Source organism: Drosophila rhopaloa, unplaced genomic scaffold (assembly GCF_018152115.1).
Source record: "Drosophila rhopaloa isolate 14029-0021.01 unplaced genomic scaffold, ASM1815211v1 contig_167, whole genome shotgun sequence".
Classification (NCBI taxonomy): domain Eukaryota; kingdom Metazoa; phylum Arthropoda; class Insecta; order Diptera; family Drosophilidae; genus Drosophila; species Drosophila rhopaloa.
This window is the reverse complement of record NW_025335047.1, coordinates 8,360,263-8,586,424: the sequence shown is the minus strand read 5'-3', so window position 1 is coordinate 8,586,424 and position 226,162 is coordinate 8,360,263. Positions and strand designations below refer to the sequence as shown.

The following is a 226,162-nucleotide window of genomic DNA, read 5'->3' as shown; positions in this document are numbered from 1 at the left end:
AAGCAGGTTGTTTGAAAATGTAATTTCCCTACAGCAGTTATTGGAACACATACACATTTGTGTGATTGCAAAAAACACGAAGCTTGCACTGCCCAGAAAACTTTTCACAAGCAATGAATGAACATAAAACAATTTAATTTAATTTTAGTTTAATTTTGAAGCTAAATTGTCCACATCAGGAATAATCTAAACTATAATAAACTTTTTCCCAAGCGGTACTCCTTTTTTCTATTTTAGCTAAAATTATGGTTAAAATAATGGCGCTTTATATTAAATAATTTATAATTTTTTATAACAAAATTGCATTTTAAACATTCCTCATCCCCATCCATCTAAGCAGCGTGGTCTTTCTTGCTTGAGATTTGAACAGAAACTAATTGCCTTAATTTTCGTAAAGGGGACTAAAACCGTTGCTGCTCATTAGATTGATCGCAGCATACTTTCAGGATTAATTCTATTATTGCTATAAGTAATAACATAGCTATGCTTCAGGAAAAGGTTAAAAAAAATATTTGTTATTAAAAGGAAGCCCGCTGTAACCTATGTCAAAGAAAGAACAAAATATAGCTTTTAACATTTAATAAAAAACATAATTAGTGTTTAGATGTGGCTCTCATTTTGCGTATTATCTTCCGCGGTAGTCCCTTCCACACAGTTTTTGTGAATCGATATGGATCAATAGCGGCAGGGGCGGTTCCAATGTGTAGTGGAGCCCCGGCGTTCTTGCCCCACACCTTCGGATCTCGCCACACAGGGGCTTCCCCATGCTGACCTCCGCCCCTGTACCCGTATATTCCGTCCTCGAAAACGGTCTCCAAATTGCTACCAAAGCCTGTGCCCATGTAGCGATCTCCGGCGGCACAATCGTAGGCCCTCCAGTAGGGACTATTGGCCACCGGATACATGGGCGCTATGGTCGGTGGTGCCTTCCTCACTGTCTGCGTGGCATGGTTCACCAAGTTTAGGAGGGCATTCCTCTTTTCGGCCACCGAGTTCCCGCCGGCGGAGTCACTTCCAGATCGAACTCCATGTCGCTCACACTCGTATCGGTGAGCACCAAGTGCTCCGGACAGGGTTCCATGAGACGTCGCTGGCACTCCTTTTTAAGAGCTTTATTCAAGAGAAACTTATCCAAGGCATCGCGACAGGTGCACAGCATCAGGGACTTGTGGCAGGTGCACTTCTCGAAGCCCTGATCCTTCAGAGCGCGCTTGATCTGAGGCAATGCCATCGCCAACTCGCTCTTCACGATCCGAAAAGTGATGGGCTTCTGTTGCATGCCCAAGGTGGCCAGTGGTCGGAGGGTGACGAATATGACGCCATCCTTCTTGCAAATATTCAGTACTGGCAGACCGCTTCGCACCTGCTCCTCATGGTCGGCGGAGATCTTTTGACACAACTTTCGGTCCTCCTTGGGCATCAGGAAGAAGCGCATCACCTGACTGGCTGCTCGCAGGATGGCTCCTGGCCGCCAGCCATTCTTCCGCGCTTCGCAACTCGTTGTCCAGTTCCAACCGTGCCGGCGGGACACAATACTCGTGGCAGGCAGACAGCTCTTGTGGCCAGCTTTCGGCTGGTGGCTCACCCCGCCAAGGACCTTCTCTGGCTGGTACAGGGAGTCGGTCAGCTCCTTGATGGACCGCCTGCTACGCAGAGTGAACAGTGACTTGGCCTCGCAGCGCTCCTTGATGGCCGACAGCTTCTTGGAATCGTGCAGCTGGTAGAGATCCTTCATCTCGGAGAAGACCTTCGACAGGTAAGGAAGATCGTCCTCCTCGGGATCCACAATCAAGCAGAAGTCCTCACTCGAACGGGGCTCTGGTATCTGGCGAACTGGTTCCGGTGGATTATCGTTCTTATAAATGTCCTCGCACAACTTGCGGATTCGACAGTGGGCGCACATCTTGTCCGGTTTGCAGGTGCATCGGCACGGTGGGCACTCGTTGCTCTTCCTGCGAATCCTTTCGCACGGCTGCTCACAAAAGTCCTCGACACCTGGCGGTGCTACGGGTTTTACCAGCTGCTCGGCCATAATGTCATCCGCCGTAATGATTTTATGGGGATGTCCTTGCAGGAAAGGCACTGCTTTCGTGTTGCATTGAGGGCAGGTTGAATATTTCGGCAGCCAGGACATCGAGTACAAGCAAACAGGACAAAAGCGTATAGGTTTAACGCCATGAACTTCGTTGAATCTAACAGGGACTGGGATACTGCGTTCCATGGGAACAGGGGCTGGAGTCCTTGGGGTCGGGATACTGGCGTCGGTAGGTGGCTCTGTGGGAACCACCGAACTCGTGGGCAAATCCATTTGCTTAACCTTCTCGGCCACCGAGTCAATGATTTTCGAGTACTCCTGGGTGAGTTTCTTTAGATGACTGAAGGAGGGCTTTTCCTTGGGGCAGGGATCGTCATCCGGGAAGCTCACCCTTCGATTCTTTAGGCTCTTATAGCGCTGCAAGTCCAAGTCCAATCGTTCGTCGCCCTCCTCCGGGCGAAGTTCAGAACAAGGTTCCGAGGGAATCTGCAGCAAAGGATCAGGATCGCCAAAGAGAAACATCACATCCTGGGGATTGATGGTGGGTCCCTGGCTGGCACAAGTGACGCGGCTGCTCTTATCCTGCCTTGGAATTACTACGGACAATTTACTGGTACGGGAAACGCTTTCTTTTAGCGGCTGAGGCATCGGATTATCATCGCACTTCAGTGTCAGCCGCAGAATAAAGGACACGTTGCCCACGACGTCAGCTCGGCGCACCAGATCAATCGTTTCTCCATGCAGCAGGTCGTTCATGGTGGGACTGATCTTGTCGAGAAACTCCAAGGAAAAGTTTAAGTATCCGGTGCCCAGGGTTGAACCCTGATACGTGACCGCCAATGACATTCCCTTCTCCTCCAGATTCCGACGCACCGTTAGCGGGTCCTCCTCGAACTCCAACTCCCTATTGGCCGCGAACTGGCTGACATTGATCCGACTTGCGGTTATTTTCTTTGTCAGTCCAACAAACTTTGCATTCACCACGAGATTCTCGGGCTGCGCCAACTCCACGCCGAAAACATCTACATGGGTGATGACTATGTCAAAGAGAAAGTTTACTTTTTCGTTCATTTTGCGATTGTTATGCTAAGGTATTTCAGAATTTCACCACTCTAGTCGAGTAATCTCTTGGGAACTAAGATCTAAACAATATTGGTAACTAAAATAACAGTGCAAAATTGGGAACGAAAAGTGTGTGACTGTGTGTTATGTAAACAGGAAATGTAATTATGAACGAAGTATTATAACTGGCATTTACCTCAACGCCGCTTAAAATTAGTTTTACTGGCAACTAGTTTTTTTTCACTAGTTTCTAACTTTTCTTTAGAAGCAAAAATAGATGTCCAATATTTTTCATTGCAAATATTGAACTATATCATCCATTTATTTAATATCTAACAATTTCAATGAGTGGTTTTGATCCGAGGTAATAGTGCATATAGTGTTTCTGAAAAACAATACATTTGTTGTGTATACGAAGTTATAGGCGTAGGGCTGCCTTTCTTTCTGATCTATAAAATAAAAAGAGACCTATAGCTGACATAAAAAATATTTATTCTTAGAAGTATTATTGTTTGCGATTAGTGCGCATTTGGTGAATAATATTTTTGGGAAGTCCCTTCCAAACAGTTCTGGTGAACCGATAAGGATCGTAGGTAGAGGGAGCGGTTCCGATGGGCATGGGTGCGCCCGTTCGCTTGCCCCAAACCCTCGGATCTCGCCAAACGGGAGCTCTTCCATGCTGACCTCCGCCCATGTAGCCGTATATCCCGTCCTCGAAAGCTGTCTCCAAATTGCTGCCGAAGGCTGTGCCCATGTAGCGATCTCCGACAGCGCAGTCGTAGGCCCTCCAGTAGGGACTATCTGGCACTGGATACCTGGGGGGAATCATTTGCTCTGCTTTTGGCCCCGTCTGAGTGCTCTGGTTAAGCACGTTTCGGATGGCTTTCTGCTTGGGCCACCGATTTGCAGCCGGCGGAGTCACACCCAGGTCAAATTCCAAATCGCTCACACTCGTATCGGTGAGCACCAAGTGCTCCGGACACGGTTCCATGAGGCGTCGCTGGCACTCCTTTCTAAGAGCCTTGTTCAGGAGAAACTTATCGAAGGCATCGCGGCAGGTGCACAGCATCAGGGACTTGTGGCAGGTGCACTTCTCGAAGCCCTGATCCTTCAGAGCACGCTTTATCTGCCGCAGTGCCACCGCCAAGTCGCTTTTGACGATCCGGAAAGTGATGGGCTTCTGTTTCATATTCAGAGAGTCGAGGGCATAAAGAGTTACAAATATCACGTCGTCCTTCTTGCAAATATTCAGAGCTGGAAGACTGCTTCGCTCCTTATTCTCTTGGGCAGCAGTAATCTTTTGGCACAAGTTGCGATCCTTCTTGGGCATCAGGAAGAAGCGCATCACCTGAACAGCTGCGCGCAGGATGGAACCAGGCCTCCAGCCGTGCTTCTTGGCCTCCAAAGATCTGGGCCAATCCCAACCGTGGCGACGAGGAACCAAATGCTCCACTGGCAGACAGTTTCTGTGACCCGCCGTCTGGCGTTCGAAACTTTCGGGAATGTGCGGATTAAAGCCAGCCCGGGTAGGATTATATGATGTCACGGATCTTGGTTCGCGGATTGGGAGCAGTGTCTGGGATTCACATCGTTTCTGGAGCTTCTTGGCGTCATGCATGTTATACAAACTCTTAAGTTCGCTGAAAACCCTCGAAAGATAAGGACGATCGTCGATGGGCTCTGTTATGACGCAAAAGTCCTCGTCAAAAGTCGGCTGCGGAACTTCTGCTGATTTCTGCATCGTTGTCTCCTTTTTGCTCTTACCCTCGAAAATGTCCTCGCATAATTTGCCAATGCGACAATGGGCGCAAATTTTTCCCACTGTGCAAGTGCAACGGCACGGAGGACATTCCTCATCCGTGTCTGAATCGGGAACCGGATCTCCCAGTCCAGTTTTCTTCTTTTTCTTGATTTTCTTTATATGTAGGATTGCTCCCTGGCAAGGTTTCTCGGAAAACTCTTCAGATTCAGTGAGTTGTTTTGGTTTCACTAGCTGTTCGGCTACGATTTCATCGGCTGTTAACACCTTCTCACGATGTCCTTCCAGAACAGGACGTGCTTTAGTGTTGCATCTTGGGCATGGTGTATATTTCGGCATCCAGGACATGGAATACAAGCAAACAGGGCAAAAACGTATGGGTTTCACACCAGTTTCACCATCATCTTTTAGCGAAACAGGTATATATCGTTCTTCTGGGATTTCCTTGTGAATATTTGGAGTTTGAGCGTTCTTTTCCGAAGCTGGCTCTGTATTGACCCCCGAACTTGGAGGCATTCCCATCCGCTTTACTTTATCTGCTACCAAGCCGATTATCTTCGAGTAGTCATCTGTGAGATTTTTAAGCTGGGTAAAAGAGGGCTTGTCCTTGGGACAGGGATCGTCATCCGGGAAGATCACTCGACGATTCTGCCGACTCTTATAGCGCTGCAAGTCCAATTCCAGTCGCTCATCGCCTTCCTCTGGAAAAAGCTCGAAGCACGGCTCCGAAGGAATCTTCAACAGTGGATCGGGATCGCCAATGACAAACAGCACATCTTGGGGTTTGAATGTCGGCCCCAAGCCCTGGCATCCCACTTTTTCCTCCACTTTTTTGGGACTGATCAGGGCAGACGATTTCCTTGAAGACCGTCGCGAACTCGACCTGCGCGGTTGCTGAACGATTTCATTTTCCGTGCACTTGACGGTCAGGGATATAAGTATGCTTATTGAGCCGACGCAGTCAGTTCTACGCATCAGAAGGAGTGTGTCCTCGTAAAAAAGATCACTCATGGTGGGAGATATTTGGTCAATAACGGTGTCAGGAAAAATCAAGGCACTGTTGCCCAAGGATGAGCCTTCGTAACGGGCGGCCATCTGCATTCCTTGGTCCCCCAGGGTTTTTCGCAAAACGGAGGGAGTGCTGATGAACTCGGTTTTTCTATTGTTCACAAAGTCGCTGACATTCACCCTGCTACCTGTTACTTTAATATTTTGACCTGCAAACTTGACTTGCACTTCGCATTTCTCCGGTTCTTTCACAGGTTTGTACAGCTCTAGTCTTGTGACCACCATATCGAATAGGAATACTATGTCTCCATCTTGTCCAGTCTCCATTCTGAAGTTCAAAATATCATTCTTCTATACACCACTGAGTTCCTTATAAAAAATATCTAATTTTAGGTTACTAATGTATGTATAATGAAAAAGTGTAAATTGTGTGTGAATTGTTTTAATGATAAAATCGCACTGGTCGTGTTACATTTGTAAGACCAAGTTGTCTGTATGACATTAAAAACATGGTTATATTCTCTTAAAGAGTTTTTTTTTTGATTACAAAAATGTATCTGAAATTATAGAGGTTTGGAAAAGGGAAAGTCTCAGTTAAAAACTTGATAACTCATTAACGTGCATTTATTTCTCAGCTTATTGATTGATATAAAGGATACACTAATAGTATGTTGCTTAAGTTTAATCTATTTATCTATTCAGTTTGCAACATATGTAATCTAAGAGCCTATTACAAAACTTACCAGCTAATCTGGAGGGTATTAAATGAAACCAACCAAATCGTTAGTGCTGAAAGACCATTGGGAACAGCTGTTCGCGAAATTTGCCCAACTGTGAACTCCAGTGACCTACAGTCTGACTAGCGGGCCTCGAAGGATTTGGAACATGTCTGCGAGCGGCGAAAGGGAGCCAAATGGATTTCTAATTACCCCGGCCACTCCCCAGTCACATTTTCGCCTGTTGCTGCACAGAGGCCAATACCCCAGGTGCCCTGCCCCCGTGGAAAATCCCGCACTTATTTATCGCTACACCTTCCGTAAGCAGCTTAGCACGCGATTCCTGGGAAATCTCACACGCCCCCAGAGGTGGTCTGCCATTTATCAAATCAGCTCACATGCTTATCTAAATTAAGTTCAATTTTAATTAAATTTCGCGCATTAGGTTGACGCATATCGGTTATCCGTGCTGCGCAGTCACCACCACACCCATAAAAACTAGTTTAAAAGCGAATTTGTGCCAAACATTGGGGAATTAGTCGAAAAATGCTGAACCGAATAATGGAAATGTTTTAGCGAGAAGACCGCCTGACTAACTAAGCCGATTTAATTGGATACAAATTGGTGCAGCCAAATGTTCAGTGGGTTGACTGGGCATAGTCGAAGTGAGGGGGTGGGGTTTCTGTCCACGCCAGTAGCCAAACAATAACAAATTGGGTCCCCTGGTCCGTCGAAATTCGGTGCTCTTTTTCGGCCTTGCTGACTGAGTTTCTGCTGGCCAAGTGGAAGCCACTCGTGCATAAATTATACAACACCAGTGAATATCCCAAATTGCTCTAACCAGGAAACAATTTCATAGTTGGGGATTTAAACTTAAGGGAAATTAGGGAAGATTATTTATTTTTAATGTGAATAAATAATACATGAACTTTTTTAAAATGCGCGTAGTATAAACTCAAAATAATAACCTAAATTTTTAAACCAAAACGGTTTTAGTGGTTTAAATGAAAAACAATAATGGGCTTAAGAAGTAACTATATTTTTCAGAGTTCCATTCCTTTACGAACTAGAACCTATTCAAATTAATATGGTTATATATACAAAATTAACATTTGATAACAGCAGGAGTTAAATCAAGAAAATAATAACGTAAGTACTTAAAATATATCTTCAATATCCAAACATACACAGCAAAGTTTAAGGCCATTGGAAAGTCTCTAATCCTGGTATTTCGCCCTTCATGAGAGTGTTTAGTTAGGTAATGTCCGTTTGATGGCTACACAATTTGGTCAGAGTTTGCACAAATATTTTCGCCCACAAAACGTGCGAACATTGGGCTGAGAGGACTAGGCAACATTTTCGTGTGGCTAAATTGGTTCTTCTGGTCGAAACGTGGCATTAATGACTTGTTAATTAGTTGGCCATTTTGTCGAGTAAAGCAATTGCAAAACAATTTCAACAGCAATTGTCATTCGTTGGGTCCTGTCGGAATGCCTGAATTCCTTCGATTGTATAATTTATGTGCTGAATTGGTTTTGATGGACGACCCAAATAACTGAAGCTGACTCATTTGGCCACATTTATTTGCATATTTGTGCTGTGGGGTTCTTCCTGTTGCATTTTAATTGCTTTGCCAAATTAATGTCTGGCCTCAAAATAAATGCAGAGCACTTTGCAAGCCTGAAAAAGCCACCAATTAAAACGTCCGAATGTGAATATGTTGACCATTACGGTCAACATCTGACTGGGTAAAATGGCACATAAGTAGAGCTTAATAAATCCTTTCGGATAAACCATAAAACAAAAGATGTTTTTCATCAGCAGCAGCAGAGCTGGGAAAACTAATTCCGATTCTCTGCTGGCATCCGCATTCCCACAAGTAATTGGTTAGAGAAAATGTTCTTGGTTTTTGGCTCTTGTTTTGCTTGAACGAGCACTCTTGGTTTTCGCACGTTACGTATACGCCACAAGTACGAGGCACCTAATACCCTCCCCAATTGTGGCTGCATGCAACCCACTGACACTTGCCAGGAGCATTGCTGATGCGGCTGCCACTGTTCCTGCTGGCAGACAAATGAGCGCTCCCATTAAACGCTCCTGAAATATGCTGGCGAATCATTCAAAGCCGGAGAAGCAGCATCCAAGAAAGTGGGAAGTTGGCCTGGCCAATAAATCTGAAAATTCCGCACCCGGAACATAGCTCGTTCTCCGGGGTCCTAAGTGTTAAATCGTATTTGATTCGAGGCTTTTGGATTATATAATGCATTTAATAAATACTTACTCTGAGAATGCATTTATTAAAGTGCTAAGACTCAGGTGCTTTGTGTCGTAATTTGGCTAAGTAAGAGCTAAAAATCCTTGAAAATGTCGTTCATAGTAGAACGCCCGTAAATCGGCTTTTTGGATCAAAACCGTGGGAAATAATGATCCAATGTTGGAATGTCATACCTCATCGAATTCGTAATACAATTTTCAATCGATTTGCTTTTTCAGCTAAAAAATTTTGTTTTTTGCCACTTTTTGCAAATAATGACGACCTAACCCCTTATAAAAAAATGAAAAATCGGTCCAAAATTAAAAATGTTTAAATCGACTTGGGATTGAAAGTTTAGGTCATCAGCTGCACAAAACGGTTATTCTTTTTGGTGTGCGACATTTTTGGGCTAAGTTAGAACAAAATACCCGTATTGAAACTCGGAAATTTTTGACCAAAATTATAATAATTTATATTTAAATTTCTCCTAACCATAGTAGGAATAGCTTTCAGTTTCCCAGTTCTCTATTATTTGTTTAATAGTGCGTTGTAATTGTTTAAAATTATTATGTAGCCAGAGAAATTAAATTTTTAGCTTGCAATCAAGCCTTGTGACCAGAGCACAGACGCCATTAGCTCCTTAATTTCTGGCTCATTGAAAACCGTGGAATATGGGCAAAAAAGGCAATAAGGACAAGAAAGGCAAAAAGAAGGGCAAAAGCGTGCTTATACCCAAAAATGTGGAGCCTCCAGTTCCGCCTGAACCAGTATTCGAAAGGACAGTGCCCTTCTTTTCGTTCGATCTTATTATAACGCGACTGGAGGTCAAGGGCGTCGTTCTGGCAGATCCCCGAAAGCTGCTGGTAAAGGTCACCTTTGGGGACAAAAACCTTAGCCTCACAGCCAGTCGGACCAACATAACCGAGTTTAAGCCAAATGCTAGTCTGAACTTCCAGGCTGAGCCACCGAATCTTGCCCAGAAAGTGGAGGAAAGTGGCCTGAACTTCGAGGTGGAGTACGATAATCAAGTGGTAGGTTTGGGCCAGGTGCTTCTGCCAAAAAGATTAACAGGACGAATTAAACTGGACATGAAGGCGTTCTCCTACACAAGCACATGCCCACTGGAATTGGCAAAAAAGCCGGTCGGCAATCTGGAGTTTCTTTGCAAGCTGTTTATTAAATGCGGCGAATATGCCAGGTGAGCGGGGATTGCCTTTAATAATACTTAATAATTAGCTCGTTTTGTTTCCAGGGAGGGCGAAACCTGTCCGAACTTAAATAAGAACATTAGCCCAAAGGATATAGTGTTTGTCATCGGAAAATCACAGCCTAACACCAGCAGCTGCGATCCCTGCCGAAATGTTCTGGAGATCGATGCGAGAAAGCATAAGGACTATACCATTCAAGCTAATTCCAGTCGTAAATAAAAACACTAAACTTTTCGGATAATCATGCATGCTAACAATAATAAAAAGAAAAGAGCTAAAGCCAAAATACAAAGTTTTTTTTATAATTATTCAAAGAATTAAATCTGAATTTACATACCTTTATAAGGCTGTTCAAAAATAAATAATTTTAAGCGAGAATATAAAATTGATGTCCAATCCTTATAAAAACTGTAGGATACTTTTTCAAAGCACTTGAATTTAAGATAAGAAATTAATGCCTTGGACTATAAAGATGATTTTGTTATATTTGTACCTCCCAAGCATCTTTACCAACCTGTTGTTACTATTATAATTTAAACATGACCTAAGTTTATGGTTTTCCTAAGTACATACTCAAACTTTAATATATTAAACTCCATCAACCAAGCTCCCTCTCACACCCCATAGTTTGTTTTCTTCGTTCATGTCTTGTTTGCTGGCCAAACAGCTTTAAAGTATCCTTCTGGCTTTAAAAATGTCCATGTTGAAATCGTTTTTTTATCTTTTGGCTGTCGAACTTTGCTCTGCTTGATTAGAATGCGACTTCAATTTGAGATATTTTTCTGACTTTTGTAGATAAGCAAATATTTGGGACCGGAATCAGGTTGAATTTTTATTACACATTTTGCTCATTTTAATGTCCTGGTTGCCCTGAGTTGTTTGTCTGGTCCTTCTGCCCAAGTATCCACCCCCCTGCATTTTGAGGCACATGTGTGTGCGCATAAAGGAAAGTGAGTTCATCTATTTTTTATTCGCCCTCAGCCAGATGCTTCAATTTCATTTATATATACGTACATGTAAATGGCTGTTGCCCATATTACGCTCGGGAACATTTCAATATATTGACTTCTTCGCGTGTTTGTGGCCCTTTCCATTGTGCAAAACTCTTAAGCCCAAAGAAACTCCCAGTCAAGTAAATAATTGAATATTTATTCGATTTTTGAACTTAATTTTGCTGCTGCTGTGCTTCTTAGTCCTGCTTTTCAGAAGGATTCCATTGTTGGGGAAACATTTTTTACAGCATCAAGTTAAATTACATCCGCTGTCTGACATAATAATGCATATTACACCAACAATGTGCGATAATAACATCAGAGAAGCGAGAATCCGAGCAGAGGACTCCTTAGCGTTGGGCTCGGACTTTCAGCTCGGAACCGCAAAGCGGAAATTAAAACTTCACTCAATGAAGTGGCGAATGTGTGTGTTTTGGCGCTTAGTTGGAACTTTAAAAAAGGAATACCTTAAGAACTGTAAAAATTCTACCTAAAAATGCGTAGTAGGCTAGATTTTTAAAATCTTTTTACATGTTATAGTTTGATTTTTTAATTTTTTTGTGCTGTTCAGATTAAGTTAGTTCCTCTGTAACCAACTAAAGAATATAATTGCATTGCCAAAAAAAATAGCTGTTCAAAATTACTCATACGCCTCGTGTGGAATTTGAATAAAAATAAAGCTTTCAACAAAAACAAATGCTACCCCAAAAAGTGAGCCAACATTGCGTATGCATGATCAAAACTTGAAGTATCTATTAGCTTACTGTAATAATAGGTTGTATTTTTATTTCTATGGGAACTTTTAAGCTCCACTCTAAAATACCCGTACTAAAGTAAAGTTTTGTGTGTGAGTGCTCCTTGCGTTCTGTTTGCCATTCCGTGCATCCTTAGAGCAATTCAGGCGAACAAAACACCAGACAAATATCCGTTTGCGGTTCTGTGCATTGAATCGAATTCCGGCGCACTTTTTAATGAACTCGAAATTCCTGGCACATGCGAAACCAGCAAGGCCATCTGTGTTTTTTCCTACTAGACCCGAACACCCACTCACAGACTCACAAAATTGAGACAATCGGCATTGACATGCCCATATATATTTGATAGAAATACAATATTGGAAAAACAACTAAAACTTACCTGTGCACTTTTCGAAGCTTCTGCCAGTGGAATAATTGAATCAAATTCTGTTGAAACTCTGCCCAGTTTAATAAGTTTTTGCAGTCTGCCAATAATAAAGCCTTTTCTGCAATCGAAAGCAATCTCTGCGGAATATGCTGCTGAAAATGCAATTAACTGAAAGCCAAACACATGCCTCTGCTTATCAATATGCTTCAGTATTTATTTAAGTATTTCTCACTTTGCTTTAGTAGTTTTCTTTTTGAGTAAACTTAGTTGAGTGATTTTCAATTTATACAGAATATAGAAACTAGCTGAAAGGAAGGGGTGTCAACTTAGGGTTAAAGGTGAATATATCGGGGGTTATTGATCTAAGCATATACAGAGACATATACAGATATACACAAAAACATTTACAGCTAACGATTTAATCTGGGGACTCTCGGCTACATATGCAATGACAAACGCACACACATTTAACTAGTTACTGATATTCTTTTAATGCATAGTTTATTTATCCATTCTAGGCGTATTAGACAGCAACAATGAACTATAATTTTCCACTACGGATTTGCTTGACTTATGCTGTTTGAGATTCAATAATTTACAAGTTAATTTGTCTCTATGCGGATTATGTAGTTCATGTTTAGACTATTAAATGCTTTCAGCATAATTGTTGAAATGTGGCTAATGATCCACTGACCACTTCGTTTCGCTATTCATTCATGTATTTGCGCATGTACTTGAATTTAATTTAATTTAATTTAATTTAATTTGCTATACTTAGAGCTAGACAAACGTTTAAGTTTCACTTAGCGCTTTCAAGGGTTCCTTAGTAAATTCGAAAGTGGGAGAGCAAGAGGTACAAAAGAGCCTTACATACAGTGTCTTTGTTGTGTTGTCGATACATGACTTTGCCATTTGGCTTACAACTAAAAACTTGGTAGTTTCTGTTTCCGTTTTCGCTTCATCATCTTGTTGCTTATATGGTAATACAATATAGATATTCTCGGGGTCGCTTACTTTCACCCGCTTTTCTGCCATTTATTTACATAATTTGATTTCGAGATTACTCGTCCTTACGCACTAAAGGGTAGAGTTTACACAACGCAATCACCTTAAGGTACAAAATAGTAAAGTAAAGGTACAGAATTCCCATGGCTGAGTGTGTGTGCGTGCGTGTCAGTGTGTGTGAGTGTCTGAGTTTGCGTGATATGTGGCTGATGTTGGGGCGAATAGCCCTCGACGTTTAGCAATTAATAATTCAAAACTTTTCTGATATGTTCGAGAGAGACGCTAAACTGTGGTTCACCCACCACAGTGGGTCGTTGGTTCGGTGGTTTGCCGGTTAGTGCCTTTCCATGGACAATTTCCACAAGCAAACGCTGCCAGGCCTGTCATAAAACTGCAGTTGCCTCCTACATTTGGTTGAAATGTGAAAATGCAGCTCAGCCGTGGTCCCCGAGGACGGGATATGGCCACTAATGCCCCGGCATTTCCTCCCGGCCTCGAGTTGCCAGCTCAGGGCGGCTCAGAGCAGCTCAGTTGAGAGAATGTGTCAACTTCTGTGTCAATTGTATGGCCATTAAAGTACGACGCAGCATTGCTCCCCCTCTCGCCACTCCGGAAAAATAACTAACTTTCTATTTAAAGTTTTATAGAAAGCAGAGTGCATGCCCATTCATATTATAGGAAAAAGATTAAAAAATTAAACTTAAATTTGAGCTCCTCTTATAGTTAAATGTTAATATTTTTAAACAAAACGTTAAACATCTCAGTGTTTATTAGATTTTATATTTAATAAATGAATACCATTAATAATTAAAAAAAACACACCTCGTTGAAGAGTGAGCAATTTTTGGGAATAAGCCACTAAATCATCTTCATACTTTTTATATACTTTTTATAACGGGCCAAAGAATCATAGTTTGTGTGTTCTGGTTCATGATTTTTTGAACACACATTTTTTTTAGTGTTCTGATTTTATATTCGAACATGTCAGGCATTTTTTGACATTTGACTATTTTGTGTTATCTCTGCAGTGCCAGAGGCAAAGTTTTATTTCCACCAAAAAAATGTTGTAACCAGTCGATGCAGGATTCTTTGGGAGTGGGAAATTCCCCAGGACTCCCTATAGTTTCAGCACTTAAAGCTGCTAAACCAGCTGTCAGTTGCATTAGAAGCGGAGGACCAAGTGACTGAAATTCACTTTCCCGACCCCGAAGAAAAAGAGCCAGGTGAAGGTTTAAAAGTACGACCAAAAGGTCGATTAGATAATTTGTTGATGCCACTCCTAGCCAGGACACCAATTCTCTTTGAAATTTTTGATTGGCTCACTGAACTGCAAAGTGAAGAACTGGAAGCACATGAATTGAAATCTCGAGGGCTGTTATTAAATAACTTTTGATGGTCTATCTGCGGTCACTTAAATACCGGGCACAAAAGTTTGTCTTTGTTTATTCATGCGAGCACTGAAAGCCATTTGTATAGTGACCGGTTTTTCACACAAAATGCATATGAGCATAAGGCAGAATTTATTTAAGCATGCAAACAAAAGTGTTGAAAATGGCAGCAAGTACACGCGGATGGATGGATGGATGGTTGGGTGGATGGATGGCCTGATGGATGGGCGGGTTGGCAGCTGGTAGGCGTGTCGGTGTTAAAATCGCAGCATGTTTCACGGCAATCACTCCTGAGCATTGTTTTCACTGCTCCGCGTTTTATTTTCGCTGCAACAACAGAATCAGCAGAAAAACACAATAAAACAAAAACAAAAAAATAATCAAACAAAAATAATAAAAACAAACACAAAGCATTAATTAGTTAAAGTTACAGGATTAAAATAGGTCGGATAATCAAAATAACCATAAAATCAAACCCCAAAGTTATTCATTTCGACAATCAGTTAATGGCAGCTAGGATAATCGGATCCTAAAATGATGTGGATGATTGCAAAAAAAACCCACCCAACAATAACAAAACAAATTGGCAGATCAACAGTTATTCAGCTAAGGATATAGTCGGCCGAAAATTGGTACGTCATGATTGGCCAAATATAAACCCATAAAGTCCAACCCAACTAACAAACCAGAGTTATGGCATTTCCGATCAATCAGTTATAGGCTATAGGATAATCGCCGATGGCCGTTCCGACTTAAAAAGAAAAGGAAGTTGAATTCCATCTTAAAAAGAAAGTTCGAGAAAAGAAACGACAACAGAGGACGACAGACGGACAGAGGACATGCAATATCAACTCAGGGGATTGATCAAGAATATATATACTTATAGGGTCGGAGATGTCTCCTTCACTGCGTTGCACACTTTTGACCAAAATTATAATACCCTCTGCAAGGGTATAAAAATGCCAGCAAAACTCGAAAAAAAAGAACAGGGCGGTAAAAATTTTAAGCAAACAAAAGGCGAACGCTAAAGAGGACGGGTAGAAAAGCCTTTCAACATTTCACTTTTCATTGCGTGCCATCGTAAAATGAAAAGTAGTGCGAAATATTTGAGCGGAATCTATGTCAGCAGTGCGCCGCTGACGCAGCTCGTAAAGAGCGCTCTGCTCCGTAATTTTTATGCCCGGAAAACTGCTCGAATTACTGTCGAGTGCTTCGTTTTCACGAAAAAAAAGTCCAGAAAACTTCGCTTGCAGTTTTGGCCACTTCACTGTTGCACCGAATTGATCTAATTAGGCAGCGGAATTGAAAGGGACACGGTCCGATGAAAGCTTCAAAGAAAACTTTTGCGATAATGATTATTGATTCAGTGACAGCCGTTGGGTTGGGTTTCATAAAGTTTCAGTTCGGTTTATACTCGGAACGGAACTGCAATGGGCAGAAATAATTTAATGATTCCTTTGTTATTGTGAAAACTTTAAATGGATTTATTTGTTGGCGAAACAAGAAAAGTTGTAACTATTTTATTTATTTATTGCTATGAAATATGAAGTCGTTTTATTTGTATACTGTTATAAAAAGCCGTAGTAAAATTATTTAAGAGACCACTAAAGAAAGTTGTGTACCTATTACCTGACCCCAATATGTTTTATCGTACATTCCTTGTATCTACCCTAGGGAAAAACAAAGTTGTACCTTCACATCATCACCGAAAATAAATGAACTCTGATATATTCGAGCTGCAACAAGCTGCCATCAAATAAACATTTCCCACTGACTGCGGTCGTCGTGATTAATGAGCGATGCTTTCGGCGGCAAACAGCCACAGGAAAAGTCAAGGAAACGGCTTGATTTATATCGGCCTGAGCCGTAGACTGATGGGCACTCAGCTGACCAGCAGCAGGAGGCCTTCGTCCGTTGGAGGTCCGCCAATTTGCCGGACAAAAGTCAAGCGGACTTTGCGCCTAAGTCCGGGCTAATGAAAACGAAAATAAGAGTCTACGTTAAATGCTTTAAAAATCTTGGCAGCTTAATGGCCAATTAGCGAAACAAAGGGACATTTGCCGGCAGCGGGAGACAGATGGGTATAGGGGCCCAGAGGCCTAGATTTCAATAAAGTTTATTCCCTGTGAGTCCTTCGACTAATGGAGAAGAATGGGGGCTGCTCCAGAGCCGCATAAATTACAATTAAGTGTAATTAATCATTGCTGAGTGGCCCGGCGGCATCGACATCATCGTCGGAGTATCTGGGCCAATTGAGGAGCCAACAGCCAGATGCGGACCTGCCGTCATTTCTTTGCTCGTTGTCTTTTCCTCACTTCCTCACTGGGGCCGAGAATTCCAGGAGCTGGACACTCGAGTGATTGGTTAGCCGCACGGCCACTTAGCAACATTGGGAAAAGGAGCAGCTGCAACACCAAAGGCAAAGGAAACAGCAAGGACAACAGCAACAGGAGCTTCAATCAGAAGTTCAGGTGACTTTTACTTAACACCTAGGTGATCCTAGAGAGCTTTTTAAGAAATCGAAAGGACTAATTATTTAAAGGAAAATTTAAAATATGCTTCTCTGACTAAAAGTAATATTGACTTTTCACTTATGCTTAAACAATCTCTAAATATTGTTAGCATCTACGTTGATATTTGCTAAACAAAAATACTATTTTATTGCCCATGACCCATTTGCAAATAATCATTTTTTGTAGTCTACAAAATTTACTCTGCAAATGCCCTATAGTTGTATTACTTTTAAATAATAAATAAATATGTGAGTAAATAAAGTGAACAGTTTTCCATTTGCCAACCACTTTACAAACAATTTTACAACGTTTATACAAATGCTTTATTTTGCAAACAGAAATGGGGTAACTTTAAAGCAAGCAGAGTTTATTTCATTTTGCAATAATGCATAAAGCTAACTAATTAGTAGTAAACTCGTGGAAATTGGTAAATTAATTTGCATCGCAAATATCAGATTAGATGAATAATATATACAACCTAAATGCTTTATACAATGTTTTAAAAATATTTCAAAGAGCTTAAAATGCATGTTTAATAAAATGTACGAAAAAGTAGTATGGTATTTAAACAATAAATCTTCTGTAAAGCTTTAAAATATTGGTTTATTTTCTTTAAAGAAACCCTAAGGCCTTTCTATACTGAAGTAAAATTACAAAACAAGTTTATGGTGTAATTTTATAAAGCTGAACAGGCTAAAAGTTAATTTGCCCACAAACCTTTATTGTCATGCTATTATTTACGGCCAGTAGGCTGACAGAGGGTTAAGGGAAACGGGTTAAGGAAATTAAAAATTGAAATTTTGTCAAATTGGGAAGGGCAAACAGTTTAATAAATAATATTATGTGCTAAGGGGTTAGATGACCAGGCACAGCAGAGAGTTCACCGCAAACTATTTCTGTCCCAGGCTCATTTGTGGACTCTCGGCCGCTGGGGTGTTAAGGGGACTGGGCCAAGAGGAAGTGGCCCATGTCTGCCTCTCTGGGCCACGTCGCATGTCCTGCACGTCCTGCACTAGTTGGCCAAGGCAAAAGGCAAATCAATGAATGGAATGGAGGAGGATGGGGATGGGGATGAAAGGCGGACGCAGAGAGCGAGTGTGCTCCATCAGCGGCTCGTTCAGTTGGAAAAGTTATTGCGCCAGAAGTAATTCTATAAAGAAAGCTGTCAGCCTCTCTTTCGCTCTTCCTATGCCCATCTCTTTCTCCATCTGGCTGGGAATTTGCCTATTCAATATGAGTATTTCAGCTATTTCAGGTCCTCGAAAAATCCATTCGCATGTGCTGCGGGCTATATCGCTCTCTATATATATCACTATATATCGGGAATCGATTTTCGGGCATACAACGGCTATTTGCGGTCTCGGCCAGCGAGTTGAAGAGCCGTTAACGAGTCCGATGAGTGGGGCATATTCGATTACCAGCATCGAAAAGGGTTCCCCGGGAAGAAGAATTGTTTTTTCGGGGAAGTTGAATTTTTTAAAAATAAGCCTAATTTGATTAGTTGGGTTCACTCGGTCACAGCGGCAGCGAAAGAAAGAGAGAAGGCTACGGAGATTGCGAGAGAGAGAAAGGAAAATCCAGAGACAAAAGGACACTTCACAGTGGGCATTGTCAGGAGCAGAGAGATTGTCCGAAAATTGATTTTACGTTCAACAGTTTTATTTGCCAACATAATTTAATAATAAACTTTGGCACTTTTAGCCCCGTCCGAAGGGGGAAGCGAAGGGCTCCGGGTGACGCAGTGAAGCTTGAAATTTATGTTCACGCCTGCATTGTTGCCTCGCAGCTCTCTAGCAGGACACTCTCCCTGATCCTGATTCCCCTCGGGCGGCAGCTGTCAGGAGCACGGCACATGGGCAACCGCCGGACAGAGGTTGGGTTCGCTTCATTTCGGTCTGCTTTGGTTTGGTTTTGGCCTGGTTTTTAGATTTAGCACACTCCGATTTCGGCTTTAATCGAAAACTCATGCAGCGTCGGGGGGGGGAAGAAACGATATTTTAGAAAATAAATTCCGATTCAAGTGCTCATTGTGTTATTGTTCAATTTGCGGCCAGCACCGGTCCAGCCAGCTGCTAGCCTTTATACAAATATTTGTCAATTAATTAAATGTCAAAAACGAGGGGCGAATGGGGAAGGTCTAAACACCCAAGCGTTGCGTCTCTTAAAACCCTCGTTGTGCCGTAATCAAATAGTATTCATATTTTGTTCAATTTTTCATGCTGAGTATTTAATTAGATTTTGTCACTCATAACGGTTTGCTTGTTATATTTGTGACTGAATAAAATTAATTTAGCGGAATGCAGAGCTAATTGCTGTGTGTGGAAATAAATGCTTAAATTAAAAAGTTATGTCTTTTAACCTCTCTCAATATAGCAAAAATGGAAATGTTTTTAAAAAATTGATTTATTATTTGATGAGGCATTTTAATAAATAAATCATTTTTTCATTTAATAAAATTCGTTATGCTTTAATAAAGTTTAATTTTAATTTTAAATTGACAAACGAGAAGATTGAACTTGGAAATAACAAAGAGATCCTGTTTAAAATAATGCTTTTGAAATAAAAATAAAATAATTAATAAGAAAACAAACTGCATCCAGACCAGGCAAACAAATGTATAAAGATTTTCTTTAAATTTGTAAAATCAATTACAGTAATAGCTTAAGCGTTTAGATATTGAACATGGCAGCCATGCCAATTGCTTTTCAAATATTTCTTTAAAGGAATTTTACTAAGAACTGGTACTATTTGCTTTGCCCAGGCTCATCTCAGCCAGGTCTGAAATTCCCTGAGTTCCTCAGACCAATTAACACTGTTGGCTCGACATTCCCAAAAGCGGCATTCTTAAAGCCCTATCAAATATGCGGGTTGTCAGGCAGCCTTTTCAGCCCCCCGGTAAAATCGGGTAGAAGGCTCAACCAAGCAGACCGCCAACGATGCCGGCTATGAAGGAGTAATTCAATTTGGGTTTAAAATTGCAAACTGCAGAAGGAGCCGCCTGAAGGAGGGTAAGGGGGTTGGTGGGCGGGATGCGGTGGTCGTAGCATGTCAAGGCGACAGGACCTTGATAAAAAGGTGTTCGCTGTAGGCTGGCGTCTGTAACAGTCCGGACTCAGGGGCTTCCTTCTTAATTAAAATGCATCGCATGTGAGGGTCGGGATATAAAATCGATTGAGTGCAGCTTAAATCGCCTTAAATACTCGTCGGCAGGGATCAGGCGAAAAGGGGATAAGGATAAGCGGCGGCAGCGGCGACCCGGTGGGGATTAAATTACTGTCATTGTAAGTGGCAAATGAAACAACTCCCAATTCACTCGATACTCCCGGACAGCCATCATTTATTCAGAAACTTTTGCATCAAATTGAATTTGCCTTCCGATTTAATTACCGCAAGCCCAAAGCCGAGTGCATTACGAAATGATTTCGAAACTGTGGCAGCCAACTCTTTTGCATTTGGGGCACATAATTTTAATTGCATGCTGCGGCAGGTGGAGCAGCGAAGGGGGAGGGGGGAATCTATCTAAACTTTGCCTGCATTTGTTATTGTTGCAGTGCTTGGAAAACTTTTCCGTGCCCAAAGTTTTCAACCTCCTTTTTTTCCGCCCACGACGACAAAAAGACGCTCGAAAGGGGGAAAAACTTTCTGCGGGCGGCGGCAAGAAGCTGAAAATCAAATGAAAGTTGCTGGCCAACGACTTAGAGCTAGCTTAAAGCACTTTAAGTTGCCAAATGTCAAAGATTGCGTATACGCAGTGCTGGCCAAGGCACATTGGAGGTTAAATGTCAAGTTCATTGCAACCACATCCGCTTCGAACTAGGCTTTTAGTCAAGTAAGGAGTATATCCTCGCAAGTAAGTACTTTAATACCAGTCATTATTAATTAAAAAATAATACAAATTTATTTTGGTTACACCATTTTGGTCTTACCTTAAAGATTGAAGTATTAAAGCAAGTGCTAAAAAATTGTTGAACGAAATTTGTTGCCACAAGCTCATATGGCTAAATCCATAGCATTTATCGAAATGTTTTCGCTAATTTGCCTATGCGAAAATCCCGGGAAGTAAGCACAAAAAAAGAAATTCTGATTAAAATTGTGTTTTTATGATCCATTTGGGCGTGACTGGGGCCGCTGGAGGCATTAAATGAAGGCCTCCCCGGTCCTAACGTATAAATTAGCACGCCACGCGATGCTGGCAATAAAACGTTTTCGCGGGCATACGTTGCGTATACGCTATGTGAAGCAGGAATGCGAGCTCAGCCTAAAAGTAGGCTACAAAATGACACGCGCCAGGGAAAGATTTAGATTGGTGTGGCCGAGAAGGAAGAAGGGAAAAAGGAAAAAATAATAAGGAAGATTGTGTGTAAGCTGAAACTGCGGGAATTTGTGGAAAGTCGTAAAGCAAAATAAACACTGGCAGGCGTAAAAGTTATAAAAATGCCAAAATATAGCCAAAGTTGAGCCAAGCGAGGAGCATAAGGTAGCTGCGAAAACTTTGTCGGCCAACTGTTGATAGTTGCCAGTGCTTAGAAGGCGTGGCAGTGGCAAACCCACAAAAAAAAGATGAGAAACGATGCCAGCGATGCAGCAAATTCGCTTTAGCCGTCTATCCAGCCATTCAGCTATCTATCCATCCATCAATCAATCAAAACCATCAGAAAGTGAGCGGGCCTAAGCCAGTCAACGTCAATGGCCCTGTCCTAATGGGAATCGACCTCTTTCAGATCGCTTTGGCAATCGACATGCAATTTATGCGAAATGTTGACATTCATCGCTTGACTTTTTCGGCTCCGGATTCAAGTTTAACACTCAGCAAACAGGGCAAATCCGAGCAGATGTACAAACAGATTTTAAAGCTGGTCTTAAAGGATTGCCAATTGAATATATGACATACATTATGTATACATGGGATTAGCCAGATGGCTGCCTAAAGGATTGCTGGCAAAGTAATGTTCCAAGGACAGACAGGCGAAATAAAATATTGAAAAGGGCTGGAAATCTTACAAGAGAGAGCAAAACAAAATAAACATACATTTGTGGCCATTGAGTTCGGTAACCTAATCTAAAAGTCAAACAATTTTCAATTTAAAAGTTTACCTTAAACATTCGATTGAGGCCAAATATTTGCTTAATGCCCATTTAAGTTATTTTTAAATTGAACGCGTTCATTTAAGTGCGTTTTTTCAACTGCTTGCACAATCAATTTAATGGATTGTATCTGTTATTGACATGAATTTGTATTTTTTCTTTGAATGCAATTTTTTGTTTCTTTTAATTGAATTGCAAAAGCAATTACGCGAAATCAGTTTATTTAAGCAGCAAATAGACACAAAAGAAGTCAAGACTTTCAAGTAAATGAGGAAATTTTCTTCTCGACTAGTGTAGTGAGTTTTTTGTGGAACGATTATGCTAATGAAAGGGCATGTTCAGCTTGGCTTGGCTTACTGTGGTCCTCTTTTCCAAGAATCTCGACGCAGACAATAACACTTTTTCATGCTGGTCACGTAGGCTTCTAACATGAATCTGGCTAATACAATTAGAAGCAGACAGCCGGAGGCAGCAAAAACCAACAGAAATACAGGCTAACAATCGAGTTTCAGGCTGTCAAATGTTTCAATTAAAACTCGCGAATACCAAGCCCCTGAAAAAAGCGTTGGCCTTTGAAAGTTGGAGGCTAGGAAAGGATTTTCATGATTGGAGGACAAAAGGAATCATGGAAAGCAATAATCAGAATCACCAAATTGCTTCCAGCAAATCAAAGATGAATAAAGGGAAGAAACTGGGAGAAGGACATAAAGAAGAGGAGTTGCGAAGTGGCACGAACAGGAAGTTCTATAACGAGAAAGCATAACAAAAGCAAAGCTTCCGGGCATTATCTTAATTATGCAAAGCCAAAGCGAAAGAGTTGTGGCAAAAGTCTTAACCCATTGCTGCTTAAAGAATATAAACTGCTTAAGTAAAGTGTCAATCATTTTCTTTGTAGGCTTATTTAAAAATTTATTTTACCGTAACTGAAATGGCTTTATTCTCTTTGCGACCGCATCTCTTTAAAAATTCTCTTGTGGCTGTTGAAGATTAATTGATGATTTATTTCAATCAATATTGGCCATATATAATATTTGGACAATAATGGGTTAAGGCTTATGGTCGCGGCACGCACATTTATCATGGGCTATCCATTTTTTTCGAGGGTTTAGGGCACGACAAATTCCAAAGTCAAAGTCAATGGCTGTGCCCCAAATAAACCCAAATGGAATGTGGCTTTTGGGGGATGGCGAGTGGGTGGTGAGGCGGTTTGGGGGCAAGGCCACTTCGTGTGTGCCATAAAGCACTCAATGCCCAAATTTCAAGCCTTTACTCAACGAAGAACCTGCGACACGTGCGAATTCGTTGGTGGAGTTGAAGTTGAATTGATTGCGTGCCAGTTGTGGCAATGACGATTTCCAGGCGATGGGCGTTGAGCGTTGGGCGGTGCAGAGGGCGTGGCCCTCAATAACAAAAATGCCGTTTCGCTTTTGTTCCGAGTATCGTAATTAAAATGACGATAGCAGCGGCAAAGTTTTAATAAACTGCCAAAATAAATACGAAAAGGAGAGCGCGTGAAAGGGAATCGAATAAACAAAGACTGAAAAAGTTGTAAGCGAATTGCCTGGGATAGGAGGGGCAAAAAATGGGGCAGGCAGCATAAGTACTTTGTATTAATAACAGAACCGAGAAAGACTGGGGCAAGAGTTGTGGCATCCGCAAATAACTGGAATTGAAACTCGAGTGCCGAGGGGGAAAACAGCTCAGAAACTGAGTCACACAGAGAAAAATCTTTATATTTTATATTTCGTATACCTAAATAATCCCTTTTCATCTTTCCAAAAATTATTACTCAAATAATAATAGTGTTGATATCTTACCCACTACCCTTATCAAAACTAAGCCCATTCCGATAAGTAATAAGCAATACAAAAATTTAAAGCAGAAAACGGAAGTTCTCAAATTTTCAACAATATAATGTTTAATTAATCCCCAGATCATGTGAATAGGATAAATCACTTAGCAAAAGATTTCTGTCTGATAAATTGTTTATTTTATTATCTTGATTTTATGCCTTTGTCAGACCTAATAAATTTTATATTTTTTCACCGTGCCAGCATAATTTTTCATTGTGGCGTGAAGAGCAAACTGTTTACATTTGTTTTCCCCACTGACTGAGATCCGGGATCTGGGACACAAGACAAGATTCCCGAAGGGGCAGGAAAATGGTGCCAGGGGCAACATGTTCATTATGCCGTCAGCTGATAGCTGTGTTTTCGCAGGTGCGGCTCATTAAATCACGCGGTAATCAGAGTACCCAAAAGGTTTCTCGGGTTAACCTTTCGACTCGCTGGTATTGTTTTGTGTTTGGCGGTGTCAATCACAGTTGGCCTAATTAACAATGTGGAACAGATTTCAACGCATAAATTCAAATCAGTCTGCAAAGTTTGGTCGTAAAAACTTGCCATCATCGTGGCACTCTAACTAAACATAATATTTATTGTAAAACTGGGAGTCGAGGTTTTACAGCTTTTGTGCTGTGCCCGTAATAATAACAACAATAATCATTTGCCTGATTTACGAGTGCAGCTGGCAGCCCTGTTCGTTCAATGGCCATAAATTCTCATCAATAAATCAAATGTAGAGCTGCTCCAATATGAGGGCGCCGCGATGTATGCAGCGTTTTCCTCATTTTTTCCATGAGTTTGAGTGGCTTGTTTGTGTGCGTAAATGTTTGTTTGTGTGTGTGAGTGAGAAGTGTGGCAAGTGACATGTGTCACTCCATAATAATCGCATTTGCATGGAGAGCAACCGCCATGAATATCCAAACAGAAACTTAACTAGAAGCTCTTAGGTGCCGGGTTGAAGATCTTAGACCTAATCACGTTTTGGGTTGGATTTTGGGTTTTGTTTTCTCTTATTTCTTTTTGGATTTACAGCTAGATACTAGTGCGATTAAGTATACGCATAGTTGATTGCTTAGTCTCTGGGACGCGCCAATAATACTTACAGGTTTCCATATCCAGTGGATCAGGGTAGAGGGCTGGGTCTGGGACTGGGATGTTTGCCTACGATTTAAGCTGTGAGACATCGAGTTGTTGGTTGTAGGAACCCAGTTGGCGGTCTAGAGCAGCTCCGTCTCCATCTGCGCAGACTCCACGGTCTCCACAATGGTGGCCGTGGCCACCGTGACCGAATCTCATGGAACATACCGCGTGGTCAGCGCCCCATCGTCATCGTCGTCCACGCGGAGTCCGCCGCATCCGCAGGGCAGCCAGGTGGTGACGCCTCCTCCACCGCCGGAGAGATTCAGACAGCCTTTTGGTCAAATCGCAGACACCTGCTCCAGCTCGGCACTGGAGCGGCCAGAGTTCATCACCACCACATTCTTGGCGGCATAGTCCGTGATGAAGCGGTCGCTGTTCCGCGGATGAATGTTGCCCACATCCTGGGCGCAACACCATGGATTGCGCATGGTCAGGATGCGCTTGAAGGCGTCGCGGAACTCCTTGTTGAAGATCGAGTAGATTATGGGGTTGAACGCCGAGTTCGAGTAGCCCAGCCAGGTGAGGATCTTGAAGGTCTGTCCGCCGATGCAGGTCTTGCAGAAGGCGGCCGTGATGTTGACGCAGAAGAAGGGCACCCAACAGATGAGGAACACGCCCATGATGACGCCCACCGTGACGGCCGCCTTGTGGTCGGACACATGGTACGGCGAGCTGTGGGTGTGCAGGTTGCGCACCTTGAACTTCTTGGGCTGGTTCTTCGGACGCCGGATGCTCTTGTAGCGCTGCTTCTCGGCCACCTCGCCGGGTCGAGTCACCGCCTTGATGGACTTCACGTGCTTCTGGGCGTAGCAGTATAACCTGGACGAGAAATGGTGAAAACAAAGTGGTATTGACAGTTCAAAGAAAAGGTTTCTCATGGCTTAATAGGTGGCTTATTGAAATCCCATTCATTTTTTAAAACGAACACAATATTATCTATTCTCCAATTACTTAAAATAGCAAGGGGTTTTCAAAACACTAAATTTAAATATTCTGGTTTCGTTTTTAAATTTTAATAAGGGAAGCATTGTATTCATTTGCACATGTTGTTCAGATGACTTTGAAATACAACTTAAAACACAAAGTTAAGAGCTATTAAGTAATTAAAAAGCCATTTAATAATAAACAAAATTAAATGACTCTGAACAGATTCATAATAACAGTTGTATTACACTTAAATGATTGCTATATTATTGTTGTTTCTTGTAAGCATGATATTATCAATTATTCGTCGCCTAATGAATGACTGGGCAGAAAATCTGCTTACTTTGCCACTGGCGACAGGTTGTGTAATAACTGGCTACAGCCTGTAATGGATATGATAATTATTCACGTGAGCCCCATGGCATGTCAATTAAATGAAGGCCGACAACAATGTTTCTGTCCACATCAATAACCAAAGGAAACACACTGCGTATACGCAATGTCTGACTATCATAACCAATCTTCCACTTGAGTCGTCCCTAAGCTGTTTCACTCCTTCCCCCGCTTCTCCTCATCTGCCATATCTTCCATATCCAACAAATAAACAAGCATATGTGTCTGGCCGTGTGAGTGTTTACTCGTTGGCTAGTGGCCACATAAAAAGGATAACAGGACAGGATCAGGCCAGGCACAAATTATGGCGATAAAAGTATATTTATTCTGCAATTTAACCGAAATTTGATAGAAAATTCCAATGTCAGCCAACATGGGATCCATTTGATGAGAGGACCAAGGATATGGGAGGCAAAGTCCTGGCCAATGGCTGCAAATCTCGTTAAGCTAAAATGGCAACGTGCCGCTGGCCAAAACGTTGATGAGCAGCTATCGCTGGCCTGCTCCTGTGCACCCGCCATGGTGTGAGTGTGTCCTTGTCTAGTCCTTTTGCACACGCCCCAGTCTTTTGCCAGCTCCTGGGGATTACTTAGACGGACACTAATGCGTGCGCTTATTTGTTCAACCCAAAACCCCTTGCCCGCAATCATTTTCCCGCATTTCTCTCGTGCCTGGAGGCCATCAGGGGCGCAAGTCCTTGCGGCATTTTTCTGATATATTCAGCAATGCGATAGCAGCAAACTTTGCCAGTTTTTACAGCATTTTATTATTTACTTTTTACTACTTCTGACTCGACTTCCCCTTTGTTAAGCTTACAGCTTTAATATGCCTTTGCAAAGGGTATTCTTAATGTGGCCATGTGTTGAAAAATTACGCTTTTCTTGAATTTATATTCTAAATACTAAATATTTATAATCCTAATTTCTGTAATGGTCGAATTAAATAAATAAATAAAATATTTTAAGGCCTATAATTTATTTAATTGAGTAATCCGGCCAAGAATTTCACTGAATGAGTCATTTAAATTTAAAATTAAAAGTAAAAATAATTAGTCAAATAAAATATGTAATTTATAATTTAATTGTTGATAAATATGAACATACTCAACTTATTTAAACTTCCACTATAGAAAGGGTATAAGCGGGGCTATGTTTAGATTGCCTCTAGTGATTTTTAAGCTCATAAAAATATTTGAGTTCTCGCTTTGCTTTCATTTGGAGAGATTTTGGCAAAACTTTCCTTTGCCAGTGGAAGTTTTGTTGTTTTGTTGTTCTGAGCAAAACCCTGGGCCATTCATATCTGCATAATTGCAGCTGAAGGCGTCTGAAAATATCTTATTTTATGCATTTCATGTTTTATGCACGGACAACTTTTGTTCCAATCTCTATGAAAAATGCCATTTCAGGCTGGTTTTTGTGACTTACCGACAGTAGATGCCAATCATGACCACACAGGGGAAGTAGAAACTGATACAGCTGGACACGACGGCGTAGGTGGGCGTGAGGTCCAGGGCGCATGTTGGGTACTTTTTGCCATTGTCCTCGAAAATCAGCGGCTGGTCGGGGCGATGTATGCCCAGTGAGATGGGCACAAACGAGACGAACGCGGCCAGCAGCCAAATGGCCGCGATGGTGATGACAGCCACGCGTCGTGTCACCCAGCGGCCATATCTGCAAAAGAGGAGTGGCGGAGAGGTCAAAGGGTTGCATCAATTTGCGGCAAAGGAAGCGGAAATACACGCGCCATGCCTGCTGCTTTCTGGTCCACAAACCCCCCTCCTCTGCCCCTGCTGCTCCTGGCGTTTCTCTTTTTGTCCTTTTGCCCTTGTGGTGAGCAGCGGCAAAGGGTTAACACACTGCGACAGCCACACTCTGCAAAAGTTTCGGGCTTTAAAACTCTTGTTTAATTAAACGGAAAGTTTTTCTGCTAAGCCCTATTACAAAAATTTACATTCTACAAAGTTGTTGGCAAAAAATCAAATCACTGGCTGATAGAAACTCTTTTCACGGAGTAAACATAACAAAAAACACTACTTTAAAACAAATATTCAATTGGAAAAGTTTAAGTATGATTTTTATGAATCTTAGTACGATTTTTTATAATCAAAAAATTGTGTATATATTAAAAAGCGTTATTTTCTTTTACATAATTCTTAGAATTTTTAGTTTTATTTTACAACTTATTTGGATGAGTAATAAGTAAGACCTCGAAATAAAATTAAAATCAACATCAGTATCGTCCCCAATATACATATGTAAAAACTGAATTATTACAAATATTCTAAATCAAACTGTTTATTATGAGTATTAAACCTTAAAAAACCTTTTTCCTTAAATTGTACTTAATATAATTGAAACAGCACAAAGTTGTAAAGAGTAAATAAATTGTAAAATCCTTGCAGATTTGAAACTTTAAAAACACTTTGTTCAAGGATTTTGATATTTTAAGTGCCATAAGTGTGGTGTTATTTTTTAAGTGTACGGCAGCTGGAGCAACAAGTGGGCAGAGCGGAATCAGGGGCGTGGACAACACGAGCATGGACCATGTCTTGATGTCCTGATTGTGGCTTTGCATGTTCCTGGCAATCCCTCAGCGCCCAGTCGCCATTAGACAACATCATTTTCGGGTGTGCGCGACAAGTGTTGGCACGGGCCCAAAAGTGGAATTCCCAGACTCAGGTTTGGATTAGGGATTTCGCATCAGGTGCTGGGGTCCATCCGCATGTCATTAATTACAAGCCCTGGCCGGGCGACAAATCGCCCAAAGCCCGAAGACAAACCGCAACCCACATAGCGGGGAATGGCATATGCAAATCATTCTCGAAGGCCTCCCCTTTTCAACCACTTCGATTTCGCTTTTACAGCAGGAAATAAGCAGTCTGCAGCGAACGCAAAAACCAAAACCCAAAACCAAGCCCGAAATTCACAAGGCAGAGTGTGGGTTTTGGATCTGGTGCCATATGCCGCATCGTTTTGGCTTGTGCAGGAAATCAAACAGAATAATTCGATTTCAATACAAAGACGCACTCACTCACACACACTCACCCTCAAGGACGATGACGGAGCGGAAACGGAAGTTTATGTAATTGTATTCACATACAAATTCAATTTCGTTTTCGGCACGAAAATTGATTTCCATGTGACGAAAGCCCGCAGCTCGAGCCCACTCACCATCTATCCACTAACCTGTGAACAGTGGTGGCAAAGGTACCAAGTTTTATTTACCTAGGTAAGGTACAATATACACTGGAGCAATTACCAGCTGGAAAACATATTTTTTAGTTCATCAAAACATTTAAGAAACAAAATTTAAATGGTACAATGGAAATTATTGTTTCAGAAACCCTTTTGGTTTACCTTCAAAAGCATATTAAGCTAAATTCTGATTAGATACAATGTACAAAGCTAAAATGCTTAAATTTTTAAATGAAAGTAATACATTTTTGGAATCAAAGATATAATAACTATAATTTGTGTAGATCAAATAAAGATTTTGATAGCATAAACTTGATATAAAAGTTGATGCCAAATGGTCACCAGTGTATATCCAGATGGAATATATATATTTATGTAATTCAAGATTTTATTGCCTGTCCCTCAGTCGCCCCTTTCCTGTTCCATTTACCTGCACTAATTCCGTATCTTGGAGTGGCTGAGGTAGCGCTTTGATATATGCACATAAACCTGCAGCCATTAGGTGACACACGATTTGGCCCTCAGTTGGGAAGTGAAGGAGCCAATCAGCCATCGATGGGCTAATTGAAATCGTGTGTGAGAGTGTTCCAGGTCTGCCGTGTGGGAGGATATGTGTTTGGGTGCCAGGAGCAGGCTGCTCCGACCAAAGGACATTTGCATTTAACGCTCGTATTGAAGCTGCTGGCTTGACTGGCTGCGTGGCATGCGGTGGCTTTTGTGTTTGTCCCACATGCACTCAAGAAATTACCGCAAGGCACGCACAACGATCCTTCCGCCCCAGGACATCATCCCCTGCCTTTTGAGCCGTCATTTGCATAGTTTGAGTCGCTCCTTTTCCTCCTTTTACAGGTCCAGCCACGTCAGCTTGGCCGCTTTTGTTTTGGCATGGAAAATTTGATGACTCTTTATAAGCGTTTTCGAAACTGTCATTGCTAGCACGTGCCCACTGCACTGTGGGCCAATAGGCTAAGAAATCTTGAAATAGTGTTCTTTTAGCTAGTTTTAAGGACTTAAGTATCAGTTTCGACTTTTGTAGATATTATTCAGATACATGTATATACCCTGGTTTACTTTGAGATAATATAATTACAAATATTCACGGGATAACATGCAGAAAATGTTGAGAAAAACTTTTCCTGTATGATTTGGAAAAATATCACTGAACTAAAGCCTTATTCCAAAATAAATTGTTCTGATTTGGAAAGGATTTTAAATAGGCATTGGAAGAACTTGTTTTTATATAGGGTAATATACTATTTTTGGGCTTCCTTTGGTTTAATAATTTTTAATAAAGATTACTTTCGAACACAATTTTTTGGATGTTACATATTTGGTCACTAAATTCATAAAGTATCTTTGAAGATTGTTAGATATTTTGGAAAATGATCAACAATTAAAATTGTATATCATCCTGGGGAAATGAATAATGCTTGTAAATCATTGATTTATCAATACCCCATCAATTTTCATTCTTTTTCAACAAAAGTCCCATTGGAGTTTTAGGGTACAGCCCCATAGTTCGGTATAACATTACCTTAACCACGACGAAGACAAGTGTAAAAATACAATTACAAAAAGTTCCCAGGTGCGTCATTGTTGCTGGAACAGGTTTTGCGGTGTGCGTTTAAGTGTTGTGCCTTCGGTTGTTGGCCAAAACCCTTAAACCTCCCACAAAAAATCGCTGTATGAAAGCACCTCCCCCACACAAGACCCTTTGCCTGCGGCAAACTTTCATTGTTCTTTCAGTTTTTATTGCAGTTTAAAATGAATTTCACATATGCGCCTGACAGTTACGATGATGACAGGCGCCAAAGTCAACGGCAATGCCAACAAAAAGCGAAAAAAGACAAAAAGAAAAAGCGGCAGTGGCATCAAATTGTCACATAAAATAAGAAAATTTCTCATTTTCGTTATTTTGGCCTTGGGTGAAAAGGAAGGGGGACGCTTCATCTTCACTTTGTCTGCTACTAATTAAATTTGCACGCGCTTTTTATCCAAATTGTTTTTGCCAATTTCCCGGCTCGGAAAATCCAGGCGAGCGCAATTAAATTAAACGCCTGCAATTATTCTAAAACGCTAAGAAAACACGCTGAATCAGCGATTCCTTCTGTCAGCCGAGGGACAGGTCCTAGATGAATGGTCCTAAAAGAGGGCTGGTGGCTCTCGACTTCTAATGAGACGCCGGCGCGTGAACTTTGCCCCTGTTCAGGGGTGAAAAAAATGCCCTGCTGCCTCCACTTTGACATGCAAATAAATCAGATTTACATAAAGAGGGGCTCGGGAGCCAAAGTCTGGGCAGAGCAATGTATATGCCAGGCACATCCCAAGGATCCCAGTAACCATTTCTCAGTCACAAAAGCTGGCGACTGTGCACTGCGCTGAGTTTTCCATGCAATTTTTCCGTTGCCAGTTGAGTTCTGCTCCTTGAGATTCAGACTCAGAATCAGATTCAGATTCACAGAGAGTGGTGTGAGCGACGTCTTGACATCTGAAGTGTAAAATGTCTCGGGTACCTGAACAGTCTAGGTGGGCGGTGGAATCTGCGAGCTTTGTGCCAGGTGCGATTGCAAACCGAATCCAGGTGGCTAAACTCAATTTCAAGGCGCTGGCAGAACTTGGCCAGCAGGCACAACGTCGGGGGCTCTATGCAAATGTCATTAACCCAAGGGCTCAAATTAATATCGGACAACATCAGGCGGCCTTAATCAGCGTTTGAAGGGCAAAATTTACATCAAGGAAACATTTATCATTGTGTAATTTTGTGTAGCTGGAAATTTTAAAGGGAGGTTGTTTTAGGATTTAGCACCCAAATCAGTTTGAACACCTAAGAGAATAAAACTAAAACGTAATTTCTTAACAACATGTTATCTAAAAACTAAATTAAGTTTTTAAATATGCACTAACAATTTGTAAGTTAATTAATGCCTTACAAATATTATTATAATTTTTTGGCATTAGTTGTCGTTAAAATGTTTAAATAGTTAAACCTCCTAACATACAATTTCATGCAGTTTAACCATTTAGTCATGTAAGCAAATATTCAATGCAAAGCAGAGCAGGACGAATACATCAAGATCAATCGAGCGATTTGTGTCGTTCACCCATCATCAACCATTTGATGTCGAGCATGAAAAGTTCTCCTCCTGCGGAAAATGTATCTCTTCGCTGTGCTTAATTTCACTTTCAATTCCATTTATCTGTACCTTTCCCACTCCCAAAGGACAAACGGAATTCGAAATCAGGAAAAATGTTCCATGAAAATTGTCATTTGCTAGCCAAGACCACCCAAATCCACCCACACCAACCCCCTTTGGCCACCCGGTTCGAGCTCATTTAAATCCTTTTGCCGTGGCATACAAAATTTGCAATCTGAATTTTCAGCTCGCCTCGACATCAACTTGCCACATCAATGAAGCGTTATATGCTCGCAAACTCGTTACGTGAACTCGGCTACACAAAAGATGCACAGATAGATGGAAAATGGGGGAAATTCAGCAGGTGGGGCAGCTGCTGGCACACCAATACAAATGTCGTGTCGTTTTCCATAAGCGAATAAGCTTACCCCAGGTGGCAACTGAAACAACAAAAGCAACAGCCACCGGGCGGTGTAGAAAAAATATTTTTCTACTTTTGGCTTTTGGCTGAAAATAGCATCAAAGGATTTATTATGGCTCTTTCATGACATGGCGCTGTGGGTTAGGGTTTGGGCTGGCAACTGTCTCGATTTTCTGTAGTTGCCCCCTGTTGTCCATTTTCCCTTTCGTTTTCACGCCCTCCAACGATTCCCCTTCCCACAAGGTACACTGCAATCATTTCGTCGGGTTGCTCGCTTTGAGCCAACTCCCCGCTCTGCGTCTGTCAGCGACTTGACCAACGTCATTTTTAACACAACTTTTATGCACTGAGAAAAGCATGTATACCATTAAGTTTGTCTATAACTAAGACTAAGATTTTAATACGCCTATAAATCCGACTTAGAGTCATCGTGAAATTACGCTCTGAACTATATTTGTTTTAGACTTATTTAAAATAATTTAAACTGTAGAACACAATTCATTATTTTAAAGGCTATGAATATATATTTTTGGAACACTTAATAGTTGAGAGAGAAATAAAAAAGAATTTTATTTGGCAGTTGTTTAGAGTTAATACAAATAAAAAAATTTTGTTTCAGTGCGCACACATCATGAAATAAAATAGAAAAGAACGCAGACAAAGGTTCACTCACTCAAAACCCACATTTGAAGGAATTCAGTTGTGGCTGCTGACACATAATAAATTTGTGCGTTTGTTCTTGGCCGCAAATGTAATATTCCTATGCCAAAAAACCGTTTGTTGGATTGCACTTGTGGGGTTCGAGGCATTGTTGAAAATTTAATTAACACACAATTGTTGTGGTCCAGCCGAAAAATGAGGGGGCGCTTAGGAGGTGGAGGTACTTGATGGACTAGTTTCAAGTTTACCGAGCTGACTTTCGACTGACTGCTTTTGTGCGATTTGTTAGCCACTGGAAATCAATTTCAACAGCTGACTACTGACTACTGACCAACACGACTGACTGGCAGCGTTTTAGGCCACGACGACAGCTGGACAAGCTCATTGTCATTGCCGTAGTCGGCACACAGAAACATAGATACACACCCACACCAGAGCACACAGTACACAAGGACACCCAGCACCTGAGGCAGCAGAATTTGATTGTCTCTGGGGCTTCCTGCTGGGATGGAGCTACTGGGGCAACGTGCCGGATATACAAGGTAGATTGAACTGCGATAATGGAACATTCGGGCAGCATTCAGCCCGCTGACAGATGAAGTCATTTCCAGCGGGTGTGACAATATACGGAATGTAGGCCAGCTGGCCAAAGGTTAAAATACTTTAGAAGCGGGCAAGTTGAAGTAAAGGAATTTTAAAGGAATGTATTTGGACTTAACTAGCTCAAAATATAAATTTTCTATGAGATATATAATATCAGTAAAGCAGGAATCTCTATTTTAAAGTTTCCACATATAAAAATGTAATTTTCAGCTGGGAGTGCCTATTAATTGCAATTTTATAACTAATTTAACATTATGTCCCAGGGTTTAGTTAAGAAGCCCGATGACCGACTTAAAATTTATATGGAATGTATAAGGGCATTTCCGTTCAGTGTTCGTTTTTAATCTTTTCAATTTGCTTATAGTATCCAAAACTCGACATATTTCTTATAACAACTTTGTCATGGGCGAAACCCCACCAAACTGCCACTTTCGCACTTTCACCAGCTGGTAATGACACTTCTTTTGTTACTCATTGTTGGCCTGGCCCAGAGAACCAAGGAGAATGACTTGGCCGAACTTAGTTGGCCCCGGCAAAACCCCAGCTGAAACGATGATCCGAAAGTGCTTAGCCAACTTCAAGATGAAGTTTGCTGGAGATGGGCGAAAGCCTTCGTAATTCGCCATAAATCTGTTACTAATGAAACAATTATGAGCGTCGATTAATGAGCACCAGTGCCATAAAGAACTCGAGTGCTGAAACAGTGAAAATAAGGAGCAGCAGTAGCACAAAAACGTGACAGGCATGACAACGCGGCGTATGAGTAACGCGCATATAAAGCACCTGCAATCGCCTGACATTAATGAATCGATTCGGGTCCGGAGCTCCTCCACCGAACTCCGACAGCCCGGACAATTAGTTATGGATTGGATGTTATATGCATGTGACAGAATCCTGACAATCACTCACCTCAGTGGATCCTTGATGTGGATGTAGCGGTCCATCGAGATGGCGCACAGGTTCAGAATTGACGCCGTCGAGCACATGACATCAAAGGCCACCCAAGTATCACAAAATTGCGCTCCGAAGATCCAATATCCTGCGAAAAGGGGAAAGAGGAGAGCGGGGTAAGCGAGTGTTTGATTGCTTGTTTAAAATACTTAATAAGTACTTTCTGTCTGGACGCGCCGGAAATTGCCATGTTGCGGCCGAAGGATAAAAAAGTTATTTCATTTGCACGGCGCCAGCAACAAATGCAGTCGGGAAAAGCGGAAAGGCAACAGAAAATGCAAAGGCAACCAGTGTCACAGCCACCAGATTCTTGTTTTATTTATTCATGACGTAAATTGAGTTTAAATGATTTCATAAATTCATTTCCGCTTCCTGTCCTTCCATTTCCCTCACACAAACACACATAAGGGTCTCGTTTGGGCCTGCGCTATTTAAATTTCATTCGCCCGGCAAAAAGTGAAAACAAATAATTTATTTTTTTGGGCGCTTGGCAATTTCATAAGTGTGTTGCAATTACGTCGTTGTCGATTGATGTTCCGTGCGTAACCAGAAACGGATGTCCTTTGAGTTCTGGGAAAGTAGCATTCGCCACACGGAAAAAAACGCAGAGATACACCAACGATATACACATGAATTCAATAACAGGTTTGCCACACATTAAGCTTATTTATTCGTGCTGTGGCTTTCGACCGATGATTTGGAGCGATAAGAATATGCATATCATGCTCGTTACAGCTTTCATGCCAGTTAATCAAGCGTACTGCAGGATACGGCTCGTAAATGCCACAGGAAGTGCCGACGCAACTGGTCAAAGCAAAGCCGATTCGATCCGACCCTGCTCAGCCTTCAGCTATCAGGATATCAAAGACGAGGATATCAGGATATTAAAAGTTGGCCCACCTAGTCAGCAGTAATGACTTTCACTTAATAGAGTTTAATAGAGTGGTTTGAAATGTGTTAATTGTCTGTAGTATCCTCTTTTTAAAAATATATACAAATCTACATTTATTTAATTATTAAATATCTTGTAATTTAAAGAAATTCCAGAAATCTTTAGATATTATGCAATATGTAAATGATGTAGAACAGCTATTAAGCTAAAAGGTAAACTGCTAATTGATAATTGATTCAAAGGACATAAATATTCCCATTTCCAAATAAACTCGAATTCCCTTGTTAGTAGCTAACAATTTGAATTGCTAAGCAAATGCATCAAGCCAACTGTCAAAATCCTGTCGATGGTCTTTTCGGAGTTCGGTTAGCTTGTCAAATACTTTCAACCGCTTTGTTCAAGCTGTGCGTTTAGTCTGGAAATTGTTTCGGAAATACCACATTTGCACTTTAGAGTTTTGAGCCATGACACAATTCATCCTTGCCGCAAAATCGAGTGCAGATTCGGCTCAAGCTCCGGCATTTGCTGAAATGCCCATGGCCCCGAAAAAAGCTATTTCAACAGGAGGTAGAAAACTGGCAGAGTGTGGGAGTGGGAGTGGGAGTATGTATTCAAGTCAGCAAATAATTCATGCTGCTTTCAATACACATCGTCGTACATACGCATATGAATTGCTCTTGGCCAAAAAAGTATGCTATATGTTTTTGCGATTCCTCCGGCTGGCAGCATCTGTCGGTTCTCGCCGGTCTGTTGTTGTTTGAATTTGTCCAATTGCGTACGCTGTTTATTTGCTGATTTGCCTGTCTTGGAGCGTGCTAAATGTTGCCTTGGCGAAAATAATTTGCCTCCATGTGTGTGTGTGACTGTGTGGGTGTCGCAGGACCCCGAGGCATCTGTTTGTCTTGAGCAGCTGAGCATTTTTATTTATTTTTTCACACTTCTGCTTACGCGGCAGCGCCGTCTCCACTCGTCTCCTGTGAGTGCCAAAGTCGTTTATTATTTTCACACACTCTTGGGGAAACTGGGGGACATCAGAGGCGTTCTGGGTATTTATATAGGGGGTTTTAGAAGTCAGACTATTTCCTTGGCCTTTTCCTTAATTTATATTAATCAGATTTAAGTAATGAAAAGAACATTTCTTTACTCTAAATATTACTTTATTTTAGTTACGACAAAGTTCCGTGGTCTTAAAATTGAATTAACGATTTTAAACAAATTTATAGTTCATAAGTTTATTTCAAAACAAAACCATTTTTGGTAACTATTTTTTAAATGAACATTGCAAAAGCAGATTATTTTTAGGGCAGAGCTGGCATAAAAATCCCCTTTTTTTCCACCTTTGTATCACAAATCTAACGCATGTCACCTCAACTCATCTTGTTTCTTCCTGACTTCACTTCACCTCACCGCATCGCATCGCTTTGGATTCTGCTCACATTTTCAGACTCATATGACAAGCTCGCAGTTTTCTTCTTTTGTTTGTTGTTTATGATTTTCCACTTTTTTTTTTTGCAGCTTGTGTGCGAGTCCTTACACATTGATGTCAGCTGCATGTTTCCTGAACCGGAACACGTTGTTAGCCCGGCTCGATTCCCGGATTCCCCGATTGCCCCTGATCCAGTGAAAAGTTTTGCCCGCCTTTCGCCTAATTTGCCTCTTATTTACTTAGCCAATGTTCGCCCGTCAAGTCCTCATCTCGAGCTTCCCGTCTCCGCCGCTGGAATTAATAAAATGCACCCATAAGCGGCACTCAAAGGGGGAAATGGGGCTGAATGTGGGGCATCGCCAACTTGCAGCTGCAAAACTTTGTCGGCCTCAACGACAGAATAAGTATCGGAGCGGGAAAGGATCCACTGGCAGGATAACTCAGGGAATGACTGCCACTGCTATTCTCGGAATGGCTAATGGAAAATAATCAGAATGTGTGGCTGCATTCGGGATCTGCATGTTAGCCGGCACCAGATGTACAGATGGAATAAAATGAAATTCTTGTTTGCCTGACTATAACCATGTGTCCACCGATGGGGTTTCGAGGGTCAGCGGAGCAGTTTGTTGAAATTGTATAAGACAGAAGATGATCAAAGTTGAATTATTTTATTAACACACACACAAGATCGATAAATATATCGTCTTCGGTTAATTCTGTTAATGTGAACACAAAAACCAAAACCAAAATAATGTAAGACACTTGATATTTACTGATGGTCATAAACTTTGACATTACAAAAAATACTTTTTGAACATTAAATTAATTTCTTAAAAGTTCCAAATGTAAACTAGATATTTTGAAATTAATTTCATTTTTTTAAATCTAGCAAAAGACTTTGTATATATAAAAGCAGACGAATTATTTAAGGAGTGATATTTGTTTCATTTATTTCTATTGTGGTGATCAAAGAAAACATAATCTTCAACTTTACAGCTTCGTGCAATGCTTTTAACAAATTTCTTTAATATTTCAGTGGACTCCAACTTAAACTTGGCTTATTATCTCAAGCTAAGACAAGTGTTTATTTATTTAAAAATGCCAAGCCAGCCCTCGTTCATGCCATATAGCACGAAACAAATCTTGTGCAATCACAATGGACCCTCACTCGGGAAACTCGGAAAACTCGGGGAACTCGTGCGTCGACTTGTGCAGCTGACACTTTAAAAGGCATTGACAAAGCCACATAAAATCCGACTTTAAGCGCTGCCAGGCATGTCAAATGGGCTCGAGTGGTGCGCGGGTGGTTGAGTGGTTGAGCAGGACCCTCGTGGGTTCCCATCGCTGTTTTTGCATTTTTTTTTTGTGCTCCCATTGAGACAGCCTGCAGCATTTTGCATAAATTTCAGCGGTGGCAAACGCGAATTTCAATTGCAATTTTCCATTATCCAGACAGAGCTACCGACCGCATTAGGGATTCAACCCGGTTCGATATACTCACCCAGCAAATCGTTGACACCGGCGAAGGTCATCACCAAGGAGGCGACGAACAGATCCGCAATCGCCAATGAGGCCAGGAACAGATTGCCGATGCGGCGCAGACTGCGCTCCGTGTAGATGGCCAGGCACACCAGGATGTTTCCGGCCACCGAGAGGAATATCAGCACCGATAGGAAGATGCCTGCGGCGAGTCGAAATCAAATATCACACCCATAATCGAAGCTCAAGTCCCAACAATGATCGGTTAAAGCATACTTATATGGGCGGGTGAACATCGAAGGATGTGCATGAGGGTGTGTGCGTGCGATTGGTGTTTGTCACATGCAACATGCAATTTTACTTATAATTGTTGTGTCCGTGAGAGCTGTGAAAGTGGTCGAGTGGGTCGGTTGTTCGGTGGGTCGTTGGATTGGTGGGTGGTGCTATACAGTGTGGCAGTGGGTGGGTGGCTCTTGCTGTACATTCAACGACATTTACTTTACCAACAACTACAATTGACACAAGTGACAGCGGCTCCGGTTCCTCACCAACTATTGTATCCATTTCAGAGGCATTTGTCCAGCTGCTCTCATTGTAGAACGATGTCAACTGCAATGGAACGAGTTTGAAGAGGTTCGTTAGCTGCTGGTAAATATGTAAGTTTATGGCTTTTAATGTTCCTCTGAGCCATGAATAATATTAAAATTTATTATCCATTTTTAATTTTATAAAAATATATCTTATTTCGAGTAAATATAAAATTTAACAAAATTTTAATATGAATATCCTATAAATTTGTAAGAACTATATAAAAATTCTTATGCAAAACAACAAAAAACTCATTATTAGTTCTACATATATTTGATTTCTAATTAAAATTTAGTACTCAATGCAAACTTTAACAAAATGCTTCACCGTAGTTAAATAGCCAGATTGTGGCTTTCTTCCTACTCTTTGATTTCCACCCACAAACTCATGAAGTTTGGGAAATGTTTTTGGAATTTAATTAGCTGGCATCTGCTTTGATTTTCTACGAACTGCGTTCCATTCATTTTCCTGCTTCTGTCATCGTGGCTGTGTGTGGCACGCATGTCTTGGCCATGCAAAAAACTATCAATCATTTGTGGCATCTGTGGCAGAACCGCAGAAGGCAATCCCCTTGAAGTAGCGCACAAAGATGGGTGGCATTACTCATAATTAAAATTGACAAAATTTCAAGAAAACTGCTATGGCCTGTAATGAAATTAATTTGTTTTACTAAACGTCCACCGCCCTCTCCCCATATATATATATAAATGTATGTGTCTATCTTTCTATCTGTTTGTGGTAACTTTGAGCTGGAATTTGTCTTGCGGTTTCTTTTGCTTTTGGGCAACCAGACATGTTGGCATGGGCCCTTGCATGCTGGCTCAACTATTTACTCGATTCCAACCTTTGTAGCCCAAATTGATTGTGCAAAAAATTATTAATTACCGACGGGGCAATGTAAAAAAAGGATGCGGCCGGCCGGCCCTTTGAGCCCTTTTGCGTTATTGCCACGGGAATGTAAATGCGCGGCCGGCAACAAATAACCAAAATGAAAGCCATAATAAAATGCTCAAAAGCAGACCCGAAAACCGCTGACATATGCAATTAATTAATTCAAACATAAAACTGCCGACGCCGTATGAATAATTTCCCTGTTGCTATTCAGACGGTTTAAGCTTTTCCCCCAACTTTTTTGTTTAATTAAATTTGCTGTGTGTATTGAGCGTAGCCAGCTTAATTACTTTAAAGTTGTTAATTGTTTGAAATGGAAACTTCAGTTTAATCGGCTCGAATGCGGTTGCAGAATGCCACAAATGTAGCATACTTATGGATCGCACAACAGGACGTATGCGCAATTTCATGTATATACATCCATTTGTCGAGACTAATTTATTTATGTATAGATTAATGCAAGCATGTACACTTAGAACGCTAGTTAAATTGCGTAAATATTTAACTGGCTCAAAGCAACTAGACGGCAATATAAACGCACTAAAGTGCGATTACTCATTCATAAACTATATTGATTGGTCAGTAGAGCAGAACGCTTAAAAGCACACGGATAGAGTTACCAAAGGGATTTCTACGCGAAATGGACCATAAATGAACATTATACCAAATTAATTGATGCTCCACATTACGAGCGAAAAGCGTTGGACAATAAAAAACACTTAAGATTATAAAAATGACACGAAATGCCTTTTCGTGTCAAGTGAGTTTTCATTAAAATCAACAGCAGCTGCTGCACTGATTCAGTAATGCGGCCGAACATTATTCTGATGTTGATGTTTACGTTCATGACGCTGCTTCTTCAGCGGCAAAGGCATCATTAAAAAGCAGTTAACAACCCGGAAGTGGAAGCGTGCCACTCCGAAGCCTGCCATCAGACGGAAAAGGACCTTATAAATTTCCAATTTACAGTCAGGCAGAGTGGAATGCTTCAACTTTTTTTCATGAAAAAATTGAAAGTGTCATAATAAAATTTAATTTGTAAAAATAAACCAAATGTTAGTTTGGACTCTTATATTCTCAAATGGAAACCGAGCAGTTTTAAAAGGTTATTCACATTGGTTTTTAATTTCAAACAATATTCGATGAGAATATTTTTATTATTACACATTTATTTTTATGTAAGTTTCAGGATACTTCACTTTTGAACACTCTTAAAACGTATTTGGTTGAAAAGTTCTATAATAAATTATTCATCACTGTTTCAGAAATGAAAAATGTCAAAAAATAATTACATTTTGTGTTAAGCAATTCAAGCTTTTTATGGTAGTTTTCCTTATAAATCTCCTACAGTTCCAGCAATAAACTAAACTAGTTTTAAATTTCAACCCCCTTTAAGTTATGTACGTCCGCTCTAAAAGCTATGAGCGAAAATTTAGATGTGTCCACGGAACAACGCGCAAAGAGACAGCATAAAGAAAGCATCTGCCAAGTGTGTGCTAAAAGAAATTTAAACAGTTGGAGAAAGGGGAAAAGCAGGACAATAGGAGGAACAACTGTGACAGCAGTTACTGCATTTAATTGGCAATAAAAGTGGACAACAAATGTTCGTGGCCCACGTTCCCCGAAGGCCTCCAATAGAAAACAAGGAGCAAAAGCAGAAGCTCTAGGGAAGGAAAAAGGGCACGGACTTGTGTGTTGGGATGTGAGAAATACCAGGATAGAGTCGCACTTGGGTGCTTTGGCTTTGTTTGCAGAGCTAAATGGCACAATGCGTTGATTAAACGTCAACACACACACACACTCCCACACACACACGAAACATACCTGGAGGCCATACAATAATAAGGCAGAGAACCTGTTGGCAGGACAACAAGAAACGGTGGAATTGTTGCCCACCTGTCCGACTGTCTGTCCTTTGTCTGGCCGTCTGGGTAGGCGGAAGTAGTGTGATTTACAAGTGGAAAAGGACGGGCAGACAGGCTGAATAATAAGCAAACGGCACCAAAGGACTTGCCGAGCTCCACACTTTACAGTGTCATTGGAGCACTTCCGCCTACGGCAACACGACTAGCAACGATAACAAACAACAGAACCACTGTCACATGACCCAGAGCACAGCATAGTTGTTAATTAAGTGCTCTGTACAATTACTAGACCGAAAACTCTTCAACAACGAGCCAAGGACCTGGGGAAAACAAACCCGCCTTGTTTCAGCTTCCCTTACAGTTCAAAGAGCATTTCTGTATATATAATGCGATTTTCTTGTCGAACGTTTAAGAAATTTTGCAATATACGCACTGTAAAACCAGTACAACAAGTATCTAAAAACGATAGCATGGATTTGGTTAAGACCCTAAAAATTACGAAGTCTTTATTGTACTTTTCTAAATTATGTCGTCTTACAACATACTTTTAATTTATATTCTTAAATGTCATTTGCCATTTTTAGAGAAATATTTTATATAATTTTAAATTGCATTTAAAAGTAATGAAAGTAAATTGACGTTAACTTCCTGAAAAGACAAAATTCAGCCAAAATATCTACTTTTTTACTAATTTCACTATTATCTGTTAAAGATTTATAAATTTGGTTCAGTGGAATGAACCATTTTCCATTTACCTGCAGCTTTTAGGTGTGCTAAGCTCTCACAAAATCTATTTCCTATATCTCTTTTTGTGCTCAGTGCAATAATAAATTTTCAATTTCCCTGCAATTTGAACTTTGCCCACACGATTCACCAGCCCAGAGTTTTTGAGGCGCGATGAACTCGATTCGGTTGGGTGGCCAAAACCAACTAAAGTCGCTGCTCCGTGCTGTTTAGCATACATTTAAATTCTTACAATAAACAAGAAATGCTGTGGGCGTCTCCTGGCAAGTCGCAGCAAGAGTTATATACACAAAGGGATGGGGATCTCACGTAGAAGCGATAATACTAGAGCCTAGACAGCTGATTTATGCGCCGAGCAAATATTTATTGTTTGCTTTCGGAAACTTTCCAACAGAACTTAAAGTTTTGCTTAATCCAAGCAGTTTACCGACTGGTTATGCAATATGGAAATGGGAAAGCGGGTGAGTAGACCCCAAGGTAATGTGACAATTGCGAAAGTCGGCTATCTCTCATCTGATGGCCATTGTCTGAGCCGTCAATGCCCGTTGACAATTGCAGGGCTTGCCAGGATTCCACGAAGGAGCTGCTCCTGCAGACAGCTGTCAACAGCGTTGCTGCTGATGTGTATGTGTTTGTGTTCATTGTTGAAATTTCGGCTTAATTAAACGAAGTCGAGAGTTGAGAAAAGGGGAAACACTCGCAGACACATGTGTCTGGCTGTCAAAACTGTCGTAATTGAGGACCCAGCATCTATTCATGTATGTACTATATGCATGGGCATTAAATGCAAATGAGCGCCTGATGGCGTGGAAAAGTGTGTGACATTAAGTAGGGATTTTCCTCCTCCACATGAGCACCTCCCAAGATGAGCAGCGCCCTCAATTATGAATGAACTAATTAGATTCTCCTCCTGACGCTGATGGATAACCAAGTTTATTCGCCCTCCAGCGGGATTTTCACACTTGTGATGAGTGGTTGACCTTTTTTCGGACGTGCCAGGGACACTTTTAACCTCAGACTGGCTCCTGTCGAATTTGTCTACGGATAAATAATTAAAATGAACCAGTGATGGACATAACGTAAGGACACCACAAGTTCTGCCTCAGGCTGTGGCAAAATATTATTAAAAATTTATTTTATTTCGGTCATGTCCCACACCCTTGGAAAATACTTTTAGTTGATTGCTCTTTCAAGATCGTTAACATATTTATTACCAAAAGGACGATAAGCTAACCAGACACTTGGCCGCAGGCGGGTTATCAAAATTTTAATCTTACCCAATTTAAATTAATGTTTTATAGATTATAACTTTTTAATCGATTACCTGACCAGAAAGAAAACTAAATGGGTTTTGACTTCTGTGCCTTTTTTCTAGCCTGGAAAAAATCGACAAAAGATATAAAAACTATTGTTTATATTTATTAGTTTGGCCGACTGAACATTATTTCGTTGATAAATAAATAGATGAAAAGTTAAATCAAAATAAATACATGGTTGTTAAATTCATTAACTTGAATTAACATATGCGTTTACTTAATAGCTCTAATTTCTATATGTAGTAGACCAAGAAGTTAAGTCAGTATGCCAGTACACACAACAGGAATGATAATTACGAAAACCCGATTGTTTGGATCCGATTGGCCATTGTGTTGGTTCTTGGAAGGTAAATCAAATGCTCCTGTCTCTTGTTTGCCTTATCGCTGCTCTATTGCCTGCCAATTTTCGGAGGACCGGCGATTGTTTGTTTTGGCAGCTATTCAGCAAATTGCCTTGTTGATTTGCCTCGGGCAGATTGTCAACGTCACGATAATTAGCTGCAACAGGAGATGACTTTGGCGGGCTGAAGTGCAACGAAGGAAGGATGAAGGTAGGGGTTTTCAGAGGCGCTTAAGCTGATTGTAAATGCAGTCCCCGTTTCCCATCACTCACTCTATCCAACTTAATCTTCATAGTACCCATCTACCCGTCTCCCATTTTTGTAGGAGCATCGATTTTATACTTTTTTCCAGCTGCATATCTCTTCCTTTTGGGATTTTCCACTGAAGCCGAGTGAAAAACTTGGCAAGTGAACGTTGTCAGTCACTGGCACTCAGTTGTGTGCTTAACACAAACATCCCGTTAACTCGCACAAGTGTCGTCGGCACACAACCACCACTGCAGACACACATACGTCGCATGAGTGTAAATACAGATACATCAATGCAACTGCACTTGTTTCTATTGAAAGGAAAAAATGGGGACTAGAAAGGAAGATAGAACCATATCTCATGGATTTTTCTTAGCAGTGTCAATCGTCCTCGCACTCGAACAGTGGCTCAATGACAGTAGGACTCATTTTACACCCAAGATTTAAGTAATATGAGTACTTTAAGAACTTTGTAAAGCTAAAGAGTAAGAAAAAATCATAAGAAGTCGAAATAATACAAAACTACTAATATATATTTTGTCTCTTATATTTAGAAAATCATTATGATTACAGAATCTCAGAATACAGTTTATAAAAATGTAGTTTGTACTTTAAAATCTGGTTTTAAGAAGTATTCTCTATAAAATTAATTTAAAAATCCACCAGAAAATAAAATCAAATAGACAGGAACAAAACTATTGCAAAACCAGATAATTTAATATGAAACTGAGATGAAAATATTTATTTACTTTAACTATGGACTTATTAAATGATTACTTTTTAAGCGTGTCGTACTAAGAATTCCACTAAAATTTAAATGAAATTGCTTCCTCAGTTACTTTCTACTAACTACCACTTTAAAAAGTTTTCAACAGTGTTCAACAAAATCCTCCGTGCTTCTCTCGGATTTCTCAACTATAAAAATGTTGTCGATTATCTTGATTGTATTTTTGGCAATAGCTGGCAAGCCTGCACACCCGACGCGGGTGATTGACATGACCCTAGGAATATTATATGGTCGTGGCCCCATTAAATTGACTTGTCACGAGTAATCGTTCTGCACTTCTGTGTCATTGCCGAGTCACTGATACCAGTGGCTCAACTCGAGGAGGAGAGCCCCATAAAAAATAGCTACACAAGGACAAAAAATATACAAAATGGACCCAAACACACACATGGACTAACAGCAGCAAATAAAAATAGGGTTTATGCTCAATCAGGAGCGAGCCTTTTTGGGTTTACTGAATCCCTTTGACTGCTCATCGAAAATCCCTAGCCCCATTCAACTGGCCCTAAAGTAAAAGAGGTAAACGAAACGCAACATAAAAATCACGGATAACCTGCTATTTTCATTTGCTTTTCCTTTTTTGCTTTCCAACAGAACAAAAAATGGATGAAACCGTGGAAAAGAGCACAAGGTGCAATTAAATGGCAACACCTAGACAAACACATTGTGGCTGTTGTGGCCAAGATTAATGTGGAATGGCCATGATGGAGGGATCGGGATGCACCTCCATTTCACCGGGGTGCTGGCATGTGTGGTTTCTATATATATGTACCCCATATACTCGTGACCCGATTCGTGGACCCAGCATCCGGCTCATTTATATTGCGGCTAGCCCCGTGATTATGGCAGGCAGCTGCCACACACATTTAATTAGGCGAAATTGGTGACATTTATCCGAGTCCACTTCTCCGACTCCTTCTTATTTTATGTGGTCATGATCTAATTGAAAATTACGGAGTAAAAACAGACGAATAATGGGAATATTTTATGAGAGAAATTTTTCTTTAATACCTTAACAAGATAAATCAGAACAAACAACTTTTAATTACATTTTAGACAGTGAGAGCACCTCAAAATGTTAGGAGTATAATGTACATATTTTAGCAACAAAGTTAGCAACAAGGTAATGAATTAGTTTTATATATAAGGGAAAGCAAGCATTTAAAAAATCCACTTTGGCTTTATAACATTTCTTCTGCATAAATTCCGAAAAAAGTATGTTGTAAGTTGGAAAATGTTATATATATTATCAGTGATAAAGATAAATATAACATAGTTTACTAATCGCTCAGATAAAACAAGTTATAATTAATCTTTATCATTTGAACTAAATATAGAATATAGATAAAAGGTTTACTTTTAGACTTAGCTTTGATTTCACTTTATTATTTACTTGGTCAATATTATGTTTTCACTTTAATTAAATACAACTGAAAGTTCCTAATCATGAACATATTACAAATAAGCCACAGGGCAGTGAGAAATGGCCTACAAAGTCGTTCCAATAAATTGCTTAGTGGCCAAAGCAAACAATTACATATTATTGGTTTGATAGGTTCGATTTCAATTTGCTGGGGTATTGATAGCCAACGGCCACGCCCCTCACGCCCCCCAACGCCCCTGCCCACTGATTTGGACAAATTGCTGGCGGAAATTTGCGCAAATTTCGAAGGCTCTGGTTCAATACGAATATTTATGTGTGGTGGAACAACAATGGTGGTGGATTTGCTGAATGGAAAGCGCAATCCACATGGCTGCAGCAATAACAAATAAGGCTATTAATATTTTATTATTATTGCTATGCAAAGCCTGCGAACAATGGCAAGCCAAAGTTTTTCCTCCCGACTAGAAAATGCGGAATTCCATCCAAGAACGCAAAAAACACAATGGATTAAGGGGGACGATGGGGAGAGGAGGACAATTCAGAAAAAGAACGAACATAAACCCATTTTTTATGCATGCGGGCAAGATTTGTCGAGTGCAGATTAATAATTCAATTAGATTGCACAACTCGGCGTATGCGTGATGCATTATGCAAATTTCAAAGAAAAGAAACGGGGGAAAGCGACAACGCCCCGAAAGACAATTTGCTGCTGACAGATGAAGGGGACAAATGTCAGTGTCAACCTGCGGTTAGTTAACATCATTTGAGTCTGGACTTAAATTGTCTGTTCTACCCAATTGCATTCACTAAAAATGCATCATCCAAATGCTGAAACATTTCAACTGGCAATTAGGTAAAATTGACCCAATTACATTAGCATTCTGTAAATCACAGTAAATACGCCCTGAACTGTTTATAAATTAGTTGAAAATCTATTTACGTGGAAAATGTGCGGAGCATAAACATGATGACAACGTGATCCTGCGATAAATGTCTACGAATCCCCCGGCGCATCCTTACCCAACTTACGTGATACTCATTATTTACATTCGATTGAAAGTTAAACGTGCGAACAGATGAGCACAACTTTGTCGTTCCACACAACAAGTATTTAGATCCATATCTCCCTCGACTGCGTGCGTTGGCTCATATCCTTTACTGATGCCACACCAAGCACGTAAATTGCTCGTTCTCCCAAAAAAAAAAAAAAAATAGCACCAAAAAAAGAAGGAAAAATAAAACACACACGAGTGAAAAAAAGGGATAAACTTTGGTTTTGGTATACATCCTTGACGGAGTTCCTTTGAAAACCCGATTATGCATCGATGGAGGTGTGTATGGTGGCAAAAGTTTCCCCATGTGCTGGCTGCTAATGAGGCTCACATTCATTTTCATTTACCAGCTGGTTGGCTAGAAGTGAAATAAATTAAAAGGAATGCCAATGGAGGAAACTTTTGCTAACAGCCAGCCTTTTGTTATAATTTAAACTTTGTAATCATATGATAATCACCCTCCTCATAGGGGAAGTTTTGTGTACCCCTTTTGCCTTGACAATTCATTAAGCTGCTAGATTGCGTATACGCCCCATAAACCACCGAACCACCCAGAACTGAACGACAATGTTCGGGAAATATGCCAGCACGTAATAAAAGTGAAATGTTCATAAAGGCCAGGCCCCGGCGTCGCCCGATCGGAGACAAAGACATTGTAAATTATAGTAGCCGCAATGGATACCTGAAACTACACCAAAAAAAAATATATACAAATAAATGATTTCCCAATGGCCCAGTTTTTGAATTATTTATAAAACTTTCAAAACTAATATGAAGTACTCCTATTTAGCGGCCAAGGCTTTGATGACAGATTATAATCAAAGAATTAAATCAATCAATATTTTTGTTAACAGAAAATTAGAATTGAAAAATATTATGTAAAAGATAATCGGCAATTTTCGAAACGAAACATAAAGTTTTTACACGAATCTAAAATAATATTGAATACTTGAATGATTAAATTTCATATTAAATTTTATAAGCTCAACATTATTGCTTTATACCTTGAACTTGTATATAACTAAAAGTGGTATACTCGATGGAGAACTTTTTTAACTCATGCCAAAGAAGCCATTCCTTTTATTAAATTCAATATGAATTAAAATGGTATTTTTGGTTGAATAATCTTTATTTTTATAATTATTTTGAAAGCTTTTTAAGTTCTTCAATTCATATTTGAGTGTATTCCAATTTTTCCCTCTGAGCAGCGAATTTAACGAGCTGCACATCGGACATAAAGCTGAAGCCAAAGCCAAAGCCCAGTGAATGCCTCGTTGGCAGCCACATAAATACAATCGACCCACTCCCACGACCCACTCCTTGCCCCACCGGAATCCACTCACCGTTGTGCCATCGTAGCCATTTGTCAGCAGTTGAATGTCGATTTCAATGTCCAGGTCCACCTTGGCGGTCGTCAACTGCAGCGGCAGGTGATCGGCGTCCAGCAGTGTGGAATTCGAGGCGAATCCGCTGCTACTGTTGCCACTGCTGCCGCTGATGGTGGTGGTGCCACTGCTCGTTAGGGTGGTGCTGGTGGCGGGGGTGGTGGTGCTGCTGGAACTGGTGGTGCCGACCACCGAGGCGGCCACTGAAACCACTCCTGCACTGGCGGCCGTTAGAGCAAGTGCAGCAATCGTCCGCATTGCATTTGTCATTGGATGAAATAAGGATGAAATTAGGATCTGGTTGGCTGGGGTGTGGCTGTTGCTGCTGGTTGTTTCCTCTTTCCTCCGTTTGACTCTTAATTGAGGGTATGGCAATAAATTGCCCGACTACGGCAATGCAGCATTCTGCTAATACACTTCGATTCTAAATGCGGCAGGATACCAGATTCAGGCTGGGTGTAGCCTTTTGCAAACATCGCGGAAAACGCGACCCAGAGTCATGTCCAGCCATCAATCAGGCCAAATTGCAGCATTAAAGTCTCTCCTTAAATGATTAATTATATATGCTGGTTGTTGCTGGGTGGCTTATATCATCCACACACACTCACACACACCCACACACTCCGACACTTAGCACACACTCGCACGCACGCCCGTCAAGAATTCTCGATCGGCACACGGGATTAAGTCCGAGCCCCTGCGCTTTCAGATAGGGCTCTGTATGTGGTTTATCTCGTGCAACTGCCACCGCTTGCCGAACCGTGCGAACTGAAGGCTGAACGTCGACTGTCCGGACACGCACGACTAACGGCATCGCAGTATCAGTACGAGTACGCCGGAGACCGCTGCGAACGACCAATGCCGTAGAGTATGCAACAACTTTCGAATTCCGCCGCAGCCGACAGTCTCCATTCAACAGGATACGCCGTTCGGCAGGCGGAATATGTGCGCCGCGCAGTTTTCGAGAGAGCTCAAGTCGAGAGGGAAAAGCACCTGTTGTTCCACCGACGCGACTTCGTAGCGATTTCCCAGCGATTTGCGAGCGATTCCGGCGCGATTCTGGCCGTCACCTCCATTTGTTCTCATTAGCAGACAGAGAATGACGATGCGCTGCCACACAGACTGAGTGACTGCCTCAACTGCATGCAAATGGAATGCAATTGCTGGCTTTGACAAATCGCCGCCGGCAGACCTGCAGGCCGATGCAATCTTTCAATTGAAATACTACCCTTGCAATGGGGGTTACTCTAGGATCTGGAACATCAACTAAAAATTACTTATGTTTTAGCGAAAAATATACCTAAAACAGTGTCACTCTTATCCCTCATTTTGAGATAGAGATTAATTATTTTGTTAATTGAACAAAGACCCCGTGTTAGAGAGAACTGCTTCTGGAAAGCTTTGACTTTTTTTTTAGAAATATTTATCTATTGGTAAATATTAATAGACTAAAAATAATAATAAGTTTATATAAAACTCCGGTCCTAAAAATGGCAATCTACTACATTAACTATTAACTATCAAACAACCTCAATAAAACTTTGACCATGTGTGCTTTCTTAAATAAGAATGACTTCCAACCTACATCAAAGCATAAGATATAATGAATAAGTTTAAGTTGACTTAACCATAAGCCCATAAGTATTCTTTCTGTTCGTAATAAGCTAAATTGTTGTTTATTTTCAAACTCATTTTAGCTACTTTATCGGAGACCCTCAAAACCACATGCTCCTTAGTATCCAGGCGATATGCTTGGCCACATCCGTGTAAATTACGGGCAGCTTGAGATTGCATCGTCTGATCATTCGCTGTCCACCTGAAATAACGCCTCGCAGGATCCATCTTTCCCGCTCCTGGAGCATCAGTCCTCCTCCGGAATCCCCGCTGCAGGGTCCCGATGCTTTGGAATTGCTGGCGCAGATCGTGTGCGAGGTGATGAAGCGAGCACTCACCTCGGACAGATTCCCCCGGCACTCGGAGAAGGTTATGATGTCTGTATCCGTTATCCTGGCCAGTTGCGTGTTTGGGTTGCCCCTTTTGTCCTCCCCCCAACCAGCCACGTACGACTTGTAGCCCGAGGGCAGGTTCAACAAAAAGTTCTTGTTCCACAAACAGATGGGCCTGACGTAGTCATTGAATCTAAAAGTGTTGTTATTAGAGATTTTTTACATTATTTTTAACTTCCATATAATTCGGTTTCATACTTAATTTGTTTAGTCAATTGGAGCAGTGCCAAATCCGCATCCGTGTAAACGTTGGGATTGTAGTCCCGGTGCAACAAAACTAGTGATACGCCGCTTATAAGTCCGGGTGTAAAAATGTCAAGCGAATTCCGACCCAGTGAGACCATAGTCCTTTCACTAGATAAATTATGGCTACCGAGGCGGAAACAGTGGGCCGCCGTGATCACCGTTCTGGCCGAGATCAGGGTTCCTCCGCACAAAAAGTTGTAGACCCTGCCCACGTGCTCGAAGAGGGCCGCCATCCAGGGCAGCTGACCCCGCTCCACCTCGATTCCGTTGTGGATGAAGGGCGTGTGGATGGACTTCTCCCGCCCACAGACTCCACTCAGCTGACCGATTGTCCGGGGAACGGATCCTGTATTTCGCACGGGTGGGAGCAATCGTGGGACTTGTGGAGGCTGTTGTTGGCGTAGTCTCTGAGGACGTTCCTGATTCTGGGAGGGTCCTGCCTTTTGACTGTTCTGGGACCATTTGCGTGGCAGGGCTAATGAACCAATCACTCGCAAGGTACGCGACAAAGATAGTCTGGTGCTCGGTGATCTAACTTTTAAAATAAACATTTTTTTTAATTCCAAATAAACAGCATGCCTAAGTTTATATACCCTTGCAGCTATAACATAAATTCAATTTTCTATATTGAATACATTTTAAAGTCGATTTTTTAAAAAATTTTGACCGTTCCTATGTAATCTATATGATATAGTAATGAACTAACTGATTAAAATTGACTCTATCTCGGAGTATATGAGTATATATAATATTAAGAAACAACAAAAATCTAATTTTAGTTCCTCTTTTCCCGAAATTTTATTTACTGAAAAATTTTGTTTGACCAAAAGTTTTCCCAAAATAATCGACCAAATAATACAAACCTATATTTGAACACAGATTTTTAGAGAATTGAACCACAATCATTTTAAAGTATGCCACTTTGAAATCGAATGGATATCAGAAAAGTTATGGGGGTAGAACTGCAGTTTTTGGACACTTTTCTGCAAATCCATTTTTTTCAAAATTTGGAATGATTTTATAGAGTTTAGAGAATTAAACCGAACAATCATTTAGAGGTATTCCACTTTGGGCTTAGAAGTGTGGTATATAATATTATATTTTTGTATAGCTTAAAAGACAATTTAGTTACATTTTAAAATACCTTCAATCGATTCACAAAAATTTCTTTGTGGGCAAGCCAAATATCTACTTACACGGCTGAGCTTGGCACACAATATTTGTATTGACCGTAACCTTGGTAAGTTTTGGCACTACATCCGGCGAAGGAAAGTCAATTCGGTAGGTTATGGCCTCATTGTTTCGCAAGCGATCTTTGAGCAACTCTGCGTTCTCAACGATGGTAAGAGAACCGGTTTTACCCTGAAAGTAAATAATGAGTCACAGTTGATAACCAAAGTCCAAGTACACATGACGTCACGGGCGGCAGTTTTGCAAACATGACCGGCGAAATCGTAGCGAAACTATGCAAATAGTTGTACAGAATTAAAATCAACTTGACCAGCGAGCTAGCCAAACTGGGAGAAATGTCAATGCTAGATAGCACTGACATTACACATAATTCCAAAGCATGGAAAATTACCGGTGTGCTTCTGCCGGGCTGCGAAAGTTCAACACGCACTACATTTTCCGCATAGTCCTTATCCAGAACAAGTTTCAGATGTCCTATGTACACATCATTGAGTTTTAGGTACCGAAAAAGATTCGGACAGGCAATATAGGGCAAAATTTGAGCAGTAATGTAGCTGGCCTTCAATAAGGTGATTAGAAAACCGAACACACTCAGTTGGAACATGACTAGTGCGAAACCTTTTCGGAACGAAATATATTATACAAATTTTCAGTCCAGAATCCCAGTGTAAGCTGCCACCGGAACTGTAGTAACCGCACGGAACGAGAGTCGTTTTATGAATGATCGGTATAAGCTGAGATTAGTTTCCGATCTATCTATAGTGCAATAGGAACATAGATACTCTAAGATAAGTCCCACAATAGTACTTAAGTGTAGGTGCTACAATACATTGCAATGCACTATGGGGAATTTGCCCGATTTTTATACCCTTGCAGAGGGTATTATAATTTTGGTCAAAAGTGTGCAACGCAGTGAAGGAGACATCTCCGACCCTATAAAGTATATATATTCTTGATCAGGATCACCTCCTGAGTTGATATAGCCATGTCCGTCTGTCCGTCTGTCCGTCTGTCCGTCTGTCCGTCTGTCCGTCTGTCTGTTTCTACGCAAACTAGTCTCTCAGTTTTAAAGCTATCGGATTGAAACTTTGCACACACCCTTCTTTCCTTTGCACGCAGTATATAAGTCGGAACGGCCGGGATCGGCCGACTATATCCTATAGCTGCCATATAACTGATTGATCGGAAATGCCATAACTTTCGTGTTTGTAAAGTTAGGAAGTTGGGATTTTCTATGGGTTTTATATTTGGCCAATCAATCCGACCTACCAAATTTCATAAGGATCGGCCGACTATATCCTATAGCTGCCATATAACTGATTGATCGGAAATGCCATAACTTTGGTGTTTGTAAAGTTAGGAAGTTGGGATTTTCTATGGGTTTTATATTTGGCCAATCAATCCGACCTACCAAATTTCATAAGGATCGGCCGACTATATCCTATAGCTGCCATATAACTGATTGATCGGAAATGCCATAACTTTGGTGTTTGTAAAGTTAGAAAGTTGGGATTTTCTATGGGTTTTATATTTGGCCAATCAATCCGACCCACCAAATTTCATAAGGATCGGCCGACTATATCCTATAGCTGCCATATAACTGATTGATCGGAAATGCCATAACTTTGGTGTTTGTAAAGTTAGGAAGTTGGGATTTTCTATGGATTTTATTTTTGGCCAATCAATCCGACCTATCAAATTTCATAAGGATCGGCCGACTATATCCTATAGCTGCCATATAACTGAACGATTGGAAATGCCATAACTTTGTTGTTGTTAAAGTTAGGAAGTTCGGATTTTTTATGAGTATTAAGAATGCATCATATGAATAATTTTGGAGAATATAATTTACAGAGTATTCTGCAAGGGTATATCAACTTCGGCTCCGCCCGAAGTTAGCTTTCCTTTCTTGTTTGGAATAAATTAATAACTCGCGAACTATGTAACATATTTCAGTGAGGTTTTTTTTATAGTGTTCTACATACCTATACACATCTGTTGGAAAAGTGAAAGTATACCCTTACCCCCCCCCCACCCAATTTTTTATATTTTTTATAATAAATTTAGCTCTATATGCTCTTAATTTTCAATTTCAATGTTGTACAAAAATCATAGTCGTTTTCTTCTTCATAATTATCAACATCTAGAGACTCGTCTCCAGGTTCATATTCGCATAATAACAATTGAATGACTTCTGGTGGAAGAGCAAACAGCTTATGTTTTCGGACGCGCTTCTTCAAATTAATTGATGAAATGATGGGGTCTGAAGTAAGCATGGCTCTCTGAAAAACATCTGTAAAGTTGGAGATTCGACTGTGGGATTAACTAGCTAGCTAACAAAAGTGAATTCGCCATCTTCTTTTTCTCGAAGACCCATTTGCTTATGCAAAACTTCCAGCAGGGCTACGTTTTTGATCAAGAGATTGGTTTCTAAAAAATGAAATTACGCGAAAAGTCGCACGAAGCGCACGATGAGACAATATGTTCTGAATTCGCAATTAATGGCTCTACAACATAGATATAGACACTCACTGAACAAAGTTAAACATTTTTTTAAAACTCTATTGAAAGTTTAACTTTCTTTCCAAAACCCAAACGAAAATATCACCTGCTACATTTACAAATTGTAAAAATTGGACGCACATATTAAGCAATATATAAGTATTTTTACACAGAACATACCTTGAGAATTGGTAATCATTTCAAATTTGACTGTCTTACGTCATTTTGTTGCAGAGATAATGATTTGAAAATTAGCTTCATAGTTAAGCAAAATGTAAACAAACCATGTGCGCTTGCAACAGCTGACTTTAACAGTTGGTATTTAAATACTAGACTTTTAAGTTAACATTTGCGGTATGTTACGAAACAGCTTGATGTTTTCTTAATACATTAAAACAAAAAAATTGAAAATCGGCATACTTTTAAAAAATACATTTATTCCAAAAAATCGGGCAAATTGTGCCACCTACAACATACATATATGTATATTTTTATACCCTTGCAGAGGATATTATAATTTTGTTCAAAAAGTGAAGGAGACATCTCCGACCCTATAAAGTATATATATAAGTCGGAACGGCCGGGATCGACCGACTATATCCTATAGCTGCCATATAACTGATTGATCGGAAATGTCATAACATTGGTGTTAGTAAAGTTAAGAAGTTGGGATTTTCTATGGGTTTTATTTTTGGCCAATCAATCCGACCTACCAAAGTTCATAAGGATCGGCCGACTATATTTTATAGCTGCCATATAACTGAACGATTGGAAATGCTATAACTTTGGTGTTTTTAAAGTTAGGATGTTGGGATTTTTTATGAGTATTAAGAATGCATCATATGAATCATTTTAGAGAATATAATTTACAGAATACTCTGCAAGGGTATATCAACTTCGGCTCCGCCCGAAGTTAGCTTTCCTTTCTTGTTTATATAAGTGTTAACTAATATAAAAATTGTTATCCATACTTAAAATTCTTGATAGATAAAAAAAATATTATTTAAAATTTACACTAAGCCGGCATATACTTATGAAATTGAAAAAGCTTATTCTTCTTACCTTTTAGTCCACAATTTGCCATGATACATAATCGAGTTTTAAAGACTTTGAGATTTATAATTCATAACAACATATACACTTAGTTGTCAATTAAAAAAGCCGTCAGGTTAGAGCAGTGAGACATAAGTAAATTTGAACGTATCATAAAGATTGATCTATTGATTCATAGTTGACGTAATAACTAACTTATTCGTAGGATATTCCAATTAATTGAATAAATATCAATAGAACATAAAGTAAACTACATCGGAAGACCTAAACTAGCCACCAAATTATGAAGCAATCGCATAAGTGAATTCCAGAATAAGAATGGTTGTAATTCAAATTGATCATATTGACCAACATTTTTACTTTGTTCAAGATGTATTCATGTATTCATTTATGAAGTTTAAATTAATCTCACAATCAACCCTTTGGTCACTCGGTATTTTGGCACTCAATTCAACTAGTCCATCGGTCAGCCTCTCAAAACCACATGCTCCTCAGCAGCCACTCGATGTGCTTGGCCACATCCGTGTAGATGACGGGCAGAGTAAGGTTGCATCCTCTGGTCATGCGCTGTCCGGCTGAAACGACGCCTCGCAGCATCCAGATGTCCTGCTCCTGGAGCATCAGTCCTCCTCCGGAATCCCCGCTGCAGGGTCCCGATGCTTTGGAATTGCTGGCGCAGATCGTGTGCGAGGTAATGAAGCGCGCATTCTCCTCGGAGAGATTGCCGCGGCACTCCGAGTTGGTGATGATGTCCGTGTCCGTCATCTTGGCCAGCCGCGTGTTCCGGTTGCCCTTTTCGTCCTCACCCCAACCAGCCACGTAGGACTTGTAACCCGAGGGCAGGTCGAGCAGATAGTTCTCGTTCCACAAACAAATGGGCTTGACGTAGTCACTGAAACTAAAAGGGTTTTTTATGAGAAGGTAGGAACATCTTTTTCAATTTATATCAATGCTTACTGAATGGTTTCAGTCAACTGCAGCAGCGCCAAATCCGCATCGGTGTACACGTTGGGATTGTAGTCCTGGTGCAGCAAAAGTAGGGATACGCCGCTTGTTTGTCCGGGTGCAAAGAAGTCCAGCGAATTACGACCCAGTGAAACCGTTGTCCTTTCACCAGGCAAATTCCGGCTGCCGAAGCGGAAACAGTGGGCCGCCGAGATCACCGTTCTGGCCGAGATCAGGGTACCTCCGCACAAAAAGTTGTAGTCCCTGCCCACGTGCTCGAAGAGGGCCGCCATCCAGGGCAGCTGACCCCGCTCCACCTCGATTCCGTTGTGGATGAAGGGCGTCTGGATGGTCTTCTCCCGCCCACAGACTCCACTCAGCTGACCGATTGTCCGGGGAACGGATTCGGTAATTTGCACGGGTGGGATCAATGGTGGAATCGGTGGCCGGGCTGTGGTCTCGAACCTCGGTTCTTGTGGCAATTGAGGCACTGGTTGTGGCCGCGGTCTGGGAGGAGGCTGTTGTGGACGTAGTATCTGAGGAGGCTCCTGCTCCTGGGAGGGTCCTGTCCAGTTCCTTTGGGGGTTCTGGGACCATTGAGGTGGCTGTATCCGCTCGGGTGTCGGTAAAGACGCCAATGGAACAATCATTCGCAGAGTACGCGATAAAGATAGTCTTGAGCTCGGTGATCCAACTTAGGGAATAAACAATTTGTTAATTAATTTAAAATAAATAATTTAACTTAAATATTTAGCAATTTATCAGAATCCCAATATGATTATCTACTACCTAGTTGATTTAAAAAGATCTTGAAACGACTCAAAGGCTTTTTTTTTTTAAAACCAAATTTCTACTCACACGGGTTAGCTTGGCACACAATATCTCCATTGATCGAAACCTTGGTCAGTTTGGGCACCACACCCGGAGTGGGAAAGTCAATTCGGTAGTTGATGGGCTGATTGTTTGACAACCGATCCTTGAGTGACTCCTCGTTCTCCAAGAAGTTAAGAGTACCCGGCGAGGACTGAAAGAAAGCAGAAGTCAAAAGTTGTTATAAATTCCAATTCCGACGTCATGGGGGGCATATATGCAAACATAACTCAACTGGCAGAACAATAATAACATTGCCAGCTGAGCCCGTACGATAGATCTCACAACAAACCCGTTCCACAACTTAGTGGAAAGCGGTAGAGAACTGAACTGGGGAGCTTTCGGGCGAAGGGGTTTTTCCCGAGCGCTATTTGTCTTATCAGCCATGCAATTCCCATGAAAGTCAGCTTGACCAGCGAACTCGACAAGTTCGATAGTGGAAAATCAGGCATCCAATCTATGAGTGAGGTCAATGCTTGATAGCACTGACATAACACTTAATACCAAATAAAACGAATCTTACCGGAGTCCTTCTGCCAGGGTGCGAAAGTTCAACACGTACTACGTTATCCGTAGACTCGTTATCCAGAACTAGTTGCAGATGTCCTATGTACTCATTATTGTGTTCCAGGTACTGGAAAAGATGAGGGCAGGCAATGTAGGGCAGATTTTGACCGCTAATAAAGCAGATCTGCAGTATGGTGATCAGGAAACCGAACCGAACAACTTGCAGTTGGCACATGGCGAATGTGTAACCCTTCCGGATCGATAAATATTTATAAAAACAAATGCGACTGCAATGCAGTCTAGAATCACAGATTAAAGCGCCTTGGAAACCGTACTCGATGAGAGGCGCGCGATGAATGATTGGTATTAGCTCAGATTAGACGCATTAGTTTCCGATCTAGCTAAATATTCGAGTCAAAGCTTGTCGACTCTCTCAACCTGATCAGAGTTAGTTACTCGATTACAGGCATGAATGTGTCGGGAGATTCCACCTCTTTTCAAACTCTTTGCGATATTTTTACCTACATCCACTGAAACAAACTAATTTTTCATATGTGTAAATATCTTAAATTTTATAAGATAAGCCATACTAAAAATTACAAAAACTTGCAGATGAGAAATGATTTAATGGACTCTTGATTATCATGTGATCATCAATTTGATGAGTGCTCGTTAAAATGTTAAACAGTAATAAATATTCAATTATCATTTATATAGAGGGGATATAAAACTGTAAAATTCATTTAAAAAGTAGTCAGTAAGGATGTTCAACAAAAATTCCTTTATTTTTCACCACTATTAATAGTTATTTTATGTTTAATTTACAAATTAATTCAAATTTTCGAAAATTTGTAAAATTTACATACATATTGCATCCAAATAATTATCAAAAATATTTTGCTGTGTATAAGAGATATTTGTCATTAATTAATTTCATTCAATGATAAATAATCCAGTAGTAGCCAGTTCAGAGACAGTAAATTAGCACTTGGATCTTCCAGTTACGTTGTATAAATGCATCTGTTCATGAGGATCTACAAAGCCAGGAAAGATCCAAATTCCCTTTAGTCCCACATGTTCCTTCGTACCCAGTCGATGTGCTTGGCCACGTCGGTGAATACGGACGGTTGGGACAGATCGCAGGTGTGCCTTTCTTCGTCGATCAACCCCGTAGAAATCACTCCCCGCAGTACCCACACGTCGTTTTCCCGCAGCATCAGGGGTCCTCCTCCATCGCTCGCACAGGGTCCCCTTCCTATCTTCTTGGCGCACAGGGTGTTTGGCTGGTGCAGCGAAGGGGGCAGCTCCTGGGCGCAGCTGGTCTCACTTAAGATGTTCAGGTCGGTGATCTTGGACACTTCCGAGTTGCCGGTGCCGGACTCATCGGGTCCCCAGCCTGCTACATACGTCTTGAGTCCTTGCTGCAGGTCCATGCGGTTTCTGGTGCTCCACAGGCAAATGGGTACTATGTAGTCGTTATATCTAGAATGAAAGTATGATTAAATGATTAAAATAAGATTATAAATAACCATACATAAGTATTGTTTTATTTAAGAAAGAAATCATGTTGTATTAACTTTACATCTGGGGTTTCATGACCTTAATAAAATAGATCAAAGAAGTATATAAATTGCTGATAGACTCACCTCACCGGTTCGTCCAATCTAACCAATACCAAATCGGACTCCGGGGACTGCTTAATATTATACTTTTCATGAATGATTAACTCGGTCACTCCGCGAATTTCTCCCTGGGAGTGAATGGCCAGACTGTTTCTTCCCAGGGAGACGGCCGTGCGATCCGCGGTCAAATCCCGACCAGGATGTCGAAAGCAATGGGCCGCAGACAGGACCGTGGAAGTCGAGATCAGGGAGCCGCCACAGATAAAGGCGGGTCCATTGCTGTCCCTTCGCTCGAAGATTGCCACCAACCATGGCAGCTGGCCGCGCTCCAGGTTTTTTCCCTGGAATATCAGAGGAGTGGTGCTGGTCCTCTCGACTCCGCAAGGAATCCCACTGGAAGAACCCCTCTGCTGCGGAGCGAGATCTTCGGGTCTTCTGGTTGTCTGCTGGGGGACAGAACTGCGACCGGGATTTGCGACCGGCTGCTGTTGGGTATTAGTTCTAACAGGATTCGGAAATGTCTGCTGGGGTACAGTTCCTCGACCAGGTGTCGAAATCGTTGGCAGCGAGCCATTATTCCCTCCATAACTGTCTTCATCATTCGTGACCCTTGGTGGACTGGGCCCTGATAGACCCTAGGGCCTTCCTCCTGTCCCCAATTCTGATTGGGACGTGATGGCACTGGTTGAGGATTGACTCCATAAACCGAAACGTAGGGTGTGCTCCAAGTGATTCGCAGAGTAATGCCTGTTCTTGGCTTGCCATCTAGAAATCAAGGGAGTTTAATACGAATAAATAAACATGAGATCATAAGCACTTACATTCTGAGCCACCGCAAAGCTCTAAGTCATTTAATCGCATACTTGTGATCTTGGGCGGCACAGTGGGAATCGGGAAATCCACGCGGTATCGTACGGGCAACCCCTGACGTAGATTATTCTGCGTAGTCTCATCATCATCAACCAGAGAAATAGTGCCTACATAGTCCTAAAAACAAAGGGGGAAATTAAATCACTTACACATTATATTTATTTAAATTTGGATTTTCTGTTATACGTATAAGATAAAAATATTGATTCACCAAAATTTAAAACCAATTTGTATTTAATTGATAGTATTATAAAATATCAATTCATAAAGACAAAAGCTTTTCCTTCCTGAGACTTGTTTACAAAGAATTATATTGAATTTGATTGCTTTTGAAAACACAATTGTCATTGCCGCTTGGGAAAAAGCACAACCGCAAACAAGCAATGTGATAAGAGCTCCAGATGCTGTTGAATAGAATAGAGAATTTCCCAACAAAAAGTGCTAGATCTCACCGTAAATTCGTGATATCCGCGCTGGGAGAACTGAAGGATCAGGGTATGGTTGCTGGATGCTGGATGCCGCACTTCCACAAGACCGATGAACTGCCCTTGGAAGAAATTGTACTTGAAACGCGGAAAGCAGTCGTTCTGAGGCAGCTGGCCAAGACCCGATTTAATCAGAGCCACCAGGAGAAAAGCGTTTACCAGCTGAAGCGAACCCATTGCAACTGCTTCGGTGGAGAGCGTTTTCAATCTATTTTATTGAGAATTTTCACTCACTAAAACGCCTTAGAAACTCACTCAATGAGCGACAGATTTGCCCGATCTAAGTCTCTTAATTCATAACGTCATTGGCTCTCCCCACATTGAAGGTTTTTAGAATATCTTAACTTTGTTTTGAGTTTTATTCTTGAGCGTAAATGGCATTTCCATTTGCTGGGAACAATTATGTTAAAATATGCCATTCTTTCAGCTTCTAGAATTTCATTTGGATTTCGCCTTGCTAGATTATTTGCATTTTAATTAATCTGCGACTGCATGAGTCTCATCTTCTTTGTTATTTCGTATTAAAACTACTATAGAATACAACAAAAAAGAATGACCCCATAAATTATATTTACATGTGCTTTCATTAAGCGTAGGTGAGCTATGGTTTCCCTTATATTTCGTTTAATAAAATAGTTTAGTAAAAAATAGCTATTTGAGCATTACGGTTGGAATAAAATGTTAAGAAAGATGAATTGCGTTTAAAATGCCATTTTATTTTGCTGCCCTTAGACTAATTGGTGCCGAAGATGTCCTGCTTATGTGCTGTCTGTACTTTTTGTTTGACAAATATAAATATCAGCCCCTACTTAGGGGTGGTTATACTCTCTCGATATTCCTCAATAATATCCTCCAGGTGCCTCTCCACTTCGACCCGCTCGTCGGCATAATCATCTAAAGTTATCTCTAGACAAAAATAACTTTCCTTTTGGGTGTCCTTTAACGTATCAGATTTAATCCACAGGTCATGGAGATCCTGTGGTGCATTCTGGAGTTCTTTCACAGCATTTCTCACGGCCTTGCGGCATTTTTTTGCCTTGATGGTGGGACACCTCTCAGTGGCATCGATTAACTCCGAGGTGGAACTCTGCAGGCTGCTGAGGGTCGTTTTCAAATCCAGATTAAATCTAATCTGATCCCAGAGAAACTCACCCACACAGTCGCGAAATTGGAGGCCGTAACGATTGTTAAGGTTTTCGGTTATGGAGACAGCTTCGGCGGTCCTCAGTCCATCCGTGGATTCCCCCACTTTCTGAACTTTCGCTGCAGCCCAAAACTTCCATTCGTGCTGGAGTTTAAATTTCCAAATTAATTCCGCCTGCTGCTTTTTGATTTTTCCAAGACTTTCTTCTAATGGTGTGACTGCCAAAGTCAGGCCAGTTAAAGCTGCAAGTGCTTCCTGCAGGGCTTGTCGTCTTTTTTTCTTTCGGGTATTGGGTAAATCCGCTAGTATTTCCCTCACTGCATTTTTCAGATTTTCTCTGTACTGGGCAATGGCCTTTTCATTTGCGTTTTGTAGGTTGTTTGTTGGATTTAAGACCAAAATTCCATTACCGTTTAATTGCCTCCGGTTCACTGGGCAGGGTTCCCTCGTTTCATGACCCATTCCCGATGGCACCGACAGGATCACTTCCGAGGACTTTGCATTCCCTGCTAAACAGGACCGACAGGAAGAGCAGCAAGATGGTCAGCTGCATCTTTCCGCCATCCTCATCAGAGGCTTCGAATCGCTCTGGGCTTATAAACATAACTCATTGGGTATTTAAACATGCAGCTCGCTTTGGCAAACATTTATTCAGCTGATGCCAATCAGTGAGCAGTCAACACGTGGTCATATATGATAGTATATTACGCCATATATCTATCAAAAGTTACACCGTAAAAAGTTAATTAATCATTAATTATTTCTGTGAAAAATTTGTATCTAGTATTATTTTTTAGTTAAAAAAAATTATAATAAGTTCTTTTTTAAATGATTATTATTCAAGACAACTTCCTGTAGTGGTAAAGAATGATTTCCAATTCATTGTCATCACAACGATGAAGTGAAGAATTAAACATTATAGTATAATGTTTATATATAGTATATAATAAGGTTATTCATTCTTTTTCTCTATTTCCTCAAGCGAAAAGCAATTATTGGTCATACAAGCTAAGGGGCTTGTTATTTTTTGGCAAACCAATGGTACATCAGTGCTACCAAAATAATTGAAAGATATGAGCCACAAACTCGTTTTGCCAAAAATCACCAGATAACAAAATACACACATAATTTGGCTTGGGGGTTTTTTAATCTAATTGTGTACAAAGCAAATCCAATGCTCAGCGGATATTATTGTTTATCCAGTTCATGTGCTTCGATAGATCGCAGTACAGTACATACTGATTCAGCTGACAGGTGCCATTTGTTCCTCGTTCACCAGTGGACACGATGCCCCGGAGAAGCCAGCGGTCACCCTGCTTGACCATCAGTCCTCCGCCGGAGTCCCCCAGACAGGGTCCAGATCCATCCCGGTTTCCGGCGCACAGACTTCGATCCGTGACCATCGAAGCCCTCCAATTGCTGGCACAGTTCGTGGCACTGGCGATCTCCGCCTCCACCACACGGGGATACTGGGTCCTAGAGAGTCCCTGCTCATCTTTGCCCCAACCGGCAATGAATCCGGATGTGGACACCGTCCTGCTGGCCTCCACAGTCCAAAGGCAAATGGGGCCAATAATGTCGTTGAACCTGCAAAAGCACATATGTATCTTTATAAATTGAACTCTCAATAAGTGTGTATAAGTAATAAATTAGCACCTTCTTACAAATTTATTTCTGTATCTTATTCTTTTCCCTTGATTTTACATTTAAGTGGCATTGAGTTTAAATCCTAATCTAAGCTTTTTTAATTTTTAGAGGTTTTTAAAATAAGGGTATATAAATCTATATCGATATCAAAGAAAAGTTTAAAGTTTTCGTTAAGTTTTTAGGGACCTGGTACCGAATTGAAGTTGAAATCAGTAGCATGCCAAAAAAAAGTATGAAAGTAAGATTGTTTTTTCTTCTTGCCATAACTGAGAAATACTCTTAGAGATGTAACAACAAATTTCAAAAAAATACATATTTATGTACATACGTGGCAGGGCGTTCTATGGTGATCAGGGCTATATCCGCATCCGAAAGAAGGCGGGTGTTGTACTCCGGATGCGTGAGCAGTCGCATCACATTGTGCATCTCCGCCCCATCCTCTCCATAGTTTTCCAGATCATAGCGGCCCAGTCCAATGACCACGCGGTCCTCCGCCATCCGGTAGACACAGTGGGCGGCACTGATCACGATGCTCGTGGTGATCAGAGATCCACCGCACTTGAAGGCCAGCGATCGCGACTCCTTGTGATAGATGGCCGATAGCCAGGGGTACATACCGCGTGGGAACTCCTTGCCCCGCACGATGTACGGAAATAGGCTGCCCTCTCTTCCGCAAGCCACGGAAGACGAGGGGGATCGCGGATTAAAGCGTTCAGGTGGCGGCGTTATCGGAGGTATGGTTCCTTTCGGTGGTAGTGGTGCTCGTCGTGTTGGTGGTGATTGTCTTGGTGGTGGAGGTGTTAGTGGTGGTGGTGTTGGTGGTGGTGGTGTTAGTGGTGGTGCTACTGCTGCAGTCTGAGAGGTGGTTGAGGGTGTCCCAGAAGTTTGCCAGAACACCTGCGGTGTGGGCGGTGGTGTGGCCAACTGGGGTCCCAATTCAAAGGAAGGTATTCTGGAAGACGTTTGCCAGGTCTGCGTAAAATCAGGCCAAACATCGTTACCTCGAGCAGCCGGAAAGAATACTAAATCATCTCTCGGGAAGGGATTAAATCCGGTAGAAGGCAACGGCGCCAGCGATCCACTGATCTGAAGCTCATAGAAGCGGTTGAAGAAGCTGTTGGGCGGTCTGTCTGAAATAGGGCTCGAACATGTTCAGAGAAAACAAGTTAATTAGAAAGGACTTATATTTTGGATATATTAACAATTCCTATACTTAGAATTGGAAACACGGTACTCACATTCGCTGGCCGAGCAAAGCAGTTGATTGTTGAAGGTGAGTCGCGTCAACTTGGGCCAACCACCGGTGGGATTCGGTCGGAGGCTGATCCGAAACGTGGAGGACCCCCTGCCGGTACGAACCGCATTCTCATCCGGATACGGAGTCACTGGGCCAACGGCGGAGGCCTGCGGATTGCGGAAGGGGACAAAGTGGTCAGGTTGGTTGTCATTCCAGCGCGAATATCGCTGGCCAGCTCATACATCTTCATCACCCCGCTGCGAGAAACGCAAATCGATGCGATTGCGACCCCGGGTGAAGGCGGGCAGCGTCACCTCGCCCTGGAGGCCCTCGAAGGGATCGTTGATATATCGGAAGTAGTCGGGACAGTAGTTCTCCGACAGAAGCTGGCCGCCGGCCAAGGCGATTAACGACACAAACACGGCCAATTCCAGACCCATACCTTTCAGGAATCTCGCACTGGGAATTACAGCTCGGCGATTCCGCACGCGACAAGCGACAAGCGACGGTGGGCAAATAAAACTGATTGCGTATCGGGTATCGTTTACGGATACCGCTCCCATCGAACTCGAATCTCGACGGGTTATTGAGTCACTGAGCCTCGGCACTGAGCAAACTGGAAATTCCGCATCGTGCAGAGCCTATACGACACGGCTGCTAGACAAACATTTATGAACGATTCAGTCGTCGCTTTGATACTCGATACTTGTTACTTAATTAAAATATTATATTTACTGTCACTTAAACTTAAAAAAAGGCAAGAGATTAGCAGCTTTTGATGCACTGAATTGTTAGGTGTTCAAAGACATTCTAGAACAAGTTCCTATGTGCTCGGCCTTCGGAATATTGTTTTAATGTTTAAGCTTCGTAAGTAGTTGTATTGAACATATTTGACTTTATATACAAAGATAAATCATTCAACTTTTTACCTTATTTAAATGGATGTCTTTGCCAATGCAGGGTATCAACAAGCCGGACTCAAAAGCTTATAAGGGATCTGATCATCAATGCTTTGAGTGAACTTCATCTCACGTTATAAACAAACTAATGTCATCACTCATCGTTTTTATTAGAATACAATGTTTTCTCGGATACGAGATGATCACCAACTCAATGAGATTATTTCTACACTTAAAGCGATTCACTGGAAGATGGATTAGTGTTCACTGCCAATCGGGAATTACAGCCAAAATTTCCACTTTTAAAATTTTATTAGGTCATTGTTCTATTGATTCCTATCAATAAAATAAAGCAAAGGCCGATGAGTTTTCCGCTATAATAAGTTTCTGGTTGCTGGCAGGTAACAACTGATTTGTAATGAAACCCCCTAATAAGACAAAAAATCGATAGACTTATTTGCTTTTTGTTATTTTCACCTCAAAACCTTCTAAGTTCTCTTCAATTTACTCTAGCTGATCTCTCATCGAATCAAATATAATTTGTAAAGCTCTGAGCAGAATCCGTCAAACGCTGATCAATCTTAAAAACACTTTGATTCAGTGAATGTATACATTTGGTTATACATCGGTATGTTTATCAAAAGGTGTAGTAGAGATTAGAACAGATAATTTTATATATGTTCATTTTTTTTTTATTTATGATTTAGCACCGAAATTATCTGTTTACACCACCATATTTTGCCGAACCCAGTCGATATGCTTGGCGACATCACAGTAAATGACGTACCCGCTGAGGTCGCAGGTAAATCCTTGGCGAGGTGATATGGAAACAATGCCCCGAACATAATATCGGTTATTTCGCAGGACAACCAGTGCAGACCCCGAGTCTCCGAAGCAGGGACCATGCGCCTGTGAATTTCCAGCACAAATGGTCCGTGAGGTGAGGAAATCCTCCGCTCGCTTCATCTCCTTGAGACACCGAATCAGTGGCACCAGTCGCACGTTGACTGTCATGGGAAAACGGGTCTTCTCGCCAGTCTGATCATATCCCCATCCGGCCACCATGCCCGTTTCGCCCTCATCGGGTGAAACCCTTAAGTCCTTGCTCCAAAGGCAGAGGGGCTTAATGTATTTGGTGTACACTATCGGCTCGTCCAGCACCAGAAGGCCCACGTCCTTATCCGGAACGATATCGCCCTCGAACTCGGAAGGAGTGAGCACTCTGTTCACACTGACCAATAAGGCTCCACTCTCCGGGTTCTCGTTGCGATCGTGCCTGCCCAGATAGACCCACAGTTGGCTGGGACTTTTGCCATGGATGCAGTGGGCCGCTGTGATGACAGTCCGCTTAGAGATCACCGAAGTAACGCACGTGTATTTCTCGAAAGAGCGGTCGTCGTAGAGGGCTGCCAGCCAGGGATACTGACCCCGGGTCACCAGCTCACCTCCAATCTGCAGGGGCCCAAAACCCTCCTCGCCGCACTGATCAAAGTCGGATTCAATCCGCGGTGCAGAGCGTCTTGAGAACGGATTGTCGTTAAGGGTTGTGGATGGTTTTGGAGGTGGCGGTGGCGGTGGCACTAAATGTTTACTTGGTGCAGTGCTTTGACTATTGGGCGCTGAGGTGGACATCAACAGAGTTCTGGTCAACGTTATGGAAGGGGCTTTGTCTGCAAAAGTAAAGAAATTTAATTAGAAATAGTCTTCACCGACATAACATTCTTAAAATTAAAAAAAAATATTAATATTGCTTTGCTCAAATAAAAAAAATGCACCTGGTTATATGATACCAATAGAAAGTGTGTTAATATGGTTTTCGAATTCGATTAATCGTTTTCAACGTTTAAGAATAATTACCAAACGATTTAAACACAACATACATTCATTGTCTTCACACAAGACCTCTCCATTAACTTCCGCGTAGGTAAGTTTGGGGAGCTCGTTTCCAAAATCCTGGAAGCGCACAAACACCGTGCCACGTTCTCCGTTGTGAATCTTTTCGAAGGCGAGAGCCTTAGAGGGATACGGCATCAGGGGGCTGACAGTGTCCTTTTGCGAATGGGAATGGAAAATAAAGGTCTTCATAAAGTAGAATCGATATGCTCTCACCTCATCATATCCGTGAGCCGAGAAGGATACCGTCCATGATAAACTACTAACTCCAGAGCGGGGAGCCGTGAAAACGCCAAAGTAGCCCCCAATATCCTCCTCAAAGTAGTCAAAATAACCTTCGCAATTGTGCTGCGGTACGAACAACGCCGAGGTGAAAGAGCTGAGATTTAGACAAAGGCCGAGAAAAGTCAGCCACAATATTGTCATTGCGACGGGAACTACCGATGGCGAATAGAGCCAAATTAGAACTGGGACTGCACTTCAGAACTGCCTTGAGTGGAACACCTCATCCATGCTAGGTTTCTCCCAGCCAGATCCCGTATGAGTCATTTTGGGGGCCGCTTCTTCAAACTTATTCTGGTTATTCGGGTTATTCGGCAGTCCAAATTTTATTCTTTAGTCAAGGTGATTATTGCGAATGTCTATAAAAAATTGCGTTTGGGAATGACGGCCAATCTAGGCCAAAATTATTAGCATAAAGTGATTGAAAGTCTTTGGGCTTAGAAAAAAGAGTCGAAACAACTTTGCTTATAATATACACTTAATGAATATTATTAAATAATTAAGTCTACAAATTACTCCAGAAATGAATGTTTGATTTAAGATTAGTGTAAAATAAAATACAAAATTTCGTAGTTTTTGTTAAAAATACGAAGTTGCTGGTCGCCCTTTGTATTGTTTGAAAGATAAATAATTTAATTTTATACCTTAAAAAATGGTTGTCTTGCCAAAGACATTATTCTGGTTATTCAATAAGGGGGACTCAGAAGCTTAAAAGCGATCTGATCATCTTTGCTTTGAGTGAAATTCACCACACATAATAAACAATAGAGATTCTGTATAAACAAACGTCTTTATTAGAATACAATGTTTTCTCAGATTATTTCTGAACTTAAATCGATTCACTGGAAGATGGATTAGCGTTCCCTGCCAATCGGGAATTACAACCCAAATTTCCACTCTTAACATTTTATTCAGTAGAGCACCGGCTCATTGTTCTATTGATTACTATCAATAAAACAAAGCAAAGGTCAATGAGTTTTCCGCTGTAATAAGTTTCTGGTTACTGACAAGTAGCAACTGATTTTAAATGAAACCCACCAATACGACATAAAATCGATAGACTTATTTGCTTCTTGCTAACACACTGTGCTCTCTCAATTTACTAAAGCTGATCTCCCATCGGATCAAAGCTCTGAGCACAGTCAGTCGAAAGCTGATTACTCTACAACCAACTGAGAATATTATATTGTTTTATATATATTTTATTTATTATTTAAGCACCGAAATGATGTGTTTACACCTCCATATTTTGCCGAACCCAGTCGATATGCTTGGCGACATCACAGTAAATGACGTACCCGCTAAGGTCGCAGATATTTCCCTGTCGAGGCGATATGGAAACAATGCCCCGAACGTAATATCGGTTATTTCGCAGGACAACCAATGCAGACCCCGAGTCTCCGAAGCAGGGACCATGTGCCTCTGAATTTCCAGCACAAATGGTCCGTGAGGTGAGGAAGTCCTCCGCTCGCTTCATCTCCTTGAGGCACTGAGCAAGGGGCACCAGTCGCACACTGACTGTCTTTGGAAAACGGGTCTTTTCCCCAGTCCGATCATATCCCCATCCGGCCACCGCTCCGCTCTCGCCTTCATTGGGGGACACCGTCATGTCCCTGCTCCAAAGACAGAGGGGCTGAATGTACTTGGTGTATACTATCGGCTGGTTCAGCACTAGAAGGCCCACGTCCTTGTCCGGAACTGGATTGCCCTCGTACGTGGAAGGAGTGAGCACTCTGGACACACTGACCAACAAGGCTCCGCTTTCCGGGTTCTCGTTTCGATCGTGCCTGCCCAGATAGACCCACAGTTGGCTGGCACTTTTGCCGTGGATGCAGTGGGCCGCCGTGATCACAGTCCGCTTGGAGATCACCGAGGTAACGCACGTATACTTGACGGTAGAGCCGCCCTCGTAGAGTGCCGCCAGCCAGGGATACTGACCCCGGGTGACCAGCTCACCTCCAATCTGCAGGGACGCAAAGCCCTCCACACCACACTGGTCGAAGTCGGCCTCTATCTGCGGTTTCGGGCGATTTAAAAACGGATTGTCGTTACGGGTTATGGACCCTATTTGAGAAAACTGAAACTGTTCCCTTGGCGCTGAGGTGGAAGGGGTTATGGTCGTTCTTTGAGAAAAGTGAGGCACCAACTGTTCCCTGGGTGCGGTGTTTTGACTAATGAGCGCTGAGGTGGACATCGACTGCTGTCTGGTCATCGTGCTGGAAGGGGCTTCGTCTGCAAAAGTAAATAAACATTATTAGATAATGTCTTCGCCGACACAAAATTCTTTGAATTAAAAAAAACATTAAATTTCTAAAAGCTCTAACCTAACCTTGTCTAATTATAATCTTCGAATTTGGTTAATTTTTTCGGAGCGAAGTTCAAAAATAAATTTGGGAGTAATCAAACTTTATAAAACACTAATTACATTCATCGTTCGTGCACAAGACCTGTCCATTAAATTCCGCGTGGGTAAGTTTGGGCAGCTCGTTTCCAAAATCCTGGAAACGCACAAACACCTGGCCACGTTCTCCATTGTGAATCTTTTCAAAGGCACGATCCTTAGAGGGATACGCCGATAGAGAGCTGACAGTGTTCTTCTGCAAATGGGAATGGAAAATAAAGAATTTCACTAAGTAAAATCAATATGGCCTCACCTGATTATTTCCGTGAGCCGTGAAGACCACCGTCCATGATAATCTATTGACTCCAGAGCGGGGAGCCGTGAAAACGCCAATGTAGCTACCACTATCCTCCTTAAAGTAGCCAAAATAGCTTTCGCAATTGTGCTGCGGTACGAACAAAGCCGAGCTGAAAGAGCTGAGATTTAGACAAAGGCCGAGAAAGGTCAGCCACGAGATTGTCATTGCGACGGGAACAACCGATGTCGAATGGAGCTAAACGAGAACTGGGACTGGGCTCCAATGCAATCCAATGCAATGAGCTAAACTCAATGCAACAACTGATCTCTCCCCAGATTGCGGAACACCCCATTGATGCTAGGTTTTTTCCCAGCCTGATCATTTTAGAGCCCAATTGTACTCATAATTATTCAAGTAAGCTGCTCTCCAGAGAAAAAACCCCAGGTATCGATTTGCAAGCCCACCTTGCTGAAGTCTTATTTACATAGTTAGGTCAGAAAAAGTTCTCTTTATTTTTCGCATCTCTCTTGCTATCTCTCTTTTTCTCTTACAGAGATAAGTAATATTTCATATAATACTGAATAAACCCAAACAACAAAAATAATCAGACATCATTGAATTATCTGAATAATCGTTCTTTCACCTATTTATGGTAGTATCTGATACGGGTATTTAAGAAAGACTTTTAAAAAAAATGATCAAGATTTTCATACAGAAATTCATTTGATTCTCTTCTTACTAAAAAGTTTTTTTATCGACACGGAAATAATTGTTATTTTTAGAAAGACTATTAAAAACTGATCAAGATTTTCATACAAAAATGCATTTGATTCTCGTCTTACTAGCAACTTTGTTTATCAACACGGAAATTATGAGCCGATAAGAAAAGCTTTGCTCTTTATTATTTCATTTTTCCGATTTTGTGATCTGTGGCAGCCTCATTTATGAATCGGGTTTCAGCAAGAATCACATTATGCATTTGCGAAGAAAAGTTTTTTTTATAGATTTCTTATCAGTCGAGGCATGGGTAACTTTTAATAATATAAGGCAAGGTGGTTTATGTGAATGTCTATTGAAAATGGTGTTTGTGGGGGTCCGTAAGTAGCGACAACACATTTGGCCAAAAACTTTTCTCAACAAAACAAAAAGATGTAACGAGGACAGGGGAAAATGCTTCTAACTTCGCGACACCCGCAACTCAATTTTTGTTGCATTGTGGCCGCTGGCCTCCCAAATTTCCCCAACTGCCTGCCGGCAACTTTTATAATCAGTTCCAAGTTTGTTAAGCTTTGTAATAATTTGTTTGAGATTTGGCGCGAAATTTTTGCTGCTTTTCCGATTTTTTTTTTTTCCCCAAGCAAATTTGTTGTGAATTGTGCCGGGGGCTCAAGTTTGCCAACTTAGCGGAGGCACTTTGACACCACATCGGAAGACGGTGGTGCAGGTTTCCGGTTGCGTCAATAATCGGGTGGCACTTCCACTTGGAAGGTAGCAGTGCGTCTGACTGCACTTCAAGGCAGCGCCAATTGAGCGGCCTAATTGGAGCGGTCCCTTCTTCAAAGGGCCGCCAAGCCTTCAAAATGAAGTCGAATCAAATTAGCCTTCATGAACGGGGGCTCGTGAATGATGGCCAATCTAGGCCAAAATTACTAACATAATGTTGAATCTGAAAAAATATTCGATTGTTCTTCAATCTTTGCAGTTTCTTTAAAGCGATTAAAAACCTTTGGGTTTGAATAAGTGAGTTGAAAGAGCTTTGTTTGTAATATTCAATATCTGAAAATTAGTTCACTAGTTTACAAAATTGAATCGACAAATTACTCCAGAAAGGAAATTAACATTATTTTCCTGGGTCTTTACAAAAAGAAAAGAATTTTGTAAGGATTTTTGATATAATTAGCCATTTTTTAGAGTTTTTTATTTTAAGTTACCAGGGTTTGGATCAAAAAACGGAAACTCAAATTGATTGTAAAGTTATTATTTTCGCCAGAAGTTTTATTTTTACTACACATAAATATTTTTTATTGCAATTAATTATTAACATTATATACAGTGTCTGTATCAACAAATCAATTTTTTTTTGCATTTAGAATTTTTGATACGTTAAATCAAACATGAATAGTTGGAGGATATCTTTTTAGGATCTACGGAGTATTTTGAAGTTATCGCATGTACAGATACCGCGAAGTCGACTGAAGACGAATACCAGTGGCTCGCCGCAGGATTTCAGAAGCTGTATTTTCTGGGCGTACATGTATCCGGTGCGCAGGGAGCAGGCCAACTCGTCGTTCCAGGAGTTCTCCGCCGACTCCTCCACATGGAGCGTGTGAAAGACATTCAGCAGCTGCAAAGATCGCCCTGCTCGAGGTGTTCGCACCAGAGCTAGCAACTGGATATAAGGGCGGAACTTGATCCAGCGCCGGCAGTCCTCGATGCCCACCTCGCCACCCAGATCGATAATCATTAGCTTACAGTCGTGGTCATGGATCCCCTGCAGAATGGCCAGCTCCATGGGTGCCTTGAAGCACTTCTGCAGCTCCTCGGTAAGTGTGAAGCCCAATTCGTGGCTGGGCGTCTGCATGGTCCAGGGATATCGGCGATTGGCGAAGTCGTAGGCCAGTTTCTGCCGGCGCTCCTGCTCCCCTCTCAGGTGCTCCACCTCCTTATCGACGGGGCGTATTTCCCGGGATCCGTGACACAGGAAGTCGGCCTGGGCGGGTCCCTTCCGCTCCTCCACCTCCTTGTTCAGGGCCTTTTCCGCTTCCTCCTCTTCGACTTTCCTCCTGCCGAGCACCCTCGCAACAGCGCAGCTCATACGGCGGCATATAGAAGGGATAGCCCACCTGAGCCAAATAGGTGTGCCACTTTAGGCGATCAAAGGGCTTGCTGGGCACAAAGAAATCAGCCGCCTGGCTCTCGATGCGACAGGGATTCTCGTCCAGGATCAATGGCCAAAGCGCATCGAAGAAGGGGTCTGCCATCGTCTGCCTATCCTCTGAGATGTGTTCCTTGAGAGATCCCGATGCTCACTCATTTTGGGTACTTGGAATTTCTATTCTTTTAATTTGGCCAGCCTAGCGAGTGTGTGAATTGCCTTTGCCTCGCTATTAAATGCTCAGTAAAGTGACAAAAATCTACCAGTCTACACTTTGGGAAATCTGCTTACACCATTTGGTCTTATTTATTTATGAGACCAATGGTAAAAATTACTTTATTATAAAAAAAATAAAAAATTGTAAGAGATTTTTTCCACTAACCATTTATACTTTGAATTTGATTTGTCATATAAAAGTACCATTTATTTTTGGCTTCATTTTCAATATAAATTATAAAGTAAATTAAAACATATATTTTAAATTAGGTAACCTTTAAATGCAAATCAGCCTAACCTAAAGTTTATGGCATTTGGAACAGTGTAAGTGCCACCATTCCATGTTGTTATCGGCAAATAAATCAGCCATCACCACGCCCTCTTATAACAAAGTCCTCCCCTTTTTTCTATACGTAAACTTGTTTGTTTGTACTTGTACCTCAATTTATGCGCACTCACAGGCCATGACGGTGAGCAAGTATTCTCATTGGGAATCGGGAAATCGGGAATCAGCAACAACAATTTGCGTAAATTTTATGACATTCCACGCCGTATATTCCTACGGTAGCCGGCGATCGCCATCATTTTATGGGCTGAAACAGCGAGGTGAAATTCGATTTTATGAGGGAATGCAGGCGAAACACGATGGCCACGATTTTCATTATGCTCCAGCTCGTATATTAGTTTTGGGGGGCGTGGCAAATCCGAGGGGCGATGGCTGTGACAACGGCGACGAGTTTTCGGGCTCATTAGCTTTTATAGCTTTGATTTTATTGCCGTCAGCGTGGCAGCTTTAATTTCGAAGGGAATATGTTGCCTATCGCAAGACGCTTCGGTGTTTTTTGGTTTTCCGCATGTAAGCAATAAATTTTCATAAATCAATTGTGCGTGCCACTCTCAACACAATCATCAGACTAACAAATACGAGCCACCCAAAGAAATCAAACCCGCAAAAGGTTTGAATTTAGATTTATGTCGGTGCACCTAAAACTGAGTGACGAATGTTTATTTTACGCATCGATGTTTAGCAACTTATTGCAAATTTGATTTAGCCCCTCTGCTGCTTTTCGTTTCCCGTGTGAAAATTTTATTTGAACCCTGGATTTTAATTTCAGCTGGAAGATTTATGGCATCTGGTTTGCCAGCTGCTCTCCAAGTGAAAATTTAATCTGCTTTTGCCGGAAAATAATAACTTTAAATGACCCAAAGCACAGTTGCTTTCCATTTTTTTGTTTCGTCTATTTAAACGTTCCAACTTTTTCCTTCTTTCGGGCCACAAAACAAGTTCTTACATATATATGCGCGATGTATATAAAAATTTATGTGTATATTTATTGTATTTTATTGGGGCACTTAAGCGACAGACTGTAAGAGAATACCGCGAGAGCAAAAACCCAAAGAAAAAGCAGGGAAAGCTGTATAAAAATAAGTCAAGGAAAAAAGCCATGGCAAAGAAAAACTGAAACAAGTAAGGACAACTGAGACGCTTATTGACATAAAAGCCAATCATTTTCAAATGGCTTTAAGCATTCGACAAATGGAGAAACAGCCCCGCAACATCAAACGGAAAAAAATAAACAAAACTCGAGCGTAAAAGTAGAGTCGTATATTTTTTTGGTTATGCATTTGACTTGGCACACCGCAGCACAAAAAAGCCACACCAACTTCCAGTGGATGCACTTTGAACCCGTTTGCGGTTCGAGGTTTTCTACATAAATAATCAGTTTTCGGAGTTGTGCAAGGCAAAATAACCCCACGGAAAGCGGTGAAACTCAAGGAGAATGCTTGAATACTAGGAACATTTTAAGGACTATTTGAAGTTTTAAGCGCCAGACTATTGAATATCAATCAAATTATCGCTGAAGCAAAATAAATTTGATTGATGAAGCGCTGTTCAGCCATCAATCATCGAAAGATTTTGGTGCAATGTTCTCTTCTCTACTCAATGCATGTTAATAAATCTCTGCTGAAAAATAAGATTAAGCTTACTGAAACGTGTTAGAAAACTATGGTTTTTTAATAAATATGTACAGCAACAGACAGAAAAGACCTGACATTGTACCATTTGCAGTCAAATGAGCGAAAGGGATTTTTATATTTTTTTCAGTTAAAAAAATTAGCTGACAACATATGAAGTAATTTTTTTTTTTTTGAAATTCCTGCATTATTAATTATTTTTGAGGAGTATAACACTACCTGAAGGCATTGATAAATAGGTTCAGCAGTGCGCCAACTTAAATATTCAATCCTTGTTGTTATAAGGCCAGAAATGAACACCGAATTGAGAAAAAGGCGTGGGCAGCAAAGGCCAAAGTTGGACACGTATGAAAAGGTCCCTTTGAAAATATTCCTAAGGCCGCCTACATTCATAATATGTGAGTTGAGTGGAAGTCGGACGACAGCTTCTTTATCTTAGTTCAAGGCCGGGAATTCATAAGGAAAATAAAACCAACGAACAAAGCGTTGGCTCAAAACACCGCAAAAGATTCCCGAGGTCTGGAGACCTGGACTGGCTTACAAATGAATCTGCCACCTTGCCTTAAATAACAAAGCGAGAGTGGCACGCACCCGTACACGGAGAGAAAAAGTAAAAACATTACTTATTTGCTTACATTTTTTTAGAAATAATTAATACTACTAAACGAAGTGTTTTTATTTGCTATTTTTTATTTTTTCTACAAATCAATATTTATCAAAAAATTGATTTTACAGAGTAATTTATAAATATAAAGGGTTATAAAAAGAAAGAACTATTTCATATATCTTAAAAATAAATAACAGCTTGGAATGTTTTTGTAGTTCTTATTTCAGGCAAACGTCTTAATGTTTAAAACATTATTTATTGTGAAATCAATACTACAAGGAAATATAAACGCCCGAGATCGACGATATTATTTTGGCAGTGCAACAAAATCCATAGATGGTGGCAGTGATGAATTTCTGGCTGGCCCGGCATTAATTCCATTTAATTATTATGACACTAGAGGGCAGCACAAACGGGCCGCAATAATAATCGAGGCCGACAAAGAGATTACACCAGCACCTTGTGAGTGCTGAGTGCCGCGTCCCCGGATCGCCTCGAGTCCCCAGCTGCTCTAATCTGTTCTAATGGTTAGTGGTGGGCCAAGCGATTTGCGAATCAGCAGAGGGAACATTTGTCATACGCCATGTGGGGGCGTCGGCGTACGCGGCGAATGCGCAACGTGCTGGGGCAAAACTTTGCCGCAACTTGGGCCAAGTTTTCCCAGCTCTGCTCGAGCGGGAAAAGCGTCGAGCAGGACTAGGACAACATCGTTTTCACGCTTGCTCTGCCAAGTGAAACCAATTTGCGCATTCTGTCTGCATCGCCTCGTCTTGTTCTTGGCTGCAGGCAGTCATGGAGTGGCAGCCGCTTGGCCTATTCCAATTTCCCTCGCCCTGCACTTGACATTCAATTTTCCCTTAAAGCCACAGCCGTCTAATGACTGCAATGGTGGATTTTGCCCAACTACTGATTACGGTTTGCTTTGTGCCCAGTTCTGACTTTCAGTTGGCAGGAGGAGTTGAGTTGGAAAATGGGCCTAATGTGTCTTATATGTCTGCGTCAGACTGCCCATATTGGTACACCACTCGGGTTCTTCGATGTTGAAGTGGATTACAAAGCACAAGAAAACCTAGGTGTTATTTCAGGGCTACCCGGTGCACAAGACTGATATCTATATATACAGCACCCTAATTTGTATTGCTATTTATTTTATTTTGTATTTCTAAAGCAAAATATATATTATCAACAAAAAAATGCCAAATTTATCATCAATACTTGTTACTCTGCACGCAAATGTGGAAAGTGCTTGTTCATTGCTCGACTTCAGCATTCTCTCTTTTCTTTATGTATAAACCAAAAAAACATATATTTTATTAAATATTTGATTTGATAACGATGTTCATGTTCAATATTATTGAGAGCTTTCAAAGCACTCTGAAAACATGATAAACGGATTCCAGACTGTTTGCCCTAATAAAACTCCTCCCTGTTGCCTGGGGAATTACGGATTTCATAGTTAAATAGAAATTCTCGCCTGGTCATAATTTAAAAACAAATTCCAGCTGCCTGCATTGTTTTGCGGTCGTCCATTGTCCCTCTCTTTCTGAACCCCTTCATCCGTCTCTTTCTCCGCCAGCGTGTGTGTGGGAGTGTGTGGTCGTAAATCAATATTTAAACTGTGTATGCTCGTTTAGTCTTTGCTCTGGATGCTCTGGAGGCTTCTAGCCAGCGTTTAAAAATAAAAAAGCAAACCCAAACTCATTCAACTCGTTCAACGACTCAATAAATGTTGCAAATGCGCTGTTCTCTCCGTATTTATTTATACGACACAGAAACGAGAAATGGGGAGTTATTTGGAGCAGTAAGAGTGAGCAGCATCCCAGGAGCTTCACTTCGCTGGAGTGTCCAACGATTTTCGTTTCATCTGCTTTGGAAACATAAAAACATTTCAAAACACTATTTATCTTTATTTCCCTCTCGCTTTGCCTGTCGTTACTCACTTTCTATGTCGCTTTTCCAGTTCGGACGACAGTGATATTTGTTATTTGCTAAACGAAATGATATATACTGGCGTGTTCATGGTTCTGGCCAAAGTTGTCATTAGTCATGCTTTGCTGCACATACAAACACGCACCCATGAGCTGGCCAACGTTGCGTATGCTCGATGCGCGAGTCCACATTCGCATGCCCATTTACAACTGAACTTATCGATTATGAAATAACTTCCACGGACCAAAACTTTATTCATAATATTGCCCTAACCCTGCACCTTCAATTTGCCCCCTGATGTTTCGTTTTGGTTTGCACAAAACTTAACGCACAATTTATGCAAAGTCTATTAAAATGCAAACGTTACAGTTAATTATGGCGAATTTCAGTTTCAAAAGTCCTTAAGCGAAATTAGCAAGCAACTTTTCAAATATCGACAGCAACAATAACAACAAAGTTTGTATTTTCCGCTCACCCTTTTCCCGCCACCCACTGTGCGGCAAGCAAACGGCGTTAAACGTTTTATTACCACCAGAACAGCGCGGAAAACTCTCGGCCACTTTGCTGGAAAACCCTCGCTGCGGTTGCCTTCAGCACAAAATGCACTTGACGTGCCGCGGAACAGTTTCTTGATGTTTTCCTATTTTTAACAATTTTATGAACAGTTACACTGCTTTTAGAGAATATTTTTATTATTTATATTTATTTATTTGCCAAAGTCCTTTCAAATTCAATCAAACCGATTTACTGCCTATAAATACAAAATATTTAAAATTATGTTCTTTTAGACATTTTTATATACAATATTTTGTTATAATTTTTTTAGAGTTCCCTAAGTTAAGTAAGTAAGTGAAATTAGTTTTTTTAATATCCCCCCGCCGTCGCTAATACTCCTGAACTTCATGTACATTACTAGGGAAATTGTGCACTCCAATTTTAGAACGTCATTTCGCCTGACTTGTGTAATTTTGCTAATTGAAGTACCTTTAGTACTATCCATCGATACATATTTCGATTCCCTGGATAATCCCAAGAGGCTGCTTCACTGTGCGGCTCTTCAGAGGCTTTTGGGCCCATCAATGTCGAATCGCAATTGACACAAACAGGAATACGCCGCCCTCTTGCTCATATTTACGCACCTAATCAATATGGCCGAAGGGCGGAAACAGAACGGGCCAACTGTTTGCCCTTCATTGTTTGCCCGGCTTACTCGCGAAATGCCTCGAAGCCAATTGCTGGCATAAATAATTAGGCAACTTAATTAGGCCTGCTTTAATGTCGTAGCTGATTTTCTGCTCTCAATGAACGAAAGGTTTTGTTTCACTTTAAGACTGAATAAAGCTGTGATAAAGCCAGGCAAACCACAAAACCAAAACCATTAAAGAACAAAAATAAAAACAGAAGGAACAAGAAAGGAAAGCTAACTTCGGGCGGAGCCGAAGTTGATATACCCTTGCAGAATATTCTATAAATTATATTCTTCAAAATTATTCATATGATGCATTCTTAATACTTATAAAAAGTCCCAACTTCCTAACTTTAAAAACAACAAAGTTATGTCATTTTCAATCGTTCAGATATATGGCAGCTATAAGATATAGTCGGCCGATCCTTATGAAATTTGGTAGGTCGGATTGATTAACCAAATATAAAATCCATAGAAGATCCCAGCCTCCTAACTTTACAAACACCAATGTTATGGCATTTCCGATCAATCAGTTATATGGCAGCTATAGGATATAGTCGTCCGATCCTTATGAAATTTGGTAGGTCGGATTTATTAGCCAAAAATAAAACCCATAGAAAATCCCAACTTCCTAACTTTAAAAACACCAAAGATATGGCATTTCCGATCGTTCAGTTATATGGCAGCTATATGATATAGTGGCCCGATCCGGCTCGTTCCGACTTATATACTACCTGCAATAGAAAGACAACTTTTGGGAAAGTTTCAAGCAGATAGCTTTAAAACTGAGGGACTAGTTTGCGTAGAAACGGACGGACAGACGGACAGACGGACGGACAGACGGACATGGCTAGATCGACTTTCCTGGTGATGCTGATCAGGAATATATATACTTTATAGGGTCGGAAATGTCTCCTTCACTGCGTTGCAAACTTTTGACTGAAATTATAATACCCTCTGCAAGGGTATAAAAATCCAAGAAATATAGGCAGAATGCAGACTCGGCACTCAAAGCAAATGCAAATAAATCGGATTTCCACAACAACAGCAGGAAAGTGTGGAAGTCCTAGGAGCGAAAGCAGCTTCTAAAAAGCAAAATAAAAACAAACAAAAGCTAAAAACTAACCAGAGGAGAAGGCTGAACCGAAACCGTGACCAAATCGAGAGCCACCACCAAGAGCAGGAACCACAATCAAAACTGGCCCACGGGCAGAGGTTTGATTTGCTTGCCTAATGCGGCATGGAAAAAGTACATCCTGAGAAAACATACATATTCTTATTTGATTGAAGGTTTATACGTAACTATTATTATATTTTTCCGACTTGTTCTGTTATCATCATAATAAAAAACGATTGTTTTCCTTTGTTTATAAAGTGCTAATTTCATATTTGCATTTTTCTAACCCTCCTGCATTGAGAGCAATATCTTTTATCTTAAATTTGAAAAGGTGTTGTTTAACAATTATTCATTAGCCTACCTTATCTATTGAAACAAGCACTGGAAATTATTTTTCTTAATTGAAAAAGACTCGGAATTAAATCGGATTAAAACAGCAGAATTCTAACATGACGATTAAAATGTAGCATTTTAATAATGTCTATTTTCTGCTCTAATCGAATGCTAATTTTGCAACCACAGATTAAAAACGATATGCAATTTTTTTTGGCAAACAATTTTTTTATGACGTATATAAAGGCTTGCCTTAATACTGGAATATAAAAAATTGAATAGGTCTTTTCTGCCAGTGCACCCATTTATGCCCTGCAAGTCGGGGGAAACTTCAACTATGGGTCGCCCTTCTCCTGACCCTGGGGTTCCCTTAACAGATTGAAACAATAAACTCAAATTGCCCCACCGGACGAATAGGACGAGGACGAGGATGAGGATGAGGACGAGTGGAAGGATAAGCCGAGGGGTTCGGGTTGAGTTATCTGCTGTAAGTTGAGCCGATAACTTTATGCGCACAATTCCATTTGATTGATGAGATTTATGCTCGCAACGCCCACCGCTCACGTATTTTGATTTTATTTTTATATAGTCGTCTTATTTTATCTGTCCTTTGTTACTGTTGTTCCCAGCGAAATGTCTGGCTGTTGCTTCTTTTATTTTATTTCCTGCCCGGACGGCACTGAAAGGAAATCAAAGGCAAACAAAAAAACGAACAATATATAAAACATTTAAAGCGGCTCAGCAGGAGCAACATGTTGGCAGACGTACAAAATTCCTTTATTCCAACAGGCTCTTTTGACCCACTTCAGATACTTTTGGGCCCCATCATATGGCAAATAAGCCAAGTGGATTTATTGTCACAAAAATGTAATCCTTATCTTCGTTTGTTTCATTTTTAATTGGCTTCTACGGCAGAAACACTGAGTTGCTTTCATCAGTGGCAGTTGTATGGAAAGGTCGGTAGCCTTGATAATGATTTCACTGATTAAGTGCATTGCTCTTCATCCTGGAATCACAGACTTCTTAAAATATACAGTGGCAAAAAAAATACAGATTTGAAAGGCTTACAGAAATTTATTAAATATGTAATTAACCGTAACTAATTTTGCATACCTTAAGAAAAGGATAAAACTTCTTAAGTTCTTGTTTTCCTATACCAATAACCATGAATTTGAAACTACAGGTATTTGAGGTATTCGTTATGGATGTCCTCCCGATTCCGGACCTTTCGAGTGCTCCATTCATTCCGTTCCTTTGGCTCCTTGAGTGCTTTCTGAGTAAGCTGCTGCATCCGCTGCCGCTGTCATCGCCATCGTTATCATCATCCAGCTCCAGATTCATTTCCAGCATTCCGAGATGCACTCGCATAAAGACTCGACACGGAAATTGCAAGTATCGTTGATTCATTTGATCGCTTTGCAAGGCAAATGGGCGAACACGAACTCCGAGTTCTCTGGCGCCGGACTCACGGTCATTAATATGCATGTTTATTGGGTGCAGGAGCTGCAAAGGAGGAGCCAAGGAGCCAGGCCCAAGGCTCCTTTTGCTATCCCACCGTGCAACTTACAAGGGGCTTACTCTTTCAAGGATGCCCTCCATCATTCGCAATCCTCTTTCTCCTCCAGTTGAGGACCCCGATTATTGGGCACAGGCAACATTAGCAACGCGCTGGAAGGAGTGAAAAAGTTCCACAGCGACGCCATTTAACTTGCTGTCAAATATTCGCATGCAACGTCAGGTAAATACTCAAAAAAAGACCCCGGTGTGTTCCCATTTTAGGCAAATTACTTTTTGGTTCAAATTTATTCACTCAGAAAAATGGCTTCATTAGGCTTAAGCAAAGCAAATTAAATTTCACGGTATTGTAGATTTCTGGATTGATCTAGTATGTATTGCACAGTAATTTTGGTCGAGGGAATTCCGTCTTTGAAAGAGAAAAGAATCAGATGGAAAGTGATCAAATATAAGTTAAATCTCCTATAATATCAATTCTTTACTCACAGCCGGTACTATTGCACAGCGTGTTTCGGTTCAGACTCAAATGGGTCAGCTTGGGCAGCTCGTTGTTGGTACTCAGAAAATATACATAAACCTTATTCTGCCTTCCACTTAAAACTTCACGAACAGAAATATCTTTGTTGGGATACGGCAGCAGTGGGCTTACAAAGACCTTGAAAATGCAAAGAAAGTGTTAAATTAAAGTAAATCAATTTACTTATAATAACCGCTCACCTCGCGATGTCCATGGACCACAAATGTCGCAATCCACTCAAACCTTAAATAAAGTGATATAGGTGCTGTGAAAATACCTAAAAAACTTTTACCATTGTCTTCCGACACATATTCAAAGTATTGTTTTGCAATTGTTTTGTGGTATATGTTGGGTCTGAGCTAAATTAAAAAAAACCCACAATAAACACAGCCGAATTATATACATTTTAAGAACCACTGCTGACTAACTCTGGACGAACACTGATAGCTAAGAACAATTCTAGGTTATCAGTTTTCTTTGGTTCTATAGAGCAGATTCTCTAAGACAGTAAAATAAAAATAATGAATAATTAATAAAATAAAAAAAAATACTTTTCTTCTGCGATAGATTTAATCAGTTAATGGGGTCATGGCATTTGGCTTGTCAGGCCTGAAAAAAGTAACAGATTAGCATTTTATACGAAAAGTGGATTTGTTAAATATAAATTTTGAAAAATTTGTCTTTTTTTCTAGAAATTGTAATGAAACAACAAAAGTAACGTAAGCCAAATGACACATTAAATTCATTTTATTTATAAATTAATATTTATAAATAAATTTTTTTTGAACACAGCGTTGACAGAAAAAATTAAACTCTTTCGATGTCCATCTTGTAATTTGGTGTGCTTTCTTGACTACTGTCTCCTCTTTTTAAGTTAATGGACATATGATGCTCGGCAGAAGCTCGGGTCCTGGGTAATGGATCTGTGCAAAGGGAAAATAGCGATTACTGTGGATCCTTGCGGAATCCCAATTTGGTACTCACATCCTATATTAGAGCACAGCTCGTTTCCGTTGAGGATCAAAGAGTACAGTTTGGGCAGCTCAGTGGTGATATTCACAAAACGCACATAAGCCTGAACCGGCTCTCCTTTCAGAAAACTAATGCCTGCCTCTTCACGGTTGGGATACGGTTGCAATGCGCTTAAAAACATCTTGAAAATATACTTAATGTGAGAATTTGCATTGCTTGACTTATTAAGTGCATACCCCGTGATATTCTTGGACTTCAAAAGTCGCCTTCCAGTAGAAATTCAAAGTGGGAACTAAAGGTGCCGTGCAAATGCCTATAAAGGAGTTTCCGTTATCTACCGTGGAGTATCTGAAGTATTTATCGCAATTGTGCGGAGGTATATGTAGAGCCAGAGCAAAGCTCAAACAAAAACACAAAAAAGTCAGACAAATTATAGACATGTTGAGAACCTCTGCTGATAAAGCCCGAACAGTAACTGGGAGCTGTGAACAATTTGGTTCCATCTATATATTTAAAACCATTATACTCTTAAACATCTTATCACGAAGCTCTAAAGAGCAATCTAGAACAACCAATATTAATCTCTAATGAAACTTAAATTTAGTATGTGTAGGGACCTATAAAAAAAATTTCAAATTTATTGAAAAACTATATCCAAAGGAGAAGAATAAGTATCACATTTTTAGGCAAGCAAAGTGGATTTTAACTTAATACTCAATTTAAATCTGTGTGCTATGCAAAAACAAAAGTCCTACGGATATAATAAATAAAAGTTTCGAAATCCAAAATGAGAACCGGGCCGATAGACTTGAATAGTACCGAGTCAACCAGGCACAAGTATTTTTCGAAGGTGAATTTAATTTTCCTGCTCTCATTTGCTGTCTGTCGTCGCCTTTGTCTTCGTTGAAATTACATTTTTCATTTTTCCCCTGCCCTTTGTGTGGGCCGCTGTTGTTCACAAATCCTGCATTGTCATGCAAAAGTGCAGCAAATTAATTTGTCTTACTTATCAACGGCGCTCCAATGCTTGAAGGAAAATTTTCTCCGAAAAGTTTTTCAAGATTTTGCTGGAAAACTTTAAAAACCAGCTTGCGGCTCTGGTCATTTGAGTGGCCTCTTTCCAGGTCATAAAACAACCCAAACGAGGACGCTCGAGTCCCGGCAAGGATAACGATCCTTGGCCATTGACTGGGATGCAAAATCCACTCGAAGCGCATTCGTCTGTTGACATCCCCAATATAAGTTATCAACATGAGACCCAAACACTTACGCCCAACGACCGACAACACTAAGCTACTTTTAATGTTTAGACACAAACACAAGGACGAGACACAAACACGAACTGGGGGTTTTCGGCATGAAGTTAATAAAAGTTCTACGACATTTTGACCTGGAAAATATTGCAAAAATAAAATGGCTGCCGGGCTGTTGCTTCAGTAGCATTTTCCTTCGCTTTCGCCTGCTCGCCGCAGGTTTTCCAGCTGTGGTTTTCCAGCTGTGCCGACAGCCGCCTGAAAGTATGCTTTAAATAGTGGCATAGTAAAATATTTACTTTGGCGCAAAAAGGTTGCAGAAAACGGGTGGGTTGGGTGGTTATGGGAAAATAAACTTTGCTGCCCGGCAAAATGAAAAGCGAAGGCCGGTAGGGCCAGCAAAAAAATTCATTAAAAGGGATAACGACTCGCATAGTTGCCATGGCAATGGGCTTGGGTGTCCAAGGATTAAGGATTTGGGCGGAATTTTTCAGTGCAATTTAATTACACACCATGTGAGCCAGCCTAAATCTATGCCAGACTGCTGTCGCATCCACTTAACAAACTCTGTTGCCATTTAAATATTGCCCGCATAAATCTGCTCTAATTAAATGCCCAATACGCTCGATTCAATTTCCACAGTTAATTGATTTAATTGAAGAATTACAACAACTGTTTAGCCTTGGAAACGAATCATTAAACACTTTTGAGCTGGCTTAATGAATTAGTCAAGCGCCATTTGGCATCGGTATTGCATTTATCTGATGTCACCCAATGTGAAATTAGCATATTTCAAAGTTAAAAGGCTCTCGATAGATGCACAATCGGAGAATTTAAATATTATTTAAATTATTAACAATTTCAGTTTATTGAATAATTTTTTTTCAAAAAGACTTTATTGGTTGCTTTAGATGGGTTTTATAATTTATATTTCAAAAGATTTTGACATGCAGGTATGTTAAATATACAACCAATAATTATCTTATAGAGAAATCATTTGCCAAAAGCAAATCAGCTTCGTTTTCTGTGGAACAATGCTAAAGCCTCAACAAGTGGCTACTTGAAGCGCGGGCTAATTCATTTACAATATTGCGCATACGCCACTTGGCTGGCAGGCAAATTAAATTATGCATTGCTAGAGTGGAGAGTTGTGGCCGACAGACGGCGGCAATCTCGACAAGGCAAAGCAACTTTATAATTAATCAAAGTGCAATCAGGGGCAGCATCCGCAGGAACAACAAGCACTTTGGGTTTTGCGTTCGAGTTTAAGCAGCGTTTAAAGTGAATCATTAACCCTATTACCTGACTTCTCCACCACAGTCTGCGTAATTTCATTTTAAATGCAAACTTAACAACTTTTTGCAAGTCAAGCATGTTAATGCTCTTGTTTATAATGCCCTGCTCTGTTTTCTTCTCTTTGGTCGTAGCTGTCTCATTAACGTCAACTTAATTTGCTTGCACTATAATATTAATTTTGCCCGGTTGAATATTAAATTATGAAAAGCGATCGATAGGGATGCGCCTTCAAAGAGGAAGGTTGAAGAAACAACGTTCTAAGTTGTTTAATAATGTGACAAGCAAGTTAAAATTTAATTTTAAATCGGTTATCCAACTTTTTCATGTCAAAACAAAACCATTTATTGTGATAACCCATTAAACATGTATTTAAAATCAGCTACGTTTTTAGTTGTATAAATAATAGATGGCCTTATTCAACAGATACTTCATGTATCTTTTCTTGGATTTTTTCGATTTCTTAAGGTATGGTAAAAGAAATATCTATCATTAAAGTCCAAATCGTTCCCTTACCAGATACGGCGAATAATGCAGCAAACCATTTCACTAATTTTGCACTCCCCCTGTTTTATGGTTATCTATCTCATGTGTTAGCTTTTCAGGCCAGCAGTTAAGTGTCTGCATCAACATGTGCATCCGCATCCGCATCAGCGCCAGCAGCTGTATCCACTTTCGAATCGGCATCTCCCCAACTTCAGACTGCACGGTAAATTGCAAGTTAACTGGGCCCAAAAGCCCGCACATTTTGGCTGCCTAATTGCCCACCTGGGCAGCTGATACTGGAGTAGAGGCTGCAGCGATGGTCCACTCGAAAATGAAGTTAAATTGTTGTTCACCTCCAGCTGATAGCGGCGGTAATGTCTGCCATTCACGTGCAATTAGCAGAAACTAGTGATGCAAAAGGTACTGAATTTTTATGGTTCAAAGGCAGAATTTTGTATTTAAAATATATAGGGAAAGAATATACTCAGGATAAAGTAATATCCCTATTGGATATACCATCTTCAAATCTTTTTTAATGATTTGTTTTATGTTTTTAATAAAACAGGTACCCACCACCTTTTAAATTTCCCATCAACGACTGCAAGGAACTAGAGGAAAAGCGGAAAAATTAGTAAAATAGTGAAGAAAACTGCAATCTGTTACCCAATGATTTTTAACTTCTGGGCTTGAGACCTGATTGATGCCGCGTTCGTACTTCGAGGGGAATCTTAATTAAACTATTTCCACAAAGCGGATCTGGCGTTGGCTGGCGAGTAATCTAATCAGCTTTGTCTTTTCCTCTGGGCCAGCCAGCAATTGACTCTAATGGTTGCACTTGACTTGGCCCTGCGCCAACCCACTCGCACATGCACTCCTACTTGGATGGAAAGCCACAATGCCATTTATTTTGATTACGCTGCTCGTGGAGTACTTCCATGGTATACGTTTTTTTTTTTCTTTTGGCTGGCCCGTGGAAATTAAAATAAATTAACAAATAAAAGTCTGGCTCCAAGTTTGGGCTGGTGGTTTGCCCCTCAACCTGTTTGCCAATTGAAGGCCATAAATAACTCCCCATTCTTGCCACCTGATGCTGACTTCAATTACGCGTAATAAATTACAGAGGAATATGAGACAGCAATGCTGCTGACGGCACTGCTTTTTCCTTCCTGCACATAATTAAGTGGATTTTAATGAGACTCGGAGTAAGAGCCAGAGACCCGAAAACACAGAGTAAGCCAAGTTGTTTGGCCTGCGTTTTTGATTTGCGGCTGCTTGGGCAATGAGCACTAGTTTACAATGATTTTTATTGTAAATATATATTTGCTCAACACGAAAATTAAAGTAAGAATAAGGTTCACATTTTTGTACAGGGCTTAAACAATGTAATATTGTTTTTACAGCTTATGAATTAAGAAGGTGGTCAATAGATTATGCTTTCATTCTGGCGAACAAAACTAGTTTATCAAATCCATTTCTACTTTGCGGAAGTGCCAGGTCAACTTTACAAAATTTATAAAAGAAATACTTTATAATGAAACTACGTTCCAATCAGAAAATAATAAATGCACTTCTTTGAGTCTTTCATTATGAATTTTTTGCTGTAGCTCAGTGTTATAAAGCCCTCGCCAAGAATAAATGTCACCGGTGGATTGGCTTTGGAATCAGTTTATTACGGCCACTTCAGGACATTGTTTCGCGGCGCTCCTTCTTCTTCGATTTGCTCCGCTTGGCTGGCTGCGGCTTGTGCTCCTCCTTTGCGGTGCTTTCCCCGAGAATCCGCTGGAAGAGAAGCGCACTGGTGTGCCCATCCAATTGACGGCTCCCGCCGAGATTGGCGGGGTTGGTGGCGATACTCTCGGCCAAGTAATTCCAGCCACGTTGCGCGGTCGGGACGCTCAGCTTATCGAGCAGCCGGGTGGCCAGCTGGGGAATTATGGGCTGCAGCACAATGCCGCAGAGCCGCAACGCGTCCATTGTCATGGCGATTATGGTCTCCAAACGCGGCTGGTTGGACTCTGCCGCACCCGCCTTCAACGTCCAGGGTCTGGAGCTCTCAAAGAAGTTGTTGGCCGCATGCAGAGCCGCCATCGCAGTGTCGGCCACCAAGTGGAAGTGATTGCACTCGTAATGCGACTCGCATCGCTCTGAAAAATGCGAAACATAGAAAACACTTAAAAACAAATTCGGAAACAATCTGAGAACCTTAAATATTAGTGGCGTTGATCTTTAATATTTTTTTTCCTTTCTTTAACAATTTCAGAAATTAATTAACTGTACGACTATTAGAGATTTACATAAAATTAAAAGATATAATATCTATAATTTTAAATGCTTTTAGATTTCAAAAAATATTTTTAGCATTTCATAAAGGGAAAGTTACATTATCAGTTGAACTGCCAAAAATATATAACAATAAAACTGCCTTATCCAAAGAATTTAATTATTTAAAATTCAAACTGTACACAAGTCTTTAAATACTTAATAAGTAAAGTTTATAAAGTGGTTTCTCTTTAATGGGAAAATTGAATTAACATTTTGTTTAAGTGCACAAAATACAATATACAAAATGGTGGCTTCACTTGGCGCACTTAAAGCTATAAGCTCGCTGGCTTGGCCACACTCTCGAGTGCACTTGCCGCTCGGAGATTGGCCGGAAGTGCTTCGGGCAGATGCGGATGCGGATGCAAACGCAAATGCAGATTATAAACCATCTATATCTCGAGATGACGCTCTTCGGCTCGAGCCTGGCTGCTTAAATATTAAAATGACAAAGCAGCGCTCCACTCCACTCCACTCCACTGCAATCCACTTCACTCCTTTCCTTTCCATTCCGATCCACTCACCTGACAGCTGCAAAAGCGACTCCTGCAGGCGTTTGGCCGCTTCCAAGCTCCGGAGCAGGTCCGCCAAGTGCTCGGGCTTGGCTGATGGATAGATTTGGCCGGGATTCAGCGACTTGGCACAGGCACGCGATAGCAGATTGCCCAGGGTGTCCGCCAGTTCCGAGTTGAGGATGCGCTGCGCCTTCACGTGGCTGTAGTCTGAAAGCAAACCAGAGCAGACAACTTGTCAGTTTGGCCAGGGAGGAGCTGCACAAAAAGCGACAGCTGCACCCAAATAATGTAGTTGGGCAACAATTCTTAACAACATTTTTTCATTATAAGGGAAACTGTTTTATCCATAAAAATAAATCGGGTTTTTTAATGAATAAATTTGTTTACACAAACTGGTAATAAATGACTTGTATTATTTTAATTACTTGCAATAAAACATACTTTAAACATTTTGAAAAGTAGAGAATTGAAATGATTAAATAATACTTTAAAAATACCATAATTTATTTAAAAACTTCAAATACTTAAAGCCTGTAATTATAATTACTAATAATAACTTAAAGATTTAAACTTTTCTTAGCTAATTGCTACTACTATTTAGTATATTGCTTGGTTGGAGATGCTAAGCAGAAAGTATAAAAAACGTCAACTCAACGTGGAAAGCCCAGGCGTATGAGTGATATTTTCATCTTCCATTTAACTTGCTTCTGCTTGGGCATTAACTGCTAACAAATTCGCCGTATGCCCGGTCGCCCATTAAGGGGATTAGCATGGCGGCAACAGAGCCCGAGGAATCAGGGGTTCTTGTCCTTCGACCAAAGCCCGTTAAGATAAAATCCGAATAACTTAACAACAACAAGCCGGTAAGGAGTTTTCCCCATTTTCCCTCGCCACACAAAACGGTGCTGCAGGTGGCTTTGTGGGAGCAAAGCTGAACACGAAAGGATTTAAGCTGCGCTAATAGTTGCAAAATCTTTGCCCGAAGGGAAATTGAACTGAATGAAGGAGATAGTGTAAAGGATAAAAGAGTGTCTCGGTAAGGACTTGATTCCAGCATAATACATATAATGATGAGTTCGCCGGGGGAAACTTGTAAGAATTAAGTGGACAAGCACTGTATTTATTTAATGCACTCAACCGCAAATGAGAAATATACTCTGTTTTATCAACTACTTTAATTTCATTACATGTTTCTCTCTGTGCAGGTAAAATGAATAGCCCAGTTAATAATATGGAATTAATTCATTTTATGTACTCAAGTGCAGTGGTAGTGGCACTACTAATTATTTCATAGCCAGCCTAATAAAATATACAACCCATCAAAATATCATAACCTGCCAAAAATGCGGCAACAATTTCGACATCTGCTAATGGGACCACAGAATATAGCTGCAACTGCTGCAGCATCCTTTTGGTAATTAAAAAGGGCCACTGTCTGCTAAGACAATAATCGGGTAATTGCTGCTGGCAAGGAATAATTGCTGGTCGAAATTTGGCCATTTTGATGATCAGATTTCGGAATGGAAAGAAAACCAAACAAACTATAATTCGCACAGCAAATACATTTCGTTGGTGCATTTTCAACTTTTTACCTGTGCTGCCAAATGAGGTTTCCTCTTGCAAACTCTCTTGGGAAATATAACTGCCAAAAAGTGTTACCTGAAGCATTAATTTGTTGCGAAACTAGAAGAAATACAGCAGAAAGTTTCACCCGCCCAAAGGAGGCAAAAGTCTGCTTGTCACCCGAATTCAAATGAAAGAGTGTCGAGTTGAGTTGCGTTGAATTCACATGCATAGACGTTAGTTTCCCCAAATCGAATTCATGTGGAGCCACTCGTAGTGTGAAAAATGGGAATTGTTATTAGAATTGCTGCTACCCAGCAACTTTAAAATTTAATTAGTTAAACTGTTTTTGAAACTTTTGAATTAAACATAATAAACCAGCAAAATTATGATATTAGATTCTATTAAAACTTTTAGTTGAACACCACAATTTTAATGGTAGAACAGGAAGTTTCATGCTATTAATATAATATTATCTCCATCGTTCTGAAATCCTTGTTAAATAAAGTGTTTCAAATAGGACAAAAATGTAAGGGAGTAACCGACAAGTCGTGAGACCTTTTATGAGTTAACTGAACCGATCGGCAGGCTTTTCATTTTGAATGCATTGAATTTTGATGGCAATGCCAACGTTTGCCTGCCGTTGGCCAGAAATGCAATGTGAATTGCATCAAACTTTATTAGTAGCTCCCCGCACGCCCCCCTCGACTGCCAATCGAGTATTGCTTTCTAATGAAATTGTTCGCAGAGGCCCGCAACACGTGTTGTATTTTGTATGTGGCATTACCTGCCGGAGCTCAAGTCCGGACTTGGGTCCGGACAACTCTTAACTGCTTACGTGAGCAGCTACAAATTGTGCAAAAAAGCAAAAGTTGCTGACGGCACGAGGAAGCCGGGTACAACACTTGCCACCAACTTTAAGCACGCTGCACATGTTGCCACGTGACCGAGGAGGGGGTGTGGCACCTGCCCCCTTGCCACCGACAAATGCAGCCGCTCTTCTGGCAGTAATATAAATAATACTTTTTTACGTGCCCCAAGAGCCGCACTTCGAATGCGGGCTGTTGCCTGTTCGACTGCACCTTAAATAACTTGAATAACTTGTCGCTCTGCTCCAGTTTACCATTGCCTGCTGAGAACTTTGACACAATTTTGCAGTGCTCTCCAGTCCTCCTCTATTTTTTTTCAACAAAACTTTGGCTTTAAGTGCAGAGGTGGGCCATCAAATATTTAACAAGCCGCTCTGCAATCGGAGACAGCCAGTCTGGGGTGTCAGGCAAATTTACCCGGGCAACACAGGGCGTATAGGTTATGTGCCAAACACTTATTTCTTGTCTGCCCTTTAACATAACCCGCTACCGGATCAGGCAGGCAGTTTGGAAAAAGTGTAAAAACATTGGGTGAAATAAAATGGGAAAAATTTAAGGACAAAGGAGTTAAATTCATGGAAAAAGTCGTCATTGTGATCAAATTTTTTGAAAATCTTGTTTTAGACGGATGTTAATAATAATAAAATGGGATAAAAACGATATCAATTGGATTTGTAGAAAAACCAAGAATGCAAAATCTATACCGTCGGCTTTGTAGCCTTAAAAATATGTATATTGTTCTGCAGTTTTTCTTATCTATCTAAAACCACATAAATTCATTTTAAGATGCACAGCTTTTATTTTATTTCATCGTAATGAGCACAGTATTTCTGCGTGATCAGTCTCCGTTTCTGATTAGCAAGGCGATAAAGAAGGCGATTGGGTAAACAATAATGGACAAACACTAATTAATTTTACTGGGGGTCAAAAAAAAAATTGCACTATTAATATTTCGGTAGCTCTGCTGTGCCTTAGTGGAAGATCGCGATAAGAAATGGCGAAACAATTGCACTGTATTTCTAGGGTCCAGTAAATCAGTCTTCGATCAGCCTCTATCAGCAGCGCAATGTCTATAGTTTTTTGGATTTGCTTTTACGTTTCCCTTTTCTCGGTCCTGGCCGTACGTTTTCCGAATCATAACTGTGATAATTATTTTACATATGACGTCATGAACGGGGGTAAAACATACATAGGTATTTTTACGCCAAACAACACCGGAATGATTGCATTTTTCTGGAAGGCAATTTTCTCGTCTCGAGGCGCCTATATGGTATGTTGACAGAAGACTCTAATAACAACTGAAAAATACTGATTTTTTATTTTTCCTTGCAGGATCAAGTCGATTTTCTCAATCCATACCCCTCTAATGAGGAGTGGGCCGTCAATGTCAGAAGTGGAAAGCCTGCAAAGATGTTCGTGAAGTTTATAGATATTGAAGACGAGCTGCCCATGCTGACTAGTTTGATACTTAATGATGTAACACTGTGCGTCAACCCGACATGTGAGTACAAACTACAAAAATGTTAAAGATTTTACTGACAAGTACTTAATTTTTTGCAGACTCACCACCCTCGACTACAGTTATTTTATCCCGAAATGAAAGTTTCTTTAGAATTTCTAGTTTGTATAATAATGTTGGTAAAACACTGTATACAAAAATTAGTGACAGAAACTACTTCGCTAATTTGACTAAAAAATTGAGCCAAATTACAAGACCCTCGGGAGTAGAATTTAAGCCTCGTTACTAAGAAACAAAATCAGGTTTTCCTAAATGCAACTAATCTTCTTAACTAATTTTAAATTTATTCATGTTCTCGATTGGCTAATAAAAAACTTTAAATGACAATCGAAAACACAAGTTTTAATCTAACATAATTTTAATTTTGTTCATGAATCCACCCTATTAAGTTTTCCTATATATACAGGTATGTATGTATTGTAAAAGTTGTACAAGGTCGGAGATAGTGGGGAATTAATTGTGTCTTGCGATGCAGATTATTTGTACAAACGAAAAAGATTTTGCTTTGTTTTTGGATTTTTGAGATGCACTGATAACAGTATTTTATTAATTTTAAATATTAACTCAAGAATAACAAAAATAAAAGCTAAAAAAGCAATTTTTTGTAGGCACCTATCACAATTTTTAAACCCCCATGGATATTTTATATTTTAAAAGTTTATATAAAAAATGTTTACTGTTTTGCTGTGGGATTAAATCGTTGTTCAGCGGACTATAATAATTTTCAAGGAAAGCAATACTATTCCATAAAAGCGTTTCCTATCGCCACCAAGATTTCACAAGGGCAAACAGTCCCCAGTGACAAGTTTAAGTATTGAAATTTAAAAATTGAGTGACGCCCCAAGGAAGTTGATTGCATCAACGCACCTCCCCCATTTGCATTCCCTGGGCAACTTTTTCTAACATAAACGCAGATGCTGCTAGTCCTTCCAATATTTCTGCTCCCTCCCCAGCATCTGTGTTATGTCGGCGACGACGAAATGCAATTTCTGTGTTGCGGAAGTTTGGCCTGTAATGAAAACTTGAGCATTTAATAATGATGTTGTCCTAACAGCATTATGAAAACGGATGTCACCCTGGGCCACAATATCGAATTTGAAGGCAACTGTTTGATGGCGGGCTAAGTGATTTTTCACCTAATGGATGACAGTCGACTCAAATTAAAGTAAATTTATCTGCCGCGCTCATAAATCATTCAAGGCCCGAAAAATATGCAAAATGGGCGCGATGTCGAACTTTTGTAATTTAATTATGCGACGACGACGCACTGCAGCAGCTCGCACATTTTCATTGAAACTTTTTTTGTTTTTTGGTTTCAATTTGCTGGCCAAATGCAATAAAAATGCAATTAAATTAGCCGCAAGGCAGCGGGCCATAAAAAAAAATTGAAAAGAGAAACATCAACAAGCGCAAATTGAATAAAGGCAAACGTGAAAAGCAGTCAGCTGTCTGGAAAATCCGTCGGAAAAGCAAAGTCAGCAATAATTGAAAATTAAATTTTAAGAGGGGAGCGTTATGCCGGCAATTTATGCAAATGAAAAACCGAAAAGGTTGGGCCAATCAATCAAAACGCATCCCGTGACACTTAGCGAAGTGTGTTAATTGCTTTCGATAGCCCCAACCGATTCTCAACCTAATCATATTTTTCAGACAATTGATGAATTCCAGACGGAAACTTTCCCAAACTGTTTCCCCATCCTTATGCAAATTGTGCAAGTTCGAGGGATGTGAAAACTTTCGAGGCAAATAAACAAAAGTCAGATCTCTCCTCCTGGTAGACCAAAAACTTTTGCCCAGCTCTCGACTTTAGTTCCCTTTTTCGGTTTGGCAGTTCGGGCATAAAATTGAAATGCAAATTAAAGCAAAGGTAACCATAGCCGTAGAACTAACGACGACAGATGGCCACTCACATACGAACACTTCAAGAGAACCTTAACAGTTTCGGTTGATAATTTGATGGAAAAACTATTTGAATAACCGCAGGCAGGGCATTCCACCCCACAATCCCTCCCCGATTTTCATGGTGGCCAGGCCACATGGCATTGCAGCCGCAAAGTGAACAAGCCACAGACATCAAAGGGATTTCGCGGTTTCGATTCACTCACTGCCATCGCTGTGGGCCACGCCCTCCCGCAGAAGGAAGTATCTCAGGCCCTCCATGGTGTATTGCTGGGCCGCCTGAACAGGGTCCACTACGTTGTGTTTGCTCTTCGACATCTTCTGCCCGTCGACGGTCCAGTGCGAGTGGACGTGAAGCTGCCCAGGTGGTTCCAAGCCAGCGGCCAGGAGGAAGGCTGGCCAGTAAATGCCGTGGAACTTGAGGATGTCCTTGCCAATCACCTGCTGCGCCGGTGGCCAGTGGGCAGAGAACTGAAATGGCGAGGGTAAATATAAGTATTTATTTGTTACCAAAGCTTCTAATTCTAACATTAAAACGTTAGAAAGAATTAACTTTTGTAAAAAAAACATAATGCCAAACTCTAAGATGATAATACTTGATTTTTTATGCAATTGAACAATGGACTTTAACATAATGAAAACTTAAAAAGGGCTAGTACTCACCGTCTCATTGGGATACCCAACGGAACTGAGGTAGTTGACCAGAGCATCCAGCCAGACGTAGACAGTCTGCGAGTCATCGTCGGGGACGGAAATGGCCCAATGAACGCGGTTGGAAGGCCGTGATACCGAAACATCCGGCAGAGGTTCGCTGAGTGTGTCCAGCAGAATCTTTTCGAACTTGGCCGGACGGATGCGAGCCTCCTGTTTCACCCAATGACGCACATCATCCTGGAATTGCGACAGTCGGAACATGTAGTTGGTTTCTTCAGTCCACTCGACAGGGTGGCCCGATTCCAGGGAGTGGCGTGTCCCAGTGGATTCATCCAATCTCAGTTGTGAGTCCGTAAGAAAGGTTTCGTCCGACACGCAATACCAACCGCTGTAGGCAGCCGAGTATATGTGGCCACGTGAGTGGAGCGTTCGCTAAGGATTAAAGAAAAAACAAATTTAACATAGGAAGTGTCTTAGGAAATCTAATAGAAACTGGAAAGCGCATTTTAAAAGAATTATATTTGACTCCAATTAATAGTTAAAATTAAATAGTCAAAATGTCACTACTTTCCTAATTAACATTAACAAAGACCCAGTTTCTTATACTTTTAAACATCTACAAAAAAGAAGATCTAAGATAGGCTTTAGTTAACCAGCATGAGCTACAATAATACCCAAATCCTACCCAGAAATGGGCCACCGCCCGCTTGTGTCGCTCTTCCGTGGTGCGAATGAAGTCGTCCTGCAGGATGCTGGCACTCCGAAACACATCCCGGTATCGTTCTGATATATCATCGCAGTATTTGGCCACGGGAACTCCGTAAAGAGAAGCCGCCTGTTGGATCTTGGTGCCGTGCTCATCCGTTCCCGTGCAGAGCCGTACGTCCCTCTCCGGATTCCTTAATCTCTGGTAGCGACAGTGGGCATCGGCAATAACCGCCGAGTACAGGTGCCCAATGTGCGGGGCTATTCATAAATAAAGATTCCTTTTATTATAAGTATCCAGTTGAATTGCATAAAAAACAAAACACTTACCTGCATTTACATAAAAAATTGGAGTTGTCACGTAGTGCGAACTGTTGTAGCGGGTTCCCAGACTGCGGAGGCACTTAATTCTTCTTATGAGCATGATTTTTAAAGCTGTTTTTATACACAAATCTTAATAAAAATATATTAAAGCATTTGCCGCTTGATTTTATAACATTGAACAGCTGTTCAACCAGTGCTGCCCATCAGCCGGTTAACAGTGGGCCTAACAGTGACGTTTTGCAACTATGTTAATTTAACAGTGTAGACTATTTAAACGGTTTTTTTATTTAAATATTATTAAAGAAAAAGTAATTAATTTTAATTGTTTAATAAACTAGTTTTATCATTTTGGTTTAACACTATAACCTTTAATTAGCAAACTAAGAAACCCGAAAGTGAACCATAACAAAATATAGATGAGACCGATTGATCCCAGGGATTGCTGCTACATCTTAACCCCCCCGCCGGCTAACTTGTTGGCCAACATCCTCGGAGCCCATCGCATCTGCTGGTGGTGGTTGATCATCCGCCGAGCCCTTTGGGCCTTCTGTTTGGCCTCCACTGCAGCACAGGCCGCCTTGTAGGCCGCCTGCTTGGTCTTCTCGAAGTCGCTCTTGGCATCGTTCATCTGGCGGGCGAGGTTCTCCACCCGATGCTTGGCGGCCTCCAGGAGCTGCGTCTTCTCGGCCAGCTCCTGCTGTGCCCCACTGGCCACGTTCTCGATATTGGCCATATTGGCGGTGGCGGCTATCACTAGGTTCTTCAGCTGATTGAGCTGCGTCTGGGCCTCGTGGGCGGCCGAAGCAGCGGCATTGGCATTTGCCTGGGTGTTCTGCAGCGATGAGGTCACCTCACTGACCACCGCATCCGCCTCAGTCATCTCCTGTTGCAGCTGCTCCACAATCTGCTGTTTTCCGGCCAGAGCCGCCTCCGCCGCCCGCGCCGACTGCGCTGCCTTGGCGGCCAGCTCCGATTTGACCTGGGACGCTGCCGCCTCGGCGGCTGCCATTTGGGAATCACTGGCCGCCTTGGCCTCCAGGGCGGCCTTTTGGGCAATGTTCGAGGCCTTGGCCTTGGAGTCGCCGCGGCCAAAGCCGGAACTGTTGCAGTCCTTCTTCGAGTTTGCTTCGGCGCAACCCGTGTTTCCGCCTCCGCTTCCTCCTCCGCTGCCTCCTCCGCCGGAGTCCCCGTACAAACTGGACAGGCAGTGCTTGGCATTCGGTTGGGCAGGACGATAGTGGAAGCTCTCCAGTCGGGGGAACGCATGCAGCAATAGCAGCACGGTGAGTAGCGCTTTCGGGCCAGGCATATTCCGATCGAATATTTGGAAACCTCCGACTCTGACTCCATTCGGAAAGCCTGTTCTGACAGAGAAGATGGAACAAATGCTTGGACTAGCGAAATATGACATAGTTTTACAGAATAATTTTTAATCGTAATAGATAACGTTTTGTTTCATCACCACAAAAAGAACAAATTTAGCCTCGTCAACCCAGTGGTTCAAACTGCATTATATTATTCTTCTTGAGAATCGACGGTTTTGTGGCCGGGTCATCCTCCTTCTTTGGTGCCTCAACTTCGGTCCTCTTTTTTTAGTACACAAAACCTTATTCCGCTAAATTGTTAGCCTCACGTTTGCTGTTTACCTGTAGCAATACATTTTAAATAAAGAGTGGAAAATAAGTTATGGATTAGTGGTATAAGACCCACTTTTTCGCGTTTAAAGATCAGATTTCTCGAGAAAACGCAGATAATGTTTATCAGGATTGGGCACATCGCATGGCAATATAGCATAGTCTCTATTTTCGAAATTGACAGCTCCGTCTGTCTGTCTTTCCCATTTCTGATAACTGACAGTCGGAAAAATGCTCGAGACAACGGAAAATGCGGATAGACGTTCAGATCATGTGGCTAATCATTGTGTTGTCCTCGCTCCTGGCACCCGCAGCTGGCAACCAGTACCGAACCCGGCGGAAGCAAATGTATCCCCAGGATTCAGGACTGATGGAGAGTATGAGTGGTGGTGGTGCTGGCGCCGGTGATGGATCTGGGTGCGACATGGCGGGTGAGTCAAGGAACTCGCCGGAGAAGAAGCCCCTGCGGGGTCTCGGGAATGCCAAGCAGAGGGCCTCCGGTATCGCCATGCAAGCTGCTAATGAGGCGAAAAAGGCCAACGAGGATATGGCAACGGCGGTAAAGGCGGCCGCCGATAAAATTAAAAACGAATATGCCGACAAGGCGACCGCTGCCGCCAAAGCCGCCGAAGCGGTGCTGGCGGGTAAGGGTCAGTTGCTGGAGCAACTGGAGGCGGAAGTGCGCGAGGGCGAAATGGTGGTGCAGGAGGAGAATCAGGAGCTGACCACCGCCGAGACGAACGCCCAGCTGGCCATGAAGGTCCACCACCTTGGCCAGCAGGAGCTTAAGGTCCTGACCATGGGTCTGAAAATGGCCAAAGAAAACCGAGAAATCTCAGATCAAGTATACGCCGTGTGGCAGCAATCTTTGGCCGACAAATCCGCTCTTTTGGAGGCTGCCCAACGAAGGGTTGGTGTGCTAATGCGACAACTAAGCGAAGCTCGGATAGATTACGAGAAGACCAAGAAGGCGTCAAATAATGCAGCCAGAGCCGCTCAAGAAGCCAAGCAGCGTATAGCGCAAGCGGAGGCCACTGAAAACTGCGATCGTGGACGAATCCGTCGTGCCTGGCGGCTGTGAAAGGAAATCCACTGATATTACACACACATATATTTTACATATAAAGAAAACAAGAAATCGATTTGAATTTTAATCTGTAGTTTATTAAACTTTTTTCTTTAGGGAATAAAAATATAAAATTCCTCGACAGCGTGCAAAAAGTGCGCGCGTCTTGAATGGCTGCCAAAAAATGCTATGGAACTTTGCCTGTACAAGTCCGACCGATCGCCCCGATAGGAATATACATATCTGCCTGTTGTGTGTGTGTGTGTACAATTTTGGACAAATACCAGAGCGGACTAACGCTAGTCTTAAGCGAAACAATCGTTAAACTAGTAGAATACAAGGGAGCTGAACTTAAAATAGGCGTTACAAATTATGATTATGCTTGGGCTCCAATCAAGGCAAACAAATGGTCACAAAAATGTACATGCTTTAAAACTTAGGTGTAAAATAATAAATATACAATCGATTAAGTTCGTACAATTAAAATTGGTTGCTGTTGTTGTTGTGGTTGCCTGTTTACAATACAATAATTTCAAGGGTGATGCTTGGTTTCGTTCTCTAAATAGATATATAAGCATGTGGTTGCGGATATTATTCGTAGTTCAATCAATTAATCAGTAGGTTAATTGTTAACAAACATAAATACGCAAAGCTCTACATAAAATAGTTTCTTCTTACACAATCCTGGTAACTTAAGGTTAGTTAATTTCTCATTACAGTAGGTATATAATATAGATATTTATAATTCGTATGCAATGTATGTACAATCTAACACAAGCCCCTGTAAGTAATTGTTTTTAATGTCTCCCATCGTTTATCTGTCATTCGCCTAAGCCCAACAAGTGTTATATTTATTAGCTTAGCTTAGTTATGTGTATGCTGTATATAGAATCTGTGGAGCCTTAGTCTAGTTAGCTAACTGATTTGCATATCGTTATCCGTATGTGGTACATAGCTAATACGTAACATATTTAATATACAATTAATTATTCTCCCCCTGAATACTGACATCGTCGAGTTTCTGTTCTTTCACTCCGATTTCTCGGATTCCACTTGTTTCGTTGCCTAATATGTGCCGTGCTTTTAAATATAGGATATATAATAATATCAACTGTTTAACTTTTACATATCAACTACTTAAGACGTATAGGGGTTGTAAAACGAAAAGTATCACGATTGACCAAACATAGATCGATATAACCGTTAACTACAAGTGTTTCAATTCTTATTCCAGGTGTGTTTTTTGTGTACAATAGGGTGTTTGATTTATGCAAAACAATAGGATGGAAAGTAATCCTTGCAAAATTAATAGCATGTGTAACTTAATTTATTTTTTTAATATCAACTAGGCCATTTCCCAGAAGAAAAAAACATTTCTTTATTACGTTTAAAAATATAAAATTATTACTATATATACGCGAATAATTTAAAATCGATTATGATAGTCCAATCGGAACAAGTAATAACTTTTTGAAAAATTACACCTAAGTGATGTACTATTTCTTTTACATTTAAACGGTTATTTAGAGTTTTTGCATTGGACTATTGCTTTACAATACTTTTTACAGTAATGTCAATTATTTTCTTCTGGCGATACGGAAAAATTGATATTAAAACTAAAGTATCCATGACAACTGCCTTAAATATAACTTTCCACCCTTAAGAACTTCCAGATCTTTTGTAAAAACCAACCCTAGTTTCTGAGTATACGGATTAAATTAGACGCCCAGCGCCTGTTTGCGGATCCTATCCCTATTCATTGACCTTTCCTTCCTAATTTAAGTACTTCCGACACCTTTTGGAACCGCACGAACAAGGTATCTTCTCCTCCTCGAAAGGAAATTTGTAGTCGTAGGTCAGCTCCTCGCCCTGCACAATGCGGCGCAGCGCAAAGATGATAATGTGTTTGTGACCCAGGATGTCAACCACTTTGGAGTAGCAATTCGGCTGCAAGGGAAAATACATTTTAACATCCCTTGAGGCGTATAACATATCACTTTTTTACTCACCTCACAAGAGTGATTAATGAAGCGCGCCGCATTGCCTCGCATTGTGGCATCTACAACGAGATTATCATCGATCTTGAACATATAGCAGCCGATGCCGCGACTGTCGTAGTAGCGCTCCCTTTTATCTGTCAGAGTGGAGCGAATCAACTCGCCGGCGTATTCGATGACCATTTCACCTGGAAAATAAAATTCAGTATCAATGAATTTGTCTTAAAATATTTTTAATATTAAAAAATCTCCTTAAAGTTTAAGTTTAAGTTTATTGACGCATTTTAATTAAACCTTACCCGCTTCAATATCCTTGGTGCAGTAGAGGCCGCGCCCATGGATGTGCGATCTGAAGACTCCAACATAATCTTTGTATGTCTCCTTTAGCGTGCGATATTTCATTGCCATGGGCAAGTTGCTGCCAGTTCCACGCCTGAAAACCAAAGAAGTTCCACAATCAATAAAAGTTTTTACCGAAAAAATTAAATATGTACTTACCTAGGCACCAGTTCATTGTCCGATGGCTGGACAAACACCTGAATAGGTTGTTTGCGATGCCTTGATGCCAACCAACTGAACATATCGTACTCGCTACGATTGGCATACGGCTCACAACGGGCGCAATCAAAGGCATTTTCCTGCAGTTCATCCTGGTCGGATCCATAATCAAGTAGGCCCTGTGCATCGCCTCCAGAAACTGCTGCCAGGATACCGGATGCACTGCTTCCGCCTATATTCCCGACATGTCCAGCAGTCGCCGCAGTAGATACGTTGCCATTTCGCTTGTGATACTTTGGAGTATATTTCGAGCACTTTTCCACGCCCGGCAGCTGTTCAATCAGGTATTTCAGAGCATTCGTTTTGAGGCCAATCATCTGTATGCCACCCATGTCCGCCAGAGGACCCTCTGGGAGCGGTGTGAGTCCATGGGCCCGCCTGGCCACCTGCACTGCCTCAAAGACCTTCTCCCAGATCTCAGATATGGAACTGGACTTGTACGTGAAACCATCTTCGCTCTGGATCTCATAGAGGAGATGCGGACCACTGATCTTCTTGGGCTCTCGAATGGGAGGCGGTGGTTCTGGAGCAGATGCTGTGGGCACTACGACCGTTTTTGATGGCTCCTGTTCCTGTGGCGCCGTCCTTTGCTCCTCCTTTCTTCTTCTGAGCTCCAGCTCTACTCCATTCTGCAGCTGCTTGAGTTCCAGGACATGGGCATCGGCCATTTCGTTGATGTAGGTGGCAGCTGCTTCGACGGCTGCAGTTTCCAGAGTGCCTTCAAACTCCTCGGTGGGAGCAGATGCCGCTGCAGTGGTGGCCAGGACGTCCTCCACCATTTGCTGATAGCCAGCGCCGGCATCCACTTCCATCGTTGTCGCAGTGGCTATAGAATCCGCACAGTCGTCGTTTGTCAGGTTGTCCAGAATCTTGCTAATCTTATCCTTAACCGCAGGCTCCTCGCTGTCGGACATCTCGTGATCGTTACACGCCGATGTGGCCATCTTTAGGCTAAAGTCATCATCCTCTTCATCTTCCTCTTCAAGATCTTCTCCCCCGTAGACATCTGTTTCCATTGGTTCTACTTGGAACGCGTGCTTGTCGAGCAGATAGCCGTTGCTAGCCAGTTGTTGATTCAGTTGCTCGCGTTGCTGCTGCTGTAGGAGAAGTTGCTCGGTCTTGGCCTCCGCCGGAGAATGCTTCTCGTAGAGCCCCTCCGTGTAGATGGACTCCGTGGCTGGCTGTTCCTCCATGATTGCCTCCATCGTGGTAACAGGCAGCATGCTCTCCAAAACCGAACTTGTTTTAAGTTCCGCCTCGTAAACCGGTGAAGGTAATGCTGTCTTTTGGGCATAACATTTGGAGGCACTGGCGCTATTCATTTGCTGGATTACCGGCTGTTCGACAGGCTTAGGAGGAGTAGGTGATGGAGCCACTGGACACTCGTTGGACAAAGGAGCTGGCTCCTGGCGCTGCTGCATCGGTAGAACACGATTTGTCGGTCTTGTTGTGGAGCTACTTGATGTTGGTGTTGCCTGTTGCTGCATAGGATTTACAACGTTGGTTGGCAGGGAACAGTTGCTGCTACTACTACTGCTACTTGTGGAAAAATGCTGCACTCGATTGGCCATCTCCTGCTGCTCCAGCACTTGGGGTTCCATCACAAATTGGGGTTGCATCACAGGTGCTTCGGCAATCGTTATAATGGGCATCGAAGGTTGAACCTGCACTTGTGGTTGCTGTAGCTGTTGTTGTTGTTGCTGCTGGGGAATGTGGAGCAACTGCGTCTGCTGAAGCTGCTGCTGCGGCTGCGCTGGGATTCGCTGCTGTGAGATCGTAACCTTGGGCACCTGACTGACCACCACAGCTGGAATTTGCTGATGCAGCTGTGGCTGCTGCTGTTGCTGCAACATGGCTTGACTTTGTTGCTGCATCTTCGGCGTGGGCTTCATTACTTTCGGTTTAACTTCCAGCTTGTGAATGGGTCGAATCATGTTGGTTTTTTTTTGAAGAGGCTTCGAAGCAATACTTGGAGGTGCTCCACAATTTGTTCCCGTGCCCGATGCAGCTTTGCCCTTGAGCTGAGATTGTTTGAGATTGGAGTTTTTGAGCTGTACTTGGGACTGCTGGGTAACAATGCTGGTGGGCAGTACCTTGTTGACCACCTGCGGTTGCGGTGGCACCTTGCCCACTCCCGAAATTCCCGCTGCTTTAGCTTGAGCATTTGTTCTCTTCATTTGAGTTACTGGCGGAATCTTGGCCGTCACCATAACGGGTGAGGAGTAATCCATAGATGTGGAGGCACCTGAGGATGTGGGCACCGTTTGGAACTGGAAGTTGGCATTCTGCAGTAGCTGTGTGGTTGCGTCATCCTGCGATTGTTGCTGCAGTACACTGGCTGCGTTCAGGAATGTCCCCGTTGTAGTTGCATCTCCAGCATTGTTGAGCACCACATAGCCAGCGGGCAGATCCACAATCGGTTCGATTTTACTAGCCTGGAACACCTGTGTGGTGGTGGCGGAGAAGCTAGCATTCTGGCTGAGCATTCCGGGCATTGCAGTGGAAACAAATTGCTGCGACGACATGACCGTGTTTTGGACAATCGTCTCCAGTCCATAGTACATCGGTTGGGTGGCCAGAATCACTTGGGGCGTGGTGGTGGCAAACTCCAAGCCGGTGGCTCCGCCACCTGTTCCACCCAAAATTAGGGGTTGTTGATTGCTGCCTGCCTGGTTGCCATCTGATCCTCCTCCCAACTGGATGGTTTGCGGCTGGATAAGCGTTCCTATTACTTGAGGTTGAGCTTGCAGAGATTGCGCCGTGAGCATTTGCAATCCGGAATTAGTGGGTGTGGTTGTTAGCACTAGATTTCCACTAGCATCCGTTTGCAGGTAGGTGGCTCCTCCACCGGGAGCTGTTGTCAGAAAAGTAGGCGTCGCCGTTGGTTGTGGCTGTGGCTTATAATCCCCCGCTGTGGGTATGGAGATGTACTGCAGTGGCTGTCCTTGGCTTCCGTCTCCAGTCACAAACGAAATGATGTTCTGGGGCTGGGCTTGTGGAAGAATTAGCTGCGGTGCCTGCGACTGGGCGCTGCTCTGGAACAGCAGCTGCGGTTGGAGGAGATTCTGACCCATCACGGTGATGGGCTGTTGCACTTGAGCCTGTTGCTGCTGTTGATGCTGCTGGGGATGGGGTTGCAGCTTAGCCTGAATGGGCTTCACCTGATGAGCGGACTTCAGTTGTCTCTGCTTCGCAGCCGCCTGTTGAGCCGCCTTGGTGGCCACTGTTTTCAGAGGTTTTCCAGCTGCCGTTAAAGGAAGCATTATCTTCTTATCCGTATTGGTGGCCTGCAGGGTCTGATACGTTGCTGTTGGAGTAGTTGTGGTGGCCTGCATCGTCTGCGGGATTTGGATGAACTGCTGAGTGCCATCCGGATTGGTGGAAACAGCAATCAATTGAGGTTGCGCTGGAGCTGTCACCGTTGGTTGAGCCAAAGTGAAACCTCCACCCAGATTGGCAGCCAAACTTTGCAACGAATTAGCATAGATTTGTAACTCATCGGTGTTTGCCTGGGTTGTGGGATTCGGTTGGGATAAAAAGAATCCATTGCCCAGGGATTGTGGTTGCAACTGAAGTTGCTGCAATCCCTGCAAGCCAAACTGACCCAGTGAACCCAGGCTCTGCACCTGAGGAAACGATGCTGCTGTTTGAAGATAATTTAAACCTCCCGCATTTGCTAAAAGTTGCTTTTGCAGCTCATTCAAGCTTTCCGCACTCAGCTGCGCGGCATTATTGGTGCTTCCTGCAGCGTTCACATCAGATTCGGATTCATTGGTGGACATCGATGGTGCACAAGATGGTACATGCCGCTGAAAAGCATCGTAATTTCTGTAAGTGCACTGACATCGATCACACTTAACCTGGCCGGTGAACTGAGCGGTTGATAGATTCCCATCACCGGCAATTATGCGGAATTCGGTTATTGAGTCGTCCACGCCATCCATTTGCATTATCCTCATCTTGGTTGGCTCTTCGCGAGCTTCGCTCTTTTCGTAAAAACGCTTTGCCGCACTCCAGGTGAAACTCTTGCTTCTTACAGATCCAGATGTAGTGGCTATTCCTTCGGTGGCTGCCTCACTGATGGATTGCCTTCTGGATACGCCAGCAACGGTGGCCATCTCCTTTTTGCTTCGCTGCTGACTGCTCAGGGTTAATAGCACACCTTCAGCCAAGTTTTTAGATAGTTTTCGCCTCTTGATGGCCGTGGCCATGGCACTATTTCCATCAAGCTTTGGCCAGGCTAGGGTTTTAAGCATCTGTACTTGACTGGAGTTTCTGGCTGCGGATAACATGGCGTCCTCCACGGGGTTGCTGGCTGGCCATCCATTTCCCAAGCTCGTATTCGAATTGCGGGTGTCTTCATCACAGATGCTTACAGAGCCAGCTCCTCCGGCCTGTTGGTTTTGACTCTGACCTTGATTGGATGTCATGGCTTGAGTGCCATCCTTGGATTGCTCACTTATGGCAAACGGGTCCGTTTTATCCGCCAGGTCCTCATACATGAATATATCCAGCATGGAGATTCCATCAAGTAGTTCGTGGGGGAGATCTTCGAATATGGCATCCTTTATCTCTGGAGGAAACAAGTCGGCCTGCTGTTGCGGCTCCTCTTCCGTGTTCTCATCCGGTAGTACACAAGAGTTGGGATTGGGATAGTCCCCGCTCCAATCAGTTCCGCCATTCTCCAAGAAATCACTCCTAGCCAGACTAGTATGCCAGCGGGCAATTTGCGCCAAACCTAACTGGACCTCCTTGCCATTTGGATTCGTATGATCCACAGTATAGTTTCTGCCCACATCTAGGGCTGTTAAGGTTGACAAACTGTTCTGGATAGTGGTGCGCACTGTGTACTCGACTATTTTCCAGGGTTCTTTTGAAGACCAATATAAACGACTGCAAAGGAAATTTATGGGCACCACGGCCTCATAGGAATCGGAAAATCTGGGAACAATGGTACCCAATTGCCGAACCTCTAAGGATCCAATGTGGAACTGCACACGGGCTGGCTCAATCAGCTTCTTTCGCTTTCTATCCAATTCCACATACACGGGTCGGGAAACTTCAAAGTTTGATTCATATGTGACACTGGCAGATCCATTGGCCTTTAAGGCGTTTCCATTTTTCGCATGTGCGGGGCAATACATGGATTTATCTGTGAGAAAGGCGCAGTCGATGCTTCTGGCACATGGGTAGTGATAGTGCTCACCGCAAGATCGCACATTGCAACCGACAGTGGCTCCTCGATTGCCACACACCGTGCACTTGATCATTCTTCCCCTAGACACAGCACTGTGGACATTTTGTAGGGAACCATCAATCTCCTCGAATACCTCTGCTGACCACATGGCACAATTGGTGTGCACCCAGCAATCATGGCCGCAGTACAGGAGTCGTGCTTCTTCTCCGGACAAACCTTCGCCACTCTTACGACAGAAGAGGCACACCCTGGTGTCCAATCGCATCTTGATGCCAGAGCTGCCAAGGTCGTCAACCTCTTCTAGGGGAATATCCAAAACACCAGAACGTGACTCTGCCTGCGAGGTGGAGTGTTCGTTGTAGACAGAAGAACTTCCTCCTCCTCCGTCTTGCAAATCCTCGTAATTAGTTCCCGAACAGGACTCAAACATATCTTCCTCTAAGGCATCAGTGCACGCTTTCGTTTCGTTTTGGAACCAGGGAAACTGTTCACTTAACAGCTCCTTGTAGGCAATGTCCAATTCATCACAATTACTCTGCTGGATAACCTGGCTCATATCATAGTTGAATTCCGCCAGGGAAACGTATGAGTTGCCAGCAATCTTCTGTTTAATATCCACAAGGCTAAAGGAATGCGAATGACTGATGTGCTGTTGGCAGGAACACGACAGGGATTTCACTCGTGACTTATTCATGTTCAAATTTTTCTGCTGTTGCTGCTGCTCCTTGAACTCGTAGACATCGTCGCTGTTTTGGGATTCACCATCGCTGCCCAAACCATTATCGGATCCACTGCTAAATTGAAGAGCTTTCGGTTGGAGTTTTCCTTGGTTCGTGGATGCTCCACAAGTGCATCGCATTTTCTTGCGGGGACTCAGTTTGAGAAGAGCACAGGCCTGACGAGATTTGCTGAGCAACTTTAGTACACTGTAAAGACTCGCCTTGAATTCCTCCATCACCGCCTGACGCCACTCCTCTGCCTTTATCCTGGAACTCTCATTCCTGCGCGCACATTTCTTGCAGATAAACTCAATGGATTCTGGTAAAGTGCTGAGCAAATTGTATTGCTCATCGCTGAGTCCTTCGCACTTTGAATGAACCCACTGGCTACAATCGCCGCACTCCATCATCTTTAGATCAAAGTCATTATCGTCATAGCATCTCTGGCATATCGGACAAAAGTTTCCCTTCTTGCGCAACTTAAAGCAGCCCGTACACATCGGAAGATTCCCAACAAACTTAGATACTTTTGTGGTGGAGCAAGACTTGCATTTTAGGCAATTGACACATATTAAAGGTCGATCTGCTCCCAGTAGTCTCTTGCTGGTACCCAAGCACGTGCTATGATAGTTTTTCTGACACTTTTGACATTTAACCTTGGACCCCGATGACATGTTGCAGGTGTAGCAAACGGTGCAGCGGGGACACAACCAATTCAAGCGCTGCGTCAGTTGATTCAGGGATGACGATGATGGTCCAGTAGTATTAACCGTCGTTTCCAGAAGGCTGCCCATCAGCGTGGTATCCTCAAAAGATCCGTGCTTCAGATTGTACTCATCCTGGACACAGTACTGATGATAGGGCTCGCAGCAGCAGGCGCAAAAGATCAGTGGATCCAGGCCCGTAGAACCGCACAGGAAGCATAGAGCCCTCTGAGCCACTGTTTCAGTAACAATCAATCCAAAACCCGTTTGGCAAACTTCAGCAGGGTCATAATTCTCCCAGAAATCGATGGAGATGAGCGTACGTGGCTGCCTCTGCTCCTTAGCCCTGCGACCTTGGGTTTGGCTGGAGGATTGAGTTACCGAACTGGAGGTAACAATGTCCCCATTTCGTTGTTTTTTGCTGGCTGCCACTATAAGATTGGATGTAACCGCTGCATTTCTTGTTGTGACCTTTGCTGGTGCTGCTACTAAAGGTGCTGTAGATGCTGGTCCTTCTTTTCCTGCGGCTGTTGGCTTTTTACCTTCAGCTTGATTTGTTCCAGCGAACTTAAAAGGCTTCGTTTCCTTAGCAAGAGGCGGAGTTTTACAGCTAGCACAATTATCGTTTTCATCCGTAACAATTTGAGTTGGTTTTTCAGGGGCCGGCTCTGAAATAGCTGATGGCACTGGAGTGGCAACTTCCTGCAGCACTTCAGCCTCCTCCTCTGGCTGCTGGTCCTCGCCGAACGTAGCCAAAGGTTGACCGAGCACAATGGAGGCACTGCGGCAGACGTGTTTAACTCGAGGTCCCTTAAGGTCAATCCTTTGACGCTTTAGGGTGTCCCCCGTACCATTGGTTTCCCCATTAGCTTCTGGTTGAGAGACACTTTGAGACGTCCCATTGGAAGTTGCAGCATGTGCTACTGTTGCTGCTGTTAAAGAGGTTTGTGGTGCCTCCTCCATTGGGGCTTCTATAACTAATTCCACTACTGCAGATTTTTTGGTAGCTGCCAATGTAGGACTAAGAGGCTTATCGCTCTGTTCCTGTTCCTTAGTCTTCTCCTTTTCCTGCTTATTTGTCTTCCTTGACGAACTGGGACTAATGCCCTCAGTAGATGTGAGCTTCTGATCCGCCGCATTGCTAATCTTCAGGAAGAGTGGCTTCTCTAAAATCGCGGGACGTAGCAGAGGAGTACTGCCAAATGTGACATTATTCTCCGCCAGCGGATTGGACTTAATAGAGGTTAAAGCAGAGGTGGAATCTGAACTGGATTTCCACTTGACAGACGCAGAAGCAACCACGGAAGATGAAATAGAGGATGCAGAGGCAGTAAATCTTAGGTTGGCCGTGGGAGACAAAAGTTCCGCGGATTTATCCTCTCGGGAAGAGGCTTCCCCTCGCATCCCTGGTGGCAAAATAGCGCTCAACCTACTTCTGTGTGCTGCCGGCAGCTGAAAGGAGATCATGCACTTCTTCAGCCAACAGGCGGTGCAGCGATCCTTGTAAAACTTTTTAGAGTTCTTCAACTGACCCTTGGCCGAGTGGATACTGCAGGTTGATCCTGTAATAGAATATTTAGTAATAATTAGAAGATTCAATTGATAAGGAATGATTTTAAACCTACCTTCGCTTCCCTTGCACTGAAGTTGGTGTTGACTGACGGAAGAAGCATTGGCACTGCTCGAAGTGGCAGATATGGATTTTTTGGTCATCTTCGATATGAATTTCCTGCAAACGTCGCAGGCCACTACTGAATACTTGCGGGCCTGAGCCACTTCTTTGCTGCTAACCGTTGCGGAGCACACGGAGCAGACAATGGGTGTAGTTGTTCCTAAGAAGAAATCTATTTGGTATCTCAACAAACTTTATATGGTCGAAATTATATAACTAACCTGATGTCGAACTGGTGTTGGGACTGGCGAGCGTTGCAAAGGATGAAACCGCCAAAGAGTTAACTGGCGTCGGAATGGCACTAGGCGATGTTGGGCAGGCTTTGCCACCAGTAAAAGGTCCCTGTTTGCTTTCCGCCTGAAATTGCAGTCGCGGCGGTCTCAGCACAAAGCTTTCACCTGAACTGCTGTTTGTTTTCAGGCTGCCAAAGCTACAGAAGCTCTCCTTGCCGAGTTTGAGACATCCAGATGAGGACGAGGTGGAGGCAGAGGCAACCAAACTGGAAGAAGCTGCACTAAAGAGGTTCTTGGCCTTGGAGTCGCCACTTGATGTAGGCTTTCTACTACTGATGGCACCCTCCTCTAGCAATCTTTTGTTGGGCTTGATAATTCTAGAGGATCGGGTGCTCCGTTTAGGCAGCACAAAACGCGAGTCCATGACGAGTTGTTTCTCTTCCGGATCCCGCTCTTCGGATCCTGTACTTTTCTCTGTCTCCGCACTCTTTTCGGAGGCTGCTTCATCATTGTCCTCCGGCTCATTTTCCTCCTCTTCCTCGACTTCTTCATCGTCTTCATCCTCATCCATTTCTTCATCCTCCTCGTTGTTCTGATCTTCAGGAGAATTATTCCGACGAAATGTTACACCACCCTCATCATCCTCATCCATGGGAGCGCCAAAAGCGCGTGATAAACCAAAGACATTGGGAGAGGATCCAGATACCGATCCTGATTCCTGGTTCAAAGAAGCTGAGCTCGCTGGCACCGATCGGAATTTGAGAGAGTTGAGCTTATCTATGTTGGAGTTTTTGTTGAGTATCTTTGACAGGATGGAGGGCCGCACAATGCATTCTCCTCCTCTGGAGTAATTCGGAGGTCGATTCATAGAATCCTTTTTCATGATCGATACGATTGGTATGCGGATATCAGGATTGTAGGACCGCTTTACCACCGACTTATCATCACTTGTCTCCAGCACATTCCTAAATGTCACCGTCTTCTTTTGCTTGGCTGCAGTTGATGCCGTCGAAGGTCCTTCATCTGATCCTGATTTGGGACTACTGCCTCCATCTGATGCTCCTGCTGCTGGTGTTCCAGTCGAAGCAGCACCTTTTCCCTGTGTAGCCCCATTTGTCGCCGCAGGACAGATGGATGAAGCGGCTTCGGAGGCGACTTCATTGGGCATTTCGCTTAAGACGCGCTTCTGGAAAAGTACGCAAATAAAAGGGTTCAGTGGGTTTCAGTTAGGGTTGAGTTGGAGAGGTTAGAGTAGGGGTTCCGGGCAAATCAATAATTCATGCCACTAACTACACGCTCACAAAATGCGAAGCGGAAAGCAATGCAATAACATATTGCAATATATACACAGCAAGAAATTAGCTATATTAGTTAAAGTAAACAACTTAAGCAATGTTATTTGAATGTAATTTTAGTAAAAATGTATTGATTTAAACACGTAATGAATTAACTTTATTTCTAATTTTTAAATTCTTGTAAACTTATTTTTTAATGTACGCTTTTTTAGAGACCATATTAGGTTTTAACAGAAATTAAATTGCAAATATTAAGTCCAATCAAAACTTCCAGTGTAAAGCTAAAACACAAAGAAGCATGCAAAGGACCAGGAGCAAGTGCAACTTTTCGAAGGGGATCGCTTGGACATGGGGGGTTACAAAGATGGGTTGACGGGGGGGAATTGGTGCAAAAACAAGTTACTAAGCATAAGTATAAGCTGGGGAACAGACACCATTGCCACTGTGACCGTCAACCGTCTGCGGCAGACACATGTGGAAGAGTTGCAAGCGCTAAAACGTCATAAAAGCCAATTAAGCAGGTAAGCGAGCAGGTAACAATGGCGTCAGAGGCGGGTGGATGGGTGTAAAGGGGGCTACTAACCAGACCAGAACCATGGGTAAACCAACTTGAGGGGGTTCACTTATTTACATTAGCGGGAATTGGACTGTGGCATTGGCCGAGGATGTATGTGCAAGGGGTGCACACGCAACTCGAATCAGTTGGCTGGATTGAGGGGTTAAGGTGGCAGAAAAAAAGCGGCTTAAACATATTCATAAATAAAAGCAAAAGGGGGCAACACCTGGGAACGAAACCGGCAACCAAACACCGACAATCTGAAAATCAACTTACCAGGGACACATCTTCGCCTGGACTTGGCACGCCCCCTATGCTCGGTATTCCCTCCGTAGAAGGCGGGGAGCCGGAGGCAGAGGCATTTGTCGTGGTCGTGGGGCTGTCCACCACCGGACAATTAAGCTGCTTCAGCTTGGATGTCGAGGGCAGCATAATTTCGCCCCTGGCCAAGTTTAGATTCTTAAACTTTTTATTGCTATTTTTGCGAGCTCGCAGCAATGCGGCACTTATAGCAAAAGCTCCTCCTGGCGAAGATCCTCCCGGGGAGGCCAGTGCACTAGCTAATCCAGTGGATGTGGCCGGTGTGGCTACAGACAGAGCTTTCAGGGATGCTGCACTAGTCAGACCGGAGGTTGGGGCCTCACAAGTTGTTCCAGAAGATGCTTTAGAAGACTTTCCAGAAGAGCATGTCCCAGTGGCGGCTGTTTTTGCAGTTGTTGTCCCGGCCGGTTTTCCAGAGGATATTCCGGTAGATGCTGTAGATGATGTTTCAGAAGACTTTACAGCTGTTGTTCCTGTAGACTTCCCAGAGGATATTCCGGAAGATGCTCCATCAGAAGATGCTGCAGAGTAAGCATCTGGTGATGAACCAGAGGACCTTCCCGAAGATGTTGCAGAAAATGCTCCAGAATAAGTTTTCGCAGACTTGCCGGATAATTTTCCAGAAGTTCCTGCAGAAGATTTTACTGAAGTTGCTGACTCATTGGGTAGTGCTCCTGATCTTGAGGCAGCTGCTTTTGGTTTATCACTATCCCTATTGTGATCCTTGGTCACAGCCTCCTTATCCAGATTAGCAGCACTTTTGTGATGGGTACCGCCATTTACGCCACCGCCATTTGTGGATCCCGAGCCGGATGATCCTGACCCCGAACCGGAACTGCTTCCATTGCCGCTATTTCCGGAGCTCGAGGTGGCGCTGGATGAGGATGCCGTATTCCCACTAATGGTGGCACCACCCGGCGCATTGTCGTCCTCATCGTTATCACAATTGTTGCCCTTTTCCCGAGCCCCTGGCGAACCGGATCCAGATCCACTTGGCTGCTGCGATTCCGCCGGTGGCTGCTGCGATTCCGCTGCTTGGTTGGCCTCATCCTCCAGCTGCAGGACACTGATCCGTTTACGGTTGATCGACTTGGAGGGTTTGCCGGGAAACTTGGAGCGGCCCATAATAGTAGTGCGTTTGCGTTTGCCTTTGCGTTTGCATTTGCCTGTCTTTTAATTTGATTTTCCTCGTTTTTTTGTTCGATTTAGATTGGGACTTTTAGTTGCTTTTCTTTGATTTCTTCGATTTGTTTGATTTCTTGGACTTGTGGACAGCTCACTGTGGATAAGAGAGGCACAAACTTTATGTAAGAGAGACCGACTCAAAAAGACCGGTATTAGCAAAAACTAGAAAATACAAAAACACCAACAACAACACATCTCCACGGAAAAACAATGCTTGTAAGCCGAATCGCGCGTTTGGAATGCGTCAATGTTTCCCCTTTTTTTGCAAATCTCGTTGTTGTTGCTGTGGCAACTCGTTTATTTTGCACTCTTGCCTCACGCCCCCTTCTCTGCCCACTCACTCCTTTTTGCACACACTCTTTTTTTTTGCTAGGGTATTTATTTATTTATTTCTTTTTCGCGCGCGTTTCTTTTCTCCGTTGCGCGCTCCTTGCTTTGCGAATTACAACTACAAAGCCGAAGGTGACGTAGCAGCTCGACAGCCTCGGCTTTGTGACTCTCTCGCGCCCGAACGCTCTCGCCAGCTCTCTCAGTTGTTCCTTACACTTCAAGATAAACTCAAAATTTTAAAACAAAAAGGACCTTAGGTTTTGCTATCAAGGTGTGTAAAATTCTTCTTTTTACAAAACTTGTCTTGCAAATAAAAGACTCAAGATATAAACTTTTTGAAAATATAATAACTAAAACATCGCAAATAGTATTTTTTAATACATCAACTTATGAGCATTTATTTTTGTAAGTGCACTCTCTCGGGGCACGACTCTGCACTCTCCTGCTCCTGAGAAAGGAACGCGCTAAAGGTGCAATTGCATTGCAGCTGCCTTTGTTCCGCTCCTTCTGCCGCCGTCTCACGTCTTGCGTGACCACTAATACACTCACACCACAGCCAGATATGGCAGCATGGCTTGAAATTTGTATTTCATTTAATAGAAATATCTAAGCCATCATTTATTGCCGTGTACTGTTAGAAAATATTCTGGTTTATTGTTACTGTATGCTTGTTCTGAGACACGCTATTAGGTATGCAAGAAATTCCGTAAATGAACAATGTGTATTAAATTTTCTTTTAAAACACTCAAAACTATTTGGCTAAATCTAGCGGTAAAACAGCCAAGCTAACTGAACTGAGATATTACCACCTTTACACGCTTTGCCACCACTAAATGTGTGCAGATAACAAAAAAAAAATATAAAAACAAAAAACTGAAGCAAAACAACTGCTGCGTTGCGGCTCCTTAAACTCATTCCTTTGGCACGTAGCACGCGCTCTCTCTCACAGACTCCTTTTTAAGAAAGGCTCTCTCACTCCAACTACTCTACTGTTGCTCTCTTTCTCCCTGGGTCTACCTTTCTCTTTCCCTCCCGCGTGTTAGTTGTCATCGACGTTTTAAGTGGTTTTTCTACTTCAGACTTGAACTTTTTCTTTTCTTTTCTTTTTTTGTTTTGTTTTCTTTGCAGGATTTTCTCGTTTTGCTTTTGTTGTTGCTGCTGTCTTTGTTTTTTCTCTCGAATATTTTTTTGTTTACTGGAAATTGAAATTCTTACAGTTGTTGTTGTTGCTGTTGTGGGCCACTATTAAGTGGTGGGTTTTCCCTGCTGCCTCTTTTTACGACAGTTTTTCTCTTTGTTCTCGATTTTATGGCCTGATGAAAATTCTTCTTTTTGCGCGTTTAGTTTTTCTGCGTTGGGAGTTTCTGCTCGACGAATTCACAGTTTTCCACATTGCTGTACTTTCGCGGCAACTTTTCTCATCTGTAACTGCTGCTTTTGTTGTTCTTGTTGTTGTTTCGGTTGATGCTGGCTTGTGTTGGCGGCCACATGGTCCTCATTATCATTACCATCATTATCCCCATCATCATCTCTATATATCCTCGGTCTACATCATCCCATTTCCACCACACTTCTTTACACAAAAACGCACACACTGGTGCACAAAAGTTTGCAGTCTGCGTGTCTTGAAATCTGGAAAAAATTATCGAGGGGGTGGTGGTGGGTGGTTGGGTGGAAAAGAGGGGCGAGAAAAAAAAACAAAGTAGAAATTTATTAGTTCGCATCGTCGCAGTTGGGCAAACAAGTTGAAAGTTGACTTTTCGAGTGTTTGAGCGTGTGTGCGGATGTTTGTGTGGGTGACGATGTGCGATGATTATACATGTGTGTGTGTATCAGTGAGTGAGTTTGAGTGTGCACAGAAATAATTTTCTATATATTAAAATACAATCCCTTACTTAGTAAAAAAAATTTACTCAAAAAGTATTTTTTACGATATAAACCACTTAATATGGTTTCCTACAGTTAACATCGTCTTTCGCCATATGACGGTTTATAAATATATTGCAGCATACTTTTATTTACCTTTAAAAGATATATTAAACCTCTACAGAATTGGGAGGCAACTCCGTTTAATGAGTATCAAGAAATAGATTTTAAATTGAATTGAATATTTTTTATTTTTATTTGAAAATGGTTTCAAGCTGTTTTATAGTTGTGCATTTCAACCAATTAAAATGATTTTATGATCTTTTTCGTATAAAATTCTTATTTAACAGTAAATGGTAATCTAAGAGTTTGAAAACTATCTATGTTAATAATTGTAGAGGCAATTACATCTAAGTGAGCTGAAGGATGTTATTAAATAATTTTGCACTTAAATTTAAACAAGCGAAATATATGTACATATTTGTTTTTCAAAACACTAAACTTTAAATACTACTTCAAAAAATATTTGATGTTTAGCTGCTCCTGTTTTTTTGTGTGTACATGTGTGAGCTTAAGTGCTCGGAATGAGGTGAAAATACTTTCGAGATTTTGGGCTGGCGGTCCCCATTTTTTCCAACTCCTTTTCCCACATTTCCCGAAAGCATGACTCAGTACAGCGTAATTGTTTTCCGTTTGCCTCTGGTTTCCACTCAAAGGTGTTTGGAAGTCAGTTAGTTTACCTGGTTTACCTGCCTCGTTAGTTAGTCAATCTTGTCAACTGTACTGCATACTGCTCCCCAGCAAGTCAATTTTAGCTGCATTCGTATATACACAAATGCAGTGGGCACGATGGGTAAGAAATGTTTCCAAAACAGGATTCACAAATATAACATTGTTATTTTTTTGCTTTTTCTTTATAAACGTCTTTAATAATTTGTAAAGTTTAAATTTATTCATTTCAATAAGCTTATAAAATGGTTTGGATCATTTTCGTTACTTTTTCAAATTTATTTATTTATTCTTTCTTATTTTCGTTATTACTTATTTGGATAAGTAGATATTATTAAAAAAAATGGAAATCCAAACAAATTAATTACAAGAGGAATTTATATTTTCTGTTTCTAGCATACCCAGGTTTAGTTCCACAAATGTTTAGTATAAGTCCTTTAAATATGGCTGAGATAATTTTGTTTAAAATAATACACAACCAAGTGCTTTGGCACCCACTGTACTTGGGTCTCCTACCACTGTCTCAGTTGTTTGCGATTTGTGATTTTATTTGTCGATTTTCCTCGTTTTTATTTTATATCGCCTTTGCTTTGGTTTTTGTTTCTACCATTGAGTTGTATCTTTATGGCCCAGCGGTGGCATGATGTAAGCATGGGAGCTGAGACTGCGAATGGGACTGGGATTAAACCGGGCTTAATTGGACAACACTCCTCCGTATTTGCTCGGCGATTACACTAATTGCTGCGGAGTTGCCGTGAATTGAATACCTAATACCCAATATACATATGGATATTTGCATTTTAAATCAATAGAGTGGTAAATATACTTAAAAATGATCTTAATCTGTCCAATAATACAACTGATTTGTGTTATTAAATTATCATGACATAACGTTACATAAAGTAAAATTAAATTAAAAACTATTAAAAAGTTCTTGACAAGTCTCAAATACAATTTAAATAGAAAAGATATATATTTATCTTGACATAATTTAGAACTATTAATAATTATTATTGTGCTTTATGCTTTAACAATTAAAAGTAATTATGTAACATAGATGATGAAACAAAGACGGCTACTTAATTCACTTAAAAGCCCACTGAATCTAATTATTAAATCGATTCTAAGAAATTGCTGAAACAAATTAATAACGTATGTTATGGCATATATTTTCTGTCATTGACATATGCGAATGCAACCACTTGACATACTTATGATTGATGACATTGGGAAACCTTTTTGAATTACCGAACACATAGATTATAGATGGCCAATACAAAAGAAGTTCGAATATAGGTTTCTTGAATTTACAGTCTGTGCCTGAGTTCGTTCGTAATCGTAGAACAAAAAGCAATTAAACTACGAAATACATACACAATACAATATTAGTGGCCATTTAATACCGAAAACAAAACACTAGGCAAATATCATGACATAACAAACTAAAGGTTAATTCTCTCAAGCTCAAAACAATTGTCAACAATTTAATACCCATGCAATGGAAGAGGGGGGTTAAGTCGGCAGACAAGCAAGAAACAATCACAAAAGCACTCGCCAACAAATTGCACACAAATTGTATCTGAGAAACCCACACAAATACCAAGGAAATGCGCAGACAGCAGCAGAATGCTAACTACGTTGTGTGTTGACATCAATTAACTAAATCGCTTTAATTATGTGCCACCAACCGAACGGTAGCAACAACATCAAAGGAGCAAGGAGAACTCAGCATGAATATTTCAACGAATCAATAAAATCCCACAGAACGATGACAAAACGCGATGATAAAGACGACAAAATGAGCAAATTCAAATGGGTAAACTGTACAGGGGTTGCTCCTTAATTGCGGACCATTTATTTGTTAAGGGAAAGATGCTTTTTTTAAACAGGATAAGGGGTGTTTACCTTAACAGGGGTCGCTAATTACGGACCATTTGTTTTTAAGTGCTTTTAGGTGCTTTTAAAAGAACAGGAAGATTATAATTTTCGATTAAATTACTACTTTTTTATTTCGTTTAATTTCTTTGACATTTCGGAAATTATTTGTAACTAATTTGACGTATACAAAATTTATTACACAAAAAACTGCTCTAATTGAATAACTTTAGTGCATTACAAATCCCAATAGCTTTTGAGCAACCTGCTGCTCAACAAAGTGTTCAAATTCAAATTATTGTTACTATGGCGAATAGATCAGAACATTTGAGTCATCAAAAGTCCAATTTAATCACATTTCATGAATACTAAGATCCAACGTTTTAATTGTTTTTTTAACTAGCTTTAAATTGTTAATTCGTATTTCATTATAAAGGAAAATTTTACATATTAATTTTAAACTTTTTAAAACGTTTTGTTTTGGTCAAGGTGTTTAATCAATTCTTATCATGAGCAATTACCTTTAGGGATAAAATTTAATTCATATTTTTAAACACAAATATTTTATTTAAATCTATATTTATCCACAGTTTATTCTTCATCCCTTCGTTATACTGGATAGCAATTTATTTTATTGTTTTGAAATTGAGCCGGTTGACTGTATCCTGAGACCCAATTAATGGAGCTCAAGTGTCGGCTTCACTGTAATTCGAGTGCGGTCATAAAAACCAGAGCCGCGCGGAATGCGTTAAACGGGAGGAAGACTGTGAGGGGGAGTGGCAGATGCTGTGGAAGAAGGGGGAGGGTAATACAAAGGGGCGAAGAGACAGTCGGCCAACATAACGAACAATCTCCCGGCGAACGGCAAATAACGAGGCAAAGTAAAACTGGCCTGGCCAATTCGAATGCATCGTCATCATCATCATATCATCGTCTCCCCCGAAATCGACAGCCGAGCAGACACGAAGATAAACGAATACTTAACAAAAAGGTGGGGGAGGGGAAGGGGGTGGGTCAATAAGAGAGAGCCAACTCACACACCTTTAATTTAATTGCCATCAATTATGGTAAAAAGATTAAGAAATCAAAACAAGCGCAAAACGTACAAGAACTTGAATAAGAGGAATGGGCTACAAAATTGAAACGAAATACTGCCACTGAACGAAAATTAATACAGGTGGGTATTATTGACTTCTGTCCTATTTTAAACAAATATTTATTTTTAAAAATTGTATAATTAAAATTATATTTTCTACAATTATTATATGTTTTATTCAATTACTTTTTTATTTATAATTCTTTTAGATTTCTTTTTGTATATGGTTTAGTTTAGATTCTTCTCTTAAATTATACAGAGTAATTCGTTTTTTTACTTAGTTAGGTAATGAATTCGAATGAATTAAGTAACAATTTTGCAACTATATTGACTTTCCAAATTCATCTATTTTCAAAACAAATCTCGTATATTCACTTTCGGATGACAGCATGTCGAAAAAATGCCATTTAATTTCACAATGATACGTCTGAGCTGCTAAGTGATATGAAAACATGCTCATAAATCGCTTAATTGATTAAAATTGACATCTAATTATACGTTTTTTGTTGTGTATTCTATCCCTCTCTCCCGCTCTCCCAACTCGTGTCTCTTTCCTACTGCATGCCAATAACCGGGAAAGAGCCGCGAGTACAAAACTTGCAAATTGCGAGTAATTGAGAAGATTAAAGTCAAGCACACGAGAGCAGAAAAAGATGGCAAATGAGTGAGGGTGGGAGGTAGATGGAAAATGGGCGGTAAGGGGCAGAGAGAGAGAGAGACAGGTAACGAATCGAATGGTGAACGATTAAGAGCCATAAACACGAGCACGACAATCACAACAACTCACATACAGCACCCACTCACACATTTACCAAATAGACAACTATCTGCATGTCACACACACTTTCGTGTACAAACTCGATTGACAAGTTGGAAAAAATCGAAGTCAACCTCGCACATAAAATATGTAAATTTATATGAAATTATGCAAAAATGTCTTAAATACATCTGCACTGAAAATTTTGGGATCATTTTTCACATAGTTCTAATATGGGAATAATGTCTAATCGATATTGACATAAAATAATTTGAACAATTATGGATTGAAATGGTTCAGAACATTAAAATCCAAAGTATAAAAGCCATAATCTGTTAAAGATTTTGTAACATCAAATTATAAATACTTCTTACTAGTAGAATTTGTAAAGCTTTTAACATTTTAATATTGAATTAAAGTGTTTTACTTTTGGTATTAATCAAATTGCCAAGCTCGTATCTGGTCGATGTAAAAATCATCTAATATATAATATACCATATTTTTGTTCAGTGCCATCGGAGAGCGTAGAGAAAGCAGCTCAAGAAGTTGAATCAACAAATGAGAGAGAGAGCCCCATCCCCCAAAAAAATAAAGAGAGCAAAAGAGAGCGCACGCGGGGGAGTGAGTATGTTTGTGTGTGTTTGCCTGTAAATCAAAACACGCAGCTAAAGGTGAAACATGAAAAATGTGCGCGCCAATAATATGTGAAAGATGGTATTTGTATTTGTGTAATTCGGTTTAGTATTGGGATGAATGTACCCTGCAGTACCGTTCATCACCTTTTAATCGCTTTTTCATCACCAAAAATTCATCACTGCTGATTAATCGGCGATGAAACTTCATACAAATTAGTGATGAATTTAACATTGGCATGTCCTAGGAGTTAATCAGTGAAAAATTCATCACTCTTTAATCAGTAATTCATCACTCTTTTTCAGTTTTTCATCACTCTTTAATCAGTAATTCATCACTCTTGAACAGCGTTTACTGATGAACATGCGATGAACGAGTGATAAAATGCGATGAAATAGTATTAACGAGTGATGAATTACTGATTAAAAAGTGATGAATTCATCACATTTTCATCAGTAATTCATCACTCTTTAATCAGTAATTCATCGCTTTTTCATCTCATTTTCATCGCTTTTTCATCGCTTTTTTTCATCAGTAAAATTCATTCAGTAAATTTTCATATAAATTTCATTTTTATTTTATTACAATATTTCATTATTATTTCATTTATTTCATTACATATAACTAATTAATTTAACTTAATTCAATCTACATATGTACGTTTTCAGTTGTCCCGGAGGTGTTGAGGATGTTTCGGTTTCCGCGCCCTTTTTTTGACTTCGTACTTTATGTACTGGCTCTTCCTGACCAAGTATATCTGAAATAGAAAAATTATTAAAAAATAAAAACTTACTGCGTTTTTTGTTTTGCCGCCGGCCAAGTCCAGCTTAGTTTATGCTGGCCCAACAGTTTTATTATAAGCTTCGCCTTAAATAATGAATAAATATATTAACAGTATATGTAGGTACAGTTCAAAATAATTAATAAAATAACACTTACATAAATTTCTGATAAATTTAGTTATAAAATTTCACAAAAATCTCAGCTTCGATCTGTTCTCTCCGTTCTCTCAAATGCAAGTGCACGTAAAAACCGCGAAAACAACTTCAGTTGAAAACAAGGGCGCCGTTAATCCTATTGTTCTTTCCTTTGCCTAATTTGTCTTTACATATTTCGCTTGGCGTCAAAGCAGGGTATATAAAAGCATGTCCGACTATGAAAAATAATCACATAACTTAAATTCACTAAAAAGGAATCCATACCTTTCAAAACTATCATAATAATTTTATTTTTAAAAAGTATTTCCATAAAATAATATAATTAATAAGAATCAACGACTACAATACAAAAATTAGGCTAATTTATTTTCAAGGGTGTATAAAGGTCGATCTGATTTTATTACATTGTCCTCCACCTCTCAGCTCATTTTATGGGGAGAGAGACAGAGTAAGAGAGGAGATGGAAATTTTCTGCGTTGCCTACGATCGGGGACTGAGAGTTTCGGCTCTGCCTGCGTCGCACTCGGCTCTGCCGACTTTGCCTTTGGCTCTGCCGGCGTCACAGTCCGCTGCTGATTAAACAGTGATGAATTTTTGTAGTGATGAATTTCGGAACTGCAGGGTATATATCTCTGGGCCATGAATGAGCATTGAGAGCCGACTTGGCAGCTCGCAATATTGATGTCCAATTTGCCACGAAACATGAACTAAATACTTGCTTATGTGTGTGTGTGGACATCTGGTTTTAGTTGTAGTGGTTTTTAATGGTTTATGGTTGGTAACAAAACGCAAGCTAAAATAAAATAACCCACTTGGCAGCTGCAGCCTCTCTAAACGCACCGTAAATAAAGGTGTAAATACCGCTAACTGGTAATAATAATGCAAAATAAAATTTTGGCCACCGAAAAAAATATATGTATGTAAATCACTAGTACAGTGTACGTTTGCTAAAACAAATCTGATTTCTTATTAATTTGAAGCATATTTGAGTTTCATTAACAAATGTTATTTATTCAATAAAATTAAACAAATCATTAATTTATCATTATTATCAATAAAATGTTGTCCTGTTAGGATTACAAAACCGTTAAAAAAAACAGTATTATAAAATCTTTTTTAATTTGTGTAATTTATAAAAATCTATTTACTTATGAAATGATATCAATGTAAAAATAATTTATAGAAAGTATGTTTTTAAAACAATCTTAGAAGGTTGTAAAAAGGTATCCCTAATTTAAGGTTGTACCCAGTTTCTTTTGAGATTCGAAAGGTCTCAGTTTCTTATATCCACAGTAGTCCAATAGTAAAAAAATTAGCGAGGTGTGATCGGCGACTTGCTGGTGCATTGGAGCGTGAGAATGCATTCAGATGATCGTCGGTTCGTCCCATTCGCATTTCCATTCCCATTCAAGATCTCGCATTAGCTTACGGCTCAGTTGGTCCCCGTCAAATGGGACGACTTTTGAAAGGCGAATTTTAATATGCGCAATTACTCATTTTGCGATTTTGCGCCTCAATGTTATTTGGCGCGTAGTTTCCCACACACACATACACTCGCACACTAGGCGATTTGGAATTTGCCTTTTTGATGGCAAATAAAAAAAATGGCGTCAACAAATACACGAACAAACTTATGTATAAATATATTTATTTTGTAATTATTCAACAGCATCTAGGCAACGAATAGCAGCAGCAATCGATTTAGCTGCTGCTGCTGAGATCGTTTTTCATTTTATTGTATAATTTATTAAAAGTTTCAACAGCGCCAGCAACAAAACAAACAACAATTTTAGTTATACAAACACTTGGGCCATGTGAGCGCGAGAGAGAGAGAGGCAGCGAGAAAGAGAGCGCCTGAATTTGATTTAGAATGAGGCGACAACAAAAGCAATTAACTGGTCACACATTAAGTTTTATTTATCGATGCTGCTTTATTATGGCTCGGTAGTGTGTGTGTGTGTGTGGGTTCGCCAGCGACTGTCATTTACCGTTCGTTTTACGGGTGGTAAATAATGGAAAACGTCGTAGATGGAAATCTCGGTTGGCAATAGCTACGGTGAACTTTATTCAACAAGATATTTAGTGAAAGAAAAAGCCTTTCAAGCAGATTTTATATAAAAAGCTCAGCCTAAAACGTCGATAGAGTTTAAAAATATGGATGGAGTTTCGAAACATTCTATCAAACATTTAAGAAATCATTCAAGACACCTGTTTAGGCAAAAATATTAAATATTAATGTTCCTAAAATTCCTGTTTTGTTGTAATAATTAACTTAAAATGCTTAAATATTTAAAGATTTGGAATTTTTCAGATAAAGACTATGGTCAAAAAACAAAATTATTAAGACAAATCAGTTTTTCGTAATTAGTTACAAAGGTTCATACTTTCAAGCAACAAAAGTATACTGAATTAACATACAGATTTTTGGGAATTCCCAAAAATAATTCAAAACAAGGGCTTAATTGGGAACTTAAACATATAACGGTAACATAAAATAATATATTTACGTGAAAACTGTTAACCTTATCAAGGTGCCACTGTAGCCATAAATAGCAGCGTGGGCCATAAACTAACAGTATTGGTTGTGCAGCCTAATTTGCATTATCGAGTGAATAATTGAACGACACTTGCTGGAATTTCTAGCTAAAAACAACAATCTAAAACTACTCACTAGAGGTCTACAAAGGTTAGTGTGGGATTATGAATATGAAAATGATGAGGTATGATAATGTGATGTGGTGTACTTTTGTGCCTAAGTATAGTATCTCCGGGTGCATTTCAAATCAATATCTGCGATAATATACATAGTGAGTATATATATTCACGGCAGACTGACTCATCGGCAGCCGGCGACGCCTTTTATCGCGGCGATCTTTTAATTACCTTTTTGCCGAGCGAATAATCCAGATGCAGATTGAGATTCCGTTTCAGGGGTTGTTGTGACTGCATTTACCATTCGGCATTTTTAGATTTTAAGTGCTCGAATAATCCAAAATCGGGGACTCTTATATTTTTCACAACAAAACGGCACAGAAACACACAAAACACTAGTAAACACAAAACACAGGGGTGGAGATTGCGATTTTCGTTTTTATTTTCGTTCACTTATTTCTTGGTTTTTGCTTTGGCTCTCACATTCGCCGCTCTCTCGCTCTCTTTTTGTCGCACAAAACAAACGCACAAAAACACGCTCTCTCGTTATATCTCTCTCACTCTCTCTCTCGCGCCCGCGCGTTTCGTATATACATATATCGCTGCCTCTGTGTGTGAGTGTCTGTATGTACGTGTTTTACGACGATGAAAAATGCCTGCTTCTTCTTCACAAAAATCAGGTTTGCTGCTCTCGATTTTTACACATTTTTGGCAATTGCACGATGCAAATTCAATGAAATTTGATAAGCAGACACTATATACATCACTCGGACACACTTTTCACAACAGTTTATTAATTATTTTCCACATTTTCTGGCTTTTTTGACGAGCGAAACGACCGAGGTTCGAGATCTGCCAGTGTGACCGTTGCCGTATACTATAAAATTACTTTTTAATAACGATTGTTATCGATGCTAACAAATACAGCGCTGGTGTGGACGTTATCTGTACTAAGTTGGAGTGGCGTTCTCGCTATCGATGGAGAGTGCACTTGATAACTTTGGTTGATGTATTAGCTATGTTGTTCACTAATGGTGGAGGTTGTACTCGCTAAAATTTATAATTCGATTATTATTTGATACGGCAACGCTGAAAAAAGGAGCGTTTTTCAAAAATAATTTAATGAATCTTAAAAAAAATTGTATGTGTAATAAAATAATAAAAACATAAAATGTTGTTAAAGTAAGCATACAATTTAACAAAATGTTTCTGAGTGTATAATTTAATTTTAATTGTTTATTAAAAAAAGTAACTAACTAAATTAAAGGCCCTTGAACCACATTTACCATTTATTTCAAAATATTGTTTTTTGTTTTATGATAAACAAAATAAAAAATTTATAAAATTAAATTGTTTGTAAGACATTTGAAAATTTAATATTTTTGAGAGTCGCCAAAAAAAGATAACAAAAAACTGAAGCTGGTGTAACTGCTAATTTTAATAATTTATGGTAATTAAATTGTTTAGAACCGAGATTGTGAATAACATCAACCTTGACTGACCAACATTTAGTGACATTCACTAAAATTCATTCACTAAACATTTCCGTTACTTCAGTTTGGCTAATGAAAAGAAACCGACCGGGAAAACAGGAATATTTCCTAAGCCCCCTAATTATCTGTTTTGCCCGCGTCCAAGTGGCAAATATCAATCACCTCATTTGTGATCCCATTTATCAGTATGTATAGTTCAGATTAGTTGCGATTTCATAATGAAGCCATAATGTGCGGACACACATAAACAACTTGTCAGCTGCGTCCACTCGAATTTGGTACTTTGCCAAAGTTATTAACCAAATTTTTGGGAAGACACCCAAACGCTTTGTACATTCGCAAGGCGCGAAGTAAACAAATAAATTTTGGTCAACGATTCGAACGTGACTGCCTAATTAACACATTTTTGATTCACAAAGTAAATTAAACTGTTGCCGAGTGAGACAGAAGGGGCGAACGAAATTTGGGTGTTTTTATCAACGTCATTTCGACGGCGTTTCACTTTTATTCGCACGAAATTGAATCACCGATCGCCTGCAAATCTTTTGGGCCGGTGACAAAGAATGGTAACCCATATTCAAAAGATCTTATCTCATACAAGCGATCATTTTGGAAAGTTACTAAAGAAGGACTTGTTAATCGTTGTGGCCCAAATTTAATTTATTACTCAATAAAATATTTAGTAAGATTAAGCGTTCTGAAAGAAAAGTCAATACTAACTTGTTTGTTTTGTTTGGTTTTTTTGGTTGAGATTTATTTTTATATTTTTTGAAGTTATTTATTTTAAATTAAAGCCTATTTTAAGTTTGAAAAATATTTGGATTAAACTTAACCAAAGTCTTTTTTCTTATATAATTTTCTTAAGTAGAATCCAGAATGTTGAAGTTTATAAATTCGATTATCAGCTATTGGTAACAGGAGTAAATTCACTTTTATTTGGGGCAGCTGAGGCTTCTACACATCACCGTTAGTCGGTCCGTTTAGGCCACACAAAGATAAGGTGCATCGATAACAATATATCTAACATGGATTACCTTGTACTGTGACAGTCGCTGCCGGCTTATCTTGGCCCAAAAACAACTCGAATTGTCCGCCGAATCATAATGAAACTTTTGTTTTGACAACATGCTGGCGTGTACTCGCTATCACCGGATTTCTAAAAATAGTTTTTCAACTTTACCGCAATCTGCAATGCAAACGATGACGTCCGTTGGCTGGAAAATTCCCTGCTCATCGCTAGAAAAGGGATTCCTCCCCAGATCGTGGGCTTATCATGCATGCTAATTAAGCTTATGACGAGCCAACCGAAACAAAAAACACATGGAAAACACTAGGAGCAAAGTTATCATTACACTTGTGCACCTGTCACCGTCATCCAGTTATCATTAAATAATCGCGGAGAGCGTCAGAAAACAGAGAGAGCGCTGCTTAAGTGATTATCACAAGTTTGCAAGTACAATACAGTACTTACCGTCATTGGTATTTTTTTTCTTAATAATTCTATGAGTCGACCAAATGTGAAGTTGTTTTACGCCATGTACATACTTAAATATTTGATTAATAACATAAAAAGCTCGCAAAACCAACACTGCGTATATGTGATATTTTTTAAACTTACCAGCAAAACGTACAACAATATATTTATTACATAATTTTGAATCTAATGTTTCCTTTATTAATGATGAAATTTAATAAAGGATTTAACAACGAAAATTTAGCTTTATTTATTTTTGAAACATAAATTTACTTTGAACACAATTTTAATCTTTATTAGGCATATGTCTTATCAGGAAATTAGGTTTTTGTCGCTCAATAGAATCATTATGATGTCTGAACAAAGAGGCTAATTAATTAAAATATTTATTGTTCGTCTTAGCATTTCATCTTTCGAGGCAACTTATGCATACCCTATGTAGTCATAATAATCATGATAAATCCACCACGTTGTCCACTATCCATTGTGTGTAGTTGAAAAGGTCCGTGAAAAGGCCAGTGGCATTACAATTTGAGAAGCCAGAGCTGATAATGCCAAACTGTGCGTTGGCCCAGGGCCAATAGTAGTTGATTTTTCTAGCTACAGGACCTCCAGTATACAGTTCACATGTCTTGTTGAGCCTGGAAACGGCGCACACTTGTCCTTCAGAAAGGGGAGAATCCCGGGAGCAAGTCCTTGGATTGTGATCGAGCAAAGGGACAAAGAGGGGGTCTACAGATTCACGTGAGATACTGGTCTCTTGCCTCCCGATTGCATACAAACCCCTCATCGCATTCGGCCCCACATAATATGTACCCAAGAGGATACATATTGGCTGGATGTCCACTGCAAACAAAAATCAATTGTAGTAATGCGTGAACGCGATCTCGATATAAATTTTAAGTTTTGGTTAATTTTAAAACTATATACTGAAGCTTACCATTGAAATGTACTTCTCTATCAAGTACCAATATACCTATATCATTCGCCAAGTTTGTTTTATTATAATCGCGATGAATTATGGTCCTGTTTACATGACGATCAGTTTCATTCGGATTTAAGATTTTGCCGTTTCCCAAAGTCACGAATCTAAGCCAAAATCGTGTAAACATTAATATAAAATGATATACTCAAAATTCCATAGAGGTACTTACAAATTTGTTCGTCCATCAATGCACTGCGCGGCTGTCAAAACGTATCCTAAAAAAAGGATTGTTAATGATTATCCTCCAACTAAAATTACATATGCATACTTCTATGAATAAGCGTGCCTCCGCATAAAAGTTTTCCAGAACTGTCGAAAATTTTTGCCATATAAGAAGAGCTAGTGTCATCATACCAATTTAAATCTGTGTTTAGGAGACAATATTTATCCAGAAGTGGTGGAAATCCATTGTGGCAAAGGACCGAAGCTAAACAAAGTTAGAAAAATCACAAAAGACTTCATTGTCCGCGAAGAGATTCGAAATAACTGATTGTCAAACACAAAATTAGCTCAAACGAAAGCCTCATGTGCGGTCGTAATAAGGCTTATCAATAAATACAAATAATCCGTTTAAAGTTCAAGGCAACCGAAATTATGAATTCTTTGATTAATTTTAATATTTTTGTTGTTTAAGCTGATAGTACAAATATTATATTATAATTTTAAAGCAAAAATTTAAAAGCATTTCAGTTTCCAAGTCCCAAAACAATCGTTAATGTAATTTGTTAACATTGTAGAAAAAATAACATCTATGGGAATATACAACTATACAAATAAATATATGTTTTATCAGATATATAATAATATCTTGATATAATCGCAAAAAATCAAATTGATACTCCCGAAAATATAACTTAACATTTTCTTGGTTCCCAAATTGATAATTTTTTTCATCAGGGAGTACACACTGTACCTGTAACGTTCTCTTTCCGCCGGCTAGACCAACGTGTTTACTATCACCATTATCACTCGAATTAGCCACAATCATTTAACGAATCCAAATCCAAATACAAATACTCGGAATGGAACTTGGAAATCTAATGACTGGCGGGAAGTGTATTACTGTTGTGTATTTGGTGTGTACTTCCAATAAGTGATTATTCCATTCTTTAATTCATTGATTTGATTCCAGTTGTGGGAGCCAAAACTGAGGGGAGCCACTCAAGCTGAGAAGAGACAAGAGACAGAGAGAAGAGAGTCTTCTGGACTGGAAGCGAGTTCCCCGAGAGAGCCATTTTGTATTTTTTTTGACGATCGCACTTCGGTTGCTCGGCAGTCATTTCATTTCCAGTCCAGCAGAGCAGTCACTTGTTTTCGAGTGCTGCTTGGAGTTGGTCGCTCGCTTGCTGCGCTCTTAGTTGTTGTGACTTTGGCTTAGTTCATTTAGTTAGTGCCTCCGTTTAGCTGCGAAAAGGCTGAAAAAAATATCGCGTTGTCGCCGCCGTCGCCGCTCTTTGCTTGTGTGCTGTGTTTGTGAGTGCCGAAAAGAAAAAATATATACACATATATATTAAAAAAGAGTTGCTATTAAGTGAAAAAATTATACACAACAACTAAGCGAATAGTTAGAGAACGGTTACTGTTGTTGTCAAGGGGCAAACGAATAGCATCTGGTGGGCATAAAGCCTCAATTGTGTGTATTTACACTCGGTGCTACCTCACTCATTTGCATTGTGACAAAACAAAAGCTGCCGTTGTCCCACAGACACAAAAACAATTAAATTAATAACTTAAGTAATAACATCCACACGAACGCGCCGGCAGTTGGAATTATAACAAGAAACATCTTAAAAGTTGATGAATTTTTTTTTTTTTAAATAGAAAAAGGCGATTCACAAAAAGTCAACTGGCAAAAGATCACGAATCGCGGTACACACACATTTCCATTTGTCGCAGGCGGAAAACAAAAATCACATACAGTCAAACTTCTATAACTTGGATTTCCACAAGACCTTCATTTCACAATCTTAACGCAAACTTTAAGCAAGTGATTTTAATTACTTGTTACTATATTACCACTTTTAATAATCTATAGCTCAAAACCATTATGAATTAAAGTTGTTTATTAAATTAAAATTGGTTTCCTTAATAGGAAAAAAACTTATATTCAAACAGTAATTTGTTACCACATTTTATAACCAATTCAAATAATTTTAGAACATTCTTTATTTTTCAAAAAAAAATTATGCTATATTTCTTAATTTTAATTGAGAGAAAAATAAAAAGGTTTGAGTATTTTTTTTTAATAAGAAACGATAAAACTTGAGAGAACTGTAATTATTATATTTTTTTAAGTTCGACTTACAGTTGTTAGACTGTACTTACTCACACACGTCACCGGCACACTCCCACTCTCGCACACACCCACCAATTCGCGCCCACGAGCTCTGGAGATTTGCACAAGTGCAAAGACACAAAAAAGAGGCAAATGAAACGAAAGAGGAAAAAAACAAGAGATATTTTGTTGCCAGCCTTGACTAGAGCGAAAAAGCCCAAACTAAAGTAGAGTCAGTTAAATAATTACTCGGAAATTGCACAACGTTGTTTGATTGCAGCCACCGAAAAAACAGATACCAAGTCTTGAATAAAAAAAACCCCCAAGACCAGTCGTAAAATGTTTGATAATTGTGGAAAGACATTCAGCTGATTGTGAGACGGACGTAAAGACAAAAAATAATTATTATCAGTGAGTGGAGTGACCGTACTTAGTATTCTTTATGTTCTTCGATGCAGGCGATCCAGTAATAAACAGAAAAAACAGACAAATTCACGGAAATGGATTACATTGTGAAGGCCTACAAAGATTGGAAACTGCATTCGCAGGTAAGCAATCGAGTTAATAATACTATACACAACCAAGGTTAGGGATCGGTTGGCGAGGTGTCAATCCACTTATAAATTCATAATTATTGTGAACACAAGACACAACAGGAAGCTGACAATCGGCTTACAATTAAGGCGTATACAAATTACAAATGGAGGGTGGCAAAGCAACTTACAAATTAATCTCAACAATTGAGACAATTGGTATTGGTGAAAATGTACAAATCCTAAACATTCAACTCTATACTCTGCTAATTTGTGGTTTATATATTTGTAAATAAAATTATTATGTTCACAAGGAGAAGTGCAAATTTTTATTTAATTTTGTATTATCATTATTACTATTTTGTAAAGACCATTTCAATACAAAATTAAGGACGCAAAGTATTTCACGAAAGTTTGTGCTTTGAACATGAAACTTTTATACATTTAAATGTGTACAAAAAGTAAATTAATTTGCTGTCTTTTACTCCCGAAACCCAACTTTTTCTATTGCTTTTTTGAGCTATAAATCTGGGTTTCTTTTTTGATCTTAAGCTCCGAGCTCTCTAAAATATAGCACTCATATCTTATGGAACTGGCAACAATCTAAACTTAACGGCTTTTGCCCTCTCGAAACGTTCGCCTGTGGCAATTGGTTAAGATGACGCCAATATTGTGGCTTTCTTGCAGAAATGAACTCAACTTCTGTTGGCTTTTTGTCTGATCATTAATATTTCTTTTGCATTAATATTTTTCTGTGGATTCGCGTGGTTGGGGAGAATGCGAAAGGCTTTGGAGTCACGGCAATAAGCGGTCGTTAGCTCTTGGCTTCAAGTTGTGGCTTTCGGCCAGAGTCTAAGCAACTGCAAGACAGTCGCGGCCACACCAATAGTTGGTTGTTAAATACATAAAGTATAGACAAAAAGTTATAAAAACCAATTTCAAGGTTCTAAATTTGATGAAATAGCGAAGAGCTCATGTAGAAATTAATAACATATTCAAAAATGAATTTATGGCAATTCAATAAAAATTAATATCAATGAAGTATAACTTTTTCTTAAATTTTATTTGAGCTATCATTTTACATATAATTTTTTTAAACAAATCTCATATTTTGACCATGAGTGTGTTTTCCCCAAGACAAACACCACGATCGACGGCCAGAACTTGGCTTATAGGAGGGGAATGGGAAGTGTCTGTGTGGCGGCAGTGCTTAACCGCATTTAAGAAAGACCTGGCCAAAAGACACTCGGCAACAGCCAAACAAAATAATAAATTATTCTGTGAAACACGATCATGTCGAAATGGTCTCGCATTACCCAAGAAAAACCACTCTGAATGAGCGTTACTCTTTCGATTCCTCGGCTTCTTTTCCACTCGCTCGAGTGTCGTTTTATTTATTTATTTATTTGCTGTGCACTGTGAGTGTGCGAATATGCTATTGGGATTGCGAATCCGAATGCGAATGCCACCAAAGTGTGCTAAGATCGTGGCCAGCGAACCAATGCGATGAGTAAGCCAGCAGCGAATACATCTGGCCAAAAGCAGCTACAGCCACCAACTTATGCGGTTCTCCGGTTGAATTGCAAATGGCCAATGAGTGTGCGAGTGTGGAAAAATAGCAGTGCAGCACAACCAGTGCACGTTTAAAAAATAATACCCAAATTGGTTAACAGTTTGGTACTTTTTCACAACAAAACACCAGACTTTTCTATGATATTTGTGGCACAAAGCTTAGAAATCGTATGTGGTTTTATTAAAAAGTCAGCAATAAGGTAGTTTTCTATTTTTGGAAAAAAAGAATAAATATCTCCTATTCATTACCAGTTTTGTATTTTTAGCTAATCAAATATAACAACTTTTAGATTGGTTCGATCTAAAATAATGCAATGACGTATTTTATAGGTGATTTTATTTTTGATATTTTAAAGTAACTTTCATCTTGTTATTTTAATTGATAAATTATAAAAACTGGTTAACAGTTCTCGATTTCAAACGATTTGTATCTGAATTACCTGACATTTAGAATATCAAATGGATCTGTTTCATCAATATATTGCTAAATTCGACTATAATAATAACTTTTTTAATTAAATAACTTTTAAATATTAGAAAAATATTTTTTTTCTGTGTTGAAAGCGAGAACAACAAGTTGAAGCGAGCACAAATTGCATTTTATACGCTGACTGCAGCCGCTAATTGGGCCAATGCACATTGTACAAAGTATAAAGTTAATTCTTGCTTCGCGTCGCATTCCATTTGGGCTTCTAAAAATATCCTTAACCTTGGCGATATCCTCTTTGGCCGAGGGTTCAATGCACCCTATCCGGTTTTATGGAGCCATCTTGCAGCTGGGCTTTTAGCCCAGTCTACACTATCCAACTTTGTCCTTCACTTAGACATGCGATAGTCCAAACATACACAACATTTATCAGTTGACTGGGGCACATTTACATTTGAATACTGGTGTAACCCTTCGCCTGATTGCGACCATGCTGGCTAGCTGTGGGTGGTTTTGGCCTTCGTTAATCAGTTAACTGCTCCGCACCTGCAGCGAACCGAAAGTCCCTCTGATTTGGTAATTGTTTGCATGCGGGCGGCCTAACAAAACGAGGTTGCTCTATTACTGACGGGTATTTGGCGATAACTTTAGGTATAATTAAGTACAACATCAATTTGGGTCACGCGCAAAAGTTTAAGTCTGGCATTTGGTACCTATTCACAAAAACCATTAAATTGCACATAAGTGGAAGGAGTAATGTATCATTCCATAATTCAAATAACAATTAACACAAGCTTAAGAAATTATTAATGGAAATATACATAAAACATTTAATATTTAAACATATACATTACGTTTCAAATACTGACAGAAAATATAAAATATAATCATAGAAAAAGCTTTTTAAACAAAATAAATTGGCAGTTAAAACTAAATTGTAAACCAATAATTAACTGAAAGTCTGAACTTCTCATGTTGTTTTGCACCTGTTAACTTTTTTATGACCTGCTCTAAAAATATATTTCGTTTAAATGCGAGTAAAAACATGGTTCCTTTAATTTTTTGCAAATAAAGAAGTCACGAAAACTGATTAGTGAGGTTTAGGTAAATATAGAGAAAAAAGTTATGAGAGATCTCAAAGTGCAGGTTATATACATATAAAAAAAGGGAACATTTTAATTTAAGTGACACCTCATGGTCCCAAAAAAAATCACCGCTTTTCTGAGGAGTGAAACCCCAAGATCATTTCGGGGGATGCCAATGAGTCAGTTCAAAGTCTTTGCGATTCGATTCTCGGAGATAATTATCGAACGACGTTTCGCTTCCTGTTGCACAGTGTTATTTAAAGACTGGTTTTCGGTTGGGGTTTTTTTGGATATTCTATTTTCCCATTGGGGGTTATTTGCGATTACTGCTTTTCTATATTTAAGTTTTTGTTTGTTGGAGCGGCTGCAACCGGTTCGAATTGCTTTAAATAAAGCGTCAATCTACAGAAATTCTACGATTGATATGCGTGATTGTTTTGATTGTGACGGCGAAGCCGACGGTGCTGTCTTTATAAATACGAATAATCAGCATAAGAAAGGAAAACAATTCCGAAAAAGACAAGAAAGATAAGTCAGCATTTGTATCAGAATAAATAGACCCAGTTTTCGGGGTTTTGTTTGAAGACTTGGCTTGATTTGTATGTGGAACATTAGCCTTGACTTTCACACAGAAGTCTTATCGGAATTTAAACGTGCTGATCGAACGATTTGGGGCTCGAAGACGTAAATTTCCAAAACCCTGAAAAATTCCCTTGTATGTGCATTGTTTGGCGTACCTATATCTTTGATCGCACCTCATATTGATCATAAACGAAGGCTGCACCCTCTTTGAACAAAGGCGGCAATCTTATCAGCAAATAATATGTCACCCAAAACAGTAAGAATGAAAACAAAAACACTTATTGTCGTTCTTCCATTTTGTAAAAACCAAAGCAAACACTAAGCACTAAGAACATGAAAAATTCAATTAGTTATAGTCATATAATTAACAAGAGAATAAATCATATTGATAGTCATTTGATGGCTTCTCAGATGTTTTTTTAATGACATACAACAGTACGAGTATATATCAATATATGTATTATGAAACCAAGCGAACAATCAATCATACGCTTAAGTGCAACGTCATAAAGAAATAAAACAACGTTAATAGAGATTGATAATACTGGTGAACGTACTTTGCCTGCAGTTGAAGGGTCCCATTTTCCACTTGTCTAACAAACTTGAGGAACTGTCAGAGTATTTTGAGTTCTTGAAAATGTTTATATTACTAACTGTTTTGCACACAACCCCAAGACATTTTTAAACTCTCGTCATAATAAATTTCTAACCGCAAGGCAAGAAAAATATTATGAAAAAAAATATTATTAAAAATAAATTGTGCTAAATAAAATATTGGATAATTTCTATAAATAAATATCCGTAAAGAATTAATCATTAATATTCCCGATTACAAGTTATTGAAGGGTACATCATTTTAAAATTCATTAGTTTCTTGGTAATTTTTCTAGCGCCTTAAATATTTTGAATATCATAAAATGTCACGTTGATAAGTGTTTTAATCGTTTACATTTTGCACGTAGCACCAGAAACTGAAAGCATGTAACATTTTAGGGAAATTACTTGGCCTTCAATTGGACAAATAACAGGTGCTAAATCAACTTAACAGGTCTAAAATGCCAAGTCAGACAATATCTTCAGAACATTTACTTACACTAGGCTAGCGTAAAAACAAAACCCACGAAGAGCCAGCGACCCATCCATTTAATTTATCGCTAAATATAAATAAACTTAAATGAAAAGACCACTTAAGTCCCGGACACTTGACTTATGGGCGGGTTATACAAGCGAGGCATTGATATCGCCGTGGACAACTTAAGCCCCGGGGGCATTAAAAAGTCAATTCTTTTGGGGACTTTCCTGGTAATTCCGTGATAAGACAAAGCATGAGGTTGGTGATGGAAAAGGATGCAAATTTTATGGCATTTAAGTCAAGGTTCGGTGGGTTTATGACCCGTGATCGATCTACTAACAAAGGCAACATTGTTTACATTGCTTAGAGTTCATTGTGAATCAACTTTACTAGCTTTTAGGCCAAGGACTTGTAAACTTTGTAACTAGTTGTGTTCGCACACAATAAAAGCCACTTAATATTATTCATTTTATTATAAACTATCATAACTATGAATCCTCTTTTCCGATTGATTAAAAAACCAACCACATACCTCTAACATTTAAAAGGAATGAATCATATTTATAGTCATATCTCTTGATGGTCAATATTTACTATCAAGTGACCAAGAAAATCCACAAGAGATCACGTGTCTTGCTACCAAGAAGCCTCTTTGTTTGGCATTATCTCGGCCCTGAGTCGAGTATTGTCCATATATCAACCATAACCAACCTCAGTGCTCCAGATAGTGAAGCGAACACATGCAATATCTGAATAGATATATAGAGCTTCTTATTTCTCAGGCACGTACCGTACATACAAATTGTTTTGGTTGTCTCGTCCCGATTCGTTCCGTTTTGCTGTTTATCAATTTGCTATTCCCAATTTTGGTGGCTTTAATTAATACTAAAGATAGTGCCCGGCTGGCCTGTCGGTTACTTACTTATGTTCAACCTTCGGTTATAATTTTTGTGCGCTTGCACAATTCCATAAATTTTTGAAAATATACAAAAAACAACACCAAACAGCTGCGATCGTGATTTGAAAGGCAGCAAATTGAAATAGATTACAAATGATATGGTTAAATTTATGAGAGTGTGAGCCACATTAGCCGGATAATTTATGGCTCTGATTATGGGCCAATTCGGCTAACTAAAAGTGGTCTAACGTTGTGGCTATGTCGTCTTGACCTTCAGCACTCGAAGTTCTTTGAACGTAGACGTTAATTTCCCATCAAGCGATGAACTCGCTGTGATCTACAGATTCATTCAAATTAGTGACTCACAAAGCGAAGAAGCCTCGGCAGCAGCAGAGCATGTCTGATGTCTCAATATCGGCCGTTTGAGCCAACCACTTCGGTTAGAGCCAAAGTGCCAAAAAGCATTTAACATTCATTTCTGCGCCAATAAACGCGCACAATAACAAAGGCAAAATACCATATTGTACGATCATGTCTGAGCGCCAGCTCGTGTGCTGATCATTAATCAGGTGTTTTTTGTTTATTGTGCCCGGAATGGACAATTGTGAGAGCTTTCTCCGAGAGTTCCACAGTTCCAGATCTAAATCGGAATAAGCCACAAAAAACACATGTATACAAATCTACCCTTTACTTTATTGTTTAAATAATAAAGCCCTTAAACCCATTGCATGCACTAAGTAGGTAATTTTTCTTACAATTTACATATGAATTAGAGCAATTTGGTCTTTAGTTATAGCTTACTCAAAATAATTCAGAAAAATGGAAAAATATTTCAACGCTCATAAAAAATAGTCCGATAATAATTTAAAAGCTGTTAATTATTCGAGTAAGCCAGTGTAGTATTAGGGAAACTACGTACACCACGTCGTATGAGTATTCCGTCCAGTTAGAACGAGTGGCGCAGCAGTCAGCTCGTGACTGGTTTAAACAATGGACAATTGTTCGTCGCCATGCGCATGTCAATGACCGTCGTCACCCTCACCCCCTTTAGATCGGCTAGATATATATGTACATTATCTAAAAAGCCAGAGAAAACTACTGAGAGCACGAAACGTAGAACTTTCAGGTGCCACAGCAATGTGTGTTTGTTATCGCCGCAGCTTATCTGCAAAATATTTGCCAAACATAAATAAATGGCGACCAATACAAAGTAGGGGAAACGTTTGCAAAAGTCACCAGTTTTTGCAAAAGAACTAAATAAGAGTTACAAAAACTGATAGATTTATAAGTGAAAATCTGAATAACCAGCGCTTAAGGATTATTCTATAAGCTTTCCCAAAGATGACAATTTTTTTACATGTACAAAATAATAAGTACATGACTATCTTAAATGTTTCTTAATAATTTATTTTCTATTTATAAAAAGATCTTCAAAAATGTTAATGTTTTTCAATATTAAAATTTGACGCCCAATAAGATGGTATATCTTTTTAGTTTATTTTTTTAAAAAAAATAACGGTAGCAAATTTATTTTTAAATTTGTACCGCTTTAAAGTAAATAACAACAGATTAACCAGCTGAAATGACAATAATGGCAGGCAAATAAATGGTCCAAAAGAAGTACAAGAAACATTTGAAAACATTTGACAAAATGACAAAGTGTTTTAACAACTTGTTGTTGACCTTTAAACGCGCCCGGTTTTGCCGAGAGGGCCAAAGCCCATAATGTAAATATGCGGTAGTTATTGTACAGGGGCAGTGGCAGTGCAATAATGCAGCAATATTGCGCATACAATGTTCAGCTACCATTAATAAATAAAGTCACATGTTAATTATCAGCCAGCGGCACGTCGTCCACGGCACCGCCACACTAATTTCAATATTTGCAGCAGCTGTTTGGTGCTGGGATAAAAAACAAAAAACAAACTCAGCGGCGACCTGCTTTGTTCAAACAGGTTCGAACCTGACTAAATATATACAATACATTAAAAGCCGTTTACGTAGCGAATCACGTGAAAAAATTATCCACCGCTGGCGGAGAAACAACTAACAAACTGAAAAATTAGCAATGTCTGGATGTTTGAGACAAAGGAAAGGGTAATATAAGTGAGCTCACTTGTGGGCATGTGCAGCTGTCTGTTTAAAATGCGCGCCAATTTGTTGAGTCAGGGTGGCAGCGCCATCTAGTTTTTTAAATCGTACAATTTTTAAAATCTTATTAGGATCTATTTGCATAAAAAAAACCTTATATTCAGATATATATCAATAACAATTTTTTCAAAAAATAATTTTTAAATCTAAGTCAAATAAAATGTTATTTATTTTTTTCCCTGTACATTTAGTTTATATTGATAGCAAGCTCATGTTTTTCTTTCCTATCACTTTGAAAAATTAACATTTTAAGTTTGTGATTTTTAAGACAAATCAACACGAATTCGATATTTATAATATTGAGTTTTGACGTTCAAACGAATATTATTAGAATTTCAGTACCATTTCCACGAAGAATCATCATAACGACAAATATACATATGTCTAGTTGAATAATTTCAGTTTATAAAACGACTGAAAGAAGTTTTAATAAGAACAAATAGATGGTTGACATGCTTCATTATAAAGTCTAATTCTGATTTTGAATTTCCCGCTACGTGTTGGTAAATGTGGCAACGCCACTGGTTCTTCTTCGATGTCCTGCAACACGATTATTTTCCATATATCGATACTATAGTGAGTGGTTAACCCACCTCTGGAGAACACGTAGTAAACACAAAATCAAAGCAAATCGTATCGAAAAATCGCAAATTGCAATAAAACGGGGTAATTCGCGAGTGCAACTTGTAGTGCCAATATTAGTGAGAAGTAGGCGGTGGAAAATCGGTGGGAGGTCGTCGCCATTGCCTCCCACTCTCGCTCTCTATCTCGCTCTTTCTGTTTTGAAAGACCTGTCATGTCTAGGTGTGTGCGTGTATGAGGTGGGGAGCTATGTGTGTGACTGCGGCGGAGTAACTGTAACAGTTGCAGTTACATTTACCGTTGCAAAGGAGCGGCGTTCGGGTGAGTGCGCCGAATAATTAATAAATGCGGAAATTAGTTTCTTTTTTTTATAAGTCAATCGCCCCCAACAAAGACTCAAATATCAGATTGTAATACATATATAGATTTACATATTCGTGGTTGTTACGTTTTAGCCATGACATCACTAAAAATATAAATCAAACCATCTCTAAAATTCCGTTGCAGTTTCAAGAGATTGTACCTGACATGGATGACACGGAATTCATGTTCAACGAGAAGCAATCGATCCGCGACTCCTCGCGCACCTTGAAGCGCTACGGGAGCACCTGCTGCAACAGCCTGAGGAACAATGAGACCCTCATCCGTCACATCGTCGAGAAGACGGATACGCTGCAGGGCATTGCCCTCAAGTACGGATGCACGGTGAGTCCAAGAGGTCATCTTCCGGAGAAAGCTTCATCCCAAAGCATATCTACATACCTCATTGTATTTTTATCTCAGCTCACGGGGAAGCAATAGCGCTCATTTATCACTTCCTGTTTAAAACATCCATCATTTATTATCTATCTCTTTAAAATAATATCCCTGGAGTACTGAGTGAATTTTAATATAAAATCGATTACTCTGCTTATAGATTTTAATCAATGTATTTCTCGACATTGCCATTTTACAAATACCATTTCATTGTTTTTGATATTTTGAATAAAAAAGAAAATTTGTAACCACACATATACCGTTGAATAGTGAGGCATTAGTAAAGGAAGCTCCAACAGTGCACAACTTTATTACAAATGTCAACTCCCAGAGATTTTCACATTTCTTCAGCCTTTTGCGGAAGCTCCACTAGTGCCGATTGAATATATGCTTTCAAATAAACTTACTGGTATATGCTAGCATCGATCTTAAGACTTTATATTCCCTGATTTTACTTTTATAATTTGTACCATATCAACCTTTAGCAAACATGATAAAATCTTCTTGGCATGCATAATATTTTATTATGCCAGGCAAAAGGGTTAGTTTAAACAGTTTCAAAGAGCATTACTGACACGCTAACCCTTTTACATTTTAAATGCTAGCACCACTAAATTTAATTCGCTGAATTGGCTCCTTGACATTTTAAAATGCAATTATTTTGTAAATCCGTAAAACAAATTTATAATTTCAAATTTATATTCCATTATTATAGTTTAGGATTTATACATTTCGATTTGCCCATCTTAGCTTTATTTTTCGTTGTTATATTAAAATTGATTTGGGTCGTTCTTGGATTGTTTCTTCAGGTCAAGTTTTTTCCTCAAAGCAATTACAGTCACGCTAGTCTTTTTAATTCATTATATAAGGTAATCAAATTTTTCCACGTTGAATTATGGATCTTGACGAAATCATTTCACCGTATGCATTGATTTTCCTTTTGGGAAGCCATACTAGTGGTGCAATCACGCGAGCCCTTTGAATTTTAAATGTCAACTCCCTGGGATTTGAATATATCGATTCAATAATGGCAATGTTGCCCCGAGTAACTACCATCTGCTCCCCCAGTTCTGACCGTTCTTAGAATTTACGACCGAACCCACACCTTCTCACAAATGTGGGGGATGTGATAAGTCGTCTAGTGACTTGGGCAAACAGAAGATTGCGACATGTGAGAAGGGACAGTCAGTCTAGAGGTTGGTATCTAGTATCTAGCATTTAGTCTGGCTGTTTATCAGTCTCGTTATCGCAATGGACCTGTGGAAAATGCTGCAGGCCCATGTTTGGAGACACTCTCCCGACTTGACAGATTGCTGCATATGATTTATGTCCACAACGGGAACTCGACTGTTTAGTTAGCACTGGACTAATATTTGCCTAAAGTTAGATTAAGTTTATTGACTGAAAAAGTCTGAAATGCGCTGTAAGCCAAATAAAATCGTTGCCTGCCACTTGACCCGATTGGCCATATACGCATCTTAGCCCGGCTCATCCATCCGTCGATCAATCTCATCCATCAATCATGTGTCAGCGCTGCAATTGCCCGTAATTGATGAGCTCCTCCAACTTACATACACATGTGTATTGCATTTCAGACTGAGCAAATAAGACGAGCCAACCGCCTCTTCGCCTCAGACAGCCTGTTCTTGCGTCAGTTCCTGCTAGTGCCTGTGGAGAAGAACTCGCCGTACTATCCCCAGGTGCCTGGCGATCCGATAACCGCCTTTGATGCCGTGCTGGCCACCCCGCCTGGGACTCCTGATGCTAATGGACAGCGGGAGGCGCACAACAATGCCAATAATCTGAGCCAGAGCAACAGTTTTATAAAGAGCAACGACATCAGCAGCAGTAGTAGCAGCAGCAGCAGTGGGAGCAGCAGCAGCTGCAACACAAGTGGCTCCGGTCCAAGTTCCGGAGTACCGCGATCCGGCGGCAACCAACAGCAGCAGCCCCCACAGCGGCCGTACTCCATTGCCGGGGAGTTGCTGGTGGTGCAGGCCGGAGACGAGGATCCGGAGATGATGCATGGCCACGGTGGATGCAGCGGCAAGCAGAGCAAGAGCTTGGACTCGGTGGCCGCGATGACGCCCGAGGAGGAGAACCGGAAATGCATGAACGACTTCCTCAACAAGATCGACAACACTATTTCCGAGTCGCGCAAATATGTGGAACGCTCTAAGGAGTAAGTATTCCCATGAGAATGCAAATTATTGTACAAGACATGACAGGCATATGATAAAGAGTCTTGGTTCATTCACTTATCAAAAAACGTAATCGTTATTCTACTTATTAAAAAGTTTACAATTTTGAAAATGTTATTTGTTTTCTGATAAATATTTAGGTTTCCTATCCATTGGTGTGTGAAATTGTTATTTTTGTTGTCGTTAGCAATTAGCTCGTCAGTCATCATTAAGTACCGCTTAGTTGTCAATTCTGATTTTATATTATTCTCTCTAATCAATCAATCAATTTTAAAGTTTTTTTTTAAACCATTTGAAATTGAAGTTAAAAACATTACCCATCAAGAGTTTATATGTGTGCTATTATTTTGTCCAATATTGTCAGATAAGAAGTTTAAGCGTTTAGTTGGCTTGTATAATTGCAACAAATCAATGTGAAAAGTAAAACTATATATTTTTGATTTAATGAACATAAATATCAGATCATTCTGTTTACTGTTTTACTAATCTATTATTTTATTCTTCCCATCTAGCCTGGTCAGCAGTCAGAGTGACGCTGATATCTGCATCAGCGCCAGTGCCGACGTTTTCCCGCAGCGCCGCCATCCGCTGAACAACTCCTACAAGACCAACAACAACGACCGTCCGCCGCAGTATCAGCGGCACAGTTCGACGGGCAGTGGGAACTCCTCGGATACGGCACACCTGCTGAATACGACGCAGACGAGGCGTGTCCAGAACTCGTTGAAGCGACTGGAGAAACAGCAGGACGATTTCTTCGAGTTGTAGCATCCGTCTGCTGGTCGAAATCTAGCCTAATTACGCTGAGAGTTAACTTTACAAATCGTTTTTAATTGCCGCGCATCGGAGGACTAGACTACGACGACGTATGTCAGCATGTTACATCACACAGAATGCCGCACTCTAAATGTAATATAAATAATGATATCTATCGACACGTATGCGCGATACCCTTTACCTATACGATTAAACATAAATGTAACTGAGCTAAAACCTAAACTAAACTATAAACCTAAACTAAGCGCTGCACTATGTAAACCTGTAGTACGATGACAAGGCAGTTCTGTTCCCGTTTTAGATCTTGTGTCAGCCCTGTGTAATTGCCGCCAATTTGCTTGCAAGATCCGATCTGATCTAATCCGATCCGATCCGGAAGCCTTCTGTCCTCCTGTCCACCCCTCCTGCCCCATTATGTTTACTTTTTGTATGACTCTAGCTTTAATCACACTGTGTATAATTTAGTTATGAGAATTATTAATGTTAATTGTATATAGTCGCCAGCAACACAACAATCTACTGGACTGCTCTGACCGCTAACACGAAATTGGCCATCTGTTGACGTGTAATTTTAATTTATTCTTTAGCTTTCCAAAGTATTAAAAACCGCTACTGAAAATAAATCCTGTTCTATATAAAACTATAACCTCAATTGTTAAACATCCACCATTAAAGAAAATATATATCCCAGAAACCCCAAAATCGAACTGCACTCATATCGAGCCAAGTCATGTTGTACGTGAGAATGTTTTATAAAAATAAAGTGAGAATTGTGTTGGATCAAATTGAGTGTCTTAATGAGGTGATGAGCCGCAGGAATTTGCACAAGGCGAAGCATGCGCAAACCAGGGGTTAATAACAGTCGAACTTCAATAATTAAAACTGCCCAAATTCCATTGCCCCGTATGTTTAGTGGCAGAGGGTTGGTCAAGTCAAAGAAGTCCTACTGTTCGGTTGCCAGGACAACTTAGCAGGGCAAACAAACAAAGCCCAAAAGTTAGTAAACTACATCTTATTCTGAATAAATACGAAAATGTCGGACAAAGATCTGGATGCCATTATCCTGGTGACCCAACAGGTTCTGGGTAAATATATTAAGAAACCACCACTTACAGAGAAGCTGCTGAAGAAACCCCCATTCAGGTTCCTAATGGATGTTTTCAATAACGTAAGTGGTTAACCTTGACCCATTCGCCATTCAAAAACCCAAATGAAACTTCGTTTCGTGCAGTTTATCAAGCAAACTGGCAACTTTGAGGGACTATATACGCCGGAGGAGCAGACTTTTGAGAACATAGTTAGTCGGGAGGATAAGATACGATTCCTGCAGAAAATGATCGATGCAATCAGTAGGTTTTGGTTACAATGTGAATCCTTGAATTATAGTCTGTTTGTTTTCCCACAGAGCTAAGCACTAAAATTGACCTGAAAGTGCGAACTTCAAAAATAGTTGCTGGCCAGGAGCCGGAGCTTACCAATGAGCTCCTCCAGGCGATGGCCAGTGTGGCGGAGAAGAATTTGAAGTGGGACAGCGTTGTTGACCAGGTGGTAATTGCCCATAGCAAAACACCAATTGCCATAACAAAACCCTCTAAGGAATCTAAAGCCTCGAGCAAGAATCCCTCACCCGCTGGGAAGGATGAGGATCCAAAGCGCCGAAAAGATAAGCGCATATCGCCCCAGGAGCAAAAGGTGCGAAAGGCCACCGAAACGGCATCCCGATCATCGCCCAATGACAAGGAGAAGACATCCCAGAAGAAGTCAAAGGTGACCAAGGATGACCCTAAATTAAGTCGGCAGAATTCCAAGCAAAAAAGTCCTTCACCTGTTAAGCTAAAGTCTAAGACCAAGCTGCAGTTTTCCACAGAAAGCGACAACCCCAGCATGTCCATGTCGCCAGTGCCTGGAGGAGTAGCCAAGCAGGCAGCTCCTGAAACTGTTACTGCTAATCCAGCGCCGGAATCGGTCAAAGTAAATATGAGAGATCTACATATTAAATAAAAATCTATTATTTTCCGTATTATTAAACAGACATCGCCTGCGAAACCCAAGGAACCATCGGTAGAACCTGTCCAGGAAGCATCACCGGCTCCATTGGCTCCTCCAGCAGAGCCAGAGAGTCGCAAATCCTCCGGCAGGAGTCGCCGCTCTAGTGGCAGTCATAGGCAACCGGAACCGAACCCCAATGAGAACCAATCCCAGCCAGCGGTGCAGCCGTCGGAAACTAATTCCCCAGTGGATTCTAGTGTTAGCAACGGTGAGGCGAAGCGGGAGATTCCCATCTCCAGGGAAAACTCGAAGGAAGCCAATCAACGGCCTAGAACCTCACTTAGACCCCCATCCGCTCGACCGGCATCCGCACGTCCTGGAGCTCCACGACGCCGGAATGTGGAAATCGTACTTCAACCAAACGATCAGGTCAAGATGTCTGGGATTAATGTTAAACTAGAAACATTTGGGGATCTCGACGATGATGGGGAGAACCTGGTGATCATAGAAGATGCCAACTCACATGACATTGTTGAAGGGGGAGGAGCAGAAGAACCTGCTCTGGAGGGTCAGCTAGATGCCCAGGGTCGATTGGTTCAGCAGATCTTGGAAACCCAAAAGGAATTGGTTCACCAAAATGCAGAGATTGAGCCCCCACAAAGTCAAGCATCCCGGCAGAGCTCCGCTCGTCAGGTGAATGACCTGCGCGATGCTATCCAAAGTCTTACGAAGTCAGTTAATCCACTGGGCAAACTGCTGGACTTTATACCCGAGGACATCGATGCCATGCAACTGGAGCTCACTATGTGGCGTGATACCTACACCCAAGCATCCATGGAACTAAAACGGGAGCAAAGTCTCACTGCATCCGCCACGGAACCCATGAAACACCAGCTGCAGCAAATCGAAGCCAGCATCGCCGAGTATCGCGAGCTTGTCGACGAAAGTCGCAACAAGATCCTGCAGAACAACGCCCGCATCCTTAAAATGATGAGTGAACAGTAAGAATTTGATTTCCTTATGAAATTCAAGAGATTTGTAGATTTGTGTTTACTATATTTAATAAGAGTTTTATAAAAATAGCCTTGCATTTATTGCTTGGGTACACTTTTAAATTCAAAATATATATATAAATGTATATAATAATATCAAAATATCTTTGATATGACATTTGTTGGTTTTTTGTTTTTGGGTGATTTGTAAATGTTTTATCATTTCTGGGTAATTAAATCGAACAATTCAATAACAGACGGTAAGTTTCTTTTATAAGGTCACTTGGTGTTTGAACCGAAACCGAAGTTCTTAAACCTAGCTTTCTTAAAAATATAAAATCGAGCAAAAATTTTAACTCGAATTAAATAAACAAATTTCCTCAAAACTTTTTTCGAAAACATGCCTAAATTCTAAACATTGTGCGATTCCTATTAAATTTTTTCGAAACTTTTGAAAAACATGCCTAGTTTATAATAACATGCAAATCACACAATGCATTTAAGACTGACAAGTCAAACCTTTTCTTCTTCGTTTTCTGCTGGGATCGTTTTTTTCTTATCTTCTGTGCTCAACTCCTTTTCAGTTTTCGCAGTGGCTGTCTTATTTTCTGATTTCGCTGGGACCGTTTCTTTTTCAGCATCGCCTGTTATTGTCTCTGCTTCATCATCCTCTGTGTTAGACTCCTTATCGTCCCTTTTATCCTTGCCAAACCCTACATCCTCCGAGTCCTCATCTCCCAGCACATATTCGATGACGTCGTCGATGGGGAAATTGTTGAGGAGCGACTTGATGGAATCGTTATGAATGACCACGGTGAAGAGCAGTTTGCAATACTCTCGCATCCGGCTGCCATAGTCCAGTTCAGCGTAATTTTCAGTACCTTTGGTCAAATCGTGACCACAGTTCTCGATCACCTTGCAGAGCACCATTTCCTCGGCGGCATTTGGCCAGCCGTATTTCTTCAAGATGGGTGGATCCACCAGCATGTCAATTAGCTTTCCCACGTTCTCCTTGAGTCGTAGGTCTTCCTCGGTTAGGATTTCACCTACGACATCTTCCTCGCTCGAGGCCTCCTCCAGATTATCAGCAATGGCAGCCGCCAAACTGGCGGCCAGTGATTTGCGCTGCTCCTTTTTGACCACCGGCGAGACCTTCGCCTCATCTTTTTTGCCCTCAGGCTTCACTGCAGCTTCATCCGTCAGTTGCTCTCCCTCGATGGCCCCGTCCAAAGGCAGAATTGTGTAGGTTTCGTTCTCCAGCGTAATGGTCTGAGCAGTGCCATCGCCCTCGTCCACCAAGAATTCTCGGACCACCACGCCGTTTCCATCGGTTTGACTGGAAATCAAGGATCCGGCCGAAGTATTCAGCGCCACCGGTACGACCTCCTCCACTTCTATTCCAGACAGTTTCACCTTCTTTGCGCGCTTCGGAGTCTGAGGTTCAACGCCGAAAATGTCATCTGGATCGCACTCGTGCACGGTGCGAATGTGCCTGCGAAGGGTTTCGCTGCTGTCGAAGTTCTTATCGCAAATGGCGCAATCTGTTCGCTCCATAATTTTGTTGGACGAGCGCTTGACCCGTTGTTGTTTGGCTGCACATGAAAGGATCAAGATAAGTTCCATGTATTTCTATAATCGGGCTTAACTTACGGCTGTGTTTTCCCTCATCCATATGCTCCTTGAGGAGGGCCGTCGTGCGGAAGCTCCGTTTGCATTCGGTGCAGGAAAAGACGGGACGCTTTGTGCGCGAGTGTTCCTTCACATGGCGCTCGAGTCTGCGGGAAAAACAATGCGGTAGGTTAATAAAAATTGATCAAAATTAATCTCTCACCTTTATTACTTACTGTTTTACTGTTTTGAATTTTTCCTCACACTGATCACAGGCAAAGGGGCGAATATGGGTCTTGGAATGGGTGCGCAGCTGGGTGGCCTGGATGAAGCTCTTGCCACACTCTTCACACTTGTGTGGACGCTCTCCAGTGTGACGCTTCATATGTCGATTGAGCACCTCCTTGACGGCAAAGGCTTGGTTGCACTAAAAATAAAGATTAGATTAGATTAAATACGTCTAACTAGAAAAAAATGTTGGAAAATAATGAGCTCCTTGACTTACCACAGTGCAACTGTAGGGTTTCTCGCCAGTGTGATAGCGTCGATGCTTTTTAAGTGCTACCAAAGCTGAGAACTTCTTGTCGCAAAGATCACAATCGAAGGGTTTCTCTCCAGTATGGGTGCGTATATGAATGCTGCGGGTTATAAACCATTTTAGGTAAAGAGTTATTAATAAAATACAAAACTCACTTGAGCGTGGACAGACTGTAAAAACAATTCTTGCACGTGTGACACATATACTCCGGCTTCTTTACCACCTGCGTGCCCAGGTGCTGCTTGAGATGCGATCGCAGGTTGTCCAGGCGATAGAAGACGCGATCGCATACCTTACAGCTCATAGTATCGGTCTCATTCGACGAGCACGAGGAGTACTTCTGATGGCGCTTCAGGTGGTAGGAGCGCGTAAAGTCCTTGCCGCAGATCTTGCAGGCGTACGGTTTACCACGCGACTTGTGCTGCTCCTCGTGCAGTGTAAGCAAGGCCTCACTGCGCAGGTTCGCGTTGCAGATAGAGCACGGGAAATCGCTGAACTCGGAGTGGGTAATAAAGATGTGACGTTCGTAGCTGGTCTGCGTCTTAAACGACTTTGGACAGTCGGGACAGTTGATGTGGCCCAGCTGTAAAGCGAAGCAAGATTTTAAGAACAGTATTATTTATTAGATATTTTTTCAAACTCACATGAAAGGTGTCGTAGCTTTCGCTGCAGCAAAAGCAGATATCCTTCTTTTCCATCACCACGGCATCCTTTTCGATCTTTTCCAGGTTCTTAAGCATGTCCGCTTTGCGCAGATGATAACCACTGTCGTAGCGGCAGAACTCCAAATGCTTCTTAAGACTCTGAACCCGTCGAAAGGTCTTGTAGCACTTGCCGCACACGTGCTCCACGATCTCCTTGATCTTTCCCACGTGGGTGGAGATTCCCTTGGAATCCTCCCCATCCTCGTCGCCATCTTCTTCGTCCTCGTCACCCTCGGTCACGACGATCTCCTGACCATTGGTTTCCTCAATTCTTCCTGGCACCACTTCCTCATCCTCGGCCAAAATAAAAGCAATGGTATCCTCATCTTCTTCGATCGCCGTCGTGACCACCTTGCTGTTTTCAGTTTTTACAGCCTGGAGTACATAGTGATCCATTTTTTTCCGTTTACTAGGCGAGGTCTTGATTTTGGCAGTTTCCACAGCCGTTGCGGTGGCGCTGGGAGCCCTTTTATCATTTAGAATCTTGACGGTGGAGGCGGCTGGAGTTGTGCTCTTCGTGGAGCCTCTTTTTTCCGCCTTTGGAGTGGCCAGTATTTCCTCATTGAGTATTTTAATGCGTGATCCCGCGATACTTCCGCGTTTATCCTGCTTAGTTGTAAGGCTTTTAGATGTGGTGATCGAGGCCTCAGGATCTGCACCTGCTCCAACGTCGTTCAAGAGCTTCATCCTGGTCGCAGGACGCCTCTCCTTGGGTGGCGAAACATTCTCCACGCCAAGAATCTTGACCTTCTTTTCCTTGCCCTCCTTGGAGGCGCTCATCTTGGAATTGACAGCCTGAAATTGGGATATAATCGAAATGATCGAGGAATATTTCCAGGATCAATTATCCCCGGTTTTAGCCTACTTTTAGGCACGTGATCTATTAAAAACCAAATTTTGCCAGCGTCACCAACACACGCCCAAAAGAAGCAAAGAAAAAATGGCGGCTCTTTATGATCGATCGAGAGAGCGTGACTGAGATAGCACTACAGCCGCCCTGACGCACAGAAAACGCAACAAGTTTTCTTCTTAAATAAAATTGTATTCAAAGGGGTTGAAAATAATTCTAATACACACTGAAATCCGTTGCATACTTTTCAAATATTTCATGTTTTTTGTACAGTTAAAGGATGATGTGATGGCAAATGGTTATTTTTTTAGTTAGCCTTGCAATTCTTCTCTCCGCAATGAAAGAAAGTCACAGTGATCGGCACAAAAAAAAAGGGAAATTGCTAAGTCACTAGCTATTTTCTTATTGTCTTCACTCTTTTGTATAAACAATCAATGTGTTCTTAACAGGATTTCGAGCTTAAAGCCGATAAACAATCACAATTTACCTAATTTTATGCTTTAAATTCCAACACGACGACAAGCCACTGTGTATAAAAAGGCAAGGCAGTGTGGCCGACCGATCACCGATTTAAAATACCAGTGAACTTAAAAAATATACTAAAGAATTCAAGTATATACGGAATATACTATAATATTAAACCATTCTCTCGTTTTTAAATGTTTTGTATTTTTTTTTAAACGGCGCCGCAAATAAGTAAGCATAAGTCTTTTTTCCTATTTATTTTAAAATCAGATATTGATAATAATATAAATCCTTGCGCTACATAAAACAGTAGTTTTAAAAAAGTACTGTCTCAGTTATATTTTGGTATATTTTTTCTATGTTTTATGGTATAGTTCGGCAGAATTAGAACGGTTACACTACCTCTAATTTCCGCGTAAAAAGGTAAATAAGAATGCGGAAAATGCTTTAAATGCAATAAATAGCAATAATTAAAAGTTAATAGACACCATGACGACTGCCTTTGATGCTGCACACACGGAGGGACCCGGATTCGTGGGCATTCGTTTCTGCCAGGAGTGCAACAACATGTTGTATCCCAAGGAGGACAAGGAGAATAAGATCCTGCTGTACGCCTGCCGGAATTGCGATTACAAGCAGGAGGCGGATTCCAATTGCATCTACGTGAACAAGATCATGCACGAAATCGACGAACTGACGCACATTGTGCCGGACGTGATATCGGATCCCACGTTGCCGCGCACGGAGGACCACGCGTGTCCCAAGTGCTCCCACCGGGAGGCGGTCTTTTTCCAGGCACAAACACGTCGCGCCGAGGAGGAGATGAGACTGTACTACGTCTGCACCAACCAGAACTGCACCCACCGATGGACAGAGTAGGTGCGGATGTTGTGCCCACCGCCTGTAATTGTAGCCCTAAGTAATAAAACCAATATAGCGACACTTTGCAATCGTAAATCTCATCTCATTTATTGATCAACAGTCGATTGCCGCTCAATGAAATACAACCACAGAGAAAGAAAAATTTATACGATAGCAGTGACTATCACCTTGACAGTTTTACATATTATTTTTGATTTGTGACAAATTTCTAGTACATTTCTATTTGTTGACAAAATAATAAGAAAAAGTAACCGGATCTTTTGTTAGCAGAGGCAATAGCTATAAAATCTTACTTTATCAATAGACGAAACCATCCAATATCATTCTTAAGTGTTGCATCCAATTTTAATCTTAAATTATAAAACAAGTTTAATTAAAATTAAAGCTGTGTATTTCAATTCGATATCGAGCTGATTTTTTCTGTGTACGACAGCAGTAGTAGAGAAAACCATTTAAAGTAAATATCAGTTAAGACGATCATTCTAATGCGTGCCAATAAACTATGAAAAACTCAGTTTTTTAAGCGAATCTAAAACTATTTTTTTTTGTTTAAGTTTTGATTGTTTTTTGCATGCGGAAACATTCATGTATAATAAAAAATAAGTTTTTAAAGAGTTTAGCAGGTTTCGGCACATATTTAAGCGTAATAAACTTTAAAACCTGATTTCATATGTATGACGTTCATGAAGCATTGTTCCGAATTTCTACGATATATATTATAAAACCATTATTTATTTTATAAATCGCAGAGAGTTTAAAAATTTCAAACATGAATTTCGAGTATTCTTGAGATAAAGTTGATTTACACGTTTCTTTACTTTATAAAAATTATTATGCGATATCCACTGTAAATGTAACTGAGCGGGAAATGAATCTCGCCGGAGCACATGTCAACCCAGTGACAATTCTTCATATTTATCATTGTTCTGCTCTAATCGAAGCTGACAAACACAAAAAACAACCGAAAGCAGCGAAGAAATGATTGAACAAGTTTCTTGTGCGTATCAAGCGGCTGGCCATTTGAGTGGACTTGGCCCGATCCGAAGTCGTCGCTAAGTTTAGTCTGAGCTTAGAACTTGGTGCGACGTGTTGATCAAATCGCTGAAATGTGCTAGAGCTATCTCCGAATCGAATAAAAAAAGTTAAGGGGAATCAGCAAGTGCTATTAAAAAAAAAAATGGCAAAGCCAAGGTCGTCGGTGGAAACGGCGGGCAATGGAAATGGAATGGATCCGGAGCCCAAGCTCAACTACTTCCAGAAATTGTGGCGCTATCGCCACTATCTGGTCATCGAGCCCTTCTTCTTTTTCTACTTCATGGCCTCCGTGTTCAATGCGGTGGCTATGCAGAATTTCCCATTGGACAAGGCGTGTCGAGTGAATCTGGGATACAACAAGATGGTCTGTGACACGATGCTGGACAAATCGGAGCTGGGCATCGAATGCGATGATTTCGACTTTGAGAACACCACCCAGGGCGCCACTCCGGATCTGGCTGGCCTGGTGATCGGAGCCACAGGGTTCAACTATACGGTCTGCAAGGCGGAACTCGAGGCCCAGATCCTCGCTGCAGATGTCTCCGGCAAACGTGCTCCGATGGGTAAAATACTCACATATATCATATACATAACACGAGTCGTTCATTAAATATACGCGCTTGGGGTTTGGCATTAGCATTGCTTAAATTTCAGGTTTGTGCTTAAATTAAAACTCGAATTCTTTTCGCATCTCAACTCCTCTGCATATTAAATCTCGCCTACCCCTTGGGATTTATGTCCAAATGCTGGGTGCACCGGAAAAAACAATTGAATATTATTTTAACAATGATTCAATGATTGGCCAAATATAGCAATTAAAGGTTGATTATAATTGCATATCAGTGTAAAAATAGAATACATATCAATGCAGAATTATATTTAAAGATTTTAATGTAATCAATTCATTTTTATATAAGTCTACACTTTTTTTAAATTTACAAAAAAAGTCAAAATTAGATGATTAGATGACCAATGTACTTTTTAAAAATCGTTTTCTTTATTTGTTGTATTTCTTCCTGTGTATGTTTTTTTTAAGAAAAGAATCTATGTCTTTTGATGGATGTCGTTGGAAATTAGCGGTTATCCGAACATCTAATTACCTTCTTTAATTGATTCGCTCATGAGTTCTCTTTCGCCTTCTGATGGTGCTAACAAAAATTCCCCTATTATATTGTTGGGTGATTAATTTAGAGCCGCTTTTAAAGGCCTTAGCCTAGTGGCTGGATAGTAAATGTAATCGCTCCAAACCTGTTCCTTACATCGATGTGTTTTGAGTGACTTTCGTGGGTTCACTGCCATTGTCATGGCATTTTCATTCGAACCATAGATAATATTTTATATTCCCAATTTAGCAACAACGCCATCCGAAAATGTCATTTGCATAGAGATACGCGGAATTCCGGTTCTCTGTGGCAGAGAACGTCTTCTTGTTTAATAACTCTAACAAACGCCAGGTTCATTAAAATGCATTGCATCAGAGATCGATAATTGAGACTTAAAATAATTAAAGCGTCATGTCATAAATTCCATGTTGTAATTTTATAGTATAACTATTCAAGGCTTTTGTAGTTTAAATGCATGCTTTCGTTTGATATTATTTTATTGTGATAACAAGTTCTAATAAAAACACAATTTTTTACCGTCAAACCTTTAAATCATCTTCAAGAACTCTCAATACTCGAATTGATTGTATTATTGGGAATAACAAACAATAGGATTTAAAAGTGGCTCATTAAGATGAACAATAATTTAATAATACAATTATCAAGTTATAAATAAAGAAGATAACTTATGAAGATAACTTTAAGTTTGAATTATAATCCAACTAATTTAGTGTTGAAGATTTAAGAGATTAAATTTAGAATCTGAATAAATATAATTTAATTACTCATATTTATCACTTATGAAACTTTTTTTATATTTTAACTTTGAACAACGATTGAGTAGTCCTTTTTATCAAGCTATACCATACAATAGTTAATTAAAGGTATAAATTATTAATAAAATGTGAGCTTGCTTTTATTAAACAGATTATTTTCAAGAACGAGTTATTTTTGTTAAATATTTTAGCACGCCAAATCCAGTTTTATATTCTAAACAGTGCGTCGAAATGTGCCAAAAATTATTACTTTCGCATATAGTAAATTATTCTAAATATATTCAAACTCGATTATTAATAAAAAAATTACTATATGTATAATATGTATAAAACAGCTGCCATTTTCCCACTGATTGTGCTCCTATTCGCCGGAGGATGGGCAGATCGGTACAACAAACGTAAACCCTGTATGATAATGCCTATCATCGGAGAGGCACTATCCTTTACATGTGAGTAGTTTAACTTCCAATAAAAGATACATTATTAATTTAATAAATATTGAACTGTTTTAGGTCAAATCATCTCTTCAATTTTTTTCGATTCGCTGCCCATGGAGTTTGGTGCTTACTGTGAGGCCATCGTTCCGGCTCTTTTCGGTGGATTGACCTTCTGTCTGATGGCCATTTATAGTTACATCACCATTGCCACTCCCGAGGAGGACCGAGTTTTCCGCTTTGGCATCTTTGCTATGTTCGTCACTGGAGTTCCATTTATAGGTATTTTTAGTCGTCGAATTATGGTTTGAAAAGAAATTTAAATGATTTCTTTCGTAGGTCAACCGATTAGTGGAGTTCTCTTCACCACCTTGGGCTATACATGTGAGTATCATTTGCTTAGGGCTGTTAAAAATTATGACCTAGCACCATAAATATTTCACCAGATATTTAGAAACCATTTCGTTCGTACTTAAATTTTAACATCTGCGTAAAAACGTTTTAATAATTCTTGTTGTTGTGGCTGATCATTTGGAATTGGACAACTTATTTAGTTTAAATATAAAAATTTATATTAATAATAAGTTTTGTTTGTGGCATTTTCTATAAGCCAATAGAGTAGTTTATTCATTTCTTATAAGATTACCATATTGTTTCATAGTTTAGGCTGAAAACTGATTTCTTTTAAATTTCTTTTTCAGGGTCCTTTGCGACAGCTATAGTTTTCCAGCTGATTGCGATATTTTACATTATTTTCTTCATAAAAGAGGTGAAGACCACTCCCACAACTGCCACAAACGGCGCCCAGCCAAATGAGCCACCACCTCTGCCCACTACTTTGCCACCAAAGCGGGGTACGGATAACATGGCCTACGAGACCACGAACATCGATGAACAGCAGGGAAACAAGAACGTTAACTTCCAGCTTACTCCACATATGGAGCCGAAAGTGGAGGTGGTGCCTCCGAAACGATCCCTGTTGAAGGAACTGTTCGATCCCACCTTGGTGCTGGACTGCATCCGTTTTCCGCTGATCAAGCGACCAAACAACGGACGCATGCTGCTGATCCTCCTGCTGTGTGCCTACTTCCTGACCGTGGGTCCCACTTCCGGGGAGAACGACTACTGGTACCGGTTCACCCTCAAGAAGCTCGCCTGGAATGGCAACGACTTCAGCATATACCTGACCTTGTCCAGTGGTGCTGCCCTGGTGGGCACATTTATTGGCACCGCCATTCTGAGCAAGCTGCTCAAAGTCTCCGACTCCATGATCGGAATGCTCTCCGCTTTGTCCATTGTCTGTTCCCGAGTGCTTTTTGTGAGTAATTAAATGGGATGTAGATTAAGATCTTAAACTAATTATGTTTTGATTTTGGCAGGCTTTCTCCAGCACCACTACCTCGTTTTACGTGGCTGGAGTGGTGGACATGTTCGTCAGTTTGCGAGTGATAGCCATCAAGACCATCGGTTCCAGCATCGTGGCAGGCGATGAACTGAGTAAGTCAATAATGATTTAAAAATTATCTGTTGAAATTATAATCTTAAGATCACCTAAAGTACCTATTGCAGATATACTAATTACTAAACAGTAAAGCCTGTTTAAATAAGTAATAAATTTTAACTTTATAGATACCTTTTCTAAGAAACATAACCTTCAGATTTTTCATATTTTAATGTCATAAGATTAAATTTTTTCTTAACTGCTTAGAAGTTATATTAACTTAAATTATTGTTTAATTTCAGGCAAAATGTACTCAATCTTTGGCATCAGTGAGCCAATTGCCCAGTTTATTTTCCCGCCCATCTTCAGTGAGATCTACAAAAGTACGGTTGACTCATTCCCAGGTGCCATTTGGCTGTTTGGCGAAATCTTCTATATTCCCAATGTGTTGGTCTTTGTGTAAGTATTTCAATACTAATTTTACCCCTTTTGGATGCCAATTAAACACTCTTTTAAACCGTAGTGTGTGCTATTTCCTTCTGAAGCGTCGAAAGGCCAATGAGGAAAAGAGTGCCGTGGAACTGGAACAGAATGGTGCAAATGGTGCCAATCGAGCAAATTTACCCGATAGCGAAATAACTAGTCTATAGTGTAATTAATGTCAGACCGTGTTATATATTTTTTATATTTATAATATAAATTGTATATTTTTGTATATTTATAAACAATGTTTATATTTTGTAAATAATTGCAAGAGATCTACATAAGTTAATGTACTTCCAGATGTGCTCTGAAATATAGGAGCTTAAAATCACTCCTACAGTATGCAAAAAATGTATAATAATTGTAAAGGTCGATAAAAACTTGAGTTTAATTCCTTGTTATTAACAATGCAAAGAACTAGTCTATAACTTAATTAAAATCCTTTGCTTGAAAATGAGTTTTTATTTCCATACATGTGCTATTTTTGGTAAATCCCCGTAGAATCAATTACCTGGGGCAATGAAAAGGTGAGCCAACTCCGATTCGGACACTTCACTCCCTCCGGCAATGGGCGCAAATTACTTTTTTCGGCCAGAGTATTTTTAGTTTAAGCCTTTTCCTTCTGTACCCCGCCTCTTGTTTTTTTTCGTGGTGAAAGTGGTAGTTTTCCAATCAGCAAATGCATTCAGTTTGAGCAGCCAGCTGGCCCAATGTGGGCGGTGGCAGGGGCAGGGGTAGTGGGCGTGGCCATATGTGGGAGCTTGAAACAATTGGGTGCTAATAATCCCCGGTTAATCTGCGTAAGTGTGTGTTTCTGGGGGCATCGAAGCAAGGATTCTGGCTGAAAGACATCACGCATCCTTTGGCATCTATGTTTTACGGCCGAACACTCATATAAAAGCCCGGCGAGGAGCATCAAAATCTCAGACGCAGTTGTGGTTTGAACGCGAAAGGACCCTATTCCAATCGAGAGTCCTGAAAACCTGACTAACTTCTGGAGAAACATGTTGCGCCTCCTGCTGCTGCCACTCTTCCTCTTCACCTTGTCCATGGCTTGCATGGGCCAGACCTTTCAGTACTCCCGCGGCTGGACAAATGGCAAAAGGGCTCTGAGTCCTGCATCACCGCTCCTGGCAAACGGCCATTTCCATCGAAGCAACGAGCTGGGATTCACGGATCTGTACGATCTGCAGGATTGGAGCAGTGAGCGTAAACTGGAGCGGTGAGCTTTATATAGGTCAAAGTGAACTATCACCAACACCTTGCATAAATAATTTTTTGTATTAATCAAGTTTTTGCTAATTTAAAAGTTTTTTTTTAAATTTAAATTCAAATATATTTTTTTACCTATTCAGTATAAAAAGCTCTCACTGGAAATATCGTAAAACAATTAAGTATTAATTTATTGGTTTAAAAGTTCTAAAGTTTTTAAGTTTTCAATACATCTGAACTTTGTTAATGTAAAGAGATTTTCAAGTAATTTTTAAGCCAGCAGAATCTTACATTCAAAAATAACAATATGTAAAGATTTTGTAATAGCTTCATTTAATAGTTTAACATAAAAATATCGATTAAAAAATAATTAAAGATAATTTTTGTATTTTTTCTCTCAGGTGTCTGTCGCAACTCCAGAGATCATTGATTAGTCGAAATTGTGCCCCGGGAGCGGACTTTAATGCCAACCGAGCTGATGCGGAACCTGAGAGCAACCCTCATCCCAGACTAAACAACCTAAATAATGAAAATGTTTTATACTCAAATGCCAATATCCCGAATAGGCATCGTCAGTCGAACGAACTGCTTGATGAACTGAGTGCAACTGGTGGAGCTTCTGCCGAACCTAATTTGTTCGGAAAACATTAGATATAATCTCTGGAGTCTATTGAATGAGAACACTATAGTTAAACTAGCAAAAAATGCTACAAAAATGTAAAAAAAAATTGTTGTAAATGTTAAATTAAACGGAGGCTTTTATGAATATCTTAAATGTCTTTAATTAATAACCAATACTTGTCAAGACAACGAATTAACAGACAACTTAAAACAGACAAAACAGTAATTTAGTACATATGGTCCAAATACATTTTATTTACATATTAATAATATGATATATATTCTTTGACAATGGATTTAGTTGTTTCTTTCTGCCGAATTGTCTTTAAAATGGGTGATTGTGAGATAAAAATATTTATTAAATTACAAATCATGAAACGCACCAAGAATCTGAAAAATATGAAATGATTTTTAAATCTTGTTATTTTAAACTAATGAAGAAAAAAGTGCATTATCTACAGTTCAATAAGGACACAAAGAAAATGGCCCAAGATAAAAATTTGCGTTGTAAATGTAGATTTACAAAACATTAATTCTTAAACTCTTGGAAACTAAAATTAAAGTGTAATTTGAATACCAATATCCTAAAAACTATATGTGGTTAACAAAGTTAATTAAAATAATTATTAATGTATTTTTTCTAACGGAAAAATGGCTCCAAACTAATTACGACCCATTTGAAAATGTCTACGTATTGCTCAACACTGGCAATATACCAAAACGTTCGGAAAATATACTAAATTTAGTATAAAATGTATGGTACTATTCTTAGGTAGTTTTTACAATCGATAGTATCGATAAGGCCTAGGTATTGGTCCACCACTAGTACCGACGCAAATCAAGGAAGAACCAAAAAGTTTGCGGAAAAGTGCAACAATTAATTTCCCCCGCCACCAAAATGCATATGCATCCGATTAAAATGCACTGCGTATGACGACAGTTTTCCGATCGAGGTGAATTCCGGGGACTTTCAATATTTTCTGCCCTTCCTCTTTCGCTTGCTTCGCACAACACAACAACAACAATAACGACGGGCGACGTTTTTTTCAGTGGCGAAAACTGTACGCAAGAGGGGCGAGAAGAGGAGAAAAGTGCAAAGAAAGAAAGAGAAAAAAAAAACACACATGTAATGTGCAAATGTTTTATGAGTTCTACGTTTTTTTGCTTGTGATTTCAGCTAACTGCAGTTTGGTTTTTCCTCGTGTGCGTGTGCGAGTGGGAAAAACGCGTGTCCAGGAAAAACGCGCCAACGAGAATAAGATTACTACCGCCCACTAACTGCGCCCGCCTTTCGATCACGCGCGCCTATTTTCCACTCTTATTAAATGATAATGGTGCGCAGACGACAACGGCCCGCCAAGGAACCCACTTCCTCCTCCGGCGGCGCCTCATCGGGATCAGGACTTCCGGTCGACCAAACGTTGCCCCTGAATGTGGCGGGAAATCTGCTGGAGGATCAGTATTTTGCCAGCCCGAAGCGGAAAGACTGCCGACTAATGAAGGTCAACGAAAATGGACAGCTGCCGGAAGCCACAATGGCCCACAAAGGCCACCACAAAGACAACAAAGCGGGTCGCACAATAGGTAGGTGTCTCTGTTCTTTTTTTTTGAGGTTATCTTCTGTAGCTAAAACCCCTTGTTCTCGCTGTTTTGCAGGGGTACCTTTGGCCACCCGCTCGCAAACGCGCACCATTGAGAACTTTTTTAAAGCCAATGCTGCCGTCAAGGATGCCCAAAAGACAATACCCACAGAGGAACAGGAGCTAGAATTGCAGAATGATCAGCTAAATCTGCAGGGTGAGCAGCTAAACCTAGAGGACGAGGAGCTAAATCTGCAAGATGAGCAGCTTCAACATACGGTTGAACACCTGCCCTTCGCAGATGAAGAAGATGCTAAGGCAGAGCAAAAGCTGAGAGACGAGGAACTGCAGCAGGTGGTGGAAGAGCTGCTGTTCGATGGCAGCTCCAGAGCCTCCTCAGACTCGCCCTGTTATCGGCATGAAATGGAAGCCATGCAGGATATCCCGGAAATCCCTCAAATCCCCCACATCAAAGAGATCAGCGAGCCCCACGAAGGACTGGGCTCCCTGGCCGACTTTCAGACACATCGCTCCGCACTGAGGGACAGTCATAGTTCCACGCACAGCAGCAGCACCGACAACATCTTCCTGCAGGAGCCCGTGCTGACCCTGGACATAGACCGCACGCCCACCAAAGCCTCCAGCATAAAGATCAATCGGAGTTTTGAACTAGCGGGAGCCGTGTTCTCATCTCCCCCATCGGTGCTAAATGCCTGCCTTAATGGGCGCTTTAATCAAATAGTAAGCCTGAATGGTCAAAAGGAACCGCTAGCTGGGCCGAATTTCGATTTGGATCAGCACGACAGCAGTTCCTGTGACAGCGGCGTGGCCTGTGGCCTCACTGCCAACACAGAATCGCCAGCAGGAGCAGTTAGACGCCGGAAGCCAGCCACTCCGCATCGTATACTGTGCCCCTCACCCATCAAGACGGGTCTGAAGGTCACCGGAGGAATTTGCAAGGTCGGATCCTCAGATCCGCTGTCGCCGCGCAAGTCGCCAAGGAAATTGCCCGTCACCACAGCGGCGGTGGCCGCCTGCAAGTCGCGCCGAAGACTGAACCAGCCAAAGCCACAAGCGCCTTACCAGCCACAGCCACAGCTACAGAAACCACAGCCACAACAGCAGCAGCAGGATGATATCGTAGTGGTGCTAGACGACGACGATGATGAGGAAGAGGACGAGGACGATGTACATGCCCTGCTCAAAGCCGCCGAAGAGCGGGAGAACCAGAACAAAGCACCAGCCACAGCCAACAGCAACAAAGCGAGCATGAAAACCATGCTCAAGCCAGCGCCCGTAAAATCAAAGACCAAAAGCAAGGGCTCATCAAAGAGCCAACCTCCGCTGCCCTTGGCGGCCACCAATGGCAACCGTGAGATGACAGACTTCTTCCCGGTCCGAAGGAGCGTACGCAAGACGAAGACAGCTGTCAAGGAGGAATGGATGAGGAGTTTGGAGCAGGCGGTCCTCGAGGAGCGTTGCGAGGGCCTCCAAGTCCGCCACTTTATGGGCAAGGGAAGAGGAGTAGTCGCCGAACGGCCCTTCAAACGGAACGAGTTTGTGGTCGAGTATGTGGGAGATCTTATCTCCATCAATGAGGCAGCCGATCGGGAGAAACGCTATGCGCTAGACGAGAATGCCGGGTGCTATATGTACTACTTTAAGCACAAGACCCAGCAGTACTGCATCGATGCCACGGTCGACACCGGCAAGCTAGGACGTCTTATCAATCACTCGCGTAACGGCAACCTTATGACCAAGGTGGTGCTCATCAAGCAGCGGCCTCATCTCGTGCTCCTGGCCAAGGACGACATCGAGCCGGGCGAGGAACTGACCTACGATTATGGGGATCGCTCCAAGGAGTCGCTGCTGCACCATCCCTGGTTAGCCTTTTGAGGAAGAGCTTTCCAGGAGCTCGCGAAAGGGGATGCGGTTCAGCCTTAAAACAAAGACTATTTACCATGTTCGAGGCATACAATCTTTAACATAAGACCAGGGCGAAACTGGTTTTTGGCTCGAGGGATTCCTTCTTAGCTTTTATACGTAGATTGCCACGCCTTGAATCATAACAAAATTGTTTTTAGCCCTGTTCCCATTGCTATTATTTGTCGGAATTGGATTTACTTAATAATTTCCGTTATTCTTGGTACGACCAATTTAATCAATTTTAATTCCGGCAATTTAAATCAGAGTGGAACAAAGAACGCGGCCTGTTTTGGGCATCCCCGAGCTTAGATCTTATTTGAGGAAAAGTATGAAAACTGTTAGTTCAAAATATCATAACGGATAGCGGCACCCACACACCCCTCACTATACGGTGGCTCTGGCTAGGGAAGGATAGTAATCAATGTAAATTCTAACAAGTTTGCCTCAGAAATTGGTCTAATGTCAATTTCGGTCTTTTCCGTTTCCTAAAGACGTTACAAAACAAGATGCAACTTTCCTTGGTTCATTAATATAATCGAAATTAATTAATAAGAACAAAATCATCAAAAAGACCTAGACTTTAGAGATTGTAAATTGATATTAGACCCATTATCCCAAAAGCAAAATGCCTTAAAATTGTACGATTACGATTCACCCCTAAGATTCCTTGACCCACCCGTGCCCCACACACTCATGAGCATAATTATTTGGATTTGTTAGCGTTTCATTATGTTAAAGCAAGGCTAAAGTTAAGGAGAGATAATAATAATAATTAAAAACAACGCGCTTAAGCATTAAGGCATCTTAAGATAATTGAATGAAAAAGAAAAACTGTTGACCATTTAGAGAGATGATGATGATTTTCATGAAAATGTTAATGAAGACACACATTCACATTGATAAAAATCGATCGAACACTATTTATAGATATTTATATTAGATACATGTGTAATTTCTAACTATTACGTACTATTTACTGCCATAGAGCTATACATCCCCTCGCACCTGCCCCGAACCCCTAGGAACTGACACGAAATCGTTGATTTAAATCATAGACACACTCATTAATTCACGAGGCTTCTCCAGGAGAGTAGTGGACTGCTGGACACCTAGTGCTTCAATTTACGAATAATCTCTCTACTCACACGCAGGTTTCAATCACACACTCGTAAACCCATATTTTATACATACTTAATTATAGAAACCCTCGCCCCCGTCCCACAAATCCGGCTTCTATATTTTAGCGACAGAAAGTTCAATTTTTGTGTTGTCCCACCCCTTACCCAGATATATGTATTTTAATGAATGCTCCAATATTGATGGATTTCGTTTTTCAAATAGGTTTATTTTTATCTGCGCATATCTTTTAATTATACAATATGGTAAATATATTTGAATATGTTCTAGTACATAGTTAATTCATTTATTTAAATCAAGCAGCAACCATCTATAATCATGTTCTTGTTTTTACCTTTTTTCAATGACTTGGCAAAATAAAACAAAACAAATGGAAACCTATTTGTAATTTACATTTAAGTCTAAAAACATATGATTACATCAAACACTTAGTTTTAGTTGATAATTGTTTATAATTTTCAGACACACACGCAACACACACACATTCAACTTAAAGTGCGTAACATAAAGTAAAATAAATAAATGAAAACACATTAACACGAAAAAAACAATAATCAAGAACTGGAGCGGATTGGGTTTCGTTTTCCAGCGATTTTCTGGAGATCATCATGGCAAACAGACACACTCATTTACACTTGGAATGCACGGGAATTCTTTTATCAAGTTACAAATCCTATTACATTTACAACGCTAACTATTGTTAGCTTGGTTAGATCGTTTTTTTTTTGTTGGTTTAAATATAGAAAAATTTGGGTTGGGTTTTCTTCAATGTGGTGGCCAGCTCTCGCTTTCGAGTATTTTTTGAGGGAGTTAAAAAAAGGGAAGTTCGTCTGTGGAATGCTTTCTAGCTTTCGGTCCTCAGATTGGTGGAGTATTCTCACTTTGCTAGCCAATGTTTGGTGCGGATTTTGAGTTTATTAAAGCTAAAAATCTTCTTGGAACATTCTTTTAATTAGTGATTAAACAAACTTATGTTTTCCACATAATAAAGATTTTATTTATTTCAATATACAAAGTTTTAGGTTAATTTATATGATTTCTTGATAATACAGTCATGGGTTTTTCATTTCTCTGATTAATCATTGAATATAAAACGAAATGTGATTTGTTAAAAATGATAAGCTAGCTGTTTAATTGTTTATTTTCTTTAAAATTATTGTTTCCCATTTCTAGGAACTTAAGTGACCCAAAACATTTCCGGTAGCCTTGAAATTTTGTCTATAGCTTTCTTTCAAATTTTTGGACAGAAAGAAATACCACATTCCTCTTATTTTTTTCTTAAACATGAAAATCCGACATAAAATTTGTTTTTAATTAGTTATTTTCCAGCTACATTATCTACATATTCAAAAAGTAAATAAAACGGTATTGACTAAAAAAAGATGACTCTCACAAAATAAGCCAATTTAAATTGGTTTTAATAGAATTCAAGAGTTAATAGAGAAAAGGATTTTCATAATCAGACCTTATTGAATTCAATCCATTTCTAACCCCTGTAAATCCAACTGCAAAGCGCAGATAGAATATCAACCGAGAAAAAGTACCGTCTGATCATTGGAATATCCCAGTTCAAAAAGTTTCCCTGCCGGCAACATAGAAGAATCGATCCAAAGTCAGTCTTAGTCACTGCCATGCCATGCGATTAGATTACCGATTGCTTACTACTTTGATCTCGAAACGATCAGTTTTGTATAGGGTCTGAAATCGAGCAGTTCGTCGGCACGAAGAATAAATTCATTTAAATCAGCACCAGATAAGAAAAATGGCGAGCAAAGGCAGTGAGTTGTGATCACTCCTCGTCCTTAATTAAAGAACTGATCTTATGATTCCTCTTCCAGATATCCTGCTACTATTAATGGGTCACCTTCTGGTTGCCCACACTTTTGAGGTGAACCTCAGTAGTTATCCAGGCACCTTCAGCTACATGGACCGCTTCAGTGCCAAACTCTTCCAGAAAATCGCGAAGTCGAGCCAGGGTAACGTCGTCATCTCCCCCTCTCCGTGCACGCCCTGCTGGGCATGATCTATGCGGCATCGGCTGGCGATACTTTGCGGGAGCTGCAACAAGTCGGGGAGTTCGGCAAGAATCCGACTGATGTGGCCCTGGACTTCCAGCGGCTGGTCAAGGTCAAGGATAATCAGCAGGGTGCCGAGCTGGCAATAGCGATGAGGGTTTACTACAACCAGCAGCTGGCTGGCATTAATCCCAGGTATGAGCAGTTTGCCAAGATCCACTATAACGCCAGCACGGTGCCCGTCGACATGAGCAACGGCGAGGAAACGGCCACCAAGATTAACTCCTGGGTGGCGGACAGCACTCGGAACAAGATCCAGAACTTGGTCTCGCCCGACAGCATTACATCAGAAGTGCAGGCCATACTGGTGAACGCCGTGTATTTTAAAGGCATCTGGGCGAAGGATTTCCCAACAATCGCCACGCACCCCGCCGAATTTCACCACACTGACGGCAGAACTTCCCAGGTGGATATGATGTATAATAAGGATTTCTTTCGCCTGGCCTATTTGCCCGAGCTGGACGCCACCGCACTGGAACTGGCCTACAAGGACAGTGCCACCAGCATGCTGATCCTGCTGCCCAATCGGCACGATGGACTGGCCGACCTTGAGCAACAGTTGGCCCGGCCGGAGTTCGATCTTAACCGGATCGCACTCCGTCTTCGCAGCCAGATAGTTGAAGTGAGCTTACCGAAGTTCCGGATCGAGTTCAAGCAGGAAATGAACGAACCCTTAAAGGAGCTGGGTCTTCACGAGATGTTCTCGGCCAGCTCGCAGGTGATCAACTTGCTTGATCAGCCGGTGCACGTTACCCAGATCATGCAGAAGGCCTTCATAGATGTGGGCGAGGAGGGAACCGAGGCCTCGGCAGCTACCTGTAAGATATCACCCACTTTCCTCCCCGAAATCCATTACTAATAATTCTCTCTCTTAGTTGCGATGATTGAGTTTAGGTCCTTTTCTCCTCCTAAACCCAAGTTCGTTGCCAACCGGCCGTTCGTTTTTGTCATCCGCACTCCCAGCTCAGTGCTCTTCGTGGGTCACGTGGAGGATCCAGGTCTGAAATGAATCAAAAGCCGATGTCTGCAACCGACAATAGATGGCTTTATTTCCGAAAAGAGGCAATAAAGTTTTTTTTATGTTTTCTAATAACGAAGCAAGTAAGAGGACTGGCCTCAATTTTGCAACATAAAGGAGGAGAAGCACGTAACTTAGTAAAACATATTGCTTCCCAATTGGCTTTAATAGCCTAACGCTATTCTTTATTTCTCTTGGCTGCGATCAGTTTGATCCATGACTAATGCACATTCACCACTAGGTAAAATGGATATGGAAACTCGTCAATCTTGGAAAGAGTATACGGTGCCTGTAACGACTGGCTAACCGAAATTTAGTCTGAAATCCTATTACATTTGACCCATCTAAACCTATGCTTGAAAGGGTGATGCCACTCAAAAAGGGTTTGTCGGTAGTTTGAACAGCAGCAACCGGGTTTGGAAAATTTAATTTTGACAGCTGTCGGTCGCCATGGGTATGGCTTATAGGAAGTGGTCATTTTGTCACCGAAACAACAAAGCCCGCTGTACGACCAATGACTTATAGTCCAGCCATTGTCCCAAGCGATTACCCTCTGCTCTATGCTAAATTTTTTCGATGGGCAGATATTGAGTTTAAAGGAGCCTTGTGAAAATTGAATTGCCGAGTTTTTTACCAATAGGGCACGAGGCTTCTCCAGGAGAGTAGTGCTTCAATGTACGAATAATCGCAGGTTTCAATCACACAGTCACTCGTAAACCCATATTTTATACATACTTAATTATAGAAACCCTCGCCCCGTCCCACAAATCCGGCTTCTATATTTTAGCGACAGAAAGTTCAATTTTTGTGTTGTCCCACCCCTTACCCAGATATATGTATTTTAATGAATGCTCCAATATTGATGGATTTCGTTTTTCAAATAGGTTTATTTTTATCTGCGCATATCTTTTAATTATACAATATGGTAAATATATTTGAATATGTTCTAGTACATAGTTAATTCATTTATTTAAATCAAGCAGCAACCATCTATAATCATGTTCTTGTTTTTACCTTTTTTCATTGACTTGGCAAAATAAAACAAAACAAATGGAAATCTATTTGTAATTTACATTTAAGTCTAAAAACATATGATTACATCAAACACTTAGTTTTAGTTGATAATTGTTTATAATTTTCAGACACACACGCAACACACACACACATTCAACTTAAAGTGCGTAACATAAAGTAAAATAAATAAATGAAAACACATTAACACAAAAAAACAATAATCAAGAACTGGAGCGGATTGGGTTTCGTTTTCCAGCGATTTTCTGGAGATCATCATGGCAAACAGACACACTCATTTACACTTGGAATGCACGGGAGTTCTTCTATCAACTAACAAATCCTATTACATTTACAACGTTAACTATGTTTGCTTGGTTAGATCGGTTTTTTGTTGGTTTAAGTACACAATATAGAAAAATTCGCAACAGGCGGGTTGGGTTTTCTTCAATGTGGTGGCCCGCACTCGCTTTCGAGTATTTTTTGAGGGAGTTACAAAAAGGGAAGTTCGTTTGTGGAATGCTTTCTAGCTTTCAGTCCTCAGATTGGTGGAGTATTCTGACTTTGCCAGCCAATGTTTAGTGCGGATTTTGGGTTTATTAAAGCTAAAATCATCTTGGAACATTTTTTATAAAATAAAGCGGAATTAAGTTCAGAAATCATTTGGGATATTCCTGAAATCTGCGTAATTTTCTAACCTTTTTTTTGGTCATCTAACGTTAATCTTAAGATGGTATATTGATATGACCCGAAGTATAGTATTTCATGCTGATAAGCTTATAATTTAAAATTTCTCCAGTTTTTAGGATATTATAAAAAGCTACTAAAAATTCACTGGGTTTCAAAACACATATTGAAGTTATTAAAAACTATTCCGAAATTTAGTTTTGCTAAAATTTAGTTATATATCCAGATGAAAAATGACAAAAGCTTCTACAATTTATGTTCCGCAATATTTTATAAAAATTTAAAATATTCCTTTGTTTACATATAAATAAATTTGTTTTTTGTTTTTGTCAAAATTAAGTACAACATAAATTTAGAATCGAAATATTGCACAAAATGGTTACCATTTTTGTTTCCTATTTTTTTTTAAATCCGGATCTACGACTAACACAACAACATGCACGCACAACAACAACAACAATTAGGCCAACGATTAGGTCAACAACAACGACAACAACATGGAACACAGTTTGCATCAAACTACGTGTGTGACGGTTCGGTTTTATGGTAATTATCAGACGGATTCATAATACTGACTGGCTCGCCCACGGGTACGCCCCCTTTCCGCCTACGTCAGGATGGTAGACTCGCCGCCTCCCAGTGGGCGTGGACCGCCCACATGCTGCCGCTGATGCTGCTGCTGTTGGAGCCGCCCAGCGCCCACCCTCAGCTTCTTGTGTCATTTCTTGCCACCGAAACTTGGTTTTGGAAGAGTAGCCATAAAAGCACCAGCATTTGTGGGCAAAGCGGGTGCCACAAAGCTGAGATCGGGAATGAGGGAGATGCGTGGAGCCACTTTGGCGTTGCCGATTTGGAACTGCTGCCGCTGATGATGCTGCTGATAGGTGGTGGCACCCACACCCAATCCTCCAGAAACGGGAGCCGTCGAAAAGTCATGCATGATGTGTATTTGCTGTGGAATGGCTGGCACATTGTTGTTGATGCTGCTGCTGTTGTTGCCGCCGCTGGGCACCAGGTTGCTGTGGGGATGTTGCTGTTGCTGCTGTGCTTGGTACAAACTCAAGGGATTGTTGTAGAAATTGGCGCTCTGCCAAGCACCGGAATTAAACTGTGGTGCTGGCCGAGCCGGCATCGGAGTGCTACTCACAAAATCCGACCAATCATCTTCTTTTGGAGCTGCAAGTGGCTTCCTCAGGTTGCTTGCTACATTATTGTTGTTGTTTGCTATAGTGTGTTGGTGATGTGCCTGCTGCTGTTGGTTAACTGGAACAGATACAAAATCCGACCATTCATCATCCTCTTGCGGCTGAGATTGAACTATTTTGGGAGGAGTTGGTTTCTTGGCCACTGAAGCGCTTATCGTAAGAGGTTTGGCTTGCGAGGAAAACAACTCCTCTATCCTAGCCATTTCCTCCGCATTTATGCTGGACAAAGCATTGTCGCCCCACTCTATGGACGACGCTTTCTTCTTGGCCAGCGGAATGGCTTGGGGCAGCAATATGGCCGGACTGAGGATCATCTGTTCGCCGAAAGTGGGTGTATCGAGCCGCGATCTGGGCGCCGGCATCGATTGAAAGTCACTAAAGTCATCGTCTTCCGCCTGGGGCGGCAATTCAAAGTTGCTGGCAGCTCCATTGCCACTCACTTTGCTGGGCGAATCCAGACCGAATGGTGGCTTGTACTCCACATCACGATACTCCTTCTTGACCACCGTCTCATCGATAATAATGCCCGTGGCCGCCATCTCGTAGTCGAAATCAATTGGTGCCAAAGTGGTGGTCTTGGCCACCGCCGTATCCGATTTTGAGGGTGTGTAGATGTGGGTCTCCTTCAGCGGCACCGAATAACTGGCTATCGAGCTGCCCACTATCTCCTCCGGAGCTGGCGGAGTGGTCCTCAAATCAAACTGCTCCTGCTCCGACCGCTGCTGATGCAGCTGCTCACCGCCGTTGAGCTGGTGGGCAGGGCTGTCTGCTGGTATAGCAGTCGATAGCGTCGCTGCTGCTGGAGCAACAACTGTTGCTGGTGGCGCTGTTGCGGGTTCAAGATGGTTCGACTCGGAGCCGGTGCTTGGACCTGACTTGTAGCGATGGTTCTGTCGTTCTTCGCCGTCGGAGTTGCTGGCGGAACCGGAGCCGGAGGACCCTTCCCCATGAGACGGGCCAGTCCGCGTTTCAGTTTGGCTCGCCGGTGCTGCGGTGGCGTTTTCCAATCCTGTGCGAAGGAAAGGAAACAATTATTGGTTGTCATCTTGAAAACTATTAAATATACTCTGGTATATTAGTAAAGTTTAGATTATAATCATCTGTTATGTTGCAGAAACATATTTATTTCATGAACCACTGCTTGGCTTTACAAAAATTTTGAGAATCGTGAAATGCCTTATTGTTTTAGAATTGCCTTTAATAAAAAACCATTAAGGTTGTGTTATTAAAAATTCGTTCAGAGAAATATATTTTTTTATATACAAATGTGCTTGGTATTTCTTTAGATTTTTTATAACATATTGTATTTAAATCTGTTAACAACTTAGTTAAATTTCGTGATTAGAAAATATACAAATATTGCTTGTGCTTGTCCTTACGATACTTAAAAGAATCAGATAAAGTATTGCATAAGACAAAAGTATTGTATAAGACAAAAAAAAACATATTTCAGATGTATTACAAAAAAAATAAAACCAGCCATATTTTCTCCAATGAAAAATATTTTTGTTAAATATTTGTTTATGGATTTTGAAATGTGTAGCATAACCTTCGAGTTGCCAGAGATTTCAGGAACACATCAGATGATAGATTACGTTAGAAACAATATTATATATTAGTATGAACTGTATCTAGCTAAGAAAAATGTGAAAATGAAGGGAGATCTTGGGTGGGTTTCAACTACTTGTGCTTGAACTGAGCTGGCTGAGATCGGATGCTTTGTGCCAAAGTAACAAGAACCGGGGAACTGTGGATCAGGGTGGACAGTACAGGTAGATAGAGAAATAGAGCTGAGAAGTATATAGAGAACCGAAACTAAACGAACCGAAAAAGGAGGTGAAACGACTACAACACACGCACAGAGCCAACGAAACTTACTAAAATCCAGCAAGGCGTCGTGAGCAGTGAGATTTGTGTTAATTGTTATTGTCATTGTTGCAGTATTTGCATGATTGTTGTTAAGATTGTTATTATCGTTATTATTGTTGTTGTTGCAGATGGTGGCAAAATGTGTGAGTGGAGGAGAGTGGTGCAAATCGATTGTCAAATTGTGATTGTTATTGGTCGTCAAATCCATCACAGGTGGTTTATCATCCAGTTGATCAACAGGAGCAGCAACGTCGTTGTCACCATTATCGTAGTTGTTATTGGTGTGGGAGTTAGAGGTAACAAGATTTATTTTATCAGCATTAGCCACCACCGTTAGTTGGTCTAGTTGTTCCAATTGTAATGTCTGTACATGTGATTCTAAATACAATTTATCGTAAGGATAAACTTTTTGATTGTTTGTTGAGATAGTTAGAAGAAATGTGGTCACAAGGAAAACAAGGCAAACGAAAAAATATAGAAAGGAGCAGCCAATCGAACGGCAGGCCAATCCGGGAAGCGTGTGTCAATAGGATCGGGAAATAGGCAACGAAAAGCGTTTGAAAGTAAAGCGAGCTTTAGGCGATAGGGTGGCAATTTCTCGAGTTACGAAACTTGTGTAGCGGTTAATTTGCGGCAACTAAGTGTAGCAATCTCGCAGAGAATTATGGAAACTCACCCTGGTAGCTGCTGGGATTGGAAATCGGCTCCAAGATGCTAGTTGCGCCGGTCGATAGAGGTTTCATCGGCTTAAGGGGATCGAAGCTCAGGTTGGCGGCAAAACGTGGCATTGATGAGTTCCACTTGTCGCCGAAGAGCTGAAAATATTAAGAAACTATTAAAAGTCTGTCGGTTTCGTTAAATGTATTCCAATTTAAAAAATATATTCTAACTAGAACCCCTTAGTCCTCTTTAAATTTTTGTTTAATTAATTTTTTGTAGTAAATAAACCGACATTGTTATTGTTTATTGCATTGAATTTTAAGTAAAGTTAAATAAAATTTAGAGAAATTATCATAATTTAAAAGGTTTTAGGACTTACTATATTTCTAGAATCGATGCCAAGCGATCGAACGAGGGCATGCCTCATCTCCGAGCTGCTCCACTGGTAATCCAGGGCCTGGGCATGCTCAATGGCACCGAAGTTAAATCGTTGGCACTTTGCCAACGGTTTCCGCACATCTACACTCGTCGTCTCCCGCTCCTTTGATTGTGGGAACATCATCTCAAGCACTGGTTTCACTTGTTCATCAATGCTGAGGTGGATAGTGGCTGGCGGTGGTGGTGGAGGTACTGAGATGGGAGCGACTACGGGCTCTGAGAAGTCACCAAAATCATCGTCATCGTCTTCGCTTTGGACAGGACTTCCTTTTGTAGGAGTGGCAAATTCCTGAAAGTCATCGAAGCCATCATCTGCTGCTTCTGGATGAGAAGATTGAATAAAAACCGGCACAGTTTCCGTTTTTGTTGTGGACTGGAGCGTTAAGGACTGTGCCTCAATAACAGACTTAACAGGAGAAGCTGTCGTTGGAGTTTCTTTGACCTCTGATTCTGGTCCGGCAGCTGAGAAATCAGCAAAGTCACCAAAGTCATCGTCTTCTTCGTTATCCTGATTTTCTGTGATAATTTCTTTGTGTGCTGATTCTTTTGGTGTCGCTTCAAAGTTTTGAAATTGAAATGTATCACTATCCGCTGTTTTGCCCCAATGGTTGAAGGTTTCTTCTGTATTCTGAGGACGTTCTAAGCTTTTTCCTATGTTCTCCAACGGTTTCTCCAAGTTATTTAAACAATCCTCTTGGTTTTCCAAACTTCTAAAGCTTTCTTCTTTTTGGATAGTATCCTCTAGAGCCTTTCCCTTCCGTGGACTTTGCTGGAGCTGCTCCTCCTCCGGATAACTTCCTCCATTTGGTAGCGTTGGTGTGGCCAGCACCTCGATGGCAAAGAAATCCACGGCTCCCTCGCGTATAAATAGTTCTTTGGGCTTCTTTGGAGAGCACTCCTCGTCGCTTTCGTCAGACACATCCTCCAGCGTGACTTGGTGGCTGAGGACATGGGCTTTGGTTTCTTGCATCACGGGCGGAGCCACTGCCTCCGTTTTTGCAGTGGGTGAGAGAGTGGAGGCGGTGGAAACGCTTTCCGTGGAGTAGAGACTTAGGCTGTCCAGCTTCAAGGAGGGCACTTCCAGTTCCTCTTCTTCCAGCTCCAAACTTAAAGGAGGCGGTGTGGGTGGCGCCGTTTCTCCATAGACATCGTAATCCATTGCCTGCTTTACTTGGTAATTAAACGCCTCTGCGGTTTGTTTATTTTCCGGCAAATCCGGTGGCTTTTCTCGGAATTCCTCAGCGGGATCTGGTGGTGGAGAAGGTTCTGAAAAGTGAGTTTTACGTGAGTACCAGTTGGGGAAGGCTAATTCAAACACAGGCTTACCTTTCGAGCCGCTGACTAAGCCAAAATTAGAGTATTCGTCATTTTCGTCCAAGTGAATTGTGGATTGCAAACCGGAATCGTCGTCGTCATCCTCCCCGAAATCAATGGGAGGCGGAGGAGGAGTGCTGCAGAGAAATGGTGGTACGTTCACCATATTGCCAGCTGCAATGAATCCCCTAAAATCCACTTCCTGTTTTAAAAAAAACACAAAAAACAGGGATCTTTCGATCTTCTATCCCTTTTGCTCCTGTGTATCGGTGTGCGTGTGTGTATGTGTGACGCAGGTGTGGAGGGCTGTGTATGGCTGTATGGGAGTGTGTGAGCCACTCAAGGTCTGTGTTGGAATTTTCTTGTTTGCATTTAACACGCGTCAACTTTCATTTGTCCTCCGGTTGCGTCGAATTGCCGGATTCTTTGTGGCTCCGAAAATGTTTTGGACAAATTTGCAAATCGCGTTCTAGCTGCAATTAGCCATGTTTTTCCCGAAAACAATACTTTTTTCCAGGTTGCGTTCTGCCTTTAGTGTAACCGTTTGGGTTTCGGGGATATAAGAGTGTTGAATAACGTTGGACCATTTTGATAACAAAAAAATTCGAATTCAAAGAAGTAAATGTAAGGATTAAAATCTAAGCAGCTATAGGAAAGAAGTCAAGCAATCACTCATTGTATCATTGTATAACAACAATCTGTTAAAGTAAAGCATATAAACAAGTTTCTTATTTTTTTACTTTTTCAAACCTGCTGGCAGCGCCGCTCCTTTGCCGATAGAACTATCGATAGTCGCCGCTTGTCAGTTTTGACAGCTGTTTTAAGGTTATACTGCTGCCACTGCAATCGCTCCACCAATTTGGGTAAATTCGCTTATTTAACACCAAAAGTTGCATAAAAGCAAAGGAAGAAGGGTTCTGCAATGTATAGGGAGTGCAGGAGAACCCCAAATGTAAGATGTATAACTGATATACCCAAATTTCTTGCAGTTCCCGGTCGGACAATTACATAACTCGAAGAAGAAACCATGTCGCAGGCTCCCGTTCGCGTTTCCCCTTTGATCAAGTTCGGCAGATGGTCCTTGCTGCTGGTGGGCATTGCCTATGGTGCCGCCCACCAGAGCCGCCTGTCCAAAAAGGAGGAGAAGGTCCGTGAGATCGAGGCGCAACAGAAGGCCGTTCGGGATGCGAAACTCGCCGAGGAGAAGAAGCGCAGCGCCGAGGCTGAAGCCCGTGCTCTGGCCGAGCTCTCAAAGCCCACTCCCAAGAACTAGGACTCTGGATGGCAGATCCCTAGTTCCCTTAGCTTAAAACCTAACAAAAACCACAACATTTACACACGAAATTCGCCTGGGAGCAGCAGAAGGAGCATCGATGGTGGAGCCTCCATCTATCGATCACCGACTATCGATCGTTCTTGTGTTTTTCTCTGATGTTTGTGCAAAACAGAATGTTCGAAATTAAATGATTGAAACAAAACCATTATGTAAATACGCTCTAGTGTTCTGTGATTAAGTGGCCTCCCAAATGTATGGATAATCTGTATTAAGATCTTTATGACGACATATGGGATATATAGTACAGTGAGGATAGTTCAAAGAAACGAGCTAAATATTGCCATCATCCGATTTGTCTATAGGACCCTTTTTTGACCACGAATTGTATGATTTGTGACCATATTACCTCGAACAAAAACAAATTAAGCTTGAAGTTAAGACCTGATTTGTAAATATTTACTACTTTTAAAAGTTCTTACTGGAAGTCAGAATGCACAGTCAATTCACAAAGCACAGTTTAATTCCAAGAATCTTAAGTCAATAGTTATATATTTTGGAAAAACATTTAATGTTTTTAAATTCCTTTCGCCTTTTTTTTACCTCGAGCAGTGATAAGGAAGAGTTATTTTATTTCTGTTTTCCTTATAAAATATCCACTGTAGCTGTCAGCTGATTGACCCATTTGCAAAATGGCGCCAACAGCTGTTTTCAAGCAAAAGCCGGCCTTTATTTACCTCCTGAACTCGTTCGCAAATCGTCGCTTATTACTCGGCTGTTTGATCAATAATCCCCAGGAATAGCTCCAAATGCGGAGGTGTTGAGACACCTTCCGTGTTCGCTGGGCCATCATATCACGCAATCACATCGAGGACATGCCATCGCAGTGATGACAAACTTTTTGGATCAGTTGCCCAAGCGAATCAGGGAAATCGCTGAGCAGGGTAAGAGTTTCGGTTTCTAAAACTTAGTTCGAGTACCAACTAATGTCCTGTTCTCCAGTTAATGTCCTTACGCCGGAGGAGGTGCTGACAACGCCGCCAGTCCGGTTCCTGGATACACGCCAAGAATCCCTGTACACCATAGTGCGGCAGTGCACTCCGGATGATGTGAGGGTGCTTAAGGATGCGGCTGCCAAGTGGCTGGCTGAGATGCCCCAGTCAGGTAAGTAAATCTGGAGGATATAGACATTTCCCCCATTTGCACGCTTATAAAATACGCTACTGTCAAACATATGTAACTCGAAATCTAGATACATAATCTAATCAAAAAAATGTATTAACGGCAAAATTCAATTTAAATGCAGATGAAAATGGGTCAAAAATTTGATCAACGTTAAAATGAAAAATTTGAATGCAGTTTTTTTGAGAATTGAAACACAAGTCTTTAGAGGTATGCCACTTTTAAATCGGTTTAAATTTGGCAAAGTTATGAACTCTGGAAGTCCAATTGTGGGTTACCTTTTCACAAGTCATCGGAAACTTAGAAATAACTGACATGAAAATGGGTCAAAAATTTGATCAACGTTAAAATGAAAAATTTGAATGCAGTTTTTTTGAGAATCGAAACACAAGTCTTTAGAGGTATGCCACTTTTAAATCGGTTTAAATTTGGCAAAGTTATGGACTCTGGAAGTCCAATTGTGGGTTACCTTTTCACAAGTCATTAGAAACTTAGAAATAACTGACATGAAAATGGGTCAAAAATTTGATCAACGTTAAAATGAAAAATTTGAATGCAGTTTTTTTTTTAAACACAAATCTTATTAGAGGGTATGCCACTTTAAAATCTGGTTTAAATTTTTAGGCTTTAAAGGTTTAAATTTGGAACTCTGGAAGTCCAATCGTGGGTTACCTTTTCGCAAGTCATCGGAAACTTAGAAATAACAGCGACATGAAAATAAAAAATAACGTTAAAAAAAAATTTAAATGTAGTTTTTAAACAAAAACTTTAGAGGTATGCCACTTTTAAATCAGTTTAAATTTGAGTGCAGATTTATAAATTTGGAAGTCCAATCGTGGATTATAAAGAAATGTTGAAATTTAAGAATCTATTCTGAGATAGTTAGGTTCAGGAATATACAAATAATTAACCCCAATTATTGCAGCCGATTCCCTCTTCAAGCCATTGGTCAACGTAAGATGGTCTCGGGTGTCCTTCGGATGTTCAGCCTTGGATCGATGCACTGGAGGGGGCGTGGTCACTCGGGGAATTACCGAACTTTGTGGAGCAGCCGGCGTGGGCAAGTCCCAGCTGCTCCTCCAGTTATCATTGTGCGTCCAGTTGCCCACCGAGTTGGGAGGATTGGGAAAGGGCGTGGCCTACATTTGCACTGAGGATGCCTTTCCTGCGAGAAGGTTGCTGCAGATGAGCAAAGCTTGCGAGAAGCGACATCCCCAGGAGAAGCTCAACTTCCTGGGAAACATCTTCGTGGAACATCATTATGAAACTGTGGGTATATATAATTTAACAAATTGTAAACTCTTTAATTTATTTAGCACACACAGAAGGATAAATTAAGATATTTTTTTCAACATTCCAATCTAATTAAATATCATTGGTCTGATTTAAAACGTGCTTTTGAAATCAGGTCCTCTATAATCGAGCCTGTCTTAAAATCTTATATAGACAAAAAATAAGTGGTTTTAGAACCCGTAAGGTATGCTGTAAAAATGTAAAGACCTTTTCCACCAAAAAGCTGGGTTCAAAATTTATGAAAGCAAACCTGCAGTCACTTTTGTTAGTGGTTTCTAGCCCTATATTTGTGGCTAAATAATTGGATATTACAATTTCGAAATACTTTTATGTGAAACTCTAGTATAAATTCCTATCGCCCACAGGAACCCCTCCTAAACTGCATAAGAAATCGTCTGCCGCGATTGATGCAACAACATGGTATTGGTCTGATCATCATCGATTCCGTAGCCGCTATATTTCGACTGTACACGGACTTTATGGAACGGGCCCGTCAGATGCGTCGTTTGGCAGACGCTCTGCTTACTTATGCGGATAAATACAACTGTGCCGTGGTCTGCGTCAATCAGGTGGCTGCCAGTGGAGGTCAGGATGAGGTGCCCTGCCTGGGATTGCAGTGGGCACACTTGGGTCGAACCCGACTGCGAGTTTCACGGGTGCCCAAACAACATCGGATGGGAGATCAGTTGATCACGGTGCGCAAAATGGAGATCCTGTATTCGCCGGAGACCCCAAATGATTTTTCCGAGTTCCTCATCACCGAGGAGGGCGTGGTGGATGTTCCGGAGCCAACTCCAACCCGCCCACCTGCCAAAATGCGTCGACTGTGATCGATTGAATTTATTCTGTTTATTTTGTTTTCGTTTAATTTGTTGAATTTAAAATGTGTAACGGCGGAGCGTCTATCAGCCATATTATTGTTTAATAATCCAATTAAATTTAGCGGAAGTTGCAGAAATCTATTGTATTTTAAGATCAATGTAAGGTAGCTAGAAAAAAGAATATGGTGTTTAAAAGACTTAGTGTCACTTTCTATTTAGTTTTGGTTGAAATAAGTGAAAAGAATATTTTTTAAATATTTGTTTTACTTTGGAAAATGTAGCCTTAAGATTCAAATAAATATGATTTACAATTCCGCTAAATTTATTCAGAATTTAAACTGTTTTTCGGGCTACATCATCTCATTTGTAGCCTTGATTTCTTTTTTGTACAAACACTCAATAAATATGTTTCATTCAATTGCAATTTACAGGGTAGCAGAGCTTACAGGTCTACACATTATATAGTTCATAGTTCAAGTAGTAAAATCAATTTTGTAATCGCCTCGTATACATTATCACATGAAATTCTAGAAAGTTCAGATTACAATTTGCCATAGTTTACGCGGACATTTAAATGCGACATTTACAAAAGCCTAGCCTTAGCGTTTAAGTATATTAAATAAATTAAATACAAGCCTAAAGGTGAACGGATTACGCGACAATTAAATTACAATTAGGTTTTACAAGTATGGGGTTTTTACTTCTGTTTTCTTTTTTATTTGTTTTTATTTTTTGGGGGGTTTCCTCCTCTTTGTGGATGAGCAATAGCAATATTCGACTTTTTGGCACAAGTTAATTTGACTGTGTGTGGGGGGGATTTTCATCAGTTTCTTAGATCTCCCGCATGGCCACATCCTGATCCTGGGAATCGTGGGCCTCCGTGGAATCGCAATGTTCACTGGAGGACACCTCCTCCTCCTCCTCTTCCTCGCCTTCGCCCTCGCCCTCCGATGAGGAACTTTCCGTTTTGACCAACTTTTCCGGCTGCATCTGTTTATTGGCCATGGCCAAGGCGATGGATATTTTACTTGCAGCCAATTTGCTTTCAAAATCCATTTCCGTTAGCTGGCCATTTCGAATTGCCGCCCTTTGGAGACTTAACTGTAGTTCCCGATGTTGCGGCGATTCTTCCAGTTTTATGTCCAATTTCTCCGTTTGTTCGAGCGGAGCAGCTGGTTCTACTGTTAAAGGTATAGCATGTTGATGCAAACGCTGGTGCAGCAATTGATTTTCATTGTTATTATTTATCCTTTTTTCGACTGCAGGTTTTTGATCCGATGGCTCCATTTCCGCACTTCGATTTGCCTGGTTAGCCGATTTAACCGTCTTCTCCAGGAGGGCATTCAATTGTTTTTTAATTTTGGTGGTACTTTGTTTGCCTGGCAATTTTCCCTCGCTATTATTAACATTATTATTTAGTGTATTATTATTATTATTGTTACTGCCGCGATTTGGAGATTTTGGAGATTTTTTGGTCTCCACAGTGGGTACGGCACTGCCAACAGTGGGCGAATTTGTATTTGTATTGGTAACTTTCTTTTCGCCGGGTTCGCCACCTGTTGTGGTTGTTGTTGCTCCTGGCTTGACAGTCGTGGATTTGTGTTCCGCAGCCTCGTTGTTCGTGACATTATCCTGCTTTTTCCACTTGGTGCGGCGATTTTGAAACCAAATTTTCACCTGAAAATGGACAGAAACAAAGTTTGCAATCAATTTACCAGTTTAAGGATAATTTACTTTTTTTCTTTGAGCTGGCAATGCATGTTTTGTTGTTTTGGGAAATTTTTAAACTTATTTTACTTAAACATAACTTAGAAAATACCCCTTTATACAATACAGTGCATGTTGATAATAAATTATGATTGGCCTACAATCTATAAAGGTTAGCTAATTATCATAATAAAAACAATATTTTTTTGAGCATTTAATCCTAATGCCACTCTACATAAGATTGGGTGTGAGATTCTTAACAGTAAGATATCATTTATATAAACATCACAATGTTTCATTCATGAATATATGAAAATATTCAATAGCTGACATAGAACGGAATTGCATATATATAAATATCTATAAAAAATATAAAAATTAAAAGTTATTCCCAAAAAATTCTTCACATTTTCCCAATACAAGGTGGAAATTGTGTTTAATATGATTGCGCCCCAAATGGGTGAGTCAAAGCCAGTTCATAGCCACATAATTACGAATGTTTATGCCCCATTTGGCCTTATTAGTGGGCGCACAACAAATAACTCGAGAATTGTGTATCCTCCCGGTCGAAATTATTCGAATATACTCGCAACACTTCCGCCCCGTCAGTCAGTCGCTGCTCATTTTTCCACCGACTCCAAACGAGCGCAATGATGAAATGACAGGCGCACGTCAAAAGGCGAAAATCGACCCCCCTTCGGTCGCTATTTTCCCCTTTTCAATGGCGCAACATAAAACATTTGCCTCTTATTTTCGTTTTCATTTCCATTTCATCCAGAAATGATGGGCCGGCTAAATAAATGAAAAATCTATTTAAATCGCGCACATAATTAGTATTTCAGCGGCATGTCTGCAGATACACACACTTGGATTCAGAAAGAGATACAAACGCCAAAGATAGATGCCTGCTATATGACATGCTCGTTTCGCCGGAGTGGCGGAAAATAATTATGAAATTAACATGAAAACGCTGCAGATTTCCCATACCAAAAGAAAAAAAAAACAGCACAATTTTCAAAGAGGAAATGCTCAAGTACAAACGGCACAAACAAACCCCGTAAATCGTATTGAAAATCAATTAATTGATTGCCAAATATTTCTGAATTTACTCGAATTCAAAAAGTTATGTACCCGGCGATGGATTGATGCCCATGCAAATTGTTTATTTTACGGATGAAGATGGATTATGAGTGAGTTTCCTCACTATTATTTTCGGACCCCGGTGCAATTGGCAATTACTCATCCCGCGTGCCACCCCGAAAATGATCATTAGATACATTCATACGTTCATAAACAATAAAGCATTTCCCGTGTTTACCTTATCCGCACTCTTAATGGCCAGCCAAAGTGGATTCCTGCCTTTCACCTAAATGGTTTTTGTTTTTATGGCCTTTTGGGATACGGGCCTCATCATCGTCGTATTTAATTGTTGATTATTCTCAAGTGTTCGCTGGCCATTGAGTGTGCGATGATCTAATTGATCCGTGGATTTCAAATTATTAATGTTGGGGCGCGATGCGATTTGGTAAATATTGCATAAATCTTCATTAATAATTTATGTACGCTCCCCCTTAAATTCTTCCGCTTTTGGCTTGAATAGATTGCGTATCGTCAATAAACTGCCTTGTTTGTTGTGTTTTGATCTGAGCACTAAACCTCATTAAGGCGAGATGTGGAAATATTTCTAAAAATATCCAAAACTTGTCAAGCGATTCATGGCCCCGCATTCGCTGCCCCTCGCATTTCTTTCGACCCGCTTATGATTTATTGACATTTAAGAGTGTCTGTGTGAGCGTGTGTGGCAAAAATGACAGAAACAGAGCGCATAAATAGCCCAAAAGACAAACCAAACCACTCGGAAAATCAAAAAAAAAATGATTGAAATTTCCTAGTAATTTAATGGATTTTCTTGGGGAGCATTTCTAGATAAACTATATTTTCAACAGGGGATTAGGAAGACGTTTAAAAAATAATTAACATTTTAAAAAACATTTTAACACATATGAATTAATCGAAAAATAAATTTATGGTTCCTAAATAGTCCAATGCATAACAGAATTAAAGTTCCTTTTATAGAATTAAGTATTGTTTATTTTGATTCCTAATAAAGTGCTTTCCACTATTTCGAACTGCACTGAATATTATATAAATAAATAAATAGAAATGAAATTGGATTTTCTGAGAATTATACTAATTAATTTATTAGGCATTGTTAACTTTTCTGTCAGTGCAAATGGCATTTGCCACTTAAATAGGTTTATGACAGATGCGTTTTGGCTATTTTGTTGGTCTTACACATGTATTTCAATCAACGCCACAAGATCAGAGAGTCGCAAGAATCCTTAAATAGTCCGCTAGCCAGTCTGGTCGGGTCTGTAATTTTCTTGAGCCCATAACCCATGCTGTTAACCTCGCTGCCATTTCCCCCCTCGGTTTTTCCTTCGCTATGCGTGTGCTTAGTATAATTAATTTTCACATTCGCCGCGCACTTTTCGAAAATAAACGAGAGAAATTATGTCTGGCCCAACAATGAGCAGCCAAATTAGGATGGCCGAGTGTTTTGGGTGCGGGGAGGGAAAACGCTACTTAGTAATGGCGTCTGCTGTACATTATTCTCTGGCGTGCCAAGAAAAATTCAACAATTTCCCGAACTCTCCCTTTACAAATAATGTTTTAATGTGTAATTTAGCATATTTTCTGTTTGTTTGTTGGTTTTGTGGTGTTGAAAAAATTATGATAATTGCCCCGGAGCGTGGAATGCGGAATATTGTGGATGGAAAAACAGGAAAGGAAAGCCCATAACTCACTTGGACTGGATACTGAATGAACTAAAATCTCTGTAATTATGCATCCACAAGCCCTGAATCAAATGTAAACTAGTCCTATTATATGGCAAATGTGGCAAAGTACCTTCAATTCCCATAAACACCCGACACCCACCCAAAAACCCACTTGCTGCCTCTGTCGATTCTTGCTGTGTAATGAAACACTTTGCTCCGTGCAAATAAACGCATTGCATTGCCATTGCTAATTAATAACATAATCACTGCATTGCCTGTCATTTTGGATTATGTTCGCCCACACAATTACCACCAATAATCCACCCCCCCTTGCCTAAATACGGAGCATACCGAAATGTTAACTGAACATGTTCGAATGCCGAGCATTTTGGAAAGGTTTGAACTTCCTGCTGCTGAAATGTGCTGGCAGTCACGGGATAAAACGGTAGTCACTGTGAATTAGGGGATTAGCGGTTTGGATATAATATCATATTATAACTAAATCATCTAAAAATATGCCTTTGGAGATTCTCCTAGATTTTAATGGCATAGTTAAAAGTCTTAGAATTTTTTGTTTGATTTTTATAATTTACAATATATTATATATATATTAAACTATATTTATTCATTCATCGTAATATTAACAAACCGCTTAACTAACTTTAAATATTTAATGTATTTAACATGCCTAAATTTCTCAAGTCATCTAAATTTTAAGTTTTTTGTAATATTTTTGAAAAGTTTACTCTATAAGCTCTTTCTATTTTTTTTTATATTTAATATATCTCTCACTTAAATTTGGACTTGTTATTCTCATTAGTACTAAAACGTTGTGGATATTAATTAATTAATTACTTTGTAAATGTTCTGTCACAGTGATTAGCTTGTTTGCCAGCATCTCCTTTAACAAAGCCAGCTTTCCAGGGATATAGATATGCATTTGCATTAAATTCGTTGCTTATTAATTAGGCACAAATGCAACTTGAAGCCATGTGGTGGTGGCAATAACAACGAAACAATGCCATTATCACCGGATATCCAATGAAGTCTGAATCCCCTCTCAGCCGTATAGTTATACGACTTTTGGGGAGCACATTGCATTAAATTTTGCAAAGGAGCAGTGGGTGGAATTTATGCAACATCATCATTACACATGCTAAATGCAATCAAGAGATTCCGGCTATTTTCCATGGAATGCTATAAATCATAATTCGCAATGAAACTGCCCGATAATCCGAACAGAACGTTGGCAATTATTACCATCAAAATAATTTAGTTTAAATGTGAAAATTTTCATTAGCAAAGTTTACTGACCCCAAGCCAAAGAAAACTCATTTGAAGCGATGTGTGAAATTAAAAAATTCAGCGATGAAAATTGGCATTGCAGAAATTGTCTGGCTCATCAAGGGATCAAAATGTAATTTCGTACCAGTGCAGATCTAGCAAATTTTGCTAAAATAAAATCTGTTCTGCCAGAAATTGAAAGAAAACCAAAAAATAAATCAACAAAATGCAGCGGACAATAAAGCAAAAACCTAGAGAAACAATTTAGTTGATTATTTTTCGTATCGCGTCACTTTCGTGTTTCGTTTATTTTTATTTTCATTTGTATTTTTAGTTTTTATTTGAATTGCTTTGCGGTTTTAGAATTTTATGTCAGCTTGGGGCTACCAAAGTGGCATAAAGCCGCATAAATTATGTTTATGAGCTAAACAAAAAACAGGTACTGGATTTTCCGTTTTTAGTTTTTCCTTCCTTTAGCTTTGACAGAAGTTTTTGGACAACTTGGCTCTCTTGACTTTTAATTGGCTTATTGTGTTGGATTGTCTAAAATGTTTATACCCCCGTTTGTTAGCTCTGTTAGTTTTTTTTGGTCAGCTTTGACCGCCCACTTAAGTTGGCTGAATGTGCGATTTTAGCCGGTTCTTGCTGCCCTGAGAGACTTGTGCATAAAGAGCTCATTAATTATTTACTGGCCGCTCAAAAGTAAATTGTTCATATTTTATCAAAAGGAAGAGCTGTCAACTTCTGTTGACTGGCTAATTGCCCAGTGCTTAGTTCTGGCAGCCGCTCGAAAAAAAATAGCAACAAATGAAATTCAGCAACGCCCACAAATAGCCGACGGATGCGATCGTTGTCTACGCTCCGGCGATCGCACATCCGAAAGCGATGGCGATAGTGGAGCACTCCAAGCGATCGACAGAGACGGGAAGTTAGGCTATCTGAAAGATCTGTCGACGGGGCCCCGCCCTCTGTTTATTTTAAAACAGTTTGCTCGTCGCCAATCGAGGCAGATGCTGTCAGTTTTTTTGTTCCGTTTTTATGGCCAACTTAAGGTCCCGCCATTAAGTTTTACATTTTATGCAAATCTATTTAATCATTTTGGTAAAAAATGTGTTTTTCCTAACAGATTTTATTTTATTTGTTCTAATTTTATTGCATTTGTACATTAACAATGTTTCTGAATATATAACATTTTTCCTAAAAAGTAATCTGTTATCATAGAAAAATTCCTTAGCCAATCTATAAAACATATTTCAAGGTGTATATTAAATATTTTATTTTATGATGCTCAACTACTAGAAGGAAACCATTATTCAAATAGATTATCAGCTGGTTCCCAAATGTTTTAAAATTGCAAACAGCTGTAGCTATATTTATTTCAGCATAATACGTTAAAACCTTGCTGCTAAAATATTATTGAGAACAAAACCCCTTTATGTGGTGGCATATGGGGCGTATGCGTAACAATTTAATTTAGTTGTGGTGCCGAATAATACTAATAACAGCAAATTGCATTTATTGTTTTAAATTATGCACTCACGCACACACTTTGACACTTTGTGGTGTCCATTGTGCTATTTTATGCTAGCCACTTTGGGCCACAATTAAATAGGAAAGTTCTGCAAATATACTAATATATATTTTTTGAAATATTTATTTATTAATTATCAAAAGAATAAAAAGCTGATGTTTGCCTTGCTCTACACAGTTTAATTTTCATTTGGATCGTTAAAAGCCCACGTTGCGTATGCGTTATATTTGTTTAGCCACTTTACGAGAGTGCGTTTGTGTATTAAATTATTCATGAATTGATTAAATAATTGCCGACTAATAAAACGTAAATTAGCTTTAATTAGTTAATTAATTAGCCAAAGGCATTCATTACACAGCCGTGAAAGTGTTGAGTGCTCCGCTTATAGATTCATAACGAACGATTTGATTTGTAAGTGGATTTAGAATTTATTGAGCTAAATCAAGACTTTTGTAGCCTTTTCCATATCTCGCATTAATTTTCTTTAAGCTTCAAATTACAATAAAATGCTAATAGCCTGTTGGCAATTAAATTAATGCTTTTCCATATACATTTACTTAAGGCCATAAATAAACACTTTATAAATGACGTCCAGGCTTTTAAAATGAATTTTTTCAAAGGCTTTTTGAAATTTATTTTCAATTTATTTTATTGCCGGCCATTGAATACCACTTTTTAAATGTTTCATAGTTGGCAAATGACAGAAATATTTGTGAAATGCATTCGGAAATTCTTTCCCTGCTGCAACTGATTGATATCAATGGCAGTATTAACAATGATAAAAGACAAGGGCAATAATCTCCAGCTGCAATGTCCTTGTTTACTACGCACACACAAAATGTATTTTTACGCAGCATAATTTTTTACCCTTTTCAGTGACACAAACAGGCCATGAATGTAAATAAGCCTGAAACCCGATCCACTTTGCCCTAGTTGGGGTCACCATAATGTGGTGCCCTCAAAGATGAATTGCCATTTGATTTGTTTGCACTGCTTGTGGCAGCAGTTTAATTTAATTATCGCATTTGTCATTTGGCCAACTGCCAGTGAACGCTGCTTGTTTCTCTGGCCCAGAATCCACCGACCATGCAATTGACCATATAAACACAAACAAACGTGCACAGTTAGATAGTTGGGCCAAATCAGAGGTCAAAACTGCAGAATAGCCATCTGCACAGGAGTTGTGTGTGGTTTTCATTGGAGATGGCCAAATGTAATTCGGAGTTGTATCACAAAATGGGATGCTTTTCTATAGTGTATATTAACATAAATTAGTTCAGATTGTGAATATATGACAGAGACAAGGTATCAATTTAGTTGTCTAGGATGGGTATACAATCATGGCCAGGATAATAACATTTATCTGAACAAAATAGCAAAAATATAATATAAAACGTACAATTTGTTGATAATAATAACGAAAAAACAAAATAAAAAATAATATAACTTTAACATTTAAGACGTTCCTTTTAGACATTCGAATTTTTCGCTTTCGTCCAATGAATTTAAATGATCTATATGACATATTGACCCATTCGAGCCGCATAACATTCCATCGCGAAGCATTAATCTCTGGTCTGAAATCAAGCGAAGAGACCACTGCCATCAAATTCAATCCGAAATTTGTTCGACGGAGAGTAAATCAACATTTAGGTCGCACCTGAGTGGCAATTACATTCGGGTTTATGAACGAACGATGGCAAACATTTAAAATGAAATGCCTAATGCAAATTGTCGAGACAGTTGCACTGCAGACCGCAAACGAACAGTTGCCAGCAAACGCCCCTATGCTATCAATGCGGCATAATGCCACACCACCCCCTGAAACCACCCAATGCACCACCCAAGGCTCCACATTCTGCCGCACCACCCCCCCTTTCCCCCTTCCCACGCCGCTGGCACTAATATGCAAATGTAATTTGCTGCGTTTGGCGCGTGACGTTCGTTTGGTAATCGCAACACAATTACAATGTTGTCAGTTTGCACGAGTGTGGGTGACTGTAACGCTCTGTGTGTGTGTGTGAGTGTGTGTGTGCGAATGGGGGAAAAGGGGGTGGTTCAGCGGTTGCAGTTGGGACAGCCGCATCTACGCGTAATTAATTGATTTTTATCTGGCTTAAGGCTATTTTACAGTTTGTTGATGACAGACGATGCAGACACGAGTGCTCCCTGGATGAGGGACACAAAATGGAGGGAGATGGTGCACCACTTTGGTGCCAGTGGCACCACCACCCATCCATCTATCCATCCTCCCGATTCCAGGGGGCAACCCATATGCGAACCACATTATGGCCGATGTCGAGTCTATTTAAAGCCACTTTTATGACTCTCACTTTGTCTCTGGCTTTTCGTTTGTTTCACTATATTTGTTTAATGTTTTTTTTGTTTTACTACATGGTAGTCAAAAGATATTGTTTTTGGAAATATACTAAATAGGAATTTTTAGCTTATCGTTTAATCCTAGTATAAATTATTAATTATTATTATCTCTGTATAATTGAAAGTCGAATGCATTCAGTCGTTAACTATTTTTTAAGTTTTGCAATGCAATGTTACAATGCGATTAAAAATCATGAAGCTTTAACTTTAGGAACCGTTTTTCTCATTTTCATTTATCACTGAATTAGATACAAAATAAAGGTTAACACTAAAGTTTCGGTAAAAATTATATCAAAAATGTAATGTTAAGCAATTTTCCAAGAAAACCAAAAACCTTGATCCGATTATACAATGCATAATTATAAGTTTTAAACTGCAATTGAACTGGCTTGCAATTACGGAAAGAGTTGGTAATTTGATTCCAATTAACGTAAATCTCTCGCTGCAAACTTGATCCAGTGAGTGGTCGATGGGAAAATTGGCAAGTGCCAATGCAAATGGCCAAGAGGCTTAATGCCCAGCCACAGCAGGATGTCCACATGCACACACACACATGCCAGCACACACTGAGAGCCATGTCCTGCAGTTAATTTGCTGATATTATTGCTGTGATTAACACATACATGTTTATGTGCCCCGACCGTGTTTTATATATAAACACACACAACACACGCTGCAGGAGTGTGGGTGGGAAATCTGTGCATTGCACTTGAATTGACGTCGGTTTCTCACGCACACTCACGAACAAACACCAACACACACGCACCCATGTCCTTTTGCCAGGATGATAAATGACTGGACCGAGCTTATAATATTAATAACATAGACAAAACACTTGAACATGTCGACATGCATAACATTTTGGCTCACATAGACAGTCCGACATCAGACAAATACACTGAGGGAAAATTGTTACTAGATATGGTAAATTAGGCTCAACAGAATTAACTCATTTAAAGTGCCTTTCAAGACACAAAGCACAATTATAGAAAGATAATAGAAAATTCCAAGCAAACTACATAAACTATTGGAAAGCCCAATGTATTTTTTCAGTGCACACACAAACACTTTGCAGGGTCTTTACTGTATATATGTATATATCAACTTGTAATTAATTGACTTGATGGAGAATGTAATTTAATTAAGCAAGCATTTCGATGTGACTCCGTTGCCATATCCTTGTTATTGCCATGGCCAATTTGCCTGGTTTCCTACATCTACATCTACATCTCCATCTATATTTCCCATTCTCCCATTGCTGCTGTGTGTGCGTTTATCTGTCTCGGTCTTTTGCCATGGCAGCCAATTAGTCTTATGGCATTTGAGCTTCCACACGGCGTATGCGTAACGTGAGATTATTAATGCAAATCGGGTTTGCATTGACAGCCCAAGTTTTGACAGCTATGTAAGGATTGACTAGGACACGGATCTGCAGCAGAGATGTATTTCAATTTAAGTTATTAAAAAACTGTGCTTTATGGCCTTTGAATAACTCCCTGCTGCTTGACATAAATGTTAAATAGCTAAAGTTCATAAAAGGTATTATCTATCTACAATCTTTAATAAAATTCCATTTATTACTTTGTCAGCACGCGCTAATTTAAAATGTATAAGCTCAGATTATTAAGTATACCGCAAAGATTAGTTTTTTTATTTGCTGATTCGTAGACAAATATGTAATCTATATTGTGATGAGAAAGGTTATCACGGGCCATATTTATTATGAAAATATGTTAAAAGGTCTTAATTAAAAATGGACTTGAAGCACAGATTACAAGTGTACTCAAACAAATTAGTAGTTTTAAGAAAAAATTAATGTGCGTTTGGCTAGACCTTTGGGTACAGCTCAATCTTCTGGGTTATTTTGATTGGGGACTGTCAACTGCAAGTGTAGATAACAAACGACTTAAGCGGTTCCCCAAATATCCTGCTCAGGACGCCAACCGCAAAAGGGTTTGGGTTTATAAGCCCATTTCCTAATTCGAGTAAAATGTTCAAGTTTTGATTAATTTAGCGCCTCTTAAAGAGCAAACACACCATAATCATGTGGGTGTGTTTATACATAAATTTTGTTGTTGGTCTTAATTGGCTGACAGCAGTTGGGCCCCGGGCATGTCCTTGCTGCAAAGTTAATTTATTCTAATTAGTCAATAAATCTCAATTTATTTCACAATCAGGCGACTCGGTGTGTGTGTTCATTTGAGTGTGAGTTTGTTTGTGCTTTAAGGCATTTCTGGCTGGTCATGCAAATTGTAAATTTGTCCTGCCTTCACCCCCCCGAAAATGCCGTCTCTCTCCTCAAAATTTCATGTTTGGGCAGCTGGTGCAAGTGCAACTGCAACAAAATACAATTCGGCATAATAATTACTGAGGCATTAAGCAGCATCACACCTTGCTTCCTCTTGTTATGCGCTTCAATTAAATTACGATATATTTCATGGCTTCAGGGGACAAACGAGTTGGGTAAATAAATTGCGGATTATTCTAATGCAAACAACAGGATCGAAAAGTTGATACTTTTAATTAAATAACCGTATAATGAATTTAATTTATTTTCCTTTTTTCTGTCCATGACTACAGCTTGTGGCAGCGCTTTAAAACCAAATTGGATTGTATAAAGGAAAGTTGTAATTATACAATATTATCTTGCAAAAAACAACAATAGTTGACAACTAATATATCAAATATCGATAAACCTATTTAATTGCAACATAACTAATGTCAAAAACACAATTTCTGTTGCCTGTTCATATTTTTCTAAAAAGCATTGTATGTATCGGAAATAATACCATTAAATTTTAATTTTTTATTGGTTGTGCACTTTCGTTGGGCTGCAAATTAGGCAAATTAAATATTATAAGCATACGCACAGAAGCAGATAATGGAATATTTATGGGTAAATAGGCGCATTAAATTGGGATTATTGAGTGAGAGGTTTTTAAAAAGTGTTTAATTTAATTAAATGGCCACAATTGCGATTGTGCTTTTTGAGCTAGCTTTGCCCAGCAAAATATTGTCACATTAAATAAACCGAATAATCCCGCAAAAACATTATGTGTGTTAGCTGCAATTTGCAATTCTAAGAACAGAGGGGAAAATCAATATGAAATATTTTCACAATGGAAAAACATTTGACCCTGCATTTCAACAGAAGTCTAAATTGGAAATTTCATTTCGAAATTAATTTCTCAGTACTTTTTGAAATAATCCAGAACATGTTAGTCATTTCCCTTTGCGTCATAATATCTTAAATTACCATTCTATTTACAAATAATTAAAACTAATTTTTTATGTAGATAAGGTTTTCTGAAATGATATAATACAAAATACGCATTTTGAGACTGTAAATATTGGTGCTATAGATGTTTTAAATTTCGATTGTATTATACGCAATTTTAGTCTTAAATCATTGGAGTTTCTTTATTTTATAAAATAAGAAATTTAATAAACTAAAAACTGCGTTCTTTAACTAAGAACCACTGTTAACTAAATGGTATAATTTGTTTTTAAATCTTTTCTTCGATTAAAAGCTCAGTTCAAAGTATGCATTTGCATATTTTTGGAAATTATATAATGCTCCCTTACCTGCGTTTCGGTGACCATCAGCAGTTTGGCCATGTCGGTGCGCTCACTGGAGCTGAGATACTTCTTCACCTCGAACTGCTTCTCCAGCTCGAAGATCTGCCTGCCGGTGAACGTGGTGCGGGCCTTCTTCTTTCGCCTGGCATCGGTGGATCCCGAATCGGAGTCATCCTCGGTGGTCTCCAAGGTGCTGTTGGCATTGCTCAACTGCTGCGGATTGGCGTTGCTGCCCGGCGAGCTGTTGCTGTTGCCGGTGGCCATCACCTTGTCCCGCATCAGACTGTCGCTGCTGCCCGTGGGACTAATGTCCGGCGGCAGTGCAACCGTTGCCGCATTGGTGGGCGTCAACTTCTTTTTCTTGGCCGCTGGCTTGCCGGAGCTCTCTACAGAAACAAGAAAAAAAAAAACGAACAAAAGAAACACACAACAATACGGTTAGCCATTGCCATATATGAGTATGCATATTTGTCTTGGTCGTATTTGCCAGACTTTTCTATCGAATCGCAGCTGTTTAACCTCAATTGGGTCTCTTGGCTGTCATTTCATAACCGCTTTTGCAATTAGCCCGTCAAATGTAACATCAATTGACTGGGCCAACTGCCTTTTGTTATGCATTGTTCCATTCCTCTGCTATATGCTTTCCTCTTTCTTGCTCCTCCTCCGTTCAATATGCATTTGTTTGCCGTTTGCCATAAGCTTTTGCTTTTGTTTTCGATTTTTTACTCTTAGATTAAGTCGGTTATAGAACAACCTAACAGCAAAATAAATTCTTAGAAACATTTTTAAAAGCAACTGCATTTAATATTTTAGTCTTTTTATATTCTTGGATTTAGGAATTGTAAGGTATCTCTAAATCCCTTATTTACATTTATTTAAGACCACATTTAATACACACCCAAAACAAATAATTTCATCAAAAGCTAATTATGAAAATTATCTATAGAATATTGAAATACTAATTGAGTGGACAAATATTTATAATTTGTGTGGTTAAATCAACAGATTTAGTGAGTAAGCGAATTATTATAATAAACTTATAAACCAAGAATTTATTTATCATCCGCAAAGTTATTTTAAAGAACTTTAAAAATCATCTTTTGGTTCGTCTGAGCAGGGCATTTATTGGCCACTCTCACTGACCAATGAGTGACTTGTAATATCGGGCGAAAACATGTGTTAAGTGGGCTATATGCCATATGCTATATGCCATATGCTTTGGCCGCGGCTTTTGGACTTGACGGGGCCAAAACGTGTCTGGCATGAGTCGAACGTTGCCTGGACAACTTCAATTACCAATGCATAATTGAAATCTAATTGACAGTTAAATGCAAAACGCTCGATATCGCTGCTGTGTGTTGCTGCTTCGTTCGTTGCTGTCGTTTGTCGCATTGCTAATACGCCGCGTGGGCCCCGGCGGCCTCATATGCATGACACTGTGATTAATTAGGCGGGCGGGCGACATCAGTGGCATTGTCGTTGTATTTGTCGTTTTTGCTGTCGCCGTTGGCAATTGGCAATTTTCACTATCGAACAGAAAACAAACTCACACCCCACTCCCCCAACACCCCCAGCCCTTAGAGAAATGGGAGACGATGGCAGTGGAGTGTAAAGGGCGCCCCAGTGGCGCGAAATCAATAAAACTAAATGGCAAAACAAAGCGGAAAAACAACAAGCTGGCCAAGCGTTAAAAGCCCGCAACTTGTGCAATTAGAGCAACAACAATAAAAACTTTGCACAAATGTTTGTTTATATTTGCTGCCCCTGCTGTAGCTCTTAACGCCAATTGGCAATTGCCATGTCATTTTCATTAGGCCCAGTCGGCGGGCATTTAAATGTCGTTATGCCAAGTGGGCAATGCAAACAAAACAACACAAACAACAAAAAAAAAATATCTTCAACTTAGAGCCAAACTCCACTTATTGGCCCGCTTGATTTGACGGCAGTTCCATTTATGGCAGCTGCGAACAAGTAATTAAGCGAAAATTAACCGATGACTATGTCAAACAATCGGTTGTCTGGAAGTTCGTCATTCAATCGTTTGTTGTTCTCCCCAAGTCTGGTACGTGATTTTAATAACAATAAAAACTAAACACAACATTGAGCAATTAACGCGCCAAGCGAACAGCGGCAGCAAAATTATTCAAATTGTGTTCTCTCAACTTTGCTTATTTCGCCCCCCGTTTGCCATTCTGTATGGATTTCATTGTTGCCATGGCTATTGCTAATTGCATTTTCGTATATTTTCGTGCTATTCCGCTGGCCTCTTTCGAATTAAATCATTTTAATGCAGCCAAAGCAAATGAAAATTCAAATTGGCAAACATTTTCAATTCGCATATAAATAAAAATAACAAAGCAATGAGCCAAAAATGCATCTAATTAAATTTTGCTCATTTTGTTGACCAATTACTATTTCAATAGTTTATTAATTATCGAAAAAGAACCAAGCGAATGCATAAGCAGAGAATGTATTTGGTGAACAATTTTTGGCACGTTCTAAATGGATCCACACGAGTATTCGGCTTGATAATTCGAATTGCCCAGGAAAAATATAAGATAATTTTTTGGCCCAGTGGTATTCTGCTAAAAATATTTAAGTCTATACAAATTTAATTAATAATTTGGCTCGAATATCCCAAAAAGACTATACTAAGTCATATTTTTTATATTTGTTGCATTATTAAATAAAATTTAAAAAAGTCTAATGGTAATAAATGGTAAATTTATTCATTGGTTTGCGTTTACTGCATAATGTGATGCAAATTTAAAGAAATAAATGCAAAATTGTTTCGGCATTTGTTTGTTTGTTATCTATCTATTAAAAATTCAACGAAAATTGAATACCTGATAGACGATCTGAGACTTAACTGGACTGTGCTAAATTCTAATGACCTGGCCATTAGCCTAGCCAAAAAAAGAGGCAGAGACGCTGAGCGGGCCGAGAAGATACCGATTGGCATCATTTAAGTTGGCAGAACACGCATACGCCGCGTTGCCCGCCGCACGCTTCGCTGAAGCGTGTTGAGAGCTGAGCGCTCCGCTCAATTGGCAGGCTCGTCGAGCGTCTCCACACAGCACTCATATCCTACCTATGCTCGGCGCCAATACGCAAGAGATGGCAAAGAGATCACTTTAAAAATAGAAACACTTTCAAAAATATTGCCAAAATTTATCTGAGACAATTATCTGGATTATCTGAGACAATTAATAAATGTTTTTTTTATTTTCAATATTCAATTCAATTGGATACTGCTTCTGCTATAATACTGGTGTTATGAAATTTTTACAGTTGAAATTGATAACATTCTGTAAACAGGAAACGATCTATCTAATAAGGTATTTGACTTTGCAACTTTTTTTGTAGTAAACTATCTATAAACTAAGTTTTAAATTAAATTAAATCTTCTTAACAACACAATAAGAAACCTTTTTTAATGTTGCCATTAGCAATCGATCACTGATTAACTCTCTGCGCCGAAAGAACCCGTTGGGAATTATAGACACCCAAAAGCGAAATGCCAGTATTTTAATATTAATATTCCCCACTTTTTAATTTTTTCTCTGTGTATTAGTTATGTCCAATGCTTACCCTTCTTGGTGGCAGACTTTCCGAGGATGTGGCTCTGCTTGGTGGCCGGCATGGGTGAGTTGTTGCTGTCGCGGGACTTTCTGGCCACACACAAATTGAGCGGCTGATCGAGCGGAGTTGCTGCCGCAGCGGTTGCCGCCGTGACTGCTGCTGCTGCTGCTGCGGCTGATGTTGCTCCTGCATTGGCGGCACTGTCCTCCTCGCTGGCATCGCTCATCGAAATGGAGGCGCTCCTCATGGGCGGCATATCCTGATACGGCTTCAGTATGCTATTCGGTGACATGGCCGGGCCGCTCAAATCAAAGGCGCCTTCTGGCCGGTCCTTTTTGATCACGGATATGCCCAGGATATCGGCTATGGAGTGGGGCGTAGGCCGGTCCGGTTGGGTGGCATAGACATGGTCATGCCAATTAGTGGGCGGTCCAGGTGTGGTTGTGATTGCAGGTGTGCTGGCCGAGCGCCGTTGCTGCTGCTGCTGCTGCTGCTGCGTGATAATATTTGGCTGTTGGGCATGTTGCTGCTGCTGCTGATGGGGATGTACTGAACTTGGCCGGGGGGCCACAACCGCCTCCAGTTGCGTTTGCAGGAACGTGGTGGGCGGACTGTCCGAGATCGGGCTGGCCATATTATTGTTGTCGCGGACGCGCAACAGATTCACTAGCTTCTCCTTGCTGCTGCCAATGGGACTGGCCATGGTCATCGATTGAGGTGGTATGGTCAGCGGACTGCTGTAAACATAAGTACTGGCTGCCATTTTATACAGGTCGGATGTGGAGTGCTGATGTTGCTGCTGCTGCTGATGGTGTTGCAGGTGGTGATGTTGCTGCTGCTGCTGTTGATCCTTCACAATGCCATATTTATGACCCATTTCCGCTGCCTCCAAATGCGTGTCGCGTTCAGTTTCGGGCATCATTTAGGCCACGTTGCCTGTAAAGCAAACAGTTAAATAAAGTTAGTACAGAAAAATAGAGATTAAGTGGGTGAGTGCGAAAGGGAACCTAGATTAGCTCAAACAGCTGCACATTTGTCGTCAAGTTGTTAATGGTTTGGCTGCCAACTGCCGCCTGGTAATGTAATTTGTGCCCGCCCTCGACGTGAAGGCCAAAAGGCTTCACTTGAATTTCACCCCCACATTGACCTCTCCTTCTCCCACAGTTACTTTGCCTCCTCAGCTGAGACCCAAAAGTAATGCAATAAAATACAGCGTCAGTCCGTTGCCACTTGCTGCCTGTGCCGCAATGTGCACAGCAAAACAAAATAATGAACATTTTGTCTAATTCGTTACAAAACCATTGATATACAAAATTTAATAGTTTGTATCTATTCTAATGTATATAATTATAATTATTATAATTAACAAATATTTGTTAGATCCGTAAAGGCCTGCGTCACCAGGTTGTGAAATCTGTGTTAAGAAACAATATGCCAACCAAAAGATTGATAAGTGCAGTAATATGTTAAAGATTGTAGTCTAATTTGTGATTTTTAAGTATTTTCTTACAAATGAAGAAAATTAATCACAAAAGTTCCTCATTCTTTTCAACAAGGAAATCAGTTTTTTTGACTGGTTTAATCGTTGGTATTCCCTGTGATTTTTTTAAGCTTTTCCTTTCATTGACATTTATTATTGATTACAATTTGTACCCCACTAATAAACTACATTTGAGCGGCAATTTCGCTTTCAGTGTAGTTCAACTTATTTAACCCTCCGGCAAGCCTTGGCTTCGGCTTCGGCTGAATTGGGTTGAGTTGAAAAGGGGTTGGGGCGAGTTGGGTGGGTCAGGCGTAGCCTATTTCCTGGCGCACTGCGTTGTGATTTGCATAACAAAATGTTGCACAATCATTGCGAAAGAGAGGGGGCGAAAAGGAGAGTGAGCGTGATAGAGAGAGCGAGAGGAAGGATCCAACTAGGCGGCACATACGTTTTCAAGTACTGAATTCAGAGTAAGGGGCAACGGGGAAGCCAAGTGGGCGGTTGGGTGGCGGTGTCGCATAGCCTTGTACATTTGTCATTGCGAGCGTGCGTCTGTGTTTGCAAGTGCTTGCTGAAAATTTATGGCACAACATTTGAGTGTGACACAATTTAACTTAATTCGTTAAGTCAAAAGCGTGTGAAATGTACAAGGGAAATTATTATTTTTAAATTGCACCTGTATATTCTCTAGAAAGTTTCAGGAAATTTACGACTAACTTTATTCAGGCAGTTAACTTTTTATTTAAATAAATATGTTTCTATTGAATACTAATCATTTCTTTAAAGAAATAATTCAAATTTTATTGAAATCTTAAGTATTTTTCGTAGAAGATTTCCCATAAATACATAACTATGGAATCATTGTATCCTTAATATGTATGTATGTGTAATATTTTATCGTTATCAAAATATTTTAGAAATTTACAAAATTATTTTCAGAATTTGTAATGTTTCAATTTAAATAGTCTTAATTGTGAGAAATATAAATCACGTTGGATACATTTGGTGTAAACAATTTACAGTTAATTTGTTGCCATTTCCAACTCATCGTTATGCGTTGTAACAACTCATATCTGGCATTCCCAAAAGCAATTTAAATTAATACCAAGTGCACACTCACCCCCACACTCACACACACACATTTATACACTTGGAAAAACTGAGATGGAGACAGCCACCCAACTACCACCCACTTTCGCCGTCGACGTTGACGTCGACGTCGCAGTCCAAATGTCAGATTGAAGCAGCACGCTCAATAAAATGATGCGTGCTTAAATGTTTTTTATTGCTGGCCTGGCAGCAACAACAATAGATACAAAGATATTTGCCACTCTCACACTTACTCTCACACAGATACACTACACTCACTCACACACAGACAAAATGACTGACAAATTTTCTCTTTCAAAATGTGAGAGGGATTTCCGAAATGTTGCCAGCAACATGTTGCCAAGGCGCCTGGCAAAATCACTTAAAGCTAAATAAAATAAATGGCGAAAAGCAACAGCAATGATGATGATGGGTGGGAATGGGGAGGGAAGAGGCCGCAACGAGTGAGAGGGAGTGAGAGGGGCAGCGAATGTGTTGCTGGCTGATTTGGGGGACATATTCAAGCAGCGGAAGCAGCGCAGGCAAGCGGAAGAAGTTATTTCAATTGCCCTGCCATCCAGCCCCGAACAGAGCGGAAAGAGAGAGAGAAAAAGAAGTGAAGCGAGGTACACTAAAAAAAAAATAACTTCAATAAAACTCAGAAATGCAGAAGTGCAAATAATCCCAAGTATTTTGTATTAGCTAACATTGAAAATAAGTTAAATTGTCATAAATTCATACAAATTTTGAGAGTAGTTCATTACATTGTTTTAGAAAAACTTTGAACTGTTGCTTATTCATTTATAATTATTTTATAATTCAAGTCTATTTTTTTAATATTAATAAAAATAAAAAGAAATCAAACATCATAAAGAGCATAAAAAACAAGAAAGGAAAGCTAACTTCGGGCGGAGCCGAAGTTGAAATACCCTTGCAGAATATTCTCCAAATTATATTCTCCAAAATTATTCATATGATGCATTCTTAATACTCATAAAAAATCCCAGTTTCCTAACTTTAAAAACACCAAAGTTATGGCATTTCCAATCGTTCAGTTATATAGCAGCTATAGGATATATTCGGCCGATCCTTATGAAATTTGGTACGTCGGATTGATTGGCCAAATATATAAATTTTATAGAAGGTCCCAACTTCCTAACTTAACAAACTCCAAAGTTATGGCATTTCCGATCAATCAGTTATATGGCAGCTATAAGATATAGTCGGCCGATCCTTATGAAATTTGGTAGGTCAGATTAATTGGCCAAATATAAAACCCATAGAAAATCCTAACTTCCTAACTTCACAAACACCAAAGTTATGGCATTTCCGATCAATCAGTTATATAGCAGCTATAGGATATAGTCGGCCGATCCTTATGAAATTTGGTACGTCGGATTGATTGGCCAAATATGAAACCCATAGAAGGTCTCTTAAAACTGAGAGACTAGTTCGCGTAGAAACAGACAGACGGACAGACAGACGGACAGACAGACGGACAGACGGACAGACGGACATGGCTATATCAACTCAGGAGGTGATCCTGATCAAGAATATATATACTTTATAGGGTCGGAGAAGTCTCCTTCACTGCGTTGCACATTTTTGACCAAAATTATAATACCCTCTGCAAGGGTATAAAAATGTAAGGTAAAAGTCTCTGCTCGTTTTTATTTGATTCCGCTAAAACCTTATATTAAGATAACTAAAACTTGTTTTTCTTCGTGTCCTAAAAAGAGAGACCAGCCCTGTGGGCACGTTCAGTAGCTTAGTTGCCTGCAAGTGTGTGTATTAGTTACCTGGCACGCTTCTGCCAGCGCCCCTCCCCCTCGCGCCCTCTTCTCCTCGAACCATTCTGCCCTAAGACCCCTTCACCCTCGCCCCCCCGCTGGCCTTCAATCGTGTCGCAGGACCCAAGTGTCGAGGGCCAGGACGAGGGCTAATGGCATTTAAGTTTTGTTAGCTGGACTTGCCACCACGCTGCCATGGCACATGTGTCAAGTCAGGAGCGGTGGATGGGAATGTGTGACAGAGTATATATTGGATGGAATGTTAAAGATAGATTTAACAGCTGAAATGTTCGTCGTGGAAGCCATTGTAATCCAGACAAATCTCTTTAAGCCTAATCGTTGTGGTTAATAGGAGGGGCTGTATATATTTTTTTTAAATAAATGTTTCTATATAAAACTAAATGGACAGAAAACATTGTATATGTATATGACTTATATATTAAAATATATATTATCAAAGTGTGCTGATCATTTGGAATCATTTTTGATTGCCTAATTATTGTTTGAATCGAATATGTTGTTTATGCAGGGATTGCAAATACAAAAGTTTTGCAAGTAAAAATTGTTTACATATATTGTTTATTATAGTAGTTAGGAATCGAAATCTAAAAGCTTGAAAACTGGTGAAACTACCCCTTGATAGAAAGTCCTTTAAATTACTGAAGAATATCAGACCCCTTTCCGAGCAGACGCTCCTGCTTGCCTTGTGCCGCACATCAACGTTATATTTTTCGTTCATTGGGAAGTCTACATTTTTGGTCATTTCGGCCACTTTTTGCCAGCCATATTTGGCCTCGAGGCTTGCGAGATGGTTTTTGGTCCTGTCCATCCGTCTGTCTGTCCCTGGCTTGCCAGCATTTTGTCTATTTTATTTCATTTTCATTTTATTGCATTGACAACAACGCAGCACACATTCCGCAGGAGGATCACAGGATATGGGAAAGGGACAGGGACCAGGAGGTGAGCGAGGGTGGACGACTTTACTTGTCTGTCACTTTGTTGGAATTTTAACAAGCCACTCTCGAATCATCATCATCAGGGGCTGCTTCATTTGGCTCACGGCAGCTTTCGTCAGAGTCTCTTGGTCTGCCTCATTCCTTTTGCTTCTATTCACTCAGAAAAAAATTTCTTAATTGTACATACTCTGATTTGATTTAAAATATCTTTAGTTTGTGAAATTAAATTTATTTTACCTATTCTAAAACTTGGTAATTTAATGCCCAAATAAAATGTTTTTGAAGACTTGAAAATATAACGTTTTTTAATTGGGGTTAAAACTAAGGTTGTTCAGAACTTTAATAGATAATATAGAACCCAAGATGTCCTTTAGATTTTTTTCACAAAATTTCTTAAATTTAAATATCGATTTAAAATTAAAATTAAAGCATTCTTTAAATATGAATTAAGATACATGTTCGCTTTCGTTTAAATTTCTTAAATGCTTTTAAAATTTGTCACTTTTCATCGTAAGTGCCATTGTTGTCTCTCCTTCTCGTTTTCGTCCTCGTTCACGTTCGTCATCGTCTTTGCTTTTCAGCTTTTGGCTGGCTTTCTTCGTCTCTGGGCCGTGTGTTAGTTTTTGACGTTAACTGCGGCTGACTCTGCCCGCCCTGTTTTTTGTATCTTCACGCCCCTGCCGCCCATTTGCCTCCCCCTTTTACACCACCCACCCCTGCACCCCTTGTCCGTTACGCCTTGTCAGCATAATTTTCTCCACTGTTTTTCTGCTGCTCTGTTCTGCGCCCGTGTGTGTGTGTGTGAGTGGGTGCTGTCAACCTGGCAGCTAAAGTGTGTAATTCGTCATTCATATTTACCCCTGATCCGACCCTCCCTGCATCCCCACAGAACTTAAGCTTGTGCGTCATCATTTGCTGCCTTGTAAACCATATAAATTACGGGTTTTTATAGCCTTCCTTCGAGGCAAATAGCCATATGAACATTTGGAGCTGAGCTATTAAATTCAGGATATAAATTAGCAGGCTAACCTTTTAGATATTTTATTGTATTTAATTCAAATTACTTAAGTCCCATGCAAAGACTTTAGTAAATAAAAAAGTTTGTTTGATTAAATAAAGAAAGAAATAAAACTCAACCTTAATTATGTCGTGAGATAGCTAACTATTCAAAATATGTTATGTAATCATTACTTTTTTAGGACTAAAGTTGATTTAATTATAAACTTTTATTAATTGTTTCACATTTGAAATAAAACCATCAGATTAGCTTAATGTTAGTAACTCTGCGTAATGAAAAATATAACACAAAAAGGCAACTGCAATTACTGCCGCAAGCCACTTGAAAAATGTTTGACCCATGGGTTTTCTTGCGGGGAAGCTAAGGGGCCTGTTATGCACCACTAATTGATTTTTATGAGGTGCTCTAATGAATGTCCTGGGTCGCCCATAATTGCCATGGCAAAAATGAACACAAAATACACATACACATACCCACATCCCAAGCGCCAGGCGGTTGGCATATTTCACTGGGAAAGTCTCTGAATATTTCATAGAGTTATGTGCTCGCTAATTAAATTGCCGCGGCACATGGCCCTCGGTGAGGATATGGGGATATGACGACAAACAGTTGACTATCGAAAGTCCTGGCAGGTGGAAAACATCAACCCCCCTACCTCTTGCTAAGCAATTTTAAATGAATTTACATTAACCGTTGCCGCAGAGACTGGCTTGCGATATTGCTTGGAAAGTTGTTCGTGCTTCGTTCACTTTAATTGTTTTAATTTACTTGCATTCGCTGTGTACTCACATGTGTGCAATCCTTCGCTAGTTTTAGGTATTTTTCTTTTTTTTATTTCCTTTGTTGAAAAAACTTTTCCTAGCAAGGGCAAAATAACAATGTAAGTTAATAAAACACTCACAGATATACACAACGAACAGAAATTAAAATGAAATAAACTTTTACTTTTTCACTTCAAATTGGGTTAGCACTTTGACCGAGACAGGCCAACAATTGAACAATTGAATAAGACTATAAAGTTAAAGTCGTAGAAACTTGACAACTCGAACGAAGGCAACGGTTGGAATACTAAAGCACGGCTTTATTATTCTAACCCCCAATCAAATTTTCAATATATATAGAGCAGTCAAACGATTATTATTGCCTGTTGTCAGCTATTTTGTGGGATTTTCCTACTCCGTTTAGTTTTGCTGCACAGCCAACTTGGGTTCGAATAACTTTATAGACAAGAGTTCAGCGCAGAGAAGCCAATATGGGTGCATAAATAAATCATAAATTGCTGAAAACGATTGTCGGGAAGTGAGTGCGTGGGTTTTTGGAAAGTGGCAATTGCGAACTTTCCTTTGGGGGTGGTCGATTTCGATCCGTGCAATTGCAGCGAGAGTTGCAATTTAGGGAATGTTTTATTCAAGTGTTTTCGGTTTGTTGTGGATTCGCTTATCCACAGGACTGTGTTTTCCCGCACAGGTGAAAATAACTTGTTATGACTGTCAAATTGCATCAGTAAACTGGCTGTTGAATTTATTATTATTTTTTTTAACAATTTCTTATCTGAGATGTCAGGTTTTATTGGGCAGAAATGGAATTGTGTATTTATTCTTGTGTTTTATTTATCAGATTGGGGTTATATATATATAATATATATATATTTGAGATTGCTTCCTATTAAATTAATTTTTTCAAGCTAAATTTACAGGGAGGTTTTAAACGTTTCTATTAAAACTAAATAATTGTTTTTTCGACCTATATTTTCCAATTGCCCTGTAAATATAATGGTTCCAATTGTATTCTATTGCTCAAACGTTAACCATTTCAGTATGAGCTAATAAAATTAACGCCACTAAATGGCAAAGGATAATGGTGGCACACCCAGCTCAAGGTGAATCACAGTCCCTCATCTGTTAACATTCCTTCCACTTTTGCGGGAAAAATCCAGAACATATCCTGCCCTTCCTTCCGCCCCCACAAAAATGGCAGCCCAAGGTAAATGGCAGCCATTCGGAGCCAAATCTGTAGAGCACACAAACATTACTTAGCTATTTTGAGCGTAGCATTTAAGCTCTTCAATCTACAATTCCCCTGGCGAGTTCTTAAACTTTTGCACTGCTTTCAGTGCTGTTTCTGTTTCTGCCACTGCCACTGTTGTTGATGTTATATTTATTTATTTTTATTGACAGCATTATATTTTATTTATTATATTGAATTGATGTCATTGTGCTGCCACGACCAGTTCAGTCAGGCCAAGTTAAGTTTGGGGCCATGCCAGGCAGCCAGTTTTGTGGGGCAGGGAGCCACTGCCAGTGGCACGTTCTCAGCGGGCTGAGATGTGTGTTTGTGCCATTATTGTCAAGTCAGCATATAAAGCAGCCATCGAAGGGTGGGCCCAATCCCAAATACACACACACAGGCACTGGAAAAAATGTATCCATCAGGGCTTGGAACTTCTTGAGGTTTCTTAAATTTTTTGAAAGCTTTTTCCTTGAATAGCTTAAAGTGCTTGGGAATTTGATAAAGATTTCTTTGAGACATTTTTCGATTTACTCATACAGGCGACTAAAAATCATTTCTTTTACTATTCGTTATATTTGTTTTATAATATTTGTTGGATTATTTTATAACCAATTTTTAAATCTTCTTTAAAAGGTAAATTTTTTCAACTAAATTCGGTATAATTATAACAAAGCATTATTAAAAAACATATTATTGCAGTGATTTCGAATTAAAATTGTGAGAGTTGAATTTTTGTTCCACTCTAAAATATTTTTTTTAAGTGCACCCATTCGTAGTTTGAACGGAAATCGTTATATAAATCAAAGACAGATTATAAATGCTGCGCAATTTTCAAGTTATTTTTACTTGATGCGTCTGCGAGGGTTGTTCTTGTGACGCTTTTTAGGGGTAACTGAAAAGGTTAGACACAGTGAAGCCTGCGCTGAGTGACAGCTAGATTTGGACAACTGTTGAGTGGATACTGGACTGGGTGGTTTTCGGGTGGTGCTCGTTAGCGCGGAAGGACGCAATCGAAACGAGTCGAAATGAGTGGAAATGTCAGCTAATTATGTTTGCATTTTAGCCATATAGAACTGCCGTTGAGCCGGAAGTGCCGGCAGGCTCATATCCGTTTGAAATGTTTCCTGTCATAATTCGCCATTGCTGGCATTTATTTTTCTCTCTACGTCCCTTTCTATTTTCACATCGATTTTTGGCTGGAAGTGCTCCAAGAATAAGTCAAAACTTTGAGGCAATTTGCCTTTAAAGCTTTTTCGCCAAGGGTCCTTGAGTTTTTCGGGGAGGGACGAGAAGTGGAAAGAGGAGTGCTTGTCATGGCTTATTTCACTTGAACTTTGGGTCAGCAAAGTTGGCGTGCTCAAGCTTTATTTTTTAATTTGCTGCGGCACTTTATTCGCTAAACGTTTTCGCCTTTTTTTGGCCCGACCATTAGGCTGCCGCTCCTTTGTCCACAAAAATAAAATAAAGAAAAAGAGAGAGAAAACTCGCCGCAATTAACTAACTGCCTATGATTGATGATCTTTTAAATGGGCGCGCGACAATGGCCCCAACTCCTCATTATTGCCATTATTATAATTCCCTTTTGAATCCATCACAACTAGGCCCAGTCCCCCATTTGTTGGCCACATCGAATTGGGTCAAAGGTCGCCGAACCCGACTAATTGACGTCCAATTGGGCCACATGTCGGCCGAGTCCCCGCTGATTGGATTCGCTCGGATTGGATTGTATTTATTGCTAGTTTGCTCTTAATTGTCAAACGAATGCATGCGAATGGAATGTTTTAAATTAATGCATTATTGCCCATGTGCCATCGATTATTTATAGTGCAGTTACCCAGCATTCAGTCCATCCATCAGTCAGTCAATCAATCAACTGACTGGAACATAAAGTATGCAAAAACTTTTCACAAACAACTTGATATGTGAAAAGTTGTTTCATCTTTCGCCTGAACAGGAAATATTCCATCGATATTTTTGTCTCATTACTTAATTGGAAACTCCGAGAATATATACCCTTGGGTTTTGTTAATGCTTAAAGCATTTAATGTATAGCATTTTATTTTATTAGATATTTGTAAAACGAGTTCGAAAAATGTACAGTTGGTCGTTTAAAAACTCCATATACTTAAGCTATAATATCTCACAAATGTGCTATTACTTTTAAATCACTGGTAAACTTTTTATTTAATTCTTGTAAAACGAGTTTTATTTGGGTTTTGTTTTTTTTACCGGCTTGTTTCAATTCAACTGACAAACACTTGCATACTTTTTAGACTTTATTTTGATTTATAATCGCTGAGCTTTTTGAACCGATGCGTTTGAGCTGCAAACAGTAAATGAATTAAAAAGTAAAATAACTTAGGCAGAGGCAATACTCAAGATGACGCGAATGGTAACTATCAGGTAAAAGATCAGACTATGTATACATTAATAAACAAGTACAATTTCCGAATTAATCATTCACTGAAAGTTGGCGAGAAAAGTACTTTGTACCTACTAAAGTCATTGCGTAGAAAAACTCCAAATTAAGCAGAGTTGAAATCTTATAAGTATTCAGATATGATAAGTATATTAGATATTCCTTGTCTGCAAATTTGTGATAATTAACTTACAAATCTTAATTAATTTTAATTTTTTTCTGTTGCTGATTCCACTGCACAACTGCACGAGATTGAACACATAAAACTTTAGGTCAATGTACATACAGTGACGTCTACTTTTTGGCTGGTCAATCAATGCGCAAAACAATCATTAGCATATAGTGATAAGGTTGATTTGTGGCAAGGCAATAAATTAATTAAATAACGAGCAAAAGTATTATTCAATACCTTCTTCCGAAAAAGTGCGCATTGTAAAATTATTTCTGTGAGTGCGCAATATTCAGCAAGTGGAAAAATTCTTGTGAGCTGGGTGTGGGAAATCCCATTATTCTGGCAACTGCGAAATATGATAACTCTTCTGACACCCAATATTTGGCAACTCTCGGCGGTGCGATCTCTTCCCTGCCGGCTGAAATATGAGTCAATTATACTTCCGTACGCATAAATTAATGATTAATTGCAAAATAAATTGACTTGCGTCACTTAATTACGTAGCGCAAGCGACACTGGAGAAAGCTGATAGTGAAGGGGGAGCGCAGTTGTCACGCCCCGTGCAAAAGCCTGTCAGTCGTCAGCTTGTCAACGCATTCGCACACTTACACTCAGAAAAATAATCAAGTACTCAGCTTTTAATTAGAGTTTTACAAGGATCCGAAGTCTTTTAATTTTTAGAATTTACAAGGCAAGATACGCATACAAATTAGCTGTCAAAAACTATTTAAATAACTTTAAGAATATTTATTGGTATATTCCTGAATTCCTATGACATTTTATGTGTTTTATGTTACACTTTTTTTGTGTTAATTTTGGAAATTCTAATTAAAATTATTTTAAAATATTTTTTTAATATTACAATCTTTATTTATAAGCCATCAGAAGAGAAATTCGAGAGCCTTTTATAGTGGCAAAATAAGTTAACAAGTTGATTTTTTATAAGAATTTTTTGAGAATATTAAACAGTTCAGAATAGTTTTTTTTTTACTATTGATTTTTGATACTACAATTTTTTTGTTTAGTTAAAAAATGAAGCTAAAGTTTTGTAGTTTATTTCCCCAATTTCGATATCTAGCAGGACATGAAGTCTAATTTTTCCAAGTGTTCACCAAGAGAGGAAGGCACATGCACAGAACGGCAATTTCTGCTGTTGACATTCACAGTCAAACATGCTTAATTAATGCCAGCAACGTTGCCATCAGTCGCCAAACCCCCTCCGTCCCCTCCCTTGCAGATCCCTCGATAGTAAATGAGAGCCGGCGCAGTATGACAACATTAATGCGAACATTAACAAAAACTGCTGGCGCTGTTTCCCTGCTCACAGCTCCCAGCTCCCAAAAATAAACACTCGCAGGCATCATAATAATGATACATGGGCCAAGTCGAAGTCGGGACTTTCGAGTGAGTGGCCCGATGGATGATGGCACTCGCACTCGCACTCGACGCTCGTCTGGCTGCCAGCTCCGCTCCTTGATGAGCAGTTTCCGATGATGAGGCCATTCCCGTTCCCCGTTTCCCGGTCCCCATTACCCTTCCCCATCCCCACCCATTCCAATCCAATTCAGACTTTCCTTCATTGTCTGGCAAGATTCTCATAATTAAGCGGAATCGAATACAGTGGTTAAGGGTGCCATTTGTATTTTTACTTCATCATTGCAGACATTCCTTTTACTTTTACGACTTCCCAATTAATGCCTATTGTGATTTAATAAAAAAAAACATAATTAAACGTTTAAGTAAAGCTTCTCTTTTGTGAAATTGAAAAAATAAGGTCTAGGTCTAAAGAAGACTTGTACATAAATTTTAATTATTTTTTCTTAGAGTTTTCCTACATTTAAGAACCTAGAAACTAAACTAAAATCTTATCTATAGTTGCCATTGAAAATCACTTTTGTCCTTAGAAAAGCGTTGCATTAATTTACCTAATTAACCCTTTGGTTCCAATGTTCCCTCTGGTGCCTGATTTTTCACAAAAATCAATAAAAACCTTGCCAAAATGGCTTTCGCACCATTCCAGTTTATCCGATTTTTCTCGATGGGCTAAGGGGATGGGGAAGGGGATTGGAAAGGGGGGAGGAACTGGGGGACTGGCGAGCAATTAACGCTGAATTGATACGCACAGCTCGAAAGGCATTGAACCTTCTTTCAGTCCCCATTTAAGCGATGGCATTAAGACGTAATTAAAACAACGCCAAATGGGGGCAGCGGGGCCCTTTTGCAGCAGGCGGGGCACAACAAGGAGTCAAAAGATTATTTGTATTTAATTTCAAGTACGCTGTGCCAGGAAGCCAGAGACAGTTTTACTTGGCTCTCGCTCCCGCTGAACATAAAACTCAATTATAATTAAGCATTTAAGTGGAAAAATGCGAAGCTGGAGCAAATGAAGCGAACTCGGCTCCAAGAGAACTTCACCATCAGCGATGACAAGGATGCCACGGCCACGACCCCGCCCATTTTTATTAGTGGTAGCCAGCAGCAGCATCCTAATTGCTAAGAGCGCCACTCAAAGTTTCGGCAGGATAAGGAGGGTAACTCGAGCATGAGGCGTATTTAATTATCGTTCATCGCTCATCGCTGCCCATTTGTTCGGGGAGGATTCATCGGCGGCACACTGAAAACATGTTTGTTCTCCAATTTCTAAACATTTCTATATTAATGAAAAATACATATTAAAACGTTTAATTTAGAGACAGAAAAAAATACTTGGTATATAAGTTTCCCAATGCCAAATGTCCCATCTGCAAGTACTCTCAGACTACACTATTTCTAAATAACTCTAAATAAACCTTATATTTATATATTTAAGAAAATACTAATGTATAAATAATAAGTTCCTAAATACAAGTCTGTCACATTCAAACAAAGTATTCCTTAGAAATACTTATCTAAACTTAGATTCTAATTAACTATTAAATTACTTATTTTCTCTTAGTGTATAACATTAGCATTTACCATTTGTTAGGATACTGTTACACAATACAGGTTGCCATGCCAAAGGAGTAATTGTTACGTTAACTCATTTAATATGCCTGCCCAATGCATGCTGCAACCAGAAGCAAAAATAATCCCAATTAACAAAATCATTGATAGGGTCAAAGTATCATGGCCATCTATGTATTACGGCCAAATAGGTCAGGCATTTGGTAGATATTTATTTTTAACTGGCGTTTTACTCTTTTAGGCCAGTCAAGTGTAATGTATGTATATGTACGATATCTGACAACTGTAGAATGAAAATGGAAAATGGGAAACGAAAATGGACGGTTCAGGGATGTGAAATTTTAATGAACTTTTAAACGTAATGAAAGTAATTTTCAAATTGCAAGCTCCGAGAAAAAGGAAAGCCGAGAAGGGCAGGCATGCGGCTTAACTTATTTTTTTTTTTTTTTTTGCCTTAGTGAAATTCAATTGCGGCAGAAGTCGAGCGCTGGCAACTTTTATGCGTCCTTCAGACAGCCCAAGCAACCCGAGCCAAACCGAACACCACCAGAAAAGCCCATCCGAATGGCGAGCACTCGAAATGATTTCGGAATGGCATTGAATGTAGCATTTAATTTGTGCGCCACAAGCGGCGGCGATGAGGATGAAGTTGTCGGTGGTCCTTGGTCCGCTGGTCTGCTTATTCCTGCTATTTATAACTGTTTATTTGCCGTGTGCCACCAGCCGTACACTTCGAGAAAGTCCGACATGTGCGGTTCAATCAATACATTTTAAAGATAAATTTGTTGTAATTTATATAAATATTTTAAGCCACTATTGGAAATAATAAAAAAATTATTTCTGCTTAAGTTGATGTGAATAAGACAGAATTCAATTTTTTTATCGGTAATCCATTAAATTTTGTTTACTAATTCACGATAAACCAGTGGAGAAGGCAGGGTTTTAGGATCAACACCATCCCCAATCGGATTTAAACTAATACAAAATATGGATGCCTTATTGTTATTAACTATATATTTTATTTGAATTGCATTTGTATTTCTAGATATGTACTTATCCCTGCTCAAGGTACACAATTAATTACTATCAATTTAAAATTCAGGATTAGTTTCCCTATTTTTTTCCGTGAAGCTGCAGCTCGGGTCCTGTCTGCCATTGAAAGGGATTAATTAAACTGACAACTGACGTCTGTGGGTGGCCGCCGCTCTCTGTGCGTCCGCTTCGTTTGCAAAGTCCACAGCGGACTGTCTTTGAAGCCCGGAGTTCGGCATAATTAGTTAAATGTGCTTTGCCATAACAATGAGGAGAGCTGCCCAACACCACCCTGAACTCTTTGGGGTCTGGCCTTTATTTTAATTTAATATATCCTGCCATAAAGATCATCACAACGAACGAAGAAGAGAAGCTCTAATTGCCAAAATATGTAATAATTAGCCCCTACGAAAATGTTAAATAAAATTAATTAAGTGAGCAGCGAGAACGGCGGCAGCAACAAATCAGCCAAGGATACCCTGCTTACATTTATTTGCAGTTAGTCATTTCGGATGTGTTTGCCCAAAACACACTCACACACACGTATTTTAATATCATTTCTCCAGTACCGCTACCCCTCCCTCGCCCCCTCATCATCAGTAACCATGCCAACTCGCATGCGAAAAAAGCTCCTGACGCTCATTTGCCAGCAATTAAGTGCACAGAAAGAGATGGGGACATACATTTCAAATGGCGCCATCTGAACTTTGTCGATATATATATGTGTGTGTGCCTACGTACAGTAAATTAAGCTTAATAGGTTATTATACCGTTGCTTGATCATATTCGTTTTTTTATACATTTTTTTATTATTAATCAAACTAATAAACGTAATGTCAATTGCAAACTCCAAGGAATGGTTAAAAATAATTAACTTAGGGATATTTCCATAGCAAATGCCTATTTTCTGTACTTATATTTAAATATACTAAAATGCTACATTCCCCTGGGGTTCGTAATTCGAGTGCCCACTGTATTTATGTGCTCTCATCCCTGTAACGAAGATAGAAGCTCATGTGCGCGCGTGTGGGTATTTTAATTAGAAACTTGTACATTTTGCCTAATTTGACAAATTGTTTTAATATAGTGTGCAAACTTTTCGGCTACATAGCGAAGCAAATTAGTTTTCCCGTTGCCCGGAAATTGGGTCGACTTGCTGCTGATTGAAAAACCAATCGGCTGCGGCAACGAATGCAGTTTCATGTGCTGCGCAGAAAGTTATGCAACACTTTGTTGGCTTCGTTAATGCCATCACGCGATTATCTACCGCATCCTGGGGATTATTACAACGCAGTTCTCGCAGTTTAAAAATTAATTTCATTCACCAAACCCACTTTCAGTTAACCGCAAGTTCATGTGTGCTCAGCTTTTAATTGTTGCGGATGTGGATGGTTGTTTGAAAGGTCTGGATCACGAAAATGTATTTGCGTAGCTAATTGTCTGTTTACTATGCCCAAAGGAATTTGTAATATTATGCCCTAACATAGAATAATTTGCAGTATTTTGTATACTCCTTTCTACTCTTTTTCCATTAAAAGGCACTCTGTTCCCATTTCCGGCTATTTATAAACTCGTATATTTATCAAGTATTTAACCCAATATAGTGCTGTATATTAATTGCAGTTTTTGATGATTTTTAGCTTCATGATTGCCGCCCCCTTTTTGCAACCCAATTCATCATCAAACGGATTATTTTTGGCCATGGCAAAATAAACGAGAGATTTGTGTGATTTTCGCTTGCACAGCTTTTCCTTTATAGTTTATAGCTTTTGTTTACAATAAAACTTGGTACTTGGAAGTGGAAACATATTAGTCAATGGAAGCAAGTGCCTGAATGTAAACTAGAAATTGTATGAAGAAATTAAAAGCAATTTAAATGTTTAATCCCCATTTTATTTTAATTGAGAGTGAAGGTTTTTTTTCAGTAAAACAAAAATATGGAATGAAAAAGGGTAAACAAAAAAGAAACCTATTCAATTTTATACATTTATCGAAATTGTGGAAATATCTTAGGATGTATTAGCTTCAGATTCTGGTCCGTCTTTAATGGTTAACTTTTTGTAGAGTTCATCTAGCTGTTCTTTTTTGTGAACCATAGCTAAAGCTCGTTGATATCGCTCCTCCCAGGCTTCCGGATGAGATTTGGCCAGGACCTTGAGGGTTACTTCCACAGCTGCCTTGATGTCCTTTTCGGGGCTTTCGTGATAGAGCAAAAGCAGATCCATCGCACGTTTCACAAAAGCATCCCAGACCTCCTTTTCGTGTTCCGCTTCCTTCTCTGAGTCACTGAATTTGGGTTTCAATTTACCCACAGCCAAAGCAGCCAGGATACGAATACCAGCCGAAGGATCATCCATGCGCTGCATGGTCGCATAACCCAATGGTTTCAAGTCCTCCACAGACATTTCACGGAAATAAATTACCGCCTTGATGGCATAATGACGGGTGGTCACATTTCGATCTTCGAGTAAGCTAGGCATGTGCTTGGCTAACGAGGGTAAAACCTCCATGGCTTCAGATTCAGCTCCCTGAGCCAAAGCACATAGTGTAGCCATGGCCAAAGATCTCATGGCCTCGGCATTTGATCCAGCTTTCCAGGTCAAATAGGGCTCCACAATTTGCGATATAAATTCACTCAACATTTGAGTGCTGCGCTCACGTTCTATGTCCATGGTTTTCGACCAATAAAGCGTTGCCACGGAGAGACTGCTAAAGACTTTGACTTGAGCACTATCGCAGCAATGTTCGAAGACCAGCTTCACCTTTTCCATTAGATCGACTATATATGTAGCTCGAATGAGGCATATATTTATGAGACCATCTAGCAACAGCACTGGTTCCGCATTATCTTCCAAAGCAGCATCGAGATTCTCCACATCCTTCAGGGCCAAGGGAAACCAGCGCTCGTGAAGTTTGGCTTCCGAAATTTGTTCAAATTTAACAATTTTATCGATCAGCATTTTCCCCTCATTAATTAGGTTGCCGCTGAGAGAATATGAAAGAGCCATTACTTTTACAGCACTCACATAGACAGCCTCGTAGAGATCCTGCAGCTCCTCCTGTCCCGCATTGATCTTCAGCGATTTGTCCAGTATGGTATCCAAAAGTTTGAGTATGTATAGCTGAAAGCCTGGTTTCAGGGTGTGCGAATAGTCGGTGCTGCGAAGGAGTTTTGCCAACTTCATCATCTGATCGTAGCTGCCACCCAATGAAGAGGTGAACATGTGGTAGAAGCATCTCATGTAGGATTCCCTGGCATTCCGTTCCAGGCCATCGAAACCGTGGTCAATCCAGGCATCGTAGGACAATAGGCGACCCATCAAATCAGCCACCTTAGCAGCTTCAGCATTGACCTCTGCCACAGGATCGATACAGGCATGGGCCAAATCGCCGTAGATCTCAAAGAATTTGGCCGTCATTGCGGCCTCAGCATGCAAAACGAATTGATATAGGAGTTTCAAGGCGTGCAGACGAACATTATCCTTCCAGTCGCTAGTTTCTCGGGTTATAAGTTTCAGCAACCTCAGTGAACGTTGCACCAAACCTCGACATCCAATAGTGGGACGCTTGACATCTTTTGGGTAATTCTCCACTGGCAGATCGCTGATCTCCTGTTGACACAATTCGGCTTCATTTTCTTCGAAATACAGCTTGCCACACTTGAGCCACTGGGGGTAGATGTGGCTCAGAACCTCCGGTGATTCGTCCTTCAGGCAGCACAGCACCAAGGGTAGGATTCTCTCAAAGAAGGAGTAACGATCCAACAGTTCCATTAGCATAAGAATACCCATCTGACCCACTTCACGGCGAACCAAAGGCATTGTGTCCATTAGAAGAGGGGAGACCTCGTTGAAGAGCCTCTTCATTGCTTCACCACTGGCGTCCATGTGAAGACTCAGTCTGCCGATGGCTTCAATCGCAGAGATCCTGGCCTGCGCATGCTTGTGATTCAGCATTCCATATAGAGCTGCTTGTAGTGATTCCGTAAAGGGACGTAATTCCTGGGTATCTGCAACACGAGAGAGATTCACCAAGGTGGAGCATCCTTCGCGCTGAACCAGTGGATAGTCATCCTTGATGGATTTGATCAGAATCTTGACCACTTGTGGATAGCACTCCCTGAAGACGCCGACATTTCCCATTTTTGCATACTGGCGCACCATCAAATTGAGTTGGCCGATGTACAGCAGCCGAATTTCCTCGCTGGGCTCCACGGTCTCGGCTTTTCCCATCCGCTCTGCCAAAGTGGACACCACATTGAGCAGGTGGAAGTCCATGGGTGGCAGGCGCTCCAGAAAAGCATTTACCGCCTGAACGGCGTGATCGCGAACACTTTCGAAGCGATCATCGTAGGATTTCAGCAGATGGAGATACAGTTGATCGAAGCTCTCGGCCATTTTCTCGGTGCTCATGTTTTCAGGGGCATTTCGGCACAGATTTCGTAGTTCTTCCAGGACCTTGGTCTTTTGGCGACGGTCAGTGCCCTCCAGCTGCTCACAAATCTGCTGGGCATCAATCTCAAAGCTCATGGTGATTTTTGTACAGTCTTGTATCGATCAAAGCTAAAACTTTTCTTTTTCTTTATTTAAATTTTAGTAAAAGTAATGTATTTATGATTTTATATTTTGAGGGGTATTTCCCATCCTAAAGATACTTTTCGATGGAAATTTCACTTCTTTTTTAGGGTTTGAATATTATAAAATATTTAGCTGTCTGTTTTTGAAATAAGCCGATTTATTAGTATTTAACTTTTAGGTTTTGTGATATCTAGATGTTTTTTAATATTTTCATTATTTGTATCTTATATTTCCGTTCTGGTTGGTTGATTTTATCTTGTATTTTTGTTTTCCTTTTGCGAATGTTTTTAGCAGCTGTTGATAACTCATGTATTATTTATTCTCAACTTGAAGATACACTTTCGCGCTCCTGAATTCAGATACTTTTTGCCGGTTGTTGGAGCTTCGTGTGATTTTCAGTTCTTTCAGCTTTCTAAGCTGCAAAACGAGAATATTTGAATGTTAGTCAAACAACAAACACACCGGTTGCTATGACTACACAAAAGATAACGCACTTTCCCCTCTCTTCAACATTATTTTTGTTTATTTTGCCCAAACAAAATTACACGGCAACGTGGTGCAAACAAAATGCTGAACATACTGAAAAGTGATCAGCTGTTTTGTGGCAGAAAGTGTTGCGAAACCGGACAAAAAAGTGCTGGAAAGTTTTTTGGCTTGGCGCGCCTTTTGAAAAAGCTGTTGGTTTTCTGTTTGAACTGCTGCGGCTGGTTTATTTGCCCAGCTAATTAAGTCAGATACATAAATGAAATTTCTCGGGAAAAAAGCAAGGGAGCAGGAAGGCAGTCTTTTTTATGAGTTCGGCTCTGGCGGCGATCCATAAAAGTTTCTGTGCCGCTCGTGGCGCATTCGCTTATCTGCGAAGCGGGCTATCTAATTGCGTTGTCGTTCCTTATCAACATCAGTCCAACAGAACGACAATATCTAAGATTGATTGCCGGCACAACCGCTTTGGGGGTGAGCTTGCTCACCCACCAACCCACTAAATAACTAGTCAACCGACCGACCGACTGATTGACTGTGTTTGATGGAAGGAAATCACATAAAATGTCTATTTTTATCGCAACTTAATTGCATTTGTGGGTCACCGAAATTAGGGTTATAATGGGCTACACATGAAAAATGTGGGGCTTGGTCGTAGATAACCAGAAAAATGGCAGTATCGATATCGAATGATATTGTAATTAGCCTAGCAGTCAATTTGGTGAATATCATGGAAAGATCACTTTTATGAATTTACTGATTTAGGTTTTGATTGAATCTCTTGATAGCACTTATTAGCATAAAAAAACTTTGAAATTTATATTTAATTAAATTCCTCATAATAAGATAATCATGAATTGCGAAGGAAACAGTTTGTATTTTAAAAATCTTCCTTAAGATAAAAAATATAAAACCGCATATTTAATAATGTTTTTCTATGAAATGAGATGGATTTTAGACTAGATTGTTTTAATATTTTGATAAGGTAAAAAGGTTTCCCAGCATTTCAATGCGACAATCGGTTTCTTTTGGAGTGTGGGAATTTTGACGATCTCCTGTTTTGAACTCGTTATGAAGCCAAGGAAAAGGAAATGTTGCCGTGGATATTAATCCAGCCTGCCTGCTATCCGATGTTGATCTTTCCATTTGAATTTCATTTAATGCCTGTGTGTGGAATATTTTTTGTTCCCTGTTTTTGTTCAATTTCACTTTCGTTATCCCATCTGTAGGGTTGCTAGATTGGCGTGCCCATTTGAGTTTGCCGGGCATATTTTATGAGCGTTTCTTTTTCTGTCCTGCCTTACCTATATGCTGTCAAAAATTGTTGTTGTCATTTTTATTGAAAGCCGACGCAGATACACAGATATGGTGGGTAAACACAGATACAGATGTAGGCACAGATACAGTTACAGTTGCAGATACAGATACAGATACAATGGCGAACTCATAAGTTTTGCTGCTCCCATTTGTGTGCACAATTCGATTCCATACCTTTTTGTGTGCGACGGCAGGCGGCACACGCTCCAAAGCAATTAAGCGCATGAATCAGGTTCGTTCGGTTTTTCAGGGCAGGGCAATGTATCCGCGTATCTGTATGCCTCAGCGCTTGTATCTGTATCTGTGGGCTGTGAGCCTGTGTCTGTAAATGTATCTGTATCTGTGAGTGCGGCGTGCGTTTTTTATGGGCAACAGACACCGGCACAATAAACTTAATTGATATGAAATGAAGTCATTTGGCAAAATCACTGGAAGAGTAATGGACCGCGCTCATTCAATTTGATTTGATGTCGGCCAGTTCGCCCCGACAACAAAGTTATACCAATATACTCATACCACACATATATGTTGTGCAAATTTATTTATATTTCATTTTTTTATCGGCTTTTCGAAAGCAATTGAGCATATGCGGTATTTACATACATCTGCATATGCATCATGCATGTGCGTTTTTCAGGCCAAAAGAGTTTTCAATTAAAAGTTACAATTTTTTGCGCCGGCAAAGTGCGGAAGCCGTCGCACCGCCTCGAACCCGTCTGAACCAGTTGTCTGCCTGCAGATAAGGCCAAAAACACCGACCAGCTGGCTCATAATGGTCATAATTATTAATTAGATATACGGATACCATGGCTGTAGTTTTGCAAAAACCCGCTTACGGTCCAATTTGCCCGCTTTGCGAGCACTTAAATGGACTTGTTACCCCTCGGAGAGTTGCCTGAATGCAAATTTGCCAATTGATATTGATTGAATTGCAGGCTGCACTGGCTAATTAGTTTTATTTTCCAACTGTCCGTTTAAGTCGTCTTGGACTTGATTGAGTGAGTGTTTCTGTTTGTGTTTGTGGCTGTGTGTTTGTGCTTGTGCTTCGATTTCTCAGAAACGCTGATTAGAAATGTTCCTAATGGCTTGACTTTTGTCGCACTTTTCTGCCAAACAGCCCCAGATTGCGATGTGTAAATGATGGGGTGAGTGAAATAAAACGAGTCCCAGTCCTGTTCCCCTGTTTTCTTTATTTTTATTCGCCGCTATATAAGCAAGTGCTGTGTGGAAGTGGCTCCTCCAGCCCCCCATTTGGCATTTCATATTAATGTGCGCCGTTTAATTGCGTGACTCATCAGCGGGCCTGTAATCGCATCTGCCATCATCATACGTCGAGCTGGTTGCTTATTTGCCGGAGCTGTCTGCTGGGTACTCTCGTACTCGCAAGTCTACTTTTGGAGCACCGGGGATTGGAATCCGGGGATCGGGATGGCGGACTGGGTCTTTGAGCTGGAGCCGCCTCGCCGACTTTTCGAGTTTTAGGGGAAGAAAGCTCGGCTCGTAATTAATAAACAAACTCAGATGGCAGGCAATTGAAGCCCATGAACAACTAATTGATATTGATCACTTGAGGAGGAGCAGGGCTTCAGATTTAGAATACAAATATTTGCCAAAGCAAAAAACAATTTACAAATGTCCATTCAAATTAAATCTAAATAATTTTTAAAGAAACATTTTTCTGATTTTTACAGACTGATTAAACTTGAGAAAACTTTACATATAAATGCAGTCATCTTGAAAATTGTGCAATATAATTTGTTTACAAGAATGTATGTATGTTACAATTTAAAATGAAATATACCCATAATTAAACCAAAAGCATTAGCACTGTTTCGCATAAATTTAACATTAATGTATACTTTATTCATTAAGGTCTAAATAAGTTTTCTGAAATTCATAAACTTTATTAACGAGTAAATTTAACCACATTATTAGGGTAATTATTATGGTAGTAAAACAATATATTTGAAAATGTCCATGACATTTTTTTTGAACAATTTGCAATTAATAAGCTTAGATCTCATGTAGAATACATATTTTATTGACCAATAACATTCCCCATATAATGAAAAATTGGTGATTAAGCATATCAAAAATGTTGAGAGCCGATTAATGGCCTATAGACCCATTTGTTTATGCATTCTGTTTTCAGTATAGCTATTGCATTTATTTTCATTATTTGTTTATTCTCGTTATTAGCGTGAAAAATGCAGGCAGTCTGAGTGTGTGATTGTAATGAGAGCTACAAATGTTTTTTTCTGTTTTTGCATATAATTTTTCCTATTTACATTTTTGCGTAATCGCCGCGAGCCCCATTCAAATGCCAAATGGCTGAGCCCGTGTTCTGTTTGTGCAGTCGCATAGTTTCCACCATATAGTATATATATAGATTCATATACCACATGTAAGTGCGGCGGATCCAGACTGACCAGTTCCAGGCTATTTCATGCCATGGCAATCCATTCATTCATCGCGTCAAGTGTCAGGCCGTCTGTCAGTCAATCAGAAAACGGTTTGAGTAACAATTTAATTAATTTCAGTACGAAATGCGAACCTGTTGTGCCATAGATATTTGATATCATATAGTGCTCGCACACACAAAATTCTGTGGCTCTGAATGAAATTGCCATTTAATTATGCCTAATACTCGTGACATGACTCAATTAAATGCCATATTCGGACGATGACTGGGACAATTAGTTGGAACCCCTTCCCAGATAATATCGGATTATAGATAGAGATTCACAATTCGAGCGAAAGAGAAAGCTCATTTCGTACTCATATTAGTTTTTCTTATCTCTCTGTATGGTAATTAACACAAACACAGACAGAATATGGAGTATCTGTGAAACGAATCAGCTTGTACGGTGAGCTGAAAACATAATCATAGGTGCGGCACTCAAAGATAGAGTGCTTTTTCATAAGAGTAGTTAATTCTGAAGTCTTTAGATCTAGGCTGTAAATGGAATTAAGGGTTCTAAAAAGAGTAGCCAAAATAGGCTTAATAGAGTTTTAACCCTCCATGTTCCCATATTTTAGGGCCTTTCCGATACCCTCGATATTCCCTTGTTTACGCACAAATAAATGCGCAGTCATTGACAATTCGGTTTCTTTTAGCAATATTATGTGTGCGCAATCATTTGTTTACATTCCGTATAGTTGCGGCAATTGACAGTGCAATGTTTCCCCAATTGCGATTACTAAACTGGTAATAAATGGCAGAGTGCTGAGACAGGGCATATGTTCAGCGACAAGGGCTTGGAATGGGACAGAATAAATACGAGTTTTCAGCAAATTTCACCGTAGTCATCATGCCGGAAACACTAAAATCAACAGCATTTACAAGAGCTGGCGAAAAGCAGCGGCATCATCATGAAATTGAAATTAATTATATGTCAACAACGTGATTACAGAGAAATTTAACTAATTTGATATCGTTGATTTATACTGAGCTAAATGGGTTGATAAGATAAGATTTTAAGTAATTTATCGTGTTTCGATGGTCAATTAATTTTGAATCAAGTATTTGACTTTCTATTTGCTTGGCTGGAAAAAATTAAATGCAAACAAATAAAAGTATAAATGCATAATTTTGAAAAAAAATTGGTTCTTATCTTATGTAAAGTTTTCATTTTTATACCCGTTACTCGTAGAGTAAAAGGGTATATTGTATTCGTGCAAAAGTATGTAACAGCTAGAAGGAAGCGTTTCCGACCCTATAAAGTATATATATTCTTGATCAGGGTCACTAGCCGAGTCGATATAGCCATGTCCGTCTGTCCGTCTGTCTGTCCGTCTGTCTGTCCGTCTGTCTGTCCGTCTGTCTGTCCGTCCGTATGAACGCTGAGATCTCGGAAACTATAAAAGCTAGAAGATTGGCATTTGCATGTAGATTTTAGGAGTTCCTACGCAGCGCAAGTTTGTTTCAAACTGGTGCCACCCTTTAACGCCCACAATCGCTTATATACGATTTTAAAAATTTAAATATTTCGGAAAAGTAAAAATGCAGTTTTATTGTGTTTATCAATACCTATCGAAATGTAGAAGAAATTTTTCAAATCGGACCATTCGTTAAAAAGTTATGCGTGATCAAAGTTTCTATCTCCATCTCCCTCGCACTCCCTTTACCTGCGTAACGGGTATCTGATAGTCGGGGCACCCGACTATAGCGTTCTCTCTTGTTTTATTTTATGACATTGATAAGCAGATACCCATTTGTTTCGACATGACATGATAATAACTCATCATTTTTTTTACTGATTGACAAGAAAAAAATATCATGTTGATAATGGTTAAAAAGGTCAATAAAATAAAATCAATCGAAAAAAAAAGAGGAGAAACTATATAAGTCGAATATTTTACTGTGTTGATAAGATTAGATTTTAAGTTTTTTATCGTGTTGCGATGGTCAATTAATTTAACATCTGGTAATGTACTTTCTGTATATTACAGACTACACTTAAAAAAAAAAAAAACTGATTTTTAACTGTTGTGGTGGGACTATTAGAAAAACTATTATTATCTGATTTTAATTTTTTGTTGATTAGAACATTCTTATTTTACCTTTATAAATGTCCCCGTTTGACAAGATAAATACCGTAACTAATTGGCTTTTTACTCAGAAATTATAGAAATACTATTAAAAATAGTGTGTTATTTTATAGTAATACATTTTTTTACAAAATCTTGTTGTGGTCACGTTGTCTCTCTTCCTTTTAATTGAGATTAATTCAAAGGCTAAGGGTTGATAGTTGATTATCAGTGGGAATTCCGGGAACTTTTGTTTATATATACATAGGTGTGATTCTTAAAAACATGAGGGCACATAGTAATATTTTGTGTATTGATTAGGACTTGTTTATCTGGCCCTAGACCCTTTGGCTTTGACCTCTCGAGAAGTCGAAAGGGCGGGGGAAATGTACTCGAATTATAGATTATGCCGCTGCTTACAACGTTGCTCACCTGTGAGGGGGCCACTCGGGCGGTTGTTGATTGTATCCGAAAGAGTCAAGGTGAGCGGAAATCCAATTAAACGATTTTACTCTCTTCGCTGCTGCTGTTGTTGTTTTTGTTGTTGGCCAAACGCTTTTTATTGTTGAACTATTTATAGTTTGGGTTTCAAAGGTCACCTTATGTGGGTGCCGTTGCTGCTTCTTTTTTTATTCAGTTAATTTATTTTGGTTTCCTTTTGCTTTCACTTTTTTGTTATCCTTTTTCAGCTCACTTTTTACTCGCTGACGTTTTACATGGCTCGTTGGTTTCGCTGCTGATTATAATCCTTAATTAGTCTAACGAGTTGCAAATTAATCCACTTTCCCTAATTAAATTGCCTTTGCCGCGACTAAGGCATAAAAAAACACAAAAAAACTGCCAATGGCGGTGTCATTTAAAACAAAAATTATAAATAAACGATACAAAAAATTGACAAATGAAAGAAAAGGAACAAATAACATGGGGGCGGGGATGAAAATGTAATTAATTCATTAGCCTGCCAATTGACAATTATTGATTATTGTTTTGCCTTTGCGAATTAATTTTAATGTATTTTGGCTGGCTGTTTTTGAGTTTAGCTGCACAATTTGTTATTGCCCGCACGTCGTTCATTTATTTAATTTTTAATTATTTTGAAATGCGTTCTGGTTTCATAATTGGCAGCCCATTGTCTCTCCCCTCTCGCTCGCACACATTTAGCTGCATATAATGCCTTTGTAATTTAATTAAATATATTTGCATTCATTCATTTATTGTGAAACAATGTGCAAACCGAATCCCGACCCTGTTTTTGCTTCATTTGTCTTGTGTTCGTTTTCAATTTGGCCATTTGCTCGTTAAAATATTGAAAATGTGGCGAAATTTGTAATTTGGCAAATGCGCTTAACAATTGTATTAGCCCGGGAATTTAATTGTAACGAGAAAATCTGCTTGCTTTCTTTGAAGAATACTTTGTATATTAATTGCCAAGAAATCAAATGAAAATTCAGGAAATCTTGTGACAAATTTCTATACGAATAAATACCGACGGCACTAACAAATTAATTGGTGAAATTTAGGTGGGGGATAATCGGGGTCATATATTCACAGCTTTGCTTGGCATTTACAAATTAACTGGGTTTTGTTTAATTGTTTTGCTTTATTTAATCATTTTTATAATCATTTTGACCGCTCCGACCATAACAACTTGAACTTTTCGGCACTTAAATGGCAGCTTTAGCGCTTTATATCCATTATATAGTTATTTATTTACTTTTACTTATTTATTATTAATACCAACGAGCTTCGGCGGCAGCGGCAACGGCAAACGACAGCGTTTATGGCCGGGGAGCGTAATTAATGGAAAACGAACACACACGGCCGACCATAAAGTGGACTTCAATTACGATTGAGCGAATGCTTTATTTATAACACCTTTTTGCCAACTGAATTTAATTGAGTAATTGAAATATTTTTGTGAAAATTAAAATTTCCTTTTTTGCACACGCTTCATAATTTATTTATGAGAGAATACGGGCATATTGTACGTATATGTGCCAAATAAAATGAATTGAAAATCAATTGGCACCAGTGCGGCTGCGTAACCTGTCAGCGACGTTCTCGTTGACAAATTGCCCGCCGAGCGTGCGAACCAGCAATAATAAAAGGGGAACAACAAAAAACACACACACACATAGAGAGACACACACAAAATGTTGGCAAACACTGGAGGTGTGAGCGGTTAAAGTATCTTGCAGATACACCAGCCAGCAATTAGCGTCAATAGGCAGAAGTGCTTATATTGTCGGGGTGCTGGAGATGCCGTTTGTGTTGCTACTTTGCTATTTTGCTACTACCGCTTAAAGTTGTTGCTGTCTTTGATAATTTGTGCTGACCGTGTTGTCGCCATATAAACTCGATTGCTGATTGCCGTCGGTGGGAATCGAGCGTCGCTGGCACAAAATAAACAAATTAATGGGAAATGCCAAGCAAAAATCATAAAAGAAATGAGCGGGTCGCGCAAAGAATCCCAGACTGATATATAAATACATATTTATATGTTATGTGTGTGTTTAGATATACATTTATATGGGATATCGCATAATGGCGCTTGACGTTGCTCTTGCCGCGCTAATTCTTTTGACCAGCAAACGCGACAATAACAAACAGACGAAATGCTAATTAGTTTCATGTGTGACTAATGGACACAAAAGCGGCACAAATACACACTCTCGTTCACAAAAACAGCTCAGATACAAAGATACACATGCGTGACTTCTTGTTGTTATGGTTGTTCTTGCTGTTGCTGTTGTTGTTGCTGTTGCTGTAGCACACACTTAATTAAAATAGTACACTCTCTGAGGGGGTCGATTGTTCAGTTTACCAGTACCATTCCTTGTATGGCCTCATGCCTAATTATAATTACGTGGCGCGTAAATTGAATTTGACTTTTAGACCCCGCGGTCAACGATTTACCGGTAATTTTTTGGTTGGGTCTCAAAAGCGCCGAAAGAAACGGCCAGAACGGAAGAGAACAACACGGAGTTTTAGTAGTCCACACAATCCGATACCGATACCGAAACAGAAACAGAAACAGAAACAGAACCAGAACCAGATACACCGACCACGACCATGACGGCAGCGATTCTGAACGACTTCTGAGTGCGAGCGCTATAAAGCACGAAAACGACGTTGTCGACAAACGACGACAACAGCAACGACTGTTGCTGCTGTTTCTGTTGCTGCTGTTAATGTTGCTGTTGCTGTTGCTGTTGCTGCTGCTGGCTAATGTTGCTGCTGCCGCTTGTGTGAACTGCGCCGTGCAACTATTTAACGACGACTGAATGTGGCAATTATGTATCTAGATACATTTTGGCCAAGCGCGTCTGTGTGCGGGGGTTGCTAAACGAGGGAACCGTCATAAAACATATTACTATAATTACAATTACGGTGCGCACATTACTAGAGAGCGAGTGAGAGAGCGAGCGGGATAAAGATACAAATACAGAGATACAGATACAGATACAAGCAGTTGCCGCGCACGTGAACATAACGCACGGCTATAAAACACA

General features: G+C 40.3%; 32 protein-coding genes and 1 pseudogene across 49 annotated transcripts; 12 read left to right on the top strand and 21 right to left on the bottom strand.

Moving 5' to 3' along the window:
* Positions 1-564: 564 nt before the first annotated feature.
* LOC108053315 lies at positions 565-3,247 on the bottom strand. Its single transcript, XM_017135924.2, is given in 2 exon segments — positions 565-980; positions 983-3,247. Coding segments are annotated over 2 exon segments (2,511 nt in total). The 5' UTR covers positions 3,107-3,247; the 3' UTR covers positions 565-593.
* Positions 3,248-3,568: 321 nt separating this feature from the next.
* LOC108053313 lies at positions 3,569-6,317 on the bottom strand. The gene has a single exon (XM_017135923.2). The coding sequence runs from the start codon at positions 6,189-6,191 to the stop codon at positions 3,603-3,605; it is 2,589 nt and encodes an 862-aa protein (XP_016991412.2). The 5' UTR covers positions 6,192-6,317; the 3' UTR covers positions 3,569-3,602.
* Positions 6,318-9,349: 3,032 nt separating this feature from the next.
* Positions 9,350-10,328, top strand: LOC108053318. Its single transcript, XM_017135928.2, has 2 exons — positions 9,350-10,032; positions 10,087-10,328. Exons 1-2 carry the CDS (start codon positions 9,506-9,508, stop codon positions 10,259-10,261), a joined length of 702 nt encoding a protein of 233 aa, XP_016991417.1. The 5' UTR covers positions 9,350-9,505; the 3' UTR covers positions 10,262-10,328.
* A 14,983-nt stretch (positions 10,329-25,311) lies between these two features.
* LOC108049318 (dopamine receptor 1) lies at positions 25,312-50,571 on the bottom strand. Of its 2 annotated transcripts, none has more exons than XM_044458448.1 (6): positions 49,772-50,571; positions 39,715-39,820; positions 39,234-39,413; positions 35,373-35,502; positions 27,876-28,121; positions 25,312-25,953 (listed from the first exon to the last, which is right to left on the bottom strand). In XM_044458448.1, exons 1-6 carry the CDS (start codon positions 50,081-50,083, stop codon positions 25,413-25,415), a joined length of 1,515 nt encoding a protein of 504 aa, XP_044314383.1. In that variant the 5' UTR covers positions 50,084-50,571; the 3' UTR covers positions 25,312-25,412. The 2 variants fall into 2 exon arrangements, with proteins under 2 accessions (XP_044314383.1, XP_044314384.1); XM_044458449.1 differs by having other exon boundaries at positions 39,760-39,820.
* Positions 50,572-51,473: 902 nt separating this feature from the next.
* On the bottom strand, positions 51,474-53,899 carry LOC108039580 (serine protease 42-like). The gene is made up of 4 exons (XM_044458450.1): positions 53,648-53,899; positions 53,262-53,427; positions 52,018-52,600; positions 51,474-51,952 (listed from the first exon to the last, which is right to left on the bottom strand). The coding sequence occupies exons 1-4, from the start codon at positions 53,858-53,860 to the stop codon at positions 51,529-51,531; spliced, it is 1,386 nt and encodes a 461-aa protein (XP_044314385.1). The 5' UTR covers positions 53,861-53,899; the 3' UTR covers positions 51,474-51,528.
* Positions 53,900-57,130: 3,231 nt separating this feature from the next.
* LOC108039582 (putative serine protease 42) lies at positions 57,131-59,475 on the bottom strand. The gene is made up of 4 exons (XM_017116634.2): positions 59,150-59,475; positions 58,615-58,780; positions 57,769-58,450; positions 57,131-57,709 (listed from the first exon to the last, which is right to left on the bottom strand). Exons 1-4 carry the CDS (start codon positions 59,366-59,368, stop codon positions 57,286-57,288), a joined length of 1,491 nt encoding a protein of 496 aa, XP_016972123.1. The 5' UTR covers positions 59,369-59,475; the 3' UTR covers positions 57,131-57,285.
* Positions 59,476-59,891: 416 nt separating this feature from the next.
* Positions 59,892-62,287, bottom strand: LOC108038325 (phenoloxidase-activating enzyme 1). Its single transcript, XM_044458567.1, is given in 5 exon segments — positions 59,892-60,615; positions 60,780-61,386; positions 61,389-61,520; positions 61,577-61,742; positions 62,078-62,287. Coding segments are annotated over 5 exon segments (1,533 nt in total). The 3' UTR covers positions 59,892-60,197.
* A 521-nt stretch (positions 62,288-62,808) lies between these two features.
* LOC108044336 lies at positions 62,809-63,829 on the bottom strand. 2 transcript variants are annotated; one of them, XM_044458604.1, is made up of 2 exons: positions 63,263-63,829; positions 63,116-63,204 (listed from the first exon to the last, which is right to left on the bottom strand). In XM_044458604.1, exons 1-2 carry the CDS (start codon positions 63,714-63,716, stop codon positions 63,179-63,181), a joined length of 480 nt encoding a protein of 159 aa, XP_044314539.1. In that variant the 5' UTR covers positions 63,717-63,829; the 3' UTR covers positions 63,116-63,178. The 2 variants fall into 2 exon arrangements, with proteins under 2 accessions (XP_044314538.1, XP_044314539.1); XM_044458603.1 differs by having other exon boundaries at positions 62,809-63,829.
* A 553-nt stretch (positions 63,830-64,382) lies between these two features.
* LOC108044338 (serine proteinase stubble) lies at positions 64,383-67,421 on the bottom strand. Of its 2 annotated transcripts, XM_044458515.1 has the most exons (5): positions 67,068-67,421; positions 66,381-66,792; positions 66,140-66,305; positions 65,230-66,031; positions 64,383-64,841 (listed from the first exon to the last, which is right to left on the bottom strand). In XM_044458515.1, the coding sequence occupies exons 2-5, from the start codon at positions 66,699-66,701 to the stop codon at positions 64,433-64,435; spliced, it is 1,698 nt and encodes a 565-aa protein (XP_044314450.1). In that variant the 5' UTR covers positions 66,702-66,792; positions 67,068-67,421; the 3' UTR covers positions 64,383-64,432. The 2 variants fall into 2 exon arrangements, with proteins under 2 accessions (XP_044314450.1, XP_016978818.2); XM_017123329.2 differs by lacking the exon at positions 67,068-67,421 and having other exon boundaries at positions 66,381-66,921.
* A 286-nt stretch (positions 67,422-67,707) lies between these two features.
* On the bottom strand, positions 67,708-69,368 carry LOC108044341 (phenoloxidase-activating factor 1-like). Its single transcript, XM_017123332.2, has 3 exons — positions 69,147-69,368; positions 68,918-69,086; positions 67,708-68,707 (listed from the first exon to the last, which is right to left on the bottom strand). The coding sequence occupies exons 1-3, from the start codon at positions 69,354-69,356 to the stop codon at positions 67,761-67,763; spliced, it is 1,326 nt and encodes a 441-aa protein (XP_016978821.2). The 5' UTR covers positions 69,357-69,368; the 3' UTR covers positions 67,708-67,760.
* Positions 69,369-70,391: 1,023 nt separating this feature from the next.
* Positions 70,392-72,128, bottom strand: LOC108044339 (serine protease gd-like). Its single transcript, XM_017123330.2, has 3 exons — positions 71,867-72,128; positions 71,638-71,809; positions 70,392-71,444 (listed from the first exon to the last, which is right to left on the bottom strand). Exons 1-3 carry the CDS (start codon positions 72,074-72,076, stop codon positions 70,447-70,449), a joined length of 1,380 nt encoding a protein of 459 aa, XP_016978819.1. The 5' UTR covers positions 72,077-72,128; the 3' UTR covers positions 70,392-70,446.
* A 1,703-nt stretch (positions 72,129-73,831) lies between these two features.
* On the bottom strand, positions 73,832-83,576 carry LOC108038327. Its single transcript, XM_044458566.1, is given in 3 exon segments — positions 73,832-74,627; positions 74,629-74,859; positions 83,205-83,576. Coding segments are annotated over 3 exon segments (1,242 nt in total). The 3' UTR covers positions 73,832-73,988.
* A 362-nt stretch (positions 83,577-83,938) lies between these two features.
* Positions 83,939-84,337, bottom strand: LOC108044337. The gene is made up of 3 exons (XM_044458565.1): positions 84,324-84,337; positions 84,093-84,250; positions 83,939-84,015 (listed from the first exon to the last, which is right to left on the bottom strand). The coding sequence occupies exons 1-3, from the start codon at positions 84,335-84,337 to the stop codon at positions 83,939-83,941; spliced, it is 249 nt and encodes an 82-aa protein (XP_044314500.1).
* A 506-nt stretch (positions 84,338-84,843) lies between these two features.
* LOC108044343 lies at positions 84,844-85,543 on the bottom strand. The gene is made up of 3 exons (XM_017123334.2): positions 85,332-85,543; positions 85,108-85,276; positions 84,844-85,046 (listed from the first exon to the last, which is right to left on the bottom strand). The coding sequence occupies exons 1-3, from the start codon at positions 85,533-85,535 to the stop codon at positions 84,931-84,933; spliced, it is 489 nt and encodes a 162-aa protein (XP_016978823.2). The 5' UTR covers positions 85,536-85,543; the 3' UTR covers positions 84,844-84,930.
* A 3,871-nt stretch (positions 85,544-89,414) lies between these two features.
* LOC108044347 (methionine--tRNA ligase, mitochondrial) lies at positions 89,415-98,668 on the bottom strand. The gene is made up of 6 exons (XM_017123338.2): positions 98,501-98,668; positions 98,151-98,431; positions 97,475-97,897; positions 97,018-97,282; positions 90,971-91,168; positions 89,415-90,271 (listed from the first exon to the last, which is right to left on the bottom strand). The coding sequence occupies exons 1-6, from the start codon at positions 98,592-98,594 to the stop codon at positions 89,808-89,810; spliced, it is 1,725 nt and encodes a 574-aa protein (XP_016978827.1). The 5' UTR covers positions 98,595-98,668; the 3' UTR covers positions 89,415-89,807.
* On the top strand, positions 94,057-95,146 carry LOC108044348. The gene is made up of 3 exons (XM_017123339.2): positions 94,057-94,663; positions 94,726-94,894; positions 94,954-95,146. The coding sequence occupies exons 1-3, from the start codon at positions 94,460-94,462 to the stop codon at positions 95,139-95,141; spliced, it is 561 nt and encodes a 186-aa protein (XP_016978828.1). The 5' UTR covers positions 94,057-94,459; the 3' UTR covers positions 95,142-95,146.
* Positions 98,669-98,888: 220 nt separating the features above from the next.
* LOC108044342 (glycine, alanine and asparagine-rich protein-like) lies at positions 98,889-99,823 on the bottom strand. Its single transcript, XM_017123333.2, has one exon. It carries the CDS (start codon positions 99,801-99,803, stop codon positions 98,940-98,942), a length of 864 nt encoding a protein of 287 aa, XP_016978822.1. The 5' UTR covers positions 99,804-99,823; the 3' UTR covers positions 98,889-98,939.
* A 537-nt stretch (positions 99,824-100,360) lies between these two features.
* LOC108044346 lies at positions 100,361-101,282 on the top strand. Its single transcript, XM_017123337.2, has one exon. It carries the CDS (start codon positions 100,379-100,381, stop codon positions 101,207-101,209), a length of 831 nt encoding a protein of 276 aa, XP_016978826.1. The 5' UTR covers positions 100,361-100,378; the 3' UTR covers positions 101,210-101,282.
* Positions 101,271-127,374, bottom strand: LOC108044344 (histone-lysine N-methyltransferase trithorax). Of its 2 annotated transcripts, XM_044458690.1 has the most exons (9): positions 126,739-127,374; positions 117,177-117,593; positions 114,402-115,725; positions 112,263-113,460; positions 111,995-112,201; positions 103,690-111,931; positions 103,491-103,624; positions 103,204-103,379; positions 101,271-103,141 (listed from the first exon to the last, which is right to left on the bottom strand). In XM_044458690.1, exons 3-9 carry the CDS (start codon positions 115,569-115,571, stop codon positions 102,968-102,970), a joined length of 11,301 nt encoding a protein of 3,766 aa, XP_044314625.1. In that variant the 5' UTR covers positions 115,572-115,725; positions 117,177-117,593; positions 126,739-127,374; the 3' UTR covers positions 101,271-102,967. The 2 variants fall into 2 exon arrangements, with proteins under 2 accessions (XP_044314625.1, XP_044314626.1); XM_044458691.1 differs by lacking the exons at positions 114,402-115,725; positions 117,177-117,593.
* Positions 127,375-129,783: 2,409 nt separating this feature from the next.
* On the bottom strand, positions 129,784-130,921 carry LOC108041931 (serine protease grass-like). The gene is made up of 4 exons (XM_017119997.2): positions 130,728-130,921; positions 130,629-130,674; positions 130,415-130,563; positions 129,784-130,320 (listed from the first exon to the last, which is right to left on the bottom strand). The coding sequence occupies exons 1-4, from the start codon at positions 130,786-130,788 to the stop codon at positions 129,926-129,928; spliced, it is 651 nt and encodes a 216-aa protein (XP_016975486.2). The 5' UTR covers positions 130,789-130,921; the 3' UTR covers positions 129,784-129,925.
* Positions 130,922-131,762: 841 nt separating this feature from the next.
* On the top strand, positions 131,763-146,155 carry LOC108041933. Of its 2 annotated transcripts, XM_017119999.2 has the most exons (5): positions 131,763-131,932; positions 133,193-133,282; positions 142,144-142,341; positions 143,988-144,574; positions 145,106-146,155. In XM_017119999.2, exons 2-5 carry the CDS (start codon positions 133,235-133,237, stop codon positions 145,359-145,361), a joined length of 1,089 nt encoding a protein of 362 aa, XP_016975488.2. In that variant the 5' UTR covers positions 131,763-131,932; positions 133,193-133,234; the 3' UTR covers positions 145,362-146,155. The 2 variants fall into 2 exon arrangements, with proteins under 2 accessions (XP_016975488.2, XP_016975489.2); XM_017120000.2 differs by lacking the exons at positions 131,763-131,932; positions 133,193-133,282 and adding an exon at positions 141,635-141,957.
* A 136-nt stretch (positions 146,156-146,291) lies between these two features.
* On the top strand, positions 146,292-148,364 carry LOC108041930 (TRAF3-interacting protein 1). 2 transcript variants are annotated; one of them, XM_017119996.2, is made up of 4 exons: positions 146,292-146,719; positions 146,776-146,915; positions 146,967-147,341; positions 147,402-148,364. In XM_017119996.2, exons 1-4 carry the CDS (start codon positions 146,581-146,583, stop codon positions 148,362-148,364), a joined length of 1,617 nt encoding a protein of 538 aa, XP_016975485.1. In that variant the 5' UTR covers positions 146,292-146,580. The 2 variants fall into 2 exon arrangements, with proteins under 2 accessions (XP_016975485.1, XP_016975484.1); XM_017119995.2 differs by having other exon boundaries at positions 146,776-147,341.
* Positions 148,365-148,426: 62 nt separating this feature from the next.
* On the bottom strand, positions 148,427-152,626 carry LOC108041932 (protein suppressor of hairy wing). The gene is made up of 7 exons (XM_017119998.2): positions 152,539-152,626; positions 151,142-151,996; positions 150,653-151,080; positions 150,465-150,597; positions 150,196-150,386; positions 150,002-150,126; positions 148,427-149,943 (listed from the first exon to the last, which is right to left on the bottom strand). The coding sequence occupies exons 2-7, from the start codon at positions 151,979-151,981 to the stop codon at positions 148,865-148,867; spliced, it is 2,796 nt and encodes a 931-aa protein (XP_016975487.1). The 5' UTR covers positions 151,982-151,996; positions 152,539-152,626; the 3' UTR covers positions 148,427-148,864.
* A 262-nt stretch (positions 152,627-152,888) lies between these two features.
* Positions 152,889-153,473, top strand: LOC108041929 (DNA-directed RNA polymerase II subunit RPB9). 2 transcript variants are annotated; one of them, XM_017119993.2, is made up of 2 exons: positions 152,889-152,939; positions 152,994-153,473. In XM_017119993.2, the coding sequence occupies exon 2, from the start codon at positions 153,006-153,008 to the stop codon at positions 153,393-153,395; it is 390 nt and encodes a 129-aa protein (XP_016975482.1). In that variant the 5' UTR covers positions 152,889-152,939; positions 152,994-153,005; the 3' UTR covers positions 153,396-153,473. The 2 variants fall into 2 exon arrangements, with proteins under 2 accessions (XP_016975482.1, XP_016975483.1); XM_017119994.2 differs by having other exon boundaries at positions 152,897-152,939; positions 153,001-153,473.
* A 573-nt stretch (positions 153,474-154,046) lies between these two features.
* Positions 154,047-159,124, top strand: LOC108053896. Its single transcript, XM_044458662.1, has 8 exons — positions 154,047-154,996; positions 156,648-156,761; positions 156,825-157,028; positions 157,086-157,130; positions 157,448-158,064; positions 158,126-158,243; positions 158,490-158,646; positions 158,711-159,124. The coding sequence occupies exons 1-8, from the start codon at positions 154,576-154,578 to the stop codon at positions 158,835-158,837; spliced, it is 1,803 nt and encodes a 600-aa protein (XP_044314597.1). The 5' UTR covers positions 154,047-154,575; the 3' UTR covers positions 158,838-159,124.
* A 495-nt stretch (positions 159,125-159,619) lies between these two features.
* LOC108053898 (pro-corazonin) lies at positions 159,620-160,642 on the top strand. Its single transcript, XM_017136625.2, has 2 exons — positions 159,620-159,892; positions 160,284-160,642. Exons 1-2 carry the CDS (start codon positions 159,675-159,677, stop codon positions 160,531-160,533), a joined length of 468 nt encoding a protein of 155 aa, XP_016992114.1. The 5' UTR covers positions 159,620-159,674; the 3' UTR covers positions 160,534-160,642.
* Positions 160,643-161,312: 670 nt separating this feature from the next.
* On the top strand, positions 161,313-169,344 carry LOC108053899 (histone-lysine N-methyltransferase PR-Set7). Of its 2 annotated transcripts, XR_006417522.1 has the most exons (4): positions 161,313-161,456; positions 161,681-162,087; positions 162,160-165,160; positions 168,931-169,344. XR_006417522.1 is itself a non-coding variant. In XM_017136626.2 (3 exons), the coding sequence occupies exons 2-3, from the start codon at positions 161,829-161,831 to the stop codon at positions 163,977-163,979; spliced, it is 2,079 nt and encodes a 692-aa protein (XP_016992115.2). In that variant the 5' UTR covers positions 161,313-161,456; positions 161,681-161,828; the 3' UTR covers positions 163,980-165,523. The 2 variants fall into 2 exon arrangements, 1 of the variants encoding a protein (XP_016992115.2); XM_017136626.2 differs by lacking the exon at positions 168,931-169,344 and having other exon boundaries at positions 162,160-165,523.
* On the top strand, positions 166,845-168,342 carry LOC108038118 (annotated as a pseudogene).
* An 885-nt stretch (positions 169,345-170,229) lies between the features above and the next one.
* Positions 170,230-176,001, bottom strand: LOC108038119. Of its 2 annotated transcripts, XM_044458452.1 has the most exons (5): positions 175,436-176,001; positions 174,051-175,375; positions 173,688-173,826; positions 173,021-173,389; positions 170,230-172,151 (listed from the first exon to the last, which is right to left on the bottom strand). In XM_044458452.1, exons 1-5 carry the CDS (start codon positions 175,587-175,589, stop codon positions 170,656-170,658), a joined length of 3,483 nt encoding a protein of 1,160 aa, XP_044314387.1. In that variant the 5' UTR covers positions 175,590-176,001; the 3' UTR covers positions 170,230-170,655. The 2 variants fall into 2 exon arrangements, with proteins under 2 accessions (XP_044314387.1, XP_016970325.2); XM_017114836.2 differs by lacking the exon at positions 173,021-173,389 and having other exon boundaries at positions 175,436-175,998.
* A 164-nt stretch (positions 176,002-176,165) lies between these two features.
* Positions 176,166-176,913, top strand: LOC108038121 (ATP synthase subunit e, mitochondrial). Of its 2 annotated transcripts, none has more exons than XM_017114840.2 (2): positions 176,166-176,286; positions 176,413-176,913. In XM_017114840.2, the coding sequence occupies exon 2, from the start codon at positions 176,451-176,453 to the stop codon at positions 176,694-176,696; it is 246 nt and encodes an 81-aa protein (XP_016970329.1). In that variant the 5' UTR covers positions 176,166-176,286; positions 176,413-176,450; the 3' UTR covers positions 176,697-176,913. The 2 variants fall into 2 exon arrangements, with proteins under 2 accessions (XP_016970329.1, XP_016970330.1); XM_017114841.2 differs by having other exon boundaries at positions 176,243-176,347.
* A 110-nt stretch (positions 176,914-177,023) lies between these two features.
* Positions 177,024-180,324, top strand: LOC108038120 (DNA repair protein XRCC3). The gene is made up of 4 exons (XM_017114838.2): positions 177,024-177,640; positions 177,699-177,860; positions 178,804-179,147; positions 179,537-180,324. Exons 1-4 carry the CDS (start codon positions 177,586-177,588, stop codon positions 179,999-180,001), a joined length of 1,026 nt encoding a protein of 341 aa, XP_016970327.1. The 5' UTR covers positions 177,024-177,585; the 3' UTR covers positions 180,002-180,324.
* On the bottom strand, positions 179,997-225,885 carry LOC108041436 (putative mediator of RNA polymerase II transcription subunit 26). 8 transcript variants are annotated; one of them, XM_044458453.1, is made up of 5 exons: positions 225,475-225,885; positions 223,083-223,386; positions 196,844-197,770; positions 193,259-193,638; positions 179,997-181,669 (listed from the first exon to the last, which is right to left on the bottom strand). In XM_044458453.1, exons 3-5 carry the CDS (start codon positions 197,754-197,756, stop codon positions 180,824-180,826), a joined length of 2,139 nt encoding a protein of 712 aa, XP_044314388.1. In that variant the 5' UTR covers positions 197,757-197,770; positions 223,083-223,386; positions 225,475-225,885; the 3' UTR covers positions 179,997-180,823. The 8 variants fall into 8 exon arrangements, with proteins under 8 accessions (XP_044314388.1, XP_044314391.1, XP_044314389.1 ...); XM_044458456.1 differs by having other exon boundaries at positions 223,083-223,383; XM_044458454.1 differs by having other exon boundaries at positions 225,481-225,885.
* Positions 212,727-217,446, bottom strand: LOC108042171 (dynein axonemal assembly factor 5). The gene is made up of 2 exons (XM_017120331.2): positions 216,818-217,446; positions 212,727-216,740 (listed from the first exon to the last, which is right to left on the bottom strand). Exon 2 carries the CDS (start codon positions 216,273-216,275, stop codon positions 213,756-213,758), a length of 2,520 nt encoding a protein of 839 aa, XP_016975820.2. The 5' UTR covers positions 216,276-216,740; positions 216,818-217,446; the 3' UTR covers positions 212,727-213,755.
* Positions 225,886-226,162: the final 277 nt, after the last annotated feature.

Excerpts from the sequence above, each read along its gene's own strand:
- LOC108044347 (XM_017123338.2), bottom strand. The coding sequence starts at position 98,594 with ATGCTCATAAGAAGAATTAAGTGCCTCCGCAGTCTGGGAACCCGCTAC. Across the intron at positions 97,283-97,474 it reads TTGGGTATCCCAATGAGACG|TTCTCTGCCCACTGGCCACC; the intron begins GTGAGTACTAGC and ends TCGCCATTTCAG. Across the intron at positions 91,169-97,017 it reads CGTGGCCCACAGCGATGGCA|ACTACAGCCACGTGAAGGCG; the intron begins GTGAGTGAATCG and ends GTTTGCTTTCAG.
- LOC108038121 (XM_017114840.2), top strand. The coding sequence starts at position 176,451 with ATGTCGCAGGCTCCCGTTCGCGTTTCCCCTTTGATCAAGTTCGGCAGA.
- LOC108041932 (XM_017119998.2), bottom strand. The coding sequence starts at position 151,981 with ATGAGCGCCTCCAAGGAGGGCAAGGAAAAGAAGGTCAAGATTCTTGGC. Across the intron at positions 151,081-151,141 it reads AAAGCTACGACACCTTTCAT|CTGGGCCACATCAACTGTCC; the intron begins GTGAGTTTGAAA and ends TTCGCTTTACAG. Across the intron at positions 150,598-150,652 it reads TACAGTCTGTCCACGCTCAA|CATTCATATACGCACCCATA; the intron begins GTGAGTTTTGTA and ends TATAACCCGCAG.
- LOC108038119 (XM_044458452.1), bottom strand. The coding sequence starts at position 175,589 with ATGGTGAACGTACCACCATTTCTCTGCAGCACTCCTCCTCCGCCTCCC. Across the intron at positions 173,827-174,050 it reads GCATCGATTCTAGAAATATA|CTCTTCGGCGACAAGTGGAA; the intron begins GTAAGTCCTAAA and ends TAATATTTTCAG. Across the intron at positions 172,152-173,020 it reads CGACGCCTTGCTGGATTTTA|GATTGGAAAACGCCACCGCA; the intron begins GTAAGTTTCGTT and ends TCCTTCGCACAG.
- LOC108044348 (XM_017123339.2), top strand. The coding sequence starts at position 94,460 with ATGTCTATAGTTTTTTGGATTTGCTTTTACGTTTCCCTTTTCTCGGTC. Across the intron at positions 94,664-94,725 it reads CGTCTCGAGGCGCCTATATG|GATCAAGTCGATTTTCTCAA; the intron begins GTATGTTGACAG and ends TTTTCCTTGCAG. Across the intron at positions 94,895-94,953 it reads ACTGTGCGTCAACCCGACAT|ACTCACCACCCTCGACTACA; the intron begins GTGAGTACAAAC and ends AATTTTTTGCAG.
- LOC108044342 (XM_017123333.2), bottom strand. The coding sequence starts at position 99,803 with ATGCCTGGCCCGAAAGCGCTACTCACCGTGCTGCTATTGCTGCATGCG.
- LOC108041931 (XM_017119997.2), bottom strand. The coding sequence starts at position 130,788 with ATGGCAAAAATTTTCGACAGTTCTGGAAAACTTTTATGCGGAGGCACG. Across the intron at positions 130,675-130,727 it reads AGGCACGCTTATTCATAGAA|GATACGTTTTGACAGCCGCG; the intron begins GTATGCATATGT and ends TCCTTTTTTTAG. Across the intron at positions 130,321-130,414 it reads TAGAGAAGTACATTTCAATG|TGGACATCCAGCCAATATGT; the intron begins GTAAGCTTCAGT and ends TTTTGTTTGCAG.
- LOC108044339 (XM_017123330.2), bottom strand. The coding sequence starts at position 72,076 with ATGACAATCTCGTGGCTGACCTTTCTCGGCCTTTGTCTAAATCTCAGC. Across the intron at positions 71,810-71,866 it reads CGGCTCACGGAAATAATCAG|AAGAACACTGTCAGCTCTCT; the intron begins GTGAGGCCATAT and ends TCCCATTTGCAG. Across the intron at positions 71,445-71,637 it reads CTTGTGCACGAACGATGAAT|ACGAAGCCCCTTCCAGCACG; the intron begins GTAATTAGTGTT and ends TTACTTTTGCAG.
- LOC108053896 (XM_044458662.1), top strand. The coding sequence starts at position 154,576 with ATGGCAAAGCCAAGGTCGTCGGTGGAAACGGCGGGCAATGGAAATGGA. Across the intron at positions 157,029-157,085 it reads CACTGGAGTTCCATTTATAG|GTCAACCGATTAGTGGAGTT; the intron begins GTATTTTTAGTC and ends TTTCTTTCGTAG. Across the intron at positions 157,131-157,447 it reads CACCACCTTGGGCTATACAT|GGTCCTTTGCGACAGCTATA; the intron begins GTGAGTATCATT and ends TTTCTTTTTCAG.
- LOC108039582 (XM_017116634.2), bottom strand. The coding sequence starts at position 59,368 with ATGTGCCAACTGCAAGTTGTTCGGTTCGGTTTCCTGATCACCATACTG. Across the intron at positions 58,451-58,614 it reads TGTGTGCCAAGCTAACCCGT|TTGGATCACCGAGCTCAAGA; the intron begins GTGAGTAGAAAT and ends TTATTCCCTAAG. Across the intron at positions 57,710-57,768 it reads CAGTTGACTGAAACCATTCA|TTTCAGTGACTACGTCAAGC; the intron begins GTAAGCATTGAT and ends AAACCCTTTTAG.
- LOC108044343 (XM_017123334.2), bottom strand. The coding sequence starts at position 85,535 with ATGTCTATAATTTGTCTGACTTTTTTGTGTTTTTGTTTGAGCTTTGCT. Across the intron at positions 85,277-85,331 it reads AAGTCCAAGAATATCACGGG|ATGTTTTTAAGCGCATTGCA; the intron begins GTATGCACTTAA and ends TATATTTTCAAG. Across the intron at positions 85,047-85,107 it reads GCTGTGCTCTAATATAGGAT|ATCCATTACCCAGGACCCGA; the intron begins GTGAGTACCAAA and ends CCCTTTGCACAG.
- LOC108053898 (XM_017136625.2), top strand. The coding sequence starts at position 159,675 with ATGTTGCGCCTCCTGCTGCTGCCACTCTTCCTCTTCACCTTGTCCATG. Across the intron at positions 159,893-160,283 it reads AGTGAGCGTAAACTGGAGCG|GTGTCTGTCGCAACTCCAGA; the intron begins GTGAGCTTTATA and ends TTTTTCTCTCAG.
- LOC108053899 (XM_017136626.2), top strand. The coding sequence starts at position 161,829 with ATGATAATGGTGCGCAGACGACAACGGCCCGCCAAGGAACCCACTTCC. Across the intron at positions 162,088-162,159 it reads CAAAGCGGGTCGCACAATAG|GGGTACCTTTGGCCACCCGC; the intron begins GTAGGTGTCTCT and ends GCTGTTTTGCAG.
- LOC108039580 (XM_044458450.1), bottom strand. The coding sequence starts at position 53,860 with ATGTTCCAACTGAGTGTGTTCGGTTTTCTAATCACCTTATTGAAGGCC. Across the intron at positions 53,428-53,647 it reads AGCCCGGCAGAAGCACACCG|GGTAAAACCGGTTCTCTTAC; the intron begins GTAATTTTCCAT and ends ATTTACTTTCAG. Across the intron at positions 51,953-52,017 it reads CAATTGACTAAACAAATTAA|ATTCAATGACTACGTCAGGC; the intron begins GTATGAAACCGA and ends CAACACTTTTAG.
- LOC108049318 (XM_044458448.1), bottom strand. The coding sequence starts at position 50,083 with ATGACAAATGCAATGCGGACGATTGCTGCACTTGCTCTAACGGCCGCC. Across the intron at positions 35,503-39,233 it reads CGGTGTCAACGATTTGCTGG|GATATTGGATCTTCGGAGCG; the intron begins GTGAGTATATCG and ends CCCTTTTCGCAG. Across the intron at positions 25,954-27,875 it reads ATGATTGGCATCTACTGTCG|GTTATACTGCTACGCCCAGA; the intron begins GTAAGTCACAAA and ends TTTCTCGTCCAG.
- LOC108044341 (XM_017123332.2), bottom strand. The coding sequence starts at position 69,356 with ATGACAATATTGTGGCTGACTTTTCTCGGCCTTTGTCTAAATCTCAGC. Across the intron at positions 69,087-69,146 it reads CGGCTCACGGATATGATGAG|GACACTGTCAGCCCCCTGAT; the intron begins GTGAGAGCATAT and ends CATTCGCAAAAG. Across the intron at positions 68,708-68,917 it reads CTTGTGTGAAGACAATGAAT|ACAAAGCCCCTTCCATAACG; the intron begins GTATGTTGTGTT and ends TTACTTTTGCAG.
- LOC108053313 (XM_017135923.2), bottom strand. The coding sequence starts at position 6,191 with ATGGAGACTGGACAAGATGGAGACATAGTATTCCTATTCGATATGGTG.
- LOC108041930 (XM_017119995.2), top strand. The coding sequence starts at position 146,581 with ATGAAACTTCGTTTCGTGCAGTTTATCAAGCAAACTGGCAACTTTGAG. Across the intron at positions 146,720-146,775 it reads GAAAATGATCGATGCAATCA|AGCTAAGCACTAAAATTGAC; the intron begins GTAGGTTTTGGT and ends GTTTTCCCACAG. Across the intron at positions 147,342-147,401 it reads CAGCGCCGGAATCGGTCAAA|ACATCGCCTGCGAAACCCAA; the intron begins GTAAATATGAGA and ends ATTATTAAACAG.
- LOC108044337 (XM_044458565.1), bottom strand. Across the intron at positions 84,016-84,092 it reads GCTGTGCAATAGTACCGGCT|ACGGAATTCCCTCGACCAAA; the intron begins GTGAGTAAAGAA and ends TCTCTTTCAAAG.
- LOC108044344 (XM_044458690.1), bottom strand. The coding sequence starts at position 115,571 with ATGGGCCGCTCCAAGTTTCCCGGCAAACCCTCCAAGTCGATCAACCGT. Across the intron at positions 112,202-112,262 it reads CAACACCAGTTCGACATCAG|GAACAACTACACCCATTGTC; the intron begins GTTAGTTATATA and ends ATTTCTTCTTAG. Across the intron at positions 103,142-103,203 it reads TCATTAATCACTCTTGTGAG|CCGAATTGCTACTCCAAAGT; the intron begins GTGAGTAAAAAA and ends TTTCCCTTGCAG.
- LOC108041929 (XM_017119993.2), top strand. The coding sequence starts at position 153,006 with ATGACGACTGCCTTTGATGCTGCACACACGGAGGGACCCGGATTCGTG.
- LOC108042171 (XM_017120331.2), bottom strand. The coding sequence starts at position 216,275 with ATGAGCTTTGAGATTGATGCCCAGCAGATTTGTGAGCAGCTGGAGGGC.
- LOC108041933 (XM_017119999.2), top strand. The coding sequence starts at position 133,235 with ATGGATTACATTGTGAAGGCCTACAAAGATTGGAAACTGCATTCGCAG. Across the intron at positions 133,283-142,143 it reads ATTGGAAACTGCATTCGCAG|TTTCAAGAGATTGTACCTGA; the intron begins GTAAGCAATCGA and ends ATTCCGTTGCAG. Across the intron at positions 144,575-145,105 it reads TATGTGGAACGCTCTAAGGA|CCTGGTCAGCAGTCAGAGTG; the intron begins GTAAGTATTCCC and ends CTTCCCATCTAG.
- LOC108038120 (XM_017114838.2), top strand. The coding sequence starts at position 177,586 with ATGACAAACTTTTTGGATCAGTTGCCCAAGCGAATCAGGGAAATCGCT. Across the intron at positions 177,861-178,803 it reads GGCTGAGATGCCCCAGTCAG|CCGATTCCCTCTTCAAGCCA; the intron begins GTAAGTAAATCT and ends CAATTATTGCAG. Across the intron at positions 179,148-179,536 it reads TGGAACATCATTATGAAACT|GAACCCCTCCTAAACTGCAT; the intron begins GTGGGTATATAT and ends TATCGCCCACAG.
- LOC108053318 (XM_017135928.2), top strand. The coding sequence starts at position 9,506 with ATGGGCAAAAAAGGCAATAAGGACAAGAAAGGCAAAAAGAAGGGCAAA. Across the intron at positions 10,033-10,086 it reads AAATGCGGCGAATATGCCAG|GGAGGGCGAAACCTGTCCGA; the intron begins GTGAGCGGGGAT and ends TTTTGTTTCCAG.
- LOC108044336 (XM_044458603.1), bottom strand. The coding sequence starts at position 63,716 with ATGGGTCATGAAACGAGGGAACCCTGCCCAGTGAACCGGAGGCAATTA.
- LOC108044346 (XM_017123337.2), top strand. The coding sequence starts at position 100,379 with ATGCGGATAGACGTTCAGATCATGTGGCTAATCATTGTGTTGTCCTCG.
- LOC108041436 (XM_044458453.1), bottom strand. The coding sequence starts at position 197,756 with ATGATGCCCGAAACTGAACGCGACACGCATTTGGAGGCAGCGGAAATG. Across the intron at positions 193,639-196,843 it reads AAAGTCTGCCACCAAGAAGG|AGAGCTCCGGCAAGCCAGCG; the intron begins GTAAGCATTGGA and ends TTGTTTCTGTAG. Across the intron at positions 181,670-193,258 it reads TGATGGTCACCGAAACGCAG|GTGAAAATTTGGTTTCAAAA; the intron begins GTAAGGGAGCAT and ends GTCCATTTTCAG.
- LOC108044338 (XM_044458515.1), bottom strand. The coding sequence starts at position 66,701 with ATGGGAGCGGTATCCGTAAACGATACCCGATACGCAATCAGTTTTATT. Across the intron at positions 66,032-66,139 it reads GCTTTGCTCGGCCAGCGAAT|ACAGACCGCCCAACAGCTTC; the intron begins GTGAGTACCGTG and ends GCCCTATTTCAG. Across the intron at positions 64,842-65,229 it reads ACCATAGAACGCCCTGCCAC|GTTCAACGACATTATTGGCC; the intron begins GTATGTACATAA and ends GTGCTTTTGCAG.